Consider the following 288,358-nt stretch of genomic DNA (forward strand, 5'->3'; position numbering starts at 1 on the left):
GTGAGCTCTGAATTGGAAGAAGGAAATGAGCTGGCAGACAGAAAGGCAAGAGAAGCAGCTAAAGGTGAGGTAATTACTAAACCAATTGAGGCAGCTTTAATTCCAGATGGGCAAATCTCTATTGAAGGTAAACCAAGATACAATAAAAGGGACAAAAAGCTCATTAGGGAAAAAAACTAAAGTTATAATCAGGAGGGGTGGGCTATTCCAGAGGAAAAGGAAGGCTTGTGATCCCCTCTTACATGTTATAGTTATTAGTGAAAAAGGAACATGAGAAAACACATTGGGGAATTGATGCTCTGTGCAATTATTTGAAAAATTGAATCCTCGCCAGAAACTTACAAAGCGCAGTAATTCAGGCGACTCGCCAATGTAGCCTTGCCTCCAAAGTAATCCTAAAAATAAACCCAAACCAAAGCCTACACAAATTAGAAAAATTCTATAGACCTGGGCAGCAATGGCAAATAGATTTTTCAGAACTACCCAGGAGAGGGGGGTACTGATACCTGTTGTTATTAACAGATGCCTTTACAGGGTGACCAGAAGCTTTTCCTACCAGAACTGCTAAAGCATGAAAAGTAAACAAAGCATTGTTATTAGTAAAATAATTTACTAAATTTGAAGAAGGAATGGGGGATGAATGATGATTTTAAAAAGTTAAGATTTTTGCTAAGGATAAAAGTAGTTCCCATCACCAAGATGTAAGTTGGGTAGGTAAATGCTAAGTTAACAATTACTGGATGCTTAGGCAAGAGCTAATTGGTATAATTATCTGCTATTATGAATTTATGTATAGAAGAACGTAAAATAATAAACCGTTAATCACAAAGCACGAGGCCTTGGATTGTTCCAGAGGGTCACAGAGACCTGATGAAGACTCTCCTGACTTCATCCTTCGAGACCACTGACCCATTTCGAGACCACCGACCCAATTCAAGAGAAGAACTGCAAACATGTTGTCCTGGTTTTGGGCAAATTTGGGGGAAAACCTCCAGAAGGAGCCCCCAGACAGCAAACCCCACGACTCCTCCCCCCCCACCCCACCGGGTTCGGGAAGAATTTCCTCGGAGAAGAGTGGGAGAAAAAACCTGGTTATTTAACAAGCAAGACACTCTCCAGCACAGGGAAAAAAAAAGACAACACCAGCTGACAAAAAAACTCTTTCACCGTTCTGAAGGGATGACAAACTCAGTCTCTCTGGCGAGTGGTCGCTCAGTTATCAGTCTCTGGCGCTGGGGATGACTGCTGCAGGTGACAAAGTGTAGCCTCCCGGTGTTTCTTGGGGTTCCCAGGTCCCCGTCCGTTCAGATGGTATCCAGGAGAGGGAGGGGACGGGGTGGAAGAGAAAACAGTCCAGGGAAAAAGTTGGACTGCCTAGCTGAACTAACTAATAAGCAGAAAGCAAGGGCAAAGCGAAGGAAAGAAAAAGGCAGAAGCGAGCAAGCAGGCAAGCAAGCAGGCAAGCAAGCAAGCAAGCAAGCAAGCCGAGCTAAAACCTCTCCTAAACATAGACCATGGGGGAGGTGAGCCGGCTGATAACAAGACAAAACAAAGCTTCACTCTCAGACTCAGTCCTGGAAGCACAGGACATAATACCAAACATAATCAGGACACACGATTGGAGATAGAAACACCATAACATCACCCTAGGACATTCCACCCCTTATCTCCATATCGTGAACATACTAAACAGCATGTAAAAACTTCAGCAAGTAGAAATTTCCATCTTTCACTTATTCGGACACATTTTCTTCCATCTCACTTGCTCAGACCTTTGACACTTACACATTTCCTTCTGTCTCATGCTGCCTCACCCCACAATCAGATCTCCCTGAGGCACACATCGTGTTGTTCCATCTCTCTGCATTACCCACCATGTACAACCTGGTCCTTGAGCAAAGACAATCCCACGAATGGGTTTGTCTGTACTCGGGGCAGAATTGATCCAAACTGCCTTCCCTAACAAACCTCTGATATGTGCCACTGGGACTTTGTCTCCATCTACTATATTCAGGGACTCAGACTGGGCAGGGCCCGCTCGGTTGGTGGAACCCCGGGTGTTAACTAACCAAGTGGCCTTTGCTAAATGCTGCTCCCAGTTTTTGAATGATCCCCCACCCAATGCTCTCAAGGTGGTTTTTAACAGTCCATTGTACCTTTCCACCTTCCCTGCAGCTGGTGCATGGTAGGGGATATGGTACACCCACTCAATGCCATGTTCCCTAGCCCAAGTGTTGATAAGGCTATTCTTGAAATGAGTCCCATTGTCTGACTCAATCCTCTCAGGGGTGCCATGCCTCCAAAGGACCTGCTTTTCCAGGCCCAGGATGGTGTTACGGGCTGTAGCGTGAGACACAGGGTAGGTCTCCAACCATCCAGTGGTGGCTTCCACCATGGTCAGTACATAGCGCTTGCCCTGGCGGGTTTGAGGCAGTGTGATGTAGTCAATCTGCCAGGCCTCTCCATACTTGTACTTGGACCACCGCCCCCCATACCAGAGGGGCTTCACCCGCTTGGCTTGCTTGATGGCAGTGCACGTCTCACAGTCATGGATAACTTGAGAAATACTGTCCATGGTTAGATCCACCCCTCGGTCTCGTGCCCACTTATATGTGGCATCTCTGCCCTGATGACCTGAGGCATCATGGGCCCATCGAGCCAGGAACAACTCTCCCTTGTGTTCCCAATCAAGGTCTATCTACGACACCCCTATCTTTGCAGCCTGATCTACCTGCTGATTGTTTTTCTGCTCTTCATTAGCCCTGCTTCTGGGAACATGGGCATCTACATGGCGAACCTTCACAGGTAATTTCTCTAACCGGGTAGCGATATCTTTCCACTCTTCGGCAGCCCAAATTGGTTTTCCTCTACGCTGCCAGTTAGCCTCTTTCCATCTCTCCAACCATCCCCACAGAGCATTGGCTACCATCCATGAATCGGTATAAAGGTAAAGCTTTGGCCACTTCTCTCTTTCAGCAATGTCTAAGGCCAGTTGAACCGCTTTGAGTTCAGCAAGTTGACTGGATCCACCCTCTCCTTCAGTGGCCTCTGCTACCCGTCGCGTGGGGCTCCATACGGCTGCTTTCCACCTCCGATTCATCCCCACAATGCGACAGGAACCGTCGGTGAATAGAGCATAGCGTGTTTCCTCTGCTGGCAGTTGGTTATATGGTGGAGCTTCTTCAGCCCGTGTCACTGGTTCATGTTCCTCATCTGTGACACCAAAACTTTCACCTTCAGGCCAATTTGTAATTACTTCCAAAATCCCAGGGCGATTCAGTTTTCCAATCCGGGTGCGCTGTGTAATGAGGGCAATCCACTTGCTCCATGTAGCACTGGTGGCATGGTGGGTTGAGGGAACCTTTCCTCTGAACATCCACCCCAGCACTGGTAGTCGGGGTGCCAGAAGGAGTTGTGCTTCTGTGCCAACCACCTCTGAGGCTGCTTGGACCCCTTCGTAGGCAGCCAAGATCTCCTTCTCTGTTGGGGTGTAGTTAGCTTCAGACCCTCTGTAGCTCCGACTCCAAAATCCTAATGGTTGGCCTCGAGTCTCACCAGGCACCTTCTGCCACAGGCTCCAGGACAGACCATGGTTCCCGGCTGCAGAGTAGAGCACGTTCTTCACATCTGGTCCCGTCCTGACTGGGCCAAGGGCTATTGCATGAGCAATTTCCTGCTTTATCTGGGCAAAAGCTTGTTGCTGCTCAGGGCCCCAATGGAAATCGTTCTTCTTGCGGGTGACCAGGTAAAGAGGGCTCACAATCTGACTGTACTCAGGAATGTGCATCCTCCAAAAACCTATGGCGCCTAAGAAAGCTTGTGTCTCCTTCTTGTTAGTTGGTGGGGACATAGCTGTGATTTTGTTGATGACATCAGTAGGAATCTGACGCCGTCCATCTTGCCACTTCACTCCCAGGAACTGGATCTCTCGAGCAGGTCCCTTAACTTTACTCTTCTTGATGGCGAAGCCGGCTTCCAGGAGGATTTGGATGATTCTCTCTCCTTTCTTGAACACTTCTGCTGCTGTGTTCCCCCACACAATGATATCATCAATATATTGTAAATGTTCTGGAGCCTCACCTTTTTCTAGTGTAGTCTGGATCAGTCCATGGCAGATAGTAGGACTGTGCTTCCACCCCTGGGGCAGTCGATTCCAGGTGTACTGCACTCCCCTCCATGTGAAAGCGAACTGAGGCCTGCACTCTGCTGCCAGAGGAATGGAGAAAAATGCATTGGCGATGTCAATGGTGGCGTACCACTTTGCTGCCTTGGACTCCAGCTCGTACTGCAGTTCCAGCATGTCCGGCACGGCAGCGCTCAGTGGTGGAGTCACCTCATTCAATGCACGATAGTCTACGGTCAGTCTCCATTCTCCTTCAGATTTACGTACAGGCCAGATGGGGCTGTTGAAGGGTGAGTGGGTTTTGCTGACCACCCCTTGGCTCTCCAGCTCACGGATCATTTTATGGATGGGAACCACAGCATCTCGAGTTGTTCTGTATTGTCGGCGATGCACTATGGAAGTGGCAATTGGTACCTTTTGCTCTTCTCCTTTCAGAAGTCCTACAGTACTTGGATTCTCAGACAGTCCAGACAAGGTGTTCAATTGCTGGATGCCCTCTGTCACCACAGCTGCTATCCCAAATGCCCACCTGAATCCTTTTGGATCTTTAAAATACCCCCTTCGGAGGTAATCTATGCCCAAAATGCATGGGGCCTCTGGGCCAGTCACAATAGGATGTTTTTTCCATTCATGTCCAGTCAAGCTCACATCAGCTTCCACCAAGGTAAAGTCCTGTGATCCACCTGTCACACCAGCAATAGAAACAGATTCTGCCCCCACATATCTTGATGGGACTAATGTGCATTGGGCACCAGTATCAACCAAAGCTTTATACTTTTGTGGTTCCGATGTGCCAGGCCAACGAATCCACACAGTCCAGAAGACACGATTTTCCCTCGCCTCTCCCTGGCTAGAGGCAGGGCCCCTCTAAGCCTGTTTATCCTTCTTTCCTTGGGCATATGTCTTAGAGGTTCCTTCAAGGGGATCAGATATATCATCATCATCATACTTGGCAGCTTGGCTACGGGCAACTGGAGCTGCTCTCCTTTTGGTGGAACTTCCTCTTTGGGTCTTGCCTTCCTTCAATTCACGCACCCGTTGTGCCAGAGCAGCAGTAGATTTTCCATCCCATCTCCTCATGTTTTCTCCGCAATCACGTAGGAAGAACCACAGCTCAGCTCGTGGGGTGTACCTCCTCTCCCCATCAGGGGAACGTCTGCGTTGGATACCAGGGCCTCTAATTTGTACTGCTGAGATTTGGAGAAGGTCCTCTTTAATCTCCTCCCTGAGTCTTTTATGATTCTCCTCTATCTTGTCTTCTAATTTCTGCAGACGTGTTTCCACAGCTGCAATTCTGGCATGTGTTGGGCCATGCACAGCATCTGCATATGCTCGGAGCTTCTTTGCCATATCAAGCACGGTCTCATCCCTCTCGTCCCGCTTCATTATTGCTAAAGCAGAAGCATATTCATGGGGCCCAAGTCGTACAAGTTTTCGCCACATCACAGATGTACATGGTACCAAGTCTGGATTCCTAGTTGTTATGTCATCTGAGAAGATAATCTCTGCCACTGCCATTTCTCTCAGGCGTTGGATCCCTTGTTCTATCGTCTTCCAGTGGGTCTGCTGCATATAAAGATCATCTGCACACAGGTATCTTTGTGCTACACTGTCCAGGACCCGTGCCCAGAGGCTGTGAGGGTTAGGCCCTCTCATCATTCCTTGGTCGATGACAGGATCATGTGACAGGGATCCCAAATGCCTGGCTTCAGTGCCATCCAGAATTGTAGCCTCGCCTGCAGCATCCCAAAGACGGACCAACCAACTAATTATAGACTCATCAGGTCGTCGGGTGTAATCCTTTCTTAGGCCACGGAGGTCCTTTAGGGAAAAAGACTCAATATTGGCCTCTGATCTTTTACCAGTTGCTTTGACTCCTGGTTTTATGTCAGGAGGTGTTGAGGGTCCTTCTCCTGCATCATCATCATCATCATCATCCACTGGTCGATCAGTCTTGTCTGTGCACTTTCCACTTCTCGTGCTGGTAGCAACAGCCATTGGTTGAGGCTTACTGACAGGTTTAGCTGCTGGCTTAGGCTCACTGTCTGGTGTAGTTGTTGGCCTCGAGCCTGGGGTGTTGGCTGCAGCCTGAGTGACTGGGATAGTGGCTGATTTATCTGCCTGTCCCCCTTCCTCTGTCTGCTGCCCTACAGTATCTAGCAGGGTACGGTAAGCATATGCCAGGGCCCAGCTCACTGCAATGATCTTCTTCTCCTTAGAATTACCATGGCACTTCTCTTTCAGGTACTTTGCCACCTCAGCTGGGTTCTGAATTTGTTCACATGGAAAATCCCAGGATGTAGGGTCAGAAAATTCCTTTAAGATTTGGCCCATATCCTCCCATTTCCCACACCATTCAGGATTCCTCACGCCTGGCTCTACTCTGGGGTCAGGGGTCTCAGCCCCTCTAGAAATCTCAGCTCTCATTCTAGAGAAACTGCAGACTGTATAGAGAAAGCTTACTATATTAAACACCAGAAAGATGGTCTCTTTAACACTCAGGGGGAACTGAACATTCTCTAATAAGGATGTAACAAATTCAGAGGAGAAGGAGAACAAAGGCTGAAAAGCCTCATCCCCTGCTTCTCCTCTAACAAACTGAGTGCACAACCACAACCAAGAACCATACATTCCTGGAACAGACTCCAGCACCTTTATAAATCTCCTGCAGGCCATTAAAACCAAGCCCAGCCCGATGGATATTTTGGTCAATGCCCCTCTGCTACAGAAACTACGCATTAGGGACAATACCGGAGCTATTTCTGGATAAGCAAATAAACCCAGGGACCACAAAGGTATTAAGACTTCAAAAAACCCTAGGGACCAAAATCCCATGCAGGCCTCCACCCCAAAAGACATGAATTCCAACAACATAGCCAATAACTGCTCTATACCAACACAAAAGAATTTGAACCAAATTATTATTATTAGAACAGGGTTTTTTCCCACTTTCTCGAGCCTCGAGTTGGGCGCCAATTTATTTGTCCTGGTTTTGGGCAAATTTGGGGGAAAACCTCCAGAAGGAGCCCCCAGACAGCAAACCCCACGACTCCTCCCCCCCCCACCCCACCGGGTTCGGGAAGAATTTCCTCGGAGAAGAGTGGGAGAAAAAACCTGTTTATTTAACAAGCAAGACACTCTCCAGCACAGGGAAAAAAGACAACACCAGCTGACAAAAAAACTCTTTCACCGTTCTGAAGGGATGACAAACTCAGTCTCTCTGGCGAGTGGTCGCTCTGTTATCAGTCTCTGGCGCTGGGGATGACTGCTGCAGGTGACAAAGTGTAGCCTCCCGGTGTTTCTTGGGGTTCCCAGGTCCCCGTCCGTTCAGATGGTATCCAGGAGAGGGAGGGGACGGGGTGGAAGAGAAAACAGTCCAGGGAAAAAGTTGGACTGCCTAGCTGAACTAACTAATAAGCAGAAGGCAAGGGCAAAGCGAAGGAAAGAAAAAGGCAGAAGCAAGCAAGCAGGCAAGCAAGCAGGCAAGCAAGCAAGCAAGCAAGCAAGCAGGCAAGCAAGCCGAGCTAAAACCTCTCCTAAACATAGACCATGGGGGAGGTGAGCCGGCTGATAACAAGACAAAACAAAGCTTCACTCTCAGACTCAGTCCTGGAAGCACAGGACATAATACCAAACATAATCAGGACACACGATTGGAGATAGAAACACCATAACATCACCCTAGGACACCCGGGAACTAGAAGAATGGAGACTAACTCAGGTAAAGGAGTCACCTTCCTCATTTATTCTTTTACAGTACGTAGATGATATTTTTCTAGCCTCAACAGAAGAAGACATCTGTCGAAGACTCAGCATTGAACTCCTCAACATGCTCGGACAAGCTGGATACCGAGTGTCAAAAGAAAAGGCCCAGCTGGCAAGAACACAAGTCATTTATTTGGGATGCGAGATATCACAAGGAGTTCGGAAATTAGGGGTGAACCGGATCCAGGCCATATGTGCTATACCGACACCTCGAAATCCACAAGAGTTAAGGTCCTTTTTAGGAATGGCAGGGTGGTGCCGGTTGTGGATTCCAGAATTTGGACTAAAAGCAAAACCTCTGTATGAGGCAGTCAAGAATCCTGAATTTAAATGGAATAAAATACAAGAAAAGGCATTTCAGAACTTGAAGCAAGCTCTAAAAGAGGCACCTGCATTAGGGTTGCCAGATCTCACAAAACCCTTTCAACTATATGTAAATGAGAGGCAAAGACTGGGGATTGGGGTGTTGACACAAAAATTGGGAACATGGAAGCGCCCGGTGGGATACTTCTCAAAACAACTGGATCCAGTAAGCGCTGGATGGCCTGGCTGCCTTAGAGCTGTTGCTGCAACAGTGCTTCTGATACAAGAAGCTAGAAAACTAACTATGGGGCAGAAAATGGAAGTGTTTGTCCCACATATGGTAATAGCAGCTTTGGAACAAAAAGGGGGGCATTGGCTCTCCTCCAGCTGTATGCTGCAATACCAGGCAATCCTTAGAGAACATGATGATGTTGAAATGAAGGTAACTAACCATCTCAATCCAGCCGAATTTCTTAGAGCCACCCAAGAAGAAGGCAACCTGGTACACGACTGTGTGGAGACCATCGAACAGGTATACGCTACCCGCAAGGATCTAAAGGATGAGCCCTTAGACGAACCTGAATGGGAGCTGTATACCGATGGATCTAGTTTCGTGGAGAATGGAACCAGGTACGCCGGGTATGCAGTGGTAACTCTAAGACAGGTTATAGAAGCCAGAGCCTTGGCTCCCGGAACATCAGCACAAAAAGCTGAAATCCAAGCCCTCATCCGAGCCTTGGAATTGAGTCAAGGGAAAAGAGTAAATATTTAGACTGATTCTAAATATGCATTTGGGGTAATACATGTACATGGGGCATTATGGAAGGAGAGGGGACTATTAAATTCACAGGGTTCGTCAATTAAACACCGAGAACAAATTGTGCAACTACTGGAAGCAGTACATAAGCCCCAGGCGGTGGCAGTAATGCATGTAAAAGGACACCAGCAGGGAGAAGAAAGAGCATTCCAGGGAAATCGTCTGGCTGACAGAGCAGCCAGACAGGCTGCTCGCGAGGTATGGACCCAAATGGCGTTGCTACCAGCACGTACCAACCCTGCAGGAGCTTTTATGGACGAAGTACCAGTATACCTACCAGAAGACGAAAAATTAGCACGACTAGTACAAGCTAAGAAGAATGCGGCCGGATGGTATGTAACTGCCGTAGGACAAGTGATATTGCCAACAAAAATAATGAGAATGATATTAGAAATTGAACATAACAAATGCCATTGGGGAGCAGAAGCTTTAGTGCAATTTCTAAAACAAGAAATAATCTCCAATCAGATGTTAACAATGGCCAAAAGGATCAATGCAATGTGTCCAGTTTGTATTAAGAACAACCCAATGACACGTAGGCAAGTGCAAATGGGAAAATTGCAAATAGGCCCACAACCAGGAGATTATTGGCAGATAGATTTTTCAGAATTACCAAAAGCACAGGGGTATAAGTATGTTTTAGTCTATGTATGTACCTTCTCAGGCTGGCCACAGGCATTCCCATGTAGAACAAACCAAGCAAAAGAAGTGATTAAAACTTTACTTCGAGAAATCATCCCTAGGTTTGGAATCCCACTAGGGATGTCCTCAGATAGGGGACCTCATTTTGTGGCAGGAATAGTGCAAGAAGTGGCTAAGGTACTTGGGATAACATGGAATCTCCATACACCTTGGAGACCTCAGTCTAGTGGACGAGTAGAAAAAATGAATCAGACACTAAAAGGCCAAATTAAGAAAATCTGCCAAGAAGCAAAGATACAATGGCCTCAAGCATTACCTTTAGCTCTGTCGAGAGTCAGAATCAAACCTGGAGACCAGGTAGGAGTAAGTCCGTATGAAATTTTATACGGCAAACCCTATCATGCTGCAACTTACAAAGGGGACCCTAATGTGGTGGGAGATCAGGTACTGGTAAATTACATTTTGTCTCTCAATAAGACTCTTACAGCACTACGGGGGCGTTGCAGTGGAATCGACCTTTGCCTCTGGAGAATCCCGTCCACGATATACAGCCTGGAGACCAAGTCTACATAAAAAACTGGAATGTGGAACCACTAAAAGAAACATGGGACGGCCCCCGACAGGTGATTATGACTTATTATGATTACATACACAGCCGTAAAGGTCCAAGGGATCGACAATTGGATACACTACACCCGAATCAAGAAAGTCCCGTCACGATGGGAAGTCCAACCTTTAACCGACACAAAACTGGTGTTCAGGGCAAGGCCTTGATTGCGATGTTAATGTTGAGCATTGCTCGTATCGGAGATGCCTTTGTTAAAGTTACTGTCCCTAAACCAACAGTGATTGTACCACAAGGGGCAAATGTAAATCTAACCTGTTTGTTTTCTGATAACCAGGGAGCTGGATTCGATGAAGTAAAGACGAAATGGAAATTGATCACTACAAATAAGGTATTTTCAGAAGGAATTGTGACAATTTGGGATATGAAACAACAGAAAGGTAATACTACCCTAATGATCTCACACTTGCAAAAAGCTCAGGTTGGTCAATTTTCATGCATGGTATGGATCAGGGAAAGCTTCGATTATGGGAACTTAGATGTAAAAATTTTGGCAGAGGGTTTTAAGACAAAAGGGTATTCTTATCCAATACAAGTAACACCCACAAGTATGAGAATTGACATGTGGGATGGTCTGTCGGAGAAGGGAGACGCGGACACCATATGGTCATCAGCAAAGTCTCATTTATTGATACGCAGAGTGGTGCTTAAGTACAGTGCTTAATTAGCTCATGCATAGTGCAAAATCTGAGCTCATCATTGGTCTAGATGTGCTGCTTAGCTAAGCACTTCGGCATTCATGTTTTTCTCAATTCTGCGTGCCTTCCTTATCTCAAGGACACTGTATTCTTGAGACTGAGGCCCACTTTGCTAGCCTCACCAAGTTGATCTGACTATGGCCTTTTTCTTCCAGCCATTCCTGCACCAGGCTCTCTACACTTCCCCCGTTTTCTTTTTGAGCTAAAAGAGTGGCATGTCAAGCTTTGCTAACAGTCTTTTGAATAAAATTTTGTAAGCAAGTTATTAAGCAAGGTAGCAATAAAGCTAAGCACAAGAATATACCTAACACCATAATAGCATACTTAATAACGGTTCGAATCCATCCCCCAAGACCTAGGCTTTTTAACTACTTGTCGATGCCCCAACTATCTTCTTCTTTTAGGTTGTGTAATTTCTGCTGCATGTTTTGTATCTTTTTGTGGATGGACTCAGAGTGGTCAGATAAATTCATGCAGCACATTCCCTTGAACTCCTCGCAACCATACTGGCAACCCTATTAGGCAGGTTCTAAAAGGATTTTGTACTCCCCCTAGACTTAAGCAGATTGATTCTTGTCTTGTTATGTTAGTGAATGTTACCCATACGTTCTCCTGAGGCGCATGCTGCATTGGAAAAGATTTTGTGCGAGCAAAGTTAGCAAGCATAAGCAGTGTAATGATCATCATTTTGATTTCTTTGGCGGCCTATTCTTTTTACGCCCTGTATTGCTCCCTGTTATTTGCAGGTGTTTCACCTTTTCTATACTCTGATTCAATACCTCCTCTGGGTCTGTACCGGGCTTAACTGGTCCTACCCGAGGCCAAGGCAGGTGTGGGACTTTATGTCTGCATCTTGCAGCGATAATGTGCGAATTTGTATAGATGTGCTGCCTCTTAATCCAGTTGGTAAGTTCCCACCGGGCCCAAGCTAACAGGAGCTGTTCTGGTGTCTCGTATAGGTTTCGTACTTGGGCATATGGCACTCCTGCTTCTTTTTCTAGGGCCCGACCCCAATTTGAATCTCTTAGGTCGTCACTTTGACACCTCCAGCACCACAAACTAAACACTGTTCTCTGTTCCACCCACGAGCAGTCCCCACAGCCCCCGCACTTTAGGGCTACCCAGGTCTCCCGCGTTTTCTTTTGTAGCTGTGTGAGTGCACCGAGTAGGTGGTTGGCAGTACTCCAGATGGTAAGATCGATGGGCGAGGAGATATCTCGGCGAGAGACAAACCCCTCATCTATGCAGCGTATAATACCCTTGAGGGCTTCATGTTGTTGCGGGGTCACGGTTACGGGTGCGGTTGGGTCAGTTCCTTTAAGTAGTGGCCTGAGGGAGTCTAGCAAGGAGTTGGGTATCCCAACAATCGGCTTGAGCCATTGCAGATCTCCTAGCAGTCGCTGTGCCTCATTTAGAGTGGTGATCTTTGTTGCAAGCTGGAGCTTCTGCGGCCGTACGATCTGGCTTGTGATAGACCACCCCAAGTACCTCCATGGTGTGGATCGCTGTATTTTTTCTTGAGCTATTATGAGGGATGCCTTTGCTAGGGTACTTTGAATCTCCTGCATCTGAGTGTCTGTAAATGCTGATTCTTGAGCAAAGAGGATATTATCCATATAATGATAAATAATTGTGTTGGGCCACTGTATCCTCAATGGTTGTAATGCGGCATCAACATACAGTTGGCACAGGGTAGGCGAGTTCTTCATTCCTTGTGGAAGAACAGTCCATTCATACCGTTTATCAGGTTCTTCTCTGTTTATTGCTGGTAGGGTGAACGCAAATCTTTTAGTATCTTGAGGGTGTAAGGCTATAGTGAAGAAGCAGTCCTTTAGATCAATGATTAGAAGAGGCCAATGCTGTGGGAGCATTGCTGGGTTGGGGAGGCCTGGCTGTAATGCCCCCATCGCTTCCATCTGATCATTTACTGCTCTTAAATCGTGTAGAAGACGATATTTTCCTGACTTCTTTTTGATTACAAAAATTGGCGTGTTCCATGGGCTTGTCGAGAGTTTCAAATGTCCTTGTTGGAATTGTTCCTTTACGAGTTGATGTGCTTGTATTAGACTTTCCCTTTTTAGAGGCCATTGCTTAACCATTACCGGTTCATTGGTAGTCCAGGTGATTGGGATCGGGAAAGTCCAAGCAATGGCAATTACTCCAAAGGGTGCTCGTTGGATAAAACGACCCCCATCTGAGCCAAGATGTCCCTTCCAATTAAGCAATGTACCGATGGCGGTAACGCAACTACGGACAACACAGTCACCAAATCTTGCCCATCTATAGTGACCCTTACTGGAGGAGTTTTTCTGGCGAGGGTGAACCCTCCGACGCCCGTCACGGTATCCGTGGTTTGCAGTGATGGCCAGTTGTGGGGCCATTTTTCTGGAGAGACAATGCTGGTATCTGCTCCAGTGTCTAGGAGTCCCATCATTTCTATTGTCTGTCCTGCATAGGTTAATTTCACCTTCTTTTTGGGTCTGGTATGGAGATCCATTGTGAGCATAGCAATACCTGATGATCCGAATCCTTGGTCTCCGCGTGGGGTTTGTCTTTGTGGTTGAACACCCCGGCTCAACTGTGGAAGTGGAATAAATTGAGCAACACGCTGGCCCTTTTCAATCGTAATAGGAGGGAAAGGAGTATATACCATTATTTGTATTTCCCCGGTGTAGTCTGCATCAATGACGCCTGGAAGCACAAACAGCCCTACAATGGAGCTCGACGAGCGTCCCACTATTAGTCCTCCATGAGCTTGTCCTTTGATATTTATCGGGCCATAAACTCCAGTTGGGACTTTGACGGGGCGAGCTGTCATCAAAGATGTTTTTACTGCGGCTGCCAGGTCGAGTCCCAGGCTCCCTGTTGTGGCTGGTTGTAGACAGGAGATGGCGCTGATGTCACGGCGGCTACTTGTGTCCGGGCGCGGCTGCCGGGCGCGCTCCGCTGGGAGTTTTCCGACTTGCGGCGACAAGCTGACGTGTTATGCGTGTTGCTCTGGCAGTTTTGGCACCACACTTCTGAGGCTCGGCAGTCCCGTCGGACGTGGCCTCCGCTTCCGCATCTATAGCATCGCGCCGAAGGAGGCCGGTGGTCGCTCGATGTGGCCAGGGCTGCTGTAGAAGCACGGAGCGGAGCAAGAGCGGCTAGCACCTGTGACTGTGTGGACTCGGCTTGTTTCTGCAGCCCTAAGCCTAATTCTTTTAGTGCATTAACTAAGAAAACCTGCGCCCCTGTCGGCTGTAGAGCCATCCTTTCCAATGCCTCTTCTATCGTCCAATTGGCCCCCAAAGTTGATAATACCCTTTTTGTTGCCTCATTGCTATTCTGCAACGCACATTGCTTTAGCATTGCCCCTCTCATATACTCTGGGACTCCTGCCTTTTCAATAGCAGCAGCAGCCTTATCTACAAAGTCCCCAAAGGATTCATTTCTTCCCTGTTTTATCCCCATATACATGGGTATGCCTGAGCTATCCTTGACCTGATTGATGGCACTCCTTACTAGACGCATGGCTTCCCTAACCTTGTCGGGTCCCGAAATCATTTGAGCTTCTGTCCTGCGGTATTGACCTAATCCCATTAGTTCGTCTATGGTAATTCCAGCTAACGGATCTCCCGGGCCCCTCTGTGCTGCAACTGACTCCTGAACAAGAGCCTGCCAGTGGGCGTTAAATAGCAACTGCTGATGTTGCGTGAAAATCAGCTTTACTATACTTCTCATATCATTTGGCAACAACAAATATGTGTCGAACAAGAAATCTAGCATCTGCTTAGCTGGCTCACTCCGGAACCCAAACTGACTCACTGTCTGTCTCAGCTGGGCTAGCAGCTTCCAGTCGGGAGGCGAATACGCTCCCACTTGGACGGCTTGTCCCTGTTGATTTATTCCCTGTGTATACGTGACGGGAAAAGCCCAGGCTTTCGCTGCGTCAACAGCGCTTTCGTCCCCAGTCTCCAAGCCGTGTCTGGCTAGCATACTCCACGCCTCCCCCCGCCGTCTTGCCATCTCCTCCCACAGGTCGCTTTCCGCCCTAGGGACCGGAGCTGGCTCCACGGCGGGCTTAGGGGCGCTAGGCTCAGACTGGCAAGGGGATTTTTCGCCGCTGGTCTGGGGCCCTTTGCCCTCGGAAGGCGGGGTTACTCCGCCTTCTGCAATTGTCTCCGCCGCCGCGGCGGAATCCTCCTCAAGCTCTTCTAAGGGGGGTGCCGAGGGCCAAGCGCAGCTAGCCATGTCCGTCATTCCTGCCGCCCCCCCAGCGACAGGTATTTCTACTCTGGTCGTGCTGGGTGCTCGGGGCTCATTATCGCCATACTGAGCATTTCTTTTATATGCCTCTACTGCCTCCCGAGCCGCCCTTCTCTCCGCCTGCTGCTTCAGTAGCGCGTTATGAACTACCCGCCAGATCTTCCCCAGCTTTTTTGCTGTTTTATCATCCTCTAATACCGCCTCCCACAGTGCATCTCCTAACTTACGCCACTCATTTAAATCATGCACGGTGTGAGGATTAGAGAATAAACCTTTAGCATAACCCCAGGCTAACAACCCCGGTATGTCCTTCCTGGGATTAATCTCTTTTAACCCTAACTTATCTATATGTACTATAAATAAATTATATGCTGCTTGCCTGTCCATTTTTTGTCGTCAGCGCTGTTGCAACTCTCCGGCTTCGGCAGCACGTATGGCCCAGGACCACCTTTATGGCTCCTGGGGGTGTCTTCCCTACGTCGTTTGACACCGACCCGGTTGCAGCAGGCCCCAACTCTACTTCACCGACCGTGGCGCGTTCTCCCCCGTTTTCCTTTCAGCGACGGGGGGCACGTCGGGGTTCACCATTTGTCGGAGAAGGGAGACGCGGACACCATATGGTCATCAGCAAAGTCTCATTTATTGATACGCAGAGTGGTGCTTAAGTACAGTGCTTAATTAGCTCATGCATAGTGCAAAATCTGAGCTCATCATTGGTCTAGATGTGCTGCTTAGCTAAGCACTTCGGCATTCATGTTTTTCTCAATTCTGCGTGCCTTCCTTATCTCAAGGACACTGTATTCTTGAGACTGAGGCCCACTTTGCTAGCCTCACCAAGTTGATCTGACTATGGCCTTTTTCTTCCAGCCATTCCTGCACCAGGCTCTCTACAATGGTCCTTCATTGAGAATCAATTGCACTCTCAAATTAGGGAATCTTTGCAGGATGAGAGAAACTAGAATGGTCCAACAAGCAAAAGAAATGGAAAATGAGAAACAGGAATTGGGGCAAGAGAATTTGGTAGTGGGATTAATTAGGGATTTTGGGAAAATGCAAAATGTAACAGCGATAACAGCGTGTTTGCCCTTGCCAAAGGCAGCAAGTGACCCTATACCGTGGGGAATCATCCCATTGGGAGAAATGCCCCCAAAAATAGTAAATGGAACGAGGAAATGCCACAGAGAGCTACGAAATCGCACTAGAATAGTAGAAGAGGTTTATACCTATGGAAGACGGTGGTCAACCCCAGGGCAAAGATCGGAATGTTTAAAATTACCAAATTCTGTATTCACTGAAATAGGTCAATACAAAAATGTTGGGTGGTGCACATTTGAAGTAAATCAGAAAAGAAGAAAACCTGTAGTAGATTATTATCATGAGATAGTGTGTCAAGAAGGGAAAGAAGAGTGGGAGCAATGGAAAGCAATTTGGGGTCCTAGCCTACTGGAACCCTATAGTTATATCAGATCAATACACTGGTGTATCGAGTGGTCAAGAAAACAAGAATATCCAGGGGTCCTTGGAGCTGAAACAGTGCACCACAACAGACTAGCCCAAATATCAGGTTGGAACTGTAGTAAAGTCATAACCTGTGATACCCCAGAATCCCAAATTGGATTAGTACCCGTTCGGGTGTTGTTGAAATGGGGATGTGAATGTCAGAGATACAACCATACAATAACGGGAGAATTAAAAGGAGCTCGGAAAGATTGTCAATCAACCACAGTACGAAGCCCCGGAAATTCAGTCTGGGTAATGGGACATGGCCAATGGACTACACATCTACCGATAGGTGGTCCGATTACTCAAATAACGTTAGGGATACCAACCTTATGTCCATTTTGGAAACAGTCCAAATTAACCAAGGAGGACCAAGAGAAAAGGACGAAAAGGGGATTAAGCCCTGAGACAGTCGAAGCAGTAAATCTAGAGAATGAATGGCACGAACCGGGGGAAAGTGTAAAATTCGGTTGGATGCTTGAATCTTTATTTGCACCTGTATCTACATATAGAAACCGGGAAATGTTATATAAATTACTAGAGCAGACAGAAAGATTGGCAGCAGTAACAAAAAAGGGATTTAGAGATCTTAATATACAATTACAAGCCACAACCAGGATGACAATCCAGAATAGAATGGCATTAGATCTGCTCTTATTAAAGGAACACGGAGTTTGTGGATATTTACAAGGAAGGGATGATCACTGTTGTGTACATATCCCAAATGTCACGAAGGAAGTAGAAAAGGATATAGGTCAATTGGAGCGAATTGAACTAAACATACATGAAGTACAAAAGAATGCAGAACATAATTGGGTTGGAGCTTTATTCAGTTCTTTAGGAATCCAGGTCTCTGGTTGGTTATCCTCAATTATTCATAATGGAATGATGATTGTAATAATCATTGTAGTAATTGTGATTATGTATAGGTGTCTTTTAGGAATAATTGCTAAAGAAGGAACACATACACGGCAAATCATGAAGGCCCTGACTCGAAAAGAAGTGATTCAACCAACTTCCTGAAACAACCCTCCACCATCATATCTAGAAACTATCACTTGGAAGAATTGAGCATCCTTGCAGAAGGCTCTAAAGAATGCTCAAAAGGGGGGAGTTGTTACCGTATGGACTAGAAATCCTGAATATTAGAATATAAAGTGTATAAACCATAATAGTAGTAGTAATGCTAAGGCTTGAAGACTGCAGTCCCCAGAGTAGGCCCTGGGAAACTAACTTAAGAATGTGCTGTGCTGAGAGCATGCAGAACCGTTAGTGATAAGGTTAAAGTATAAACATAAATAAAGTACTGGTGGTGGGCAGTGGCGTAAGAGAGAGATTGAGGGGGAGAACACTATAGTCCTAAGATAAGCAACCATGTAGGATTTATGACGCCAAAATGCTATCTTCAAGGTGAATGTATCTACAGAAGAATGTGTACTTCTGCACATAAACCATTTGTAAAAAGGGTATAAAAAACCCTCTAAAAAGGGAACCAGCGGGATCCTGACTTGGGACGCGAGTCCGCAGGTCCCCGGGCCCTGAATAAAGCACCGCATAAACTGACACTCTGTTAGTTTGTGTTTTACTTGGGGTTTCGGGCAGCAGATGTTCATCCTCCCACAGCTGCCGAGCTTTCTGCAAAATCATTCGTTTCTCTGATGACCCAAACAAAATTCCCAAAAGAAAATTCCAATCCTTTCACGTATAATCCGCATTTCCCAAATATTTCTCTATCTTTTCCCCCACCCCTATGGGATCATCCAAATATGGGGGTAATTCTTTTTTCAACCCTCTTATATCCTGGGTAGTAAGTGGTACAATTACAAACCCAAATCCTCCCCCTTGACCCCCCAAAGGAACTTGACGGAGTGGCATCTGGTGTACCCCTGTCTCTTGGGGGGCTTCTGATGCCCTAAACTGAGTTCCTCTTCTAGTTCTGGGGGGTGATACAACATGCTGCTCCCCTCCCCCCACACCATCATCCTTCTCAGGTGGGGCTGTAGGAATAACATTCTCCTGATCCCCTTGCTCTGGAAGTTGAGGATACAGACGACCTGCAGCTGGCCTTGGGTCAGCCAGCAACACTGGAGGACAAGACTGGGGAAGGTGCTGGAAAACATCCCAATCCTCACCACTTTCCTCTTCTCCTTTTTTTTTTTTTTCTTAACATATAAATTTCTCTCAATATCTCCACAAAATTCGACACAAATGAATTTTATCTGTTCCATGAGGTGGCCATATAAGTCCCCTTGCCAACTTATACTCTGGCCACACAAAATAACAATATTTTGCCATCATTTCCATAGTTACTTCTGGGTGAATATACAATCTCTCCCAAGACCTCAGCATTCACCCCAGGGGACTCTCCGGGGGTATTATGGGATCGTCATCCCTTTTTCCGGGGCCCCTTCCCGGCTTCACCTTTCCAACCCTCTCTGGGTGCCCCGTTTTACCTGTGCTACCCTCCATGGGTGCCCTCCCAGGTTTGCTCCCCGAAGATCCCATTTTACTCACCGGTGAGATTCTCAGTGGTCCTTCCCTGCGGACTCTTCACGGACCCCCCTGGTCCGCCACTCGTCTGTCTCCTGGACAGTCTCGGGAACCCAATGGATCGCCCGGTACCGGCCGGCACCGAGGGGAGCTGATCACCCAAACTGGGTGAGGCGCCTTCAGCTCCACTCGCTGCCCCAGACGGTGGAAAGATCCCGGACGAGCCCCCAAAATTGTCAGGAAAATTAATCCACAAACACCAGAGGTTTATGTCCAAAGAGGAGACAGAGGAGTCCTTTTTGCTTTATTCGAATAAAGGGAGAGGCCATGGGACATTCCCGTGGGATCTCTCAAATTTTTGGAGGACGCAGCCTCCTTTTTATCCTATTTTCCCGGCCGCATTTCTCTCTCTCTTTCCCCAGTGGCTGAAGTACTTGAGAGGCACAGACTTCCCCTAAAGCTCAATACCTGAAATTCCCCTCTAATGTATAAACTTCCCTTTTCATTTTGAATACTTATAGAATTCATAGTTTTCCCCTCGCGTTGCTTCTTTCATCTTTTGATATCCAATTTCATTTATCAGCAGCCTTACAGTTTGTTTGTAAAGGCAAACATCTTTTTCCATTCATCAATCAGTGGAATCCATCCCATTGTTTCATTTATCTCTCAGTGCTAGCCTTATCTACAGGCAGATCCAGAGCTCATTTGTAAAGACAAATTCAACATTCCTCTCAGCCCAGAGGAGAATCTAGCACAAAATATTCTCCCTGTGTACTGCACGACAAGAAATATTCAGGGGAAAATGCAGTGGCAGCTGAGGCTTGTGGAACCCCCAGAATACTGAGACTGCAGAGGAGGCAAACAGCCCTGGCAGTGCCTGAGGGGACTTCTCCTCACAGACTCCTCCCAAAGTGTGTCACTTCAGCAGGGGAAGGCTTTCAAACCTTTGCCTTTCCTTCCTCCTGTGATAAAATTTAAGGCTCCTCCTGAGAAAATACTGAGCTACAAACAATTCTCCATTCCTCAACAAAGCTACTCAGGTGCTCAACTTAAGAAAGAGCAAAACTAAAGGTGGTCAGAAATTTCCTATCAAGGACTATTTGCAGAGAAACCTCACCATATGGGAGCAAATATTTATTAGCATCAGTTCACCCAAAAGAAACCCAACCCTATATTAAGCAGCGTTTTAAACGAACTTGAATTCTTTTTCCTCACATATCTGCTGGACTGGTTTGCTCCTTTTTTATCCTAGAGAGAATATTAGAACGATTTGCTCTTGACAGGATTCCTCTGGTGGTCCCCAGCCCTGGCTCCTCACCACGCCTTGCCTGGGCTGTTAACGCAGCCTGTCAGCACCACCTGACTTCGGCAGCCTGTTCAGGCCTCGGGCACGGCTGGTGCCACGGTCCCCTCTGGTGCCACGGTCCCCTCTGGCTCCTGGCGTGTCCCTGCTGCTGGAGGAGCCCTGCTCGTGCTGCTGCCTGCGTTCAACAACGCCGGTCCTGCTCCCCAGGCAAAGAGAGACCAAAATCACTGCTTTGGGCAGCTCGTTTGAACGAGTTGAACACTTACTCATCTCTAACACAGACCTCTTAACACCCACACACCAACACCAGGACGTCACCTCATCTACAGAGGTGAGGAAGCCTGAGCGAACAGAAGGTTGACATTCAAGCACATCGAGTTTTTAATTTAGTGGAAGCACTCACTCGTTCACAAGCCTTACTTGTCAAACTGGATTGTGCGATGCTATTGTCTTGCTTGTGTTAGAGAGAAACCAGAGGGAAATTAGCTAAGAAATAAGAACAACACTTGGGGCTCAGGCTTGGCACACAAAGGGAGCAGGGCGGCACCTGCCCGCTTTGCCCGAGTCCCTGCTCCTGCCGGACAAAGGCGGACGCGGCTCCGTGCGGGGCGAGCCGGGCGCTCCGTGCCGGGGCCGGGGCCGAGCGCTCGGGCGGGCGGCGCTCAGGATGCTCGGGCAGCGCCGCGGGCCGGGCGGGCGCGATGGAGCCGCCTGAGGGCTGGGACCCCTCCGGGCGGCCGGCCCGGCGCACGCAGTGGCTGCTCAGCGCCCTCGCCCACCGCTACGGGCTGGAGCGCGGCGTGGAGAACGAGATGGTCGTGCTGGCCAGCGGCCCGGAGCAGTCCCTGCAGGAGATCTTCCAGCAGCGGGACTGCGCCGGGCCGGGCCGCATCCCCGGCGAGGAGTCCCGCACGCTGTGCCGGGCGCTGGCGCCGGAGGAGGCGGCGGAGCCCGAGGAGTGCGCGGGGCTGTGGGACGGGCTCTGGGCCGAGCTCACCTTCCGCCAGCTCCACGCGCGGCTCTGCGGCCACTTCAGCACCTGCGCGGGGCCGCGGCTGCCGCTGGGCCGGGAGGGCGAGCACATCGAGAGCCACATCCGCCCGCGCAGCCCCCGCCGAGCCCGAGCGGCGGCCGCCGGGGCCCTGCTCCCGAGAGCGCTGCGAGGAGATGGTGGCGCTGGAGCGGGCCGAGGAGCGCATGGCCGAGCTGCAGCAGGAGAAGGGCAGCCTGCGGCAGCTGCTGGAGGACGTGCGGGCCGCCCTGCAGAGCAGCGATGCGCGGTGCCCGGCGCTGCGGCTGAGTCCGGGCCGGCTTCTGCACCGCGCTCCCGGCGGCGGCTCTGGGGCCCTGAGCGCTTCAGGAGAGATGCTGCTCTCGGAAAGTCAGTGTTTAGAACCCCTCCACCTCCGGACTGAGACCGAAGTTGCTCGTTCATCCTCGGTATTAACTTTCTAGCAAAGTTTAGTTACAAGGGAGGCTTTTAGGAGAAATGTATGGTATCGGTGTGCCATTAAATATATTTGTGATGAGCAAATGAGTTCAAAGTGTAGGGGAGTTCAGCTTAACAAACCCACGTGTACAATGCTGCTGCTGCTTCTCCTGCACGTGCAGCCAGGATGTGCTGACAGCAGATGCTGGGTATGCACTGCTGCAGGGTTTTTCCTGAAGTAAGAAAGAACTTTGGGATTGTTACCTGCACAAGCACGTGCAGTGCCTCAGTCATAAGTGCCTCAGAAATATCAGAAGTGTGTCTTCTTCAGAGTGTGGTCACAAGGGTTCAGAGTTGGAGCCAGTTCTGCGGGCAGGCTGATGAATAGTCTGGGGCTCCTCTGCAGAGCCCCATTCATTCTGGGGCTGCTTTCTGCTGGTTCTGCTGGACTGGCTCGAGTGAAACACACAACCAATTAAGAACAGTTAAATTACTCTGGCATGAAACAGTGGGGAACAGGCAGAGCAGTGAAGGGCAGCATGGACCAGTTGTTCTGGCAGGTCTGACGAGGTCTGGTTTGATACAGCACTCACAGAACTCTGCTCCACCTGTGACACTTCCACTTGCAGTAGATGACTCTTCCTCTTCACAATATCCAGCAAGGCAGGTCAAAGATACTTTTACCATTTTCATCTTCAAAAGGGAGAAGAAATCAGCAGCAAACATTAGTTAACTAGTCGGAGGTCCTGGGAAGAAACAAAAGAACAAAGAGTGGTGGATAAAAACAGATGGAGCAGTGATCCTTATCTGTGTGGGAGATATCCTCTGCTAATGGGCCATCTGTTAAAACCAGCTGGGGCAGTGTTCTTTATCTTTTCCACAACCCATCCTTCCTCCAGGGAGATATCTTCTGTTAATGGGCCATTGAGTGCCACTGCATGACTGATAAAATTCCATCATCCCATTGGGAGATGCTCCAGCCAGGGGGAGGAGCCAAGCCTTTCCTACCTAGATAAAATCTGAGCTTTGGAACACCAAGGCAGCCCTTACCCACTGGTTTCCAGAGGACAAGAGCTACCAGACCTTTCTACAGCATCACTACTACAACAAGACCACTTCATCGGGACTGCTACCACCACCCTAACTAGCGGGGTGTCAGGTTGTATTCTGATTCTGTCAGTTGTTTTCTTTTGTACTATTGCATGTATTTTTTTTCTCTTCTCTTTTTTCCTATAGAATTGTATTTCTGACTGATTCTCTCATTGGTTTTGCTTTCAAACCAGCACATGTCTGGAGGGGATTTTGGCTGAAGCTTGTTATTTGGGGAGTTTTTGATCCGTGTGTTAAAGTTTGGAGGATTTGAAGCAGGAATCTTGGTGTTTGGGAGGTTATTACAGACACAAGATGCTCAATGACTACCAGAGATGAACTTGGGCAAGGAGGAACACCCAGTTTATGGAGCTCTCTTCTTGTTATTTCCCCCTAAACCAGGAATTTTCATTCCTCAGGTGTGCAGGGATGGAGGAGGCAGAAAAGCCCCGGAGATCTCTCACGAGGAGGGGCTGCAAACCCAGCCCAGGGAGCTGCGAGGAGGAAAGACCCTCCCTGAGCCGGGAAGGCGGCCGGAGATCCAGGCAGAGCTCAGAGCTGGTGGAGAAGCCTCCTGGAGGGGAGAAGCCCCACAAGTGCTTGGAATGTGGGAAGGGTTTCAGCTACAGCTCCCACCTGATCCTACACCAGAGGATCCACACTGGGGAGAAGCCCTATGAGTGTGGGGAATGTGGGAAGGGCTTCAGCAACAGCTCCAACCTGATCCGTCACCAGGTGATCCACACAGGGGAACGGCCCTACACCTGCTCGGAATGTGGGAAGAGCTTTGCATGGAGCTCTGACCTGAGAAAACACCAGCGCATCCACACTGGGGAGAGGCCCTACGAGTGTCCCAAGTGTGGGAAGAGGTTTCACACCAGCTCCAATCTCCTCCTACATGAGCGGATTCACACAGAGGAGAGGCCCTTCCGCTGCCCCGACTGCGGGAAGGGATTCAACCGCAACTCCCATCTCACTGTCCACCGGCGCATCCACACTGGGGAGAGGCCCTACGATTGTCCTGAGTGTGGGAAGAGCTTCTCACACAGCTCTCACTTGACCCGACACCAACGGAGTCACCACTAAGGGAAGCCCTGTGAGTGCTCCGAGTGTGGGAAGAGCTTTGTGCTCTGCTCCAGCTCCATCTCCCATGGGAGGATCGGTGTTGGATGATCCCCAGTGACCCCCGTTGGGCAGAGCCCTGGTGATCTTTGGTCCTGGTGATCCGTGTTGGGAAGACACCTGGCTGAGGGGTTTCTGCATCATCCTGTCTCCCTGTGGGCACCTGGATGAACACAGGGGCAGGAACGTCCATCAGGGCCCAAACTGACATTGGGAATTCTTTGAGGAGAGGAGATTTGTTGACTTTCAACCTCAGAAAATATTCTGTGTTCAATCCTATCTCCTGGTGGTATCCAGGAATATCCAGGAATGGTCTTGGAGATCTTTTCCAACCTCACTAATTCCCGGATTTTCATTTCCTATTGCCCAAGGTTGTCTTCCACAGCCACATGGTGATGAACTGAGGCAAAGACCAAGATTTTGGAGACAGTGGGGTGGAAAGACCTCCAAAAAATGTTTTTCCCTCCCACTCAAGCACATTGGTCCTCAGCTCACACAGACACTGAAATCTTTTTCTTTTAGCCTCGATTTGCTTTTCATTTATCTTCATCCTTTTAAAACAACCAACACGGGTGAAAATAAAGACACTGAACTGAGACATGGGTGTGGATACGGAGGGACAAAGACATGGTGGGGCACAGACATGGAGAGTTGAATCATGGTTTTAAAGAGTTAAGATTTTTGCTAAGGGTAGAAGGAGTTTCCATGGCTAAGATGTAAGTTAGGTAGGTAATTACTTGATGCTTAGAAAAGAGCTAATTGGTATAATGGTCTGCTATTATGAACTTAGGTATAGAAGAACCTAAATAATAAATAAAATAATAATGCGTTAATCATGAAGCACGAGGCCTTGGATTGTGCCACAGGATCACAGAGACCTGATGAAGACTCTCCTGACTTCATCCTTTGAGACCACCTACCCATTTCGAGAGCACCGACCCAATTCAAGAGAAGAACTGCGCATGCTTGAATGACGAATGGGCTCATTTTAATATGGGATGGGGATGGGAGGTGCTGGGGTTATGCACATGTATTGTATGTAAGATCTTGGGCAATAAATAGAGGGCAAAGAACCTTGTTCGGGGCGGTCACGCCTTTGGGAGGTGACTCCCGTGCCGGTGAATAAACACACCACTTTGTAACTTTAATTAGTTACAGCGCCTTTGTCCGTGATTATTCCGGTTTTTAACAATTCAGGGGGACAAACTGCGGTCACGTGGGGACACTGCAGGGTCATCTTAGTGACCCAAAACAGGACAGGTGACTTCAGGGTGTCCACGATGTCCCCAAGGCAAAGGCACCAAGGTCCCCAGTGTCCCTCGGGGTGACAGTGCCGCCCCCATGTCCCCACCCTGTCCCTGCATCCCGGGCTGCCTCCAGCTTTCACATCACCTCCTTGTGTCCCTCCACCGAGGTTCCCAAGGCCACCACGATGTCCCCGAGGGCCTGGGCAGCTCTGGGGAACCCCTGTTGCCATGTCCCACATGTGTCACCATCATGTCCCTGTTAACAGCATCTACCAAGTACCCCAGGTGCCATGTCACCGTGTCCAGCTGCCCCTGGACATCTGCAGTGTCCTTGCTGGTGGCCGCGGTGGCCTCGGCGCTGGCCCTGGCGGTCGCCACCCCCTGGGCACAGTCACGCAGGTGCTGGGCCATGGCCCGGTGCTCACAGGCGATGGTGGCCAGGTGTCACCACGATGTCACCGAGGCCTGCAGGGTCACCTGGCAGGACACGGCCACTGTGCCCAGAGCCAGCAGCAGGTGACTGTCTTTGGTCACCTCCAGGGCAGAGTGTGCCAAGTCCAGAGACACTGCGGGGACATGGGGACACCGCACAGGTGGCACCGGAGACACGGCAGCAGGGCAACCAGCACAGTGGCACCTGAGCAGTGGCACCAAGAACACCCCAGAGCCACCAGCCCAGGGCTGCCCCAGTGTCACCATCCCAGTGCCACCCGTTCAGTCTGAGTGTCACCAGCCCAGTGTCCCCAGTTCAATCCCAGTGTCTCCAGTTCAACCCCAGCGCCACCAGAGCTGCCCCAGTGTCCCCAGTCCTGTCCCAGTGTCACCAGCTCACTGTTCCCAGTTCCTTCCTAGCCCAGTGTCACTGCCCCATTGCCACCATACCAATTTCACCATCCCAGTGCTCCCAGTTCCCTCCCAGTGTCTCCAGTCCATCCCAGTGTCCAGTGTCTCCAGTCCATCTCAGTGTCCCCCATCCTGTCCCAGTGTCCCTGTCCCAGTGCTCCTAGTTGTGTCCCAGTGTCACCATCCCAGTGCTCCCAGTTCAATCTGTGTCTCCAGTTCCCTCCCAGTGCCACCACCCTATTGTCCCCATACCAAAGTCACCATCTCAATGTCACCAAAACAGTTCCCTCCCAGTGCTCCCAGTGCCAGCCCAGTGTCCCCCATCCTGTCCCAGTGCTCTTGTCCCAGTGCTCCCAGTTGTGTCCCAGTGCCACCAGTTCCCTCTCAGTGTCACCATCCCAGTGCTCCCAGTCCCATCCCAGTGCTACCCCCCCATTGTCACCATACCAGTGTCACCAACCCAGTGCCACCAGTTCTGTCACCACCCAAGTGCCACCAGCCTGGTGTCACTAACCCAGTTCCAGCCCAGTGTCCCCAGTCCTATCCCAGTGCCACCAGTCCTGTCCCAGTACCACATCCCCAGTGTCCCCATACCAATGTCATCACCAGCCCAGTGTCCCCAGTGCCATCCCAGTGTCCCCCATCCTGTCCCAGTGTTCTTGTCCCAGTGCTCCCAGTTGTGTCCCTGTGCCAGCCCAGTGCCACCCCGTCATTGACCCATACCAGTGTCACCAGCCCAGTGCCACCGGTCCTGTCCCAGTGCCACTAGCCCAGTGCTCCCAGTGCCAGCCCAGTGCTCCCAGTGCCAGCTCAGTGTCACCAACCCAGTGTCCCCAGTTCCATCCCAGTGCCACCAGTTCTGTCCCAGTGTCACCAATCCAGTGTCACTGGTCCTGTCCCAGTGTCCCCAGTGCCATCTCAGCATCACCAGTGCCACCCATGGCACCACCCCAGTGTCCCCAGTTCAGTCTCAGTGTCCTCAGTCCTGTCCCAGTGCCACCAGCCCAATGCTCCCAGTTCCATTCCAGTGTCCCTGTCCCATCCCAGTATCCCCCATCCTGTTCCAGTGTCCCTGTCCCAGTGCTCCCAGTTATGTCCCACTGCCACCAGTTCCATCCCAGTCCCATCCCATTGTCACCAACTCATATTCCCCATACCAATGTCACCATCTCAGCATCACCAAACCAGCCCAGTGTCCCCATCCTGGGACAGGGTGGGTCTCTACTGGTCCATACTGGTCTGTACAGGTCTGTACTGGCCCATACTGGTCTATACTGATTTATACTGGTTTATACTGGTTTATACTCCTACAAAGCACCATCAGCCCCACGGCCGGCCCATGCCCAGCCTGGAGCCCAGCTCACCCAAACTGGTCTGTACTGCTCTATACTGGTCCATACTGGTTTATACTGGTCCACACTGGTTTTTACTCACACACAGCAGCACACAGCACCATCAGCCCCATGGCCAGCCTGTGCCCAGCCCATAGCCAGCTCTGGCACTGCTGTGCCCCTTCCTCCTCCTGCTCCAGCATCATCATCACTGCTGCCTCAGCCAGGACCGCTTGGAGCCCCGCAGCTCCTGCTCGTCCTCGTCCCCCAGGGTCCCCCGGGCCACCGCCGGGGCCACCTCGGCCTTTCTGGCCTCCTTCAGCTCTTCCAGGGCCACTTGGGCCTGATACAGCGTGACCTTGCCTTCAGCCAGTGCCGTGGGGACGGTGCTTGGTGTCCTCAAGGCCTCGGCCAGGGCCACCAGGGCTCAGTGCCACGCGGTGTCCACCTGGGCCAGCTCGGGGGGGAGGGCAGGGGGGGACAGCTGGGGACAGTAAATGGGGGTTAGGGGGCGGGGGAGGGGTTGGGGAGTTCTGGGGAGGGTTTGGGTGGGGTTTGGGTGGTTCCAAGTGAGAATTCTCAAGGATTTGGGGTTTCCCAGATGAGGCTGCAGGGGGTTTTGGAGTTCCCAGGTACCCAGATTAGATTTTTGGGGGGGATCCCAGGTGAGCATTCCCAAGGATTTGGGGTTTCCCAGGTGAGGGTCCAGGGGGAGTTTTGGGGTTCTCAGTATGATAATTGATAAAAGATTCGTGTTAATCACAAAAGCATTGGGGTTTATATAAACCAGAATACTAAGCTCTGAAGTGAAGCATGGACACTAGATAATGGAAATTATATGATAAAATAATTCTGTTTAAAATCACTTTGTTATATTACGTTGTATTATGTTACATTATAATATGTTATGTTATGTTTTCCAAATAAGTTGTATCGGCTACCAGCTTGCAAAATCAGACTTCCCAGAAAGCCCTTCCTGCCTTTGTCTGATCAATACTCCTTATCTCAAGGACCAGACTTCCAGAACTTCCCTGGTGCTTATCTACAAGGACCGGATGGCTATCTGTGACTGATTATCACCCAAAGGCTTTGTGAATTTGTGTAAGGATGTTTATTCAACCACCACTGCTTATGACAACAAAAATCCAAAAATTATTGATAACAACGAGAAACCACAGTATAAGAAGAGGCTGCAAACCAAGGTTGGGTGGAGCGTGGAGTGGGCGGTGACCCCTCACGTTCCCCAGCGCTGCTTGCTCTTTCTATATCAAATAAAGCAATCTAAATTTTGCTGAATATCGAGACTTTTGTCTCTCATTTATAACAGGGTTCACCTTTTCCTCCTCCATGTGTAACGTCGTCTAGAGCACAGAGGTCCCAGGAGCTGCTTCCTCCTGAGCCAGTGGCACTCCTGGCCCTGGGCAGCGCAGGGCCCTGTGCCCCGTATATACCCCTGCAGGGCGGGGCTGTGCCATGTCACCAGGACAACAGAATGGCCAACAGCACCCAGGAACCCGATAGAACGGCCCTGTGTCACAAAGGGCCCAGCCCAGCAGCCCTTCAGCAGCCCAAGCCCCTGGAAGTGGCATGGAGCAGGTGCCCAGCAGGTGCTGGCTTTGCAGGCTGGGCTGTGCGGGGCCAGAGGAATTGGCCGGATGGACGCAGGCAGGGAGTTGTGGTCAGCGGCTCCATGGGCGGCTGCAGGCCGGGGATGAGGGGTGTCCCTCAGGGAGGGCTCTGCCTCGGCCCCGGGGGGGCCCAATGCGAGGGCGAGGGGCTGGGGGGGCCATGGGGGCGTTCGATCAATGGGGAGGGCCCGGAGAGTGCTGAGAAGGGGGTGGTGAGTGGGGGGGAGGGAGGGGTCCCATGGATTTTGGGGTCCTGGTGACGGGGGGGGAGCGGTGAGTGGGGGGGGTCCCATGGATGGGGGAGGGGCAGTGAGTGAGGGGGGGTCCTGGCGCGCTGGGGTGGTCCCAAGTATCCGGGGGGGTCCCAGCGCTTTGGGGGGGTCGGTGAACGGGGGGGCAGTGAATAGGGGGAGCCCCGGTAAATTAGGGGGGGTCCCTGGTGATAACCGGAGGAGGGCGGGGAAATGAGCGAGCCCCAAGGGACTCCCCCCGGTGCTGGGGACACCCCGGTGCCCCCCCAGCGCACGCCCCCCCCCCCCCCCCCCATTCCCGCTCCTGTTCCCGGGGGAAGTCAAAGGGGAGGGGCGGAATCCCCGGGATGGGCAGGGGGCACAAAGGGGGATCCGGGCCCTGTGCACCGGAGGGTGGTCGGTACACGAGGGGGGGTCCAGTCCCGGTGCCCGAGGGGGCGTCCCGGTGCCCGGTGATTCGTGAGGGGGTGTCCGGTGATTCCTGGGGAGGTCTCCGCTGGTCCTGGTGCATGACGGGGGGGTCCCGGTGACTCATGGAGGGGTCTCCGGTGATCTCGGTGCCCGAGGCTGGCGATGTTTGAGCGGGGGTCCGGCGGTCCCGGTGCACGATGAGGGGGTGTCACTGCTCGATGGGGGGGGAGTCCCGGTGCACGGTGACGGTGCTGATTGATGGGGGAGGTCCTCTGGTGGTGCCGGTGCCCGGTGATTGATGGAGGGGGTCTCCGGCGATTCCTCGGGAAAGGGGGGGCGGTCCGGTGATGCCGGTGCACGAGGAGGGGAGAGAGGAAACTCGAGGGTCCTGAGGGGGTCCCGGTGCACGAGGACGGTTAAATTCGGGGGTCCTGGTGCTCGGAGGGGGGGTCGGTTCCTGGTGTGTGACACAGAGAGAGACCCCGGTGACACTGGGGACCCTGGCACGGGGCTGGTGACACTCAGGGGCTCCGGGTGGCACAGAGACTCTCCCCAAATTCTCTGGCACGAGGTCCTGGTGGCACGAGGGGCTCTCGGTGATACGAGGAGCTGGTGGCACTCCAGGGGCTCCTGGTGGCATAAGGAGCTGGGGGCACTTGAGGGGCTCTTGGTGACACAGGGCTCTCAGTATCACTTGCAGGGCTCTCGGTGACACAAGGAATCCCCCCGTTCCTCCTGGTGGCAATCGAGGAGCTTTTGGTGACACTCGCGGGGCTCTCAGTGACACGAGGAGCCCCAAAATTCCTCTGGGTGACACAAAGAGCTCCCCAAACTGGTCTGGGTGACACCAGGAGACGGTGGCAGGAGAGGAGCCCTTTGCACGAGGATCCGTCGCACGAGGATCCCCAAAATTCCTCGAGCGAACCCCCCCGAAATCCTCACGCGGGACCCCCCACTCAGCGCGAGCCCAACCCCCCGCCCCCCCTCCTGCTCCTCACCCCGGGGTCTCCGGGTGATCCCGCCCGAGGTCCTCCCCTTTCCCCCTTTTCCCCCAGAACTGGGAAGATCGGAGGGACTGAAGGGGGGGTGCAGGTGCGGATTTTTTCCGGGGGGGTCCCGGCGGCCCCCGGGGCGGGGTCAGTGCTCAGCAGCGGGGCCGCGCCGCTCGCACCCGTTGGCCGAGATCGGGGGGGGGGGGGGGGGGGCGTGGGTGGCCCGGGGACCCCGCTGGGCCCCCAAATCACACCCGGGTCTGCTGCTTTAGTCCTGTGCTCCCAGCGCTGATTTTTCTCCTAATTCAGTCTTTTGGTGTATTTTTTTTTGCTAAGGTTTAATAAACCTTTATAAATTTACAAAGTGAGCGTCGTTTCTCACACCCTGCACTGCCGAGGTAGGAGGTACAGCTGGAAGGAGGGAGGCGAGTGGAAAGCTGGTTTGAAGGGTCTTCATTTACTTCTCATTATCCTGCTCTGAGTTTTTGGAGTTTTCTGCCAGAAATCTCTCCCCTCTCCCACTCATCCACAGGGCTTGTGGGGCAGTTTTCCCTTTTTGGGGGAAATTAAAGCCAAGCACAGACGCTCCTAAATAGGGGGAGCGGCAGCGAAGCTCCAGGGCTTCCCGCTGAGCCGGAGGCAGCGAACACGCAGGGCTGGGAAAGGCGTGCCGGGAGCTGCGGAGAACTTTGTTTGTGTTTCCAGGCCAATGGCGGCTCGGGCCCGGGCTCGTTCCAGGGCTGTTCCTCATCTCCGCCTTTGCCCTCACCCAGCCCGGGGGGCCCTGAGAGCGCGGGCCGAGGCTGGGCCGTGTGCAGAGCCCGGCCCTCGCTGCCATTGGCTGATTGTGCCAATGGCACTCCTGGTTGTCGCGCGCTGATTGGGCAGAGCAGCAAAGGCGCCATTGTGGCAGCGTCTGTGCGGGCCCGGCAGCGGCGGCAGCGGCCGGAGCCCGGGGAGGCGGCGGCGGAGCTCGGAGGCGGCCCCAGCGCAGGTGGGAGCCGCGCTCGGTTGTGCGGGGGCTCGGGGCTCGCTGCGGGCCTCGGGGGCGGCAGGGGGCTCTGGCGGGTTGGTTGTGCCGGTGCCGGCCCGTGTTGGCGCTGGGCTGAGGGCGCTGCGGGAGCGGCTGCCCGCGGTCTCCTTCCCGCTGGGGCCTCGGCAGGAGCCGGTGCCGGAGCAGCGCTGGCTCGTCCCGGTTGCTGTGGGTGGCACAGAGGTGTCTGCCCTGTGCCCGGGGCTGTGCGGGAAAATTCCCGTGCCCAGGGGTTTGTGTGCCCAAAGGAGACAGAGGAGTCCTGTAAAAGTGACTTTATTCCTGAACAAAGGGCGACGCCATGTGGCATTTGCCATGCGGTCTTTATAAAGCGCCGCCTCCTTTTTATCCTCATTTTCTCGTCTGCATCTCCCTCTCCTATTCCCCTCTCGCTGAGGAACTTGGAAGGTTCAGAGTTCCCGATCCACCTGCGGCATGTCCCCTTTAATATGCACTCCTACTACGATATTAATCTTACTGCTTTCAATCCCTCCTTTTCTTGTTTTCTCAAACATTGTCTTTACAAACTTTTAATTTCCATTGACTCAATGTCTTTTCCCGCATCCTCTTTGGCGCAAGGTGTCTTGCATGGTAAAAAGCTGAGAGTTGCTGTAGCACGTCAGAGGAGGAGCAGCATTCGTTTAAGCCGTGGTCTTCCAGGGAACCACGAAAACGTCTCCCATTCCCATCCTTTCTCCGGAATACGAGATATTTTCTTATTTCCTTTGTTATCTGTTTCACCACTTTTCGGTTATCATCCATTTGCCAACAGCAGTTTGAGTCATGTAATTTTCCACAAACTCCTTCTCCTTCTGTGAATAGATAACCTGATCCCATCCCATGGGGAAACGTTGCATTCCTCATCTGAGTGGATTGATCGGGAAGAAGGTCAGGAGCTGGAGCTGTGTGGTTGGTTATTATTTCAAGGACACTTTTTAACCTAATTATGCCCCTCAAATTACGGATGGATTTTCTGTGTCCTGATATGAATCCGTTAGGGATCCCAGGGGCTGGTCCATGGTGTTGTAGCATTTGTTCTGGTGGCCGTTCATCTTTTTCCCATTTTTGGGTGCTCCCTCCTGCCACGGCTGCATCAATTGACCACTTTTATCTTATGAAATGATAAAATGTTTGGATTCCCAACTGATTTCTCTGGACTAGCAAAAACACCTCAGTGCTTTGGGGAGAGGGATGATTCCCCCCCACACACACTTTTTTTCATGAAATTTGCTCAATATTCTCCGTTTGCTGTTTCCCTTTGCAGCTTAACCAATTTCTGTTGCAGTCAGATATCCTCACTATGGGCTCTGCCTTTAGTTGTGCAAATTCCATCTGTGCAAGCAGGCAGAGCTTGGGGTGAGGGGCAGATGGAATCAGCCGAATTCCTCCCCCAGGCAAGAAGATCCTGGGGCATTGTCCACACTTTGCTTCAGGTAATTTGCATTTCTAAAGCTCCCCCTCACGGCTGCCAGGAACCGATTCTTCTCTTCCAGAGCTGCCGTTTGCTGATTCACATGTGCACCCCCACAACCTGCTTGTTTTGTTTTGTTTTGCTTTGCTTTTTTTCTAAACGATTTTGTATTAACTGGTTATGCATTAAAGTCTCACCATTAATACTTTTCTAGTTTTGCCAAATGCAACCTAAAGATGCGCATCCAAAAATCCATTCCGACATTCTGCCATCATTAAGAGCCTCCTGCAAATATGTACAAAAATATTCCAATGCAATCAAGTTTTTTCTGCTTTTCCTGGGAGTAAAAACTGTCACAACCCTGGCCCAATCCTAACTGATAATATAAATGTAGGATTATTATGAAATTTTTTTCTAATGGAGTAATCTTGTCAGTTAAACTGCAGGAAAAACAAAACTCTCCAATAATATCTTTAGTGTTAGAGAGTCAAGGTTTTACTTGATTCTAGTCGGGGTGTGCAACAGAAATCATTTCATCCACACATAGCCCGGATGTGCCAAGAAAATCATTCCATGACACGTGAGTTTTACTAGATTTCCATAAAGTTTTTACAGCCTGAACCCATAGAAATCCACTCGTCTTTTCCTCATTGCTTCAAAGTTGTGTGGTTCTTAGTATTTTGTTTCTTAGCAGGCCCGGATTTCTCCTCTTGTGATGTTAATTAGGTCCGAACTCCTGGATTTCCTTCTCAGCCTTTTCCAGACCAGGTGTCTCCATCTGTGCTCTATGCCGGGGGCAGTGTCTGGGTGGTGTTCTTTGATATTTGCTGATGTTTCGTTGAGGTTTTGTTGATGGGCATTCTCTTTGTGGGTATCTTTTGGGCTCTTCCCAGTCTGTTGACATGTTAAACTCATCCCTATTGACTGGTGTAACACCCTTTAAAAAGTTCTTTAAAATTTCTTTCCCCAGTGCAAAGGCAAAACAAGCCTGAGTTGAGAAATAACTTTTAAAAATTTAAACAAGGTATATTTTCCAACAGTGGAATCCCGGGCAGGCCAGTGTGTGAGTGTAACTGAGAGGCAGAGTGGAATTCTGCCATTGTCTTCCCCAGCAGCTCTGGGAGTGCAGGCACTCTTTTGGTTATCAAAACTTTATTTTGATGCAAGACTTGACCAACAGGAGATCCTCCTTCCAGCAGTTTTTGGGCCTCAGGTCCCATTAAAGCTGTGGCTGCACAATTCTGCAGACAATGAGGCCACTCTGGCCACTGGGTTAAATATTTTAGCATGAGAATTCCTTTGGCATGGCCCTGTTTAGCATTCTCATACAATTCAAATTATTTTTCCCTTTGTGGTAGGGCCAGGGCAGGAGGCTCAGTTAATCTGCTTTTTAACACTTGAAAACTCTGCTTTCCTCCTGGTGTCCATCCCTCCAGTTTCTTGACTGGCAAGATAGGAATGTCTTAGGAAGAAATCCCTGGCTCCAAAAGCCCTGCCTTTAGCAGGGACTCAATAAGAGGCTCTAAGCCCTTCCTTCCCTCCCTTGGAATAGGATATTGCTTTCAGACTCCACTTGTCCTGGTTACTTCAAAGAGCTTTGGAGAGGCTCCATATCTAATTTCCCTATTTTCCTGGAGCTGCCCACACTTCTGGTTTCACTTCAGCATAGGCCTTGCCAGACATTTGACACAAAGGCAAAACAGAACTGGCCTCTGTATCACCTTTTCCAATATCAATTTGCATTCCCAATTTAGCCATCAATCCCTTCCCAGCAAATTACAATCACAATTAGGAGGAAATAAAAATTCCTAAATTACAAACCCATCCCCCACATCTGCTAACAGCGGTTGAATAAAACACACCAGCTCACCTTTCCCATTTATCCCCTGAGTAATTTTTGGCGATTTGTCGCCTTAAATCTAAGATTGGGAGTGGATGGAGAGGTCTCTGTGTCCATCAGGAAAGGCCTCCTCTCGATCCAGATCCACCCTGAATGTTCTCAAGGGCCCCAATGCGGTGTGTCCCTGGTGTAATGGGAGCTGTGACACCCCTGACAATGTATGTCCATCAAGGGCTGGACTTGCTCCTCCTGAGGGTGCTCCTGTATCTGCTTCCAGTGTCCTTCTGCCCTGCACATGGAACCCTGATTCCTTCCCAGGGACTGTTTGGGTTGGCTCTCCCCTGCCGAGGAGGGCAATGCCTCTGCCAGGTCCTTGTGGCCGACCCCGTCCCCTGGGTGGTGGGGCCCCCTTGGGCCCTGGGGTTCATCCCTCAGGGGCTGTAGAAACTCTGCCATGGCCTTTGCCTTCCCCTTGGCCTTTTCCTCCTCCCTTCTTGCATTCCCCTGCTGTGCCTTTGTGACCAAGTGCTCCAGGGGCTTCTTCTGCCCCTCCTGCAGCCCCCTCAGTGCCTGGGGGTGCTCATCCTCTGACAGCTGCTGAGCTTTCTGCTAAATCATTCCTTTCTGCAGTGACCCAAGGAAAATGCTTAAAAGCTGATCTCGATGCTTGCACGTCCAATCCCCATTTCCCAGCTGTTCCTTCGTGCTGCTCCTTGTGCTGTGGCTGCCGTGGCCAGCCCGTATCCCAGAGCCGGTGCCTGTCCTGCCGCAGTGTCCAAACGCGGCCCCCCCGGCGGGCAGGGCCGGCAGCTCCACGGGGCCGGGCAGCGGCCGGGGCGTCCCGCAGCCTCCTGGGGGCCGGGGGCCACTGCCGGGCCTGCAATTGCCGGGGGGTGCTGGGCTCAGGCAGCGCCCGGCGCTGAGCCCCGGCTGCCCCACAGCCCCGGCCCGGCCCCGCAGCTCCCCACAGGCCCCCAGCCCGTGCTCCCGGTGCCGCCCCTCTGCGCCCGCTCCTGCCGCTGCCCAGCACAGAGAAACCCCCTGCAATCCTGACCTCCTTGTGTGCCTGTCCTGGCAACCGGGGATGGAAAGGATCTGCATCAGCTGGCAACTTCTGAGGATAAGAGCCTGCTGGAAAACATCCCCATCCTCAGTATTTTTCTCTTCGTCGTCTTTGTCATCATCCTTTTTCTTCCCACATAGATTCCTGCTGCTTCTTCTTTCCTGAACCATATTCCTGCACACTGCCCTTCACCCAGTCTCTTCCCAGCACACCAACACCATCCATCCTTTGCTGTCTAAATCCCTTCTGGACTTCCCTTATTGCCCCCCTGGGTGTCCATGTCCTTGATTACCTCTGGGAGAATGTGCAAACTCCCTCAACATGCTCCCAAGGAACCCTTCAGAGATATTGTGGGATCGTCATCTCTTTTGCCAGGATCCCTTCCTGGCTTTCCATTTGTCCCCGAAGATGCCACTGTAGTCACTGCTGAGATTTTCAGTGCTCTCTGGCTGCCGACTCTTCCCAGCCCCCCTGATCTGTCACTCGTCTGTCTCTTGGTCACTCTCGGGTACCCAATCCATGCCCGGTGCCGCAGCCACCCAAGGGAGCCGATCACCCAAACTGGGTGAGGCACCTTCAGCTCCACTCACTGTCCCCGCCCTGGATGGGGGAAGGAATTCGGGCCGAGCCCCAAGGTGTGTGGAAAAATTCACATCACCAGAGGATTCTGTGCACAAAGAAGACAGAGGACTCCTGTAAAAGTAATTTCATTCACAAATAAAGGAAGAGGCCGTGGGCCATTTCCCATGGGGTCTCTGCAATTGTTAGTAGACAGAGCATCCTTTCCATCCTAATTTTCCCAGCTGCATCTCCCTCTCCCTTTTCCCATTGGCTGAAGTACTTGAGAGGTACCGACATGCCAATGCACCTGCTGAATTCCCCCCTCCCCCGTTAATATTCATCCACTTTTGTATAGCTAACGATATTCATTGCTCTGTTAAGTCCTTCTTCTTTTTCTGGGAGTTCATGAATTGAGCAGGACCTTGGCTGAGCAGCAGTCTGTGTGGTCAATTAATAACATTTTCTGACCCTGATGGCTTCCGCTGCCACTTCCTTATGTCCACGTCGCTGGCCCTGTGTCCAAGCGGATTCGCAGCATGTGTTTGTAGAGACCCTTTGCTGTTGTTCCTTGCATGGGGGTCCCCCGTTTTGGGGCCATCCCCCCTGGAGCAGGGTGTCCCGGCTTGGTGCAGCCCCGCCCCTCGGGCAGCGCTGAGCCAATGAGAGCGCGCGGCGGTGATGACGCAGCAGTGTCCAGGCAGAGCCGCAGCTCCCAGCGTTGCCCACCTGGAGCCACCTGCGCCCGGCCCGGGCCCCAGCGCCCCCCGGCAGGGGAATTTGGGGAGGTGGGAGGGGGGGAGCGCCAAGGCCGGGCCCTCCCGCGCTGTGGTGGCGTTTTGGAGGTTTTTCCAGGCACAAGATGCCCAGTGACTTCTTGAGATGAACCTGGGCAAGGAGAAACCCCCAGCCTAAGGCCCTCTTCTCTTTTGTTTTCCTCCAAACCAGGATTTGTCATTCCCAAGTCGTGGATGGATGGAGGAGGAGGACAAGTCCCAGGGATCCCACAGGAAGAGGGGCTGCAAACCCAGCCCAGGGAGCTGCGAGGAGGAAAGACCCTCCCTGAGCCGGGAAGGCGGCCGGAGATCCAGGGAGAGCTCAGAGCTGATGGAGAAGCCTCGTGGAGGGGAGAAGCCCCACAAGTGCTTGGAATGTGGGAAGGGTTTCAGCTACAGGTCCCATCTGACCCAGCACCAGAGGATCCACACTGGGGAAAAGCCCTACAAGTGTGGGGAATGTGGGAAGGGTTTCAACTACAGTTCCAGCCTGATGCATCACCAGGTGGTCCACACAGGGGAACGGCCCTACACCTGCTTGGAATGTGGGAAGAGCTTTCAGTGGAGCACCAACCTGAGATACCACCAGCGCATCCACACTGGGGAGAGGCCCTACGAGTGTCCCAAGTGTGGGAAGAGGTTTCAGAGAAGCTCCGATTGCCTCAAACATGAGCGGATTCACACAGAAGAGAGGCCCTTCCGCTGCCCCGACTGCGGGAAGGGCTTCAAACGCAACTCCCATCTCACTGTCCACCGGCGCATCCACACTGGGGAGAGGCCCTACGAGTGTCCTGAGTGTGGGAAGAGCTTCTCCAGGAGCTCTCACTTGACCAAACACCAACGGAGGCGCCACTAAGGGAAGCCCTGTGAGTGCCCCGAGTGTGGGAAGAGCTTCGTGCTCTGCTGCAGCTCCATCCCCCATGGGAGGATCGGTGTTGGATGATCCCCAGTGACCCCCGTTGGGCAGAGCCCTGGTGATCCGTGGTCCCGGTGATCCGTGTTGGGTGGAGGGAAGGGGTTGGAGAGATTTCTTTCCCTTCTCCTCGTGTTGCTGTGATTTGGTTGGTAATAAATTCCCTCGCTGTGCCCAGGCTGGCTCTGTTTTTCCCGTGCAGGTGCTCGGGGCGGGATCTCTCCTGTTCCTTCTCTCAACTCCCGGGCATCCCCTCAGCCAATCAGAGAATGCGATGAAGAAGATTCAGCCAATCAGAGAGAGCAGCTGTGATGACTCACCGGTTGCCGGGCAGACCCGCAGCACCCAGTGTTCCCCACCTGGACCCCGCCCTCCCCCCCAGCCACGATCCCCCCGCGGGGTTCCCCCAAGTCCTTTCCCAGTCCCTCCCCCCAGTAAACGGAACTGGGTCTAATTGGGAAGCTTTACTGGGGAGGGGGGACATGACCCCTGGGACCCCCCCCCCACCTTCTTGTACAGGTAGAAGCCGAGCCCCAGGAAGACGAAGCCCAACACGGAGCCCCCGATCCCCATCAGCACCTTGCTGCAGGCGGCGTCTGGCAGCATCTCTGGGGATCCACAGGGGTCAGGACCCTCCAGACCTTCCGCAGCCCCTCTAAGCACCTTCCTAGTCAACTCCTGCCCACCCAGGACACCCTGTAACCTCCTCCCAATCTCTTCCCAGCCTCCCCAGGACCCACCAAAGCCCCTCTATTTCCGCTCAGGATCCCATAACTCCCTCCTAGTTACCTCCCCACTGCTCCAGGATCCCCAAACCCTCTCCCATTCCTTTCCAGGACCTGTCAGAACTCACCAAGGCCTTCCCAGTCTCTTCCCATCACAACCAACCTCATTCCAACCCTTGCTTTCCAATCCCTGATCTTGTTCCAGCCCCTCCAGGCTCACTCAGATCCCTCCCAGTTCCCCCCAGCTGATCCCAGTGTGTCCCCACTGTCTCCTAATGTCCCCTAGTTTGTCCATCTCACTGTGGCCTTCGAGCTCCCAGCCCAGCCCCAGCTGCCTGCTCTGCTCCGTGATGGATTTCTACGCTGCCAAGATCCAGGTGAGGTTTTTTCCAGGGCCAGCAGGAGCTCTTGGGCCACGTGGTGGCCACCGACCTCAGATGGCCTAGACCTGCTCCCCAACAGCCCAGACTGCTCAAGTTATATCATGACAATAGTTATAGAATTATTTACATTATAAAATTACAATTGGGATTAGTTATAACTGGAAGGCCTCCAGGCCAGCTGTTAGCTACTACAGGTTTAGTGCTGGCCAAATCTTCCACTAGAATTATTTACTCATTTCCTGCTGTGAGACAGGATTAGGAGGAAGGCAAAGCAGGCTCCAATCTTAAAGGGTATAAAGAAAGAACTTTATTAACAGAACTAAAAGAATTACAAGAATCAGAATAAAACCTTCAGAACATTTCTCCTCCCCCACACCCTCTTTTCTTTACACTGACAACCTGCAGGAACAATTCAGCCAGTTTACCATCTCTAGAATAGTCTTTTTCCAGTTCACTTAGGGAGAGGAGTCTCTCTTGTGGTGCTATGGAGACTTCTCCACAAGAGACAATTCTCTCGTGGCTTCAAAGTCACAGTGAATCAGCTGCCCAGGAGAATGGAAATCTCATCACTTTGTAAAAGTCCCTTCCCTCGACCTACAGCTTTCCCCACAATTGTTTTTGAGGGCTCAATCTTTGGCTAATGGGGCACACTTTTAAGGATGAACTGTTCAGAAGCAAAGGTTCTCTTCATCTGTCTCTGAGATCATCTTCATCTCTGGGAACAGAGGTTCTCTTCTTCTTCCCTGGGGTAAAGGGTCTTCATCACTCTCATCTCTCTCTGTTCAAGCTACTTCAATATCTGCTTGTTCAGCATGGATGCTTTTGCTCATGTCTGCAATTTGAACACTTCATCCTCCACGTGCTTTTGTACAAGTTACAGGGAAATAGAGTCTGACATATCAACTTAATCTTTCCCATAGACTTACAAGAGGATTTCAGCCCAAGACTGAGGCATCTCCTCAATCCCTCCCATCTGGGACCTAAATTCTACTTCTCTAACCTTGGGGTCCACATGTTGTTCCTCTACGTGTCTTCACTCTGTCCTGTTGTCTCACTCGAGAGAGAATTGAAGGTCTGCAAGTCTCATCTGTACAGTGAAAGAGATAATATCTTGTTCCAAGGCCTGCAGATAATCATATGATCCCTGCTGGTGGTGGTCAGAGCTGTTTACAGTGGAGAATTCAAGTGCCAGGATTTTCAAGGGCCCCAGCCAGGACAGTGTGGCCACTCTGGCTGCACAGCTTTTTCAGTGGTTTAACAGGTTGTCAGTTCTCAAAACTAATCACTGATTAGATTTTGTCAGACTTAGAGGAAGCTCTTAGCAGCTCCTGTCAAAAAAAATCATTTCTGGGGGTGGCTTCTTCACTCCTCACAAAATGTCAAATGTGCAAAACCAGCACAGAGGGTCCTCCCTTTCTGTTGTGAGGTCTCGTGTTGTCACCCTTGGCTCCATGAGGCCTTGTAAAGTCAAAATGGATCCTTCGTTCCAGGAGACCCCAAAATGTCACAATGATCTCTGGACACCATAAGGCCCTGAGGCATCACAATGGCCCCTTGGTTCCAAAAATCCCCGCAGAACCATAGGGGCCTCTGGATTGCATGAGACCCCACAGTGTCACAGAATCCCTTTCATTCCCTGAAGTCCCAAAATGTCACAATGGATTCTTGGTCCCATGAGGTCTTGCAGAACTATAAGGGCCTCTGGATTCCATGAGACCCCAAAGTGTCACAGAGTCACTTTCTTTCCCCAAATCTCGAAAGTGTCACAATGGATTCTTGGATTCAAGAGACTCCACAGTGTCACTTTGTCCCCTCAGTTCCATGAAGTCGCAGAGAACGACAAGGTCTTGTGGGATCACAATGGATCCTTAGTTCCATGAGGCCCCACAGAATCACAGGGGCCTCTGGATTCCACAGGACACTGGAGTATCACCATGGCCCCACGGTTCCATGTGACCCCTGAGTGTCACAATGGCCCCACAGTCCCACGTGTCCCCTCAATGTCACAATGTCCATTCTGTTCCAGGAGGCCCTGCAGTGTCACAATTGCTCCGTTGTTCCATGTGTCCCCTCAGTGGCACAATAGTGCCAGCTGCCATGTGACCTCTCAGTGTCACAATGGTCCCACAGTTCCAAGAGGCCCTGAGGTGTCACAACCTCTCACCGTTCCATGTGTACCCTGAATGTCACAATGGCCCCATGGTTCCATGTGTCTCCTCAGCATCACAATGTCAGCAGTTCCATCTGTCCACTCAGTGTCACAATGGCCCCATGATTCCATTTGTCCCCTCAAAGTTACAATATCCCCAAAGTTCCATGTGTCCCATTAGTGTTACAATGACCCAGGGTTCCATGTGTCTCTTCACTATCACCATGGTCCCACGGTTCCAAGAGACCCTGCCGTGTCACAATGGCCCAATGGTTCCATGTGTCCCTTCCTGTCACAATGGCCTCAGGGTTCCATTTGTTTCCTGAGTATGACAGTGGCCTCAGGATTCCATGTTTCCCCTCAGTGACACAATGGCCCCAGGCTTTCATGTGTCCACCAGTGTCACAATGGCCCCATGGATCCGGGAGGTCCTGCAGTTTCTCTATGGCCCCACGGTTCCATGTGTCCCCTCAGTGTCACAATGGCCCCACAGTTCCAAGTGTCCCCTCAGTGTCACCATGGACCCATGGTTCCAAAAGCCCCTGCCGTGTCATAATTGTCCAATGGTTCCATGTGTCCCCTCATGTCACAGTGGTCTCAGGGTTCCACGTTTCCCCTCAGTGACACAATGGCCCCAGGCTTTCATGTGTCCCCTCAGTGTCACAATATCCACACGGTTTCATGTGTCCCCTGAGTGTCACTTTGGGCTCAGGGTTCCATGTGTGCTCTTAATGTCACAATAGCCCCACAATTCCATGTGTCTCCTGCGTATCACTATGGCCCCACAGTTTCATGTATCCTCTCAATGTCAGAATGGCCCATTTTTCCATTTGTCCCCTCCGTGTCACAATGACGCCACAGTTTCATGTGTCCCCTCAGTGTCACCATGGTCCCATGCTCCAAGAGACCCTGCCATTTCACAATGGCCCGACGGTTCCATGTTTCCCCTCATGTCACAATGGCCTCAGGTTTCCATGTGTCACAATGGAATCATGGTTCCATGTTTCCCCTCAGTGACACAATGGCCCCAGGCTTTCATGTGTCCCTTCAGTGACACAACGTCCCTGGATTCCATGTGTCCCTTCAGTGTTACAATGGCCCCACGCTTCCAGGAGGCTCTGCAGTGGCACAGTGGCCCCGGCGTTCCATGTCCCCTCATGTCACAATGGCATCAGGGTTCCATATGTCCCTCAATGTCACAATGGCCCCAAAGTATCATGTGTGTCCTCAGTGTCACAAGGGATCCAGAGCTCCATGTGTCCCCTCAGTGTAACAATGGCCCTGTAAGTCCAGGAGGCCCTGCAGTGTCACAATGGCCCCAGGGTTCCATCTGTCCCCTCAATGTCACAATTGCCCCACAGTACTATGTCTCTGCTCAGTGTCACAATGTCCCCTCATTGTCACAGACGAGCAGCACTGGAGTGGGAGCAGCACCACTGGAGGGGTTGCAGCTGCACTGGAACAGGAGCAGTGGCTGTGGAACAACAGGGGAGAAGCTGTGGAACACAAGTCCTGTGAGGAGCAGCTGAGGGAGCTGGGAATGTTTATCCTGGGGAAGAGGAGGCTCAGGGGAGACCTCATCACTCTCTACAACTCCCTGACAGGAGGGTGCAGCCTGGTGGGGGTCGGGCTCTTCTCTTAGGGAACAGGGACAGGACAAGAGGACACAGCCTTAACTGCACCAAAGGAAGGTTTATCCTGAACATTAGAAAGAATTTATTCACAGGGTGATTGGGCATTGGAATGGGCTGCCCAGGGAAGTGATGGAGTCACTTGTAAATGGGGTAACTGCACCACCTAATTAGTACCATGTCTTCATTTTCTCTTGTTTTTACTCAGAGTCAGGATTAAAAACATGAAGGAGGTGAATTTTCTCGACTTTGGGCTTGGTAGTTTAATAAATCTTAATTAAAGTACAGAGAGTTCTGCAACAAGTCTAGCCACCAGCTAAAAGCCAGCGAAATGGAGGCATATCAAGCTAGTTACAAGGTTTTTTAAAGTTAAAAAGTTCAATAAAGAACTAACACCTGTATTATTTATAGGTTTTCACTCAATAACCAAACTCCTGTGACCCACTGTGCAGCATTAACTGTCAAACCAGAAACTACTACCTGAAACCATGAAGAAGAAGGAAGCAGAAGACAGAAAGAGACAACACTTAAAAACTTCGATCTCGTTCCATACTTTTTACTATATTCTAAAAGCCCCAAATTCCAAACCCTTCACCATGTGAAATCACACACTTTCATTCCAATAACAAACCCATGACTCCAATTCTATTATTCAAATTTGGAAGCCTTCTCCAAGGCCTCAAGTCAAAAGCAGTGTTTTCCTGAGGGTCAGTATCAGAAAGTACAAAAAGTTCCAAACTCCCAGGTTTCTGGGATCCAACAGTCACCATCCCTGGAAGTGTTTAAGGAAAGACTGGATGTGGCACTCAGTGCCATGGTCTGGTGACAAGGTGCTGTTGGGTCATTGGTTGGACTGGATGATCTCAAAGGTCTTTTCCAACCTCAATTCTGTGATTCCGTGATTCAGTGGAGCATCAATGGCAAATGGGTGGATAAAGAGTGGAACAGGCCTGGCAGCTGTTCTGGGAGCAGTGCTGGAGATGCCGAAGGGAACGGCGGCGGAGCGGGAATGGAGCGGCGCCGGAGATGCCGAAGCTGCGGGACACAGAGCGGCTCCGAGCGCTGTGTCCTGCAGGAGCCAGCCCTGCACACCAGAGCCGAGCCCGTCAGGCTGACCCAGAGCAGGGGGCAGGGGCAGGAATTGCTGCTGGGCCATGGGAGCTGTGGATCGAGTGCATTTAATGGTGACTTGGGGCTTTGATTCTTGTCACTGCAGCCACATTCTGTGGTGCCAGGACCCTTCCAGTTCATCTGAAGTCACGAACTCAGGACAAACTCAGAACAAAAGGAATCAAACTGCCTTCTCTACTGCAGGGAAACATCTTGGTTTAATGATTTCTGATACAGGAGCCAAACTGGGTCAGTTATTGGCCTGTGGTTTTTTTTAATCCAGGAACAATTTGCAAAGTACTGACATTTGGCATTAAAAACGAGCAATATGCCTCATCATCTGAATATTGCATATGGAGTACAGAGCTATTTCTGGTTGTTAATATTGCATTTTGTCTTCTTTTTCTTCCTCTGCCAGAGTTAGAATTAAAAGCTCAAGAGACAGTATGTTGTGTTTGGACTCAGATGTTTATTAATTCTTATCTATATTACAGTGAGTTCTACAGTACTTCTAGCTAACAGGCTAAAAATGGTGATGTATCTCTGTCTTTTCAAGGCCTTTTAAGGCCTAACTGTCCAATTAAGAATGAACACCAAAATTATTTTTACTTTTAAACCAATAACCAATCACCTGTGACCTGCAACGAGGAATTGCCTATCCAATTAAACAAGATCCCACCTAGACCCATGAAGAAGAAGGTGAAAAAGAAAGAAACCTCCCTCTTGCCTTCTACATATTACTATATTCTAAAACCCTAAATTCCAAAATTTCCACCATGTGATATTACACACTTTTATTTAAACTTCACACCAGTGATCCCAGTTCTGTCATTCAATTTTGGAAGCCTTCTCCACAGCCTCAGATCAAAACTGTATTTTCTTGTGGGTCAGTGTCTGTCAGCACAGAAAGTCTAAAACTCTCAGTGTCCAGGGTTCCAACAGTTATGATCAAGAAAACAACTGGAATTATTTTCTCTCTGGGTTTTACTCTCTCTCTGGGTTTAAGCCTCCACCACTCCCTGCAGGTCTGCTTTCCATAATCTGCTCCTCGGGAGTTGGGATGTGACAAATGAGCAGTGGAAAGAGGGAGGATAATGGATAATGGACCATTCCAACTGCAAACTCTGCTTTAGTAGCCTCAGAATTTCCAGTGTTTAGAAATTAACTGACCAAATCCCATGTTTCTCACTTTTGCCCTGGCTGAAATCCTTCCTTTGGCCTTGTTTATGAACCAACCTTCAGAAACACCTCATTGCAGACGCTTTTCTGTTGGTTTTGATAAGAGATAACAAGAAAATCAGCAGGAGGGGGAGGGATGAGGGAGAGGGAAGAAACAATTCCTTCCTTGTGTCTTCCTTGTGGAAAGTCTCCTCTAGAGGTTGTGCTGCAGCTGGAGACTTGGCCAGAGGGAAGTGATTGAGCTGAGGCAGCAGAGGCATCTCCTCCCTGGTTTGTAGCCCTGGGGCTGGGAGGGGACACAGGTGCCCCCCTTGCACCCCACAACCCCCTGGAATGGGGGATTCTCCCTGCCTCTGCCAGGTGCTCCTTATCCATGCCTGGCCTGGGTGCTCCTGGTCTGAGCTCCCTCCCATGGTCATTCCTGGTGGTGGGGAGTGGGAGGGAGGAGTTCAGTGCCAATCTGGGAGGTGCCAGCAGGGTCAGAGATGTGGGGAGGTGACAGTGACAGAGTGACAGGATGTGCAGATGGACACAGGGACAAGACAACACCTCTGGGGGAAACCTCTTGGAGATTTGGGGGGGTTTTGTTTGTAAAATACACACGGACACAGAGCAAAGCTTTGCTCAAAGGGTTTATTGATTATTCAGGGGAAATGGCCCAGGGCTCAAAGGGTTCAGGAGGTTCCTCCAGGGATGATCATCTCCTCATGCCACCAGAGGGGATCAGGACACCGGTGTCCCCACAGCTTGCAATCCTAAAAATCAAAACCCAGAAGGTGACCTCTGGTGCCCACTGGGAAATGAGAGGGGCCCTGTCCCCACCCCTCTCCCTGCAGGCACGGCTCACCTAGACACCCAGAGAGGCAGCCAGGCGCTTCTGCCGCAGAACAGCCTCCAGCTTCTCAACAAGAGGGGGCTGGGGACAAACACAGCATTAGAGACACACTGGGGGCACTGGGCTGCACTGGGAGGTGGGGAAAGAACAGGGGTCATTGGGGAAGGGACCTGTGCGGGGAAATAGGGGGCAGGAGCTGCTGTGCTCCTGGCCAGAAGCCCTGGGGTCCTGCCAAGAGGCACAGCTGGGGCAGGGGCTGCATCCTGGGTCACCCAGGGGGGTGCTGGGGGAACAGGGATGGGAATGCAATGGGGGCCTGGGAAAGGGGCGCTCTGGGGGGGATCTGTGGGGCAGGGGAGTTGTCTGGGGTGTCAGTAGGCGTGCACTGGGCTATTCTGGGACAAACTGGGATGGTCTGGGGTGTGGTGGCCATGCAAGGGGAGGGTCTGACACTGCCAGAACTCGTGGTACCCACCAGAGGCGTCTCCAGGATCGCGACATCGTCTACATCAATCTGCAGAGAGACCAGGAGACCTCGCTGGGCACTGGGATGGCCCCGGTGCCAGCAAAGGATGGGGGGACACAACTGTCCCCAAATTCCCAGAGGGAATGCCCTCCAATCCCAGCACCCCACTCACCTCCCGCAGATCATCTTGGGTTCCTTCCAGGAGCGCCTGGGAATCAAGAACAAAAGTTTGGCCTGGATTAGATCCAGTGGGGCTGTGGGGGGACAGGGAGCAGGGTGGAGGTGATGGGGTGGGAATTCAGGGCCTCCAAGGAGATCTGTTTGAGGTGGGGGGAGACCCAAAGACACTGAACTGGGGTCAATGGAGGGATCAAGGGACTGGGCTGGGTCTGGGAAAGGGGCTCGGTGTGAGGTACAGGGGAGGAGAAAGGAATTGCAGGGTAGGGACATGGGAATGCAAGGGAGGGGCTGGGTGGGGACAGAAGAACGAGGATGGGTGGGGACAAAAGCGACAGGACCGAGTGAGGATTTGGGAAGGGTGGGGGGTGACTCGGGGAACTGTTGAAGGGGAACCCGCTGCAGTGACCAGGAAGAAAGGCAAAGGATTCACGGGAGGGGACATGGAAGGAAAGGCCTCGGGGATGGTCAGTGGGAGGCATTTGGGGACCCTGGAGAGGACACAGAGGAGGAAGCAGGCAGGGAATTCCTGAAGAAATCCAAAGGGTGGGATGGGAGGGGACAAAGGGCAGGGTGTGGGGACAGCGTTTGTCTGGTGCCTCACCTTGGCCTGTGCCGGGGGGCACAGCAGGATGGAGAAGAGCAGGGCCACGCTGAGCACAGCCACCTTCATCTTCCTCTCGCACTGGGCAGCGCTGGCTGAGGCTGCAGCAGGGCAGGAGCACCTTTATCCCTGCCGGGACTCCTCCCTGCGCCCTTCCTGACAGCCCCCAGGCCAAAGCCCGGCTTGGCACAGCCCCCAGCCCTGGCCACAAGCCCAGCCCTGGCACAGAGTCCATCCCGGCTGTGGCACGGATCCAGCCCCGCTCCCCGCATCCCTGCAGCTTCCTGCACGGGGCAGCTGCCCCTGGAGGGGACCGGGCATCCGGGGGGCCGAGGGGGGCAGGCAGGGATCCAAAGGCAGCTGGGGACCCTGTGGGGACACCCCCACTCCAACACAATCCATCCTCCAACAGCCCCCAGCCCCACACCCCCCATCTCCTGGTACCCCTCCTCTCCAAGGGTTTTTCCTTCCAGACACCCCAGAGCTGACCCCAGCCACTCACCCAGTGGGTCTGAGCAGAATTGCCACTGTTCCTCCTCCTGCCCCACGGAGAAACAGGAGATGGACTGACCCCACTTCTTGGGACAACGAGACTCCGGAATATTGGAAAATTGGGATATGATAGGTCAGAGGTGTCAGGAACCTGGGAAATAGCCAGGTGATTTGGATCTCCAGGCACTGGAGACACTGGAGAGAACTGGGAAATGATCACCTCAAGACAAGGCTGAAGCTTGAGGAATTGCTCAGGTGTGGCACTTCCCACATCCACACCACCCATTATTTCCACAGCTCTGGGCTGTCCCACGGGGAAAGCTCTGGGAGAAAACAGGCAGCGAGGGAATCACAGCCATGGACAGGCTCAGGAACCACTTCTCAGGGGATTTTCACTTCTTGGATGCCCAAGATGTCTGAATGTCTTCCTGGTGCTTCAGGCCATGGGTAAACAGGGCTTATCAGAGATTCTGACAGGACCAACATCCCTCCCCTGACTGGGCACCTCTGTTTGTCCAATTAGATCCCAATGGCTGCTCTAGGAGAAGTGCCAACTTCCCCATATTCCTTGGGATGGGCACATCCTGCTCAGGGCCAGTGCTGGCCTGGGCAAAGGCCAGGGCATTGCAGAGACCCTGTGTGGGGACAAGGGCCTTGGGGAGCTGTGGGCAAGTCCCAGGCAGGGACAGAGCTGGAGTGGGAGCTTTGTTGGGGATGGGGTCGCTGGCCCCGGCTGCCTGCTCTGCTCCCTGATGGGTTTCTACCCTGCCGACATCCAGCTGAGCTGGTTCCAGGACCAGCAGGAGCTCTCAGGGCATGTGGTGGCCACCGACCTGGTCCCCAATGGGGACTGGATTTCTACCAGCTCCTGGTGCTGCTGGAAAACCCCCCCGGCACGGGGTCAGCTCCAGCTCCAGGTGGAGCACGTCAGCCTGGAGCACCCCCTGAGCCGGCACTGGGGCACGGCCCGGACCCCACAGCGGGGGGGAGTGAGGGAGGTATTGGGGGGACTGGTAGGGGAATTGAGGTGTGCTGGGAGTAACAGGGAGAGAGTTTAAGATAGCCTGGTTTAAACTGGGAGTAAGGCTGGGTGTTCTAGAATGGCTGAGGAGTCTGAAGGATGTTGGGGAGGGTGGGATGGGGTTCCGGGGGTCCTGGTGGGCACTGGGAGGGAGTCTGGGGATGCTGGGTGTAACTGGGAGGGATTTGAGTGAGCCTGAAGGGGATGGAAGATCAGGAATGGAAAAGCAGGGGTTGGAATGAGGTTGGTCGTGCTGGAAAGAGACTGGGAGGAGATTTTAAGGGGTCCTACGTGGGCTGGAGGCAATTGGGAGGGTGCTTAGAGGGGTTTCGGGTATCTGTGACAGGTCTGGGGGGGTTCTGACCCTTGTGAACCCCCAGAGATGTTGCCAGACACCGTCGACACCAAGGTGCTGATTGGGATTGGGGACTCCGTGCTGGGCTTCATCTTCCTGGCACTGGAGTTCGGCTTCTACCTGTGCAAGAAGGTGAGAGGGGGTCCTAACGAGTCGTGTGCCCCCTCCTCCAGAGCCTGTGTGCTCCCCCTGGGGAACCCTGGCTCAGTGTTACCCCCTTTTCTCTGCCCACAAAGCTCCTGTCCCAGCAGCCGCTGCAGACCCTGCTGTCACCATCCGCTATTAATGCAGAGTGGGGGTCGTGATGGTTCTTTTGATCTCAAAGGTGCAAACAGGCAAAATGCAGGGGACAAAATCAGTTTATTCAACAGCAGAAAATCAGTTTATTCAACAACAGCAATGCATTTCATCAAATGCCAACAATTCAGTTACGGTAAAGGGGAGAGGTAAAGGAAACAAAGTATAGGGAAAGGGGAAGGAAAGGAAGGGATGGGAGAATAGCTACCAACAGATGAGACGGGCGTCCTCACGGGTCATCCGATAGACGAGTCTTCGTCCGCAGGGAGATCTCAGGGGTCTTCTCCAGGGGGTCTTCATCAGTGGAGAGATCTCAAAGGGTCTTTCCCAGAGGGTCGCTCTTTTATAGTCCTTCTCCAAAGCGAGTGGCCTCTGGCCAAGAGGTGGGAAGTTTTATGGACCATTGTGTGGTGCTGCAGGAGACAAGTACGGACAAGCAGTCCTCAGTTGGTACAACACAGTCTCTGGTTGGTGCCACAACAGCACAGTCCAGTGAACACAATACACCAGCACACAGTCATGAGCATCCACCTTGGCCCGGCCAGTAAACCATTGTCCAGAGTCAGCCTGGGTGGGGTCCTCGAGGTCTCCTTGCGACGGTCGGGAGGCAAAATCGAGGGGAATTTCGGACCGACCCTTACACCTGCCCAGGTGGGGAACACTGGGTGCTGTGAGTCTGCCCGGCAACCGGTGAGTCATCACAGCTGCTCTCTCTCATTGGCTGAATCTTCTTCATCGCATTCTCTGATTGGCTGAGGACAGCCCCGGGAGTTGAGAGAAGGAACAGGAGAGATCCCGCCCCGAGCACCGGCAGGGGAACAACAGAGCCAGCCTGGGCACAGCGAGGGAATTTATTATAACCAAATCACAGCAGCACAAGGAGAAGGGAAAGAAATCTCTCCAACCCCTTTCCCCTATCCAACAGGGATCACCAGAGCTCTGCCCAACGGGGATCACTGGGGATCATCCAACACCGATCCTCCCATGGGGGATGGAGCTGGAGCAGAGCACGAAGCTCTTCCCACACTCGGGGCACTCACAGGGCTTCCCTTAGTGGTGACTCCGTTGGTGTTGGGTCAAGGTTGAGCTCCTGGAGAAGCTCTTCCCACACTCAGGACACTCGTAGGGCCTCTCCCCAGTGTGGATGCGCCGGTGGACAGTGAGATGGGAGTTCTGCTTGAATCCCTTCCCGCAGTCAGGGCAGGAGAATGGCCTCTCCTCTGTGTGAATCCGCTCATGTACGAGGAGATTAAAGGTGGTCTGAAACCTCTTCCCACACTTGGGACACTTGTAGGGCCTCTCCCCAGTGTGGATGCGCCGGTGGAGAGTGAGGGTGGAGTTGCGGTTGAATCTCTTTCCGCAGTCGGGGCAGCGGAAGGGCCTCTCCTCTGTGTGAATCCGCTCATGTCTGACGAGAGTGGAGCTTCTCTGAAACCTCTTCCCACACTTGAGACACTCGTAGGGCCTCTCCCCAGTGTGGGTGCGCCGGTGGTTTATCAGGCCGGAGCTCCACCCAAAGCTCTTCCCACATTCCAAGCAGCTGTAGGGCCCTTCCCCTGTGTGGATCACCTGGTGCTGGATCAGGGTGGAGCTGTTGCTGAAGCTCTTGCTGCATTCCCCACACTCGTAGGGCCCTTCCTCTGTGTGGATCATCTTGTGCCGGATCAGGCAGAAGCTGTCTCTGAATCCCTTCCCACATTCCCCACACTCGTAAGGCTTTTCCCCAGTGTGGATCATCTGGTGCTGGCGCAGGTTGGAGCTGTTCCTGAAGCTCTTCCCACAATCCCCACACTCATAGGGCTTTTCCCCAGTGTGGACTCTCTGGTGCCGGATCAGGCTGGAGCTGTTGATGAATCCCTTCCCACATTCCCCACACTCATAGGGCTTTTCGCCAGTGTGGATCCTCTGGTGCTGGATCAGCTGGGAGCTGTACCTGAAACCCTTCCCACATTCCGAGCACTCGTGGGGCTTCTCCCCTCCAGGAGGCTTCTCCACCAGCTCTGAGCTCTGCCTGGATCTCCGGCCGCCTTCCTGGCTCAGGGAGGGTCTTTCCTCCTCGCAGCTCCCTGGGCTGGGTTTGCAGCCCCTCCTCAAGAGGGATCTCCGGGGCTTTTCCTCCTCCATCTGCCAATGCCTTGGGAATGACAAATCCTGGTTTGGGGAAAAAACAAGAGAAGAGTGTGTTGGGCTGGGTGTTCCTCCTTGTCCAAGTGCAACTCAGGAACTCATTGGGCATCTTGTGTCTGTAAGAACCTCCAAAACACCAAGATTCAAACCAAAAATCCTCCAAACATCATGACGCAGATCAAAACCCCCACAAACACCAAGATTTAGCCAAAACCCTCTCCAAAATAGAAAGATTCAACTGCTGCAAAAAACCAAAGCACCAACATTTAGCCAAATAAAGCTCAGAAATACCAAGATTAACCCATGTGAAAATCATGGATCCCCCTCTCCGGTCACCTGCTGCATGCGATGGGGACAATGCTCCTGAGGCCTGGGGAGAGGCTGCAGATACAGGGAGGGGGGAACCTTGTGCTCCTTCCTGTTTCTTCTCTTCCTACTCCTGTGTCCCTACTCTTCCTCCTATTATTCCTCTTTCTCCTGCACAATCCCACCTGCTCCTCCCACGTGCATCCATGGCTGCTTTAGGAATACAATGGGACCTTCACAAGCCCTTGCACCCCCAGAGCTCAGGTCAGGTTGAAAGAACAAACAGGAAATAAAGAAACACCTTTGGAAGCTGGTGATAGAAGCCAAGATGCCATGGCTATGGCTTTTGCCATTGGCTTTGGCCAGAAAAAGTGCCAGATCCAGGGCAGATATTCCATTATCTCCCTTGGAATTGGTGTGTGAAATTTTTTACCCTGGTAATTCTCCATCTAGTGGAGAATAATCCTACTTTTGTGTTGTCAGTTAGGTTTGGGCCAAGGATGTGACAAGCAATTTTTACTCCTTGGAGAAGAAGTAGGAAAATCTTGATTGCATTGGAAATTTTTGTGTATATTTTTGAATGGCTCTTAATGATGGCAACATTTCCATATGGGTTTTTCCATGTTCACGTTTAGGGTGGATTTTGCAATACCAGAAAAGCTTTAAAGGTGATGCTTCAATGCATAAACATTTAAGAAATATTGTTAAAAAGGAAAAAAAAATGGCAAAAAATAATGCAGATTGTGGGGGGTGCACGTGTGAATCACCTAAGGGCTGCTCTGGAAGAGAAGCACTGGATCCAGGCAGCAGGAGAGGAGCTTTAGAAATGCAAATTAACACTGCTAGGGCAAAGTGTGCACAATGAACCAGGGTCTTGTTCCCTGGGAGAGGAATTTCGCTGATTTCCTCTGCCCCTCACCCCAAGCTCTGCCTGCTTGCACAGATGGAATTTGCACAACTAAAGGCAGAGCCCATAGTGAGGATATCTGACTGCAACAGAAATTGGTTAAGCCGCAAAGAGAAACAGCAAAGGAAAACGTTGTGAAAACTTCATGAAAAATGTGGGAGGGGGGAATAATCCCTCTCCCCAGTCCAACATGTGCTGTCACTGTTCAGAGAAATCAGTTGGGAATCCAAGTATTTGATGATTATTTAGAGAAAAGTGGTCAATTGATGCAGCCCTGGCTGGAGGGAGCACCCAAAAATGGGAAAAAGATGAACGGCCACCAGAACAAATCCTACAACACCACGGACCAGCCCCTGGAAGCCCTAATGATTTCGTACCAGGAGACAAAAAAAATCCATCCATAATTTGAGTGGCATAATTAGGTTAAAAACTGTCCTCGAAATAATAACTAAACAGACAGCTCCAGCTCCTGACTTTACTGCCCACCAATCCAAGGAAATGAAGAATGAGACATGTCACCATGGGATAGAATCAGATTATCTATTAAAAGAAGGAGAGGAGTTTGTGGAAAATTAAATGATTGAAACTGCTATTTGCAAACAGATGATAACTGAAAAGTGGTGAAACAGATAACAAAGGAAAGAAGAAAACAGCTCATATTCCAATCCAAATGTAGAAAGGATGAGAATGGGACACGTTTCTGTGGTTCCCTGGCAGACCATGGGTTAAACGAATGCTGTTCCTCCTCTGACGTGCTGCAGCAACTCTCATCTTTTTACCATGCACTGAGTGCAGCTCATTCAGCAGGTGAGCAAGGGGACGCAGGTGGCAGCCAGGCCTCCTGATCCAGAAACGGCTACAAAAGGACAGGGAATGAGGTCACTGAGAATAATCCCAAAATCAAAGAGGATCCAGGAAAAGAGACTAAGTCAATGGTAATAAAGTTAGTAAAGATAATTATTGAGAAAATGAGAAGAGGGTTTGAACAGAGTAAGATGAATGTGCCTGGAGACAGGGCCAGGAATTTGTACAAAAGGAAGTAACAAGACAAACCATCATTTTCAGAAAATTAATTGGTACGGACAACTGCTCAGCCAAGATCCTTCTCAATTCCTGAACTTCGAGAAGGAGAAACACTTAACAGAGCCGGGAATATCGGATGTTATACAAAAGGAGGGGTGCATATTAACGAGGGCATGAAGTAGGCGGATCGCGAAGTCTGAACCTTCCAAGTACCTCAGGCAGTGGGGAAAGGGAGAGGGAGATCCGGCCGGGAAAATGAGGATAAAAAGGCGGCTGCGTTTCAGAGACCGCATGGCAAATGCCGCATGGCCTCTCCCCTTGTTCATGAATAAAGTGACTTTTACAGGACTCCTCTGTCTCTTTTGTGCACACAAACCTCTCGCCACGTGAATTATCCCGTAGAGGGATTTCCCCTTCCACCCCCCTTCCCCAGGGCAGCTACCTCTGTGCTACCCACAGGAACCGGGACGAGCCAGCGCTGCTCCGGCATCGGCTCCTGCCGAGGCTGCAAGTGGGTCTGGGCTCCATCCCGGACTCACCCCCAGCTCCCAGCGCCCTCAGCTCCCGCTCACCCCGAGCTCCCGGCGGTTCAGGGCAGCAGCGGTTCCTTGGCCTCCTGCCCGCTCCTCAGGCGAGGTTTCCGAGAAATGGCGGAGCTCGGGCAAAGGGAGCAGAGTCCGTGCCGCGTGCAGAGCCCGCCCCTCGCGGCGATTGGCTGGTTCCGCTGTCACTCCTCGAATTCGCGCGCTGATTGGGCACAGCCAGGGAGAGCCCGGCCCCGGGGCCGCCGCCACCAGGAGACAAAGAGCGAGCGAGGGGGACGGGGCTTGTGTGACTTAGAGCAAAGGATAAATCCATCTCAAACAAAAGATGTTCTTAAAAAGCAAAAAGATTTTCACAGACAAACAAGAAAGCTGGTGTGGCAAGTAGAGAAAAGATCTCAGAATTTTCCAGTGCAAGAAAACTGAAAAAGTACTTCGAGCTTAAAGTGTGTCATACTAACCTTTGGTGATTGGACAATAGTAACATGAATATGGTAATGTTAGTAGTAAGGATAGGCTATAGGTAACAGTAAAGGATGCTCTGTAATGGAAAGTATAGAATGCACTGTAACCAGAACTAGAGAAGCTTCAGACGAACCTACAGCTGTGGCTGAAAAGGCTCCACGACCTGTGAATTGCGGTATCATCTGGATACAAAAAACAGCATTTTAAAGAGCCGTCTGGAGACCCACATAGCTCGTTTTGGCTCTTACAGACGGGCACACACAGACACACAGACACACAGACACACAGACACACAGACACACACACACAGACACACAGACACACACCCACCTAGGCACAGTCTCCACTAATGCTCACCTGCCCACAAGCACAAGACCTGTTGTCCTTAGAGAGCTCGTGCACACGAATACGTGCAGTGTCATTGACACACGGATGTCCCACACAGAGCCGTGCTCACCCTTGCGGAGCTGTGCACACCTACAAGCACAGAGCTGTGCACAGACTCCACACACGTGTACACAGCAGTGCACAGATGTGAACAGTGCTGTGCACACCCGCACACATGGACACTGTGCAAAGCAGGACGGGCACTCTTACATCTGGACACGCTAGAAAATATCCGTGTGTGCAGCTGTGCACACTGACACACGTGTGCACTTCGGTGTCTGTGTGTGCACACAGAGCTCTGCACACTGGCACACGTGTGCACTGCACTTTTCTAGAGCCCTCCTGGCCTCGACCCCCTTGTAGGTCTCTCTGTGGGATCATGACACGGTGGGGATGGGGACAGGAGAGTGGAATATGGGTGGCACATTGTGGCACAGTTTATGCCTACAATTAGTTAAAATATGTCACTAGAAGTTCTTCTTACTTCCCCAACCCTCCCCCACACACATACTCGAAGACAGGTCCCACATTCCTGCAGGTAACACAAGGCTGCACAAAACCCTGTGTTTGGGGACAATTTCTTAGTTATTTCACTCTGGCGAGGCTCAGGGGGGGACAATGGGACTGTTCATCTCCTCTCATGTTTTAGGGGCAACCAACCCTGTTCCTTTCTTCATCTCACTCTCTGCAGATCTCTGCCCACCATCATTCGCCTTTAATGAAGAAACAAAAGACAACCTAGAAATCTCCCTCCCAGTGCAAACAACACACAGAGAATCTCTGCTGGAAAGAGAACACCCGCGGTGAACAGTGAGCTCACTGTACAAACAGGAAAGGCCAGGCCAGTGCTGACATGAGTCGAGTCACATCCAGTGCTTGCCACTCTCCCAGGCAATATTCAACCTCTCAGCCTCACAGACCTCTGTTCAAGTACTCCCCGTGGGGTCCTGGAAAGAGAATGGTGGCACATCTACTGCCTGCTACCCCCCTCTAGGCAATATTCAACTGTTTCGTTCACAGACTCATCTTCCAGCACTCTTAGTGGGCTCAGCAGAGCCACTTCCCACTGGTGGGGGCAAAGAGCACCCTCTGTGCCTTTGTGGTGGGAGCAGACAGTGTTGTCTCAAAGGAAAGGTCAGAGAGAGACCAAGCTGGACCTCTGCCTCCTGCCCCTCACCCCACAAGGGCAGGAGGGCACAAAACTGAGAATGCTTTTTTTCTTTTCGGTCCTATCTTTCCCAGGAGCTTGACTAGTTTGAAGGAGAGGATTAGAAGGATTTCTTGAGGATCACTGCCAGTGCACAGCACACATGGCATCCCTCACCCCTTACATCATCATGGCATGGAGGGGTAGGAACCAACAACAGCCCTACCCCACTGCTCCAGAAGCCAAAATCCCCATGCAAGCATTTAGTTATGGCCTTCTTAGAGAACCACATTCCCACCCAAATCTTCCCCTCTGCAGCAGCTCATTCCCACAGGAACTGGCAGAGCAGATGGGCTTTGGACATTGGCTGGCTTCCATTGCACTCCTTGCCCTGGAGCTGGCACGGCAGGAGAAGGGCTCTGGTGAACCTTCTCCTCCTCCCATGTAGGCTCTAACCCAGCTGCCAGAACTTCAAGTTCTCAGAGCACTTCTGGGCTCTGAGCAGCGGCCACGGGAGGAGGAGATGCAGCTCCAAAGGCAGCAGTTCCCAGGCCCAGCTCCTGCCATCCCAGTGGGGCTGTTCGGTGGTTCAGGAGAGGAAGGGAAGGGCAAGTGCAGGTGGCAGTAGCTCATTTCCGACTGAAAGAGGGAAAGGTAATTTATTCACTTTGAAATCCCTGCATTCAAGCTCTGATCTTAACCTGAAAGAGAAGTAGCACCTGCTCGTGTTAAATTTGGGTGAAGAACAACTGTTACATTGGATATGGTAAGCAGTTCAATTATCTGAGGGAAAATGTACAGCAAAAATTAGCATTCACAGAGAGACAGAAAAGAGCAGGAGTTGGCAAAAGGGAGGAGGAAAAGAAAGCACACCCTAAGCCAGTGTTTCACCCAAATCCAGGATTTTCTGTTTGTAAGGACTGGAGTCCCCCCAGGTCCCTCCCCCCAATAAACGGGACTCGGGTGAACTGGGAAGTTTTACTGGGAACACTGGAGCAGCTGTGCTTGGCCTGAATGACAGCGGGGCTGGGTGTGGGACACACGACTCCTCTAAAATCAATGTGGGGATGTGTTAGAGTCATTAAGTCAAGAGTTTCTCTGAATCCTTCAGAGAGAAATCAGAGTGCAGGGATTGAATTGAAGTCTTGAGATGGACTGAAATGTGTTAAGCCTCTCACACATAAAGCAGAGGTGAAGGTTTAGGTTGTAGCACGAGGGAGCAATAAGTAAGTAAATGGAATAAGTTTTAAGTGCTTTTAGTGAGTAAAAGGTCTTAGACGCCAGAGAAGTAGTACATGTTCTAGTGAAGGTTGAAAGACATGCTAGTGTTTCCTTCGAGGCTCCAAGAACCTGGCTTCAGACATAATAGAGTTAGAGTTAAGAATATTGCTTACATTTTTCAGTTAGAACAAGATAGGCCATGTACAGAGTTTATATGTAGCACCTCACCACTCTGTGGATCCCAATGGAATTAGGCTCTCTGATGGAGAGCATCTACAGACCTCTTGGAGATGGATCCCAGTAGTGTCCTGTGGATGCTCTACATCTCTGTCTTCTTGGTGCTCAGGGTCCCCCACAAACACGGAGTTCAGGGGGTCCATACACACTGGGGGCAGGTGGGAAGGCCCAGGTTCCTCCCCTGGCAGGGACAAGTCTGACACAGGCTCTGGCAGCAGCCTCTGGCTCTGCTGCATCCCTTTGCATCAGGAGCAGTGCTCTGCTGCAAGGCCTCAGCAGTGAGTCTGGGCAGCGCTTTGGGGCTCTTGGATGGATTCTGGCACCTCCTCAGCTGCCCCTCACGGCAATGTGCCGTGGATGTGGCCTTCCCGGGGTGGGGATTTTCCAGCGGAGCCAGTTTGTGTGAGGGAGGATGGGTGTTCAGTGCCTGTGGGCAGAGGTTCCCCCACAGCCCCAGAACTCTCCTCCTCCCTGGCTGGCTGTGGGCAGTGTGTGCAAACGTGGCCTCAGCAGATGAGCCTGTGGGCTACGGCCTCCGCCAGCCCCAGCCTGGCCCAAGCTGATTTTCAGGACAGCTGCTGGCTTTGGCTTTCTTTGGATACATTCTCCTGCCTCAGTCTCGTGTCCTTGTCCCTAGACCAGAGGCCATTGATCAATGGTGTCACCTTGATGGTACCTCAGGTGCTGTTAGGCCGCTCAAGTCCCAGGCCAAAGCTGCAGTCAGGTGAAGGAGGGCTGGGCTGGGGTGGTCTCAGCCTCTTTATTCAGTTTAGCCATAATGTGCAAATCTCCTTCCTGGCAGCGTTTAAGCCATTCCCCATAACATTTCAGTGTGTGACACCGCTGCTGTGCCCAGAGCCCTGTGAGGCCCAGTGGCCCAGGACAGACCCCCCCGAGCCCCACAGTGCCAGGCCTGGCTTTGCAGGCTGGGCTGTGCGGGGCCAGAGGAATTGGCCGGATGGACGCAGGCAGGGAGTTGTGGTCAGCGGCTCCATGGGCGGCTGCAGGCCGGGGATGAGGGGTGTCCCTCAGGGAGGGCTCTGCCTCGGCCCCGGGGGGGCCCAATGCGAGGGCGAGGGGCTGGGGGGGCACAAAGGGGGGGTCCGGGCCCTGTGCACCGGAGGGTGGTCGGTACACGAGGGGGGGTCCAGTCCCGGTGCCCGAGGGGGCGTCCCGGTGCCCGGTGATTCGTGAGGGGGTGTCCGGTGATTCCTGGGGAGGTCTCCGCTGGTCCTGGTGCATGACGGGGGGGTCCCGGTGACTCATGGAGGGGTCTCCGGTGATCTCGGTGCCCGAGGCTGGCGATGTTTGAGGGGGGGTCCGGCGGTCCCGGTGCACGATGAGGGGGTGTCACTGCTCGATGGTGGGGGGAGTCCCGGTGCACGGTGACGGTGCTGATTGATGGGGGAGGTCCTCTGGTGGTCCCGGTGCCCGGTGATTGATGGAGGGGGTCTCCGGCGATTCCTCGGGAAAGGGGGGGCGGTCCGGTGATGCCGGTGCACGAGGAGGGGAGAGAGGAAACTCGAGGGTCCTGAGGGGGTCCCGGTGCACGAGGACGGTTAAATTCGGGGGTCCTGGTGCTCGGGGGGGTCGGTTCCTGGTGTGTGACACAGAGAGAGACCCCGGTGACACTGGGGACCCTGGCACGGGGCTGGTGACACTCAGGGGCTCCGGGTGGCACAGAGACTCTCCCCAAATTCTCTGCCACGAGGTCCTGGTGGCACGAGGGGCTCTCGGTGATACGAGGAGCTGGTGGCACTCCAGGGGCTCCTGATGGCACAAGGAGTTGGGGGCACTTGAGGGGCTCTTGGTGACACAGGGCTCTCGGTGTCACTCGCGGAGCCCTCGGTGACACGAGGAGCCCCCCAATTCATCTGGGTGACACAAAGAGCTCCCCAAACTGGTCTGGGTGACACGAGGAGACGGTGGCACGAGAGGAGCCCTATGCACGAGGATCCGTTGCACGAGGACCCCCAAAATTCCTCGAGCGAACCCCCCCGAAATCCTCACGCGGGACCCCCCACTCAGCGCGAGCCCAATTCCCCCCCTCTCCTGCTCCTCACCCCGGGGGTCTCCGGGTGATCCCGCCCCATGTCCTTCCCTTTCCCCCAGGACTGGGAAGGTCGGAGGGACTGAAGGAGGGGGTGCAGGTGCGGGTTTTTTCGGGGGGGTCCCGGCGGCCCCCGGGGCGGGGTCAGTGCTCAGCAGCGGGGCCGCGCCGCTCGCACCCGTTGGCCGAGATCGGAGGGGGCGGGGGCGGCCCGGGGACCCCCCTGAACCCCCAAATCAGACCCGGGTCTGCTGCTTTAGTCCTGTGCTCCCAGCGCTGATTTTTCTCTTTATTCAGTCTTTTGGTGTATTTTTTTTGCTAAGATTTAATAAACCTTTAAAATTTTACAAAGTCAGAGTCGTTTCTCCCACCCTGCACTGCCGGGGTAGGAGGTGCAGTTGGAAAGAGGGAGGCGTGTGGAAAGCTGGTTTGAAGGGTCTTCATTTACTTCTCATCATCCTGCTCTGAGTTTTTGGAGTTTTCTGACAGAAATCTCTCCCCTCTCCCAGTCATCCACAGGGGCTGTGGGGCAGTTTTCCCTTTTTGGGGGAAATTAAAGCCAAGCACAGACGCTCCCAATTAGGGGGTAGGAGAAGTGAGGCTCCAGGGCTGCGCGCTGAGCCGGAGGCAGCGAACACGCAAGGCTGGGAAAGGCGTGCCGGGAGCTGCGGAGAACTTTGTTTGTGTTTCCAGGCCAATGGCGGCTCGGGCCCGGGCCCGTTTCAGGGCTGTTCCTCATCTCCGCCTTTGCCCTCACCCAGCCCGGGGGGCCCTGAGAGCGCGGGCCGAGGCTGGGCCGTGTGCAGAGCCCGGCCCTCGCTGCCATTGGCTGATTGTGCCAATGTCACTCCTGGTTGTCGCGCGCTGATTGGGCAGAGCAGCAAAGGCGCCATTGTGGCAGCGTCTGTGCGGGCCCGGCAGCGGCGGCAGCGGCCGGAGCCCGGGGAGGCGGCGGCGGAGCTCGGAGGCGGCCCCAGCGCAGGTGGGAGCCGCGCTCGGTTGTGCGGGGGCTCGGGGCACGCTGCGGGCCGAGGGGGCGGCAGGGGGCTCTGGCGGGTTGGTTGTGCCGGTGCCGGCCCGTGTTGGCGCTGGGCTGAGGGCGCTGCGGGAGCGGCTGCCCGCGGTCTCCTTCCCGCTGGGGCCTCGGCAGGAGCCGGTGCCGGAGCAGCGCTGGCTCGTCCCGGTTGCTGTGGGTGGCACAGAGGTGTCTGCCCTGTGCCCGGGGCTGTGCGGGAAAATTCCCGTGGCCAGAGGTTTGTGTGTCCGCAGGAGACAGAGGAGTCCTGTAAAAGTGACTTTATTGATGAACAAAGAGAGAGGCCATGCGGCATTTGCCATGCGGTCTCTAAAGCGCCGCCTCCTTTTTATCCTCATTTTCCCTTCTGCACCTCCCTCTCCCATTCCCTACTGGCTGAGGTACTTGGAGGGTTCAGACTTCCCGATCCACCTACTGCATGTCCCTCCTAATATGCACTCCTACTACGATATTAATCTTACTGCTTTCAATCCCTCCTTCTCTCATTTTCTCAAGAATTGCCTTTACTAACTTTTAATTTCCATCGACTCAATCTCTTTTCCTGCATCCTCTTTGGCGCAAGGTGTCGTGCATGGTAAAAAGATGAGAGTTTCTGCAGCACGTCAGAGGAGAATCAGCATTCGTTTAAGCCATGGTCTGCCAGGAAACCACGAAAACGTGTCCCATTCCCTTCCTTTCCACATTTGACCGGAATATGAGCTACTTTCTCACTTCCTTTGTTATCTGTTTCACCACTTTTCCTTTGTGATCTGTTTGCAAACAGCAGTTTGAGTCATTTAATTTTCCACAAACTTCTCCACTTTCTGTTAATAAATCATCTGATTCCATTCCATCGGGAAACGTTGCATTCCTCATCTGAGTGGATTGGTCGGGAAGAAGGTGAGGAGCTGGACCTGTCTGGTTGGGTGTTATTTTGAGGACATTGTGTAATCTAATTATGCTATTGAAATGATAAATGACTTCTCTGTCTCCTGATATGAATTCGTTAGGTCTACCTGGGGCTGGTCCATGGTGGTGTAGGATTTGTTCTGGTGTCTGTTCATCTTTTTTCCAGTTTTGGGGTGCTCCCTGCAGCCAGGGCTGCATCAATTGACCACGTTAATCTTATGAAATCATCAAATACTTGGATCCCCAACTGGTTTCTCTGGATTAGCAAAAACACCCCAGTGCTCTGGAGAGAGGGATGATTCCCCACACACACACACTATTTTTCATGAAGGTTGCACAAAATTCTCCCTTTGCTGTTTCCCTTTGCAGCTTAACCAATTTCTGTTGCAGTCAGATATCCTCACTATGGGCTCTGCCTTTAGTTGTGCAAATTCCATCTGTGCAAGCAGGCAGAGCTTGGGGTAAGAGGCAGAGGGAATCAGCCCAATTCCTCCCCCAGGCTAGAAGAGTTTGGTACATCTTGCACACATTGCCCTAGCAGTGTTAGTTTGCATTTCTAATTAAATCACCACATACTCGAATTTCCAACTCATTTCCCTGAACTTGTGGCTGCAAAAACACCCCAGTGCCCCAATACACCCTATATAACCTGGACAGTGACAGCACAGGTTGCAGTGAGGAGAGGGATGATTTCCCCCCCGCTTTTTTTCATGAAGTCTTCCCAACATTCTGCGTTTGCTATTTCCCTTTGCAGCTTAACCAATTTCTGTTGCAGTCAGATATCCTCACTATGGGCTCTGCCTTTAGTTGTGCAAATTCCATCTGTGCAGGCAGGCAGAGCTTGGAGTGGGGGACAGAGGAAATCTGCAAAATTCCTCCCCCAGGCAAGAATAGTTTGGTAAATTGTCCATACATTTCTTCAGCAGAGTTAATTTGCATTTCTAAAGCTGCTCTCCTGACTCTGCCTGGAATGAATCTTATAAAAGTAGGATTATTAAGAAAAAACCTTCTAATGGTGTAGTCTTGTCACCAAAACTGCGGGAAGAACTAAAACTCTTCAACACCATTTCTACTGTTAGAGAATCAACGAATTGCTTGATTCTGGCCAGGATGTGTAGCAGAAATCATTTCATCCACAAATAGCCTGGGTGTGCAGAGAAAATCATTCCATGACACGTGAGTTTTACTAGATTTTCCCTTAACTTTTTACAGTTTGAACCCATAGAAATCCATTTGTTTAATGTTCATTGCTTCCAAGTTGTGTTGTTGTTACTATTTAATTTCCTATCGGACCCGAATTTCTTCCCCTCTATATTAAGTCCGCACTCCTGGATTTCCTTCTCAGCCTTTTCCAGACCAGGCATCTCCAACTATGCCAGGGGCAGTGTCTGGGGTGGGTGTTCCTTGATGTTTCCTGATGGGCCTTAATGGTCGTTATCTTTGTGAGTATCTTTTGGGCTATTCCCAGTCTATTGAGATGTTAAACTCCTCTCTGTTGAGTGGAGGAACATTCCTTAGAAATCTCTTTAAAATTCGTTTCCCCAATGCAAAGGCACATGAAGCCTGAGTAGAGAAATAGATTTTTAAAATTACACTCGGTATATTTTCAGACCATGGAATCCCCGGCAGCCCAGTGTGTGAGTGTAACTGAGGGGCAGAGTGGAATTGTGCCGTTGTCTTCCCCAGCAGCTGTGGCAGTGCAGGCACAGAAAGCAGCGAAGCTCCAGCAGTGGCAGCAAGGATTGGCCCCAGTGTGTGGAGATGCCAAAGGAGGGTGCCCAGGCAGAGGATTTCAGCAGAGGATCTGTGGGCAGGCCCAGGGGCTTGGCCCGATGTGGAGCCCTGGCTGCTGCTGCGTTGCCTTCAGTGCAGGGTCAGTGGTGCCCTCCCATGCTGCTCCTGCAGCCGGGAATTCCAAATTCCTTTGGCATGGCCCTATGTAACATCCACATCCCATTCCAATTTCTTTTCTGATTCTGGTAGAGCCATGGCAGGGGTTCAATCACTTTGGTTTTTTTCATTTTCTCTAGTTCTGTTCTTTTTCTTATGTCCATACCATAATATTAAGGCTGTCTGGGTTTAAAAAGTCGTACAATATTCTGGCTGGAACAGAGAATCCTCAATGCAGGTGTTGCAATTGCCTGCTAATCCTCAGAATTATCCCAGCTCCATTTTAGTGCTGGATAATGTTAGTTTTGGAATTGTATGGTACTTCTGTGGGTCAATACACTACAAAATTTCAGTCAAAATATGTCCCAAATATTTAACCCTTTTCTCCAGCATTTGCACTTCTTTTCAAATAATCAAAGATGGTTTTTAGCCTGAACATTCAGCCATTTCACAGAGGCTTCGTCTACCACTTCTTGTCTTCCTGATTGCAGCAAGTCATCCACATCCTGCATTAACCCAATTCCCTGGGGGTGGGGTAAATTCTTGTGATATTTTCTGCAAGGCTTGCCCCAATAAGGCTGGTGCTTCCGTGCATCCCTGCAGAAGGACCGTCCATGTCTTTTCCATTTTCCCTTCTACCTCTTTTTCCCACTCAAAGGCAAAATCCAGTTTACCATCCTGTGTGAGTGGGCATCCCCAGAAAGCATCTTTGCCATCAAGGACTGAATGGTGTCAGTGTGAGGAGGGCACCAGGTTCAAGATGGTGTAAGGATGTGAGAGCCCCTGGGTGCTGGGGCCCCCTTGGGCCCTGGGGTTCATCCCTCAGGGGCTGTAGAAACTCTGCCATGGCCTTTGCCTTCCCCTTGGCCTTCTCCTCATCCCTTCTTGCATTCCCCTGCTGTGCCTTTGTGACCAAGTGCTCCAGGGGCTTCTTCTGCCCCTCCTGCAGCCCCCTCAGTGCCTGGGGGTGCTCATCCTCTGACAGCTGCTGAGCTTTCTGCTAAATCATTCCTTTCTGCAGTGACCCAAGGAAAATGCTTAAAAGCTGAATTCGATCCTTGCAGGTCCAATGCCCATTTCCCAGCTGTTCCTTTGTGCTGCTGCTCCTTGTGCTGTGGCTGCCGTGGCCAGCCCGTATCCCAGAGCCGGTGCCTGTCCTGCCGCAGTGTCCAAACGCGGCCCCCCCGGCGGGCAGGGCCGGCAGCTCCACGGGGCCGGGCAGCGGCCGGGGCGTCCCGCAGCCTCCTGGGGGCCGGGGGCCACTGCCGGGCCTGCAATTGCCGGGGGGTGCTGGGCTCAGGCAGCGCCCGGCGCTGAGCCCCGGCTGCCCCACAGCCCCGGCCCGGCCCCGCAGCTCCCCACAGGCCCCCAGCCCGTGCTCCCGGTGCCGCCCCTCTGCGCCCGCTCCTGCCGCTGCCCAGCACAGAGAAACCCCCTGCAATCCTGACCTCCTTGTGTGCCTGTCCTGGGATACAAAGGATCTGCAGCAGCTGGCAACTTCTGAGGATAAGAGCCTGCTGAAAAACATCCCCATCCTCAGAATTTTTCTCTTCCTCGTCTTTGTCATCATCCATTTTCTTGTCTTCCCCCACCGATTCCTCCTGCTGCTTCTTGCCTGAACCATATTCCTGCACACTCCCCTTCACCCAGTCCCTTCCCAGCACACCAACACCATCCATCCCCCTGTTGTCTAAATCTCTTCTGGACTTCCCTTAATGCCCCTGTGGGTGTCCATGTCCTTGATTACCTCTGTGAGAATTTGCAAACTCCCTCCAGATGCTCCCAAGGGACCCTTCAGAGATATTTTGGGATCATCATCCCTTTGGCCAGGATCCCTTCGTGGCTTTCCCTTTCTACCCTGCATGGGTGCCCTGCCATGTTTAGTCCCCGAAGATCCCACTGTAGTCACTGCTGAGATTTTCAGTGCTCTCTGGCTGCCGACTCTTCCCAGCCCCCCTGATCTGTCACTCGTCTGTCTCCTGGCCCCAGCGCCCCCCGGCAGGGGAATTTGGGGAGGTGGGAGGGGGGGAGCGCCAAGGCCGGGCCCCCCCGCGCTGTGGTGGCGGCAGCGGCTGCAGTGGGGAGCGAGTGCGGGCGGGAGCGGCCGAGAGCCCAGCGCTGCCCCAGCCCGAGCTGCCCCAGCTCCATCGCTGCCCCTGCGCTGGGATGCTGTGGGTTTGGGGGGAAGAGGGAGCCGGCAGTGGGTGCTGGGCCTGGGGGCAGCAGGAGGAGGGAGGGACAAGCAGAGTTGAAGAACAAAATGGTCAAATAGTCCACATGGGAGGATAAGTTGGTATTGTGCGGGAGAAGGTGGAAAAGTAAGCGGAAGAGGAATGGGAGGAAAAGCAGAGACACAGGAGGAGCAGAAATGGGAAGCAGCACAAGATTCCAAACCTACAGCGTCCCTACAGTCGCAGCGCGTTGCCCCCCCTCTCCACATTCAGCAGGTGACTGGAGAGGGGGATCCACCATTTTCAGAGGGGTGAACCTTGTTGTTTCTGAGCTTTATTGGGTTAAGACGTGGTGTTTGTTTTTTTGCTGAATCTTTATATTTTGCAGGGGGTTTTGGCTGAATCTTGCTTTTTGGGGAGTTTTTGATCTGTGTCTTGATATTTGGAGGATTTTTGTGATCAGTCTGGGTGTTTGGGAGGTCCTTACAAACACAGGATGCCCAGTGTCTTCCTCAGCTGCACATCGGTTGGAAGAACCTCTAGCTCAAGGCAGTCCCCTCTTGTTTTTTCCCCAAACCAGGATTCTTCATTCCCATGGGGTGGGCAGATGGCGGAGGAGGAAAATTCCCGGCGATCCCTCTGGAGGAGGGGCTGCAAACCCAGCCCAGTGAGCTGTGAGGAGGAAAGACCCTCCCTGAGCCGGGAAGGCGGCAGGAGATCCAGGCAGAGCTCAGAGCTGGTGGAGAAGTCTCCTGGAAGGCAGAAGCCCCACAAGTGCTTGGAATGTGGGAAGGGTTTCAGCTACAGCTCTCATCTGATTCGACACCAGATGATCCACACTGGGGAAAAGCCCTACGAGTGTGGGGAATGTGGGAAGAGCTTCAGAGACATCTCTGGTCTAATGCAGCACCAGGTGATCCACACAGGAGAACGGCCCTACACCTGCTTGGAATGTAGGAAGAGCTTTGGACACATCTCCAACCTGAGATACCACCAGCGCATCCACACCGGGGAGAGGCCCTACGAGTGTCCCAAGTGTGGGAAGAGGTTTCAGAGAAGCTCCAATCTCCTTGTACATGAGCGGATTCACACAGAGGAGAGGCCCTTCCGCTGCCCCGACTGCGGGAAGGGCTTCAGGCACAACTCCCATCTCATGAGGCACCGGCGCATCCACACTGGGGAGAGGCCCTACGAGTGTCCTGAGTGTGGGAAGAGCTTCTCAGACAACTCAGTCTTGACCCGACACCAACGGAGGCTCCACTAAGGGAAGCCCTGTGAGTGCCCCGAGTGTGGGAAGAGCTTCGTGCTCTGCTCCAGCTCCATCCCCCATGGGAGGATCGGTGTTGGATGATCCCCAGTGACCCCCGTTGGGCAGGGCCCTGGTGATCCGTGTTGGGAAGACACCTGGCTGGGGGGGCTCTGCATCATCCTGTCTCCATGGATGAATGCAGGGACAGGAACGTCCATCGGGATGGAAACCAACATTGGGAATTCCTTGGGGAGAGTGAATTTGTTGATGTTCAACCCCAGAAAATCTTCTGTTTTCAGTCCTATCTTCTGGTTGCTTCAAGGAATACTGAATGGTCTTGGTGGTCTTTTCCATCCTCAGAGATTCCAGGATTTTGATTTTGATTTTTGATTTTTTGATTGTCCAAGGGTGTTTTCCACAGCAAAATGGTGATGAACTGGGGCAAAGACCAAGATTTTGGAGACAGTGGGGTGGAAACACCTCCAAAAGTATTCTTCCCTCACTCCTTCCCTGTTGGATTCTCAGCCAGCATGGACACAGAAGCCCTTTTATTTTGGGCTGGATTTGCTTTTCATTTCTCTTCATCCCTTTAAAACATCCAACCCTGGGGTAAAAATAAAGACACTGAACTGAGACATGGGTGGGGACATGGGGGACAAAGACACGGTAGTACACAGACATGGAGAGTGACATGGGGATACATGGACATGGACAGTGATGTGGCCATTCCTGGGGACGTGGGGGGACACAGGCAAGGATGGAGATGTGGGGGACAGTGACAGGGATGGAAACATGGTGGGGACACAGCCATGGGTGAGGACATGGTGGGACATGGCCAGTGACATGTGGGGACACGGCCACGGCCGGTGCCATGGGGGGAACTTGCAGGGGCTGTGGGGGATGCTGGCTTGGAGGGAGTTGAGGGTTCCTGGCAGGGACTTGGGGCTCGCTGAGGCCTTTGGGGACCCCAGGCCGAGCGGCTCCGGCTGCGCTGGGAGACCCTGGCGGAGGTTCTGGGGCAGCTGCTCAAGGACCCCCTGCCCTGGAGCCCCAGCCGGGCATTGGGCTCCTGGAAGGGAATGAACGTCCTTGTCCCCAGCAGGACAGATTTCTTATTTCTTGCAGGTGCAAATGGTTCTCTTACCAGAATAGCTTGTTGTGTTAATTGTTGCCATGCTGAAGTTTGTTTTCACATGGGAACAAGCAAGTTACTTAACTGCACATAGAAGAAGTGACAGGCTAGCTATTAATTTAGCAGAGAGCAAGACCTGATTTTATGAAGCCTTCCTTTTATAATTTGTCTACCTGACTGCAACATCTCACCCTTTTTCATTAATTCAAAGAAGGTTCATATGTTCTGATGATAAAATAGCTCTCTCTTGTGAGGGTGTTATCTCATTAAGGTTATCACTGGTTATCTCTTAGATATGGGATAAGACGCATAAAAGACAGATTACAATCAACAAAACTTAGCAAATTCTATCATGTCATTGACACAGGGTTTCACAGCATGAGAAAACAAAAGAATAATGTCCAATGTCTCCTAGGCGAATGGGAATAAATGACCATTGTTTTAAAGTCCAAATAGTCCATTAGCTGGAAATGTTGATCTTTGACATCACTGAATGTGCTCTTGGATCCCGGAACAGGGAATAACTGAAGAAGGTTAGTAGGAACACTATTCCATGATGATGACACAAGGCTTTTGTTGGCAATTTGCCTGTAAATTTCCAGACACAGCCATGTCTTGGCACTCCTACTTTTGGTTTTGTTCTGGCCACGAAGGCTGCATGGTGATTAGGTTCTTTTTCTTCTCACTGGGCTTAATTTTCTTGGAGGCAACTGATGTTTGGCTGAATGAACAGGTGACTACTTTGAACTTGTTGATGATAAAAACACGTGCATACCTTCTCCTTAAGTTAATTAATTAATTAGACTTTGTCATTGTACCTTCAATTGAAGAGCCTTACATTAAAATATTTTACCTTTCTTTGGTATAAATATGGCAAAAAAAATCTATATAAATACGTAAATATTTAGGAGCTAATTCCCCCTTCCTTGTTTTAAAAACAGCATGCATGACTCTTGCCATGAACATGAAGGGAAGTTCAAAACAAAACAATACATATAGTAAATGCAAAACGTACAGTAATTGGGAATAATTCTGCTACAACAAACCAAAACATTTCCGATAACAGATATAATTAAAAACACTTGTGAAATTAGATTATTACCAAACATTAAAACATTGTACCATCATCCCAGTGTCTGCAACAGCTGATAAACCTCAAATCAGTGAAGAACTGGATAAGCGTCTGTTGGGGGTGGTTTTTTCCTTTCCTCTCTGCCTGTGGAATTTTTTTCCCATTGACATGCTAAGAAGCACTGATGGTTGGGTCCTAGCACCAGGGAGGGCATCCCTGGTTTTTTGGGAGTTTCTCTCGGAGGGTGGGGGAAGGGAAAGGGGGAACACGGTGAGATTGGAAGCAGGTAAAGGAGGGTGGGGGGCAGTTGCTGGCTCTCGCTCGCTTTTGGCTCTCGGAGCAGAAAGGTCATTGCTACCCCCCCACCATCCCAACGCCGGGAGCTGCCTCTCTGTTTTGGACCCCGCAGCCCTGCTTGGACGCCCTCCTGCTTCAGCTTGCTGTTTTCCCAGCATCCTGCCTCTCCTCCATCCCTTCCCATCTGGGACACAGCTGCCATCACCCCAGTGCCCCTGCAGCCGCACGGGGATCGTCGCACCTGCCCATCAGGAGCCTGCCAGAGCTCACTGCCAGCTGTGACAGCAACTGCACCAAAGGGGAAAGTGCCCGTGGGCCAGAGACTGGAACTGGGCTCCTGTTCTGTTTGTTGTTAATTCCAGAGTTGTTGTTATTCCTATCTCCATATCTTTGCCTGAGAGACCCTTAATTTCAAAATTATACTAATTCAAAGGGAATGGATTTATTTTCTCCACTTCAAGAGAGGGCCCTGCTTTCCCTAGCAGACTTTCAAACCAAGACACACTTCCTGACCGGCAAGGGAGAGTTCTCCCTGCAGTTGATCACCCCAATATGGTATATTTTTGTCAGCTCTGAATTTCCCCTTCTCCACTTCACCTTCAGGATAAGAAAAAACCCTGACTTTGTCTCTCAGGTTTCCTGATAATTTGTAACTGAAAGATTTTGAGATCCTGAACTTGCTCCCCTAATGTTGGGCCCATTGTGCCCCCCCAAATATCTTCCTTTACCCTATAAACAACTGACAGAGATGGAAAGCACAGTAACAGCTCTAGTTGTAGGAATGTAACAACTACAAATCTGTGCCACCTTCTGTCTACTGCCCTGACCTGCCAAAATAGGGCTTGGAAATAATTTCTTTTTTTTTTTTTTTTTTTTTTTTAATAAATATACATGCTCTTTAATTTTTCTTTTCTTTTATGAGAGCTGCCAACCCTTCTGTACCCTGAATAGCTCTCCAAGACTCTACCCAAAGGCCTGACCCGAGCTGTGATCCTTCCAGCCAGGACCCCACCGTGAGGGGGTGGCAAGAGCTCTGTGTGTCAGCCCGGGTCTGGAGGCTGAGCTGGGGGTGATAATTATCCCTTTTCTAACGTCCTGTGAGCGGTGACTGCCAATTCTCCAAGGGCAGTGACACATTTTCACCAGGAGTGTGATGTTCATTGTTAAAAGTTTCCATTTTTACAAAGAAAACATTTTCAGTTTCGTTTTCTCCCTGTACTGGAAGAAGAAAAAATCACGGCTACTATTGTAAATAAACCAAAAGCGTTTCAGGCAGGTTTGTTAAATTGAAACATCTACTCCTGAGGGCACAGCCTCACCCTTTTTACAAGGCTTCCTTTGAATGCAATGTGCAATTTGCTCAAGTAGGAACTGCGGAGTGATGCTTACTGAGATGGATTTTTTCTGTTGGATGCAACTGTCTCCAAACTGGAGGATATTGAACAAAATGATAAGTAAATCAGTTTTGTCTCATTTAGGGTGTGGAATGCCAGAGCGATGCAAAGAACTGGTAGAAGCAGGATACGATATTCGACTGCCAGACAAAGAAAATGTGACTCTTCTTCACTGGGCAGCGGTAACAGAGAGGAGCTGGTGAAGTGAGCTGGGAGTCCCTGTGACAGTAACAGCGACAGCATATTCTGCCACTGTTACCTATAATGACTTTGTTGCTTTTGTACTTGAAGGAATGCACTGCTTGAGAAGAAAAGGGTAGAATTCAAATCTTAATGCACTTACCTTTGCGAAAATGTCCCTGAAATGGAAAGATAGCCCAGTTTCCTTATATGTAAAATCATGAAGTACACGAAATCATGACATTTTCCCCGGTTTGGGTATTTTAGCAAACTTTCTTGTTTTAAAAGGAAAGCTGTCTGCTAAGGAAGGTGGGAACCTGCCTGGAACGGAAAGAAGACCCATCCCTCCAAATCCTTATAACTTTGAAAATTATGGAGCTTCCAAGTAAAAGTGCAGGAAAAGGAGTAACAATTCTTTAGTATGAAACATGTACAGATCAGAACAGAACAAACAGCACAAACACAGGAGTTTGCCCCTGCTGAGCGCTCTTTGCCCTTTGGTGCAGTTATGACCACACCCGGCAGGGGGCGCTGGGAGAGGTAGCGGGGCAGGGGCGGGGCCAGGGTCAGTCACGGCCAGCAGGGGGCGGGGCCAGGGTCACTCAGGGCCAGCAGGGGGCGGGGCCAGGGTCAGTCAGTCACGGCCAGCAGGGGCGGGGCCAGGGTCAGTCACGGCCAGCAGGGGGCGGGGCCAGGGTCACTCACGGCCAGCAGGGGGCGGGGCCAGGGTCACTCACGGCCAGCAGGGGGCGGGGCCAGGGTCAGTCAGTCAGGGCCAGCAGGGGCGGGGCCAGGGTCAGTCACGGCCAGCAGGGGGCGGGGCCAGGGTCAGTCACGGCCAGCAGGGGGCGGGGCCAGGATCAGTCACGGCCAGCAGGGGGCGGGGCCAGGGTCAGTCACGGCCAGCAGGGGGCGGGGCCAGGGTCAGTCAGTCACGGCCAGCAGGGGGCGCTCCGGTGCTCGCTCGGGCCCTCACGGAGGGGCAGCGGCCGCTCGGACAAAAGGCAGCGAAGGCAGCGATTCCCCCGGGCACTCGGGTGACGGCGGACACTGCCCCGGCTCCAGGCGGCGCACCGCGCTCCGGCTCTGCATTCTCGAGCAGCAGGGAGGCAGGGAAAGCAGGCACATTGGATCCCATTGCCGAATGGCAGCGTAGCAAAGTCCCGAAGCCGAATGCACAAAAGCTCCCGCAGCAACCATGCAACCGACTGCCCTGATCCACTGATGGAAGGGAAGCAGCCAGGGTTACACCCCAGTCACTGAATTCCAGGAATAAACCAAGATTCTTTTGCTCTAGGTAGGCGCAAAGGAGAAAATCCCAACCAGATATTCTCAAGAGGTAAAAAAGCACACAGTTTACTGGCCAACTGGCAAAAAGTTTAAAGGCCAACTAGAGAAAATTAAGGAACATTGTCAAAAGAGCAAACATAACACCACTTATCACAGCATAGACTTCGCCTAATGATCATAGAAAATCTTTACACTCATTTGATGTTACCTTCCGTGAGAGAGAAGAGGAAACCAGAAAGACAGGAAAGATAAAAAAACCAGACATCTGTCTATGGAGTCCTGGGTTCCAGTGATGTAAAACTCCAAGATGAAGGTAGGGCTAAAGGATCATGTGTTTGCCTTATGGTGACCCTTCTTTCCTTATGGTGGCCTCAAACCTTTTCAGCCCATCCTGGGCCTTCCTCCCAGGAGGGATTTCTGGTCTCTTGGCCACTTGGGTGCCTCCAGTGTGCCATGACTGACAGACATTGTGGAGCAGAGCACTACTTTCCCAGAGATCTGATCTACTCCTAGCACACATTCCCAGCCCCTCAGGATGTCTCAAAAAAGATTACCTTTTCCAGACTCTGACAGGCAGGACCCACCCCCCACAAAATCTCGTGCAGATCGTACACCTTTAGCACAATGTGAAACTGCCTAGGCAGCCTTTAAAAACACATACCCTAAAGCAAACCCCTCTGTCCTCCTCAAGGTTTCCTGGTTCTCAAATCCTAAAGACACAGTGACCATCTTTTTGGCACAAAGGGTCATGGGACAGATACTTTATCACTAGGAATCCCTCCTAAGCCAGCATCCTTCCAGAGAGTTGTAGAGAAAGAGAGAAGGTCCTCCCTGAGCCTCCTTTCCTGCAGGCTGAGCCCCCATCTCCCTCAGCCGCTTCTCATCTGACTTGTGCTCCAGAGCCCGCCCCAGCTCAATTCTCTGCACACACTCGAGCACCTCAAAGTCTTTCTTGTAATGAGGAACCCAAAACTGACCCCAGGATTAAGCTGACACCTCAGCAGTGCCCAGAACAGGGGGGCAGTCACTGTCCTGGTCATGCTGGCCACACTATTGCTGACACTGGCCAGGATGCCATTGTCCTTCTTGGCCACCTGGGCACACCTGGGCTCGTGTTCGGCAGCTCTGGGCCAGCACCTCGAGGTCTTTTTCTGTGGGATGATTGGAAACTGCAGGGAACGATCAGTGGAATGTGGACAGTTCAGTAACAACTCCAAGGGGCCCAGTCTGATTTCGGGACTCTTTGGCCGCTTTGGTAACAAGTCAAGTCAGCCCAGTTCCCCTTAAGAGCTCTGTGGCCGCCTGAAGTAACCAGCCCGTAGCCCTACAGGGGGATGTTGTAACCCAAGTGCAGGTGTAAGCTATTTCTTTGGACACCCGTTCCCACTGTTCCAGAACGTTGGGGTTTATTTATCGGTCCCTCGTGCCCGCTGGCCGAAGCGCCTCCTGCCCCCGCTGTTGTTGCTGTCGGAGCTCGCAGCGCAGCCCTGCAGGAACGGCCGCTGCGCGCGGGCCCCGCTCCGCCGCTGCCCCGGTGACGGCCGAACCCTGGGCGCGAGCACCGCCACGGGGGCGGGGCCTGCGCCCCTCGCGCTGCTCGGCCACCAATGGGGAGCCGTGGGACGGGCGGGGCGGGCGGGGATTGGCTGGGGCCGGTGGGCGGGGGCGGGGCCCGGAGGGGCGGGGCCCGGCTGAGGGGCCGTTGGTGCGGCAGAGTGGGAGCGGCGGCGGCCGGGGCGGCGTGGGGGAGCGGAGTGCGGTGGGGAAGGGACCGACCCCCGGTGGGAGAGAAACCGACCCCCGAAGGGGGAGGGACCGGCCCCCGGCGAGGAACTGAGTGGCCTCTGACGAAGGAGTGAGCCCCGGTGAGTGGCCCTTAACGAGTGCCCCTCGCGGCGTGGTCTCGCGTCCTGTGCCCAGTACCAGCGCTCTCTGACTGATCCACATCTGTACTTGCATCTGTTTGACATCTGGACACAGGACTCCCATGCTGACCTCCATGGCTGCTGGCATATATTTATTCCCTTTGTGTCACTTTCCAGGTACATTATTGAGTTATGATCCGGATGCAGTGTCTGGTTTCCCACACAGCTGTTGAATGAATCCTTTTGCACAAAAGGTGGTGGATGATGCACTGGCATTTACTCTTTGGTGTTTCACACTTTCCAAGGCATTTTGGAATCCAAATGAAGCTTATGTACTTAGAAATTAAATATGTAGGGAATGTAGTCAAATATTGCTTGTGTGACGTATTCCTTAATGAGTTCTTTTAGAAAAACCAACTATATACAACAGTACCCATTTGTTTTAAATTAATACACAAGATCAAAATAAAAGGACAAGGAGCCGAATCTAATTACCAACTGTGCTGCCTCCCCACCAAAAAAGGGTGACAACCTTACATGCAATCCATTTTTAGAGCTGTGTAACAGGTTAGATGTATTAGTAGTCTAGAATCACTACATCTGTATACTGCCGTATTGGCTTACCCAATACTTAACAGAAACTTAATAGTAATATTTGGTATATGTATGTAAGGGATAGTGTTTTGAGGGGTTTTGTCTTATATGCATTTACTGTGAATACATTCTCTCTTCTCAGTGGTTTTGTATGTGTCCATGCCTGACTTCTGCCATAAACTTCTCCCTAGCTGTGTGGGAGGTGTACAAGAAGGTGCTGTCAGCCCTGCTGGGAAGGTCTTCCTTGGAATACATGCACACCATGGAATCCTCTGAAGTTATACTATGTCTGTTCTTAGAGTATTTAATAACCATTGTGTAGCCAGAGCAAACGTGGACATAAAGGCTCTCACCTTCCTCACGTGTTCAGTTCAAACAAAACCAGAAAGCAATCTATGTCATCTTTTAGAATAAGTTATAGCATTTGTATTTCTTATAATTAGTAACACTGTTGATCTGGTAGGCACCACATCATCAATGGAAAAGTACTGGTTGATGATTTTGGCACTTAAAATTGTCAGTGGACTATTGCTGGTATTTGACAAGACAGTTTTACCTCATCAAGCTCCATGAACCCAAGGGACTTGAACAAAATGTGTGATGTGAACTGTTAGAAAAAAATCCTACAGTTGTTACTGTTATAAATGAGAGACAAAAGTCTCGATATTCAGCAAAATTTAGATTGCTTTATTTGATATAGAAAGAGCAAGCAGCGCTGGGGAACGTGAGGGGTCACCGCCCACTCCACGCTCCACCCAACCTTGGTTTGCAGCCTCTTCTTATACTGTGGGTTCTCGTTGTTATCAATAATTTTTGGGTTTTTGTTGTCATAAGCAGTGGTGGTTGAATAAACATCCTTACACAAATTCACAAAGCCTTTGGGTGATAATCAGTCACAGATAGCCATCTGGTCCTTCTAGATAACCACCAGAGAAGTTCTGGGAGTCTGGTTCTTGAGATAGGCAGTATTGATCAGACAAAGGCAGGAAGGGCTTTTTGGGAAGTCTGATTTTGCAAGGTGGTAGCTGATACAGCTCATTTGGAAAACATAACATAACATATTATATAATGTAACATAATACAACATAATATAACATAACAAGGTGATTTTAAACAGAATTATTTTATAATATAATTTCCATTATCTAGTGTCCATGCCTCACTTCAGAGCTTAGTATACTGGTTTATACAAACCCCAATGCTTTTGTGTTTAACATAAATCTTTTATCAATTATCACACCAGTCAAATCCAAAACAGTGGGAACATTCTGACAAGTCTCCGAGAAAATCCTAATGTATTTAACACTAATGCTCCGAAGAAGATCAGATCTTAATCTGTAAACACATTCCTGGTACTCGGAGGCCATCTGACCAGTAGAGTGGGGGAGCTTCCTGCAGGTGGAAAAACCTCCTTGGTTTCATGTGAATCTTTCCTGCTGCAAAGCGTGGGGGGTTCCCCATTGGAACAGGGACAGCGTTCTGGGAACTGACTGTAGGCTGAACACAAGTGGCTCCAGGACACTTCCTGCTGGGACACTTGCCTCTGGGAACAGCTTCTTGGAGAAGTCTGGGCTCCACTTTTTTATTCCAGGCCTTTCCTGCCCTTCTGCCCATCCTCAGGGATGAGGCTGTTTGTCTCACAGCCGTGGCTCTGAGGGAGCAGGGACGCCTGTCCAAAGGGCTGCCTCCCTCTGCACTCTGGCAGCTCTCACCCAGGCTCTGGCAGGGGTGAAGGCTCTTGCAGAAATATCCCAAGGCTGGAGATCTTCCTCACCCTGCTCCTCCACTGCTGATACCACAGAGTTCCCTGCACATAGGAACATCACCTTTTCTTCTGCAGGAACCTGTTCCAGCACAACACCCAAGGGTCTTCTCCTGTGGCACCACCACAGCATCCTTAAAGCCGTGGACTAGCAAGTGACAGCTCCTGGAAACTTCTGCTGTGTGTCTGGCTGCAGGAAACCCCTTCTAGAACGCCCTTGGTCTCCAGTTTTTGCTTTCTGGACTTTCATGGCCAATCTGCATTGATTGCCAGAGAAAATCGCGAGGGTGCGGCGTGAGCAGCGGCCGAAAGCGCTGAGCGGGGCCATCAAACCCAGCCCAGCAACTCCCGGCGTTCGCCAGCCCAGAGGTGGCGCGGACAGCGCGGCCGAGGGTGGAGAACCAGCCCGGCTGTGCGGGAGGGCTCTCACGTGGGAATGTGGTTCTCTAAGAAGGCCATAACTAAATGCTTGCATGGGGATTTTGGCTTCTGGAGCAGTGGGGTAGGGCTGTTGTTGGTTCCTACCCCTCCATCCCATGATGATGTAAGGGGTGAGGGATGCCATGTGTGCTGTGCACTGGCAGTGATCCTCAAGAAATCTTTCTAATCCTCTCCTTCGAGCTAGTCAAGCTCCTGGAAATGACAGAAAAAAAAAAAAAAGTGCTCAGTTTTGTGCCCTCCTGCCCTTGTGTGGTGAGGGGCAGGAGGCAGAGGTCCAGCTTCGTCTCTCTCTGACCTTTCCTTTGAGACAACACTGTCTGCTCCCACCACAAAGGCACAGAGGGTGCTCTTTGCCCCCACCAGTGGGAAGTGGCTCTGCTGAGCCCACCGAGAGTGCTAGAAGATGAGTCTGTGAACGAAACAGTTGAATATTGCCTAGAGGGGGTAGCAGGCAGTAGATGTGCCACCATTCTCTTTCCAGGACCCCACCGGGAGTACTAGAACAGAGGTCTGTGAGGCTGAGAGGTTGAATATTGCCTGGGAGGGTGACAATCACTGGATGTGACTCGACTCATGTGGGCACTGGCCTGGCCTTTCCTGTTTGTACAGTGAGCTCACTGTTCACCATGGATGTTCTCTTTCCAGCACAGATTCTCTGTGTGTTGTTTGCACTGGGAGGGAGATTTCTAGGTTGTCTTTTGTTTCTTCATTAAAGGCGAATGATGGTGGACAGAGCTCTGCAGAGAGTGAGATGAAGAAAGGAACAGGGCTGGTTGCCCCTAAGACCATGAGAGGAGAGGAACCATCCCATTGTCCCGACCCGGAGCCTCGCCAGAGGGAAATAACCAAGAAATTGTTCCCAAAAACAGGGTTCTGTGTCGCCTTGTGCTGCCTGCAGGAATGCAGGACCTATATTCGAGTGTGGGGGAGGGTTGGGGAAGTAAGAAGAACTTCTAGTGACATATTTTAACTAATTGTAGGCATTAACTGTGCCACAATGTCCCATCCATACTCCCCTCTCCTGTCCCCATCCCCACCGTGTCATGACCCCACAGAGAGACCCACAGGGGGGTCGGGGCCAGGAGGGCTCTAGAAAAGTGCAGTGCACACGTGTGCCAGTGTGCAGAGCTCTGTGTGCACACACAGACACCGAAGTGCACACGTGTGTCAGTGTGCACAGCTGCACACACGGATATTTTCTAGCGTGTCCAGATGTAAGAGTGCCCGTCCCGCTTTGCACAGTGTCCATGTGTGCGGGTGTGCACAGCACTGTTCACATCTGTGCACTGCTGTGTACACGTGTGTGGAGTCTGTGCACAGCTCTGTGCTTGTAGGTGTGCACAGCTCCGCAAGGGTGAGCACGGCTCTGTGTGGGACATCCGTGTGTCAATGACACTGCACGTATTCGTGTGCACGAGCTCTCTAAGGACAACAGGTCTTGTGCTTGTGGGCAGGTGAGCATTAGTGGAGACTGTGCCTAGGTGGGTGTGTGTGTAGCACGGATGTGCTGGGGGGGTGTCTGTGTGTGTGTGTGTGTGTGTGTGTGTGTGTGTGTCTGTGTGTGCCCGTCTGTAAGAGCCAAAACGAGCTATGTGGGGCTCCAGACGGCTCTTTAAAATGCTGGTTTTTGTATCCAGATGATACAGCAATCCACAGGTCGTGGAGCCTTTTCAGCCACAGCTGTAGGTTCGTCTGAAGCTTCTCTAGTTCTGGTTACAGTGCATTCTATACTTTCCATTACAGAGCATCCTTTACTGTTACCTATAGCCTATCCTTACTACTAACATTACCATATTCATGTTACTATTGTCCAATCACCAAAGGTTAGTATGACACACTTTAAGCTAGAAGTACTTTTTCAGTGTTCTTGCATTGGAAAATTCTGAGCTCTTTTCTCTACTTGCCACGCCAGCTTTCTTGTTTGTCTGTGAAAATCTTTTTGCTTGGTAAGAACATCTTTTGTTTGAGATGGATTTATCCTTTGCTCTAAGTCACACAAGCCCCGTCCCCCTCGCTCGCTCTTTGTCTCCTGGTGGCGGCGGCCCCGGGGCCGGGCTCTCCCCGGCTCTGCCCAATCAGCGCGCGAATTCGAGGAGTGACAGCGGAATCAGCCAATCGCCGCGAGGGGCGGGCTCTGCACGCGGCACGGACTCTGCTCCCTTTGCCCGAGCTCCGCCATTTCTCGGAAACCTCGCCTGAGGAGCGGGCAGGAGGCCAAGGAACCGCTGCTGCCCTGAACCGCCGGGAGCTCGGGGTGAGCGGGAGCTGAGGGCGCTGGGAGCTGGGGGTGAGTCCGGGATGGAGCCCAGACCCACCTGCAGCCTCGGAGGAGCCGGTGCCGGAGCAGCGCTGGCTCGTCCCGGTTCCTGTGGGCAGCACAGAGGTAGCTGCCCTTGTCTCTGGGGCTCTACGGCATAATTCACGTGGCAAGAGGTTTGTGTACACAAAAGAGACAGAGGAGTCCTGTAAAAGTCACTTTATTCATGAACAAGGGGAGAGGCCATGCGACATTTGTAATGCGGTCTCTGAAACGCAGCCGCCTTTTTATCCTCATTTTCCCGGCCGGATCTCCCTCTCCCTTTCCCCACTGCCTGAGGTACTTGGAAGGTTCAGACTTCGCGATCCGCCTACTTCATGCCCTCGTTAATATGCACCCCTCCTTTTGTATAACATCCGATATTCCCGGCTCTGTTAAGTGTTTCTCCTTCTCGAAGTTCAGGAATTGAGAAGGATCTTGGTTGAGCAGCTGTCCGTGCCAATTAGTTTTCTGAAACTGATGGTTTGTCTTGTTACTTCCTTTTCTATAAATTCCTGGCCCTGTCTCCGGGCACATTCATCTTACTCTGTTCAAACCCTCTTCTCATTTTCTCAAAAATTATCTTCACTAACTTTATTACTATTGACTTAGTATCTTTTCCTGGATCCTCTTTGATTTTGGGATTATTCTCAGTGACCTCATTCCCTGTCCTTTTGTAGCCGTTTCTGGATCAGGAGGCCTGGCTGCCACCTGCGTCCCCTTGCTCACCTGCTGAATGAGCTGCACTCAGTGCATGGTAAAAAGATGAGAGTTGCTGCAACACATCAGAGGAGGAACAGCATTCGTTTAACCCATGGTCTGCCAGGGAACCACAGAAACGTGTCCCATTCTCATCCTTTCTACATTTGGATTGGAATATGAGCTATTTTCTTCTTTCCTTTGTTATCTGTTTCACCACTTTTTGCTTATTATCTGTTTGCAAATAGCAGTTTCAGTCATTTAATTTTCCACAAACTCCTCTCCTTCTTTTAATAGATAATCTGATTCTATCCCATGGTGACATGTGTCATTCTTCATTTCCTTGGATTGGTGGGCAGTAAAGTCAGGAGCTGGAGCTGTCTGGTTGGTTATTATTTCGAGGACAGTTTTTAACCTAATTATGCCACTCAAATTATGATTATGATTTTTTGTCTCCTGGTACGAAATCATTAGGGCTTCCAGGGGCTGGTCCGTGGTGTTGTAGGATTTGTTCTGGTGGCCGTTCATCTTTTTCCCATTTTTGGGTGCTCCCTCCAGCCAGGGCTGCATCAATTGACCACTTTTCTCTAAATAATCATCAAATACTTGGATTCCCAACTGATTTCTCTGAACAGTGACAGCACATGTTGGATGGGGAGAGGGATTATTCCCCCTTCCCACATTTTTCATGAAGTTTTCACAACGTATTCCTTTGCTGATTCCGTTTGCAGCTTAACCAATTTCTGTTGCAGTCAGATATCCTCACTATGGGCTATGCCTTTAGTTGTGCAAATTCCATCTGTGCAAGCAGGCAGAGCTGGGGGTGAAGGACAGAGGAAATCAGCGAAATTCCTCCCCCAGGCAACAAGAGCCTGGTACATGGTGCAGACTTTGCCCTAGCAGTGTTAATTTGCATTTCTAAAGCTCCTCTCCTGCTGCCTGGATCCAGTGCTTCTCTTCCAGAGCAGCCCTTAGGTGATTCACACGTGCACCCCCCACAATTTGCATTATTTTTTGCCATTTTTTTTTCTTTTTAACAATATTTTCTTAAATGTTTATGCATTAAAGCATCACCTTTAAAGCGTTTCTGGTGTTGCAAAATCCACCCTAAACGTGAACGTGGAAAAACCCATATGGAAATGTTGCCATCATTAAGAGCCACTCAAAAATATACACAAAAAATTTCCAATGCAATCAAGATTTTTCTACTTCTTCTCCAAGGAGAAAAAATTGCTTGTCACATCCTTGGCCCAAACCTAACTGACAACACAAAAGTAGGATTATTCTCCACTAGATGGAGAATTACCAGGGTAAAAAATTTCACACACCAATTCCAAGGGAGATAATGGAATATCTGCCCTGGATCTGGCATTTTTCTGGCCAAAGCCAATGGCAAAAGCCGTAGCCATGGCATCTTGTGTGGAACAGGCAGAGCAGTGAAGGGCAGCATGGACCAGTTGTTCTGGCAGGTCTGATGAGGTCTGGTTTGATACAGCACTCACAGAACTCTGCTCCACCTGTGACACTTCCACTTGCAGTAGATGACTGTTCCTCTTCACAATATCCAGCAAGGCAGGTCAAAGACACTTTTACCATTTTCATCTTCAAAAGGGAGAGAAATCAGCAGCAAACATGAAGTAACCAGTCAGAGGTCCTGGGAAGAACCAAAAGAACAAAGAGTGGTGGAAAAAACCAGGTGGAGCAGTGATCCTTATCTCTGTGGGAGATATCCTCTGCTAATGGGCCATCTGTTAAAACCAGGTGGGGCAGTGTTCTTGATCTTTTCCACAACCCATCCTTCCTTCAGGAAGATATCTTCTGTTAATGGGCCATTGAGTGCCACTGCATGACTGATAAAATTCCATCATCCCATTGGGAGATGCTCCAGTCAGGGGGAGGAGCCAAGCCTTTCCTACCTAGATAAAATCTGAGCTTTGGAACACCAAGGCAGCCCTTACCCACTGGTTTCCAGAGGACAAGAGCTACCAGACCTTTCTACAGCATCACTACTACAACAAGACCACTTCATCGGGACTGCTACCACCACCCTAACTAGCGGGGTGTCAGGTTCTATTCTGATTCTGTCAGTTGTTTTCTTTTTTACTATTGCATGTATGTTATTCCTCTTCTCTTTTTTCCTATAGAATTGTATTTCTGACTTGAAGTCTCCCACTGGTTTTGCTTTCAAACTAGCACAATTTTAGAGGGGCTTTTGGCTGAAACTTGATATTTGGGGAGTTTTTGATCCGTGTGTTAAAGTTTGGAGGATTTTGTGTCGGAATCTTGGTGTTTGGGAGGTTATTACAGACACAAGATGCTCAATGACTTCCAGAGATGAACTTGGGCAAGAAGGAACATCCAATTTATGGAGCTCTCTTCTTGTTATTTCCCCCTAAACCAGGAATTTTCATTCCTCAGGTGTGCGGGGATGGAGGAAGCAGAAAAGCCCCAGAGATCTCTCAGCACGAGGAGGGGCTGCAAACCCAGCCCAGGGAGCTGTGAGGAGGAAAGACCCTCCCTGAGCCGGGAAGGCGGCCGGAGATCCAGGCAGAGCTCAGAGCTGGTGGAGAAGCCTCCTGGAGGGGAGAAGCCCCATAAGTGCTTGCAATGTGGGAAGAGTTTCAGGTGGAGCTATGATCTGATCCAGCACCAGAGGATGCACACTGGGGAGAAGCCCTATGATTGTGGGAAATGTGGGAAGAGCTTCAGGTACAGGTCCCATCTGATCCAGCACCAGAGGTTCCACACTGGGGAAAAGCCCTATGATTGTGGGAAATGTGGGAAGGGCTTCACAAGGATCTCTCACCTGATGTGGCACCAGGTGATCCACACTGGGGAAAGGCCCTACACCTGCTTGGAATGTGGGAAGAGCTTTGGGTGGATCTCTGCCCTGAGAAAACACCAGCGCATCCACACCGGGGAGAGGCCCTACGAGTGTCCCAAGTGTGGAAAGAGGTTTCACAGCAGCTCCAATTGCCTCATCCATGAGCGGATTCACACAGAGGAGAGGCCCTTCCGCTGCCCCGACTGCGGGAAGGGATTCAATCGCAACTCCCATCTCGCTGTCCACCGGCGCATCCACACTGGGGAGAGGCCCTACGAGTGTCCTGATTGTGGGAAGAGCTTCTCACACAGCTCTAACTTGACCCAACACCAACGGAGGCTCCACTAAGGGAAGCCCTGTGAGTGTCCCGAGTGTGGGAAGAGCTTCGTGCTCTGCTCCAGCTCCATCCCCCATGGGAGGATTGGTGTTGGATGATCCCCAGTGACCCCCGTTGGGCAGAGCCCTGGTGATCCATGGTCCTGGTGATCCTCATTGGGTGGGGGGATGGGGTTGAAGAGATTTCTTTTACTTCTCCTTGTGCTGCTGTGATTTGGTTGTAATAAATTCCCTCGCTGTACTTAGGCTGGGTCTATTGTTCCCGTGCCGGTGCTTGGCATGGGATCTCTCCCATTGCTTCTCTCAACTCCCAGGCTTCTCGTCAGCCAATCAGAGAAGGCACCAAAATAATTGAGCCAATCAGAGCGCGCGGCGCTGATGACTCCTCAGGCAGTCCCAGAGCGCCCAGAGCTCCTCACCTGGACTCCACCCGCGCCCCGCCCCCAGCGCCCCCCGCCAGGTGAATTTGGGATGGGGAGTATCACGTTTTATCCTTTATACTTCCAGAGTCAGGATTAAATGCTCGAGAGACGGAATTTCATGTTCGGACTCAGATATTTATTAATTCTTATCTATATTACAGTGAGTTCTGCAGCACTTCTAGCTAACAGGCTAAAAATGGAGACGTATCTCTTTCTACAAGGCCTTTTAAGGGCCAATCTTTCCAATTAAGAACAGACAGCTAAATTCTTTTTACTTTTAACCCACCAACCAATCACGTGTGACCTGCAATGTGGAATTTTTTATCCAATTACAATTATCACCTAGACCCGTGAAGAAGGTGAAAAAGAAAGAAAACTCCACCCTAAATCATCCATCTTGTTTTATAAGTATTGATATATTCTAAAACCACAAATACTAAATTTTCCACCATGGGACATTACACACTTCTATTCAAACTACACACCAGTGATTTCAGTTCTATCACACAATTCTGGAAAGCTTCTTCACGGCCTCTAGTAAAAAGCAGTGTTTTCCTGGAAGTCAGTGCCTGTCAGCACAGAAAGCCCAAACCCCTCAGTTTCCAGGGTTCCAACAGGGGGGAGGTGTCAGACCCTGCCCGGCGCTGGCCATGGGGCGTGTGGGGCAGCTGGGGCCCTACTGGTGCCACTGGGAGCCCCCCGGGCTGGGGGCGCGGAGCTCTCGGGTGAGCGGGAGGGGCGGGAAGGGAAGTGGTGGGAACGGTGGGGAGAGAAAGGGAAATGGGGAGGTGGGACCCCCAAACAGATGTTGGGGAGGGCTGCTGACTGGGGAATGTTGGGAAATGGGGAGGAAAATACAGAGAAGCCTGGAAAAGAGGAACTGGAACTGTGGGAAGAAGGGTCCCATGACGGCTGTGGGGCACTGGGGGTGCAAGGTCGGGGTTGCCCCGGAGCTCTTGACGACTGTGGGCTGCTGGGGGGCTGCTGGGGGGACACCCCCGGACCTGTGTCCTGCACACACAGCGCTGTTCCAGGAGATGGTTTAGTCCGAGTGTCACTTCATTCACGGCACCGACCGGCTGAGGTTCGTGGAGAGGAACATCTCCAAGCGGGAGCAGTTCCTGCACTTGGGCAGCGATGTGGGGCTGCACGTGGGGACACCTCCTTTGGGGACAAGGCTGCCAGGCACTGGAACAGCGACCCGCAATGGATGGAGTACAGACGGGCTGCGGTGGACAGGCACTGCCGGCACAACTACGAGTTGTCCAGCCCGTTCCTCGTGGAGCGCAGAGGTGAGCGTGGGGCAGAGCGTGTCCCCTCGGGCCCTGCCCTGGGGATGACCCCGGAGCCCCTCAAAACCTCCCTGGGAATCACCTGAGACACGTCAGCCCTTCTTGTGCCCATCCCCGGGGCCTCCTGCCCCCTCACCCCAAGTGACTCCGGTTGCTCTCCCAGTCCATCCCAGTCTGTCCCTGTGTCCTCACGGTCATTCCCAGTGCCACCAGAGTCCCTCCGAATTCCTCTCATTCCACAGCAATTCCATTCCCAGTCCACTCCCAGTATTTCTAATTCCAATGCAGACCTCCACCCTCTCTCCCAGTGCCCTTCCAGTCTGTTCCAAGAATTTTTACTCCAATTCCAGACTGCTACGCTCTCTCCCATTACCCCAATCCACTCCACTCTTTCCCAGTGTTCCCCGACTCTCTCCAATTTAATTCCCAGTCCCTCTCAGTGCAACACCAGCCCTCTCCCATCTCCCAGTTCCCCCTAGTTGATTCCAGTGTATCCCCACTCTCTCCCAATGCCCCCCTGTGTCCATCTCACTGCTTCCCTCGAGCTCCCAGCCCGGCCCCGGCTGCCTGCTCTACTCCCTGATGGATTTCTACCCTGCCCACATCCAGCTGAGCTGGTTCCAGGGCCAGCAGGAGCTCTCGGGACACGTGGTGGCCACCGACCTGGTCCCCAGTGGGGACTGGATTTCTACCAGCTCCTGGTGCTGCTGGAAACCCCCCCCGGCACGGGGTCAGCTCCAGCTCCAGGTGGAGCACGTCAGCCTGGAGCACCCCCTGAGCCGGCACTGGGGCACGGCCCGGACCCCACAGCGCCGGGAGGGGCTGGCAGGACACGGAGGGGACTGGGGGTCCTGGGCTTAACGTGGACACCCTCCCTGGGAACCCTCTTCCCGCTGTCCCATCTCCCTTTATACCCCCTCTCCCACCCCTTTCCCACCGGTCCCGTTCCCTTCGCGCTCACCCGAGAGAGCTCCTCGCCGGCAGCCGAGGGATGGAGGAGAAGGAGCAGGAGAGGGAGGAGGAGGAGCAGGAGGAAGAGGAGGGGTAGAGGAGGAGCAAGAAGAGGAGGAGCAGCGAGAGGCGGCAGCCCGTGCGTCCATCGCTCTCTGGATGTGCAGCCCCTTCGCGCCCGCAGTATCGGCCCCCCCGTATTGTGTAGGTGACCGGGGAGGGGGACCTCGCCCCGAATATCTTGGGCGGTCCTGGCAGGGATTTTTTGAGAGGGAGAGGGATATTTGGAGCTCACCCGATGTATCTTTGGTTCTCCCTGTTTGTGTATTTCGGGAGACGGCGGACGGAGCGATGTTTGAATCTTGCAGGGCTCCAAAGCTGTCCCGAAATCCCCTTTTGGGGGATCCTGCGGGGTCCCCGGGTGGTTTTTTTGGGGATGTCTGGGTGGCGGCTGCAGACAGAGCCCCGGCGGTGGGTGGGGGATGGAGGTCCCCGGAGCCCCGTGGCGATCGCCCGGGACTGGCAGGGCGAGGGGAGCAGCCTTGAGGGGGGAAAGCGAAAAGGGGAGAGCCCCGGGAGTGCCAGAGCCTGAAATGGGGGCCTGGAGAGGGGGGACCCCGAGAGCCGGGAGTGAGGGGAGCCTGGAGAAGGGGCAGCCCGCAGAAGGGATGAGCCTGGAGACGGGGAACCCCTGGGACACCAACGTGGGGACCCCAAAGCCTCCCAGGGCTCTGGCCACGCCAGGGGCTACAGGGACACGAGGCCGGGGCTGCTCCGGGCCGCTTCCAGGCTGTCCCTCTGCTCTTGGGTGCCGGGGGTGGCCCTTTGTGACACGGGCTTGTGTCAGGGCCCTCGGTGATGCGGGACATTGTGGTGCTGTCATGAATGAGAGCGTTTGAGATCGCTTAAAAATCGGTGACAAATGCATGAACAAAAGTCAGATTTAATATTAAGCAACAAAGTACAATAAGTTTGTTGGCAAGATTCACTCCACTGCCTACAGGACAGGTGAGGCACAACAAGGCAAGAACAACACCAAATAAAATCCATGCAATCGGAACAGAAATGAACTGAAAACTCTCTGGGGGAGTGTGGGTGGGTGTGTGCTGTGTTTAGGTGCATGCAGGGATTAAAAGGAACACGGCCTAAAAACATTTGAACTTCTACCTTAATTTGTAACTTAAGTTATACCTTAGGCCTAGCAAATCAACAGACGAACAACACCAAACTTATACCTAACTTAACTTAGAACTTAACATTAACAATTCCACAGAGCAATAACACTTAACAGCATTTAACCTAACTTACAGCTGTAACTTCCAAGTTGTATTTAGCAACTTAATACAATAACAACACTTATGACTTACATTTAAGAACTTAGCAAAACACTTAGCATTTAACAGCATTTAAGTATGTTCATAACTATAACTGAACCTTGCTTACAGGCCTAACTTAGATATCCAAGGTACTTCCACATCTAGGAAAGCTGTATTTCTCCCAGATGTGCTATAGCATATGTGCAGGGGCACACACACAGACAGGAACAGTCAGTGCAAGCAATTCCCCCCAGAGCTCAGTGAAATCCTCCCTTCAGATGTTTTTGCATCTCCCACTGGCCGAAGGATGGGGCCTTGAGCAGTGAGGGTATGGGCCCAGGACACGTCGTGTTTCAGCGATCCTCCAGGCACAGCAAAGCCGAGGGTTTGCTGGCTCTGAGAGGCCCCTCAGAGGGAGACTGCTGGTCACAGCCCACGGTGGCCCAGGAGAGCTCAAAGGTCTCCTTTTGGATTTCTGTTGAGAGGGTCACAAGAGAGTGGGCTCCAGTCATAACCATGTTTCATCCTGGCCTCAGTTTGGGTTGGCACTTTCTCTAGGAGTGGGGGAATGCATCACCACACTGGAATCTCAGGGCTGCCCATGGCCTGAGTGATGCTGGCCCAATGCCAGGCACCCACCAAAGCCACTGACCCTGCCCCTCCAGCTGGAACAGTGGGGAGAAAGTTTAACCCAGAGTTCCTGGGATGGTGTAAAAAGGGGAAGCATCCCATACCAAACAGCAAAATGTGCACCACAGACCCAGCCTGGGCACAGAGAGGAAATTTATTACCAACCAAATCACGGCAGGACAAGAAGAAGGGAAAGAAATCTCTCAAACCCCTTCACCCTCACCAAATGGGGGTCACTGGGAATCATCCAACACCGATCCTCCCATGGAGGATGGAGCTGGAGCAGAGCACGAAGCTCTTCCCACACTTGGGGCATTCACAGGGATTCCCTTAGTGGTGACTCCGTTGGTGTTTGGTCAAGTGAGAGCTCTGTGAGAAGTTCTTCCCACACTCAGGACACTCGTAGGGCCTCTCCCCAGTGTGGATGCGCCGGTGGACAGTGAGGGTGGTGTTGTGCTTGAATCCCTTCCCGCAGTCGGGGCAGCGGAAGGGCCTCTCCTCTGTGTGAATCCGCTCATGTAGGAGGAGATTGGAGCTGGTCTGAAACCTCTTCCCACACTTGGGACACTCGTAGGGCCTCTCCCCGGTGTGGATGCGCTGGTGTTGTCTCAGACTGGAACTCCCCCCAAAGCTCTTCCCACATTCCAAGCAGGTGTAGGGCCGTTCCCCTCTGTGGATCACCAGGTGCTTCATCAGATCAGAAATAGTCCTGAAGTTTTTCCTGCATTTTCCACACTCATAGGGCTTCTCCCCAGTATGGACCCTCTGGTGTCGGATCAGCTGGGAGCTGTAGCTGAAACCCTTCCCACATTCCAAGCACTTGTGGGGCTTCTCCCCTCCAGGAGACTTCTCCACCAGCTCTGAGCTCTGCCTGGATCTCCGGCCGCCTTCCCGGCTCAGGGAGGGTCTTTCCTCCTCACAGCTCCCTGGGCTGGGTTTGCAGCCCCTCCTCGTGAGAGATCTCCGGGGCTTTTCTGCCTCCTCCATCCCCGCACACCTGAGGAATGAAAATTCCTGGTTTAGGGGGAAATAACAAGAAGAGAGCTCCATAAACTGGGTGTTCCTCCTTGCCCAAGTTCATCTCTGGAAGTCATTGAGGATCTTATGTCTGTAATAACCTCCCAAACACCAAGATTCCCAACCAAAATCCTCCAAACTTTAAGACACAGATCAAAACCTCCCCAAATATCAAGATTCAGCCAAAATCCCCCCCAAAATTGTGCTGATTCAAAAGCAAAACCAGTGAAAGACTCCAAGTCAGAAATACAGTTTTATAGGAAAAGAGATAAATTCATGCAATAGTACAAAAGAAAACAACTGACAGAATCAGAATACAACCTGACACCCCACTAGTTAGGGTGATGGTAGCAGTCCCGATGAAGGGGTCTTGTTGTAGTAGTGATGCTGTAGAAAGGTCTGGTAGCTCTTGTCCTCTGGAAACCAGTGGGTAAGGGCTGCCTTGGTGTTCCAAATCTCAGATTTTATCTAGGTAGGAAAGGCTTGGCTCCTCCCCCTGGCTGGAGCATCTCCCAATGGGATGATGGAATTTTATCAGTCATGCAGTGGCACTCAATGGCCCATTAACAGAAGATATCTTCCTGGAGGAAGGATGGGTTGTGGAAAAGATAAAGAACACTGCCCCACCTGGTTTTAACAGATGGCCCATTAGCAGAGGATATCTCCCACAGAGATAAGGATCACTGCTCCACCTGTTTTTTTCCACCACTCTTTGTTCTTTTGTTTCTTCTTGGGACCTCTGACTGGTTACTTCATGTTTGCTGCTGATTTCTTCTCCCTTTTGAGGATGAAAATGGTAAAAGTGTCTTTGACCTGCCTTGCTGGATATTGTGAAGAGGAACAGTCATCTACTGCAAGTGGAAGTGTCACAGGTGGAGCAGAGTTCTGTGAGTGCTGTATCAAACCAGACCTCGTCAGAGCTGCCAGAACAACTGGTCCATGCTGCCCTTCACTGCTCTGCCTGTTCCCCACTGTTTCATGCCAGAGTAATTTAACTGCTGTTAATTGGGTGTGTGTTTCACTCAAGCCAGTCCAGCAGAACCAGCAGAAAGCAGCCCCAGAATGAATGGGGCTCTGCAGAGGAGCCCCAGACTATTCATCAGCCTGCCCGCAGAACTGGCTCCAACTCTGAACCCTTGTGACCACACTCTGAAGAAGACACACTTCTGATATTTCTGAGGCACTTATGACTGAGGCACTGCACGAGCTTGTGCAGGTAAGAATCCCCAAGTTCTTTCTGTCAGGAAAATTAATCCACAAATACCAGAGGTTTATGACCAAAAAGGAGACAGAGGAGTCCTTTTTGCTTTATTCGAATAAAGGGAGAGGCCATGGGACATTCCCCTGGGATCTCTCAAATTTTTGGAGGACGCAGCCTCCTTTTTATCCTATTTTCCCAGCCGCATTTCCCTCTCTCTTTCCCCATTGGCTGAGGTACTTGAGAGGCACAGACTTCCCGGAACGCCTGATACCTGAAATTCCCCTCTAATGTATAATCCTCCCTTTTAATTTTTAATTCTTACAGAATTCATAGTTTTCCCCCCGTTGCTTCTTTCATCTTTCGATATCCAATTTCATTTATCAGCAGCCCTACAGTTTCTTTGTAAAGGCAAATATCTTTTTCCATTCATCAATCAGTGGAATCCATCCCATTGTTTCTTTTATCTCTCAGTGCTAGCCTTATCTACAGGCTGATCCACAGCTCATTTGGAAAGACAAATTCAACATTACTCGCAATCCCCCCTCTTTTAATTTTTCAATAATTGTCTTTACAAACTTTAGCTATCATTGACTTAATTTTTTTTGTTCCTGAGTCCTTTTTGGTTTTGTAATTATTTGGAGGGACATCAATTTCTGTCCTTTTGTAACCATGTCTGAATTAGTGGGCGTGGCTCTTACCTGCATCCCTTTGATCACATGTTGAATAAGTTGTACTAAGCAAGGGATCGTGCATGGTAAAAAGATTAGAGTTGCTACAGCACATAAGAGGAAAAAAAGCAGTTGTTTAACCCATAGTCCACCAGGTAGCCAAGAAAACATGTCCCATTCCCATCCTTTCCATGTTTGGACTGGCACATGAGCTAATTTTCTTATTCCTTTTGCTATTTGTTTTACCACCTTTCCATTGTCATCTATTTGCAAACAGCAGTTTGAGTCATTAAATTTGCCACACACTCCCCCTTCTTCTGCTAATAAATAGTCTAATACCATCCAGTGTTGAAATATTGCAGTTCTCATCTGAATAGACTGGTCAGCAAGAAGGTCAAGAGCTGTAGCTGTCTGGTTACTTACTATTTCAAAGACAGCTTGTAACCTAATTATCCGGTTTAGATTATAAAGGGGTTCTCTGGCACCTGATATGAATTCATTAGGATTCCAAGTGGCTGGTCCGTAGTGTTGTATGATTCGTTCAGGTGGCCATTCATCTTCACCCCATCTTTGGGTGCTCCCTCCAGCCAGGGATACATCAATTGACTGCTTTTCTCTAATTAGATCATCATGTACCTTGATTCCTAAGTGATTTCCCTGAACCTGTGGTAGCAGAAAGAGCAGTGTCTGATATACCCCACATAACATATTCCTGACCAGTTTGGGGGGAAACCTGCGATATGCATGTTGGCCACAAATCCAGTAATGCCCCTTTAAAGCCCAGGTCCCATTGGCAAAGGGACCTTCCCAATTTTCGTGGTCAATTGGAGAGTCAAAATACAGCTTACTCCCTGGGCCCAGTGGTCCCCCAACAATGGTTGCCCCACCATAAAAATCACAGTAGTTGCATTTCCAAGCTCCCACATGAGGTTTCCACCTGCAGTTACATCCCAGATTTGTTTTGTTAGATTTGGACCAGAACCTATTAAAAAGGGTTCGAGTTCCATTTCGATGTTGCCATTTCCATTGGTAGTCACGGATAACATGTGTCCTACTTGTGGAATTATCTCTGGGACAGCTTAAAAATAAGGGGTCAAAAAACTTATCCTTCCCCACTGCTTTACAGCCTTTTAAATCTTTCTGGTAATTATGGTAGGAGCACTTTACCCAGCTACCATTTGTGAGCTTAACATGTGTTTGATTCCATCTGCCTTGATATCTGGAACAATCATAAGGAAGGCAGTTGGGGGTCCAACAATCTAAACCCAAAGATAAAGTCCAGTCACAAACGCTTTTTCCCATATATATGCCTCCTGTCCTATTCAGACAGTAAGTGCCTCTTTCAGAAGAATGAAGCCGCCATTGACTTCCTTCTTCATCCCAAAATCCTGTTCCATTACGGACCTCACTCAGGGTGCTAATCCACCATTTAGGTTCAACTGGGCTGGCCACCCATGGCCGGTTTTCAGATCCCCCTGGCCCTCCACAGACCCAACAATTGCTAAGGTTAAAGGTTTTTGCTACTTCTTCTCCTAAGGTCAAAAAATTATTTTCCCATTCTTGGCCCCAACCTAACTGATAATATAAAGGTAACATTATTAAGAGAAAACATTCTGATTGTGTAATCTAATTTCCTAACTTAATTTTTACTTTCACGTTGTCTTTCACACCACTTGTGGCGAGTGAAGGCACAGAAACAGTTTAACATAAAGAAAACAATGACAGCAAGGGTTGGCCCCCAGTGCCTGGAGATCTGAGAGGAGGGATGCCCACACAGACTATTTCAGCAGGCACTCTGTGGGTGGGCACACGAGGCTTCCCCCGATGTCGACGCCCTGGCTGCTGCTCCAGTCCCCTCCTGCCGAGTGTCAGTCGCGGCTTCTCGTCCTTCTCCTCCAGCTGAGATGTCCAAATCTCTGGGGCTGCAGAGACCTTGACCCGAGTGTGATGGGTCCAGCCGTGTTCAGCTGTCTTGACGGCTGTGTCTGTGCTCAGCAATACCTGGAAAGGTCCACGCCACTTGGCCACCAGTGGTGCTTCTTCCCACTCCTTAACCAGGACCCAGTGTCCCGGTTGGATGTTGTGAACAGCAAAGTCCAAAGGCAGGGTCTGTGCCAGCTGAGCTTCCTGTCGAAGAGATTTCACAAGAGACAGTATCCAGCCACATATTGTTTCAAATACACATCACTTATCTCTATCCCCCCACTCGGCTGAGAATTACAAGGGTAAGGAATTCCAAACATCAATTCAAAGGGAGATAATTGAATATCTCCCCTGGGTCTGGCTCTTATTCTTGCTAAAGCCAGGGGCAGGAGCCGTACCCATGGCATTTTACTTTCTATCACCAGCTTCAGGAGATGTTTCTTTATTTCTCCATTCATCCTCTCAACCTGACCCGAACTCTGTGGGTGCCAGGGGGTATGGAGGTTCCACTGTATCCCTAAAGCAGTCATAACTCCTTGAAGAATTTTTCCTGTAAAATGAGTTCCCCTATCCGAATCTATTGCTTCCACTATCCCATATCTTGGAATTATTTGTTCCAAAAATATTTTAACAACTGATCCTGTAGTTGCTGACACAGTTGGAAATGCTTCTGGCCACCCGGTTAATTTACATACTATTACCAGAAGATATTTAAATCTTGCCACTCGAGGCATTTCAGTAAAATCCATCTGGCATCTCTGGAAGGGACGTAGTGCCCAACGCCTCCCTTCCCTGGCCAGTTTCTTTGTAACTTTGTTGTTGGTTTTAGCACAAGTCAAACAGCCTTCAGTGGCTCGCTTTGCCAGGCTAAAGAGACCAACAGCAGCGTTCATTTTGAGGAAGGCTTCTGCCAGTCCTCGGGAGCCCCAATGACTCCCTTCATGAAGTTCTTTTAACAATTGTAAGGCTCGAGCTTTTGGTATCCACTGTTTACCATCCCTTGTAAACCAATTATTTTTTTTTTCTTTCCTCTGCCTCACTCTTTTTAATTATCTCAAGTTCCTCTGGTGGAAAAGAGAGTTTCTCTGGCAGCGGTGCAGTTACTGGGAGCAAAGGCAGGATCTTAGAGACTTCTGGCAACAATGCAGCTTTTCGAGCTTCTTCATCAGCCAGTCGGTTTCCTATTGCCTCTTCCGACCATCCTGCCTGATGCCCCTTAATGTGGAGTATTGCCACCTTTTTTGGTAAATTCACTGCCTCCAATAGGCGAGAGATTAAGTTCTCGTGAGCTAACGTCTTTCCTCTGCAGCTTAATAAACCTCTTTCTTTCCATAGTTTTCCAAATGCATGTATTACCCCATATGCATATTTAGAATCAGTAAAGATATTTACTGTCTTGTCCTGGTATAATTCACAGGCTCTCACAAGCCCGTACAGCTCTGCTGTCTGAGCTGACCAGGTGTGTGGTAACCTCCCCCCTTCCTTTAATTGCTTCCCATTCACGATAGAGTATCCTGTAAATCGTTTCCCTTCTACCACCTTGGAGGACCCATCAATGAACACATTCTCTCCCTCAGGCCAGGGAATATCCCGTAGATCTTCCCTAGCCCGTGTCTGGAGGTCTATAACCTGGATACAATCATGGATTTCTTTCTGGCCCCCCTTTTCTCCAGGGCCATTTAAATAAGAGGCTGGATTAAAATCTTCTCCACTTTTAAATTCTAAATCCTCCTGTTCCATTAAACAAGATTCCTACTGTAATAATCGAGCACTCGTCATCCACTTAGAGGCTCTCTCAGTTAACAAAGCTTTAATCTGATGTGGGACTTTAACAATGAGATCCCCTCCCCTTGTCAGCTTTCGGGCCTCAGCCACCATCAGAGCTGTGGCTGCACAGTTCTGCAGACAATGGGGTCGCCTCTGGCACCGGGTCTAACAACTCAGAAAAACAGGCAACAGGCCTCCGTGTTCCCCCATGCTCTTTGCACCAAAATTCCTTTAGCATGACCCTGTTTGACATCCACATATAGCTGAAATTCTTTTTCTGCATCTGGAAGAGCCAAGACTGGGGCCTTAACCAATTTGTCTTTTAATTTCTTAAAGCTTTTCTCTCCTCCTGGTGTCCACACCACGACATTAGGACTGTTTTGAGTTAAAAAGTTATATAAAGGTCTGGCCACCACAGAAAAATCCTCGATCCATGCTCTACAGTACCCCACCAACCCTAAAAACCGCTGTAACTCCTTTTTAGTCTGGGGTAATGGTACCTGTAAAATCCCTTGTATCCTTTCTGGATCAATACACCGTAACCCTTTGGACAGAATGTGTCCCAAATATTTGACCTTCTTTTCTACTAATTGTGCTTTCTTTTTGGATACTCTAAGTCCCTTTTTTGCAAGAAAATTCAGCAGCTTTACAGTAGCCTCTTCAACCACCTTTTCCTGTTCCCCTGATAAGAGCAAATCATCTACATACTGCAACAACTTGACTCCTGAGGGTGGAGTAAACTCTCTTAATATTTTCTGCAAAGCTTGCCCAAACAGAACTGGTGACTCTGTATATCCTTGAGGGAGTACTGTCCATGGCAATTGTTGTTTTATCATTTTCCCTCCTTCCTCCTGTTCCCACTCAAAAGCAAAATACTGTTTACTATCTTCTGTGATTGGACACCCCCAGAAAGCATCCTTCAAATCCAGTACAGAATAATACTGATGTGAAGAAGGGATTTGATTCAGGATTGTGTATGGATCTGGAACTGTGGGATGCCTTGGTTTGACAATCTCATTTATTATTCTTAAATCCTGCACCATTCTGTAGGTTCCATCTGGTTTCTTAACCGGCAGGATAGGAGTGTTATAGGGAGACACACGGCTCTAAAAGACCTGCTTTTAGCAGGGACTCAATAACAGGCTGTAACCCCTTCTTTCCCTCCCTTGAAAGAGGGTATTGCTTTTTAGACACCACTTGTCCTGGTTGCTTCAAAGTAATTTGGAGAGGCTCCATGTCCAGTTTCTCATATTTCCCTGGAGCTGCCCATACTTCCTGATTTATTTCAGCATAAGCCTTCTCAGACATTTTACACAAAGATATCACAGTTTCGGACTCCGTGTCACTTCGTACAATACTAATTTGCATTCCCATTCTAGCCATAAAATCTCTTCCCAGTAAATTACAATCACAATTAGGAACAAACAAGAATTCATGCACTTCAAATCTGTCCCCCACATCTATTAACAGCGGTTGAATAAAATGCACTCGCTCATCCTTCCCGCTTACTCCTTGAATAACCAAGGATCTTTTTGACAATTTCCCCCCCTTAGGTATAAAATTTAAGTTGGACGGAGAGGCCCCCGTGTCTACCAGAAAACACACCTCCTCTCGATCCGGACCCACCTTAAAAGTTACCAAGGGCTCCTGAGTGGTGGGTCCTTGGTATAATAGGAGCCCCTGACACCCCTAACAATCCATTTCTATTATTCTCTGGACTTCCCCCTCCTGAGGGTCCAGTTGTTTCTGCAGACACTCGTTTTTCCAATGCCCTTCTGCCCTGCAGACAGCACACTGGTTCTTCCCCAGCCGCTGTTTGGGTCGGCTGTCCCCTGCCGAGGAGGGAATCCCTCTGCCCCTTCCTTGTGGCCGACCCCGTCCCCTCTGTCCCTGGGGACCCCTTGGACCCTGTGGTTTATTCCTCCAGGGCTGCACAAACTCTGCCATCATCCTTGCTTTAGCTTCTGCCTTTTCCTCATCCCTTCTTACATATATCTGCTGTGGTTTTCTAACCAATTCCTCTAGAGGCTTATTTTGCCACTTTTTATCTTTTTGTACCCCTTTCCTTATATCAGGCCAGGCCTTAGTAACAAATTGTACTTTAAGCAATGTGTTGAAGGCTGGCCCTTCAGGATCCATCCCCCCGTGCTTCCTCAAGGCATCCCTAATCCTCTCCAACCAATGAGGCCTTTCCTGTTTCTCCTGTTCTAACGACAGAGCCTTAGCTATGTTGTTCGTTCTGGGAGCCGCTGACTTGATTGCCCTGATCAAATAAGCACGGCAATCACGGTGAGCCAGACTGGCCTGGTTATTTGGGTCCCACTGGGGGTCTGCCTGGGGGATGGCATCACCCACCGTAGGTGCATTGGGTCCAGCCCCCCCTGCTGCTTGTGGGTGTTCATCCTCCCACAGCTGCCGAGCTTTCTGCAAAATCATTCGTTTCTCTGATGACCCAAACAAAATTCCCAAAAGAAAATCCCAATCCTTCCATGTATAATCCGCATTTCCCAAATATTTCTCTATCTTTTCCCCCACCCCTATGGCAACATATAAATATTTTTTTTTTAACCCTCTTATATTCTGGGTAGTGAGTGGTACAATTACAAACCCAAATCCTCCCCCTTGACCCCCCAAAGGAACTTGACAGAGTGGCATCTGGTATACCCCTGTCTCTTGGGGGGCTTCTGATGCCCTAAACTGAGTTCCTCTTCTAGTTCTGGGGGGTGATACAACATGCTGCTCCCCTCCCCCTACACCATCACCCTTCTCAGGTGGGGCTGTGGGAATAACATTTCCCTGATCCCCTTGCTCTGAAAGTTGAGGATACAGACGACCTGCAGCTGGCCCTGGGTCAGCTGGCAACACTGGAGGACAAGACGGGGGAAGGAGCTGAAAAACATCCCAATCCTCACCACTTTCCTCTTCCTCCTCTTTTTTCTTAACATATACATTTCTCTTGTTTCTTGTCTGACCCATATTAATCCACATTCCCTTTCAATCCATCCTTTCCAATTCTCCTCTAGATACCTTCACAAAATTCAACACAAATGAATTTTATCTGTTCCATAAGGTGGCCATATAAGTCCCCTTGCCAACTTATACTCTGGCCACACAAAATAACAATATTTTACCATCATTTCCATAGTTATGTCTGGGTGAATATACAATCTGTCCCAAGACCTCAGCATTCACCCCAAGGGACTCTCCGGGGGTATTATGGGATCGTCATCCCATTTGCCGGGGCCCCTTCCCGGCTTCACCTTTCCAACCCTCTCTGGGTGCCCCGTTTTACCTGTGCTACCCTCCATGGATGCCCTCTCAGGTTCACCTGTGCTGCCCACCAAGGGTGCCCTCCCAGGTTTGCTCCCCGAAGATCCCATTTTACTCACCGGTGAGATTTTCAGTGGTCCTTCCCTGCGGACTCTGCACGGACCCCCCTGGTCCGCCACTCGTCTGTCTCCTGGACAGTCTCGGGAACCCAATGGATCGCCCGGTACCGGCCGGCACCAAGGGGAGCTGATCACCCAAACTGGGTGAGGCGCCTTCAGCTCCACTCGCTGCCCCGGACGGTGGAAAGATCCCGGACGAGCCCCCAAAATTGTCAGGAAAATTAATCCACAAACACCAGAGGTTTATGTCCAAAAAGGAGACAGAGGAGTCCTTTTTGCTTTATTCGAATAAAGGGAGAGGCCATGGCACATTCCCCTGGGATCTCTCAAATTTTTGGAGGACGCAGCCTCCTTTTTATCCTATTTTCCCGGCCACATTTCCCTCTCTCTTTCCCCATTGGCTGAGGTACTTGAGAGGCACAGACTTCTCGGAACGCCTGATACCTGAAATTCCCCTCTAATGTATAACCCTCCCTTTTCCTTTTTATTTTTTATATAATTCATAGTTTCCCCTCCCCCCTTGCTTCTTTCATCTTTTGATATCCAATTTGATTTATCAGCAGCCTTACAGTTTGTTTGTAAAGGCAAATATCTTTTTCCATTCATCAATCAGTGGAATCCATCCCATTGTTTCTTTTATCTCTCAGTGCTTAACCTTATCTACAGGCAGACCCAGAGCTCATTTGTAAAGACAAATTCAACATTCCTCTCAGCCCAGAGGAGAATCTAGCACAAAATATTCTCCCTGTGTACTGCACGACAAAAAATATTCAGGGGAAAATACAGTGGCATCTGAGGCTTGTGGAACTCCCAGAATACTGAGCCTGCAGAGGAGGCAAACAGCCCTGGCAGTGCCTGAGGGGACTTCTCCTCACAGACTCCTCTCAAAGTGTGTCACTTCAGCAGGGGAAGGCTTTCAAACCTTTGCCTGTCCTTCCTCCTGTGCTAAAATTTAAGGCTCCTCCTGAGAAAATACCGACCTACAAATAGTTCTCCATTCCTCAACAAAGCTACTCAGGTGCTCAACTTAAGAAAGAGCAAAACCAAAGGTATTCAGTAATTTCCCATCAAGGCCTATTTGCAGAGAAACCCCATCATATGGGACCGAATATTTATTAACACCAGTTCACTCAAAAGAAACCCAACTCTGTATTAAGCAGCGTTTTAAACGAACTTGATTTTTTTTCCTCACATATCAACTGGACTGGTTTGTTCCTTTTTTGTCCTAGAGAGAATATTAGAACGATTTGCTCTTGACAGGACTCCTTGGGTGGCCCCCAGCCCTGGCTCCTCACCACGCCTTGCCTGGGCTGTTAACGCAGCCTGTCAGCACCACCTGATTTTGGCAGCCTGTTCAGACCTCGGGCACGGCTGGTGCCACGGTTCCCTCTGGTGCCACGGTCCCCTCTGGTGCCACGGTCCCCTCTGGCTCCTGGCGTGTCCCTGCTGCTGGAGGAGCCCTGCTCGTGCTGCTGCCTGCGTTCAACAACGCCGGTCCTACTGCCCAGCCAAAGAGAGACCAAAATCACTGCTTTGGGCAGCTCGTTTGAACGAGTTGAACACTTACTCATCTCTAACACAGACCCCTTAACACCCACATACCAATACCGGGAAGTCACCTCATCTACAGAGCTGAGGAGCCTGAGAGAACAGAAGGTCGACATTCAAGCACATTGGGTTTTTAATTTAGTGGAAGCGCTCACTCGTTCACAAGCCTTACTTGTCAAACTGAATTGGGCAATGCAATTGTCTTGCTTGTGTCAGAGAGAAACCAGAGAGAAATTAGCTAAGAAATAAGAACCACACTTGGGGCTCGGGCTTGTCAGACAAAGGGAGCAGGGCGGCACCTGCCCGCTTTGCCCGACTCCCTGCTCCTGCCGGACAAAGGCGGACGCGGCTCCGTGCGGGGCGAGCCGGGCGCTCCGTGCCGGGGCCGGGGCCGAGCGCTCGGGCGGGCGGCGCTCAGGATGCTCAGGCAGCGCCGCGGGCCGGGCGGGCGCGATGGAGCCGCCTGAGGGCTGGGACCCCTCCGGGCGGCCGGCCCGGCGCACGCAGTGGCTGCTCAGCGCCCTCGCCCACCGCTACGGGCTGGAGCGCGGCGTGGAGAACGAGATGGTCGTGCTGGCCAGCGGCCCGGAGCAGTCCCTGCACGAGATCTTCCAGCAGCGGGACTGCGCCGGGCCGGGCCGCATCCCCGGCGAGGAGTCCCGCACGCTGTGCCGGGCGCTGGGGCCGGAGGAGGCGGCGGAGCCCGAGGAGTGCGCGGGGCTGTGGGACGGGCTCTGGGCCGAGCTCACCTTCCGCCAGCTCCACGCGCGGCTCTGCGGCCACTTCAGCACCCGCGCGGGGCCGTGGCTGCCGCTGGGCCGGGAGGGCGAGCACATCGAGAGCCACATCCGCCCGCGCAGCCCCCGCCGAGCCCGAGCGGCGGCCGCCGGGGCCCTGCTCCCGAGAGCGCTGCGAGGAGATGGTGGCGCTGGAGCGGGCCGAGGAGCGCATGGCCGAGCTGCAGCAGGAGAAGGGCAGCCTGCGGCAGCTGCTGGAGGACGTGCGGGCCGCCCTGCAGAGCAGCGATGCGCGGTGCCCGGCGCTGCGGCTGACTCCGGGCCGGCTTCTGCACCGCGCTCCCGGCGGCGCCTCGGGTGGCCCCGAGCGCTTCAGGAGAGATGCTGCTCTCGGAAAGTCAGTGTTTAGAACCCCTCCACCTCCGCACTGAGACCGAAGTTGCTCGTTCATCCTCGGCATTAACTTTCCAGTAAAGTTTAGTTACAAGGGAGGCTTTTAGGAGAAATGTATGGCATCGGTGTGCCATTAAATATGTTTGTGATGAGCACTGTTCAAAGTGTAGGGGAATTCAGCTTAACAAACCCACGTGTACAATGCTGCTGCTGCTTCTCCTGCACGTGCAGCCAGGATGTGCTGATAGCAGATGCTGGGTATGCACTGCTGCAGGGTTTTTCCTGAAGTAAGAAAGAACTTTGGGATTCTTCCCTGCACAAGCACGTGCCTCAGTCATAAGTGCCTCAGAAATATCAGAAGTGTGTCTTCTTCAGAGTGTGGTCACAAGGGTTCAGAGTTGGAGCCAGTTCTGCGGGCAGGCTGATGAATAGTCTGGGGCTCCTCTGCAGAGCCCCATTCATTCTGGGGCTGCTTTCTGCTGGTTCTGCTGGACTGGCTCGAGTGAAACACACACCCAATTAACAGCAGTTAAATTACTCTGGCATGAAACAGTGGGGAACAGGCAGAGCAGTGAAGGGCAGCATGGACCAGTTGTTCTGGCAGGTCTGACGAGGTCTGGTTTGATACAGCACTCACAGAACTCTGCTCCACTTGCAGTAGATGACTGTTCCTCTTCACAATATACAGCAAGGCAGGTCAAAGACACTTTTACCATTTTCATCTTCAAAAGGGAGAGGAAATCAGCAGCAAACATGAAGTAACCAGTCAGAGCTCCTGGGCAGAAACAAAAGAACAAAGAGTGATGGAAAAAAACAGGTGGAGCAGTGATCCTTATCTGTGTGGGAGATATCCTCTGCTAATGGGCCATCTGTTAAAACCAGCTGGGGCAGTGTTCTTTATCATTTCCACAACCCATCCTTCCTCCAGGAAGATATCTTCTGTTAATGGGCCATTGAGTCCCACTGCATGACTGATAAAATTCCATCATCCCATTGGGAGATGCTCCAGCCAGGGGGAGGAGCCAAGCCTTTCCTACCTAGATAAAATCTGAGATTTGGAACACCAAGGCAGCCCTTACCCACTGGTTTCCAGAGGACAAGAGCTACCAGACCTTTCTACAGCATCACTACTACAACAAGACCACTTCATCGGGACTGCTACCACCACCCTAACTAGCGGGGTGTCAGGTTGTATTCTGATTCTGTCAGTTGTTTTCTTTTGTACTATTGCATGGATTTTTTTCCTCTTATCTTTTTTCCTATAAAATTGTATTTCGGCCTGATTCTCTCACAGGTTTTCCTTTCAAGCGAGCACAATTTTGGAGGGGATTTTGGCTGAAGCTTGATATTTGGGGTGTTTTTGATCCGTGTCTTAAAGTCTGGAGGATTTTGGGTGGGAATCTTGGCGTTTGGGAGGTTATTACAGACACAAGATGCTCAATGACTTCCAGAGATGAACTTGGGCAAGGAGGAACACCCAGTTTATGGAGCTCTCTTCTTGTTATTTCCCCCTAAACCCGGATTTTTCATTCCTCAGGTGTGCGCAGATGGAGGAGGCAGAAAAGCCCCAGAGATCTCTCAGGAGGAGGGGCTGCAAACCCAGCCCAGGGAGCTGCGAGGAGGAAAGACCCTCCCTGAGCCGGGAAGGCGGCCGGAGATCCAGGCAGAGCTCAGAGCTGGTGGAGAAGCCTCCTGGAGGGGAGAAGCCCCACAGGTGCTTGGAATGTGGGAAGGGTTTCAGCTACAGGTCCCAGCTGATCCAGCACCGGAGGATCCACACTGGGGAGAAGCCCTATGAGTGTGGGGAATGTGGGAAGAGTTTCAACTACAGCACCAGCCTGATCTGGCACCAGGTGATCCACACAGGGGAACGGCCCTACACCTGCTTGGAATGTGGGAAGAGCTTTGGGTGGATCTCTGCCCTGAGAAGGCACCAGCGCATCCACACTGGAGAGAGGCCCTACGAGTGTCCCAAGTGTGGGAAGAGGTTTCAGACCAGCTCCAATCTCCTCAAACATGAGCGGATTCACACAGAGGAGAGGCCCTTCCGCTGCCCCGACTGCAGGAAGGGATTCAACCGCAACGACATCCTCATCAGGCACCGGCGCATCCACACTGGGGAGAGGCCCTACGAGTGTCCTGAGTGTGGGAAGAGCTTCTCACAGAGCTCTCACTTGACCCAACACCAACGGAGTCTCCACTAAGGGAAGCCCTGTGAGTGTCCCGAGTGTGGGAAGAGCTTCGTGCTCTGCTCCAGCTCCATCCCCCATGGGAGGATCGGTGTTGGATGATCCAAAGAAACCCAAAAACACAAAAACCAAACAAAAACAAACAAACAAAACAAAACAAAACCAAAAAACCCAAAAAACCAAAAAAAAAACAAACAAAAAGCAAATAATCCACACACACACACAAAAAAAAAACAAAACAAAAAAAAACCAAACCCACCAAAATAGTGATACACATAGAAACAATATAAAAGCACCGAAATCAAACAAAAAGAAAACTCAAATCCGAAATAAAGAAACGAGAAAAGTCATGAACTAACATTTCTCTCTTTTTAAACTATGGAGAAAAAACTCTTGTTTCCTTTAAAACATGTAAAAATATTTTAATATTTTGAAGTGAGTATGACTGTTCTAACTGTACTTATAAACAAAAGCATTAATATTAAAGCAAACAAATGTTAAAATTGCAGTAATCTCCTAGGTTTAAATAATAAGAAAACCCCTGCTGTCCCCCCCAATAAAACAAAAAGGAAAAAACTCTATTCTCAAAAATAAATTAAGCTTTTGTTTAAAATGTTATAATCCTTAAAGTGTGCCTCATAAATTAATATAGTCCTTAATAAAAGTTATGAGAAAAACTATTAGCCTGAATAAAGGCTTTTTAGATAGTAATCAGATTTCCATTCTCCTGGGAAGCTAATCACTGTAACATCAAAACAAGAAGAATCCGTTTTCTTGTGAAGAAATCTCCATAGACTGAAAAATGTCTCCACTTTCACGTAAATTAGTAAAAAACTATTTTAAAGATGGTAAACTAACTGAGTTGTTTTTGTACGTGTTTAGTGTTAAAAAAAATGTATGGAAGAAAAAAAAGTAGTCTCAAGTTTTATTCTAAGGGATTTTTCTTATCATTTCTAGTAATAAAATTTATCGTTATACCATTTAAAGTAAAGCCTGCTTTTTGTCTTCCTCCTAATCCTATCTCACAAAAAAAATTTCAAATTAATAAACCAAAACTACTACATTTAACCTCAGTGATTCCAGGATTTTGATTTCCTCTTGTCCAAGGGTGTCTTCTGCAGCCAAATGGTGATGGACGGGGGCAAAGACCAAGATTTTGCAGACAGTTGGGGGGAAACTCCTCCAAAAAATGTTCTTCCCTCCCTCCCAAGCACGTTAATCCTCAGCTCGCAGAGACATGGAAATCGTTTTCTTTTGGCCTGGATTTGCTTTTCATTTCTCTTCACCCCTTTAAAACATCCAACACTGGGGTGAAAATAAAGACACTGAACTGAGACATGGGTGGGGACATGGGGGGACAATGACATGGGGGACACAGACCTGGAGAGTGACATGGGGACACATGGACATGGAAGGGGACGTGGCCATTTGTGGGGACATGGGGGGACACGGGCGTGGATGGAGATGTGGGGGACAGTGACAGGGATGGAAACATGGTGGGGACACAGCCATGGGTGAGGACATGGTGGGACATGGCCAGTGACATGTGGGGACACGGCCACGGCCGGTGCCATGGGGGGAACTTGCAGGGGCTGTGGGGGATGCTGGCTTGGAGGGAGTTGAGGGTTCCTGGCAGGGACTTGGGGCTCGCTGAGGCCTTTGGGGACCCCAGGCCGAGCGGCTCCGGCTGCGCTGGGAGACCCTGGCGGAGGTTCTGGGGCAGCTGCTCAAGGACCCCCTGCCCTGGAGCCCCAGCCGGGCATTGGGCTCCTGGAAGGGAATGAACGTCCTTGTCCCCAGCAGGACAGATTTCTTATTTCTTGCAGGTGCAAATGGTTCTCTTACCAGAATAGCTTGTTGTGTTAATTCTTTTCATGCTTAAGATTGTTTTCACCTGGGAAAAAGCAAGTTACTTAGCTGCTCATAGAAGAAGTGACAGGCTAGCTATTAATTTAGCAGAGAGCAAGACCTGATTTTATGAGACCTTTCTTTTATAACTTGTCTACCTGACTGCAACATCTCACCCTTTTTCATTAATTCAAAGAAGGCTCATATGTTCTGATGATAAAATAGCTCTCTCTTGTGAGGGTGTTATCTCATTAAGGTTATCACTGGTTATCTCTTAGATATGGGATAAGATACATAAAAGACCGATTACAATCAACAAAACAAATTCTATCATGTCATTGACACAGGGTTTCACAGCATGAGAAAACAAAAGAATAATGTCCAGTGTGTCCTAGGGAAATGGGAATAAATGACCATTGTTTTAAAGTCCAAATAGTCCATTAGCTGGAAATGTTGATCTTTGACATCACTGAATGTGCTCTTGGATCCTGGAACAGGGAATAACTGAAGAAGGTTAGTAGGAACTCTATACCATGATGATGACACAAGGCTTTTGTTGGCAGTTTGCCTGTAAATTTCCAGACACAGCCATGTCTTGGCACTCCTACTTCTGGTTTTGTTCTGGCCACGAAGGCTGCATGGTGATTAGGTTCTTTTTCTTCTCCCTGGGCTTCATTTTCTTGGAGGCAACTGATGTTTGGCTGAATAAACAGGTGACTGCTTTGAACTTGTTGATGACAAAAACACATGCATACCTTCTCCTTAAGTTCATGAATTAATTAGACTTTGTCATTGTACATTCAACTGAGGAGCCTTACATAGAAATATTTTACTTTTTTTTGGTATAAATACTGCAAAAAAAATTATAAATATATAAATATTTAGAACTAATTCCCCCTTCTTTCTTTTAAAAACAGCATGCATGATTCTTGCCATGAAAGGAAGTTCAAAACAAAACAATACATGTAATAAAACCAAAAACTTACAGTAATTGGGAATAATTCTGATATAACAATACAAAACATTTCCTATAACAGATATAATTAATAACACTTGTGAAAATAGATGATTAACAAGCATTAAAACATTGTACCATCATCCCAGTGTCTGCAACACCTGATAAACCTCAAATCAGTGAAGAACTGGATGAGCGTCTGTTGGGGGTTGGTTTTTCCTTTCCTCTCTGCCTGTGGAATTTTTTTCCCATTGACATGCTAAGAAGCACTGATGGTTGGGTCCCAGCACCAGGGAGAGCGTCCCTGGTTTTTTGGGAGTTTCTCTCGGAGGGTGGGGGGAGGGAAAGGGGGAACACGGTGAGATTGGAAGCAGGTAAATGAGGGTGGGGGCAGTTGCTGGCTCTCGCTCGCTTTTGGCTCTCGGAGCAGAAAGGTCATTGCTACCCCCCCACCATCCCAACGCCGGGAGCTGCCTCTCTGTTTTGGAGCCCGCAGCCCTGCTTGGACGCCCTCCTGCTTCAGCTTGCTGTTTTCCCAGCATCCTGCCTCTCCTCCATCCCTTCCCATCTGGGACACAGCTGCCATCACCCCAGTGCCCCTGCAGCCGCACGGGGATCGTCGCACCTGCCCATCAGGAGCCTGCCAGAGCTCACTGCCAGCTGTGACAGCAACTGCACCAAAGGGGAAAGTGCCCGTGGCCCAGAGACTGGAACTGGGCTCCTGTTCTGTTTGTTGTTAATTACAGAGTTGTTGTTATTCCTATCTCCATATCTTTGCCTGAGAGCCCCTTAATTTCAAAATTATACTAATTCAAAGGGAATGGTTTTATTTTCTCCATTTCAAGAGAGGGCCCTGCTTTCCCTAGCAGACTTTCAAACCAAGACACACCTCCTGACCAGCAAGGGAGAGTTCTCCCTGCAGTTGATCACCCCAATACGGTATATTTTTGTCAGCTCTGAATTTCCCCTTCTCCACGTTCAGGATAAGAAAAAAACCCTGACTTTGTCTCTCGGGTTTCCTGATCATTCATAACTGAACGCTGTTGAGATCCTGAACTTGCTCCCATGGTGTTGGGCCCATTGTACTGCCCCAAATATCTTCCTTTACCCTATAAACAACTGACAGAGATGGAAAGCACAGTAACAGGTCGAGTTGCAGGAATGCACCAGCTACAAATCTGTGCCACCTTCTGTCTACTGCCCTGACCTACCAAAACAGGGCTTGGGATTTTTTACTTTTTAAAATAAATGCACATGCTCTTTAATTTTTCTTTTCTTTCCTGAGAGCTGCCAACCCTTTTGTACCCTGAATGTCTCTCCAAGTCTCTACCCAAAGGCCTGACCCAAGCTGTGATCCTTACAGCCAGGACCCCACCGTGAGGGGGTGGCAAGAGCTCTGTGTGTCAGCCCGGCTCTGGAGGCTGAGCTGGGAGTGATAATTATCCCTTTTCTAATGTCCTGTGAGCGGTGACTGCCAATTCTCCAAGGGCAGTGACACATTTTCACCAGGAGTGTGATGTCCATTGTTACAAAGCTTCCATTTTTACAAAGGAAGCATTTTCAGTTTCATTTTCTCCCTGTAGTGGAAGAAGAAAAATCACGGCTACTATTGTAAATAAATCAAAAGCGTTTCAGGCAGGTTTGTTAAATTGAAACATCTACTCCTCAGGGCACAGCCTCACCCTTTTTACAAGGCTTCCTTTGAATGCAACGTGGAATTTGCTCAAGTAGGAAATGCTGGGTGATGCTTCCTGAGATGGATTTTTTCTGTTGGATGCAACTGTCTCCAAACTGGAGGATATTGAACAAAATGATAAGTAAATCAGTTTTGTCTCATTTAGGGTGTGGAATGCCAGAGCGATGCAAAGAACTGGTAGAAGCAGGATACGATATTCGACTGCCAGACAAAGAAAATGTGACTCTTCTTCACTGGGGAGCAATAACAGAGAGGAGTGAAGTGAGCTGGGAGTCCCTGTAACAGTAACAGCAACAGCATATTCTGCCGCAGTTACCTATAATGACTTTGTTGCTTTTGTACTTGAAGGAATGCACTGCTTGAGAAGAAAAGGGTAGAATTCAAATCTTAATGTACTTACCTTTGCGAAAATATCACCAAAATGGAAAGATAGCCCAGTTTCCTTGTATGTGAATTTATGAAGAACATGAAATCATTACATTTTCCCCGGTTTGGGTATTTTAGCAAACTCTCTTGTTTTAAAAGGAAAGATGTCTGCTAAGAAAGGTGAGAAACTTTCTGGAATGGAAAGAAGACCCGTCCCTCCAAATCCTTATAACTTCTAAAGTTATGGAGCTTCCAAGTAAAAGTGCAGGAAAAGGAGTGACAATTCTTTAGTATGAAACATGTACAGATCAGAACAGAACAAACAGCACAAACGCAGGAGTTTGCCCCTGCTGAGCGCTGTTTGCCCTTTGGTGCAGTTATGACCAAACCCGGCAGGGGGCGCTGGGAGAGGCTGCGGGGCAGGGGCGGGGCCAGGGTCAGTCACGGCCAGCAGGGGGCGGGGCCAGGGTCAGTCACGGCCAGCAGGGGGCGGGGCCAGGGTCAGTCACGGCCAGCAGGGGGCGGGGCCAGGGTCAGTCACGGCCGGCAGGGGGCGGGGCCAGGGTCACTCACGGCCAGCAGGGGGCGGGGCCAGGGTCAGTCACGGCCAGCAGGGGGCGCTCCGGTGCTCGCTCGGGCCCTCACGGAGGGGCAGCGGCCGCTCGGACAAAAGGCAGCGAAGGCAGCGATTCCCCCGGGCACTCGGGTGACGGCGGACACTGCCCCGGCTCCAGGCGGCGCACCGCGCTCCGGCTCTGCATTCCCGAGCAGCACGGAGGCAGGGAAAGCAGGCACATTGGATCCCATTGCCGAATGGCAGCGTAGCAAAGTCCCGAAGCCGAATGCACAAAAGCTCCCGCAGCAACCATGCAACTGACTGCACTGATCCACTGATGGAAGGGAAGCAGCCAGGGTTGCACCCCAGTCACTGAATTCCAGGATTAAACCAACATTCTTTTGCTCTAGGTAGGCGCAAAGGATAATTCCCAACCAGATATTCTCAAGAGGTTAAAAGCACACAGTTTACTAGCAAACTGGCAAAAACGTTTACAGGCAAACCAGAGAAAATTAAGGAACATTGTCAAAAGAGTAAACACAACACCACTTATCACAGCATAGACTTAGCTCACCAAACATAGAAAATCTTTACACTCATTTGATGTTACCTTCCGTGAGAGAGAAGAAAGAGGGAACCAGAAAGACAGGAAAGATATAGAAAAACAGACATCTGTCTATGGAGTCCTGGGTTCCAGTGATGTAAAACTCCAAGATGAAGGTAGGGCTAAAGGATCATGTGCTTGCCTTATGGGGATCCTTCTTTCCTATGGTGGCCCCAAACCTTTTCAGCCCATCCTGGGCCTTCCTCCCAGGAGGGATTTCTGGTCTCTTGGCCACTTGGGTGCCTCCAGCGTGCCATGACTGACAGACATCGTGGAGCAGAGCACTACTTTCCCAGAGATCTGATCTACTCCTAGCACACATTCCCAGCCCCTCAGGATGTCTCAAAAAAGATTACCTTTTCCAGACTCTGACAGGCAGGACCCAACCCCGACAAAGTCTCGTGTAGAGCGTACACCTTTAGCACAATCTGAAACTGCCTAGGCAGCCTTTAAAAACTCGTGCCCTAAAGCAAATCCCTCTATCCTACTCAAGGCTTCCTGGCTGTCAAATCCTAAAGACACAGCGACCATCTTTTTGGCACAAAGGGTCATGGGACAGATACTTTATCTCTAGGAATCCCTCCTAAGCCAGCATCCTTCCAGAGAGTTGTAGAGAAAGAGAGAAGGTCCTCCCTGAGCCTCCTTTCCTGCAGGCTGAGCCCCCATCTCCCTCAGCCGCTTCTCATCTGACTTGTGCTCCAGAGCCTGCCCCAGCTCAATTCTCTGCACACACTCGAGCACCTCAAAGTCTTTCTTGTAGTGAGGAATACAAAGCTGACCCCAGGATTAAGGTGAGACCTCAGCAGTGGCCAGAACAGGGGGACCGTCACTGCCCTGGTCATGCTGGCCACACTATTGCTGACACTGGCCAGGATGCCATTGTCCTTCTTGGCCACCTGGGCACACCTGGGCTCATATTCGGCAGCTCTGGGCCAGCACCTCGAGGTCTTTTTCTGTGGGATGCTTGGAAATTGCAGGGAATGATCAGTGGAATGTGGACAGTTCAGTAACAACTCCAAGGGGCCCAGTCTGATTTCGGGACTCTTTGGCCACTTTGGTAACAAGTCAAGTCAGCCCAGTTCCCCTTAAGAGCTCTGTGGCCGCCTGAAGTCACCAGCCCGTAGCCCTACAGGGGGATGTTGTAACCCAAGTGCAGGTGTAAGCTATTTCTTTGGACACCCGTTCCCACTCTTGCAGAACGTTGGGGTTTATTTATGGATCCCTCGTGCCCGCTGGCCGAAGCGCCTCCTGCCCCCGCTGTTGTTGCTGCCGGAGCTCGCAGCGCAGCCCTGCAGGAGCGGCCGCTGCGCGCGGGCCCCGCTCCGCCGCTGCCCCGGTGACGGCCGAACCCTGGGCGCGAGCACCGCCACGGGGGCGGGGCCTGCGCCCCTCGCGCTGCTCGGCCACCAATGGGAAGCCGTGGGACGGGCGGGGCGGGCGGGGATTGGCTGGGGCCGGTGGGCGGGGGCGGGGCCCGGAGGGGCCGGGCCCGGCTGAGGGGCCGTTGGTGCGGCAGAGTGGGAGCGGCGGCGGCCGGGGCGGCGTGGGGGAGCGGAGTGCGGTGGGGAAGGGACCGACCCCCGGTGGGAGAGAAACCGACCCCCGGCGAGAGAGGGATCGGCTCCCGGCGAGGAACTGAGTGGCCTCTGGCGAAGGAGTGAGCCCCGGTGAGTGGCCCATAACGAGTGCCCCTCGCGGCGTGGTCTCGCGTCCTGTGCCCAGTACCAGCGCTCTCTGACTGATCCACATCTGTACTTGCATCTGTTTGACATCTGGACACAGGACTCCCATGCTGACCTCCATGGCTGCTGGCATATATTTATTCCCTTTGTGTCACTTTCCAGGTACATTATTGAGTTATGATCTGGATGCAGTGTCTGGTTTCTCACACAGCTGTTGAATGAATCCTTTTGCACAAAAGGTGGTGGATGATGCACTGGCATTTACTCTTTGGTGTTTCACACTTTCCAAGGCATTTTGGAATCCAAATGAAGCTTATGTACTTAGAAATTAAATATGTAGGGAATGTAGTCAAATATTGCTTGTGTGACGTATTCCTTAATGAGTTCTTTTAGAAAAACCAACTATATACAACAGTACCCATTTGTTTTATATTAATACACAAGATCAAAATAATAGGACAAGGAGCCGAATCTAATTACCAACTGTCCTGCCTCCCCACCAAAAAAGGGTGACAACCTTACATGCAATCCATTTTTAGAGCTGTGTAACAGGTTAGATGTATTAGTAGTCTAGAATCACTACATCTGTATACTGCCGAATTGGCTTACCCAATACTTAACAGAAACTTAATAGTAATATTTGGTATATGTATGTAAGGGATAGTGTTTTGAGGGGTTTTGTCTTATATGCATTTACTGTGAGTACATTCTCTCTTTTCTCGGTGGTTTTGTATGTGTCCATGCCTGACTTCTGCCATAAATTTCTCCCTGGCTGTGTGGGAGGTGTACAAGAAGGTGCTGTCAGCCCTGCTGGGAAGGTCTTCCTTGGAATACATGCACACCATGGAATCCTCTGAAGTTATACTATGTCTGTTCTTAGAGTATTTAATAACCATTGTGTAGCCAGAGCAAACGTGGACATCAAGGCTCTCACCTTCCTCACGTGTTCAGTTCAAACAAAACCAGAAAGCAATCTACATCATCTTTTAGAATAAGTTATAGCATTTGTATCTCTTAAAATTAGTAACACTGTTGATCTGGTAGGCACCACATCATCAATGGAAAAGTACTGGTTGATGATTTTGGCACTTAAAATTGTCAGTGGACTATTGCTGGTATTTGACAAGATAGTTTTACCTGCTCAAGCTCCATGAACCCAAGGGACTTGAGCAAAATGTGTGATGTGAACTGTTAGAAAGAGTACTACAGTTGTTACTGTTATAAATGAGAGACAAAAGTCTCTATATTCAGCAAAATTTAGATTGCTTTATTTGATATAGAAAGAGCAAGCAGCGCTGGGGAACGTGAGGGGTCACCGCCCACTCCACGCTCCACCCAACCCTGGTTTGCAGCCTCTTCTTATACTGTGGGTTCTCGTTGTAATCAATAATTTTTGGTTTTTTGTTGTCATAAGCAGTGGTGGTTGAATAAACATCCTTACACAAATTCACAAAGCCTTTGGGTGATAATCAGTCACAGATAGCCATCTGGTCCTTGTAGATAACCACCAGGGAAGTTCTGGAAGTCTGGTCCTTGAGATAGGCAGCATTGATCAGACAAAGGCAGGAAGGGCTTTCTGGGAAGTCTGATTTTGCAAGCTGGTAGCCAATACAACTTATTTGGAAAACATAACATAACATATTATAATGTAACATAATACAACGTAATATAACAAAGTGATTTTAAACAGAATTATTTTATCATATAATTTCCATTATCTAGTGTCCATGCTTCACTTCAGAGCTTAGTATTCTGGTTTATATAAACCCCAATGCTTTTGTGATTAACACGAATCTTTTATCAATTATCATACTGAGAACCCCAAAACTCCCCCTGGACCCTCACCTGGGAAACCCCAAATCCTTGGGAATGCTCACCTGGGATCCCCCCCAAAAATCTCATCTGGGTACCTGGGAACTCCAAAACCCCCTGCAGCCTCATCTGGGAAACCCCAAATCCTTGAGAATTCTCACTTGGAACAACCCAAACCCCACCCAAACCCTCCCCAGAACTCCCCAACCCCTCCCCCGCCCCCTAACCCCCATTTCCTGTCCCCAGCTGTCCCCCCCTGCCCTCCCCCCCGAGCTGGCCCAGGTGGACACCGCGTGGTGCTGAGCCCTGGTGGCCCTGGTGGCCCTGGTGGCCCTGGCCGAGGCCTTGAGGACACCAAGCACCGTCCCCACGGCACTGGCTGAAGGCAAGGTCACGCTGTATCAGGCCCAAGTGGCCCTGGAAGAGCTGAAGGAGGCCAGAAAGGCCGAGGTGGCCCCGGCGGTGGCCCGGGGGACCCTGGGGGACGAGGACGAGCAGGAGCTGCGGGGCTCCAAGCGGTCCTGGCTGAGGCAGCAGTGATGATGATGCTGGAGCGGGAGGAGGAAGGGGCACAGCAGTGCCAGAGCTGGCTATGGGCTGGGCACAGGCTGGCCATGGGGCTGATGGTGCTGTGTGCTGCTGTGTGTGAGTAAAAACCAGTGTGGACCAGTATAAACCAGTATGGACCAGTATAGAGCAGTACAGACCAGTTTGGGTGATCTGGGCTCCAGGCTGGGCATGGGCCAGCCGTGGGGCTGATGGTGCTTTGTAGGAGTATAAACCAGTATAAACCAGTATAAATCAGTATAGACCAGTATGGGCCAGTACAGACCTGTACAGACCAGTATGGACCAGTAGAGACCTTCCCCTGTCCCAGGATGGGGACACTGGGCTGGCACTGGGAGCACTGGGAAGGAACTGGTTTGGTGACATTGAGATGGTGACATTGGTATGGGGACAATGAGATGGTGACACTGGGATGGGACTGGGATGGAACTGGGGGCACTGGGACATAACTGGGAGCACTGGGACAGGGGCACTGGAACAGGATGGGGGATACTGGGATGGGACAGGGACACTGGAATGGAACTGGGAGCATTGGGCTGGTGGCACTGGGACAGGACTGAGGACACTGAGACTGAACTGGGGACACTGGGGTGGTGCCATGGGTGGCACTGGTGATGCTGAGATGGCACTGGGGACACTGGGACAGGACCAGTGACACTGGATTGGTGACACTGGAACAGAACTGGTGGCACTGGGATGGAACTGGGGACACTGGGTTGGTGACACTGAGCTGGCACTGGGAGCACTGGGCTGGCACTGGGAGCACTGGGCTAGTGGCACTGGGACAGGACCGGTGGCACTGGGCTGGTGACACTGGTATGGGTCAATGACGGGGTGGCACTGGGCTGGCACAGGGACACAACTGGGAGCACTGGGACAAGAACACTGGGACAGGATGGGGGACACTGGGATGGCACTGGGGACACTGGGCTGGTGATGACATTGGTATGGGGACACTGGGGATGTGGTACTGGGACAGGACTGGTGGCACTGCGATAGGACTGGGGACACTGGGCTGGAACTGGGTTAGTGACACCAGGCTGGTGGCACTTGGGTGGTGACAGAACTGGTGGCACTGGGTTGGTGACACTGGTATGGTGACAATGGGGGGGTAGCACTGGGATGGGACTGGGAGCACTGGGATGGTGACACTGAGAGGGAACTGGTGGCACTGGGACACAACTGGGAGCACTGGGACAAGAGCACTGGGACAGGATGGGGGACACTGGGCTGGCACTGGGAGCACTGGGAGGGAACTGGTTTGGTGACATTGAGATGGTGACTTTGGTATGGGGACAATAGGGTGGTGGCACTGGGAGGGAACTGGAGACACAGATTGAACTGGGAGCACTGGGATGGTGACACTGGGACACAACTAGGAGCACTGGGACAGGGACACTGGGACAGGATGGGGGACACTGGGATGGACTGGAGACACTGGACACTGGGATGGACTGGAGACACTGGGAGGGAACTGGGAGCACTGGGATGGTGAAATTGGTATGGTGGCAATGGGGCAGTGACACTGGGCTGGGAAGGAACTGGGAACAGTGAGCTGGTGACACTGGGACAGGACTGGGGACACTGGGGCAGCTCTGGTGGCGCTGGGGTTGAACTGGGGACACTGGGATTGAACTGGGGACACTGGGCTGGTGACACTCAGACTGAACGGGTGGCACTGGGATGGTGACACTGGGGCAGCCCTGGGCTGGTGGCTCTGGGGTGTTCTTGGTGCCACTGCTCAGGTGCCACTGTGCTGGTTGCCCTGCTGCCATGTCCCCGGTGCCACCTGTGCGGTGTCCCCATGTCCCCGCAGTGTCTCTGGACTTGGCACACTCTGCCCTGGGGGTGACCAAAGACAGTCACCTGCTGCTGGCTCTGGGCACAGTGGCCGTGTCCTGCCAGGTGACCCTGCAGGCCTCGGTGATATCGTGGTGACACCTGGCCACCATCGCCTGTGAGCACTGGGCCATGGCCCAGCACCTGCGTGACTGTGCCCAGGGGGTGGCGACCGCCAGGGCCAGCGCCGAGGCCACCGCGGCCACCAGCAAGGACACTGCAGATGTCCAGGGGCAGCTGGACACGGTGACATGGCACCTGGGGTACTTGGTAGACGCTGTTAACAGGGACATGATGGTGACACATGTGGGACATGGCAACAGGGGTTCCCCAGAGCTGCCCAGGCCCTCGGGGACATCGTGGTGGCCTTGGGAACCTCGGTGGAGGGACACAAGGAAGTGATGTGAAAGCTGGAGGCAGCCCGGGATGCAGGGACAGGGTGGGGACATGGGGGCGGCACTGTCACCCCGAGGGACACTGGGGACCTTGGTGCCTTTGCCTTGGGGACATCGGGGCCACCCTGAAGTCACCTGTCCTGTTTTGGGTCACTAAGATGACCCTGCAGTGTCCCCACGTGACCACAGTTTGTCCCCTTGAATCATTAAAAACCGGAATAATCACGGACAAAGGCACTGTAACTAATTAAAGTTACAAAGTGGTGTGTTTATTCACTGGCACGGGAGTCACCTCCCAAAGGCGTGACCGCCCCGAACAAGGTTCTTTGCCCTCTATTTATTGCCCAAGACCTTACATACAATACATGTGCATAACCCCAGCACCTCCCATCCCCATCCCATATTAAAATGAGCCCATTCGTCATTCAAGCATGCGCAGTTCTTCTCTTGAATTGGGTCGGTGGTCTCGAAATGGGTCAGTGGTCTCAAAGGATGAAGTCAGGAGAGTCTTCATCAGGTCTCCGTGACCCTCTGGCACGATCCAAGGCCTCGTGCTTCATAAATAACGGTTTATTATTTTATGTTCTTCTATACCGAAGTTCATAATAGTAGATAATTATACCAATTAGCTCTTGCCTAAGCATCAAGTAATTACCTACCTAACTTACATCTTGGCCATGGAAACTCCTTCTACCCTTAGCAAAAATCTTAACTCTTTAAAGCCATGATTCAACTCTCCATGTCTGTGCCCCACCATGTTTTTGTCCCTCCGTATCCACACCCATGTCTCAGTTCAGTGTCTTTATTTTCAACTGTGTTACTTGTTTTAAAAGGATGAAATGAAAAGCAAATCGAGGCTAAAAGAAAAGGATTGCCTTGTCTGTGTGAGCTGAGGTCCTATGTGCTTGAGTGGGAGGGAAAAATAATTTTTGGAGGACTTTCCACCCCACTGTCTCTAAAATCTTGATTTTTGCCTCAGTTCATCACCATTTGGCTGTAGAAGACAACCTTGGGCAATAGGAAATGAAAATCCTGGAATCAGTGAGGTTGGAAAAGATCTCCAAGACTGTTCAGTATTCCTGGATGCCAGCAGGAGATAGGATTGAACACAGAAGATTTTCTGGGGATCAAACTCAACAAATCTGCTCTCCGCAAGGAATTCCCAATGTCAGTTTGGGCCCTGATAGACGTTCCTGCCCCTGTGTTCATCCAGGTGCCCACAGGGAGACAGGATGATGCAGAGACCCCCCCCAGCCAGGTCTCTTCCCAACAGGGATCACCAGGGCTCTGCCCAACGGGGGTCACTGGGGATCATCCAACACCGATCCTCCCATGGGGGATGGAGCTGGAGCAGAGCACGAAGCTCTTCCCACACTCGGGGCACTCACAGGGCTTCCCTTAGTGGTGCCTCCGTTGGTGTTTGGTCAAGTTAGAGCTCTGTGAGAAGCTCTTCCCACACTCAGGACACTCGTAGGGCCTCTCCCCACTGTGAATGCGCTGGTGCCTGATGAGGATGTCGTTGCGATTGAATCCCTTCCCGCAGTCGGGGCAGCGGAAGGGCCTCTCCTCTGTGTGAATCCGCTCATGTAGGAGGAGATTGGAGCTGCTGTGAAACCTCTTCCCACACTTGGGACACTCGTAGGGCCTCTCCCCAGTGTGGATGCGCTGGTGGCTTCTCAGGTTGGTGCTCCATCGAAAGCTCTTCCCACATTCCAAGCAGGTGTAGGGCCGGTCCCCAGTGTGGATCACCTGGTGCTCCATCAGATGAGAAATAGTTCTGAAGCTCTTCCCACATTTCCCACACTCATAGGGCCGTTCTCCAGTGTGGATCACCTGGTGCCGGATCAGCCTACACCTGTAGCTGAAACCCTTCCCACATTCCAAGCACTCGTGGGGCTTCTCCCCTCCAGGAGGCTTCTCCACCAGCTCTGAGCTCTGCCTGGATCTCCGGCCGCCTTCCCGGCTCAGGGAGGGTCTTTCCTCCTCGCAGCTCCCTGGGCTGGGTTTGCAGCCTCTCCTCGTGAGGCATCTCTGGGGTTTATCCTCCTCCTCCATCCACTCACGCCTTGGCAATGAAAAATCCTGGTTTGGGGGGAAAAAGAGGAGGAAAACGCTTTAGACTGGAGGTTCCTCCTTGCCCATCTTCATCTCAAGAAGTCATTGGATATGTTGTGTCTGTAAGAACCTCCAAAATGCCAGGACAGCACTGGGGATACCGGCCTTGGGGCTCCCCCCTCCCACAAATCCCCTGCCGGGGGGCGTTGGGGCCCGGGCCGGGCGCAGGTGGCTCCAGGTGGGCAACGCTGGGAGCTGCGGCTCTGCCTGGACACTGCTGCGTCATCACCGCCGCGCGCTCTCATTGGCTCAGCGCTGCCCGAGGGGCGGGGCTGCACCAAGCCGGGACACCCTGCTCCAGGGGGGATGGCCCCAAAACGGGGGACCCCCATGCAAGGAACAACAGCAAAGGGTCTCTACAAACACATGCTGCGAATCCGCTTGGACACAGGGCCGGGGACGTGGACATAAGGAAGGGACAGCAGAAGCCATCAGGGTCAGAAAATGTTATTAATTGACCACACAGACTGCTGCTCAGCCAAGCTCCTGCTCAATTCATGAACTCCCAGAAGAAGAACAAACACTAAACAGATCCGTGAATATCGTTAGCTATACAAAAGTGAGGTGCATATTCAGGGGATGAAGCAGTGAGTGCATTGGGAAATCTGTACCTCTCAAGTACTTCATCCAATGAGGAAAGGGAGAGGGAGATGCAACTGGAAAAATTAGGATGAAAAGGAGGCTGTGCTCTCCAACAATTGCAGACACGCCATGGGAAATAGCTCATGGCCTCTCTCTTGTTTTATGAATGAAATTGCTTTTATAAGACTCCTCTGTCTTATTTGAGCACAGAAACCTCTGGTGATGTGAATTTTTCCACACACCTTGGGGGTCGGCAGGAATTCCTTCCCCCGCCTGGGGTGGAGGGCAGTGTGTGGAGCTGAAGGTGCCTCACCCAGTTTGGGTGATCGGCTCCCTTGGGTGGCGGCGGCATCGGGCATGGACTGGGCTTGGGAAGGATGAATTAGGGAAACCTTATCAATACGAGTGCCTAACAAAAGACTTTGAGACTAGGAAAAATATAAGCAAAATAGAAATGATAGCCATTTTTGACTGTGTGGCTGAAAGCAACTGAATGCCTGAAGGCCCCTTTGTTTAGATCATGTTAGATGCTGCGAATACCAAAAAGCAAACAGACATCCTCCCTAGGCATGGCACGAAGGGTCCCAGGTAAAATTTAGAGATAAGAAAAGCAGTAAAACATGGTAATATAGTCATTCCTATAGGTTGCATACAAATGTTAGAGAATTTGTATCTTCTAGAAGAGTGGTTAGTGGAAACTAGCATATTCAACATAGAAGGAAATTTCTTGTAACGTAAACGGGAAAATCTCACTCTTATGCACTTACTCTTGCCATCTTTCTTACTCTCTTACGCTCTCTGCTCTAACTCTTGCTCTGTCCCTCTCTCTCCGTCCTGCTTTGAGCTGCAGCTGCAGTTCCTAGCAGGGCCTTATATATACCCACGCCCTACCAAATAAACTGCAAACATCAAGACCAGAGCGCCTCAGTTTGTCCCTACAATCCCAACGCAGTAATTCCTACAGACTGTGTACCCGAGAGTGACCAGGAGACAGACAAGTCACAGATCAGGGGGGCTGGGAAGAGTCGGCAGCCAGAGAGCACTGAAAATCTCAGCAGTGACTACAGTGGGATCTTCGGGGACTGAACATGGCAGGGCACCCATGGAGGGTAGAAAGGGAAAGCCAGGAAGGGCTCTCGGCAGAAGGGATGATGATCCCAAAATATCTCTGTAGGGTCCCTTGGGAGCATCTTGAGGGAGTTTGCACATTCTCCCAGAGGTAATCAAGGACAGGGACCCCCACGGGGGGCAATCAGGGAAGTCGAGAAGGGATTTAGACAACAGGGGATGGATGCTGTTGGTGTGCTGAGAAGGGATTGGGTGAAGGAGACCGTGCAGGAATATGGTTCAGGAGAGAAGAAGCAGGAGCAATCTATGTGGGAAGAAAATGGATAATGGAAAAGAGGGGAAAGAGAAAAATACTGAGGATGGGGATGCTTGTCAGCGGGCTCTTATCGTCAGAAGTTGCCAGCTGCTGCAGATCCTTTGTATCCCCGGTTGCCAGGACAGGCACACAAGGAGGTCAGGATTGCAGGGGGTTTCTCTGTGCTGGGCAGCGGCAGGAGCGGGTGCAGAGGGGCGGCACCGGGAGCACGGGCTGGGGGCCTGTGGGGAGCTGCGGGGCCGGGCCGGGGCTGTGGGGCAGCCGGGGCTCAGCGCCGGGCGCTGCCTGAGCCCAGCACCCCCCGGCAATTGCAGGCCCGGCAGTGGCCCCCGGCCCCCAGGAGGCTGCGGGACGCCCCGGCCGCTGCCCGGCCCCGTGGAGCTGCCGGCCCTGCCCGCCGGGGGGGCCGCGTTTGGACACTGCGGCAGGACAGGCACCGGCTCTGGGATACGGGCTGGCCACGGCAGCCACAGCACAAGGAGCAGCACGAAGGAACAGCTGGGAAATGGGCATTGGACGTGCAAGGATCCAGATTAGCTTTTAAGCATTTTCCTTGGGTCACTGCAGAAAGGAATGATTTAGCAGAAAGCTCGGCAGCTGTCAGAGGATGAGCACCCCCAGGCACTGAGGGGGCTGCAGGAGGGGCAGAAGAAGCCCCTGGAGCACTTGGTCACAAAGGCACAGCAGAGGAATGCAAGAAGGGAGGAGGAAAAGGCCAAGGGGAAGGCAAAGGCCATGGCAGAGTTTCTACAGCCCCTGAGGGATGAACCCCAGGGCCCAAGGCGGCCCCAGCACCCAGGGGCTCTCACATCCTTACACCATCTTGAACCAGGTGCCCTCCTCACACTGACACCATTCAGTCCTTGATGGCAAAGATGCTTTCTGGGGACGCCCACTTACACAGGGTGGTAAACTAGAATTTGCCTCTTAGTGGGAGTAAGATGTAGAAGGGAAAATGGAAAAGACATGGACGGTCCTTCTGCAGGGATGCACGGAAGCACCAGCCTTATTGGAGCAAGCCTTGCAGAAAATATCACAAGAATTTACCCCACCCCAGGGATTGGGTTAATGCAGGATGTGGATGACTTGCTGCAATCAGGAGGACAAGAAGTGGTAGAAGAAGCCTCTGTGAAATGGCTGAATGATCAGGCTAAAAAGCATCTTTGATTATTTGAAATAAAAGAGGAAATGGTGGAGAAAAGGGTAAAATATTTGGGACATATTTTGACTGAGGGTTTGCGGTGTATTGACCCGAAGAGGGACCAGGGAATCTCAGAAGTGATTCAGGACTAAAAAGCAGGTGCAAGAATTCTGACGATTAATAGGAAACTGCAGGACCTGGATTGAAGATTCTCTGCTCTAGCCACAACATTGTATGACTTTTTAAACCCAAATATCCTCTGTATTGTGGTATGGACAGGAGAAAAGGAAAAACCCTGAGAAAATGAAAAATAACAAAATGATTGGACCACCAGCTATGTCTCCTCCAGACCGAGAAAAAGAAATTTGAATTCTATGTGTGTTATAAGTGTACATTATATTCTTGAGTTTTTGCAAATATTAATGCTATATGCTGGAAAACATTGCTGTATGAATATAGTTTCTTTTAGTTCTGCAATTAACAAAACTTATAAATACTTGTGTCATAAATATATTTTTCTTGGAGTATAATGTAAAAATCTTTTGTTCATGTAACAAACTTGGAGAATGGTAAAAAAGATAATCAGGAAATTCTTCACATTCCTGGATTATGGGACACCAGAACCCCAGGGAAGGAAAAAATTATTTACAGGTTGGAGGAGAAGGATTCAGAATAATGCATGAAGGGCTATGAATATGCAACATGTTGCTGCATTTAGGAAGTGTTTTCTGAGTCAGTGTGTGCCCTTGGCTGAAGGCCAAGCATCCGGCCATTATAACCTTTGGCCAGAGCCAGGGCAGATATTCAATTATCTCCCTTGGAATTGATCTTTGCAATTCCTTACCCTGGGAATTCTCCACCTAGTGCGGGCTGGAGATAAGGGATGTATATTTCAAGCAGGCTGTGGCCAGAATCCTGTCTCTTGTGAAATCTCTGCCACAGGAAGCTGGGCTGGCACAGAACCTGCCTTGGCACTTTGCTGTTCACAGCATCCACCCAGGACTCTGCCTCTCAATTACACTCACACACTGGGCTGCCTGCGATTCCACTCTTGGAAAGTATACCAAATTTAAAATTTTTTTACATTCTGTTTTACTAGTCAGGCTCGTTTGCCCTTGTCCCAGGAAAGAAATTTTAAAAGGTTCTTTTTAAGGGATGTTGCACCACTCAACAGAGATGAGTTTAACATCTCAACAGACTGGGAAGAGCCCAAAAGATTCCCACAAAGATAACAAACATCAATAAAACATCAAGGAAACATCAGCAAACATCAAGGAACACCCACCCCAGACACCGCCCCTGGCCCAGATGGAGACACCTGGTCTGGAAAAGGCTGAGAAGGAAATCCAGGAATGCGGATCTAATTAACATCAGAAGAGGAGAAATCCGTGTGCAATAGGAAACCAAACACTAAGAACTACACAACTTTGAAGCAATGAACACTAAACCAATGGATTTCAATGGGTTCAGACTGTAAAAAGTTTGCGAAAAATCTAGTAAAATTCACATCTCATGGAATGATTTTCTCTCCACACCAGGGCTATGTGTGGATGAAATTATTTCTGTTGCTCATCCTGACCAGAATCAAGTAATGCTTTGACTCTAACACTAAAGACATTATTGAAGAGTTTTTGTTTTTCCTGCAGTTTCAGTGACAAGATTACACCATTAGAAAATTTTTTCATATTAATCCAACTTTTATTTTATCATTTAGGTTTGGACCAGGGGTGTGACAAGCAATTTTTACTCCTAGGAGAAGATGTAGAAAAGACTTGCTTGAACTGGAATATTTTTCTATATATTTGTGGCTGACTCTTAATGATGGCAGAATTTCCGAATGGGTTTTTCGATGCTCACCTTTAAGTTGCATTTTGCAAACCTAGAAGAGTATTAATCGTAAGGCTTTAACACATAAATAGTTAATACAAAATCGTTAAAAAAAAAAAAGAAAAATAAAGCAGATTGTGAGGGTGGACGTGTGAATCACCTAAAGGCTGCTCTGGAAGAAAATCCTAGTTCCGGGCAGCCAGCAGAGGACCTTTAGAAATGCAAATTAACATTGCTCTGGAAAAGTGTGGACAATGCCCAAGGGCCTTCTTGCCAGGGGGAGGAATTTCCCTGAGTCCATCTGCCCCTCACCCCCAGCTCTGCCTGCTTGCACAGATGGAATTTGCACAACTAAAGGCAGAGCCCATAGTGAGGATATCTGACTGCAACAGAAATTGGTTAAGCTGCAAAGGGAAACAGCAAACACAGAATGTTGTGGAAGCTTAATGAAAAACAGTGTGGGGGGGGGGGGGAATCATCCCTCTCCCCAGAGCACTGAGGTGTTTTTGCTAGTCCAGAGAAATCAGTGGGGAATCCAAGTATTTGATGATTTAATAAGATAAAAGTGGTCAATTGATGCAGCCGTGGCAGGAGGGAGCACCCAAAAAGGGCAAAAAGATGAACGGCCACCAGAACAAATGCTACAACACCATGGACCAGTCCCTGGGATCCCTAACGAATTCATATCAGGACACAGAAAATCCATCCATAATTTGAGTGGCATTATTAGGTTACAAAGTGTCCTTGAAATAATAACCAAGCAGACAGCTCCAGCTCCTGAACTTCCTGACAAACAATCCGTTCAAATGAGGAACGAGACATTTCACCATGGGATGGGATCACATTATCTATTAACAGAAAGAGGAGGAGTTTGTGGAAAATTAAATCATTCAAATTGCTGTTTACAAATAGATGATGACCCAAAAGTGGTGAAACAGATAACAAAGGAAATAAGAAAGTAGCTCATGTACCAGTCCAAACAGGGAAAGGATGGGAATGGGACACGTTTTCGTGGTTCCCTGGCAGACCATGGCTTAAACGAATGCTGCTCCTCCTCTGACGTGCTGCAGAAACTCTCAGCTTTTTACAATGCACGACACCTTGCGCCAAAGAGGACACAGGAAAAGAGATTGAGTCGATGGCAATTAAAAGTTTGTAAGCGCTGTTCTTGAGAAAATGAGACAAGGAGGGATTGAAAGCAGTAAGATTAATATCGTAGTAGGAGTGCATATTAGGAGGGACATGCAGTAGGTGGATCGAGAAGTCTGAACCCTCCAAGTACCTCAGCCAGTAGGGAAGTGGAGAGGGAGGTGCAGAAGGGAAAATGAGGATAAAAAGGAGGCGGCGCTTTAGAGACCGCATGGCAAATGCCGCATGGCGCCTCCCTTTGTTCATCAATAAAGTCACTTTTACAGGACTCCTCTGTCTCCTTTGTGCACACAAACCTCTGGCCACGGGAATTTTCCCGCACAGCCCCGGGCACAGGGCAGACACCTCTGTGCCACCCACAGCAACCGGGACGAGCCAGCGCTGCTCCGGCACCGGCTCCTGCCGAGGCCCCAGCGGGAAGGAGACCGCGGGCAGCCGCTCCCGCAGCGCCCTCAGCCCAGCGCCAACACGGGCCGGCACCGGCACAACCAACCCGCCAGAGCCCCCTGCCGCCCCCTCGGCCCGCAGCGAGCCCCGAGCCCCCGCACAACCGAGGGCGGCTCCCACCTGCGCTGGGGCCGCCTCCGAGCTCCGCCGCCGCCTCCCCGGGCTACGGCCGCTGCCGCCGCTGCCGGGCCCGCACAGACGCTGCCACAATGGCGCCTTTGCTGCTCTGCCCAATCAGCGCGCGACAACCAGGAGTGACATTGGCACAATCAGCCAATGGCAGCGAGGGCCGGGCTCTGCACACGGCCCAGCCTCGGCCCGCGCTCTCAGGGCCCCCCGGGCTGTGGGAGGGCAAAGGCGGAGATGAGGAACAGCCCTGGAACGGCCCGGGCCCGAGCCGCCATTGGCCTGGAAACACAAACAAAGTTCTCCGCAGCTCCCGGCACGCCTTTCCCAGCCCTGTGTGTTCGCTGTCTCCGGCTCAGCGGGAAGCCCTGGAGCCTCTCTTCTCCTACCCCCTAATTAGGAGCCTCAGTGCATGGCTTTGATTTTCCCCAGAATGGGAAAACTACCCCAAACCCCTGTGGATGAGTGGACGGGAGAGATTTCTGGCAGAAAACTCCAAAAACTCAGAGCAGGATAATGAGAAGTAAATGGAGACCCTTCAAACCAGCTTTCCCCCACTCCTCTCTCCTTCCAGCTGCACCTGCTACCCCGGCAGTGCAGGGTGTGAGAAACGACGCTCACTTTTAACATTTTAAAGGTTTATGAAATCTTTAAAAAATGTAATAGGTGACTTGTGAGAAGCGACAGGTGTTGGAAAGGATAAGGATTTGACAGGAAGGTCTCACAGATATGTATGTATAACAGAAAGGTCTTTGAATGTAGAATCTGAAGTAGGAATACAAATCATAGCAAATTTCGATGTAGAAGGAAAGAATTGCTGAGCCAGTCTGACTGGGTAACCAGAAGGCAAAGAGCAAGTGAGTTGGAAGGGGCTTTTATGATTTAGAGCAAAGGATAAACCACCTCAAACAAAAGATTTTGGAAAAAAGTTTTTACCAAGCAAAAAGATTTTCACAGACAAACAAGAAAGCCAATGTTTCAAGTAGAGAAAATATCTCAGAATTTTCCACTGCAAGAAAACTGAAAAAGAACTTCTAGCTTAAACTGTAACATAGTAACCTTTTGTGATTGGACAATAGTAACATGAATATGGTTATGTCAGTAGTAAGGACAGGCTATAGGTAACAGTAAAGGTATCGATTGGGTGTCATGTATTGAGATGCTCTGTAATGAAACGTATAGAATTCACTGTAACCAGAACTAGAGATGCTTCAGACGAACCTACAGCTGTGGCTGAAAAGGCTCCATGACCCGTGAATTGCTGCATCATCTGGATACAATAAACAGCATTTGAAAGAGCCACCTGGAGCCCCGCATCCCTCATTTCTGGCTCTTACACAAATGCAGAGCTGAGTCCTTTGTTTGAACTGCTAAAAGGAGACTCAGACCTTTTATCACCTAGAAGACTCAATTCACAAACTCATCAAGCCCTGCAGGGCAGAGCTTAGCAAAACGGCAAGGTGCACTCTGTGCACTTCTTTTCATAATTTTGGGCACAGCTAAACAGCCTCATGCTTTGATACTTCAATGGGACTCCGATGAACCAGACCCTTTGTTTATCATGGAATGGATTTTTTGGCCACACCAAGCAACCAAAGCCATCAGTACCCAGCATGGAATGACGGCACAGCTGATTGTTAAAGCCCGACAGAGACTAACTTCCCTGGCAGGAGTGGATTTTTCCACTATTTACATGCCTATTACCACCTTTTATTTGGATTGGATATTTCAGGAATCTGAGGCTATTCAGATGGCCTTTGCTGAATTCAGCGGGCAAATTTCAATACACCCACCAAAACATAAGCTTTTAACCCCTTTATTCCAATTGATAGAAAAACCAAAGAGAAGTGAAGTCCCACTTAAAGCTTTAACAGTATTTACAGATGGTTCTGGTCGCTCTCATAAATCAGTGGTGGTATGGAAGAGACCTCTCACCTGGTGTTCGGAAATCAGATGTGTCCACAGTTGAGGGGTCTCCCCAAATTGTTGAACTAGCTGCTGTTGTCAGAGTTTTTAAAAAATTTTCTGATCCCTTTAATTTGGTAACAGATTCAGCTTATGTTGCAGGAATTGTGATGACAGCTGAAGCATCAGTTTTGAAAGAGGTTGAATTTTCACAACTCTTTTATTGGTTACAGCTTCTTGTTTTTTCCTTAGAAAATAGAACATCTTATTTTGTTATGAATATTCGATCATACACAGACCTTCCTGGATTTTTGGCTGAAGGGAACAGGCAGGCTGATTTTTTAGCAATGCATGTACTAAATTCTGTACAGAAGATGGACCAAGCTAAATTGAGTCATTCATTTTTTCTCCAGAACGCTGCTGCTTTGCTTCAGAACTTTGGCATTACTAAAGCCCAAGCTTCAGTAATTATCACTGTTTGTCCTGACTGTCAAAGGTGTTATTTTCCTTCTATTGCAGGAGGTGTTAATTCCCGAGGGCTTAAAAGCCTTCAAATCTGGCAAAGAGATGTTACCCATTTTGCTGAGTTTGGCCGTTTAAAATACATTCATTCCTCCATTGACGCCTTTTCTGGCGCTCTTTTTGCATCAGTCCATTCAGGGGAAACAGCTGAAGATGTCTGCAGACACTTTACTGCTGCTTTTGCAACTCTGGGTGCACCTTCTGAGGTGAAGACCGACAACGGCCCAGCTGATACTTCCCATCGAGCTGCTGCCTTTTTTGCTCTATGGGGAATTAGTCACAAAGCAGGTATCCCTCATTCCCCAACAGGCCAATCTAGCATTGAATGAGCTCATGGCTCTCTTTAGCGTCTTTTAATACTACAAAAAAGTGGGAGCTGGAGCTGGGACCCCTGCCGAGAGACTGCAGAAAGCTCTTTATGTTTTTAACTATTTGAACTGTTCTTTTATGGACCCCAATCCACCAACTGTTCGACATTTTAATTGTAATTCACAATTGCAACATAAGGAAAGGCCCCCTGTTTTAATAAAAGATCCAGAATCCCGTAAAATATTGGGTCCTTATCCTTTGATCACCTGGGGTCGAGGTTTCTCATGTGTCCTTACAGAGAATGGTTCCAAGTGGATCCCTGCAAATAATGTGAAGCCGTTTCGAGAACCCCTGAATGCAGCCCTGGAGGATTCGCCTTTAACTGCAGCACCTGAAGACCCACCTGTAATACCACCATGGAAGGAGGACACCCAGGAACAGGACTTTTAACTGAGGCTGACTGTGTTAGACATGCTACTCTGCAAAATAGAGCAGCAATAGACTTTTTGCTTTTAGCACAGGGACCTGTGGGTGAGGAATTCGATGGGATGTGTTGCCTTAACCTTTCTGACCACTCCCAGCCCATCTATGCCAGCATTCAAGCCCTGAAAGAAGGTGTGAATAAACTTCGGGTAGATAATGGGTACGACTGGCTGAACTGGCTCTTAGGACATTGGGGACTCACTGGCTGGGTTAGGAATTTAGTTAAAATAGGTTTGTATGTATTAGGCATCATATTATGCATTGTAGTAGTTATTCCTTGTATTTTACAGTGTGTTAAGAATTTAATCGACAAATCGCTGAAGAGTGTATTTTTAGTTAAAAGAAACGGGGGAGATGTGGATATGGGTAATGCAAATGAGACTGATAGTACTGCAGATTGAATCAGCAAATGCAGCCTGACAACGAGGATGCCTGGCAAGAGCAAACAGAGATCTGACTGCAAGAGGACTGGATCAAGTCTGGGTTATGGGAAATAACATTTTCCTGAGTCCAAATGTAAAGTTTGTCTATGTGAGAGTTTGTCTATGTAAGGTTTGTCTATGTGATTGCAGTAAAATATTACCAGCCTTCCTGTAAATGGTATATAAGCACATGTAGTGCTCATTAAAAATTGGATTTTGATCACCATTCAGTGTCCCCGTCTCTCTCTCATCGTCGATAGTTCAAGTACTCCCAGTGGGATCCTGGAAAGAGAATGGTGGCACATCTACTGCCTGCTACCCCCCTCTAGGCAATATTCAACTGTTTCGTTCACAGACTCATCTTCTAGCACTCTTAGTGGGGTCAGCAGAGAAACTTCCCACTGGTGGGGGCAAAGAGCACCCTCTGTGCCTTTGTGGTGGGAGCAGACAGTGTTGTCTCAAAGGAAAGGTCAGAGGGAGGCCAAGCTGGACCTCTGCCTCCTGCCCCTCACCCCACAAGGGCAGGAGGGCACAAAACTGAGCACTTTTATTTTTTTTCAGTCCTATCTGTCCCATGGCCTCGACTAGGAGAGGGAAGGATCTCGAAGGAGAGGATTAAAAGGATTTCTTGAGGATCACTGCCAGTGCACAGCACACATGGCATCCCTCACCCCTTACATCATCATGGGATGGAGGGGTAGGAACCAACCACAGCCCTACCCCACTGCTCCAGAAGCCAAAACCCCCATGCAAGCATTTAGTTATGGCCTTCTTAGAGAATCACATTCCCACCCAAATCTTCCCCTCTGCAGCAGCTCATTCCCACAGGAACTGGCAGAGCAGATGGGGTTTGGACATTGGCTGGCTTCCATTGCAGTCCTTGCCCTGGAGCTGGCACGGCAGGAGAAGGGCTCTGGTGAACCTTCTCCTCCTCCCATGTAGGCTCTAACCCAGCTGCCAGAACTTCAAGTTCTCAGAGCACTTCTGGGCTCTGAGCAGCGGCCACGGGAGGAGGAGATGCAGCTCCAAAGGCAGCAGTTCCCAGGCCCAGCTCCTGCCATCCCAGTGGGGCTGTTCGGTGGTTCAGGAGAGGAAGGGAAGGGCAAGTGCAGGTGGCAGTAGCTCATTTCAGACTGAAAGAGGGAAAGGTAATTTATTCACTTTGAAATCCCTGCATTCAAGCTCTGATTTTAACCTGAAAGAGAAGTAGCACCTATTCGTGTTTAATTTGGGTGAAGAACAACTGTTACATTTGATATGGTAAGCAGTTCAATTATCTGAGGGAAAATGTACAGCAAAGATTAGCATTCACAAAGAGACAGAAAACAGCAGGAGTTGGCAAAAAAGGAAGAGGAAAAGAAAGCAAACCCCAAGCGAGTGTTTCACCCAAATCCAGGATTTTCTGTTTGTAAGAGTGGGGTCCTCCCAGGTCCCTCCCCAGTCCCGTCCCCCAATAAACGGGACCAGGGTGAACTGGGAAGCTTTATTGGGAACACTGGAGCAGCTGTGCTTGGGCAGAATGACAGCGGGGCTGGGTGTGGGACACACGACTCCTCTAAAATCAGTGTGGGGATGTGTTGGAGTCAGTAAGTCAAGAGTTTCTCTGAATCCTTCAGAGAGAGATCAGAGTGCAGGGATTGAATTAAAGTCTTGAGATGGATTGAAATATGTTAAGCATCTCACACATAAAGCAGAGGTGAAGGTTTAGGTTGTAGCACGAGGGAGCAATAAGTAAATGGAATAAGTTTTAAGTGCTTTTAGTGAGTAAAAGGTCTTAGACGCCAGAGAAGTAGTACATGTTCTAGTGAAGGTTGAAAGACATGCTAGTGTTTCCCTCGAGGCTCCAAGAACCTCACTTCAGACATAATAGAGTTAGAGTTCAGAATATTGCTTACATTTTTCAGTTAGAACAAGATAGGTCATGTACATAGTTTATATGTAGCCTGGCGTGCTAAGAGACTAGAATTCTAATAGGTTAAGAAGCAGTGGTCTGAGTTTGTGTCTTAGCTAGCTGGAAAGTTTCTATGAAAGAACATGCTTTAGGGAGAGCTGGTGCTCTATGCCTTGGCTTTATGCCATTGCATTTTGCCACTTGCATTTTGCCATTGCCACTTGCTTTATGCCGTTGCTTTTGCCATTGCTTTTAATGCCATGTGCTTTTTGCCATTGCTTTGCTTTGTTTTTGCCTTTGAGACTGATGTGCTTCTGCAAGAAACAACTTTACAGTAACTATTAGCTGCTTGGCACATGAAAGAAAATAACCCGACAGTTGGGTGCCTGAGAGCACCTGGAGGTTCAAAACCTCACAGTCCTCGAGCTCTGTGAGGACAAAGAAGAGAGAGAGCGCAGATGGGCAGGTCTGTCAGTAGGCGGGTTCCCCTTGGTTGCCCCTCACCAGGCCTGGGTTGAGCCGGGACCAGCTGAGCCGAGCTCCCCAGGCCCGTGCTGTGCCTGCCCTGCCCGTGTGGAAGCGCCTGCACCCATCAATAACCATCGATCCCGGCTGCGGCGGGCACTGCGGGCGCTGCGCCGCCTCTGCCGCTGCCCCTGCCTGGCTCCACTGCCCCAGCAGGAGGACTGGAAAAGGAGTGAGAACAAGAAAAAAAGAAAATGAAAGAAAAAGAATAATAAGAAGAATTAGAATAAGAATAGGAAAAATAATAGGAATTAAGAATAAGGAAAAATACCCAAAAAGTAATAAAAATAAGACTATAAGAGCAAGAACAAGACTATAAGAATATAAGAATAAGAAATAGATGTAGAAATAGGAGAACAAGTAGAAGAAGCCCATAAGAAGAAATAGTTATAGTAAAAATTATAATAGGAAGAAGAATGATAAAAATCCTAAGTTGAAGAAGAAATAGTGGTAGCAATAAATGTAATAATCATTATAAGTATAGACAGTAGAAAAAGAAGAAAAAGAGGAGGAATGGGAAGAAGAAGAAAGAGAAGAGGAAGAGGAGGAGGAGGAGGAAGTAATAGATGTAGTATTAAATAATAGAAGTTGTAGTAAATAGTTATAATAAAAATAAAGTTATGATGATAATAATGATTTGTATTAATGTTATCAAGTTAAAATACACATCCACACATCTTCTAGAGTCAAACCATAGTTTGGGTGGTGAAGGACCTCAGAAATCCTCTACTGAATAAAGAGGCTGAGACCACCCCAGCCCAGCCCTCCTTCACCTGACTGCAGCTTTGGCCTGGGACTTGAGCGGCCTAACAGCACCTGAGGTACCATCAAGGTGACACCATTGATCAATTGCCTCTGGTCTAGGGACAAGGACACGAGACTGAGGCAGGAGAATGTATCCAAAGCAAGGCAAAGCCAGCAGCTGTCCTGAAAATCAGCTTGGGCCAGGCTGGGGCTGGGGGAGGCCGTAGCCCACAGGCTCATCTGCTGAGGCCACGTTTGCACACACTGCCCACAGCCAGCCAGGGAGGAGGAGAGTTCTGGGGCTGTGGGGGAACCTCTGCTCACAGGCACTGAACACCCATCCTCCCTCACACAAACTGGCTCCGCTGGAAAATCCCCAGCCCGGGAAGGCCACATCCACGGCACATTGCCGTGAGGGGCAGCTGAGGAGGTGCCAGAATCCATCCAAGAGCCCCAAAGCGCTGCCCAGACTCACTGCTGAGGCCTTGCAGCAGAGCACTGCTCCTGATGCAAAGGGATGCAGCAGAGCCAGAGGCTGCTGCCAGAGCCTGTGTCAGACTTGTCCCTGCCAGGGGAGGAACCTGGGCCTTCCCACCTGCCCCCAGTGTGTATGGACCCCCTGAACTCCGTGTTTGTGGGGGACCCTGAGCACCAAGAAGACAGAGATGTAGAGCATCCACAGGACGCCATTGGGATCCACAGAGTGGTGAGGTTTTCTACTTAATCTGTCTCTGTCACTCTCTTTCTCATCCCCCACCTCTATTCCATTTCAATTTTTCTCTCTTTGTCATTCTCTCTGCCTCTCCTTTACTCTTCATTAAACCCACACTATTGACTTTGGCACATGCTCTCATTTGCAATAGAAACAGATTCTGCCCCCACTTGCCTTGATGGAATCAATGTGCACTGTGAGCCAGGGTTGACCAAGGCCTCATATTTTCGTGGTTCTGAGGTGCCAGGCCAATGAATCCACACAGTTCAAAAAACCTGGATTTCCCCAGCCTCTACCTGGCTAGAGGCAGGGCCCCTCTAAGCCTGGTTATTCTTCTTTCCTGAGCTATGTCTTGGAGGTTCCTTCAAGGGGATTGGACGTGTCGTCATCATCATCATCATCATCATACCTGGCAGTTTGACTACGGGCAACTGGAGCTGCTTCCTTTTTGGTGAAGTTTGGTGAAGTTCCACCTTTTTTTGTGGAAATCCCTCTCTGCATCTCACCGTCCTGCAATTCAAGCACCAGTTTTACCAGAGCAACAGTAGATTTTCCATCCCACTTCTTCATGTTTTCTCCAGAATCACGCAGCAAAGACCACAGCTCAGCTCGTGAGAAGGGTCTTCTCTCCCCATCTGGGGAACGTTTACGTTTGGGGCCAGAACTTTTGATCTGTACAGCCAAGATTTGGAGAAATCCCTCTTTCATCTCCTCCCTGAGTTTCTTGTGGTTCTCCTCTATCTTATCTTCTAATTTCTGCAGACGTGTTTCCACAGCTGCAATTCTGGCATGTGTTGGGCCATGCATGGCATCTGCATATGCTCGGAGCTTCTTCTCCATATCGAGCACGGTCTCCTCCCTTTCCTCCAGCTTCATTGTTGCTAAAGCAGAAGCGTATTCTTGTGGCCCAAGTCGTACAAGTTTTTGCCACATCACAGATGTACATGGTACCAAGTCTGAATTCTTAGTTGTTAGGTCATCTGAAAAAACAATCTCTGCCACTGCCATTTCTCTCAAGCGTTGAACCCCTTGTTCTATGGTCTCCCACTGGGTTTGCTGCATACAGAGATCATCTGCACACAGATATCTTTATGCCACACTTCCCAGGACCCGTGCCCAGAGACTCTGAGGATTAGCCCCCCTCACCATTCCTTGGTCAATAACGGGATCATGTGGCAGGGATCCCAAATGCCTGGCTTCAGTGCCATCCAGAATTGTGGCCTCGCCTGCAGCATCCCAAAGACGGACCAGCCAGCTAATTATAGATTCATCAGGTCATCAGGTGTGATCCTTTCTCAGGCCACGAAGGTCTTTCAGGGATAAGGACTCAATATTGGCTCCTGATCCTGTCTCAGTTGCTCTGACTTCTGATTTTGTACCAGGAGCTCACTTTGAGGATCCTTCCCCTGGATCATCATCACCCACTGGCTGATCAGTTTTGCTGGTGTGCTTCCTCCCCACAGCAACTGCCAGTGGCTTAGGCTCACTGTCTGGTTTAGCTACAGCCTGAGTGACTGGGGTATTGGCTGATTTATCTCCCTGCCCCCCTGCCTCTCTCTGCTGCCCTACAGTATCTAGCAGTGTGCAATAAGCATATGCTAGGGCCCAGCTTACTGCAATGATCTTTTTCTCATTAGAATCATCATGGCACTTCTCTTCCAGATATTTCCCCCCCTCATCTGGGTTCTGAATTTGTTCACGTGAAAATTCCCAGGCTGGGCGATCAGAAAATTTCTTCAGGGTTCTGCCCATTCTCTCCCATTCCCCATCCCACTCAGAATTTTCCATGCCTGGGCCTACTCCTGGGTCAGGGGTCCCATCAGCTCCTCTGGACACCTCAGCCCTCATTCTAGAGAGGCTGCAGACTGTGTAGAGGAAGCTTACCAGATGAAATACCAGGACAGTGGTATCCTTGACATTCAGGGGAAAGTGAACATCCTCAAAAAATGACTTAACAGATTCAAAGGAGAAGAAGGAAAGGCAAAAAAGCCTCATCCCCTGCTCCTCCTCTAACAAACTAGATGCAATTACTAATGAACTCCCAAAACAGGCTATTGGAAATGGGATGCAGGGTTGGATGAAGAAACCATGAACCATAAATATCTGGAACAAACTTCAGTAGTTTTATAAACTTTCTATAAATCATAATCACTGAGCCCAGCACAACAGCTATTCTAATTTGTGCTCCTCTACTGAAAAAACTGCATATGAGGGACACTACTGGAGACATCTCCAGATAAGAAAATAAGCCTAGGGACCAAAAAGGTATTAAAACCTCAAAAAAGTCTAGGGACCCGAGACACATAAAGGCCTTCACCCTGACAGACATTATGAATTCAAAAAACATGGTTACTGACTGCTTTACCCCAATACAGAGTAAGTACAACCAAAATGCAATCAGAGCAGGTTTTCTTTTCCACTTTCTTGCAACGTGTTGGGCACCAAAGAAGTATTTGTCCTGGTTTAGGGCAAACTTGGGAGGAAACCTCTGAATGGGGTCCCTCTGGGAAAGAGATTCAAGCCGTCCCTCCCCCAGTTGTCTCGGGAATAAATACTCCCTCGGAGAGAAGTAGAAAAGGAAAAAACTGTTTATTCAACAGGCAATACACCTCCCAGCACAAAAATGAACAAAACCAAACAGCAAAACCCCTCGCTGTTCCCAAGAGATGACAGATTTAGAAGAGTTCTTTCCCTGGGCTGCCCGGCTCACTCAGTCTGTTCTCAGTCCCTCCTGTGCTGGGAAATGCCACGGCCCAGGCCAGGCCTGGTGGGCCACAGGTGTGAGCTCCCGGTGCCCTTCTGGGTTTTCAGTCCAGAGCAGGTTCAAACAGTTCCAGGAAAAAGGAAAAAAACCCAAAACACACAGTCCAGGGAGATTCTCTGCCTCAGCTAGGCAGAAAAATTAACCAAAAGCAAAAAAAAGAGCGCTCTCTGGCTGTCCACTGCAGACAACACAGTCTGTGAGCAGGAATGTGGGGGAGCCTGTGCAGTCTCTGATAACAAACTCTGCATTTCTTCTTTCCCACCCTTCACTCCTGGAACCAGTCTTAAAACTGAATTCAATATCCAACACCAAAAGAACAGACGATTTGTGGGTACAGGCATCATACAGTCACCCCAAGACAGGGGTCCCCACTATGACGTTCTGGGGATCCCCTTGTCCTGGATGCCCTGGATCCTGCATATATGTTATGGTCCCTCCTCTGCAGGGTGTCCCGATGCTCCAGGCTTCCCGGGAATCCCAGGGATCCCCCCCTCTTTGGTCTCCCCACTTTGGGATTCTGGGGTTCCCCCTTCTCTGGGCTGCTGAGGGTCCCATGGGTGCCCCTCTCTGGGTGGCACTAAGGGATGCCGAGCGTTCTGGGCTCCCAGGGGCGCCTCCTCACCTGACTCCCTGCTCCGGCCTGCCGGGGCTCACAGGGGTCCCCCCTCTCTGGGGTCCCCACTTTGGTGTCCTAGGGGCTCCCCGTCTCCAGGCTCATCCCTTCTCCGGGCTGCCCCTTCTCCAGGCTCCCCTCACTCCCGGCTCTCGGGGTCCCCCCTCTCCAGGCCCCCATTTCAGGCTCCGGCACTCCCGGGGCTCTCCCCTTTTCGCTTTCCCCCCTCAAGGCTGCTCCCCTCGCCCTGCCAGTCCCGGGCGATCGCCACGGGGCTCCGGGGACCTCCATCCCCCACCCACCGCCGGGGCTCTGTCTGCAGCCGCCACCCAGACATCCCCAAAAAAACCACCCGGGGACCCCGCAGGATCCCCCAAAAGGGGATTTCGGGACAGCTTTGGAGCCCTGCGAGATGCAAACTTCGCTCCGCCCGCCACCTCCCGAAATACACAAACAGGGAGACCCAAAGATACTTCGGGTGAGCTCCAAATATCCCTCCCCCTTTCAAAAAAACCCTGCCAGGACCGCCCAAGATACTGGGGGCAAGGTCCCTCTCCCGGGTCACCTATGTCAGGAAAATTAATCCACAAACACCAGAGGTTTATGTCCAAAAAGGAGACAGAGGAGTCCTTTTTGCTTTATTCGAATAAAGGGAGAGGCCATGGGACATTCCCCTGGCATCTCTCAAATTTTTGGAGGACGCAGCCTCCTTTTTATCCTATTTTCCCGGCCGCATTTCCCTCTCTCTTTCCCCATTGGCTGAGGTACTTGAGAGGCAGAGACTTCCCGGAACGCCTGATACCTGAAATTTCCCTCTAATGTATAACCCTCCCTTTTAATTTTTAATTCTTACAGAATTCATAGTTTTCCCCCGTTGCTTCTTTCATCTTTCGATATCCAATTTCATTTATCAGCAGCCCTACAGTTTGTTTGTAAAGGCAAATATCTCTTTCCATTCATCAATCAGTGGAATCCATCCCATTGTTTCTTTTATCTCTCAGTGCTAGCCTTATCTATAGGCTGATCCACAGCTCATTTGTAAAGACAAATTCAACATTCCTCCCAATTTGGACTTAGTAAAATCTTATTTTCCATAACGCAGACTTGATCCAGTCCTCTTGCAGTCAGGTCTCTGTTTGCTCTTGCCAGGCATCCTCGTTGTCAGGCTGCATTTGCTGATTAAATCTGCAGTACTATCAGTCTCATTTGCATTACCCATATCCACATCTCCCCCGTTTCTTTTAACTAAAAATACACTCTTAAGCGATTTGTCTATTAAATTCATAACACACTGTAAAATACAAGGAATAACTACTACAATGCATAATATGATGCCTAATACATACAAACCTATTTTACCTAAATTCCTAACCCAGCCAGTGAGTCGCCAGTGCCCTAAGAGCCAGTTCAGCCAGTCGTACCCATTATCTACCCGAAGTTTATTGACACCTTCTTTCAGGGCTTGAATGCTGGCATAGATGGGCTGGGAGTGGTCAGAAAGGTTAAGGCAACACATCCCATCGAATTCCTCAGCCACAGGTCCCTGTGCTAAAAGCAAAAAGTCTATTGCTGCTCTAATTTGCAGAGTAGCATGTCTAACACAGTCAACCTCAGTTAAAAGTCCTGTTCCTGGGTGTCCTCCTGCCATGGTGGTATTACAGGTGGGTCTTCAGGTGCTGCAGTTAAAGGCGAATCCTCCAGTGCTGCATTCAGGGGTTCTCGAAATGGCTTCACGTTATTTGCAGGGATCCACTTGGAACCATTCTCTGTAAGGACACAAGAAAAACCTCGACCCCGGGTGATCAAAGGATAAGCCCCCAATATTTTACGGGATTCTGGATCTTTTATTAAAACAGGGGGCCTTTCCTTATGTTGCAATTGTGAATTACAATTAAAATGTGAACAGTTGGTGGATTGGGGTCCATAAAAGAACATTTCGAAAAGTTAAAAACATAAAGAGCTTTCTGCAGTCTCTCGGCAGGGGTGCCATCTCCAGCTCCCACTTTTTGTAGTATTAAAAGACCTTTAAGAGAGCCATGAGCTCATTCAATGCTAGATTGGCCTGTTGGGGAATGAGGGATACCTGTTTTGTGACTAATTCCCCATAGAGCAAAAAAGGCAGCAGCTCGATGGGAAGTATCAGCTGGGCCGTTGTCGGTCTTCACCTCAGAAGGTGCACCAAGAGTTGCAAAAGCAGCAGTAAAGTGTCTGCAGACATCTTTAGCTGTTTCCCCTGAATGGACTGATGCAAAAAGAGCGCCAGAAAAGGCGTCAATGGAGGAATGAATGTATTTTAAACGGCCAAGCTCAGCAAAATGGGTAACATCTCTTTGCCAGATTTGAAGGCTTTGAAGCCCTCGGGGATTAACACCTCCTGCAATAGAAGGAAAATATCACCTTTGACAGTCAGGACAAACAGTGATAATTACTGAAGCTTGGGCTTTAGTAATGCCAAAGTTCTGAATCAAAGCAGCAGCGTTCTGGAGAAAAAAGGAATGACTCAATTTAGCTTGGTCCATCTTCTGTACAGAATTTAGTACATGCATTGCTAAAAGATCAGCCTGCCTGTTCCCTTCAGCCAAAAATCCAGGAAAGTCTGTGTGATCGAATATGCATAACAAAATAAGGAAATGTTCTATTTTCTAAGGAAAAACAAGAAGCTGTAACCAATAAGAGTTGTGAAAATTCAACCTCTTTCAAAACTGATGCTTCAGCGGTCATCACAATTCCTGCAACATAAGCTGAATCTGTTACCAAATAAAAGGGATCAGAAATTTTTTTAAAACTCTGACAACAGCAGCTAGTTCAAAAATTTGGGGAGACCCCTCAACTGTGGGCACATCTGATTTCCGAGCACGAGGTGAGGGATCTCTTCCATACCACCACTGATTTATGAGAGCGACCAGAACCATCTGTAAATACTGTTAAAGCTTTAAGTGGGACTTCACTTCTCTTTGGTTTTTCTATCAATTGGAATAAAGGGGTTAAAAGCTTATGTTTTGGTGGGTGTATTGAAATTTGCCCGCTGAATTCAGCAAAGGCCATCTGAATAGCCTCAGATTCCTGAAATATCCAATCCAAATAAAAGGTGGTAATAGGCATGTAAATAGTGGAAAAATCCACTCCTGCCAGGGAAGTTAGTCTCTGTCGGGCTTTAACAATCAGCTGTGCCATCATTCCATGTTGGGTACTGATGGCTTTGGTTGCTTGGTGTGGCCAAAAAATCCATTCCATGATAAACAAAGGGTCTGGTTCATCGGAGTCCCGTTGAAGTATCAAAGCATGAGGCTGTTTAGCTGTGCCAAAATTATGAAAAGAAGTGCACAGAGTGCACCTTGCCGTTTTGCTAAGCTCTGCCCTGCAGGGCCTGATGAGTTTGTGAATTGAGTCTTCTAGGTGATAAAAGGTCTGAGTCTCCTTTTAGCAGTTCAAACAAAGGACTCAGCTCTGCATTTGTGTGAGAGCCAAAAATGAGGGATGTGGGGCTCCAGGTGGCTCTTTCAAATGCTGTTTATTGTATCCAGATTATGCAGTAATTCACGGGTCATGGAGCCTTTTCAGCCACAGCTGTAGGTTCGTCTGAAGCTTCTCTAGTTCTGGTTACAATGCATTCTATACGTTTCATTACAGAGCATCTCAATACATGACACCCAATCCATACCTTTACTGTTACCTATAGCCTGTCCTTACTACTGACATAACCATATTCATGTTACTATTGTCCAATCACAAAAGGTTACTATGTTACAGTTTAAGCTAGAAGTTCTTTTTCAGTTTTCTTGCAGTGGAAAATTCTGAGATATTTTCTCTACTTGCAACATTGGCTTTCTTGTTTGTCTGTGAAAATCTTTTTGCTTGGTAAAAACTTTTTAATCCAAAATCTTTTGTTTGAGGTGGTTTATCCTTTGCTCTAAATCATAAAATCCCCCTCCAACTCACTTGCTCTTTGCCTTCGAGTTACCCAGTCAGACTGGCTCAGCAATTCTTTCCTTCAACATCAAAATTTGCTATGATTTTCATTCCTACTTCAGATTCTACATTCAAATACCTTTCTGTTATACATACATATCTGTGAGACCTTCCTGTCAAATCCTTATCCTTTCCAATGCCTGTCGCTTCTCACAAGTCCACTATTATATTTTTTATTTTAAAATGGTAAAAGTGAGCGTCCTTTCTCACATGCTGCACTGCCGGGGTAGGAGGTGCAGCTGGAAGGAGACAGGAGTGGGGGAAAGCTGGTTTGAAGGGTCTTCATTTACTTCTCATTATCCTGCTCTTGAGTTTTTGGAATTTTCTTCCAAAAATCTCTCCCGTCCACTCATCCACAGGGGTTTGGGGCAGTTTTCCCTTTTGGGGGGAAATTAAAGCCATGCACAGACGGTCCTAATTAGGGGTAGCGGTAGTGAGGCTCCAGGGCTTCCCGCTGAGCCGGAGCCAGCGAACACGCGGGGCTGGGAAAGGCGTGCCGGGAGCTGCGGAGAACTTTGTTTGTGTTTCCAGGCCAATGGCGGCTCGGGCCCGGGCCCGTTCCAGGGCTGTTCCTCATCTCCGCCTTTGCCCTCCCACAGCCCGGGGGGCCCTGAGAGCGCGGGCCGAGGCTGGGCCGTGTGCAGAGCCCGGCCCTCGCTGCCATTGGCTGATTGTGCCAATGTCACTCCTGGTTGTCGCGCGCTGATTGGGCAGAGCAGCAAAGGCGCCATTGTGGCAGCGTCTGTGCGGGCCCGGCAGCGGCGGCAGCGGCCGGAGCCCGGGGAGGCGGCGGCGGAGCTCGGAGGCGGCCCCAGCGCAGGTGGGAGCCGCGCTCGGTTGTGCGGGGGCTCGGGGCTCGCTGCGGGCCGAGGGGGCGGCAGGGGGCTCTGGCGGGTTGGTTGTGCCGGTGCCGGCCCGTGTTGGCGCTGGGCTGAGGGCGCTGCGGGAGCGGCTGCCCGCGGTCTCCTTCCCGCTGGGGCCTCGGCAGGAGCCGGTGCCGGAGCAGCGCTGGCTCGTCCCGGTTGCTGTGGGTGGCACAGAGGTGTCTGCCCTGTGCCCGGGGCTGTGCGGGAAAATTCCCGTGGCCAGAGGTTTGTGTGCATAAAGGAGACAGAGGAGTCCTGTAAAAATGACTTTATTGATGAACAAAGAGAGAGGCCATGCGGCATTTGCCATGCGGTCTCTAAAGCGCCGCCTCCTTTTTATCCTCATTTTCCCGTCTGCACCTCCCTCTCCCCTTCCCTACTGGCTGTGGTACTTGGAGGGTTCAGACTTCCCGATCCACCTACTGCATGTCCCTCCTAATATGCACTCCTACTACGATATTAATCTTACTGCTTTCAATCCCTCCTTCTCTCATTTTCTCAAGAATTGCCTTTACTAACTTTTAATTTCCATCGACTCAATCTCTTTTCCTGTGTCCTCTTTGGCGCAAGGTGTCGTGCATGGTAAAAAGCTGAGAGTTTCTGCAGCACGTCAGAGGAGAAGCAGCATTCGTTTAAGCCATGGTCTGCCAGGAAACCACGAAAACGTGTCCCATTCCCTTCCTTTCCACATTTGACCGGAATATGAGCTACTTTCTCACTTCCTTTGTTATCTGTTTCACCACTTTTCCTTTGTGATCTGTTTGCAAACAGCAGTTTGAGTCATTTAATTTTCCACAAACTTCTCCACTTTCTGTTAATAAATCATCTGATTCCATTCCATCGAGAAACGTTGCATTCCTCATCTGAGTGGATTGGTCGGGAAGAAGGTGAGGAGCTGGAGCTGTCTGGTTGGGTGTTATTTTGAGGACATTGTGTAATCTAATTATGCTATTGAAATGATAAATGACTTCTCTGTCTCCTGATATGAATTCGTTAGGTCTACCTGGGGCTGGTCCATGGTGGTGTAGGATTTGTTCTGGTGTCTGTTCATCTTTTTCCCAGTTTTGGGGTGCTCCCTGCAGCCAGGGCTGCATCAATTGACCACGTTAATCTTATGAAATCATCAAATACTTGGATCCCCAACTGGTTTCTCTGGATTAGCAAAAACACCCCAGTGCTCTGGAGAGAGGGATGATTCCCCACACACACACACTATTTTTCATGAAGGTTGCACAAAATTCTGCGTTTGCTGTTTCCCTTTGCAGCTTAACCAATTTCTGTTGCAGTCAGATATCCTCACTGTGGGCTCTGCCTTTAGTTGTGCAAATTCCATCTGTGCAAGCAGGCAGAGCTTGGGGTGAGGGGCAGATGGAATCAGCCCAATTCCTCCCCCAGGCTAGAAGAGTTTGGTACATCTTGCACACAAAGCCCTAGCAGTGTTAGTTTGCATTTCTAATTAAATCGCCACATACTCGAATTTCCAACTCATTTCCCTGAACTTGTGGCTGCAAAAACACCCCAGTGCCCCAATACACCCTATATAACCTGGACAGTGACAGCACAGGTTGGAGTGAAGAGAGGGATGATTTCCCCCCTGCTTTTTTTCATGAAGTCTTCCCAACATTCTGCGTTTGCTGTTTCCCTTTGCAGTTTAACCAGTTTCTGTTGCAGTCAGATATCCTCACTGTGGGCTCTGCCTTTAGTTGTGCAAATTCCATCTGTGCAGGCAGGCAGAGCTTGGAGTGGGGGACAGAGGAAATCTGCAAAATTCCTCCCCCAGGCAAGAATAGTTTGGTAAATTGTCCATACATTTCTTCAGCAGAGTTAATTTGCATTTCTAAAGCTGCTCTCCTGACTCTGCCTGGAATGAATCTTATAAAAGTAGGATTATTAAGAAAAAACCTTCTAATGGTGTAGTCTTGTCACCAAAACTGCGGGAAGAACTAAAACTCTTCAACACCATTTCTACTGTTAGAGAATCAACGAATTGCTTGATTCTGGCCAGGATGTGTAGCAGAAATCATTTCATCCACAAATAGCCCGGGTGTGCAGAGAAAATCATTCCATGATATGTGAGTTTTACTAGATTTTCCCTTTTTACAGTTTGAACCCATAGAAATCCATTGGTTTAATGTTCATTGCTTCCAAGTTGTGTAGTTGTTACTATTTAATTTCCTATCGGACCCGAATTTCTTCCCCTCTATATTAATTAAGTCCGCACTCCTGGATTTCCTTCTCAGCCTTTTGCAGACCAGGCATCTCCAACTATGCCAGGGGCAGTGTCTGGGGTGGGTGTTCCTTGATGTTTGCTGATGGCCTTAATGGTCGTTATCTTTGTGAGTATCTTTTGGGCTATTCCCAGTCTATTGAGATGTTAAACTCCTCTCTGTTGAGTGGAGGAACATTCCTTAGAAATCTCTTTCAAATTCGTTTCCCCAATGCAAAGCACATGAAGCCTGACTATAGAAATAGATTTTTAAAATTACACTCGGTATATTTTCAGACCATGGAATCCCCGGCAGCCCAGTGTGTGAGTGTAACTGAGGGGCAGAGTGGAATTGTGCCGTTGTCTTCCCCAGCAGCTGTGGCAGTGCAGGCACAGAAAGCAGCGAAGCTCCAGCAGTGGCAGCAAGGATTGGCCCCAGTGTGTGGAGATGCCGAAGGAGGGTGCCCAGGCAGAGGATTTCAGCAGAGGATCTGTGGGCAGGCCCAGGGGCTTGGCCCGATGTGGAGCCCTGGCTGCTGCTGCGTTGCCTTCAGTGCAGGGTCAGTGGTGCCCTCCCATGCTGCTCCTGCAGCCGGGAATTCCAAATTCCTTTGGCATGGCCCTATGTAACATCCACATCCCATTCCAATTTCTTTTCTGAGTCTGGTAGAGCCATGGCAGGGGTTCAGTCACTTTGTTTTTTCATTTTCTCAAGTTTTGTACTTTTCCTTATGTCCAGAGCATAATATTAAGGCTCTCCGGGGTTAAAAAGTCATACAATATTGTGGCTGGAACAGAGAATCCTCAATGCAGGTGCTGCAATTGCCTATTAATCCTCAGAGTTGTCCCAGCTCCATTTTAGTGCTGGTTAATGTTAGTTCTGAGGTTGCCTGGTCCCTCCCTGGGTCAATACACCACAACCTTCAGTCAAAGTATGTCCCAAATATTTAATCTTTTTCTCCAGCATTTGCACTTTTTTTTTCAAATAATCAAAGATGCTATTTAGCCTGAACATTCAGCCAATTCACAGAGGCTTCTTCTACCACTTCTTGTCCTTCTTATTGGAGCAAGTCATCCACATCCTGCATTAACCCAATCCCTGGGGATGGGGTAAATTCTTGTGATATTTTCTGCAAGGCTTGCCCCAATAAGGCTGGTGCTTCCGTGCATCCCTGTCGAAGGACCGTCCATGTCTTTTCCATTTTCCCTGGGAAAAGAGTGACCCCTTGTGCCCTGGGGTTCATCCCTGAGGGGCTGTAGAAACTCTGCCATGGCCTTTGCCTTCCCCTTGGCCTTTTCCTCTTCCCTTCTTGCATTCCCCTGCTGTGCCTTTGTGACCAAGTGCTCCAGGGGCTTCTTCTGCCCCTCCTGCAGCCCCCTCAGTGCCTGGGGGTGCTCATCCTCTGACAGCTGCTGAGCTTTCTGCTAAATCATTCCTTTCTGCACTGACCCAAGGAAAATGCTTAAAAGCTGATCTCGATGCTTGCCCGTCCAATGCCCATTTCCCAGCTCTTCCTTTGTCCTGCTGCTCCTTGTGCTGTGGCTGCCGTGGCCAGCCCGTATCCCAGAGCCGGTGCCTGTCCTGCCGCAGTGTCCAAACGCGGCCCCCCCGGCGGGCAGGGCCGGCAGCTCCACGGGGCCGGGCAGCGGCCGGGGCGTCCCGCAGCCTCCTGGGGGCCGGGGGCCACTGCCGGGCCTGCAATTGCCGGGGGGTGCTGGGCTCAGGCAGCGCCCGGCGCTGAGCCCCGGCTGCCCCACAGCCCCGGCCCGGCCCCGCAGCTCCCCACAGGCCCCCAGCCCGTGCTCCCGGTGCCGCCCCTCTGCGCCCGCTCCTGCCGCTGCCCAGCACAGAGAAACCCCCTGCAATCCTGACCTCCTTGTGTGCCTGTCCTGGCAACCGGGGATACAAAGGATCTGCAGCAGCTGGCAAGTCTTGAGGATGAGAGCCTGCTGAAAAACATCCCCATCCTCAGTATTTTTCTCTTCCTTCTCTCTTCCATCATACTTTTTCTTCCCACATACATTGCTCCTGCTGCTTCTTGCCTGAACCATATTCCTGCACGCTCTCCTTCACCCAATCCCTTCTCAGCACACCAACAGCATCCATCCCCTGTTGTCTAAATCCCTTCTCGACTTCCCTTATTGCCCCCCTGGGTGTCCATGTCCTTGATTACCTCTGGGAGAATGTGCAAACTCCCTCCACATGCTGCCAAGGGACCCTTCAGAGATATTTTGGGATCATCATCCCTTTGGCCCGGAGCCCTTCCTGGCTTTCCCTTTCTACCATCCACGGGTGCCCTGCCGTGTTTAGTCCCCGAAGATGCCACTGTAGTCACTGCTGAGATTTTCAGTGCTCTCTGGCTGCCGACTCTTCCCAGCCCCCCTGATCTGTCACTCGTCTGTCTCCTGGCCCCAGCGCCCCCCGGCAGGGGAATTTGGGGAGGTGGGAGGGGGGGAGCGCCAAGGCCGGGCCCCCCCGCGCTGTGGTGGCGGCAGCGGCTGCAGTGGGGAGCGAGTGCGGGCGGGAGCGGCCGAGAGCCCAGCGCTGCCCCAGCCCGAGCTGCCCCAGCTCCATCGCTGCCCCTGCGCTGGGATGCTGTGGGTTTGGGGGGAAGAGGGAGCCGGCAGTGGGTGCTGGGCCTGGGGGCTGCAGGAGAAGGGAAGGAGAAGCAGAGTTGAAGAACCAAATGGTCAAACGATGCCCGAGGGAGGAGAAGGTGGGATTGTGCAGGAGGTCGAAGAAGAATAGGAGGGAGAGGAATGTGAGGAAGAGCAGGTTCACAGGAGGAGAAGTTGAAACGGGAAGCAGCACAAGATTCCAAACCTCCCTGTATCTACAGCGTCCCTCCAGTCCCAGGGCATTGCTCCCCACCCCACACACGCATTCAGCAGGTGACCGGAGAGGAGGATCCACGATTTTCAGAGGGGTGAACTTTGGTGTTTCTGAGCTTTTTTGGCCTAAAAGTTGATTCTTTGTTTTTTTTGCTGTGCCTGAATCCTTATATTTTGCAGTGAGTTTTGGCTGAGTCTTGATGTTTGGAGAGTTTTTGATCTTTGTCATGATATTTGGAGATTTTGTGCTGAATCTTGATGTTTTGGAGGTTCTTACAGACACAAGATGCACAGTGACTTCGTGATTTGCACTTTGGAAAGGAGGAACTCCCAGTCCTAGGAGCTGTTTTCTCTTGTTCTCTCTCCAAACCAGGATTTTTCATTCCCAAGGCATTGGCAGATGGAGGACGAGGAAAAGCCCCGGAGATCCCTCAGGAGGAGGGGCTGCAAACCCAGCCCAGGGAGCTGTGAGGAGGAAAGACCCTCCCTGAGCCGGGAAGGCGGCTGGAGATCCAGGCAGAGCTCAGAGCTGGTGGAGAAGCCTCCTGGAGGGGAGAAGCCCCACAAGTGCTCGGAATGTGGGAAGGGTTTCAGGTGGAGCTCCCACCTGATCCGGCACCAGAGGATCCACACTAGGGAACGGCCCTATGAGTGTGGGAAATGCAGGAAGAGCTTCAGGACTATTTCTCATCTGATGCAGCACCAGGTGATCCACACAGGGGAACGGCCCTACACCTGCTTGGAATGTGGGAAGAGCTTTGGGTGGAGTTCCAGTCTGAGACAACACCAGCGCATCCACACTGGGGAGAGGCCCTACGAGTGTCCCCAGTGTGGGAAGAGGTTTCAGACCAGCTCCAATCTCCTTCTACATGAGCGGATTCACACAGAGGAGAGGCCCTTCCGCTGCCCCGACTGCGGGAAGGGATTCAGACGCAACTCCCACCTCATCAGCCACCAGCGCATCCACACTGGGGAGAGGCCCTACGAGTGTCCTGAGTGTGGGAAGAGCTTCTCACACAGCTCTCACTTGACCTGACACCAACGTAGGCACCACTAAGGGAAGCCCTGTGAGTGCCCCGAGTGTGGGAAGAGCTTCGTGCTCTGCTCCAGCTCCATCCCCCATGGGAGGATCGGTGTTGGATGATCCCCAGTGACCCCCGTTGGGCAGAGCCCTGGTGATCCGTGGTCCTGGTGATCCGTGTTGGGAAGACACGTGGCTGGGGGGCTCTGCATCATCCTGTCTCCCTGTGGGCACCTGGATGAATGCTGGGGCAGGAACGTCCATTGGGACCCAAACTGACATTGGGAACTCCTTAGGGAGAGTGGATTTGTTGACTTTCAACCCCAGAAAATCTTCTGTGTTCAATCCTGTCTTCTGGTGGTGCCCTGCTGGGCAGGGTGCAGGAAGAACCCCCAGCCCTTGGCTGGAATTGAGTGCAGCGGGTGCTGGAGAACAGCCATGAAACCAGAAACTCATCACGGCTCCTCTGACTAAACCCTACAGTCCTCACCCAGCCCCCAGCGTGGCCTTGAAAGACTCTTTATCCTAAATAACTCCGACTGCCCCACCTGGGAAAAATCACAAAACCCTCTGCTGCCTGGGCAAGGTATTAACTCTTTCAATGCCCAGAATAAAACTTTACAGATACTTTATTTTCGCTCCTAAATTGAAAAAAACAACAACAACAACAAAGACAAAATAGTAATACACACAGAAACAATATAAAAACACCAAAAGAAAACAAAAAGAAAAGTCAAATCCTAAATAAAGGAGAAAACTCATGAACTAAAATTTCTCTTTTTTTAAACTATGGACAAAATACTTTTGTTTCTATATAACACATACAAATATTATGAAGTGAATATGACTGTTTGTTGGAGGTTGGGTGTTCCCCTTTTTCTCTCTGTGGAATTTTCCCCATTGTTATGCTAAGAATCTGTGGCTCCCCCCTGGCTCAGCCGGCTGGTTTTACCTCGAGGGGAGGGGGAGGGAAGAGGGGGAAACACCGCGATGTGCAGGCAGCAGGTAAAGGAGAGGTTTGGGAGTCGCTCTCTCTCTCGCTCGTGGAGTCGGAGGAAAGACGCCGGTGCTGCTGGGCCACCCCCTCGCCATCCCAGCGCCGGGAGCCGCGTTCTCTGCTGTGGGACACCGCACTGCTCCCTTTCCCGCTTTCGGTCTCCCAGCTCCGGACACCCTGCTGGGCACCGTGACCGACACCGTGAGCAGAGAAGTCTCTGCCCATCCCTCTCCCACCCGGGACGAGGCCGCAGCCATTGCCCCGGTCCTCCCGCAGCTGCGGGGACGGGACCTGCCCACAGCCCCGGTAACTGCAGGGCAAGGAGAGGGTGTCTGCGGCCAAAAAAAGGACTAGAACTGAGTTATTGTTCTGTTGGCTGTTAATTTCATAGCTGTTGTTTTTGTTTGTCTTGTTAGATATATTAGTAAAGAACTGCTATTCCTACCCCCCCATACCTGAGAGCCCCTTGATCTCAAAATTATATTCAAGTGAAGGGAGGGGGGGTTTATACTCTCCATTTCAAAGAGAGGCTGCTGTCTCTTTTGGCAAATACCTGTCTTCCAAACCAAGACAGATTTGGGCCTGAGGGCATTGAGAGGAGGGTGAAAAAGGAACAACAGTTCTCTTGAGTTACCTAAGTTGTGGTAGGTGACACCATGCTGTCCAGCTTACCCTGGTTTGGCCTCCATGTGGTCACTGCTATACCTCTCCCATTTGCAAGCCCTTTTTTGAAAATGGCTCTCATCACTGAGGTTCCTGTGGCCATTATCCAGTTCATTCTGTGGGTTGATCACTTGAGAAATTAATGGATTTTTAACTTCCCCTGGAAGACAGCCACATGGATTCAGAGCTTTTGCACTCTGAGTGTGTAGTTTTGGGGTTTACTTCAATAATGGTACTTACTGTGAAGAAGTGTCAGCAGGGAAAATGTACTCCCAACCCATCACCCAGTTTTTTAAGTCCTCTCCACCAGATTTGAAGGAGTTCAGATCCACTCTAGATGCTAATGATATCATACAGTGGTTGGTGTTGCTGATATGCCTGTTCTATTTAGCAGTCAGAGATCAGGGGATATTGGCTTGGATAACAACCCTGATACCTACCCCAGGAAATCGAGCTGCTGCCCCAGAGCCTGACCCTGCCCCACAGCCCACTTCAGAAATGAAACAACCAGAGTAGGTAGGGGAAAGAGATGAGCCAGATTCTGAAGGAGTACCTTTCCCCAGCTGGTGAGAAACCCTCCCCCTGCCTTAAAGAGGGAGAGTCTGATGGTGCAGCAGTGGAACCCACAGACATTACATCTGTCCAGGTTCCAAATGTACCACAAGGGCAGTCACAGCCAGCAGCAGTCACCCCTGTGGAAACAAAGAAGTCTAAGATTTAAACAAAGCACCTAGAAAATAAGGATAAGAAAGGAGGGTCCTCATAACCAGCAGGGGAGTCAGAGGTTGAGATCATCACCAAGTCCCTGTTGTATCAAGGTAATCTGTGAAAAGACATTGTATGATGCACCGTGAGGCTTTTACAACCTGATTACTTTGGGTCTGGGACCTTATGGGTACAGGTGTGCAACTGGATGGTCCTGAGGCAAGGAATTTGGGACTCTTGACCCAGGACTCAGGTGTGGACCAGGTATTTGTAAGGGAGCCAGGGCCCTTTTCCCTCTGGGAGTGGCTTTTAATGAGTGAGAGAGAGAGGTTTGTCCACAGAGAGAGAATGCAGGAGCACCACCATAGAATGTGCTGGAAGACCCTTGAGGAAGGGATGCAAGAGCTGAGAGAAGTGGCAGTGCTGGAGGTGCTCTTTGGGAGGGATGGACAGCATGACAATGACCCTGACAAGGTCAGGTGCACAGGGCAGATGTTGTGGAATCTGGCAAACCTGGGGCCATCTCAATACACCACCTTAATTGCAATGGTTAGTGCTGACAGCAGCCGAGAAACAGTGGGTACTGTCACCAACAAGCTTAGAAATTAGGAGAGTATGATCAATGGCCCGATGCAGGCTCATGTCTCTGCTGTAATTGTGAGCCTCCAAGAGGAGATGAGGGAGGAGGGGAGGAGGAACAGTTCCCAAGCAGCACCAGTGCGAGTCACAGACCCCAAAGTTAGAGTACACTCTGAGTATTTTATTGATAACTTACATCTTGCACTTCATACATTAAACTGTGTTAATCAGACTTTGTCATATCACGAGTTCCTGGAACACATTTTCAAGCCCTTCCAGCTGTAGCCCAAGGGAAGCTGTTTCTGTCTTGCATCACAAAATTGGCAGATGTTTTGCAAAGACAGCCCTTTAAAAAGGACTTGTTACTTGCATTAACATCCAAGAGGTTGCTTTCAAAGACAGACAAAAAGCCCCATGAACAAACAGGAACCAACCAAACAACATATTAAAAACTTTATTTTTAGCTCTTGCTTTTAATATTTTCCAAGCTGGCCTCTTCTTCCACTGCAGTGTTTTTCTTTGAACAGAAAAACACCTTTGCCAGAGGATGTGACTTAACAAGGCACACAGAACTTACACACAATGGATAGATTAAAGCTAAACAGGCAGAGTCCCATTTCACAATCATCATCATTTATTTTCTGTTTATTTTGTTTTCAGAAGGGTGAGAACTGTATCTCAGATCCCTTGGCTAGTTTGGTGCCATAGCCACTGATTACCTGTCCTTTCTAATTATCTGTCCATTCTGTAGTTCCTCTGGCCATTTGTTGCTCTTTGATCACTCCCTCCTTCACCTGATTTTTATATTTTTCTGGATTTGTGGGGGTTTTTGTATGGGTTTGGATTTTTTCTTGCTGGTTGTTTTGTTTGCCTGTTTTGTTGGGTTACAGTTGGTTGGGGTTTTTTCCAGTTACCAGTAGGAATCAGCTTGTGATTTGGATTGTCAAGTTTTGAAGACAGGTGTTGCACATAAAGGTTGTTTTTGTTTTTAAAGTCATCTCACACACAGCTCTGCAAGCCCCTGTGACTTTGAGGACTGTGGGCTCTCAGACAGCAAATTGTGCATGAATAGGAAACTTGTAGTTCCTATCTGCATTACACACAGCAAAATGTAAAGTGTTTGGAATGGAATCAATTCTAACCTTTTTTTTTTTTTTTTTTTTCTGCCATGCCATAAATTGTGTCAGATTCATCAATGAACTCGGTTCTTCCAGGATGGAGTGTGCAAGGATAATCCCTTAGCTCCTGTGGGGAGCTGGTGTGCACCACGCCAGACACAGCACTGTCACCCATAGCCAGCCTCTGTCTGCACAGAGAGCAGGGAGCTGCAGCTCTGAGGAACTCAGGGCTTGGTGAGCAAACACACCAAACCCCTCATTTAGATCAGTTCCTTTACTGGACTATTTGTTGCTATGTATTTAGTATATATTTATTTATAGTATATGCTGCTGGTATATTTTTATATCCCCACCCAAAGCTGAAAAAAAAGAACCCTGGCAGTTTGCTTTAGCTGTGAAGTCAAGAGACTCATTTCAACAGGTTCCAGCTTTGCTCCTTGTTTGAATTCAAAGCAAGCAAAAACCTCTTCTGTTGGTCACATCAAACCAGCATAAGTCTGTGAAAGACAGAAGAGTGTAAAAATTAGTTCATTTTCTAGTACTTACAGTCTTCTAATTCAGCCATGGGATAATTATGCCATAATTCACTAGATCAAATAACTGGTAAAAGCAATAGAAAAGAAATTTTTTTAAAGCTAGGTTTTAAAAAAGTGGATTAATTTCATAAACAAAACCATGTAGTAAAAATACAGTAATTTAAACTTCTCAAAGCCCTTTGATAATGGAGCCCTGCACCCCAGTCATGTGCAGTGCAGCCTCAGCTGTCCCTTTGAGCCCAGAGCTGCCAAGGGTCAGGGCTGGGATGAGCCTTCACCCAAAAGTGAATCCAAAATCAGTCGAGAACAGGGCTCACACACAGAGCAAAGTCTCAAGGCCAAAGCCAAACCTCCATCAGGTTGGATTTGTTTAAACACTGAATTGTAGAAAATTTGCTCATCCTGTAACATCATTATTACCATGAAACTTTACATGAGCTGCTAAATAACCACATTCCCATCCTGAAATGCATTCCCAAATATTGTTGTGCACTTGCTCTGCCTCTGCCGCTGCTCCTGGGGCTGCTCTTGGCCACGCAGCCTCGGTGGGAGCCAGCACTGGCTGCAGCCCCAGCGGGCTCCCCAGGACAAGGCCCAGCAATTAAGAGGCCAATTAAAGCACTGGGCAGCACCAGAACCCTTATCAGAGTTATTTGGACAACAGGGACTTGCCACAGCTCCACAGCAGCATGACCATGAGCCAGGCTACCAATGCAATGAGCAGAGTTTTAATAAAACTGCAGAGAAAAATCAGCAACTTACCGTCCTATCTGATAGAGCTTCCGAATGCCAAAATAGCAGCAGAGCAGGACAAGTGGCACAGTGAACATTGTCACTACTGTGCCGATCATGCAGGACCAGCGCACATCCTGGGGGCAGACAATTCTTGGAAGGCGCTCTGGATCCTGAGCATCTATTCCTGTTTCAGGGATAACATCTGTGGGAGCAATGGGGAGCGTGAGCCCGTGCTGTGCTCCACTGCTGAGCTGGCAGCTCGCTGCATAGGGCCAGGACGTTCTCTGTTTGCCCCAGAGCTGGGGCCTGCAGGCACCTTGGCACCCCTTGGCACAGGCTGTGCCACCCAACAAAGCCCAGGAGGCCGGGAGGAGAGCCCGGGGCCAGCGCAGCTGCTTGGGCAGTCGCTGCTTCCAGGGAGCCGCGCCCAACCCATCCCTGAGCAGCCACTGCCAGCCCCGACCCTCCCTGCCCCGTGACAGCTCCCCCAGCCACAGAATGGATCCCACAACAGCAGTGCTCAGCCTGTGGGCTCAGCAGGGACACACCACTCACCCCTGCCATGGGAGCTGGGCTTGTGTGCAGCAACCAACAAAGGAGCTTGGAAAGTGCTTTGCCCAAGGGGGCAGACTGTCAAAGAGTCTACAGCCAGGAAAGAGATTGTCCCAGGAATTGTGTGTTGCTCTTCTTCCCTGCAATCGGTCCCAGAAACATCCCTCAGACTGCTGTGTAAATGCCCACACGTGGTCTGATAAGCCCCTATGCTTTTGCAGTCTGCACTCAGAAATTTTGCAACAAATCCACCAATAAATTCCAGGTGACCTCTGTGAATTGCACACTACAGTTTCCTTCATTTATTCCCAATACCTGGATGCTTCTGTATATAGTAATGGTCTTGAGGATCTCTGATCCTTTTCAGTGATTCTTTAATATTGAGACAGATGAAACAGCCTTACTGTTTTTAGTTATGGCAGAACTGAGGTTTTGGGGGTTTTGTTTTGTTTTTGTTTACATAATGGTTTACTTATAAATCCACACATAAACTTATTTTTATTTAGGTTTTTTTTGTTCTCCAAGCAATTATTTTGACAATCTGTCATTCACGTCTTAGTTAATCTTCCATATATGAACAATTTTGACTCTGTTTTTGTAGAAATAGAATGGTCTCAGAAAGCTGTATTTTTAATTTTGTTGACATTCTCTCTCCCCGCTCCCAGCTTTTACTACAATCCTTTTTGAAACATCCCTGAGGATAGGTAGAGTTATTTGGGAAATACTTGACTGTGTAATGGATTACCTGTGTAATGGATTATTATTTTTAGTGCTATAAACCTACATTGCTTCAAGCTTCACTGACACAGTCCTGATTTGTTGCTCACTGCATGGATGCCTGTCTGAATTAAAACAATGTTTGTGAGGCAGCTGAAGAGCTTAGACCTCAGAGATTAAAATTCCTGGGAGGAGGAAGAAAGGATAAAATCCCGTTTCAAAGGCTGTTTTTCGTTTCTAGTATGCCAGAAGTATGGTAGAATACACCTGCCTTCAAATGTCATTTAATTACAGAAAAACTCTCGACAGTGCCAGACACCAGGACAAATTAGTCAGCACTTGGCCTGACAATGCATCAGCCTTAATTACAGTGAGAGGTAGGTTTTAATTGGAGTCAGATTAGAGCAAATCAACATTGTGTGAATGGCAAAGGGAATTTGCTTGTGAGCAGATGAATATGTCCCGCTCAATAATGAACAAAATTTGCCTTTACTTGGAAGAAAGTAAACATGAAGCAATGCATATTTGGGTTTTATCCAGTGATAAATGGGGCAAGAAGCTGTAACAACTTACCTGTTTTACATAACACAAGAACTGACACAGCCAATAGCACACCCACATAAAGGGATATTCAGGACATTCCTTTGTTTCTTAACAAGAAATGGGCAGACAAAATGCTGGCATTTATCTGAACTGGAAGCCGTGTTCCTCTCCTGTTTCTGTTTGAGCACACTGTCTGTTGTTTGCAGACTTCACTGTCCAGCCCATCAATCCTCTCTTGGCCAGTTGCTAAATGGCACAAGTACCAAAATACAGGTGCCAGCATTGTCACCCCAGCATTAATCCAGCGCTGCTTTGAAGGTGCACAGGAGCACAGAATGGCTTGAGTTGGAAGGGACATTTAAAGGCCATCTGATCCAATGCCCTGCAGTGAGCAGGGACACCTTTAACTAGATCAGGTTGCTCAAAGCATGAGCTTGAATGTCTGCAGAGATGGTTGCCCACCTCTCTGGGTAACCTGTGCCAGGGTTTCAAAACCCACAGTGTAAAAAATGTCTTTCTCATGTCTAGTCTGAATCTACTTCTTTTAGATTAAAATCATTACCCTTCGGTCTTGTCACAACAGGCCCCACTAAAAATTCTGTCCCATCTTTTTTACAAGCCCCCTTAAGGTACTGAAAGGCAGCAATCAGGTCTCCCTGGAGCCTTCTCTCTTCCAGCATGAACACCCCCAGCTTCCCACCCTGTTTCCAAAGCAGAGAGGCTCCAGCCCTCAGATCATTTTGTCCCTCCTCTGGACTAGCTCCAACAGGACCATGTCCTTCCTGTGTTGGGACCCAGAGCTGGATGCAGTACTCCAGGTGGGGTCTCATCAGACCAGAGGGGTGGAATTACCTCCTTCAACATTCACTCCTTTGGATGTGTCATTGCTGGCTCATGTCCAGCCTCTCATCTAGCAGCACCCACAAGCCCTTCCCGGCAGAGCTGCTCTCCATCCCTTCATCCCCCAGGCTGTGAGATCAGCTGGGCTGGGACTGTGTCACAGCCCTTGGACAGAGCTGCTGGGCAGGATGAGCTCCCTCCCAAAGAACATAGATCCCACTCCCCACAAAATTCCACCCTGGCCATGAGGTCACAGCAGGCTGTGAGGTCCCCGAGGTGCCAGAGCCCCGTGGTTGCACAGCACCACAGGCACCGAGCAGTCAGGCCTTGAGCACAACTGCTGCGGCAGCAGCGGCGGCGGCGGCAGTGGTGCTGACATTGGGACAGCGGTGTCAGGACAGCGGGGGCAGCAAGAGCTGCGGGACTGGCACAGGGCAAGGCACCATGGCCCTGGCTCTGCGCCTCTTCCTCCTGCTCCTCCTGGCACTGGCCCTGCCTGCCAGGGCTGCCCAGGCAGCTCCGTGGAGAGCACAGGGAGCAGGTGAGCTGGGGGCCTGGCTCCCCTTTCCTGGGACAGCGCTCCCTTCTCCCCAGGGAGCGTTGGGGATGGTTTTCCATAGGGCTTTAGGGAGGCTTTCCTCAGTGGGAGGCAGAGAGCCCACACGGGCCCTGGGCTGGCTCGGTTTCCCCTCCAGGGATGTTGAACAGGGCATGGAAAGAGTGTGCAGAGTGACCAGAGCCAGCCAGAGCTCCCCAGGCCCCTCTGCAGCTTTGGCCATGTCCATTCACATCTGGCTCCCACAGCCTTACCCGACCCCCTTGCAGTGTCCAGTTCCCTAAGGCAGAAGGGGATCCCAGAACACCATGGAAATGTTCTCATCTGTGCTCCCTTCTAGACTGGGACATGGATTATTTTGAAAAACTGGTGAATGACAGGATGAAGATTCTAGAGCATGGTGGAGGCAAGTTCTCAGTGTGCCTTTCCTGACAAAATAATCTCTGTCACTGTGGCAAGAGCTCATTCCTGTCATGTTTCCCTTTCCATAATCTCAGGGTGGAGGCATTGTGGAAACCTTGCCCTGCTCCCTTCTGGAGCCCTGACTGATCCCACAGGATCGCTGCCAGTGGGAGGAAGGAGCATTTAGCTGTCAATCCTCTTCCCGTGTGCAATGCCAGTGTCTCCTTCCATGTGCTCTGTGCAGCCACGGAGAAGAGCAGAGAGGGAAGGGAAGGCCCCAGGGCTGTGCCCCGGGGCTGTGCCTTGTGTGGCTCCTTTGCCGGCCCCAGGCAGTCTGAGCTGCTCCCGCTGCCACTGCCAAGCCCTGGCCCTGGCCGGGGCTGGGTTCAGAGCTGCTGGCAGCTCCAGGGAGTCCTTTCTCCCCTGACTGCCCCACAAGGGGCTCCTTCCATCCCATTGTGGGGCCACTGCAGGCATGTGCTCCCTCTGCCCCTGCTCCTGAGTGGAAGGCACAGCTGGGGGAGTGCCTTGGAGCACTCTCTGCACTCACTGCCACAGCAGCCTGAAAAGAAATGGAACTACTTTCCCTTCAGATCCTCCTAGATGGAAGAACCAAGGCGTAGGAGACAAGAAATCCCTGGAGGCAACCAAACTGCTGGACCAGATGCTGAGTGATCTGCAGAGACGCCGTGGTGGGTGCATTTCCCTCAGCCTTCTCCTGACACTCAGCAGCCGGGGGCTTTCTCTGCACATCTGGACACGCCGTGCCCGGCACAGCGGGAAGGGATCCATGGCAGCCTCGCTGTCCCACTGCTGCTGTCACAACCTGCAGGGCTGTTTCCCAGCCTGGCCTGGCTGCAGCTTCTCCCCAGCCTCTGCAGGAAAGCCTTTGGCATCATCTGACAGGGAGTCCAAAGTGTCCCACAGGCCATGCACACCCTGAGATCCCTGAAATTTCCTGGTCTTGGGGTAGATCAGAAAGTGAAGATGTCTTTGACCAGTACTGCCTCCTGAAGATGTCCCATTCCCAGCGGGAAACGGTTCCATCTGATCTGGTTTTCCTTTCTCCAATGATGAAAGGAAAGACTGTGCTGAAGGCGGAGTTTCCCGGAGGAAGCAGTGGCTCATTGGCAGCCTCTGCTGCAGGAAGGGAGGCGATGCCAGGCAGAGTCACTGGAGGTAATTGCTGTGCCTCTGGGCCTGAGCCCTGCTGAGCCTTGAGCTGCCATCTCTGCTGCTTGGCAGTGCGGGCACAGGCCGGACAAGACCGGCACAGCCCAGAGGAATTATCCCGAGCAGGCTCAGGGCACTCGGGTACTGAGCAATCCTGCTGGGATCCCTCCGTGGGAGACACCGCCCGAAACCTGGGAGGGGCTGCAAGGGGTGACCATGGTGGGGAAAGGGCAGAGGGGGAGAGCAGGGCTCCAGTGTGTCCTGACAGGGCTTGGCTCTGTCCCCTTGGGCTGGGGGAGCTGGCCCAGCAGGAGGAGGGTGGGAGGTTGGGAGGGATGGTTGTGGCACTGCCTGCTGCAGTTTTCCCCAGGGATTTAGGGCGGTTTTCCTCTTGAGGACTGATAGAATCCCCAGAGGCCATGGATGCTGCAACTGCCCCTCCAGGGATGTTGCACATGGCATGGAAAGAGTGTGCAGAGTGACCAGAGCCAGCCCAGAGCTCCCCAGGCCCCTCTGCAGCTTTGGCCATGTCCATTCACATCCGGCTCCCACAGCCTTACCCGACCCCCTTGCAGTGTCCAGTTCCCTAAGGCAGAAGGGGATCCCAGTACACCATGGAAATGGTTCTCATCTGTGCTCCCCTCTAGGTGAGAGTGCTAGGAATGTTATTCCAGCAGCTTGGATTCATGAAGATTTGCAGCCTCTGGAGCCTCCTGCAGGTATCTTCTCAGCTTTCCACCAAAGAATAATCTTTGACAACCTGGCAGGAACCAGGTGACAGAAGCTTCTGTGGCTGTTGAGTTACAGGTGTGTCTGCAGGGAGCACTTTTCAAGCTCCAGGGCTGGTTGCTGCACACAAGCCGGGCTCCCATGGCAGGGGTGAGTGGTGTGTCCCTGCTGAGCCCACAGGCTGAGCACTGCTGTTGTGGGATCCATTCACGGGTGAATTGAAATACTTTCTGTTAAGGTCCTCCGAGAGGGAGGAACAAACTTACAGGAGACAATCAGTCCCTGAAGGGATCCATATACATGGACCAGATGCTGAGTGATCTGCAGAGACGCCGTGGTGGGTGCATTTCCCTCAGCCTTCTCCTGACACTCAGCAGCCGGGGGCTTTCTCTGCACATCTGGACACGCCGTGCCCGGCACAGCAGGAAGAGATCCATGGCAGCCTCGCTGTCCCACTGCTGCTGTCACAGCCTGCAGGGCTGTTTCCCAGCCTGGCCTGGCTGCAGCTTCTCCCCAGCCTCTGCAGGAAGGCTTTTGGCATCATCTGACAGGGAGCCCAAAGTGTCCCACAGGCCATGCACACCCTGAGATCCCTGAAATTTCCTGGTCTCAGGCTAGATCAGGAGGGGTGGCTGTTTGGAGGAGGGAGGGCCCAGTGGCAACCCCAAGAGCCTGGGCCTTTTCCTGATCCTTATCCATGTCTTTGACAAATATTACTTACTGAAGATGCCCCCTCCCCAATGGGGAATGGTTCCATCTGATCCAGCTGCGCCTCTTCCTTTCTCCAGAGGTGGACCAAAAGGCCTTGGTGAAGGCAGCGCTTCCTGGAGGAAGCAATGGCTCCGTGCCAGCCCCTGGTACACAAAGGGAGGAGATGCCAGGCAGAGCCACAGAAGGTGATTGCTGTGCCAGGCTCAGCCAGGCTGAGCAATCCTGCTGGGATCCCTCCGTGGGAGACACCGCCCGAAACCTGGGAGGGGCTGCAAGGGGTGACCATGGTGGGGAAAGGGCAGAGGGGGAGAGCAGGGCTCCAGTGTGTCCTGACAGGGCCTGGCTCTGTCCCCTTGGGCTGGGGGAGCTGTCACGGGGCAGGGAGGGTCGGGGCTGGCAGTGGCTGCTCAGGGATGGGTTGGGCGCGGCTCCCTGGAAGCAGCGACTGCCCAAGCAGCTGCGCTGGCCCCGGGCTCTCCTCCCGGCCTCCTGGGCTTTGTTGGGTGGCACAGCCTGTGCCAAGGGGTGCCAAGGTGCCTGCAGGCCCCAGCTCTGGGGCAAACAGAGAACGTCCTGGCCCTATGCAGCGAGCTGCCAGCTCAGCAGTGGAGCACAGCACGGGCTCACGCTCCCCATTGCTCCCACAGATGTTATCCCTGAAACAGGAATAGATGCTCAGGATCCAGAGCGCCTTCCAAGAATTGTCTGCCCCCAGGATGTGCGCAGGACCTGCATGATCGGCACAGTAGTGACAATGTTCACTGTGCCACTTGTCCTGCTCTGCTGCTATTTTGGCATTCGGAAGCTCTATCAGATAGGACGGTAAGTTGCTGATTTTTCTCTGCAGTTTGATTAAAACTCTGCTCATTGCATTGGTAGCCTGGCTCATGGTCATGCTGCTGTGGAGCTGTGGCAAGTCCCTGTTGTCCAAATAACTCTGATAAGGGTTCTGCTGCTGCCCAGTGCTTTAATTGGCCTCTTAATTGCTGGGCCTTGTCCTGGGGAGCCCGCTGGGGCTGCAGCCAGTGCTGGCTCCCACTGAGGCTGCGTGGCCAAGAGCAGCCCCAGGAGCAGCGGCAGAGGCAGAGCAAGTTCACAACAATATTTGGGAATGCATTTCAGGATGGGAATGTGGTTATTTAGCAGCTCATGTAAAGTTTAATGGTAATAATGATGTTACAGGATGAGCAAACTTTCTACAATTCAGTGTTTAAACAAATCCAACCTGATGGAGGTTTGGCTTTGGCCTTGAGTCTTTGCTCTGTGTGTGAGCCCTGTTCTCGACTGATTCCCAATCAGCCTTGGAGCCACTTTTGGGTGAAGGCTCATCCCAGCCCTTGGCAGCTCTGGGCTCAAAGGGACAGCTGAGGCTGCACTGCACATGACTGGGGTGCAGGGCTCCATTATCAAAGGGCTTTGAGAAGTTTAAATTACTGTATTTTTACTACATGGTTTTGTTTATGAAATTAATCCACTTTTTTTAAACCTAGCTTTAAAAAAATTTCTTTTCTATTGCTTTTACCAGTTAGTTGATCTAGTGAATTATGGCATAATTATCCCATGGCTGAATTAGAAGACTGTAAGTACTAGAAAATGAACTAATTTTTACACTCTTCTGTCTTTCACAGACTTATGCTGGTTTGATGTGACCAACAGAAGAGGTTTTTGCTTGCTTTGAATTCAAACAAGGAGCAAAGCTGGAACCTGTTGAAATGAGTCTCTTGACTTCACAGCTAAAGCAAACTGCCAGGGTTCTTTTTTTTCAGCTTTGGGTGAGGATATAAAAATATACCAGCAGCATATACGATAAATAAATATATACTAAATACATAGCAACAAATAGTCCAGTAAAGGAACTGATCTAAATGAGGGGTTTGGTGTGTTTGCTCACCAAGCCCTGAGTTCCTCAGAGCTGCAGCTCCCTGCTCTCTGTGCAGACAGAGGCTGGCTATGGGTGACAGTGCTGTGTCTGGCCTGGTGCACACCAGCTCCACACAGGAGCTAAGGGATTATCCTTGCACACTCCATCCCGAAAGAACCGAGTTCATTGATGAATCTGACACAATTTATGGCATGGCAGCCAAAAAAAAAAAAAAAAAAAAAAGGTTAGAATTTATTCCATTCCAAACACTTTACATTTTGCTGTGTGTAATGCAGATAGGAACTACAAGTTTCCTATTCATGCACAATTTGCTGTCTGAGAGCTCACAGTCCTCAAAGTCACAGGGCCTTGCAGAGCTGTGTGTGAGATGACTTTAAAAACAAAAACAACCTTTATGTGCAACACCTGTCTTCAAAACTTTACAATCCAAATCACAAGCTGATTCCTACTGGTAACTGGAAAAAACCCCAACCAAATAACAAAACTAAAACTGTGACCCAACAAAACAGGCAAACAAAACAACCACCAAGAAAAAATCAAAACCAATACAAAATCGCCCACAAATCCAGAAAAATATAAAAATCAGGTGAAGGAGGCAGCGATCAAAGAGCGACAAATGGGCAGAGGAACTACAGAAAGGACAGATAATTAGAAAGGACAGATAATTAGAAAGGACAGGTAATCAGTGGCTATGGCACCAAACTAGCCAAGGGATCTGAGATACAGTTCTCACCCTTCTGAATACAAAACAAACAGAAAATAAATGATGATGATTGTGAAATGGGACTCTGCATGTTTAGCTTTAATATATCCATTGTGTGTAAATTCTGTTTGCCTTGTTAAGTCACATCCTCTGGCAAAGGTGTTTTTCTGTTCAAAGAAAAACACTGCAGTGGAAGAGGAGGCCAGCTTGGAAAATATTATAATCAAGAGCTAGAAATAAAGTACTTGTTTTTAATATGTTGTTTGGTTGGTTTCTGTTTGTTCATGGGGTTTTTGTCTGTCTTTGAAAGCAACCCCTTGGATGTTAATGCATGTAACAAGTCCTTTTTAAAGGGCAAAACACCTGCCATTTTGTGATGCAAGACAGAAACAGCTTCCCTTGGGCTACAGCTGGAAGGCTTGAAAATGTGTTCCAGGAACTCGTGATATGACAGAGTCTGATTAACACAATTTACTGTCATGAAGTGCAAGATGTAAGTTATCAATAAAATACTCAGAGTGTACTCTAACTTTGGGGTCTGTGACTCGCACTGGTGCTGCTTGGGAACTGTTCCTCCTCCCCTCCTCCCTCATCTCCCTCATCTCCTCTTGGAGGCTCACAATTACAGCAGAGACATGAGCCTGCACTGGGCCATTGATCATACTCTCAAAATTTCTAAGCTTGTTGCTTGTTGGCAACAGAACCCACTGTCTCTGTTATTATCAGCATTAATTGTTGCAATGAAGGTGGTGTATTGAGATGGCCCCAGGTCTGTCAGATTCCACAACATCTGCCCTGTGCACCTGACCTTGTCAGGGTCATTGTCATGCTGTTTGTCCCTCCCAAAGAGCACCTCCAGCACTGCCACTTCTCTCAGCTGTTGGATCCCTTCCTCAAGGGTCTTCCAGCACATTCTATGGTGGTGCTCCTGCATTCTCTCTCTGTGGACAAACCTCTCTCTCACACTCATTAAAAGCCACTCCCAGAGGGAAAGGAGGCCTGGCTCCCTTACAAATACCTGGTCCACACCTGAGTCCTGGGTCAAGAGTCTCAAATTCCTTGCCTCAGGACCATCCAGTTGCACACCTGTACCCATAAGGTCTCACACCTGCAGTAACCAGGTGGTAAAAGCCTCACGGCCTCATCACTCAATGTCTTTTTGCAGAGTATGGAGATTTTTGTACGACAGGGACTTGGTGATGATCTCAACCTCTGGCTCCCCTGCTGGTTGTGAGGACCCTCCTTTCTTATCCTTATTATCTAGGTACCTTGTTTTCATCTTAGACTTCTTTGTTTCCACAGGGGCGACTCTTGCTGTCTGTGAGTGCCCTTGCAGTTCAGCTGGAATCTGGACAGATGTAATGTCTGTGGGTTCCACTGCTGCACCATCAGACTCTCCCTCTAAGGCAGGGGGAGTTTCTCACCAGCTGGGGAAAGGTACTCCTTCAGCATCTCACACATCTCCTTCACTGTAACCCCCACCCAGTCTGGGTGGTTCCTTTCTGAAGTGGGCTGTGGGGCAGGGTCAGTCTCTGCAGCAGCATCTCTATTTCCTGGGGTAGGTATCAGGTTTGTTATCCAAGGCAATATTCCCTTATCTCTGACTGCTAAATAGAACAGGCATATCAGCAACACCAGCCACTGTATGATATCATTAGCATTTAGAGGACATTTTATCCCTTCAGAAACTGGTGGGGTAGACCCAAAAAACTGGGTAGAGGGTTGGGAGAAAAGTCTTCCTTGGTGTCATTCCCTCACAGTAGGTACCATTGTTAAAGTAATCCCAATAACACATTTAGAGTGCGATAGTCCTGAATCCATGTACCCGCCTTCCAAAGAAGTTAAAAATCCATTAATTTCTCACCTTATTAACCCATAAAGCAAACTGGATAACAGCCACAGTAGCTTTAGTTATAGGGCCTGCAAATGGGAGGAATACAGCCACGACCACGTGCCACCTGAACCACAGTAAGCTAGACCACATGGTGCCACCCAATGAGGTTTCTATATCCAGCACACAAAAAAACAGGTTACCCAGGAGCTGTTATTCCTTCTTTCTCCCAGTGCCCTCAGACCCCACGTTGGGCACCAAAATCTATCTTGGTTTGAAAGAAGGTGTCTGCCAAGAAAGGCAGAAGCCTCTTTTTAAAATGGAGAATCTAAACTCCCACCCTCCAAATTATTATAATTTTGAAATTAAGAGGCTCTCTGGCAAAGGTATGGGAATAGGCATAACAGTTCTTTACTAGGAAAATTAAAATAGAAATACAGTATCAGAGAGTAAAAACCCAAAAATAACCCACTGACAGTCAGAATACACCTGACACCGTGTCAGTCAGGGTGCTGGTAGCAGTCTGATTGAATGGTGGCTGCAGTCCTCCTGGATGACAGATATGGTTCAGTTCCTGTAGAAACGTGCAGTTCTCCTCTGAAGGTCCAGTATTGATGTCGAAAGATCCAATTTTCCACTGCAATCCAGTGGAGAAAGACTGCCTTGGTGTTTCAAATCTCAGTTTTTGTCTAGCTAGGAAAGGCTTGGCTCCTCCCCCTGGCTGGAGCATCTCCCAATGTGATGATGGAATTTTATCATTCATTCATTGGGAACGGAAGGGATGATGTAATTTTATCAGTCATACAGTATAACTCAATAGCCCATTAACAGAAAATATCTTCCTGAAGGCAGGATGGGCTGTGGAAAAGATAAAGATGACTGCTCCACCTGATTTTAACAGATGGCCCATTAGCAGAGGATATCTCCCACAGAGATAAGGATCACTGCCCCAGCTGATTTCAACAGATGGTGATAGAATACATACTTTTTGTCCCATCCTGTATTGCAGCCTAAGACCAGGGGTCCTAGGGGGTCATGTGCCACTTCTCTTGGAGTGTGTGTGCTCCCCGTGGGGCCCCCACTCGGGTGTCACCTCCTTTTCTGTTCCCACAGAGCTGCTTAGCTGGCAGCAGCTGCAGCCCTGCCCCATGGTATCAGGCTTGGGCAGGACCCCTGCTTTATCCCCACACTAATTTTAGGGGGATCATGTGTTACCCCCAGCCCTGCTGCCACTCTGCCCCTCCCCAGCTGGTCCCAGTGTTCCCAATAAAGCTTACCAGTTCGACCCAGTCACGTTTATTGTGTGGAGGGACTGGGGAAGGACCTGTGTAAGTGCCACAGGGGGTTAGTGACTGGGTGGGGTCCAGGTGGGGAACACTGGGTGCTGTGGATCTGCCTGGACACTGCTGTGTCAACAGAGCTGCTCTCTCTGATTGGCTGAATCTAAATTACATTATTTGATTGGCTGAGGAAAGGCCCAGGAGTTGAGAGAATGAACAGGAGAGATCCCACCCTGAGCACCTGAAGGGGAACAACAGACTGAGCCTGGGCACAGCGAGGGAATTTATTCTCAACCAAATCACAGGAGAATAAGAAGGGAAAGAAATCTCTCCAACCCCTTCCCCCGACCCAACGAGGATAACCAGGACCACGGATCACCAGGGCTCTGCCCAACGGGGGTCACTGGGGATCATCCAACACCGATCCTCCCATGGGGGATGGAGCTGGAGCAGAGCACGAAGCTCTTCCCACACTCGGGACACTCACAGGACTTCCCTTAGTGGTGCCTCCGTTGGTGTCGGCTCAAGGTTGAGCTCTTTGAGAAGCTCTTCCCACACTGAGGACACTCGTAGGGCCTCTCCCCAGTGTGGATGCGCCGGTGGACAGTGAGGGTGGAGTTGAGATTGAATCCCTTCCTGCAGTCGGGGCAGCGGAAGGGCCTCTCCTCTGTGTGAATCCGCTCATGCATGAGGAGATTGGAGCTGGTCTGAAACCTCTTCCCACACTTGGGACACTCGTAGGGCCTCTCCCCGGTGTGGATGTGCTCGTGTTTTTTTAAGCTGGACATCCACGCAAAGCTCTTTCTACATTCCAAGCATGTGTAGGGCCTGTCCCCTGTATGGCTCAACTGATGCTGCAACAGGTAGGAACTGTTGCTGAAACCCTTACCACATTTCCCACACTCGTAGGGCTTTTGTCCAGTGTGGATCAGCTGGTGCCGGATCAGATTGGAGCTGTAGCTGAAGCTCTTCCCACATTCCCCACACTCGTAGGGCTTTTTCCCAGTATGGATCATCTTGTGCCGGATCAGGTTGGAGCTGTTGCTGAAGCTCTTCCCACATTCTCCGCACTCATAGGGCTTTTCCCCAGTGTGGATCAGCTGGTGCCGGATGAGATGGAAGCTGACTCTGAATCTCTTCCCACATTCCCTACACTCATAGGGCTTCTCTCCAGTGTGGATCTGCTGGTGCCGGATCATGCTGGAGCGGTAGCTGAAACCCTTCCCACATTCCAAGCACTTGTGGGGCTTCTCCCCTCCAGGAGGCTTCTTCACCAGCTCTGAGCTCTGCCTGGATCTCCGGCCGCCTTCCCGGCTCAGGGAGGGTCTTTCCTCCTCGCAGCTTCCTGGGCTGGGTTTGCAGCCCCTCCTCCTGAGAGATCTCCGGGGCTTTTCTGCCTCCTCCATCTCCTCACGCCGTGGGAATGAAAAATCCTGGTTTGGGGAAAAAACAAGAGAGCTCCATAAACTGGGAGTTCCTCCTTGCCCAAGTTCATCTGTGGAAGTCATTGAGCATCTTGTGTCTGTAATAACCTCCCGAACACCAAGATTCAGCCAAAATCCCCTCAAAAATTGGGCTGGTTTGAAAGCAAAACCTGTGAGAGACTCCAAGTCAGAAATAGAATTTTATAGAAAAAAACAAGAGAAAAAAATATAATACATGCAATACAAAAGAAAACAACTGACAGAGTCAGAATACAACCTTACGCCCCTCTAGTTAAGGTGGTGGTAGCAGTCCAGATGACGTGGTCTTGTTGTAGTAGTGATGCTGTAGAAAGGTCTGGTAGCTCTTGTCCTCTGGAAACCAGTGGGTAAGGGATGATTTGGTGTTCCAAATCTCAGTTTGAATCTAGGTACGAAATGTTTGGCTCCTCCCCCTGGGTGCACAATCTCAAAATGGGATGATGTAATTTTATCAGTTATGTATTGAACTCAATGGCCCATTAACAGAAGATATCTGATATCTTCCTGCAGGAAGGATGGATGGAAGGAAAGATAAAGAACACTCCCCCACCTGTTTTCTAGCATATGGCCCTTTGACAGAGGATATCTCCCTCGGAGATAAGGATCCCTACCCCAGCTGGCTTCAACAGATGGTGATAGAATACATACTTTTGGGCACATTTTACATTGTAATCGAGGAAAAAAATATGAAGATTCAGCACCCACAGAAAAACCTCAGCCCCAACATTTAACCCAATAAAGCTCAGAAACACCAAGATTTACCCCTGTGCAAATCATGGATCCTTCTCCCTCATCACCTGTGGCACGTCAGGAGGTGCAACACTCCTGGGGCTGGGAGGGCCTGCAGATACAGGGAGGGGTGGAACCTTGTGATGTTTCCTGTTTCTGCTACTCCTCGTCCTCATCCTGTATCCCTACTGCCCCTCACACTCCTCTTCCTCCTACAATTCCTCCTTCTCCTGCACAATCCCACCTCCTCCTCCCACATGCATCCTTTGACCATTTTGTTCTCCAACCCTGCTTCTCCTTCCCTTCTGCTGCTGCCCCCAGGCCCAGCACCCACTGCCGGCTCCCTCTTCCCCCCAAACCCACAGCATCCCAGCGCAGGGGCAGCGATGGAGCTGGGGCAGCTCGGGCTGGGGCAGCGCTGGGCTCTCGGCCGCTCCCGCCCGCACTCGCTCCCCACTGCAGCCGCTGCCGCCACCACAGCGCGGGGGGGCACGGCCTTGGCGCTCCCCCCCTCCCACCTCCCCAAATTCCCCTGCCGGGGGGCGCTGAGGCCAGGAGACAGACGAGTGACAGATCAGGGGGGCTGGGAAGAGTCGGCAGCCAGAGAGCACTGAAAATCTCAGCAGTGACTACAGTGGGATCTTCGGGGACTAAACATGGCAGGGCACCCGTGGAGGGTAGAAAGGGAAAGCCAGGAAGGGCTCCTGGCCAAAGGGATGATGATCCCAAAATATCTCTGAAGGGTCCCTTGGGAGCATGTTGAGGGAGTTTGCACATTCTCACAGAGCTAATCACGGACATGGACACCCATGGGGGCAATAAGGGAAGTCGCAATGGATTTAGACAATAGAGGATGGATGCTGTTTGTGTGATGAGAAGGGCTTGGGTGAAGGGGAGTGTGTAGGAATATGGTTCAGGAAAGAAGCAGCAGAAGCAGGAATCTATGTGGGAAGAAAACAGATGATAGAAAAGAGGAGGAAGAGAAAAATTCTGAGGATGGGGATGTTTTTCAGCAGGCTCTCTTCCTCAAAAGTTGCCAGCTGATGCAGATCCTTTGTATCCCCGGTTGCCAGGACAGGCACACAAGGAGGTCAGGATTGCAGGGGGTTTCTCTGTGCTGGGCCCCGGCAGGAGCGGGCGCAGAGGGGCGGCACCGGGAGCACGGGCTGGGGGCCTGTGGGGAGCTGCGGGGCCGGGCCGGGGCTGTGGGGCAGCCGGGGCTCAGCGCCGGGCGCTGCCTGAGCCCAGCACCCCCCGGCAATTGCAGGCCCGGCAGTGGCCCCCGGCCCCCAGGAGGCTGCGGGACGCCCCGGCCGCTGCCCGGCCCCGTGGAGCTGCCGGCCCTGCCCGCCGGGGGGGCCGCGTTTGGACACTGCGGCAGGACAGGCACCGGCTCTGGGATACGGGCTGGCCACGGCAGCCACAGCACAAGGAGCAGCACGAAGGAACAGCTGGGAAATGGGAATTGGACGTGCAAGGATCGAGATCAGCTTTTAAGCATTTTCCTTGGGTCACTGCAGAAAGGAATGATTTAGCAGAAAGCTCAGCAGCTGTCAGAGGATGAGCACCCCCAGGCACTGAGGGGGCTGCAGGAGGGGCAGAAGAAGCCCCTGGAGCACTTGGTCACAAAGGCACAGCAGGGGAATGCAAGAAGGGATGAGGAAAAGGCCAAGGGGAAGGCAAAGGCCATGGCAGAGTTTCTACAGCCCCTGAGGGATGAACCCCAGGGCCCAAGGGGGCCCCAGCACCCAGGGGCTCTCACATCCTTACACCATCTTCAACCAGGTGCCCTCCTCACACTGACACCATTCAGTCCTTGATGGCAAAGATGCTTTCTGGGGATGCCCACTCACACAGGAGGGTAAACTGGATTTTGCCTTTGAGGGGGAACAAAAGGTAGAAGGGAAAATGGGAAAGACATGGACGGTCCTTCTGCAGGGATGCAGGGAAGCACCAGCCTTATTGGGGCAAGCCTTGCAGAAAATATCACAAGAATTTACCCCACCCCCAGGGATTGGGTTAATGCAGGATGTGGATGACTTGCTGCAATCAGGAGGACGAGAAGTCGTAGAAGAAGCCTCTGTGAAATGGCTGAATGTTCAGGCTAAAAAGCATCTTTGAGAATTTGAAATAAAAGAGGAAATTTTGGAGAAAAGGGTTAAATATTTGGGACATATTTTGACTGAGGGTTTCTGGAGTATTGACCCAGAGAGTGTCTGGGGAATCTCAGAAGTAATGCAGAACTAAAAAGCAGCTGCAAGAATTCTCAGGATTAACAGGAAATTGCAGGACCTGGATTGAAGATGCTCTGCTCTAGCCACAACATTGTATGACTTTTTAAACCCAAATATCCTCAGCGTTGTGCTATGGACAGGAGAAAAGAAAAAAAACCGGAGAAAATGAAAAATAACACAATGATTGGACCACCAGCTATGTCTCCTCCAGACTGAGAAAAAGAAATTTAAATTCTATGTGTGTTATAAGTGTACATTATATTATTGAGTTTTTGCAAATATTGAAATGAATCCTATATGCTGGAAAACATTGCTGTATTAATATAGTTTCTTTTAGTTCTGCAATTAACAAAACTTATAAATACTTTTGTGATAAATATATTTTTCTTGGAGTATAATATAAAAATCTTTTGTTCATGTAACAAACTTGGAAAATGGTAAAAAGGTAATCAGGAAATTCTTCACATTCCTGGATTATGGGACACCAAAACCCCAGGGAAGGAAAAAATGATTTACAGGTTGGAGGGGAATGATTGTGAATAATGCATGAAGGTCTATGAATATGCAACATGTTGCTGCATTTAGGAAGTGTTTTCTGAGTCAGTGTGTGCCCTTGGCTGAAGGCCAAGCATCCGGCCATTATAACCTTTGGCCAGAGCCAGGGCAGATATTCAATTATCTCCCTTGGAATTGATCTTTGCAATTCCTTACCCTGGGAATTCTCCACCTAGTGCGGGCTGGAGATAAGGGATGTATATTTCAAGCAGTCTGTGGCCAGAATCCTGTCTCTTGTGAAATCTCTGCCACAGGAAGCTGGGCTGGCACAGAGCCTGCCTTGGCACTTTGCTGTTCACAGCATCCACCCAGGACTCTGCCTCTCAATTACACTCACACACTGGGCTGCCTGCGATTCCACTGCTGGAAAATATACAAGCTTTAAATTTTTTTCACATTCCATTTTACTAGTCAGGCTGGGTTTGCCTTTCTCTCAGGAAAGAAATTTTAAAAGGTTTTTTTTTAAGAGATGTTGCACCCCTCAACAGAGATGAGTTTAACATCTCAACAGACTGGGAAGAGCCCAAAAGATTCCCACAAAGAGAACGACATTCAACAAAACATCAACGAAACATCAGCAAACATCAAGGAACACCCACCCCAGACACTGCCCCGGCATAGATGGAGACACCTGGTCTGGAAAAGACTGAGAAGGAAATCCAGGAGTGGGACCACATTAACATCACAGGAGGAGAAATCCAGGTCCAATAGGAAACCAAACACTAAAAACTACACAACCTGGAAGCAATAAACACTAAACCAATGGATTTCAATGGGTTCAGACTGTAAAATTTCAGGAAAAATCTAGCAAAATTCACATGTCATGGAATGATTTTCTCTGCACACCCGGGCTATGTGTGGATGAAATTATTTCTGTTGCACATCCTGACCAGAATCAAGTAATGCCTTAACTCTCTAACACTGAAGATATTGCTGGAGAGTTTTTTATTGTCCCTGCAGTTTCAGTGACAAGATTACACCAGGAGAAAAAATTTTCACATTAATCCTACTTTTAGATTGTCAGGTTTGGGCCAGGGGTGTGACAAGCAATTTTTACTCCTAGGAGAAGAGGCAGAAAAGACTTGATTGCATTGGAATATTTTTCTATATATTTGTGGTGGCTCTTAATGATGGGAGAATTTCAGAATGGATCTTTAGAAGCTCACCTTTAAGTTGCATTTTGCAAACCTAGAAGAGTATTAATGGTGAGGCTTTAACGCATAAACTGTTAATAAAAAATCGTTAAAAAAAATAAAAACGAAAATAAAGCAGATTGTGAGGGTGGACGTGTGAATCACCTAAAGGCTGCTCTGGAAGAAAATCCTAGTTCCAGGCAGCCAGGAGAGGAGTTTTAGAAATGAAAATTACCATTGCTCTGGAAAAGTGTGGACAATGCCCCAGGGCCTTCTTGCCAGGGGGAGGAATTTCCCTGAGTCCATCTGCCCCTCACCCCCAGCTCTGCCTGCTTGCACAGATGGAATTTGCACAACTAAAGGCAGAGCCCATAGTGAGGATATCTGACTGCAACAGAAATTGGTTAAGCTGCAAAGGGAAACAGCAAACGGAGAATGTTGAGCAAATTTCATAAAAAAAAAAAAGTGTGTGGGGGGGAATCATCCCTCTCCCCAGAGCACTGAGGTGTTTTTGCTAGTCCAGAGAAATCAGTTGGGAATCCAAACATTTTATCATTTCATAAGATAAAAGTGTTCAATTGATGCAGCCGTGGCAGGAGGGAGCACCCAAAAAAGGGAAAAAGATGAACGGCCACCAGAACAAATCCTACAACACCATGGACCAGCGCCTGGGATCCCTAAAGAATTCATATCAGGACACAGAAAATCCATCCATAATTTGAGTGGCATAATTAGGTTAAAAAGTATCCCTGAAATAATAACCAAGGAGACAGCTCCAGCTTCTGACCTTCCTACTGACCAAGCCACTGAAATGAGGAACGAGACATTTCACCATGGGATGGGATCAGATTATCTACTTACAGAAGAAGGAGGAATTTGTGGAAAATTAAATGACGCAAACGGCGCTTTGCAAACAGATGATAACCGAAAAGTGGTGAAACAGAGAACAAAGGAAATATGAAAATATCTCGTATTCCGGAGAAAGGATGGGAATGGGAGACGTTTTCGTGGTTTTCTGGCAGACCACGGCTTAAACGAATGCTGCTCCTCCTCTGACGTGCTGCAGCAACTCTCAGCTTTTTACCATGCACGACACCTTGCGCCAAAGAGGATACAGGAAAAGAAATTGAGTCAATGGAAATTAAAAGTTTGTAAAGGCAATTCTTGAGAAAATGAGAAAAGGAAGGATTGAAAGCAGTAAGATTAATATCGTAGTAGGGGTGCATATTAAGAGGGACATGCAGTAGGCGGATTGGGAATTCTGAACCTTCCAAGTATCTCAGCCAGTGGAGAAAGGGAGAGGGAGATGCAGACGGGAAAATGAGGATGAAAAAGGAGGCGGCGTTTTAGAGACCGCATGGCAAATGCCGCATGGCCTCTCTCTTTGTTCATCAATAAAGTCACTTTTACAGGACTCCTCTGTCTCCTGCGGGCACACAAACCTCTGGCCACGGGAATTTTCCCGCACAGCCCCGGGCACAGGGCAGACACCTCTGTGCCACCCACAGCAACCGGGACGAGCCAGCGCTGCTCCGGCACCGGCTCCTGCCGAGGCCCCAGCGGGAAGGAGACCGCGGGCAGCCGCTCCCGCAGCGCCCTCAGCCCAGCGCCAACACGGGCCGGCACCGGCACAACCAACCCGCCAGAGCCCCCTGCCGCCCCCTCGGCCCGCAGCGAGCCCCGAGCCCCCGCACAACCGAGCGCGGCTCCCACCTGCGCTGGGGCCGCCTCCGAGCTCCGCCGCCGCCTGTGGCTGAGGAATTCGATGGGATGTGTTGCCTTAACCTTTCTGACCACTCCCAGCCCATCTATGCCAGCATTCAAGCCCTCAAAGAAGGTGTGAATAAACTTCGGGTAGATCATGGGTACGACTGGCTGAACTGGCTCTTAGGGCACTGGGGACTCACTGGCTGGCTCAGGAATTTAGTTCAAATAGGTTTGTATGTATTAGGCATCATATTATGCATTGTAGTAGTTATTCCTTGTATTTTACAGTGTGTTAAGAATTTAATCGACAAATCGCTTAAGAGTGTATTTTTAGTTAAAAGAAACGGGGGAGATGTGGATATGGGTAATGCAAATGAGACTGATAGTACTGCAGATTTAATCAGCAAATGCAGGCTGACAACGAGGATGCCTGGCAAGAGCAAACAGAGACCTGACTGCAAGAGGACTGGATCAAGTCTGGGTTATGGGAAATAAGATTTTACTCAGTCCAAATGTAAAGTTTGTCTATGTGAGAGTTTGTCTATGTAAGGTTTGTCTATGTGATTGCAGGAAAATATTACCAGCCTTCCTGTAAATGGTACATAAGCACATGTAGTGCTCAGTAAAAATTGTGTTTTGATCACCATTCAGTGTCCCCGTCTCTCTCTCTCTCATCGTCGATAGTTCAAGTACTCCCAGTGGGGTCCTGGAAAGAGAATGGTGGCACATCTACTGCCTGCTACCCCCCTCTAGGCAATATTCAACTGTTTAGTTCACAGACTCATCTTCTAGCACTCTTAGTGGGGTCAGCAGAGCCACTTCCCACTGGTGGGGGCAAAGAGCACCCTCTGTGCCTTTGTGGTGGGAGCAGACAGTGTTGACTCAAAGAAAAGGTCAGAGAGAGACCAAGCTGGACCTCTGCCTCCTGTCCCTCACCCCACAAGGGAAGAAGGGCACAAAACTGAGCACTTTTAAATTTTTTTTTCTGTCCTGTCATTTCCAGGAGCTTGACTAGCTCGACGGAGAGGATTAGAAGGATTTCTTGAGGATCACTGCCAGTGCACAGCACACATGGCATCCCTCACCCCTTACATCATCATGGGATGGAGGGGTAGGAACCAACAACAGCCCTACCCCACTGCTCCAGAAGCCAAAACCCCCATGCAAGCATTTAGTTATGGCCTTCTTAGAGAACCACATTGAGAGGAATGTTGAATTTGTCTTTACAAATGAGCTGTGGATCTGCTTGTAGATAAGGCTAGCACTGAGAGATAAAAGAAACAATGGGATGGATTCCACTGATTGATGAATGGAAAAAGATATTTGCCTTTACAAACAAACTGTAGGGCTGCTGATAAATGAAACTGGATATTGAAAGATGAAAGAAGCAACGGGGGAGAAAACTATGAATTCTGTAAGAATTAAAAATTAAAAGGGAGGGTTCTACATTAGAGGGGAATTTCAGGTATCAGGCGTTCCGGGAAGTCTGTGCCTCCCAAGTACCTCAGCCAATGGGGAAAGAGAGAGGGAAATGAGGCCAGGAAAATAGGATAAAAAGGAGGCTGCGTCCTCCAAAAATTTGAGAGATCCCAGGGGAATGTCCCATGGCCTCTCCCTTTATTCCAATAAAGTCTCCTTTTTGGACATAAAACTCTGGTGTTTGAGGATTAATTTTCCTGACAGAAAGCACTTTGGGATTCTTACCTGCACAAGCACGTGCAGTGCCTCAGTCATAAGTGCCTCAGAAATATCAGAAGTGTGTCTTCTTCAGAGTGTGGTCACAAGGGTTCAGAGTTGGAGCCAGTTCTGCGGGCAGGCTGATGAATAGTCTGGGGCTCCTCTGCAGAGCCCCATTCATTCTGGGGCTGCTTTCTGCTGGTTCTGCTGCACTGGCTCGAGTGAAACACACACCCAATTAACAGCAGTTAAATTACTCTGGCATGAAACAGTGGGGAACAGGCAGAGCAGTGAAGGGCAGCATGGACCAGTTGTTCTGGCAAGTCTGACGAGGTCTGGTTTGATACAGCACTCACAGAACTCTGCTCCACCTGTGACACTTCCACTTGCAGTAGATGACTGTTCCTCTTCACAATATCCAGCAAGGCAGGTCAAAGACACTTTTTCTGTTTTCATCTTCAAAAGGGAGAGATATCAGCAGCAAACATGAAGTAACCAGTCAGAGATCCTGGGAAGAAACAAAAGAACAAAGAGTGATGGAAAAAAACAGATGGAGCAGTGATCCTTATCTGTGTGGGAGATATCCTCTGCTAATGGGCCATCTGTTAAAACCAGGTGGGGCAGTGTTCTTTATCTTTTCCACAACCCATCCTTCCTCCAGGAAGATATCTTCTGTTAATGGGCCATTGAGTGCCACTGCATGACTGATAAAATTCCATCATCCCATTGGGAGATGCTCCAGCCAGGGGGAGGAGCCAAGCCTTTCCTACCTAGATAAAATCTGAGATTTGGAACACCAAGGCAGCCCTTACCCACTGGTTTCCAGAGGACAAGAGCTACCAGACCTTTCTACAGCATCACTACTACAAGTCCACTTCATCTGGACTGCTACCACCATCAAAACTAGCGGGGAGTCAGGTTGTATTCTGATTCTGTCAGTTGTTTTCTTTTGTACTATTACATGGATTTTATTTCTCTTCTCTTTTTTCCTATCAAATTCTATTTCTGCCTTGGAGTCTTTCACTGGTTTTGCTTTCAAACCAGCACAAGTCTGGAGGGGATTTTGGCTGAATCTTGATATTTGGGGAGTTTTTGATCCGTGTCTTAAAGTCTGGAGGATTCTGGGTGGGAATCTTGGTGTTTGGGAGGTTCTTACAGACACAAGATGCTCAATGACTTCCAGAGATGAACTTGGGCGAGGAGGAACATCCAATTTATGGAGCTCTTTTCTTGTTATTTCCCCCTAAACCAGGAATTTTCATTCCCCAGGTGTGCGGGAATGGAAGAGGCAGAAAAGCCCCGGAGATCTCTCTCGAGGAGGGGCTGCAAACCCAGCCCAGGGAGCTGCGAGGAGGAAAGACCCTCCCTGAGCCGGGAAGGCGGCCGGAGATCCAGGCAGAGCTCAGAGCTGGTGGAGAAGCCTCCTGGAGGGGAGAAGCCCCACGAGTGCTTGGAATGTGGGAAGGGTTTCAACTACAGGTCCCAGCTGATCCTACACCAGAGGATCCACACTGGGGAGAAGCCCTACCAGTGTGGGGAATGTGGGAAGAGTTTCAACTACAGCACCAGCCTGATCTGGCACCAGGTGATCCACACAGGGGAACGGCCCTACACCTGCTTGGAATGTGGGAAGAGCTTTGGGTGGAGCTCTGCCCTGAGAAGGCACCAGCGCATCCACACTGGGGAGAGGCCCTACGAGTGTCCCAAGTGTGGGAAGAGGTTTCAGACCAGCTCCAATCTCCTCCTACATGAGCGGATTCACACAGAGGAGAGGCCCTTCCGCTGCCCCGACTGCGGGAAGGGATTCCAGCACAACTCCAACCTCATCAGGCACCGGCGCATCCACACTGGGGAGAGGCCCTACGAGTGTCCTGAGTGTGGGAAGAGCTTCTCACAGAGCTCAACCTTGACCCGACACCAACGGAGTCTCCACTAAGGGAAGCCCTGTGAGTGCCCCGAGTGTGGGAAGAGCTTCGTGCTCTGCTCCAGCTCCATCCCCCATGGGAGGATTGGTGTTGGATGATCCAAAAAAACCCCAAAAACACAAAAACCAAAGAAAAACAAACGAACAAAAACAACCACAACAAAAAACCCCCAAAAAACCAAAAAACCAAAAAAACCACACACACACACACACACAAAAAAAAACAAAACCAAAAAACCCAAACCCACCAAAATAGTGATACACATAGAAACAATATAAAAGCACCGAAATCAAACAAAAAGAAAAGTCAAATCTGAAATAAAGAAACGAGAAAAGTCATGCACTAACATTTCTCTCTTTTTAAACTATGGAGAAAAAGCTCTTGTTTCCTTTAAAACATGTAAAAATATTTTAATATTTTGAAGTGAGTATGACTGTTCTACCTGTACATATGAACAAAAGCATTAATATTAAAGCAAACAAATGTTAAAATTGCAGTAGTCTCCTAGGTTTAAATAATAAGAAAATCCCTGGTGTTCCCGCCAACAAAAAGAAAAAGGAAAAAATTTCTTTTCTCAAAAGTAAATAAGCTTTTGTTTAAAGTGTTATAATCCTTAAACTGTGCCTCATAAGTTAATATAGTCCTCAATAAAAGTTATGAGAAAAACTGTTAGTCTGAATAAAGGCTTTTTAGATAGTAATCAGATTTCCATTCTCCTGGGAAGCTAATCACTGTCACATCAAAACAAGAAGAATCCGTTTTCTTGTGAAAAAAAATCTCCATAGACTGAATAAAAGTCTCCTCTTTCATGTAAATTAGTAAAAAACTATTTTAAAGATGTTAAACTAACTGAGTTGTTTTTGTACGTGTTTAGTGTTAAAAAAATATATGGAAGAAAAAAGTAGTCTCAAGTTTTATTCTAAGGGATTTTTCTTATGGTTTCTAGTAATAACATTTATCGTTATACCATTTAAAGTAAAGCCTGCTTTTTGTCTTCCTCCTAATCCTACCTCACAAAAAAAAATTCAAATTAATAAACCAAAACTACTACATTTAACCTCAGTGATTCCAGGATTTTGATTTCCTATTGCCCAAGGGTGTCCTCCGCAGCCAAATGGTGATGGACTGGGGCAAAGACCAAGATTTTGGAGACAGCTGGGGGGAAACTCCTCCAAAAAATGTTGTTCCCTCCCTCCCTCCCAAGCAAGTTAATCCTCAGCTCGCAGAGACATGGAAATAGTTTTCTTTTGGCCTGGATTTGCTTTTCATTTCTCTTCATCCCTTTAAAACATCCAACACTGGGGTGAAAATAAAGACACTGAACTGAGACATGGGTGGGGACATGGGGGGACAGTGACATGGTGGGACACAGACACGGAGAGTGACATGGGGACACATGGACATGGAGGGGGACGTGGCCATTCGTGGGGACATGGGGGGACACAGGCATGGATGGAGATGTGGGGGACAGTGACAGGGATGGAAACATGGTGGGGACACAGCCATGGGTGAGGACATGGTGGGACATGGCCAGTGACATGTGGGGACACGGCCACGGCCGGTGCCATGGGGGGAACTTGCAGGGGCTGTGGGGGATGCTGGCTTGGAGGGAGTTGAGGGTTCCTGGCAGGGACTTGGGGCTCGCTGAGGCCTTTGGGGACCCCAGGCCGAGCGGCTCCGGCTGCGCTGGGAGACCCTGGCGGAGGTTCTGGGGCAGCTGCTCAAGGACCCCCTGCCCTGGAGCCCCAGCCGGGCATTGGGCTCCTGGAAGGGAATGAACGTCCTTGTCCCCAGCAGGACAGATTTCTTATTTCTTGCAGGTGCAAATGGTTCTCTTACCAGAATAGCTTGTTGTGTTAATTGTTTTCATGCTTAAGATTGTTTTCACCTGGGAACAAGCAAGTAACTTAGCTGCACATAGAAGAAGTGACAGGCTAGCTATTAATTTAGCAGAGAGCAAGACCTGATTTTATGAAGCCTTTTATAATTTGTCTACCTGACTGCAACATCTCACCCTTTTTCATTAATTCAAAGAAGGTTCATATGTTCTGATGTTAAAATAGCTCTCTCTTGTGAGGGTGTTATCTCATTAAGATTATCACTGGTTATCTGTTAGAAATGGGATAAGATACATAAAAAGACAGATTACAATCAACAAAACTTAGCAAATTCTATCATGTCATTGACACAGGGTTTCACAGCATGAGAAAACAAAAGAATAATGTCCAATGTCTCCTAGGCAAATGGGAATAAATGACCATTGTTTTAAAGTCCAAATAGTCCATTAGCTGGAAATGTTGATCTTTGACATCACTGAATGTGCTCTTGGATCCTGGAACAGGGAATAACTGAAGAAGGTTAGTAGGAACACTATACCATGATGATGACACAGGGCTTTTGTTGGCAATTTGCCTGTAAATTTCCAGACACAGCCATGTCTTGGCAGTCCTGCTTCTGGTTTTGTTCTGGCCACGAAGGCTGCATGGTGATTAGGTTCTTTTTCTTCTCCCTGGGCTTCATTTTCTTGGAGGCAATTGATGTTTGGCTGAATGAACAGGTGACTATTTGAACTTGTTGATGATAAAAACACATGCATACCTTCTCCTTAAGTTAATTAATTAATTAGACTTTGTCATTGTACATTCAATTGAAGAGCCTTACATAAAAATATTTTACTTTTTTTTGGTGCAAATATTGCAAAAAAAATTTTATAAATATATAAATTTAGGAGCTAATTCCCCCTTCCTTGTTTTAAAAACAGCATGCATGACTCTTGCCGTGAACATGAAGGGAAGTTCAAAACAAAACCACACATGTAGTAAAAGCAAAACTTACAGTAATTGGGAATAATTCTGCTACAACAAACCAAAACATTTCCGATAACAGATATAATTAATTACACTTGTGAAATTAGGTGATTACCAAACATTAAAACATTGTACCATCATCCCAGTGTCTGCAACAGCTGATAAACCTCAAATCAGTGAAGAACTGGATAAGCGTCTGTTGGGGGTTCTTTTTTCCTTTCCTCTCTGCCTGTGGAATTTTTTTCCCATTGACATGCTAAGAAGCACTGATGGTTGGGTCCCAGCACCAGGGAGGGCATCCCTGTTTTTTTGGGAGTTTCTCTCGGAGGGTGGGGGGAGGGAAAGGGGGAACACGGTGAGATTGGAAGCAGGTAAAGGAGGGTGGGGGGCAGTTGCTGGCTCTCGCTCGCTTTTGGCTCTCGGAGCAGAAAGGTCATTGCTACCCCCCCACCATCCCAACGCCGGGAGCTGCCTCTCTGTTTTGGACCCCGCAGCCCTGCTTGGACGCCCTCCTGCTTCAGCTTGCTGTTTTCCCAGCATCCTGCCTCTCCTCCATCCCTTCCCATCTGGGACACAGCTGCCATCACCCCCAGCCCCTGCAGGTGCCGGGATCGTCACATCTGCCCCGTCCACCGGGAATCTGCCAGCGCTCACTGCCAGCGGTGACGGTGACTGCAGCACAGGGGAAAAGTGCCTGAGGCCCAGAAGGACTGGAACTGGGTTCCTGTTCTGCTTCTTGTTAATTCCAGAGTTGTTGTTCTGTTTGCCTTCTTAGATATACCAGTAAAGAATTGTCATTCCTATCCTCATATCTTGGCCTGAGAGCCCCTCAATTTCAAAATTGTACTAATTCGGAGAGAGGGATTTGCTTTCTCCATTTCAAGGGAAGGCCCTGCTTTCCCTAGCACACACCTGTCTTTTATTCAAACCAGGAGTGATTTTGGCACCCATGGTACCACCTGTGGACATTGAGTGGAAAGGCTGGAAAAGGAATAACAGTTCTTGAGTGACCTGATTTTGTGTTTTAGGTGACACCATGTTGTCCAGCTTACCCTGGCTTGGGCTGCACGTGGTCACTGCTACATCTCTCCCATTTGCAGGCCCTTATTTGAACATGGGTCCTATCACTAAGGCTACTGTGACTATTATCCAGTTCATTCTGTGGGTTGATAAGGTGAGGAATTCATGGGTTTTTAACTTCCTCTGGAAGATGGTAACGTGGATTCAGAGCTATTGCACTCTAACTGTGTGTTTTTGGGGTTTGCTTCAGTAATGGTACTTACTGTGAGGAAGTGACAGCAGGGGAAATTTTCTCCCTTCCCTTCATCCAGTTCACCGTTTAGGTCCACCCCACCAGTTTTCAAAGGCTTCAAATCTACTCTAAATGTTAATGCTATACTACAGTGGCTGGTGTTGCTGATATGCCTGTAAAACCTGTTCTGCTTAACATTCAGAGATAAGGGGAGATTGTGTTGGATAACAACCCTGATAACCTACCCCAGGAAATTGGGATGCTGCTGCAGAGACTGACCCTGCCCCACAGCCCACTTCAGAAATGAAACACCTGGATTGGGTGGGTGTTTTAGTTAAGGAGATATGTGAGATGTGTGAGATGCTGAAGGAGTACCTTGCCCCAGCTGGTGAGAAACTCCCCCTGCCTTCAAGAGGGAGGGTCTGATGGTGCAGCAGTGGAACCCACAGACATTACATCTGTCCAGGTTCCAGCTGAACTGCAAGGGCACTCACAGACAGCAGCAGTCACCCCTGTGGAAACTAAGAAGTCTAAGATGAAAACAAGGCACCTACTTAATAAGGATAAGAAAGGAGGGCCCTCACAACCAGCAGGGGAGTCAGAGGCTGAGATCATCAATGAGGCCCTCTCGTATGAGAGTCTCCATAATCTATGGAAAGACCTTGTGTGACAGTGCCGTGAGACTTTTATAACCTGGTTACTGCAGGTCTGGGACATTATGGGTACAGGTGTGTGACTGGATGGTAGTGAGGCAAGGAATTTGGGATCCTTGACCCAGGACTCAGGTCTGAATCTGGTATTTGTAAGGGAGCCAGGGCCCCTTTCCCTCTGAGAGCGACTTTTAATGAATGTAAGAGAGAGGTTTGTCCACAGAGAGAGAATGCAGGAGCACCACCATAGAATGTGCTGGAGGACCCTTGAGAAAGGGATCCAAGAGCTGAGAGAAGTGGCAGTGCTGGAGGTGCTCTTTGGGAGGGATGGACAGCATGACAATGACCCTGACAAGGTCAGGTGCACAGGGCAGATTTTGTGGAATCTGGCAAACCTGGGGCCATCTCACTAGACCACCATCATTACAATAATTAATGCTGATAATAACCGAGAGACAGTGGGTTCTGTCACCAACAAACTTAGAAATTAGGAGAGTATGATCAATGGCCCGATGCAGGCTCGTGTCTCTGCTGTGATTAAGGAACACAAAGAGGAGTTTAAAGAGGAGATGAGGGAGGAGATGAGGAAGATCAGTGCAGCACCAGTGTGAGTCACAGGCCCCAAAGTCATAGCCCAATGTCCCCCAGCTAGGGAGAGAGGGTACACCCCACAAGCTGCCTGTGGTTCTTTCTGGGTGGCCATGGGGAAGACATGAGAAGGTGGGATGGGAAACCCACTTCTGTCCTGGCAGCTCGGATGCATCAAGTGGGGGGGGGGGGGGGAAACACAAACCAAGGGAGCTCTGATAAAGTGAAGGTAGCCTCAGCCTCCCATGACTGAGGTGTTGGGTATTACAGAAGGGAGGATGATCTGTCGGATCCCCTTGATGGAACCTCCAGCATGTATCCCCAGGAAAGAAAAAATAACCAGGGCTAGAGGGGCCTTGCCTCTAGCCAGGGAGAGGCACAGGAAAAACAGATCATTTGGAAGGTGTGCATCCGATGTCCTGGCACATCAGAGACACAGAAATATAGAATGTTAGTTGATCCTGGTTGACAGTGTACCCTAATGCCATTGGGACATGTGGGGACAGATCCTGTTTCCATTGCCGGGGTGGCGGGAGGATTGCAGGAATTGGCTTTGCTGGAGGCTGAGGTGAGCCTGACTGGGAAGGAATGGCAGAAACATCCAATTTTGACCAGCCACTTCACCAGTGGGCATTGCCCATGGTGTCTCTGCTGCAGCTCTTGCAGCTGTGTCCAGACCATGGCTCTGAGCCCCTTCTCTTTCTTCTCTGGAAAATCACATTCCTGTATCTCCATCTGCTTCTTCCTTTTGTAAGAATCTTCTATTTACAAGGGTCCCCAGCAGGTTCTTCTATTTACAAGGTCTGGACCTCCACAGCTCTCGACTGCTGTCAGCTCTTCCCAGTCACCTTCCCCCACTGGGGTTCCAACTCCACCACTATCCCCACAGCCAGGCTATTGCCTATCACATCGGGGTCACCACTCATTGCAGTTGAGACAGAAGCGATGACAAAAAACTCCGTGTTCGTGCAACAAAAACCAACTTTTATTGAGGGCTGTTCTCCCTATATAGCCTTTGAAGTCTGCATGGTTAGCTCTGCTTGGCTAAATTAGTTGTCACCTGGCTAACTGGCCAGTGGCTGCCCGTGTCCCAGATGGCCTAGACCTGCTCCCCAACAGCCCAGACTGCTCAAGTTATATCATTACGGTAGTTATAGAATTATTTACATTATAAAATTACAATTGGGATTAGTTATAACTGTAAGGCCTCCAGGCCAGCTGTTAGCTACTACAGGTTTAGTGCTGGCCAAATCTTCCACTAGAATTATTTACTCATTTCCTGCTGTGAGATAGGATTAGGAGGAAGGCAAAGCCGGCTCAAACCTTAAAGGGTATAAAGAAAGGACTGTACTAACAGAACTAAAAGAAATATAAGAATCAGAATAAAACCTTCACAACACTTCTCCTCCCCCCCACACCCTCTTTTCTTTCCCACTGACAATGTGCAGGAACAATTCAGCCAGTTTACCATCTCTAAAATAGTCTTTTTCCAGTTCACTTAGGGAGAGGAGTCTCTCTTGTAGTGCTATGGAGACTTCTCCACAAGAGACAATTCTCTCGTGGCTTCAAAGTCACAGTGCATCAGCTGCCCAGGAGAATGGAAATCTCATCACTGTGTAAAAGTCCCTCCCCTCGACCTACAGCTTTCCCAATAATTGTTTTTGAGGGCTCAATCTTTGGCTAATGGGGTACACTTTTAAGGATGAGCTGTTCAGAAGCAAAGGTTCTCTTCATCTGTCTCTGAGATCATCTTCATCTCTGGGAACAGAGTTTCTCTTCTTCTTCCCTGGGGTAAAGGGTCTTCATCACTCTCATCTCTCTCTGTTCAAGCTACTTCAATATCTGCTTGTTCAGCATGGATGCTTTTGCTCACAATTGAAACATTTCATCCTTCATGTGCTTTTCAACAAGTTACAGGGAAATAGAGTCTGACATATCAACTTTATCTTTCCCATAGACTTACAAGAGGATTTCAGCCCAAGAGTCAGGCATGTCCTCAATCCCTCCCATCTGGGACCTGAATTCTACTTCTCTAACCTTGGGGTCCACATGTTGTTCCTCTACGTGTCTTCACTCTGTCCTGTTCTCTCACTCAAGAGAGAATTGAAGGTCTGCAAGTCTCATCTGTACAGTGAAAGAGATAATATCTTGTTCCAAGGCCTGCAGATAATCATATGATCCCTGCTAGGTGGTGCCCAGGGCTGTTTCCAGTGGAGAATTCTGAGGGGCTGTGCCAGGATTTTTAAGGGGCCCAGCCAGGACAGTGTGGCCGCTGTGGCTGCACAGCTTTTTCAGTGGTGTAACAGGTTGTCAGTTCTCAAAACTAATCACTGATTAGATTTTGTCAGACATGGAGGAAGCTCTCAGCAGCTCCTGTCAAAAAAAATCATTTCTGGGGGTGGCTTCTTCCCTCCTCACCAAATGTCAAATGTGCAAAACCAGTACAGAGGGTCTCCCCTTTCTGTTGTGAGGTCTCATGTTGTCACCCTTGGCTCCATGAGGCCCTGTAAAGTCAAAATGGATCCTTCATTCCAGGAGACCCCACAATGTCATAATGATCTCTGGACACCATAAGGCCCTGAGGCATCACAATGGCCCCTTGGTTCCAAAAATCCCCGCAGAACCATAGGGGCCTCTGGATTCCATGAGACCCCACAGTGTCACAGAATCCCTTTCTTTCCCTGAAGCCCCAAAATATCAAAATGGATTCTTGGTCCCATGAGGCCCCGCAGAACTATAAGGGCCTCTGGATTCCACAAGACTCCAAAGTGTCAGAGTCACTTTATTTCCCCAAATCCTGAAAGTGTCACAATGGATTCTTGGATTCAAGAGACTCCACAGTGTCACAGCGTCCCCTCAGTTCCATGAAGTCACAGAGAATGACAAGGCCTTGTGGGATCACAATGGATCCTTGGTTCCATGAGGACCCGCAGAATCACAGGGGCCTCTGGATTCCACAAGACACTGGAGTGTCACAGTGTCCACACAGTTCCATGTGTCTCCTGAGTGTCACAATGGCCCCAGGGTTCCATGTGTCCCCTCAGTGGCACAATGGTCCCACAGTTCCAAGAGGCCCTGAGGTGTCACAATGTCTCACGGTTCCGTGTGTACCCTGAATGTCACAATGTCCCCACAGTTCCATGTGTCCCCTCAGTGTCACAATGGCCCCACAGTTCCATGTGTCCCCTCAAAGTTACAATATCCCCAAAGTTCCACATGTCCCATTAGTGTCACAATGGCCCAGGGTTCCATGTGTCCCTTCGGTATCACCATGGTCCCAAAGTTCCAAGAGACCCTGCCATGTCACAATGGCCCAATGGTTCCATGTGTCCCCTCATGTCACAATGGCCTCAGGGTTCCATTCGTCTCCTCAGTATGACACTGGCCTCAGGATTCCATGTTTCCCCTCAGTGACACAATGGTCGCAGGCGTTCATGTGCCCACCAATGTCACAATGGCTCCACAGTTCCATGTGTCCCCTCAGTGTCACCATGGTCCCACAGTTCCAAGAGCCCCTCCTGTATCACAATGGCCAAATGGTTCCGTGTGTCCCCTCATGTCACAATGACCTCAGGGTTCCACGCTTCTCCTCAGTGACACAATGTCCCCAGGCTTTCATGTGTCCCCTCAGTGTCACTTTGGGCCAGGGTTCCATGTGTGCCCTCAATATCACAATGGTCCCACGGTTCCATGTGTCTCCTGAGTGTCACAATGGCCCCACGGTTCCAGGAGGCGCTGCAGTGTCACAGTGACCCCACGGTTCCATTTGTCCCCTCTGTGTCACAATGGCCCCAGAGTTCTCTGTGTCCTCCCAATGTCACAATGTCCCTACAGTTCCATGTGTCTCCTCAACATCACAATGGCCCCAGGGTTCCATGAGTCCCCTCAGAATCACAGTGTCCCCATGGTTCCATGTGTCCCATCAGTGTCACCATGGTCCCAAGGCACCAAGAGACCCTGCTGTGTCACAATGGCCCAATGGTTCCATGTATCCCCTCATTTCACAATGGCCTTAGGGTTCCATGTGACCCCTCAGTGTCACAATGGCATTCATGGTTCCACGTTTTCCCTCAGTGACACAATGGCCCCAGGCTTTCATGTGTCCCCACAGTGACACAATATCCGCACAGTTCCACATGTCCCCTCAGTGTTGCAATGGCCCCACACTTCCAGGAGGCTCTGCAGTGGCACAATGGCCCCAGTGTTCCATGTGTCCCCTCAGTGAGACAATGGCCTCAGGGTTCCATATGTCCCCTCAATGTCACAATGGCCCCAAAGTGTCATGTGTGCCCTCAGAATCACAATGGCCCCACAGTTCCACCTGTCCCCTCATTGTCACAGACGAGCAGCACTGGAGTGGGAGCAGCACCACTGGAGGGGTTGCAGCTGCACTGGAACAGGAGCAGTGGCTGTGGAACAACGGGAGAAGCTGTGGAACACAAGTCCTGTGAGGAGCAGCTGAGGGAGCTGGGAATGTTTATCCTGGGGAAGAGGAGGCTCAGGGGAGACCTCGTCACTCTCTACAACTCCCTGACAGGAGGGTGCAGCCTGGTGGGGGTCGAGCTCTTCTCTTAGGGAACAGGGACAGGACAAGAGGACACAGCCTTAACTGCACCAAAGGAAGGTTTATCCTGAACATTAGAAAGAATTTATTCACAGGGTGATTGGGCATTGGAATGGGCTGCCCAGGGAAGTGTTGGATTCACTTGTAAATGGGGTAACTGCACCACCTAATTAGTGCCTTGTCTTCATTTTCTTTTGCTTTTAGTCAGAGACAGGATTAAAAACACAAAGGAGGTGAATTTTCTTGAATTTGGGCTTGGTTGTTTAATGAATCTTAATGTACAGAGAGTTCTGCAACAAGTCTAGCCACCAGCTAAAAGCCAGCACAATGGAGGCGTATCAAGCTAGATACAAGGATTTTAAAGTTAAAAAGTTCAATTAAGAACTAACACCTATATTATTTATACTTTTCACTAAATAACCAAACTGCTGTGACCTACTGTGCAGCAATAACTGTCCAACCAGAATCTACTACCTGAAACCATGAAGAAAGAAGAAGAAGACAGAAAGAGACAACAATTAAAGCCTTCCGTCTTGTTCCATACTGTCCTAGGGTGATGTTATGGTGTTTGTATCTCCAGTCATGTGTTCTATTTATGCTTGGTATTATGTCCTGTGCTTTCAGGACTGAATCTGAAAGTGAAGGTTTATTTTGTCTTGTTATCAGCCGGCTCATCTCCCCCATGGTCTGTGTTTAGGAGAGGCTTGCTCGCTTGCTCACTTTTGCTCCTACTTTTTTTGCTTTTGCCCTTGCTTTTGCTTATTAGTTAGCTCAGCTAGGCAGTCCAATTTTTTCTCTGGACTGTTTTTTTTCTCTCCCTTTCCTGAATACCATCTGAACCTGTTCTGGACGGGGACCTGGGAAACACCAAGGAACACCGGCAGTCTGCATTCTGTCACCTGCAGCAGTCATTCCCCAGTGCCGGAGACTGATAACTGAGCGACCACTCGCAGGAGAGACTCTCTGAGTTTGTCATCCATTCAGAGGGGTGAAAGAGTTTTTTATCATCATGTCTTTTTTTGTGCTGGGGAGTGTTTTGCTTGTTAAATAAACAGGTTTTTTCCCACATCTCTCTGAGGAAATTTTTCCGGTGGTGGGGGGAGGAGTCGTGGGTGTTTGCTTTCTGGGGGCTCCTTCCAAAGGTTTTCCCCCCAAGTTTGCCCTAAACCAGGACATATAAATTTTACTATATTCTAAAAACCCCAAATTCCAAACCCTTCACCATGTGAAATCACATATTTTATTCCAATAATACACCTGTGACTCCAGCTCTATTATTCAAATTTGGAAGCCTTCTCCAAGGCCTCAAATCAAAAGCAGTGTTCTCCTGGGGGTCAGTGTCAGAAAGCACAGAAAGTTCAAAAGTACCAGGTTTCTGGGATCCAACAGTCACCATCCCTGGAAGTGTTTAAGGAAAGACTGGATGTGGCACTCAGTGCCATGGGCTGGTGACAAGGTGGTGTTGGGTCATTGGTTGGACTGGATGATCTCAAAGGTCTTTTCCAACCTCAATTCTGTGATTCCGTGATTCAATGGAGCATCAATGGCAAATGGGTGGATAAAGAGTGGAACAGGCCTGGCAGCTGTTCTGGGAGCAGTGCTGGAGATGCCGAAGGGAACGGCGGCGGAGCGGGAATGGAGCGGCGCCGGAGATGCCGAAGCTGCGGGACACAGAGCGGCTCCGAGCGCTGTGTCCTGAAGGAGCCAGCCCTGCACACCAGAGCCGAGCCCGTCAGGCTGACCCAGAGCAGGGGGCAGAGGCAGGAATTGCTGCTGGGCCATGGGAGCTGTGGATCGAGTGCATTTAATGGTGACTTGGGGGTTTGAGTCTTGTCACTGCAGCCACATTCTGTGGTGCCAGGACCCTTCCAGTTCATCTGAAGTCATGAAATCAGGACAAAAGCAGAACAAAAGGAATCCAACGGCCTTCTCAGCTGCAGGGGAACACATCTTGGTTTAATGATTTCTGATACAGGAGCCAAACTGGGTCAGTTATTGGCCTGTGGTTTTTTTTAATCCAGGAACAATTTGCAAAGTACTGACATTTGGCATTAAAAACGAGCAATATGCCTCATCATCTGAATATTGCATATGGAGTACAGAGCTATTTCTGGTTGTTAATATTGCATTTTGTCTTCTTTTTCTTCCTCTGCCAGAGTTAGAATTAAAAGCTCAAGAGACAGTATGTTGCGTTCGGACTCAGATGTTTATTAATTCTTATCTATATTACAGTGAGTTCTACAGCACTTCTAGCTAACAGGCTAAAAATGGTGATGTATCTCTGTCTTTACAAGGCCTTTTAAGGCCTAACTGTCCAATTAAGAATGAACACCAAAATTATTTTTACTTTTAAACCAATAACCAATCACCTGTGACCTGCAACGAGGAATTGCCTATCCAATTAAACAAGATCCCACCTCGACCCATAAAGAAGAAGGTGAAAAAGAAAGAAACCTCCCTCTTGCCTTCTACATATTACTATATTCTAAAACCCTAAATTCCAAAATTTCCACCATGTGATATTACACACTTTTATTTAAACTTCACACCAGTGATCCCAGTTTTATCATTCAATTTTGGAAGCCTTCTCCACAGCCTCAGGTCAAAAACTGTATTTTCTTGTGGGTCAGTGTCTGTCAGCACAGAAAGTCTAAAACTCTCAGTGTCCAGGGTTCCAACAGTTATGATCAAGAAAACAACTGGAATTATTTTCTTTCCTGCTTTCACTTTTTCTTCCTCTCTCTGGGTTTAAGCCTCCACCACTCCCTGCAGGTCTGCTTTCCATAATCTGCTCCTCGGGAGTTGGGATGTGACAAATGAGCAGTGGGAAGAGGGAGGATAATGGATAATGGACCATTCCTACTGCAAACTCTGCTTTAGTAGCCACTGGATTTCCAGTGTTTAGAAATTCTCATGTTCTAAACTACCTGACCAAATCCCACGTTTCTCACTTTTGCCCTGGCTGAAATCCTTCCTTTGGCCTGATTTAGGAACTCACCCTCAGAAACACCTCATTGCAGACGCTTTTCTGTTGGGTTTGATAAGAGATGACAAGAAAATCAGCAGGAGGGGGAGGGATGAGGGAGAGGGAAGAAACAATTCCTTCCTTGTGTCTTCCTTGTGGAAAGTCTCCTCTAGAGGTTGTGCTGCAGCTGGAGACTTGGCCAGAGGGAAGTGATTGAGCTGAGGCAGCAGAGGCATCTCCTCCCTGGTTTGTAGCCCTGGGGCTGGGAGGGGACACAGGTGCCCCCCTTGCACCCCACAACCCCCTGGAATGGGGGATTCTCCCTGCCTCTGCCAGGTGCTCCTTATCCATGCCTGGCCTGGGTGCTCCTGGTCTGAGCTCCCTCCCATGGTCATTCCTGGTGGTGGGGAGTGGGAGGGAGGAGTTCAGTGCCAATCTGGGAGGTGCCAGCAGGGTCAGAGATGTGGGGAGGTGACAGTGACAGAGTGACAGGATGTGCAGATGGACACAGGGACAAGACAACACCTCTGGGGGAAACCTCTTGGAGATTTGGGCGGTTTTTGTCTGTAAAATACACACGGACACAGAGCAAAGCTTTGCTCAAAGGGTTTATTGATTATTCAGGGGAAATGGCCCAGGGCTCAAAGGGTTCAGGAGGTTCCTCCAGGGATGATCATCTCCTCATGCCACCAGAGGGGATCAGGACACCGGTGTCCCCACAGCTTGCAATCCTAAAAATCAAAACCCAGAAGGTGACCTCTGGTGCCCACTGGGAAATGAGAGGGGCCCTGTCCCCACCCCTCTCCCTGCAGGCACGGCTCACCTAGACACCCAGAGAGGCAGCCAGGCGCTTCTGCCGCAGAACAGCCTCCAGCTTCTCAACAAGAGGGGGCTGGGGACAAACACAGCATTAGAGACACACTGGGGACACTGGGCTGCACTGGGAGGTGGGGAAAGAACAGGGGTCATTGGGGAAGGGGCCTGTGGGGCGAAATGGGGGGCAGGAGTTGCTGTGCTCCTGCCCAGAAGCCCTGGGGTCCTACCAAGAGGCACAGCTGGGGCAGGGGCTGCGTCCTGGGTCACCCAGGGGGGTGCTGGGGGAACAGGGATGGGAATGCAATGGGGGCCTGGGAAAGGGGCGCTCTGGGGAGGATCTGTGGGGCAGGGGAGTTGTCTGGGGTGTCAGTTGGGGTTCACTGGGCTGTGCTGGGACAAACTGGGATGGTCTGGGGTGTGGTGGCCATGCAAGGGGAGGGTCTGACACTGCCAGAACTCGTGGTACCCACCAGGGGCGTCTCCAGGATCACGACATCGTCTACATCAATCTGCAGAGAGACCAGGAGACCTCGCTGGGAACTGGGATGACCCCGGTGCCAGCAAAGGATGGGGGGACACAACTGTCCCCAAATTCCCAGAGGGAATGCCCTCCAATCCCAGCACCCCACTCACCTCCCGCAGATCATCTTGGGTTCCTTCCAGGAGCGCCTGGGAAACAAGAACAAAACTTTAACCTGGATTAGATCCAGTGGGGCTGTGGGGGGACAGGGAGCAGGGTGGAGGTGATGGGGTGGGAATTCAGGGCCTCCAAGGAGATCTGTTTGAGGTGGGGGGAGACCCAAAGACACTGAACTGGGGTCAATGGAGGGCCCAAGGGACTGGGCTGGGTCTGGGGAAGGGGCTCGGTGTGAGGTACAGGGGAGGAGAAAGGAATTGCAGGGTAGGGACATGGGAATGCAAGGGAGGGGCTGGGTGGGGACAGAAGAACGAGGATGGGTGGGGACAAAAGCGACAGGACCGAGTGAGGATTTGGGAAGGGGGCATGAGTCAGGGCATTGTTGAAGGGGACCCTGCTGCAGTAGCCAGGGAGAAAAGGAAATTATTGCGGGGGGGGGGACATGGAAGAAAAGGCTTCGGGAATGGTCAATGGGAGGCGTTTGAGGACCCTGGAGAAGACACAGAGGAGGGAGCAGGGACGGAATTCCTCAAGGAATCCAAAGGGTGGGACGGGAGGGGACAAAGGGCAGGGTGTGGGGACAGCGTTTGTCTGGTGCCTCACCTTGGCCTGTGCCGGGGGGCACAGCAGGATGGAGAAGAGCAGGGCCACGCTGAGCACAGCCACCTTCATCTTCCTCTCGCACTGGGCAGCGCTGGCTGAGGCTGCAGCAGGGCAGGAGCACCTTTATCCCTGCCGGGACTCCTCCCTGCGCCCTCCCTGACAGCCCCCAGGCCAAAGCCCGGCTTGGCACAGCCCCCAGCCCTGGCCACAAGCCCAGCCCTGGCACAGAGTCCATCCCGGCTGTGGCACGGATCCAGCCCCGCTCCCCGCATCCCTGCAGCTTCCTGCACGGGGCAGCTGCCCCTGGAGGGGACCGGGCACCCGGGGGGCCGAGGGGGGCAGGCAGGGATCCAAAGGCAGCTGGGGATCCTGTGGGGACACCCCCACTCCAACACAATCCATCCTCCAACAGCCCCCAGCCCCACAACCCCCATCTCCCGGTACCCCTCCTCTCCAAGGGTTTTTCCTTCCAGACACCCCAGAGCTGACCCCAGCCACTCACCCAGTGGGTCTGAGCAGAATTGCCACTGTTCATCCTCCTGCCCCACGGGGAAACAGGAGATGGACTGACCCCCTCTTCTTGGGACAACGAGACTCTGGAATATTGGAAAATTGGGATATGATAGGACAGAGGTGTCATGAACCTGGGAAATAGCCAGGTGATTTGGATCTCCAGGCACTGGAGACACTGGAGAGAACTGGGAAATGATCACCTCAAGACAAGGCTGAAGCTTGAGGAATTGTTCAGGTGTGGCACTTCCCACATCCACACCACCCATTATTTCCACAGCTCTGGGCTGTCCCACGGGGAAAGCTCTGGGAAAAAACAGGCAGCGGGGGAATCACAGCCATGGACAGCTCTCAGGAACCACTTCTCAGGGGATTTTCACTTCTTGGATGCCCAAGATGTCTGAATGTCTTCCTGGTGCTTCAGGCCCTGGGTAAACAGGGCTTATCAGAGATTCTGACAGGACCAACATCCCTCCCTTGACTGGGCACCTCTGTTTGTCCAATTAGATCCCAATGGCTGCTCTAGGAGAAGTGCCAACTTCCCCATATTCCTTGGGATGGGCACATCCTGCTCAGGGCCAGTGCTGGCTTGGGCAAAGGCCAGGGCATTGCAGAGACCCTGTATGGGGACAAGGGCCTTGGGGAGCTGTGGGCAAGTCCCAGGCAGGGACAGAGCTGGAGTGGGAGCTTTGTTGGGGATGGGGTCGCTGGCCCCGGATGCCTGCTCTGCTCCCTGATGGGTTTCTACCCTGCCGACATCCAGCTGAGCTGGTTCCAGGACCAGCAGGAGCTCTCGGGACACGTGGTGGCCACCGACCTGGTCCCCAACAGAGACTGGATTTCTACCAGCTCCTGGTGCTGCTGGAAACCCCCCCCGGCACGGGGTCAGCTCCAGCTCCAGGTGGAGCACGTCAGCCTGGAGCACCCCCTGAGCCAGCACTGGGGCACGGCCCGGACCCCACAGCGGGGGGGGAGTGAGGGAGGTATTGGGGGGACTGGTAGGGGAATTGAGGTGTGCTGGGAGTAACTGGGAGAGAGTTTAAGATAGCCTGGTTTAAACTGGGAGTAAGGCTGGGGGTTCTAGAATGGCTGAGGAGTCTGAAGGATGTTGGGGAGGGTGGGATGGGGTTCCGGGGGTCCTGGTGGGCACTGGGAGGGAGTCTGGGGATGCTGGGTGTAACTGGGAGGGATTTGAGTGAGCCTGGAGGGGATGGAAGATCAGGAATGGAAAAGCAGGGGTTGGAATGAGGTTGGTCGTGCTGGAAAGAGACTGGGAGATTTTAAGGGGTCCTACGTGGGCTGGAGGCAATTGGGAGGGTGCTTAGAGGGGTTTCGGGTATCTGTGACAGGTCTGGGGGGGTTCTGACCCTTGTGAACCCCCAGAGATGTTGCCAGACACCATCGACACCAAGGTGCTGATGGGGATTGGGGGCTCCGTGCTGGGCTTCATCTTCCTGGCACTGGAGTTCGGCTTCTACCTGTGCAAGAAGGTGAGAGGGGGTCCTAACGAGTCGTGGGCCCCCTCCTCCAGAGCCTGTGTGCTCCCCCTGGGGAACCCTGGCTCAGTGTTACCCCCTTTTCTCTGCCCACAAAGCTCCTGTCCCAGCAGCCGCTGCAGACCCTGCTGTCACCATCCGCTATTAACGCAGAGTGGGGGTCGTGATGGTTCTTTTGATCTCAAAGGTGCAAACAGGCAAAATGCAGGGGACAAAATCAGTTTATTCAACAGCAGAAAATCAGTTTATTCAACAACAGCAATGCATTTCATCAAATGCCAACAATTCAGTTACGGTAAAGGGGAGAGGTATAGGAAACAAAGTATAGGGAAAGGGGAAGGAAAGGAAGGGATGGGAGAATAGCTACCAACAGATGAGACGGGCGTCCTCACGGGTCATCCGACAGACGAGTCTTCGTCCGTGGGGAGATCTCAGGGGTCTTCTCCAGGGGGTCTTCATCAGTGGAGAGATCTCAAAGGGTCTTTCCCAGAGGGTCGCTCTTTTATAGTCCTTCTCCAAAGCGAGTGGCCTCTGGCCAAGAGGTGGGAAGTTTTATGGACCATTGTGTGGTGCTGCAGGAGACAAGTACGGACAAGCAGTCCTCAGTTGGTACAACACAGTCTCTGGTTGGTGCCACAACAGCACAGTCCAGTGAACACAATACACCAGCACACAGTCACGAGCATCCACCTGGCCCGGCCAGTAAACCATTGTCCAGAGTCAGCCTGGGTGGGGTCCTCGAGGTCTCCTTGCGACGGTCGGGAGGCAAAATCGAGGGGAATTTCGGACCGACCCTTACACCTGCCCAGGTGGGGAACACTGGGTGCTGTGAGTCTGCCCGGCAACCGGTGAGTCATCACAGCTGCTCTCTCTCATTGGCTGAATCTTCTTCATCGCATTCTCTGATTGGCTGAGGACAGCCCCGGGAGTTGAGAGAAGGAACAGGAGAGATCCCGCCCCGAGCACCGGCACGGGAACAACAGAGCCAGCCTGGGCACAGCGAGGGAATTTATTATAACCAAATCACAGCAGCACAAGGAGAAGGGAAAGAAATCTCTCCAACCCCTTTCCCCTATCCAACAGGGATCACCAGAGCTCTGCCCAACGGGGGTCACTGGGGATCATCCAACACCGATCCTCCCATGGGGGATGGAGCTGGAGCAGAGCACGAAGCTCTTCCCACACTCGGGGCACTCACAGGGCTTCCCTTAGTGGTGACTCCGTTGGTGTTGGGTCAAGGTTGAGCTCCTGGAGAAGCTCTTCCCACACTCAGGACACTCGTAGGGCCTCTCCCCAGTGTGGATGCGCCGGTGGACAGTGAGGGTGGAGTTCTGCTTGAATCCCTTCCCGCAGTCAGGGCAGGAGAATGGCCTCTCCTCTGTGTGAATCCGCTCATGTACGAGGAGATTAAAGGTGGTCTGAAACCTCTTCCCACACTTGGGACACTTGTAGGGCCTCTCCCCAGTGTGGATGCGCCGGTGGAGAGTGAGGGTGGAGTTGCGGTTGAATCTCTTTCCGCAGTCGGGGCAGCGGAAGGGCCTCTCATCTGTGTGAATCCGCTCATGTCTGACGAGAGTGGAGCTTCTCTGAAACCTCTTCCCACACTGGGGACACTCGTAGGGCCTCTCCCCAGTGTGGGTGCGCCGGTGGTTTATCAGGCCGGAGCTCCACCCAAAGCTCTTCCCACATTCCAAGCAGCTGTAGGGCCCTTCCCCTGTGTGGATCACCTGGTGCCGGATCAGGCTGGAGCTGTAGTTGAAACTCTTCCCACATTGCCCACACTGGTAGGGCTTTTCCCCAGTGTGGATCACCTGGTGCCGGATCAGGCTGGAGCTGTCGGTGAAGCTCTTCCCACATTCCCCACACTCGTAGGGCCCTTCCTCTGTGTGGATCATCTGGTGCCGGATCAGGCAGAAGCTGTCTCTGAATCCCTTCCCACATTCCCCACACTCGTAAGGCTTTTCCCCAGTGTGGATCATCTGGTGCTGGCGCAGGTTGGAGCTGTTCCTGAAGCTCTTCCCACAATCCCCACACTCATAGGGCTTTTCCCCAGTGTGGACTCTCTGGTGCCGGATCAGGCTGGAGCTGTTGATGAATCCCTTCCCACATTCCCCACACTCATAGGGCTTTTCGCCAGTGTGGATCCTCTGATGCTGGATCAGCTGGGAGCTGTACCTGAAACCCTTCCCACATTCCGAGCACTCGTGGGGCTTCTCCCCTCCAGGAGGCTTCTCCACCAGCTCTGAGCTCTGCCTGGATCTCCGGCCGCCTTCCCGGCTCAGGGAGGGTCTTTCCTCCTCGCAGCTCCCTGGGCTGGGTTTGCAGCCCCTCCTCAAGAGGGATCTCCGGGGCTTTTCCTCCTCCATCTGCCAATGCCTTGGGAATGAAAAATCCTGGTTTGGGGAAAAAACAAGAGAAGAGTGTGTTGGGCTGGGTGTTCCTCCTTGTCCAAGTGCAACTCAGGAACTCATTGGGCATCTTGTGTCTGTAAGAACCTCCAAAACACCAAGATTCAAACCAAAAATCCTCCAAACATCATGACGCAGATCAAAACCCCCACAAACACCAAGATTTAGCCAAAACCCTCTCCAAAATAGAAAGATTCAACTGCTGCAAAAAACCAAAGCACCAACATTTAGCCAAATAAAGCTCAGAAATACCAAGATTAACCCATGTGAAAATCATGGATCCCCCTCTCCGGTCACCTGCTGCATGCGATGGGGACAATGCTCCTGAGGCCTGGGGAGAGGCTGCAGATACAGGGAGGGGGGAACCTTGTGCTCCTTCCTGTTTCTTCTCTTCCTACTCCTGTGTCCCTACTCTTCCTCCTATTATTCCTCTTTCTCCTGCACAATCCCACCTGCTCCTCCCACGTGCATCCATGGCTGCTTTAGGAATACAATGGGACCTTCACAAGCCCTTGCACCCCCAGAGCTCAGGTCAGGTTGAAAGAACAAACAGGAAATAAAGAAACACCTTTGGAAGCTGGTGATAGAAGCCAAGATGCCATGGCTATGGCTTTTGCCATTGGCTTTGGCCAGAAAAAGTGCCAGATCCAGGGCAGATATTCCATTATCTCCCTTGGAATTGGTGTGTGAAATTTTTTACCCTGGTAATTCTCCATCTAGTGGAGAATAATCCTACTTTTGTGTTGTCAGTTAGGTTTGGGCCAAGGATGTGACAAGCAATTTTTACTCCTTGGAGAAGAAGTAGGAAAATCTTGATTGCATTGGAAATTTTTGTGTCTATTTTTGAATGGCTCTTAATGATGGCAACATTTCCATATGGGTTTTTCCATGTTCACGTTTAGGGTGGATTTTGCAATACCAGAAAAGCTTTAAAGGTGATGCTTCAATGCATAAACATTTAAGAAATATTGTTAAAAAGGAAAAAAAAAATGGCAAAAAATAATGCAGATTGTGGGGGTGCACTTGTGGATCACCCAATGACTGCTCTGGAATAGAAGCATTGGACCCAGGCACAGCCAGGATAGGAGCTTTAGAAATGCAAATTAACACAGTTAGGGCAAAGTGTGCACAATGTACCAGGGTCTTGTTCCCTGGGAGAGGAATTTCGCTGATTTCCTCTGCCCCTCACCCCAAGCTCTGCCTGCTTGCACAGATGGAATTTGCACAACTAAAGGCAGAGCCCATAGTGAGGATATCTGACTGCAACAGAAACTGGTTAAGCTGCAAAGGGAAACAGCAAAGGAAAACGTTGTGAAAACTTCATGAAAAATGTGGGAGGGGGGAATAATCCCTCTCCCCAGTCCAACATGTGCTGTCACTGTTCAGAGAAATCAGTTGGGAATCCAAGTATTTGATGATTATTTAGAGAAAAGTGGTCAATTGATGCAGCCCTGGCTGGAGGGAGCACCCAAAAATGGGAAAAAGATGAACGGCCACCAGAACAAATCCTACAACACCACGGACCAGCCCCTGGAAGCCCTAATGATTTCGTACCAGGAGACAAAAAAAATCCATCCATAATTTGAGTGGCATAATTAGGTTAAAAACTGTCCTCGAAATAATAACTAAACAGACAGCTCCAGCTCCTGACTTTACTGCCCACCAATCCAAGGAAATGAAGAATGAGACATGTCACCATGGGATAGAATCAGATTATCTATTAAAAGAAGGAGAGGAGTTTGTGGAAAATTAAATGATTGAAACTGCTATTTGCAAACAGATGATAACCAAAAAGTGGTGAAACAGATAACAAAGGAAAGAAGAAAACAGCTCATATTCCAATCCAAATGTAGAAAGGATGAGAATGGGACACGTTTCTGTGGTTCCCTGGCAGACCATGGGTTAAACGAATGCTGTTCCTCCTCTGACGTGCTGCAGCAACTCTCATCTTTTTACCATGCACTGAGTGCAGCTCATTCAGCAGGTGAGCAAGGGGATGCAGGTGGCAGCCAGGCCTCCTGATCCAGAAACGGCTACAAAAGGACAGGGAATGAGGTCACTGAGAATAATCCCAAAATCAAAGAGGATCCAGGAAAAGAGACTAAGTCAATGGTAATAAAGTTAGTAAAGATAATTATTGAGAAAATGAGAAGAGGGTTTGAACAGAGTAAGATGAATGTGCCTGGAGACAGGGCCAGGAATTTGTACAAAAGGAAGTAACAAGACAAACCATCAGTTTCAGAAAATTAATTGGTACGGACAACTGCTCAGCCAAGATCCTTCTCAATTCCTGAACTTCGAGAAGGAGAAACACTTAACAGAGCCGGGAATATCGGATGTTATACAAAAGGAGGGGTGCATATTAACGAGGGCATGAAGTAGGCGGATCGCGAAGTCTGAACCCTCCAAGTACCTCAGGCAGTGGGGAAAGGGAGAGGGAGATCCGGCCGGGAAAATGAGGATAAAAAGGCGGCTGCGTTTTAGAGACCGCATGGCAAATGCCGCATGGCCTCTCCCCTTGTTCATGAATAAAGTGACTTTTACAGGACTCCTCTGTCTCTTTTGTGCACACAAACCTCTCGCCACGTGAATTATCCCGTAGAGCCCCAGAGACAAGGGCAGCTACCTCTGTGCTACCCACAGCAACCGGGACGAGCCAGCGCTGCTCCGGCATCGGCTCCTGCCGAGGCTGCAGGTGGGTCTGGGCTCCATCCCGGACTCACCCCCAGCTCCCAGCGCCCTCAGCTCCCGCTCACCCCGAGCTCCCGGCGGTTCAGGGCAGCAGCGGTTCCTTGGCCTCCTGCCCGCTCCTCAGGCGAGGTTTCCGAGAAATGGCGGAGCTCGGGCAAAGGGAGCAGAGTCCGTGCCGCGTGCAGAGCCCGCCCCTCGCGGCGATTGGCTGGTTCCGCTGTCACTCCTCGAATTCGCGCGCTGATTGGGCAGTGCCGGGGAGAGCCCGGCCCCGGGGCCGCCGCCACCAGGAGACAAAGAGCGAGCGAGGGGGACGGAGCTTGTGTGACTTAGAGCAAAGGATAAATCCATCTCAAACAAAAGATGTTCTTAACAAGCAAAAAGATTTTCACAGACAAACAAGAAAGCTGGTGTGGCAAGTAGAGAAAAGATCTCAGAATTTTCCAGTGCAAGAAAACTGAAAAAGTACTTCGAGCTTAAAGTGTGTCATACTAACCTTTGGTGATTGGACAATAGTAACATGAATATGGTAATGTTAGTAGTAAGGATAGGCTATAGGTAACAGTAAAGGATGCTCTGTAATGGAAAGTATAGAATGCACTGTAACCAGAACTAGAGAAGCTTCAGACGAACCTACAGCTGTGGCTGAAAAGGCTCCACGACCTGTGAATTGCGGTATCATCTGGATACAAAAAACAGCATTTTAAAGAGCCGTCTGGAGACCCACATAGCTCGTTTTGGCTCTTACAGACGGGCACACACAGACACACAGACACACACAGACACACAGACACACAGACACACACCCACCTAGGCACAGTCTCCACTAATGCTCACCTGCCCACAAGCACAAGACCTGTTGTCCTTAGAGAGCTCGTGCACACGAATACGTGCAGTGTCATTGACACACGGATGTCCCACACAGAGCCGTGCTCACCCTTGCGGAGCTGTGCACACCTACAAGCACAGAGCTGTGCACAGACTCCACACACGTGTACACAGCAGTGCACAGATGTGAACAGTGCTGTGCACACCCGCACACATGGACACTGTGCAAAGCAGGACGGGCACTCTTACATCTGGACACGCTAGAAAATATCCGTGTGTGCAGCTGTGCACACTGACACACGTGTGCACTTCGGTGTCTGTGTGTGCACACAGAGCTCTGCACACTGGCACACGTGTGCACTGCACTTTTCTAGAGCCCTCCTGGCCTCGACCCCCCTGTGGGTCTCTCTGTGGGATCATGACACGGTGGGGATGGGGACAGGAGAGGGGAGTATGGGTGGGACATTGTGGCACAGTTCATGCCTACAATTAGTTAAAATATGTCACTAGAAGTTCTTCTTACTTCCCCAACCCTCCCCCACACACATACTCGAAGACAGGTCCCGCATTCCTGCAGGCAGCACAAGGCTTCACAAAACCCGGTCTTTGGGGACAATTTCTTAGTTATTTCACTCTGGCGAGGCTCGGGGGGGGGACGACAAGGGGACTGTTCCTCTCCTCTCATGTTCTTAGGGACAACCAACCCTGTTCCTTTCTTCATCTCACTCTCTGCAGAGCTCTGCCCACCATCATTCGCCTTTAATGAAGAAACAAAAGACAACCTAGAAATCTCCTTCCCAGTGCAAACAACACTCAGAGAATCTGTGCTGGAAAGAGAACACCCGTGGTGAACAGTGAGCTTGTTCTGCACAAACAGGAAAGGCCAGGCCAGTGCCCACATGAGACGAGTCACATCCAGTGCTTGCCACCCTCCCAGGCAATATTCAACCTCTCAGCCTCACAGACCTCTGTTCTAGTACTCCCCGTGGGGTCCTGGAAAGAGAATGGTGGCACATCTACTGCCTGCTACCCCCCTCTAGGCAATATTCAACTGTTTCGTTCACAGACTCATCTTCCAGCACTCTCAGTGGGGTCAGCAGAGCCACTTCCCACTGGTGGGGGCAAAGAGCACCCTCTGTGCCTTTGTGGTGGGAGCAGACAGTGTTGTCTCAAAGGAAAGGTCAGAGAGAGACCAAGCTGGACCTCTGCCTCCTGTCCCTCACCCCACAAGGGCAGGAGGGCACAAAGCTGAGCTTTTTTTTTTCTTTTTCTGTCCTGTCATTTCCAGGAGCTTGACTAGCTCGAAGGAGAGGATTCGAAGGATTTCTTGAGGATCACTGCCAGTGCACAGCACACATGGCATCCCTCACCCCTTACATCATCCTGGGATGGAGAGGTAGGAACCAACCACAGCCCTACCCCACTGCTCCAGAAGCCAAAATCTCCATGCAAGCATTTAGTTATGGCCTTCTTAGAGAACCACATTCCCACGTGAGAGCCCTCCCGCACAGCCGGGCTGGTTCTCCACCCTCGGCCGCGCTGTCCGCGCCACCTCTGGGCTGGCGAACGCCGGGAGTTGCTGGGCTGGGTTTGATGGCCCCGCTCAGCGCTTTCGGCCGCTGCTCACGCCGCACCCTCGCGATTTTCGCTGGCAATCAATGCAGATTGGCCATGAAATTCTAGAAAGCAAAAAATGGAGACCAAGGGCATTCTAGAAGGGGTTTCCTGCAGCCAGACACACAGCAGCAATTTCCAGGAGCTGTCACTTGCTAGTCCACAGCTTTAAGGATGCTGTGGCAGTGCCACAGGAGAAGACCCTTGGTGTTGTGCTGGAACAGGTTCCTGCAGAAGAAAAGGTGATGTTCCCATGTGCAGGGAACTCTGTGGCATCGGCAGGGTGAGGAAGATCTCCAGCCTTGGGATATTTCTGCAAGAGCCTTCACCCCTGCCAGAGCCTGGGTGAGAGCTGCCAGAGTGCAGAGGGAGGCAGCCCTGCTCCCTCAGAGCCACGGCTATGAGACAAACAGCCTCATCCCTGAGGATGCTGATGGGCAGGAAAGGCCTGGAAGTAAATAGTGGAGCCCATCTGACTCCAAGAAGCTGTTCCCAGAGGCAAGTGTCCCAGCAGGAAGTGTCCTGGAGCCACTTGTGTTCAGCCTACAGTCAGTTCCCAGAACGCTGTCCCTGTTCCAGTGGGGAACCCCCCATGCTTTGCAGCGGGAAAGATTCACATGAAACCAAGGAGGCTCTTGCATCTGCAGGAAGCTTCTCCCCTCTGCTAGTGAGATGGCCTCTGACTACCAGGAATGTGTTTACAGATTAAGATCTCATCTTCTTCGGAGCATTAGTGTTAAATACGTTAGGATTTCTCAGAGACTTGTCAGAATGTTCCCACTGTTTTGGATTTGAGTGGTGTGATAATTGATAAAAGATTCGTGTTAATCACAAAAGCACTGGGGTTTGTATAAAACAGTATACTAAGCTCTGAAGTGAAGCACGGACACTAGATAATGGAAATTATATGATAAAATCATTCTGTTTAAAATCACCTTGTTATGTTATATTATGTTGTATTATGTTACATTATATAATATGATATGTCTTGTTTTCCAAATGAGTTGTATCAGCTACCACCTTGCAAAATCAGACTTCCCAAAAAGCCCTTCCTGCCTTTGTCTGATCAATACTGCTTATCTCAAGAACCAGACTCCCAGAACTTCTCTGGTGGATATCTACAAGGACCAGATGGCTATCTGTGACTGATTATCACCCAGAGGCTTTGTGAATTTGTGTAAGGATGTTTATTCAACCACCACTGCTTATAACAACAAAACCCCAAAATTTATTGATTACAACGAGAACCCACAGTATAAGAAGAGGCTGCAAACCAAGGTTGGGTGGAGCGTGGAGTGGGCGGTGACCCCTCACGTTCCCCAGCGCGCTGCTTGCTCTTTCTATATCAAATAAAGCAATCTAAATTTTGCTGAATATCGAGACTTTTGTCTCTCATTTATAACAATTTGGTGCCGAAACCCGGGACGTCCTTGGAGCCCTGAGAGGCACTGCGATTTCGGGGAGGCGCCCACTGCTGTGGCCCCGGTTCGTCAGTGATTCTCGGGACCCATCGACGTCCCGCACCATAGAGACTGAGCAAGGAAAATCTCCCCGGAAGACCGCGGCAAAATCACCTGGAATTCTCGTGCACGAAGAGCCAGACAGGAGCATCGGACTGTGAGTATCTGTGTGGTTTGGTGGGGATGACTGTGTGCTTGCCTGAATGAGACGTGGCCTTTGCTGCGAAGCGAGAGTGGAGTCCTTCTATCCGCGTTTCCAGCATCCCGCGAGGGACCTGGCCGGGGACCGGACGAAGCGAGTGAGCACAAAGGGAGAGACTGCTTTTCTTGTCCTAGCCCAGGTAGAGGCTGGGTCCTTCTCATCCTAGCCCAGGAAAAGGCAGGACCCAGGAAGGGGGGGGAGGGGGAGGAAAAGAAAAGCAGATTGCAACACACCAGTCACGGAGGGAGAAGGGAAAAGCTGCTTTTCCCATCCCAGCCCAGGTAGAGGCGGGTTCCAGTCCATCCTAACGCAGGGAGAGGCAGGGGCTCGGGCGGAACACATCGGGGAGTACAAACACCTCAAGACAGTACCTTGAGGTAAAAATGGGACAAAGAGAGAGTAAGATTCTGAGTCCCAAGGACCCACGAAGAGGTTCAAGTTCATTTGGTCCACAAGGAGACTGGGGAAATAAAGACAAGACAAGTAAGTTGCCAGAAATACCACCAGGCAGCCCTTTGGGAGTAATATTAAAATGTTGGGACACAGGGGCGATATACAGAGGAAAAAGTAAAGAAAAATTGATTCAGTATTGCATGGTGGAATGGACCAGAGAAATGATCCATAAAGATAACCTATACTGGCCCATGTTCGGATCATTTGAGGGTTGGATTTGTCGGGCATTAAACACATATGTGGCTTGTAAAGAACCATTTAACAGAGAGGAATGTGAGTATGCTGCCCTGTGGGCAAAACAGTCCAAGCCATCCTTGATATATACTTTAAAAGAAAAAGAGGATGAGGATAAAAAAAAGGTTACATGGGAACCCCTCGATAATCTCCCACCTCCGTATAATACAGAAAATACAGGAGACCTCCCCACGCACCCACTTCTCCTCCTGGTACTCCCATAGCTCTAAGAACTCGCTCCAGCCAAAGGAATACCAGGAGAGATGGTATCACCAGAGAGGAGGGAGATAACGACACAAAGGCTCGCCTTTACCCCCTGAGGGAAGTGCCATTAGCAGGACAACAGGCTGGATTAATTGGATTTGTAAATGTTCCCTTGAACACTGGGGAAGTGAGGAACTTTAAAAAAGAAATGGGAAAACTCCTAGAAGATCCTATAGGGGTATCAGAGAGACTAGATCAATTCCTCGGACCAAGTATGTATACTTGGATGGAATTACAATCTATATTAAGTATCCTATTCACCACGGAAGAACGGGAAATGATCAGACAGGCTGGAATGAGGGTATGGGACCGGGAGCATCAGATTGGACCTAGGGGAGACCAGAAATGGCCATTAAATAATCCTAACTGGGATAATCAAAATGATGTCCATCGCCAGAATGTGATGGACTTAAGATGGATACTCGTTAAAGGTATCCGAGCATCAGTTCCTAAAGGACAAAATATTAATAAAGCCTTTAGTGAACAACAAAAAAAGGACGAATCCCAGACTGACTGGTTGGAGCGGCTGAGGAAAGATCTCCAAATGTACTCCGGGATAGACCCTGACACACAAGTGGGTCAGGCAGTCCTCAAAACCCAATTTGTTGCTCGATCATGGGGAGATATTAGAAAGAAATTAGAAAAGTTAGATGATTGGCAAGATTGGGGGTTACAAGAATTGCTAAGAGAAGCAGAAAGCAAAAGCTAAAATCTTTATAGCTGCAGTTCGTGAAACACAGAAAGAAACCCAGCAGAAAGGGGGAAGGAAACCACAAAAACCCCCACCAAAACAAGGAAATGAAGCAGGAAATAATTCACCAAGGCAAACCTGCTTTTACTGTAACAAGAAAGGTCATATAAAGAAAAACTGTAAAGAACGGATACGGGATGAAAAATTGTTCCAAGAAGACGAATAGGGGTGTCAGGGGCTGTATGTATTAAGGACCATACCATCTAAAGAGCCCTTGATAAAATTAAGGATTGATCCCCAGGGAGAGGAGGTGGAATATTTAGTAGATACAGGAGCCGAAAAAATCCACAATTAAACACCTACCAAAAGCCTGTAAACCGAGTAGAGAAACAGCACTCGTGGTTGGAGCAAAAGGTGAACCATTTCGGGTCCCTAATATTAAAAGTGTGCAAATTGAGACCCAAACCAAAATTGAATTAAAAGATCTGCTGTTACTGCCAGAGGCAGAAAATAATTTATTGGGGAGGGATTTAATAACAGCATTGGATTTGAAAATTGAAGTATCCCAAGGGTAGCTTAAAATTTTTGCTTTAACCCAAAAGGACGAGGAGCAAATATGTCCTGAGGTGTGGTACACCCCTGGAGAAATAGGGAAGTTAAAAATGAAACCTATCAAAGTGCAAATCACTGATCCCGATTTACCTATCCGAGTTCATCAATATCCAATATCAGTGGAAGGGAGACGGGGCCTTAAGCCTCTCATAGAAAACCTTTTGCAACAGGGGGCTTTGGAACCATGTATGTCCCCACATAATACTCCTATTCTGCCTGCCAGAAAGACAGACGGGAATTACAGATTGGTACAGGATTTGAGGGCTATAAATCAGCGAACTGTTACCAAATTTCCTGTAGTAGCAAACCCTTACACACTCTTAAAGGATTTGTCCCCTGACTACACTTGGTATAGTGTAATAGATCTAAAAGATGCCTTCTGGGCATGCCCGTTAGAGGAAAGTAGCAGAGATTGCTTTGCCTTTGAATGGGAAGATCGTGATAAGGGCAGGAAACAACAACTGCGTTGGACACTATTGCCTCAGGGCTTTACAGAATTCCCCAATCTCTTTGGACAAGCCCTAAAAGAATTAATGCAGTCTTCTGAGTCACCAGAAGGGCTGTGATTGTAGCCCGTTCATTAAAAAAAAAAAAAGGGGTGTCCATATTGTACTGAGTTGTGGTGGTGTCATTCCTATGGTGGGTATCCCCCATTCCCATTATGTGTCCAGTGTAGAAGAAATGAATGTAAGGAAAATATTAAGGTACTTAATACCCTATCAGCACAAGGAGAAATCGAAATTGATGATCATAACTGGTGGGAGTTATTTGAGAATGGAATGAGGAAAAAAAACGAAAGCCAGAGCAGAGGTATTGGCAAAAGAGTGTCAGAAGGGTTGTGTATACCGAGCTGTTACTGCTGTACCTCGCACTGGAATGTTAAAGCTAAAAGCTGGGACAAAATTAAGAAACACTACCAAAAGAGAAAGACAAAGTGGGAGAGCCCAGGACATATTCCCTGCTGCTGAGAAGATCAAACAAACCTCGGCTACTGGCAGCAACCCCATAGGCTTTGAGGGAGGCAGAGGGATGAAAATGGTCATGGGAGTCATCCTATTGCTAATGATGATAAAAGGAAATAATGCTGATGCTTGTTCCAAGTGTCACCAGACAATTGGGTACGGGGATGCACGGTATCCACCCTTGCCTTCCACACACACATCAATTCGGCCTGCTGTAATAAACACATTATGCACTATTATGGAAAGAAGTGGCCACCAATTTGGGAAAAGGAGGGTGGGCTCCATCGGCATACCAAAGTTGCCCAGTAGGAGAGACACACCTCTGCTTCACAAAAGAAGGTATGTGGGGATATTCAGATCAGGGAGGAGTGCAAGATCACTACAAGGTGTAATTGATCGAAAAAAAATTATAACTAAAATGTTCAAAGGAACAAGGACAAACTGTAGGGGACGTTTTAACTTGTATGAGAAAATAAAACAACAACTCAGTGAATGGGACTTTCCCACCTTGGGAAAAAATTATTTGTAGAATTAATGAAAGAAATTACTACTGAACTTAACTCACTGTTGGATCTGTAGAGGAATGCAGATGACTGAACAATGGCCATGGAGGGGGGGAGGGATTAAGGCCAGAACAGTTGTTACAGTGAAATCAAACAGAAATATGGAGGGGGAGTGTGTGGGAAGTTTAATAAATCTGAATGCTGATTAGAAATTTATGATAATGGTGAAGTAATTACTAAAATTGCAGAAGAAATAAAACGAATAGCCCATGTACTTGTACAAACCTGGAACTCTATGATTAATGAGAGTTGGTGGAATAACCTGTTGGGGGGCAGCTTGGTGGAAGAAATTAAGGTTTATGTTAACATGTGCATTATTAGGACTACTGTTCATCCCTTGTCTTGTTCCATGCTTCATTCGACTAATCCAGTCGGTGGTTCAAGGAATGCAAGTTGCTACAATACCAATAGACCCTGAGAAGGCAACAAAATTAATGATAGTAAATGAATTAAATCTAGTACAAGAGGTATTGAGAAAATTTGAAGCCAGAACACGAATGAATGGGATAAAAAAACAAAAAAGAAGTGGGGAAATTGTGATAATTGATTAAAGATTCGTGTTAATCACAAAAGCATTGTGGTTTGTATAAACCAGAATACAAAGCTCTGAAGTGAAGCATGGACACTAGATAAAGGAAATTATATGATAAAATCATTCTGCTTAAAATCACCTTGTTATGGTATATTATGTTGTATTATGTTACATTATGTTCTGTTTTCCAAATAAGTTGTATCAGCTACCAGCTTGCAAAATCAGACTTCCCAAAAAGCCCTTCCTGCCTTTGTCTAATCAATACTGCCTATCTCAAGGACCCGACTTCCAGAACTTCTCTGGTGCTTATCTAGAAGGACCGGATGGCTATCTGTGACTGATTATCACCCAAAGGCTTTGTGAATTTGTGTACAAGGAGAACCCACAGTATAAGAAGAGGCTGCAAACCGAGGTTCGGTGGAGCGTGGAGTTGGCGGTGACCCCTTGATACCGAAATAATGAGAAAAAGGACTAATGTAGATATAGTAGTAGTCATGCTAAGGCTTAGAAAACTGCAGTTCTCAGACAGGCCCTGGGAACCAGCCCTGGGAATGAGCTGGGGACTGTGGAAACAATAATTAAAGATAATTAAAGAATTTAGTGGAGCATATAAGAACATCTAGAAACTTTCAGGATAAGGCTAAAGTATAATAATAAATAAAGGGTTCTGGTGATGGGAAAACATGCAAGGGGGAATTAAAGGGGGGTAGCCTATAGTTTTTAATAGACAAGCATGCAAAATTTATAACTTTTAGGAATGATATCTACAAGATTTATGTATCTGTATTGTCTTGAAGAATGTGTACCTCTGCACGTGGACTACTTTGTAAAAAGGTATAAAAAACTTGACGAAAAAGGGAACTGTGGGACCCTGACTTTGGACGCTAGTCCGCAGGTTCCCCGGGCCCTGAATAAAGCACCGCATAAACTGACACTCTGTTAGTTTGTGTTCTGTTTGGGGCATCGGGCAGCAGTTTTCTGGCGACCCAGATGGGACTCCGGAGGCGGCAGGGGCGGTTCGCGAGCTGATCCACTCCACGCCGGCACCAGGTGATTTCTGGGGAGGACATCAACCCGTGCCCGACCCCGCGCCTGACGGACGACCAGGAGGTAAGCCCGAAGGTGCTTTATTCCTTTTATCGAGGGAAAGGGGGGCCTGCCGATTAAGTCGGAACGGCGTTTCCGCACGGGGGTCACAGACGTCTTTAAGGTTGTGGAAAAAGCCTAGGCACTGACCGTCAGACGCAGCAGTGACTGCGCAGGTTCAGCACTTGCCACTCGCAGAGACGAGAAAGGCAAGATTTGTGGAAAGGGTGTGAGTGTAAAGGGTGTGAGTGTTGTGTGTGGTGTGTATTGGAAAGGGTGTGAGTGTTGTGTGTGGTGTGTATTGTGTTAAAAAAAAAAAAAAAAAAAAAAAAAAAAAAAAGAAAAAAAAGAAAAAAGTGTAATGATGCCTTTAAAAACGTTTAAGACTCTAGCAAGTTCCGGGATGGAAATCCCGGACGATTCACCATTGGGCTGTTTATTACAACACTGGAATGCGGGGAACTTTGGTCAAGAATTAAGTAAAAGGAAATTGATTGATTTCTGTAATCATGTATGGCCTTTATATGAACCCGATGGTATGCAATGGCCTAGGAACGGTACACTGAATCCTGACATTATTACACCTTTGATGCATTTCCTGCAAAGTAATGAAAAATGGGATGAAATACCGTACCTAGACCTCTTTTATTATTTGAAAGATAAACCAGAGTGGCAAAAGGAGTGTGGGATCATGGTTTTGAAAACATTAAACCTGAATTGTGAAGGATGTAAGGGGTGGCAGAAAGAGAAGGAATGCTCAGTTAAGTTTTCGGAACCTGAAGAGGATGTTTCTTTGCTGATAGCCCCTAGTGCTCCTCCGATGGAAGAACGTGGAGAAAGTATGTTAGAGGCAGAAAGGGAGGATCAAGAAACAAAAATAGGAACCACAGATATACCACGAACCCCCTTATGTGAAAGAACTCGGAGAGGGAGGTGGGAGGTAGAAAGGAAGAAAAAGGGAGGAGGTGCTCATTTAATGGTTCCACTTCGTGAAGCAGTCGGGCCGCAGGGGGAACGGGTCATAGTGAAAGTTCCCTTTTCTCCGAATGATTTGCTAATTTGGAAACAATCAGCGGGGGCGTATCGGGAGGATCCTGAACGAACTGCGCGGGTGGTAAAAATGGTAATTAAGACTCAGAACCCAGATTGGAATGATTTACAAGTTCTGTTAGACACAATAATGGATTCTACTGAAAAGAAAATGGTGTTTAAAGCCATGACAGAGAAAGCACGGGAAATGATTAGGTTGCGGCTTGCGGATGGTACAGTAAATTACTTAGTGCCTAGGGAAGATCCGGAGTGGGATCCCAACTCGACAGGCGGGTCTCGGAGACTTAAAGCTTATCAGGATTTGTTAACAGAAGGAATACGGAATGGAATACCAAAAACTTTGAATTGGTCTAAGTTATATTCGGTCAGACAGGAAAAGAATGAGTCTCCATCAACCTTTTTAGAGCGGCTTAAGGAGACAGCTCGTAGATACACTAATTTAGAAGTTGAGGGAGAATCGGGAAAATTACAGCTAGCATTAATTTTTATGGGGCAGTCCCAGGAAGATATTAGAAAGAAATTACAAAAATTGGAGGGAGAAGATACTCGGAATTTAGATAAACTATTGGAAGTTGCGTGGAAGGTATATAATAACAGGGAAAAAGAAACGGCCAGGAAACAACAGGCTACTATGTTAGCGGTGTTACAGCAAGTGGCTGGAAATAATATGAGAGGAGGGAGTCGTGGACGTGGACGAGGAAGGGGTAGAGGAATAGCAAAGGGGGAAATGCCAATGGGGGCGGGAGGACTCATGGGACAATTGAATATGGGAAGAGGAAGAATGCAGCTGGGGATAGATCAATGTGCTCTATGTAAAAATAGAGGACATTGGAAAAATGAGTGTCCTCTCAACCAAGGAATGGGTTTTGGGGGAGGAATTATAGCCAGTGGGGATGGAAATCAGGGACTGATGAATAATACAGGTGCTTTCCCAGGAAATCCACAAGGTGCCGCCCAGGCCTTTATGATGGGGAATTACCAGAATCAGAGCTGACTAGACCAGGATTTAAAGGTAATAATGGAAGTAGATGGGGAACCGTTAGAATTTAGAGTAGATACTGGGGCATCATTCTCAGCCGTCAACACTAAGATAGGACCTTTGAGTGATTCTACTATTCAAGTAGTGGGAGTTACGGGACAAGTTGAGGAACGAACATTTTTGCGGCCATTAGATATAAAATTTGGGGGGAAGGAATTTGACCATCGATTTTTATATATGCCAAATAGCCCAGAATCACTATTTGGGAGGGATTTATTGTCAATGTTAGAAGCAAAGATAATATTTGAAAAAGGTAGAGTAAGATTGGAATTTCCTGAGGAGAATATTGCTAAGCTGTTTGTAGTGAAAGAAGTAGAAGCAGTAGAAATACCACAAGAAATAGAGCAAGCTGTAGTACCATGGGTATGGGAAACAGGAGTACCTGGAAAATCAAAAGCGGCACAACCAGTTGTAATAGAACTAAAAGAAGGAGCCTCCCCAGTAAGGGTAAAACAATATCCTTTGAAATTGGAAGCACGAATAGGAATAGCACCTATGATTGAACAATTTCTTAGCTTAGGAATTTTACAGGAATGTGAGTCAGAATTCAATACTCCGATATTCCCAGTTAGAAAGCCAAATGGTAAGTATAGATTAGTTCAAGATTTAAGAGCAATTAATAATATCACTAAAGATATACACCCAGTAGTAGCTAATCCGTATACATTGTTGACAGCTGTGTCGGAAAAGTTTAAGTGGTTCACAGTGGTTGATTTGAAAGATGCATTTTTCTGTATCCCCTTGGCACTTGAAAGTAGGAAATACTTTGCTTTTGAGTGGGAGAACCCAGACACGGGACGCAAGAAGCAGCTCACCTGGACGCGTCTACCACAAGGATTCAAAAACTCACCAACTATTTTTGGAAATCAATTGGCTCGAGAGTTAGAAGAATGGAAGATGACTCAGGTAAAAGAATCACCTTTTTTATATGTTCTCCTACAATATGTTGATGATATCTTTATAGCCTCCGCAGAAAAGGATGTTTGCCTTAGACTCACCATTGAATTACTTAATATGCTGGGACAAGCTGGATACCGAGTATCGAGAGAAAAAGCTCAGCTGGTAAGAACCCAAGTGATTTACTTAGGCTGCGAAATCTCACAAGGGGTGCGAAAGTTAGGAATCAATCGAGTACAAGCAATTTGCACCATACCCACACCACGAAATCCACAAGAGTTAAGATCCTTTTTGGGCATGATAGGGTGGTGCCGCTTGTGGATTCCGGAATTTGGACTAAAAGCAAAACCCTTGTATGAAGCAGCCAAAAGCCCTGTGTTTCAGTGGGGACAAACGCAAGAAAAGGCATTTCAGAGTCTGAAACAAGCTTTAAAGGAAGCCCCAGCACTAGGATTGCCAGATCTCACAAAACCTTTTCAACTATACGTAAATGAGAGACAGAGACTGGCAATAGGGGTTCTCACCCAAAAATTGGGCTCATGGAAGCGCCCGGTGGGGTACTTCTCAAAGCAGCTAGACTCTGTAAGTGCCGGATGGCCCAGTTGTCTTAGGGCTGTGGCAGCAACAGTGCTCCTAATTCGAGAAGCCAGAAAATTGACTTTGGGAAAAAGGATGGAAGTATTTGTTCCCCATATGGTCATTGCAGTTTTGGAACAAAAAGGGGGGCATTGGCTCTCGTCGAGTCGCATGTTACAATATCAGGCACTCCTCCGAGAACAGGATGACATTGAATTAAAAATAACCAATCATCTTAATCCAGCAGAATTTCTTAGGAGCAGCAGCCAGGAAGAAGGAGGCGAATTGACACATGATTGCGTAGAAATCATTGAACAGGTATATGCCAGCCGGAAGGACCTGAAAGATGAGCCTTTGGAAAATCCGGAATGGGAACTGTTTACAGATGGATCCAGCTTTGTGGAAAACGGAATCAGGTATGCGGGATACGCAGTAGTGACTTTGACACAAATAATAGAAGCTCGAGCTTTAACCCCGGGAACTTCAGCCCAGAAAGCCGAGATACAAGCTCTGGTAAGAGCCTTAGAATTGAGTCAGGGGAAAAGAGTAAACATTTGGACTGATTCAAAATATGCCTTTGGAGTAATACATGTACATGGAGCACTGTGGAAAGAAAGAGGACTGTTGAATTCTCAAGGATCAGAAATTAAGCACAAAGAACAAATATTAGCACTATTGGAAGCAGTGCATAAACCTCAGGCAGTAGCAGTGATGCATGTAAAAGGACATCAAAAGGAAGAGGGAAAAGCGTTCCAAGGAAACCAGCTGGCTGACAGAGTTGCCAAACAGGTTGCTCGAGAGGTATGGACACAATTAGCTTTATTGCCAGTGCGAATTAACCCTGCCACTTCTTTTCTTGAGCAGAAACCATGGTATACACATGAAGATGAGAAGCTTGCTCAATTTGTTCAGGCCCAGAAGAACGAAAAAGGATGGTATGTCACAGCTGAAGGTCAGGTTGTATTGCCAACAAAAGTAATGAAAACAATTTTAGAAATCGAACATAACAAGTGCCTTTGGGGAGCAGACGCATTGGTACAGTTTTTAAAACGTGAGATAATTTCCAATCGGATGTTAACAATGGCAAAGCGGATTAACGCCATGTGTCCAGTCTGTATTAAAAATAACCCAGTGACACGAAGGCAAATACAACTAGGAAAGTTACAAGTGGGGCCGCAACCAGGAGACTATTGGCAAATAGATTTCTCAGAGCTACCAAAAGCACAAGGGTACCGTTATTTACTGGTGTATGTGTGTACCTTTTCAGGGTGGCCAGAAGCCTTCCCATGCAGGACTAACCAAGCAAAGGAAGTAATTAAAACTTTACTACGGGAAATCATCCCTAGATTTGGAATCCCATTAGGAATGTCCTCAGATAGAGGACCTCACTTTGTAGCTAGAGTAGTCCAAGAGGTAGCCAGAGTGTTAGGGATAGTTTGGAATCTCCATACGCCCTGGAGACCACAATCTAGTGGCCAAGTGGAACGGATGAATCAGACATTAAAAGGGCAGATTAAGAAAATTTGTCAGGAAGCGAAGATACAGTGGCCTCAGGCACTACCTCTAGCCTTGCTAAGAATCAGGATTAAACCCAGAGAAAGGATAGGAGTAAGTCCATACGAAATTTTGTATGGCAAGCCATATCATGCTACAACCTACAAAGGGGACCCTCACTTAGTAGGAGATCAAGTATTGTTGAGTTACATTTTGTCTTTAAATAAAGTCCTTACAGCGCTGCGAGGAGCATTGCAGTGGAACCGGCCTCTGCCCTTGGAGAATCCTATCCATGACATACAGCCAGGAGATCAAGTATATGTGAAAAACTGGAATACGGAACCCTTGAAAGAAGTATGGGACGGTCCTCACCAGGTGATCATGACTACCTACACGGCAGTGAAAGTCCAAGGGATCGAAAACTGGATTCACTACACTCGAATCAAGAAGGTCCCGTCAAGATGGGAAGTACAGCCTCTGTCAGCAACAAAGCTGGTGTTCAGGGCAAGGCCTTAGTTCTTTTAACGTTAGTCTGTATAATGCAGGTGGGAGAAGCGTTTGTTAAAATTACAGTTCCGGAGCCAGATGTAATGGTGCCTGAGGGTGCGGGAGTAAATTTAACCTGTTTGTTTTCTGACAACCAGAGAACTGGATTAAAAAAAGTACATGCAGCCTGGAGACAAATCACCACAGACGAGGTATTTACAGAAGGAATTGTGACACTTTGGGATATGGAACAGCAAAGAGGTAACACCACATTGACAATATCTCATATGCAAGCTGATCAGGTAGGACAATTCTCATGCATTGTGCGGATTAGAGAAAGTTTTGATTATGGGAACATAAATGTAGGTATTCTAAAAGAGAATGGGAGAACACGGCAGGTGACAGAAGCTGGAAAAACACAACAAGAATTGGGACAAGAAAATTTAATAGTGGGATTAGTTAGGGATTTTGGACAAGTACAAAATACTACGTCCATCACTGCATGTTTACCTTTACCTAAAGCGGCGGGAGATCCAATACCATGGGGCATCATTCCCGTTGGGGAAATGCCTCCAGTAACTATAAATGGGACAAAAAGATGTAACAAAGAAGTACGGAATCATACTAAGATGATAGAGGAAACCTATACAGTTCGAGGGAAATGGTCAACACCGGGACAAAAGAGTGAGTGCCTAAAATTACTAAATCCAGTTTTTACAAGAATTGGACGGTTCAAGAATGTAGGATGGTGTACTTATGACATAAGACAAAAAAGACAAAAACCAGTCACAGAATTTTCTTATGAGATAGTATGTCAAGAAGGGAAGGAAGAATGGGAACACTGGAAAACGATTTGGGGTCCTAGTTTGTTAGAACCTTACAGTTACATAGGACCAGTACATTGGTGTGTCGAATGGTCAGGCCAGAGAGAGCAAGGACATCTAGGAGTGTTAGGAACTGAAACAGTAAGACGGGATCGAGTGACCCTCACACCTAGCTGGAATTGTAGCAAAATCATCACCTGTGATACCCCTGAATCCCAAATTGGTTTAGTGCCAGTACGGATACTATTAAAATGGGGCTGTGAATGTCAAAGGTATAATCATACAATAACAGGTGAAATAAAAGGGGCATGGAAAGACTGTCAGATGACTACCATCAGGAGTCCAGGGTATTCAGTGTGGGTAATGGGGCACGGACAGTGGACTACTCATATGCCTATTAATGGCCCGGTCACACAGATTACTTTAGGAGTCCCTACACTTTGCCCTTTTTGGAAACAGTCTAAATTAACGCAGAAAGAGATGCAGTCACGAACAAAGAGAGAAACAAATGAAGCAGCAGAAGAACTAGGATTGGGAAATGAAGATGAATGGCATGAACCCTCATCAGGAGTTAAATTTGGATGGGTATTGGAGTCCTTGTTTGCACCAATTTCTACATATAGAAACCGGGAGATGCTGTACAAATTAGTAGGACAAACTGAGAGGCTAGCCGCAGTTACAAAGAAAGGATTTAGGGATCTAAACTTACAGTTGCAGGCAACGACAAGAATGACAATTCAAAATAGAATTTTATTAAAAGAACATGGAGTCTGTGGGTACCTCCAAGGAAAGGTTGACCATTGCTGCGTACATATCCCAAATGTCACAGAAGAAGTAGAAAAACACATAAGTCAATTAGAACAAATTGAAACAAAAGTGCATGAAGTCCAGGAGGAAGCTGAACATAACTGGGTAGGAGCACTGCTTAGCTCCCTAGGAATCCAAGTCTCTGGTTGGATATCATCAATTGTACAATATGTAATAATGATTGTATTGATTATTGTAGTATGCATGATTATGTACAGATGTCTTTTAGGAATGATTGCCAGAGAAGGAACTCATACTCGACGTGTTATGAGAGCACTGACCCGGAAAGAAGTAATCCTGCCAACTCGAAAAGAAGACTCACCATCCTACTTAGAAACCATAACTTGAAGAATTGAGCATCCTTGCAGAAAATCTGAAGAATGCTCAAAAGGGGGGAGTTGATACCGAAATAATGAGAAAAAGGACTAATGTAGATATAGTAGTAGTCATGCTAAGGCTTAGAAAACTGCAGTTCTCGGACAGGCCCTGGGAACCAGCCCTGGGAATGAGCTGGGGACTGTGGAAACAATAATTAAAGATAATTAAAGAATTTAGTGGAGCATATAAGAACATCTAGAAACTTTCAGGATAAGGCTAAAGTATAATAATAAATAAAGGGTTCTGGTGATGGGAAAACATGCAAGGGGGAATTAAAGGGGGGTAGCCTATAGTTTTTAATAGACAAGCATGCAAAATTTATAACTTTTAGGAATGATATCTACAAGATTTATGTATCTGTATTGTCTTGAAGAATGTGTACCTCTGCACGTGGACTACTTTGTAAAAAGGTATAAAAAACTTGACGAAAAAGGGAACTGTGGGACCCTGACTTTGGACGCTAGTCCGCAGGTTCCCCGGGCCCTGAATAAAGCACCGCATAAACTGACACTCTGTTAGTTTGTGTTCTGTTTGGGGCATCGGGCAGCACCTGTACCCACAAATCGTCTGTTCTGTTGGTGTTGGATATTGAATTCAGTTTTAAGACTGGTTCCAGGAGTGAAGGGTGGGAAAGAAGAAGTGCAGAGTTTGTTATCAGAGACTGCACAGGCTCCCCCACATTCCTGCTCACAGACTGTGTTGTCTGCAGTGGACAGCCAGAGAGAGCGCTCTTTTTTTTGCTTTTGGTTAATTTTTCTGCCTAGCTGAGGCAGAGAATCTCCCTGGACTGTGTGTTTTGGATTTTTTTCCTTTTTCCTGGAACTGTTTGAACCTGCTCTGGACTGAAAACCCAGAAGGGCACCAGGAGCTCACACCTGTGGCCCACCAGGCCTGGCCTGGGCCGTGGCATTTCCCAGCACAGGAGGGACTGAGAACAGACTGAGTGAGCCGGGCAGCCCAGGGAAAGAAATCTTCTAAATCTGTCATCTCTTGGGAACAGCGAGGGGTTTTGCTGTTTGGTTTTGTTCATTTTTGTGCTGGGAGGTGTACTGCCTGTTGAATAAACAGTTTTTTCCTTTTCTACTTCTCTCCGAGGGAGTATTTATTCCCGAGACAACTGGGGGAGGGACGGCTTGAATCTCTTTCCCAGAGGGACCTCATTCAGAGGTTTCCTCCCAAGTTTGCCCTAAACCAGGACAAATACTTCTTTGGCGCCCAACGCGTTGCAAGAAAGTGGAAAAGAAAACCTGATCTGATTGCATTTTGGTTGTACTTACTCTGTATTGGGGTAAAGCAGTCAGTAACCATGTTTTTTGAATTCATAATGTCTGTCAGGGTGAAGGCCTTTAAGTGTCTCGGGTCCCTAGACTTTTTTGAGGTTTTAATACCTTTTTGGTCCCTAGGCTTATTTTCTTATCTGGAGATGTCTCCAGTAGTGTCCCTCATATGCAGTTTTTTTCAGTAGAGGAGCACGAATTAGAATAGCTGTTGTGCTGGGCTCAGTGATTATGATTTATAGAAAGTTTATAAAGCTACTGAAGTTTGTTCCAGATATTTATGGTTCATGGTTTCTTCATCCAACCCTGCATCCCATTTCCAATAGCCTGTTTTGGGAGTTCATTAGTAATTGCATCTAGTTTGTTAGAGGAGAAGCAGGGGATGAGGCTTTTTTGCCTTTCCTTCTTCTCCTTTGAATCTGTTAAGTCATTTTTTGAGGATGTTCACTTTCCCCTGAATGTCAAGGATACCACTGTCCTGGTATTTCATCTGGTAAGCTTCCTCTGCACAGTCTGCAGCCTCTCTAGAATGAGGGCTGAGGTGTCCAGAGGAGCTGATGGGACCCCTGACCCAGGAGTAGGCCCAGGCATGGAAAATTCTGAGTGGGATGGGGAATGGGAGAGAATGGGCAGAACCCTGAAGAAATTTTCTGATCCCCCAGCCTGGGAATTTTCACGTGAACAAATTCAGAACCCAGATGAGGGGGGGAAATATCTGGAAGAGAAGTGCCATGATGATTCTAATGAGAAAAAGATCATTGCAGTAAGCTGGGCCCTAGCATATGCTTATTGCACACTGCTAGATACCGTAGGGCAGCAGAGAGAGGCAGGGGGTCAGGGAGATAAATCAGCCAATACCCCAGTCACTCAGGCTGTAGCTAAACCAGACAGTGAGCCTAAGCCACTGGCAGTTGCTGTGGGGAGGAAGCACACCAGCAAAACTGATGGGCCAGTGGACGATGATGATCCAGGGGAAGGATCCTCAAAGTGAGCTCCTGGTACAAAATCAGAAGTCAGAGCAACTGAGACAGGATCAGAAGCCAATATTGAGTCCTTATCCCTGAAAGACCTTCCTGGCCTGAGAAAGGATCACACCTGATGACCTGATGAATCTATAATTAGCTGGCTGGTCCGTCTTTGGGATGCTGCAGGCGAGGCCACAATTCTGGATGGCACTGAAGCCAGGAATTTGGGGTCCCTGTCACATGATCCCGTTATTGACCAAGGAATGGTGAGGGAGGCTAATCCTCAGAGTCTCTGGGCACGGGTCCTGGGAAGTGTGGCATAAAGATATCTGTGTGCAGATGATCTCTATATGCAGCAAACCCAGTGGGAGACCATAGAACAAGGGGTTCAACGTTTGAGAGAAATGGCAGTGGCAGAGATTGTTTTTTCAGATGACCTAACAACTAGGAATCCAGACTTGGTACCATGTACATCTGTGATGTGGCGAAAACTTGTACGACTTGGGCCCCATGAATACGCTTCTGCTTTAGCAACAATGAAGCTGGAGGAAAGGGAGGAGACCGTGCTCGATATGGAGAAGAAGCTCCGAGCATATGCAGATGCCATGCATGGCCCAACACATGCCAGAATTGCAGCTGTGGAAACACTTCTACAGAAATGAGAAGATAAGATAGAGGAGAACCACAGGAAACTCAGGGAGGAGATGAAAGAGGGATTTCTCCAAATCTTGGCTGTACAGATCAAAAGTTCTGGCCCCAAACGTAAACGTTCCCCAGATGGGGAGAGAAGACCCTTCTCACGAGCTGAGCTGTGGTCTTTGCTGCGTGATTCTGGAGAAAACATGAAGAAGTGGGATGGAAAATCTACTGTTGCTCTGGTAAAACTGGTGCTTGAATTGCAGGACAGTGAGATGCAGAGAGGGATTTCCACAAAAAAAGGTGGAACTTCACCAAACTTCACCAAAAAGGAAGCAGCTCCAGTTGCCGGTAGTCAAACTGCCAGGTATGATGATGATGATGATGACATGTCCAATCCCCTTGAAGGAACCTCCAAGACATAGCTCAGGAAAGAAGAATAACCAGGCTTAGAGGGGCCCTGCCTCTAGCCAGGTAGAGGCTGGGGAAATCCAGGTTTTTTGGACTGTGTGGTATCGTTGGCCTGGCACATCAGAACCACGAAAATATGAGGCCTTGGTCAACCCTGGTTCACAGTGCACATTGATTCCATCAAGGCAAGTGGGGGCAGAATCTGTTTCTATCACAAATGAGAGCATGTGCCAAAGTCAATAGTCTGGGTTTAAAGAAGAGTAAATGAGAGGCAGAGAGAATGACAAAGAGAGAAAAATAGAAATGGAATAGAGGTGGGGGATGAGAAAGAGAGTGACAGAGACAGATTAAGTAGAAAACCTCACCACTCTGTGGATCCCAATGGCGTCCTGTGGATGCTCTACATCTCTGTCTTCTTGGTGCTCAGGGTCCCCCACAAACACGGAGTTCAGGGGGTCCATACACACTTGGGGCAGGTGGGAAGGCCCAGGTTCCTCCCCTGGCAGGGACAAGTCTGACACAGGCTCTGGCAGCAGCCTCTGGCTCTGCTGCATCCCTTTGCATCAGGAGCAGTGCTCTGCTGCAAGGCCTCAGCAGTGAGTCTGGGCAGCGCTTTGGGGCTCTTGGATGGATTCTGGCCCCTCCTCAGCTGCCCCTCACGGCAATGTGCCATGGATGTGGCCTTCCCGGGCTGGGGATTTTCCAGCAGAGCCAGTTTGTGTGAGGGAGGATGGGTGTTCAGTGCCTGTGGGCAGAGGTTCCCCCACAGCCCCAGAACTCTCCTCCTCCCTGGCTGGCTGTGGGCAGTGTGTGCAAACGTGGCCTCAGCAGATGAGCCTGTGGGCTACGGCCTCCCCCAGCCCCAGCCTGGCCCAAGCTGATTTTCAGGACAGCTGCTGGCTTTGCCTTGCTTTGGATACATTCTCCTGCCTCAGTCTCGTGTCCTTGTCCCTAGACCAGAGGCAATTGATCAATGGTGTCACCTTGATGGTACCTCAGGTGCTGTTAGGCCGCTCAAGTCCCAGGCCAAAGCTGCAGTCAGGTGAAGGAGGGCTGGGATGGGGTGGTCTCAGCCTCTTTATTCAGTTTAGCCATAATGTGCAAATCTCCTTCCTGGCAGCGTTTAAGCCATTCCCCATAACATTTCAGTGTGTGACACCGCTGCTGTGCCCAGAGCCCTGTGAGGCCCAGTGGCCCAGGACAGACCCCCCCGAGCCCCACAGTGCCAGGCCTGGCTTTGCAGGCTGGGCTGTGCGGGGCCAGAGGAATTGGCCGGATGGACGCAGGCAGGGAGTTGTGGTCAGCGGCTCCATGGGCGGCTGCAGGCCGGGGATGAGGGGTGTCCCTCAGGGAGGGCTCTGCCTCGGCCCCGGGGGGGCCCAATGCGAGGGCGAGGGGCTGGGGGGGCCATGGGGGCGTTCGATCAATGGGGAGGGCCCGGGGAGTGCTGAGAAGGGGGTGGGGAGTGGGGGGAGGGAGGGGTCCCATGGATTTGGGGGGAGTCTTTGTTATGAATGATGTTCTATTTTTTCCAATTTATCAAGCAACAAGATTAAATTTAATAGTAAGTTTTTAATAGTAACAAAATGAATACAATCAAAGTATTGGAGATGATAATTAAAGTATTGGAGATGAAACAATCAAAGTGCATATATTTAAGAATATACAAAATTTGGCAGTAAGTAATTTAGTATAATTGAGGTTCGTATAAAGCATAAGCAAAACCGACCGGGGAGGGGCCCCCCTCCGACTGGGGATACGGGGAGTGGCTCCCATTCCTCACGTACCAAAGCATCCAGGCTAACAATCCCACTTATATACTGTAGGCTACAGAATTTTCTAGAAAACTCCTCCTAGTTTCTATTCCTAAAATGTGCGTCACTGTGTGTACGGCACGTGCTCTACTAATGGGTTAGGGGGTCTCTCACCCTTTTGAGGATCTTATTTCCGATGAAGGCTCATCGTCTTCCTCAATGACCAAGGTGTGACCTGCAGGTAGCGCAGGCGCCCTGTGTGACTGAGCAGATGTTTTCCATAAGAAGACTGTAATTGAGTCCCATCCTTGGAATCATCCCATTTTGGCCCATTTCAAGGTCAAAACTTTCTGTTTCTAGATGCTGCTTGTCAGACCTACGTCCTTCTACTATTCTTGTTTGACTTTCTTCCAAACTCCTTCTTCGACTCCCAACATTTGGAAGATGTCTTTTGTCCTGTCTCACCCATCTCCCCCCTCACTCTGTAACAATTGTCTTCTATTGATCTAAATATAATTTTGTTAATACAGTTACAATTTAATTAGCACGAATCACATTTATCACAAGCCGCATCCGGGAAACCCCAAATCCTTGAGAATTCTCACTTGGGACCACCCAAACCCTCCCCAGAACTCCCCTCCCCCACCCCTAACCCCCCCTTTCCTGTCCCCAGCTGTCCCCCCCTGCCCTGCCCCCCGAGCTGGCCCAGGCGGATACCATGTGGCACCGAGCCCTGGTGGCCCTGGTGGCCCTGGTGGCCCTGGCCAAGGCCTTGAGGACACCAAGCACCATCCCCGCGGCACTGGCTGAAGCCAAGGTCACGCTGTATCAGGCCCAAGTGGCCCTGGAAGAGCTAAAGGAGGCCAGGAAGGCCGAGGTGGCCCCTGCGGTGGCCGGGGGGATGTTGGGGGATGAGGACGAGCAGGAGCTGTGGCTCCAAGGGGTCCTGGCTGAGGCAGCAGTGATGATGATGCTGGAGCAGGAGGAGGAAGGGGCACAGCAGTGCCAGAGCTGGCTACGGGCTGGGCACAGGCTGGCCATGGGGCTGATGGTGCTGTGCGATGCTGTGTGTGAGTAAAAACCAGTATGGACCAGTATAAACCAGTATGGACCAGTATAGACCAGTATGGACCAGTATAGACCAGTATAGACCAGTATGGACCAGTAGAAACCAGTATAGACCAGAATAGACCAGTTTGGGTGAACTGGGCTCTGGGCCGGGCACAGGCTGGCCATAGGGCTGATGACACTGTGTGTCAGTAAAAACCAGTATAAACCAGTACAGACCAGTACAGACCAGGACAGACCAGTAAAATCCAGTACAGACCACTATAAACCAGTATGGACCAGTATAAAGCAGTACAGACCAGTACAGACCAGTTTGGGTGAGCTGAGCTCCAGGCTGGACATGGGCTGGCCTTGGGGTTGATGGTGCTGTGTGTGAGTATAAACCAGTATAGACCAGTATAAACCAGTACAGAGCAGTATGGGCCAGTATAGAGCAGTATGGGCCAGTACAGACCTGTACAGACCAGTATGGACCAGTAGAGACCTTCCCCTGTCCCAGGATGGGGACACTGGGCTGGCACTGGGAGCACTGGGAGGGAACTGGTTTGGTGACGTTGAGATGGTGACATTGTTTTGGGGACAATGAGTTGGTGACACTGGGATGGGGCTGGGATGGAACTGGTGGCACTGGGACACAACTGGGAGCACTGGGACAGGATGGGGGATACTGGGATGGGACAGGGACACTGGAATGGAACTGGGAGCACTGGGCTGGTGACACTGGGACAGGACTGAGGACACCGAGATTGAACTGGGGACACTGGGGTGGTGCCATGGGTGGCACTGGTGATGCTGAGATGGCACTGGGGACATTGGGACAGGACCAGTGACACTGGATTGGTGACACTGGGACAGAACTGCTGGCACTGGGATGGAACTGGGGACACTAGGTTGGTGACACTGAGCTGGCACTGGGAGCACTGGGCTAGTGACACTGGGACAGGACTGGTGGCACTGGGCTGGTGACACTGGTACGGGTCAATGACGGGGTGGCACTGGGCTGGCACGGGGACACAACTGGGAGAACTGGGACAAGAACACTGGGACAGGATAGGGGACACTGGGATGGCACTGGGGACACTGGGCTGGTGATGACATTGGTATGGGGACACTGGGGATGTGGTACTGGGACAGGACTGGTGACACTGCTATAGGACTGGGGACACTGGGCTGGAACTGGGTTAGTGACACCAGGCTGGTGGCACTGGGTTGGTGACACTGGTATGGTGACAATGGGGGGGTGGCACTGGGATGGGACTGGGAGCACTGGGATGGTGACACTGAGAGGGAACTGGTGGCACTGGGACACAACTGGGAGCACTGGGACAAGAGCACTGGGACAGGATGGGGACACTGGGCTGGCACTGGGAGCACTGGGAGGGAACTGGTTTGGTGACATTGAGATGGTGACATTGGTATGGGGACAATGGTGTGGTGACACTGGGAGGGAACTGGAGACACAGATTGAACTGGTAGGACTGGGATGGTGACACTGGGACACAACTGGTGGCATTGGGATGGAACTGGTGACACTGGGACACAACTAGGAGCACTGGGACAAGAGCACTGGGACAGGATGGGGGACACTGGGATGGACTGGAGACACTGGGAGGGAACTGGGAGCACTGGGATGGTGAAATTGGTATGGTGGCAATGGGGCAGTGACACTGGGCTGGGAAGGAACTGGGAACACTGAGCTGGTGACACTGGGACAGGACTGGGGACACTGGGATGGGAGTGGCTTGGTGGCACTGGGGTTGAACTGGGGACACTGGGCTGGTGACACTGCGACTGAACAGGTGGCACTGGGATGGTGACACTGGGGCAGCCCTGGGGACACTGGGCTGGTGGCTCTGGGGTGTCCCCGGAGCGACTGCTCAGGTGCCACTGTGCTGGGTCCCCATGTCCCTGCAGTGTCTCTGGACGGCGTGCTCTGCCCTGGGGGTGGCCGAGGAGAGTCACCTGCTGCTGACCCTGGGCACGGTGGCCGTGTCCTGCCAGGTGGCCCTGCAGGCCTTGGTGACATCGTGGTGACACCTGGCCACCATCGCCCGTGAGCACGGGGCCATGGCCCAGCACCTCCGTGACAGCACCCAGCGGGTGGCAACGGCCAGGGCCAGTGCCGAGGCCACTGTGGCCACCAGCAAGATCACTGCAGATGTCCAGGGGTGGCTGGAGACGGTGACATGACACCTGGGGTACTTGGAGGATGCTGTTAACAGGGACATGGTGGTGACACGTGTGGGACATGGTGACAGGGGTTCCCCAGAGGTGCCTGGGCCCTCGGGGACATCGTGGTGGCCTTGGGGACATCGGTGGAGGGACACAATGAGGTGACACGAAAGCTGGAGGTGGCCCAGGACGTGGCGGCGGGGCAGGGGTAGGGACAGGGTGGGGACATGGAAGTGGCACTGTCACCCCGAGGGACACTGGGAACCTTGGTGTCCTTGCCTTGGGGACATCAGAGCCACCCTGCGGTTGCCTGTCCTGTTTTGGGTCAGTGCGATGTCCCTGCAGTGTCCCCACGTGACCGCAGTTTGTCCCCCTGAATCGTTAAAAACCGGGATAATCACGGACAAAGGCGCTGTAACTAATTAAAGTTACAAAGTGGTGTGTTTATTCACCGGCACGGGAGTCACCTCCCAAAGGCGTGACCGCCCCGAACAAGGTTCTTTGCCCTCTATTTATTGCCCAAGATCTTACATACAATACATGTGCATAACCCCAGCACCTCCCATCCCCATCCCATATTAAAATGAGCCCATTCGTCCTTCACGTGTGCGCAGTTCTTCTCTTGAATTGGGTCGGTGGTCTCGAAATGGGTCAGTGGTCTCGATGGATGAAGTCAGGAGAGTCTTCATCAGGTCTCCGTGACCCTCTGGCACGATCCAAGGCCTCGTGCTTCATGATTAATGGTTTATTATTTTATGTTCTTCTATACATAAGTTCATAATAGCAGATAATTATACCAATTAGCTCTTGCCTAAGCATCAAGTAATTACCTACCTAACTTACATCTTGGTCATGGAAACTCATTCTACCCTTAGCAAAAATCTTAACTCTTTAAAACCATGATTCAACTCTCCATGTCTGTGCCCCACCATGTCTTTGTCCCTCCATATCCCCACCCATGTCTCAGTTCAGTGTCTTTATTTTCACCCGTGTTGGTTGTTTTAAAAGGATGAAGAAAAATGAAAAGCAAATCGAGGCTAAAAGAAAAGGATTTCCATGTCTGTGTGAGCTGAGAACCTATGTGCTGGAGTGGGAGGGAAAAACATTTTTTGGAGGACTTTCTACCCCACTGCATCCAAAATCTTGGTCTTTGCCTCAGTTCATCACCATTTGGCTATGGAAGACAACCTTGGGCAATAGGAAATGAAAATCCTGGAATCAGTGAGGTTGGAAAAGATCTCCAAGACAGTTGAGTATTCCTGGATGCCACCAGGACTGAACACAGAAGATTTTCTGGGGTTGAAAGTCAACAAATGTGCTCTCCTCAAGGAACTCCCAATGTCAGTTTGGGCCCCGATGGACGTTCCTGCCCCTGCATTCATCCAGGTGCCCACAGGGAGACAAGATGATGCACAGCCCCCCCAGCCAGGTGTCTTCCCAACACGGATCACCAGGGCTCTGCCCAACGGGGGTCACTGGGGATCATCCAACACCGATCCTCCCATGGGGGATGGAGCTGAAGCAGAGCATGAAGCTCTTCCCACACTCGGGGCACTCACAGGGCTTCCCTTAGTGGAGCCTCTGTTGGTGTCGGGTCAAGTGAGAGCTCTGTGAGAAGCTCTTCCCACACTCAGGACACTCGTAGGGCCTCTCCCCAGTGTGGATGCGCTGGTGGACAGTGAGGGTGGAGTTGTGCTTGAATCCCTTCCCGCAGTCGGGGCAGCGGAAGGGCCTCTCCTCTGTGTGAATCCGTTTATGTAGGAGGAGATCGGAGCGGGTCTGAAACCTCTTCCCACACTTGGGACACTCGTAGGGCCTCTCCCCAGTGTGGATGCGCTGGTGTCTTCTCAGATCAGACCTCCACCCAAAGCTCTTCCCACATTTCGAGCAGCTGTAGGGCCGTTCCCCTGTGTGGATCCTCTGGTGTAGGATCAGCTGGGACCTGTAGCTGAAACCCTTCCCACATTCCAAGCACTTGTGGGGCTTCTCCCCTGCATGAGGTTTCTCCACCAGCTCTGAGCTCTGCCTGGATCTCCGGCCGCATTCCCGGCTCAGGGAGGGTCTTTCCTCCTCGCAGCTCCCTGGGCTGGGTTTGCAGCCCCTCTTCCTGTGGGATCCCTCGGACGTTTCTTCCTTTTCCATCCACCCACGCCTTGGGAATTACAAATCCTGGTTTGGAGTAAAACACAAGAGAGCACCTTTGGCTGAGGGCTCCTCCTTCCCAAGTGCAACTCATGAAGTCATTGTGCATCTTGTCTCTATAAGAACCTCCAAAACACAATGATTCAGAACAAAAATGATCCAAACATCAAGACACAGATCAAAAACTCCCCAGAAAGTAACTTTCAGCCAAAATCCCTTCCAAAATATAAAGATTCAGCCCCTGCAAAAAGCAAAGCAGCAACATTTAGCCCAATAATGCTCACAAACACCAAGATTCACTCCTGTGAAAATCATGCATGGTCCTCTTCAGTCACCTGCTGCATGTGTGGGGAGCAACGCTCCTGGGGCTGGAGGGACGCTGTAGATATAGGGAGGTTTGGAATCTTGTGCTGCTTCCCGTTTCTACTCCTCCTCCTCCTGTGTCCCTGCTCTTCCTCACATTCCTCTTCCTCCTATTATTCCTCTACTTCCTGCACAATCCCACCTTCTCCTCCCATATGCATCGTTTGATCATTTTGTTCTTCAACCTTGCTTCTCCTTCCCTGCTCCTGCTGCCCCCAGGCCCAGCACCCACTGCCGGCTCCCTCTTCCCCCCAAACCCACAGCATCCCAGCGCAGGGGCAGCGATGGAGCTGGGGCAGCTCGGGCTGGGGCAGCGCTGGGCTCTCGGCCGCTCCCGCCCGCACTCGCTCCCCACTGCAGCCGCTGCCGCCACCACAGCGCGGGGGGGCCCGGCCTTGGCGCTCCCCCCCTCCCACCTCCCCAAATTCCCATCCAGGGGGGCGCTGGGGCCCGGGCCGGGCGCAGGTGGCTCCAGGTGGGCAACGCTGGGAGCTGCGGCTCTGCCTGGACACTGCTGCGTCATCACCGCCGCGCGCTCTCATTGGCTCAGCGCTGCCCGAGGGGCGGGGCTGCACCAAGCCGGGACACCCTGCTCCAGGGGGGATGGCCCCAAAACGGGGGACCCCCATGCAAGGAACAACAGCAAAGGGTCTCTACAAACACATGCTGCGAATCCGCTTGGACACAGGGCCGGGGACGTGGACATAAGGAAGTGACAGCAGAAGCCACCAGGGTCAGAAAATGTTATTAATTGACCACACAGACTGCTGCTCAGCCAAGGTCCTGAGCAATTCATGAACTCCCAGAAGAAGAAGTTTCTACAGCCCCTGAGGGATGAACCCCAGGGCTCGAAGTGGGCCCCATTCACCAGGTGACAAGCTTGAAATGCAGGAATTTTTATTTGCTCATAACTGTGATTGTCATTTACTGGGAAGTGATTTGATGCCTAAAATTGGAATGCAAACTAATACTGAAAAATGTGATACAGTGCCTAGTTCTGTTGTAACTTTTTGGATTATTTTTGGCAAGGCCTATGCTGAAGTGAACCCAGAAATTCAGGCAGCTCCAGGAAAATAGGGAAAATGAGATATGGAGCCTCTCCAAAGTACTTTGAAGCAAACAGGACAAGTGGGATCTAAAAGCAATACCGTATTCCAAGGGAGGGAAGGAAGGGCTTACAGCCTCTGATTGAGTCCCTGAAAAAGCTAGCGCTTTTGGAACCAGGGATCTCTCCCTATAATGCTCCTATGCTGCCAGTCAAGATATCAGATGGAATCAAGAGAATGCTACAGGACCTAAGGAAAATAAATGAGATTGTTCAACCCAGGCACCCCACAGTCTCACATCCTTACACCATCTTCAACCAGGTGCCCTCCTCACACTGACACCATTCAGTCCTTGATGGCAAAGATGCTTTCTGGGGATGCCCACTCACACAGGATGGTAAACTGGATTTTGCCTTTGAGTGGGAACAAGAGGTAGAAGGGAAAATGGAAAAGACATGGACGGTCCTTCTGCAGGGATGCAGGGAAGCACCAGCCTTATTGGGGCAAGCCTTGCAGAAAATATCACAAGAATTTACCCCACCCCCAGGGATTGGGTTAATGCAGGATGGGGATGACTTGCTGCAATCAGGAGGACAAGAAGTGGCAGAAGAAGCCTCTAGGAAATGGCTGAATGTTCAGGCTAAAAAGCATTTTTGAGTATTTGAAAAAAAAGAGCAAATGCTGGAGAAAATAGTTAGACATATTTTGACTGAAGGTTTGTGGTTTATTGACCCAGAGAGGGTCTAGAGAATCTCAGAAGTAATCCAGGACTGAAAAGGAGGTGCAAGAATTGTGAGCATTAATAGGAAACTGCAGGACCTGAATTGAGAGTTCTCTGTTCTATCCATAAGATTGTATCACTTTCTGAACCCCAAAAGACTCAATGTTGCGGTATGGACAGAAGAAAAGCAACAAATAAAATGAAAAATAACAGAGAAAATGAAAATTAAAAATAACAGAAAATAAATTTGAATCCTAGGTGTGTTATAAGTACATATTATATTATTGGCTTTTTGAAAATATCAAAATGAATGCTCTATGTTGGAAAACTTTGCTGTATGAACATAGTTTATTTTAGATCTGCGATTAACACAACTTAGAAATAGTAGTGGTAAATATATTTCTTTGAACTACAACATTTTGATGTGAAAAGCTTTTGTTCATGTAACTAACTCAGAGAATGGTAAAAAAGATAATCAGGAAATTCTTCACATTCCCGGAGTATGGGACACCAGAACCCCAGGGAAGGAAAAAATAATGATTTACAGGTTGGGGAGAATGATTCTGAATAATGCATGAAGGTCTATGAATATGCAACATGTTGCTGCATTTAGGAAGTGTTTTCTGAGTCAGTGTGTGCCCTTGGCTGAAGGCCAAGCATCCGGCCATTATAACCTTTGGCCAGAGCCAGGGCAGATATTCAATTATCTCCCTTGGAATTGATCTTTGCAATTCCTTAACCTGGGAATTCTCCACCTAGCGCGGGCTGGAGATAAGGGATGTATATTTCAAGCAGTCTGTGGCCAGAATCCTGTCTCTTGTGAAATCTCTGCCACAGGAAGCTGGGCTGGCACAGAGCCTGCCTTGGCACTTTGCTGTTCACAGCATCCACCCAGGACTCTGCCTCTCAATTACACTCACACACTGGGCTGCCTGCGATTCCACTGTTGGAAAGTATACCAAATTTAAATTCGTTTTACATTCCATTTTATTAGTCAGGTTCGGTTTGCCTTTCTCTCAGGAAAGAAATTTTAAAAGGTTTTTTTTAAGAGATGTTGCACCACTCAACGGAGATGAGTTGAACATCTCAACAGACTGGGAATAGCCCAAAAGATTCCCACAAAGATAACAACATTCAACAAAACATCAAGGAAACATCATCAAACATCAAGGAACACCCACCCCAGACACTGCCCCCCGGCATAGATGGAGACACCTGGTCTGGAAAAGACTGAGAAGGAAATCCAGGAGTGGGATCTCATTAACATCACAGGAGGAGAAATCCAGGTCCAATAGGAAACCAAACACTAAAAACTACACAACCTGGAAGCAATAAACACTAAACCAATGGATTTCAATGCGTTCAGACTGTAAAATTTCAGGAAAAATCTAGCAAAATTCACATCTCATGGAATGATTTTCTCTGCACACCCGGGCTATGTGTGGATGAAATTATTTCTGTTGCACATCCTGACCAGGATCAAGTAATGCCTTAACTCTCTAACACTAAAGATATTGCTGGAGAGTTTTTTATTGTCCCTGCAGTTTCAGTGATAAGATTACACCATGAGAAAAAATTTTCACATTAATCCTACTTTTAGATTGTCAGTTAGGTTTGGGCCAGGGGTGTGACAAGCAATTTTTATTCCTAGGAGAAGAGGCAGAAAAGACTTGATTGCATTGGAATATTTTTCTATATATTTGTGGTGGCTCTTAATGACAGCAGAATTTCGGAATGGATCTTTAGAAGCTCAACTTTAAGTTGCATTTTGCAAACCTAGAAGAGTATTAATGGTGAGACTTTAACGCATAAACTGTTAATAAAAATTCGTTAAAAAAAAAAAAAAAAAGAAAATAAAGCAGATTGTGAGGGTGAACATGTGAATCACCTAAAGGCTGCCCTGGAAGAAAATCCTAGTTCCAGGCAGCCAGGAGAGGAGTTTTAGAAATGCAAATTAACATTGCTCTGGAGAAGTGTGGACAATGCCCAAGGGCCTTCTTGCCAGGGGGAGGAATTTCCCTGAGTCCATCTGCCCCTCACCCCCAGCTCTGCCTGCTTGCACAGATGGAATTTGCACAACTAAAGGCAGAGCCCATAGTGAGGATATCTGACTGCAACAGAAACTGGTTAAGCTGCAAAGGGAAAAAGCAAACGGAGAATATTGAGCAAATTTCATGAAAAAAAGTGTGTGTGGGGGGGGATCATCCCTCTCCCCAGAGCACTGAGGTGTTTTTGCTAGTCCAGAGAAATCACTTGAGAATCCAAACATTTTATCATTTCATAAGATAAAAGTGTTCAATTGATGCAGCCGTGGCAGGAGGGAGCACCCAAAAAAGGGAAAAAGATGAACGGCCACCAGAACAAATGCTACAACACCATGGACCAGCCCCTGGGATCCCTAACGAATTCATATCAGGACACAGAAAACCCATCCATAATTTGAGTGGCAAAATTAGGTTAAAAAGTATCCCTGAAATAATAACCAAGCAGACAGCTCCAGCTCCTGACCTTCCTGCTGACCAAGCCGTGAAATGAGGAACGAGACATTTCACCATGGGATGGAATCAGATTATCTACTTACAGAAGAAGGAGGAGTTTGTGGAAAATTAAATGACGCAAACGGCTGTTTGCAAACAAATGATAACCGAAAAGTGGTTAAACAGATAGCAAAGGAAATATGAAAATAGCTCGTATTCCGGAGAAAGGATGGGAATGGGACACGTTTTCGTGGTTTTCTGGCAGACCATGGCTTAAACGAATGCTGCTCCTCCTCCGACGTGCTGCACCAACTCTCAGCTTTTTACCATGCACGACACCTTGCGCCAAAGAGGACACAGGAAAAGAAATTGAGTCAATGGAAATTAAAAGTCTGTAAAGGCAATTCTTGAGAATATGAGAAAAGGAAGGATTGAAAGCGGTAAGATTAATATCGTAGTAGGAGTGAATATTAAGAGGGACATGCAGTAGGTGGATCGGGAAGTCTGAACCTTCCAAGTATCTCAGCCAGTGGGGAAAGGGACAGGGAGATGCAGACGGGAAAATGAGGATAAAAAGGAGGCGGCGCTTTAGAGACCGCATGGCAAATGCCGCATGGCCTCTCTCTTTGTTCATCAATAAAGTCACTTTTACAGGACTCCTCTGTCTCCTGCGGGCACACAAAGCTCTGGCCACGGGAATTTTCCCGCACAGCCCCGGGCACAGGGCAGACACCTCTGTGCCACCCACAGCAACCGGGACGAGCCAGCGCTGCTCCGGCACCGGCTCCTGCCGAGGCCCCAGCGGGAAGGAGACCGCGGGCAGCCGCTCCCGCAGCGCCCTCAGCCCAGCGCCAACACGGGCCGGCACCGGCACAACCAACCCGCCAGAGCCCCCTGCCGCCCCCGAGGCCCGCAGCGAGCCCCGAGCCCCCGCACAACCGAGCGCGGCTCCCACCTGCGCTGGGGCCGCCCCCGAGCTCCGCCGCCGCCTCCCCGGGCTCCGGCCGCTGCCGCCGCTGCCGGGCCCGCACAGACGCTGCCACAATGGCGCCTTTGCTGCTCTGCCCAATCAGCGCGCGACAACCAGGAGTGACATTGGCACAATCAGCCAATGGCAGCGAGGGCCGGGCTCTGCACACGGCCCAGCCTCGGCCCGCGCTCTCAGGGCCCCCCGGGCTGTGGGAGGGCAAAGGCGGAGATGAGGAACAGCCCTGGAACGGGCCCGGGCCCGAGCCGCCATTGGCCTGGAAGCACGAAGTTCTCCGCAGCTCCCGGCACGCCTTTCCCAGCCCTGCGTGTTCGCTGCCTCCGGCTCAGTGGGAAGCCCTGGAGCGTCACTTCTCCTACCCCCTAATTAGAAGAATCAGTGCATGGCTTTGATTTCCCCCGAAATGGGAAAACTGCCCCAAACCCCAGGGGATGAGTGGACGGGAGAGATTTCTGGCAGAAAACGCCAAAAACTCAGAGCAGCATAATGAGAAGTAAATGAAGACCCTTCAAACCAGCTTTCCACACGCCTCCCTCCTTCCCTCTGCCCCTCCTACCCCGGCAGTGCAGGGTGTGAGAAACGGCGCTTGCTCTTTTAAAACTTTCAGCAATTTCTTAAACCTTAGAAAAATACAGCAAAAGACTGAATTAGGAGAAATATCAGCTCTGGGACTAAACCCCCACGTGCTCCTCTATAGAATGGATGTTCTGCCTTTTATGCCCCTGGGCCCTCCCAAAGTCTTGTCGCTGAACTCCTTCCCTGCCGTCCATTGCTGGAGACTCCTTTCTTACATCTGCACTGGAGGTCAGGTGTAGGAACAAGCCGGCCCTCCCCAAATGCCCCGACTGCCTGAGCCATGTCGTGACAACAATGCAAGGGGGAGGGGAAAGAGGACTATGGAGGATATATTACAATAACATCATTATACATCCACAAAACTTATCTTAACATACACACACTGTTCATCCTTTAATTGTGAGAGCCAACCACCACATTGCTCATCTGTAACAACAGCGACTGCACTGGCCCCCCTAGATCAGAGGGGGATGGAGCCAGTGCCAGTCCACCCGAATCGGTGGGGGCAGAGACTACCCCCTGCCCACCTGGGTATTGCATCAGCCCAATACATATTTACAAAAGGCTATACATATTCAAACACTTAAACAGAGTTTGTCCCCTGTCCTACCTTTTTCAAGCATGTGCAGTTTTCCCAGTCCTCATCATTTGTTACTTTTCAATACATTCAACAGGTGTGAATTCCTTCACTGGTTAAATGTTAACATTGCAACAACTCTTCACCAACATTCACAACACAACATTCGCATTAAAAGATCTCTAAACTTTAGGAAAACTTCTTTTACAAAAGTCAACCCTAGAAAACACATAGTATTCACTCTAACAATTGCTAAAACAGTGTAATATATTTATCACAATGGTCTTGAGATTAGAGCCAGGATTGGGCTAGGGAGTGTGACTGGGGCTACCATTGGGCTTAGGACTAAGAACAGTGTTGGCCTTAGGGCAGGAACTGGGGCTGAGTTTGGGAATTCAAGCTAAAGCTGGCATTGGAGTGTGGGCTGGCACTCAAAGCTGCACTTAGGGCTTGAGACTGCCATTGGAGTTGGGCTTAGAGTTGCTGTTGGGGCTGGTTTTGCCTTAGGGCTAAACGTGGCATTTGGTTTAGGGCTGAGCATTTGGTAGGGGCTGGAACTGGGGCTGGGCTTTGCGGTTAGGGCTTGGGTTTATATTAGAGCTGGAATTGGGGTTAAGGCTAAATGTGCCATTTGCCTTAGGCCTGGCCTTGAGATTGGCTCTGGGGCTGCACGAGTCTGGCACTGGGATGAGATTGAATCCAGGAGAGTGAGTGTGTCTCAACATGGAGTGAGATTGAGATCAGGATCAGGGTGAGCTTTGGGACCGAGCGCACGCCCAGATGGACAGGGGAGATGTCACTGCAGGATGTCCCTGGCATCGTCACAGCCCTGCTCAGGCACCACCAAAAGGCAGCAGGAGCTGGCTGGTCCAACATCCAGGTGCTCCCAGCACCGAGAATATCCCTCTGTCCAGTCCCTTTGGCTGTCCTGGACAGGCTCCCTCCAGGCTCTTTGTCACCTCCTCGATGGCAGAGCATGGGATATCGAGTGGCTTCTAGGACCCTGCAGAGTCCTTGAGGAGGGCAAGCCTTGCTTAGCCACAACCAAATTCTCTCCCTGTCATACACAGCATTCCCATCCTGCATCCCATCCCATCATTGTGCTACTCTGGGAAGAAAGGAAGCCCAGTCAAATCCAGAATGGTGGGAATATTCTGACAGTTCTCTGAGAAAATCCTAATGTATTTAACACTAATGCTCGTGAGAGGAATGTTGAATTTGTCTTTACAAATGAGTTGTGGATCAGCCTGTAGATAAGGCTAGCACTGAGAGATAAAAGAAACAATGGGATGGATTCCACTGATTGATGAATGGAAAGAGATATTTGCCTTTACAAACAAACTGTAGGGCTGCTGATAAATGAAATTGGATATCGAAAGATGAAAGAAGCAACGGGGGGAAAACTATGAATTCTATAAGAATTAAAAATTAAAAGGGAGGGTTCTACATTAGAGGGGAATTTCAGGTATCAGGCGTTCCGGGAAGTCTGTGCCTCTCAAGTACCTCAGCCAATGGGGAAAGAGAGAGGGAAATGCGGCCGGGAAAATAGGATAAAAAGGAGGCTACGTCCTCCAAAAATTTGAGAGATCCCAGGGGAATGTCCCATGGCCTCTCCCTTTATTGGAATAAAGCAAAAAGGACTCCTCTGTCTCCTTTTTGGACATAAACCTCTGGTGTTTGTGGATTAATTTTCCTGACACTCGGAAGAAGATCAGATCTTGATCTGTAAATGCATTCCTGGTACTCGGAGGCCATCTGACCAGTAGAGTGGAGGGAGTTTTCTGCAGGTGGAAAAACCTCCTTGGTTTCATGTGAATCTTTCCCGCTGCAAAGCGTGGGGGGTTCCCCACTGGAACAGGGACAGCGTTCTGGGAACTGACTGTAGGCTGAACACAAGTGGCTCCAGGACACTTCCTGCTGGGACACTTGCCTCTGGGAACAGCTTCTTGGAGATGGCTGAGCTCCCCTTTTTACTTCCAGGCCTTTCCTGCCCATCTGCATCCTCAGGAATGAGGCTGTTTGTCTCATAGCCGTGGCTCTGAGGGAGCAGGGACGCCTGTCCAAAGGGCTGCCTCCCTCTGCACTCTGGCAGCTCTCACCCAGGCTCTGGCAGGGGTGAAGGCTCTTGCAGAAATATCCCAAGGCTGGAGATCTTCCTCACCCTGCTCCTCCACTGCTGATACCACAGAGTTCCCTGCACATAGGAACATCACCTTTTCTTCTGCAGGAACCTGTTCAGCACAACACCAAGGGTCTTCTCCTGTGGCACTGCCACAGCATCCTTAAAGCCATGGACTAGCAAGTGACAGCTCCTGGAAATTGCTGCTGTGTGTCTGGCTGTAGGAAACCCCTTCTGGAATGCCCTTGGTCTCCAGTTTTGCTTTCTGGATTTTCCTGGCCAATCTTCATTGACTGCCAGCGAAAATCGCGAGGGTGCCGCATGAGCAGCGGCCGAAAGCGCTGAGCGGGGCCATCAAACCCAGCCCAGCAACTCCCGGCGTTCGCCAGCCCAGAGGTGGCGCGGACAGCGCGGCCGAGGGTGGAGAACCAGCCCGGCTGTGCGGGAGGGCTCTCACAAAGCGCGGAGCTCGCCAAGCCAGTCCAAGTTGCTCTCGGCGCTGCCCAAGGCCTCGAGTCAGGCCCTTCTCCGGGCCCCCCGGCATAAAGCCGCCGCCGCGCCGAGCGGGGATCGGAGCGGGCGGAGCCGCGGAGCACCGGGCTGGGGGGCGGCGGCGCCGCTCAAGAGCGGGGCTGACCCGGGGGACACCGAACCGGGCCGGGTTCCCTGCGGGATCCGCCGGCAGGAAAAAACAACACGGGGCCGCAAGAGCCCACGACGGGGAGGGGCTTTTGGGCAGCTGCCCCACGCTAAGAAGCCAAAAGGCAGCGGGAAGGGGGAGGGTGCCGGGCTGTGCCGGTTCCCCGGGAATACCCGCCGGCATAAAGCCGTAGGAGCGGGGCGCCGAGCCGAGGAGGAGAGGAACGGCGGAACCCACCCGGTGATATGGGGGTCCCTGCATAGTAGGCAAATTGATTTTACTTTCCGAGACGAACGTAAAGTCTTTTTTTTCCCCCTTCTCCTTTCTTTCTTTTTCCTTCCTTTCTTTTCCCTTCTTTTTCCTTCTAGCTGATTGGGAAGGCAGGATTTCTTGCGAGGGCCTGTGATTGTCTGTCAGGAAGGCGGCTTCTGTTGTGATAATCAGTGATTATCGGGGAGAATGGGACTAAGAGGAATGGGACTTCCTAAGGAAGGAATCCCCGAGGGGGAGAAGAAATGAGAAGATATCAACAGATAGACTCTTAAATAGCCCCCTGGGAAGAAAACTAGCCCGTTGAAAATATGACTCCAACACCAAAGAATTTAAGATGATACAATATTGTATAATAGAATAGACTAAGAGAGAAACTAAGTCCGACTATGTTTACTGGCCTTGGGATGAGTCTGAGAGGAATGTCGAATTTGTCTTTACAAATGAGCTGTGGATCTGCTGGTGGATAAGGCTAGCACTGAGAGATAAAAGAAACAGTGGGATGACTGATGAATGGAAAAAGATATTTGCCTTTACAAACAAACTGTAGGGCTGCTGATAAATGAAATTGGATATGGAAAGATGAAAGAAGCAACAGGGGGAAAACTATGAATTCTGTAAGAATTAAAAATTAAAAAGGGAGGGTTTTACATTAGAGGGGAATTTCAGGTATCAGGCGTTCCGGGAAGTCTGTGCCTCTCAAGTACCTCAGCCAATGGGGAAAGAGAGAGGGAACTGCGGCCGGGAAAATAGGATAAAAAGGAGGCTGCGTCCTCCAAAAATTGGAGAGATGCCAGGGGAATGTCCCATGGCCTCTCCCTTTATTCGAATAAAGCAAAAAGGACTCCTCTGTCTCCTTTTTAGACATAAATCTCTGGTGTTTGTGGATTAATTTTCCTGACATAGGTGACCCGGGAGAGGGACCTTGCCCCCAATATCTTGGGCCGTCCTGGCAGGGTTTTTTTGAGAGGGCGAGGGATATTTGGAGCTCACCCGAAGTATCTTTGGGTCTCCCTGTTTGTGTATTTCGGGAGACGGCAGGCGGAGCGATGTTTGCATCTTGCAGGGCTCCAAAGCTGTCCCGAAATCCCCTTTTGGGGGATCCTGTGGGGTCCCCGGGTGGTTTTTTGGGGATGTCTGGGTGGCGGCTGCAGACAGAGCCCTGGCGGTGGGTGGGGGATGGAGGTCCCCGGAGCCCCGTGGCGATCGCCCGGGACTGGCAGGGCGAGGGGAGCAGCCTTGAGGGGGGGAAAGCGAAAAGGGGAGAGCCCCGGGAGTGCCGGAGCCTGAAATGGGGGCCTGGAGAGGGGGGACCCCGAGAGCCGGGAGTGAGGGGAGCCTGGAGAAGGGATGAGCCTGGAGACGGGGAACCCCTAGGATACCAACGTGGGGACCCCAAAGCCTCCCAGGGCTCTGGCCACGCCAGGGGCTACAAGGCCACGAGGCCGGGGCTGCTCCGGGCCGCTTCCAGGCTGTCCCTCTGCTCTTGGCTGCCGGGGGTGGCCCTTTGTGACACGGGCGTGTGTCAGGGCCCTCGGTGATGCGGGACATTGTGGTGCTGTCATGAATGAGAGCGTTTGAGATCGCTTAAAAATCGGTGACAAGGGCATGAGCAAAAGTCAGATTTAATATTAAGCAACAAAGTACAATAAGTTTGTTGGCAAGATTCACTCCACTGCCTACAGGACAGGTGAGACACAACAAGGCAAGAACAACACCAAATAAAATCCATGCAATCAGAACAGAAATTAACTGGGAACTCCCTAGGGGAGTGTGGGTGGGTGTGTGCTGTGTTTAGGTGCATGCAGGGATTAAAAGGAACACGGCCTAAAAACATTTGAACTTCTACCTTAATTTGTAACTTAACTTATACCTTAGGCCTAGCAATTCAACAGACGAACAACACCAAACTTATACCTAACTTAACTTAGAACTTAACATTAACAATTCAACAGAGCAATAACACTTAACAGCATTTAACCTAACTTAGAGCTGTAACTTCCAAGTTGTACTTAGCAACTTAATACAATAACAACACTTATGACTTACATTTAAGAACTTAGCAAAACACTTCGCATTTAACAGCATTTAAGTATGTTCATAACTATAACTAAACCTTGCTTAGAGGCCTAACTTAGATATCCAAGGTACTTCCACATCTAGGAAAGCTGTATTTCTCCCAGATGTGCTATAGCATATGTGCAGGGGCACACACACAGACAGGAACAGTCAGTGCAAATAATTCCCCCCAGAGCTCAGTGAAATCCTCCCTTCAGATGTTTTTGCATCTCCCACTGGCCGAAGGATGGGGCCTTGAGCAGTGAGGGTATGGGCCCAGGACACGTCGTGTTTCAGCGATCCTCCAGGCACAGCAAAGCTGAGGGTTTGCTGGCTCTGAGAGGCCCCTCAGAGGGAGACTGCTGGTCACAGCCCACGGTGGCCCAGGAGAGCTCAAAGGTCTCCTTTTGGATTTCTGCTGGCAGGGTCACAAGACAGTGGGCTCCAGTCATAACCATGTTTCATCCTGGCCTCAGTTTGGGTCAGCACTTTCTCTAGGAGTGGGGGAATGCATCACCACACTGGGATCTCAGGGGTGCCCATGGCCTGAGTGATGCTGGCCCGATGCCAGGCACCCACCAAAGCCACTCTGATCCTGCCTCTCCAGCTGCAACAGTGGGGAGAAAGTTTAACCCAGAGTTCCTGGGATGGTGTAAAAAGGGGAAGCATCCTATACCAAACAGCAAAATGTGCATCACAGACCCAGCCTGGGCACAGAGAGGAAATTTATTACCAACCAAATCACGGCAGGACAAGAAGAAGGGAAAGAAATCTCTCAAACCCCTTCACCCTCACCAAATGGGGGTCACTGGGAATCATCCAACACAAATCCTCCCATGGAGGATGGAGCTGGAGCAGAGCACGAAGCTCTTCCCACACTCGGGGCATTCACAGGGATTCCCTTAGTGGTGACTCCGTTGGTGTTTGGTCAAGGTTGAGCTGTGTGAGAAGCTCTTCCCACACTCAGGACACTCGTAGGGCCTCTCCCCAGTGTGGATGCGCCGGTGCCTGATGAGGGTGGAGTTGCGGTTGAATCCCTTCCCGCAGTCGGGGCAGCGGAAGGGCCTCTCCTCTGTGTGAATCCGCTCATGGACGAGGAGATTGGAGCTGGTCTGAAACCTCTTCCCACACTTGGGACACTCGTAGGGCCTCTCCCCGGTGTGGATGCGCTGGTGGTGTCTCAGATTGGAGCTCCACCCAAAGCTCTTCCCACATTCCGAGCAGGTGTAGGGCCGTTCCCCTGTGTGGATCACCTGGTGCTTCATCAGATCAGAAATAGTGCTGAAGTTTTTCCTGCATTTTCCACACTCATAGGGCTTCTCCCCAGTATGGACCCTCTGGTGTAGGATCAGCTGGGAGCTGTAGCTGAAACCCTTCCCACATTCCAAGCACTTGTGGGGCTTCTCCCCTCCAGGAGTCTTCTCCACCAGCTCTGAGCTCTGCCTGGATCTCCGGCCGCCTTCCCGGCTCAGGGAGGGTCTTTCCTCCTCACAGCTCCCTGGGCTGGGTTTGCAGCCCCTCCTCGTGAGAGATCTCCGGGGCTTTTCTGCCTTCTCCATCCCCGCACACCTGGGGAATGAAAATTCCTGGTTTAGGGGGAAATAACAAGAAGAGAGCTCCATAAACTGGGTGTTCCTCCTTGCCCAAGTTCATCTCTGGAAGTCATTGAGCATCTTGTGTCTGTAATAACCTCCCAAACACCAAGATTCCCACCCAAAATCCTCCAGACTTTAAGACACGGATCAAAACCTCCCCAAATATCAAGATTCAGCCAAAATCCCCCCCAAAATTGTGCTGATTCGAAAGCAAAACCAGTGAGAGACTTCAAGTCATAAATACAATTTGATAGGAAAAAAGATAAGAGAAAAATAATACATGAAATAGTAGAAAAGAAAACAACTGACAGAATCAGAATACAACCTGACACCCCGCTAGTTAGGGTGGTGGTAGCAGTCCCGATGAAGTGGTTTTGTTGTAGTAGTGATGCTGTAGAAAGGTCTGGTAGCTCTTGTCCTCTGGAAACCAGTGGGTAAGGGCTGCCTTGGTGTTCCAAAGCTCAGATTTTATCTAGGTAGGAAAGGCTTGGCTCCTCCCCCTGGCTGGAGCATCTCCCAATGGGATGATGGAATTTTATCAGTCATGCAGTGGCACTCAATGGCCCATTAACAGAAGATATCTTCCTGGAGGAAGGATGGGTTGTGGAAAAGATAAAGAACACTGCCCCACCTGGTTTTAACAGATGGCCCATTAACAGAGGATATCTCCCACACAGATAAGGATCACTGTTCCACCTGATTTTTTCCACCACTCTTTGTTCTTTTGTTTCTTCCCGGGATCTCTGACCGGTTACTTCATGTTTGCTGCTGATTTCCTCTCCCTTTTGAAGATGAAAATGGTGAAAGTGTCTTTGACCTGCCTTGCTGGATATTGTGAAGAGGAACAGTCATCTACTGCAAGTGGAAGTGTCAGAGGTGGAGCAGAGTTCTGTGAGTGCTGTATCAAACCAGACCTCGTCAGACCTGCCAGAACAACTGGTCCATGCTGCCCTTCACTGCTCTGCCTGTTCCCCACTGTTTCATGCCAGAGTAATTTAACTGCTGTTAATTGGGTGTGTGTTTCACTCGAGCCAGTCCAGCAGAACCAGCAGAAAGCAGCCCCAGAATGAATGGGGCTCTGCAGAGGAGCCCCAGACTATTCATCAGCCTGCCCGCAGAACTGGCTCCAACTCTGAACCCTTGTGACCACACTCTGAAGAAGACACACTTCTGATATTTCTGAGGCACTTATGACTGAGGCACTGCACGTGCTTGTGCACATAAGAATCCCAAAGCTCTTTCTGTCAGGAAAATTAATCCTCAAACACCAGAGTTTTATGTCCAAAAAGGAGACTTTATTGGAATAAAGGGAGAGGCCATGGGACATTTCCCTGGGATCTCTCAAATTTTTGGAGGACGCAGCCTCCTTTTTATCCTATTTTCCTGGCCTCATTTCCCTCTCTCTTTCCCCATTGGCTGAGGTACTTGAGAGGCACAGACTTCCCAGAACGCCTGATACCTGAAATTCCCCTCTAATGTAGAACCCTCCCTTTTAATTTTTAATTCTTACAGAACTCATAGTTTTCTCCCCCGTTACTTCTTTCATCTTTCAATATCTAATTTCATTTATCAGCAGCCCTACAGTTTGTTTGTAAAGGCAAATATCTTTTTCCATTCATCAATCAGTGGAATCCATCCCATTGTTTCTTTTATCTCTCAGTGCTAGCCTTATCTACAGGCAGATCCACAGCTCATTTTTAAAAAAAAATTCAACATTCCTCTCAACGTGGTTCTCTAAGAAGGCCATAACTAAATGCTTGCATGGGGGTTTTGGCTTCTGGAGCAGAGGGGTAGGGCTGTTGTTGGTTCCTACCCCTCCATCCCAGGATGATGTAAGGGGTGAGGGATGCCATGTGTGCTGTGCACTGGCAGTGATCCTCATGAAATCCTATGAATCCTCTCCTTCGAGCTAGTCAAGCCACTGGAAATGACAGGACAGAAAAAAAATTTTAAAAGTGCTCAGTTTTGTGCCCTCCTGCCCTTGTGGGGTGAGGGGCGGGAGGCAGAGGTCCAGCTTGGTCTCTCTTTGACCTTTCCTTTGAGACAACACTGTCTGCTCCCACCACAAAGGCACAGAGGGTGCTCTTTGCCCCCACCAGTGGGAAGTGGCTCTGCTGACCCCACTAAGAGTGCTGGAAGATGAGTCTGTGAACGAAACAGTTGAATATTGCCTAGAGGGGGGGTAGCAGGCAGTAGATGTGCCACCATTCTCTTTCCAGAAACCCACTGGGAGTACTTGAACTATCGGCGATGAGAGAGAGACGGGGACACTGAATGGTGATCAAAATCCAGTTTTTACTGAGCACTACATGTGCTTATATACCATTTACAGGAAGGCTGGTAATATTTTACTGCAATCACATAGACAAACCTTACATAGACAAACTCTCACATAGACAAACTTTACGTGTGGACTTAGTAAAATCTTATTTCCCATAACCCAGACTTGATCCAGTCCTCTTGCAGTCAGGTCTCTGTTTGCTCTTGCCAGGCATCCTCGTTGTCAGGCTGCATTTGCTGATTCAATCTGCAGTACTCTCAGTCTCATTTGCATTACCCATATCCACATCTCCCCTGTTTCTTTTAACTAAAAATACACTCTTCAGCGATTTGTCGATTAAATTCTTAACACACTGTAAAATACAAGGAATAACTACTACAATGCATAATATGATGCCTAATACATGCAAACCTATTTGAACTAAATTCCTGACCCAGCCAGTGAGTCCCCAGTGCCCTAAGAGCCAGTTCAGCCAGTCGTACCCATGATCTACCCGAAGTTTATTCCCACCTTCTTTCAGGGCTTGAGTGCTGGCATAGATGGGCTGGAAGTGGTCATAAAGGTTAAGGCAACACATCCCATCGAATTCCTCAGCCACAGGCGGCGGCGGAGCTCGGAGGCGGCCCCAGCGCAGGTGGGAGCCGCGCTCGGTTGTGCGGGGGCTCGGGGCTCGCTGCGGGCCGAGGGGGCGGCAGGGGGCTCTGGCGGGTTGGTTGTGCCGGTGCCGGCCCGTGTTGGCGCTGGGCTGAGGGCGCTGCGGGAGCGGCTGCCCGCGGTCTCCTTCCCGCTGGGGCCTCGGCAGGAGCCGGTGCCAGAGCAGCGCTGGCTCGTCCCGGTTGCTGTGGGTGGCACAGAGGTGTCTGCCCTGTGCCCGAGGCTGTGCGGGAAAATTCCCGTGGCCAGAGGTTTGTGTGCCCGCAGGAGACAGAGGAGTCCTGTAAAAGTGACTTTATTGATGGACAAAGGGAGACGCCATGCGGCATTTGCCATGCGCTGTCTAAACCGCATCCTCCTTTTTATCCTCATTTTCCCGTCTGCATCTCCCTCTCCCTTTCCCCTCTAGCTGACGTTTTTGGAAGGTTCAGACTTCCCGATCCACCTACTGCATGTCCCCCTTAATATGCACTCCTACTACGATATTAATCTTACTGCTTTCAATCCCTCCTTCTCTCATTTTCTCAAGAATTGCCTTTTCAAACTTTTAATTTCCTTTGACTCAATCTCTTTTCCTGCATCCTGTTTGGCGCAAGGTGTCGTGCATGGTAAAAAGCTGAGAGTTGCTGCAGCACGTCAGAGGAGGAGCAGCATTCGTTTAAGCCATGGTCTGCCAGGGAACCACGAAAATTTGTCCCATTCCCATTATTTCTCCGGAATACGAGATATTTTCATATTTCCTTTGCTATCTGTTTCACCACTTTTCGGTTATCATCTGTTTGCAAACAGCCGTTTGCGTCATTTAATTTTCCACAAACTCCTCCTTCTTCTGTGAATAGACAATCTGATTCCATCCCATGGTGAAATGTCTCGTTCCTCATTTCAGCGGCTTGGTTAGCAGGAAGGTCAGGAGCTGGAGCTGTCTGCTTGGTTATTATTTCAAGGATACTTTTAAACCTAATTATGCCACTCAAATTATGAATGGGTTTTCTGTGTCCTGATATGAATTCGTTAGGGATCCCAGGGGCTGGTCCATGGTGTTGTAGGATTTGTTCTGGTGGCCGTTCATCTTTTTTCCTTTTTGGGGTGCTTCTCCTGCCACGGCTGCATCAATTGACCACTTTTATCTTATGAAATTACAAAATGTTTGGATTCCCAACTCATTTCTCTGGACTAGCAAAAACACCTCATTGCTTTGGGGAGAGGGATGATCCCCCCCACACTTTTTTTCATGAAATTTGCTCAATATTCTCCGTTTGCTGTTTCCCTTTGCAGCTTAACCAATTTCTGTTGCAGTCAGATATCCTCACTATGGGCTCTGTCTTTAGTTGTGCAAATTCCATCTGTGCAAGCAGGCAGAGCTGGGGGTGAGGGGCAGATGGACTCAGGGAAATTCCTCCCCCTGGCAAGAAGGCCCTTGGGCATTGTCCACACTTCTCCAGAGCAATGTTAATTTGCATTTCTAAAACTCCTCTCCTGGCTGCCTGGAACTAGGATTTTCTTCCAGAGCAGCCTTTAGGTGATTCACACGTCCACCCTCACAATCTGCTTTATTTTTCTTTTTTATTTTTTTAACGATTTTTTATTAACAGTTTATGCGTTAAAGCCTCACCATTAATACTCTTCTAGGTTTGCAAAATGCAACTTAAAGGTGAGCTTCTAAAGATCCATTCCAAAATTCTGCCGTCATTAAGAGCCACCACAAATATATAGAAAAATATTCCAATGCAATCAAGTCTTTTCTGCCTCTTCTCCTAGGAGTAAAAATTGCTTGTCACACCCCTGGTCCAAACCTAACTGATAAAATAAAAGTAGGATTAATATGAAAAAATTTTCTAATTTTGTAATCTTGTCACTGAAACTGCAGGAAAAACAAAAACTCTTCAATAATGTCTTTAGTGTTAGAGAGTCAAAGCATTACTTGATTCTGGTCAGGATGAGCAACAGAAATAATTTCATCCACACATAGCCCGGGTGTGCAGAGAAAATCATTCCATGAGATGTGAATTTTACGGGATTTTTCCTTAACGTTTTACAGTCTGAACCCATTGAAATCCATTGGTTTAGTGTTCATTGCTTCCAGGTTGTGTAGTTCTTAGTGTTTGGTTTCCTATTGCACTCAGATTTCTCCTCTTGTGATGTTAATTAGATCCACATTCCTGGATTTCCTTCTCAGTCTTTTCCAGACCAGGTGTCTCCATCTCGGCCAGGGGCAGTGTCTGGGTGTTCCTTGATGGTTGCTGATGCTTCATTGATGTTCCTTGATGTTTATTATCTTTGTGGATATCTTTTGGGCTATTCCCAGTCTGTTGAGATGTTAAACTCATCTCTGTTGAGTGGTCTGACAGTCCATAAAAAATACCTTTTAAAATTTCTTTCCTAAGACAAAGGCAAACCGAACCTGACTAGTAAAATGGAATATTAAATGAATTTAGAGTTGGTGTACTTTCCAGCAATGGAATCGCAGGCAGCCCAGTGTGTGAGTGTAATTGAGAGGCAGAGTCCTGGGTGGATGCTGTGAACAGCAAAGTGCCAAGGCAGGCTCTGTGCCAGCCCAGCTTCCTGTGGCAGAGATTTCACAAGAGACAGGATTCTGGCCACAGACTGCTTGAAATATCCATCCCTTATCTCCAGCCCGCACTAGGGGGAGAATTCCCAGGGTAAGGAATTGCAAAGATCAATTCCAAGGGAGATAATTGAATTATCTGCCCTGGCTCTGGCCAAAGGTTATAATGGCCGGATGCTTGGCCTTCAGCCAAGGGCACACACTGACTCAGAAAACACTTCCTAAATGCAGCAACATGTTGCATATTCATAGACCCTCGTGCATTATTCACAATCATTCTCCCTCAATCTGTATATCATTATTTTTCCTTCCCTGGGGTTCTGGTGGCCCATAATCCAGGAATGTGAAGAATTTCCTGATTATCGTTTTTACAATTCTCTGAGTTATTTATATGAACAAAAGCCTTTTAAATCAAAATGTTACAGTAAAAAAAAAATATCACTACTACTTATAAGTTCTGTTAATCGCAGAACAAAAACTATATTCATACAGCAAAGTTTACCAACATACAACATTATTTTTAATATTTGCAAAAAGCCAATAATATAATATAATACTAACTTAAAACACACATACAATCCAAATTTCATTTCTGAGACTTGAAGAGCCATAGCTAGGGCGCCAGTTGTTTTGTTATTTTTCATTTTCTCAGCTTTTCTTTCTTTTCTCTTGTCCATAGCACAACATTGAAGCTATTGGGGTTTAAAAAGTTATACAATATTCTGGCTAGAACAGGGAATCCTCAATCCAGGTCCTGCAATTTCCAATTAATCCTCAGAATTCTTGCAACTCGTTTTCAGTCCTGGATTATTTCTGAGCTTCTCCAGATCCTCTCTAGGCCAGTACACCACAAACCTTCATTCAAAATACATCCCGATTATTTAACACTTTTCTCCACCATTTCCTCTTTTATTTCAAGTACTCAAAGATGCTTTTTAGCCTGAACATTCAGCCATTTCACAGAGGCTTCCTCTACCTCTTCTTGTCCTCCTGATAGCAGCAAATCATCCACATCCTGCATTAACCCAATCCCTGCGGGTGGGGTAAATTCTTGTGATATTTTCTGCAAGATTTGCCCCAATAAGGCTGGTGCTTCCGTGCATCCCTGCAGAAGGACCGTCCATGTCTTTTCCATTTTCCCTTCTACCTCTTGTTCCCACTCAAAGGCAAAATCCAGTTTACCATCCTGTGTAAGTGGGCATCCCCAGAAAGCATCTTTGCCATCAAGGACTGAATGGTGTCAGTGTGAGGGGGGCACCTGGTTGAAGATGGTGTAAGGATGTGAGAGCCCCTGGGTGCTGGGGCCCCCTTGGGCCCTGGGGTTCATCCCTCAGGGGCTGTAGAAACTCTGCCATGGCCTTTGCCTTCCCCTTGGCCTTTTCCTCCTCCCTTCTTGCATTCCCCTGCTGTGCCTTTGTGACCAAGTGCTCCAGGGGCTTCTTCTGCCCCTCCTGCAGCCCCCTCAGTGCCTGGGGGTGCTCATCCTCTGACAGCTGCTGAGCTTTCTGCTAAATCATTCCTTTCTGCACTGACCCAAGGAAAATGCTTAAAAGCTGATCTCGATGCTTGCCCGTCCAATGCCCATTTTCCAGCTGTTCCTTTGTCCTGCTGCTCCTTGTGCTGTGGCTGCCGTGGCCAGCCCGTATCCCAGAGCCGGTGCCTGTCCTGCCGCAGTGTCCAAACGCGGCCCCCCCGGCGGGCAGGGCCGGCAGCTCCACGGGGCCGGGCAGCGGCCGGGGCGTCCCGCAGCCTCCTGGGGGCCGGGGGCCACTGCCGGGCCTGCAATTGCCGGGGGGTGCTGGGCTCAGGCAGCGCCCGGCGCTGAGCCCCGGCTGCCCCACAGCCCCGGCCCGGCCCCGCAGCTCCCCACAGGCCCCCAGCCCGTGCTCCCGGTGCCGCCCCTCTGCGCCCGCTCCTGCCGCTGCCCAGCACAGAGAAACCCCCTGCAATCCTGACCTCCTTGTGTGCCTGTCCTGGCAACCGGGGATACAAAGGATCTGCAGCAGCTGGCGACTTCTGAGTATCAAACCCTGCACAAAAACATCCCCATCCTCAGTATTTTTCTTTTTGTCCTCTTTTCCATCATCCATTTTCTTCCCACATAGATTTCTCCTGCTGCTTCTTGCCTGAACCATATTCCTGCACACTGTCTTTTACCCAGTCCCTTCCCAGAAAACCAACAGCATCCACCCCCCTGTTGTACCAATCTCTTCTGGACTTCCCTGATTGCCCCCCTGAGTGTCCCTGTCCTTGATTACCTCTGGGAGAATGTGCAAACTCCCTAACATGCTGCCAAGGGCCCCTTCAGAGATATTTTGGGATCATCATCCCTTTGGCCAGGAGCCCTTCCTGGCTTTCCCTTTCTACCCTCCATGGGTGCCCTGCCATGTTTAGTCCCCGAAGATCCCACTGTAGTCCCTGCTGATATTTTCAGTGCTCTCTGGCTGCCGACTCTTCCCAGCCCCCCTGATCTGTCACTCGTCTGTCTCCTGGTCACTCTCGGGTACCCAATCCATGCCCGGTGCCGCCGCTACCCAAGGGAGCCGATCACCCAAACTGGGTGAGGCACCTTCAGCTCCACTCACTGCCCACGCCCTGAACGGGGGAAGGAATTCCGGTCGAGCCCCAAGGTGTGTGGAAGAATTCACATCAGCAGAGGTTTCTGTCCAGAAAGAAGACAGAGGAGTTCTGTAAAACTAATTTAATTCATTAAAAAAGGAAGAGGCCACTGGCCTTTACCCTTGGGGTATCTGCAATTGTTGGAGGACACAGCCTCGTTTTCATCCTAATTTTCCTGGCCACATCTCCCTCTCCGTTTTCCAACTGGGTGAAGTACTTGAGAGGTGCAGACTTCCCATTGCTCCCACTGCATTCCTCCCATAGTATGCACCCCACTTTTGAATAGCTAGGGATATTCATGGCTCTGTTAAGTGTTTGTTCTTCTTCTGGGAGTTCCTGAATTGAGCAGGAGCTTGGCTGAGCAGCAGTCTGTGTGGTCAATTAATAACATTTTCTGACCCTGATGGCTTCTGCTGTCACTTCCTTATGTCCACGTCCCCGGCCCTGTGTCCAAGCGGATTCGCAGCCTGTGTTTGTAGAGACCCTTTGCTGTTGTTCCTTGCATGGGGGTCCCCCGTTTTGGGGCCATCCCCCCTGGAGTAGGGTGTCCCGGCTTGGTGCAGCCCCGCCCCTCGGGCAGCGCTGAGCCAATGAGAGCGCGCGGCGGTGATGACGCAGCAGTGTCCAGGCAGAGCCGCAGCTCCCAGCGTTGCCCACCTGGAGCCACCTGCGCCCGGCCCGGGCCCCAGCGCCCCCCGGCAGGGGAATTTGGGGAGGTGGGAGGGGGGGAGCGCCAAGGCCGGGCCCCCCCGCGCTGTGGTGGCGGCAGCAGCGGCTGCAGTGGGGAGCGAGTGCGGGCGGGAGCGGCCGAGAGCCCAGCGCTGCCCCAGCCCGAGCTGCCCCAGCTCCATCGCTGCCCCTGCGCTGGGATGCTGTGGGTTTGGGGGGAAGAGGGAGCCGGCAGTGGGTGCTGGGCCTGGGGGCAGCAGGAGGAGGGAGGGACAAGCAGAGTTGAAGAACAAAATGGTCAAACAATGCATATCGGAGGAGAAGGTGGGATTGTGCAGGAGAAGGAGGAATAGTAGGAGGAAGAGGAATGTGAGGAAAAGCAGAGACACAGGAGGAGCAGAAATGGGAAGCAGCACAAGATTCCAAACCTACAGCGTCCCTCCAGTCCCAGCGTGTTGGCCCCCCCCTCCACATTCAGCAGGTGACTGGAGAGGGGGATCCACCATTTTCAGAGGGGTGAACCTTGTTGTTTCTGAGCTTTATTGGGCTAAGACGTGGTGTTTGTTTTTTTGCTGGACCTGAATATTTATATTTTGCAGGGGGTTTGGCTGAATCTTGCTTTTTTGGGAGTTTTTGATCTGTGTCTTGATATTTGGAGGACTTTTGGGATGAATCTTGGTGTTTGGGAGGTCCTTACAAACACAGGATGCCCAGTGTCTTCCTCAGCTGCACATCGGTTGGAAGAACCTCTAGCTCAAGGCAGTCCCCTCTTGTTTTTTCCCCAAACCAGGATTCTTCATTCCCATGGGGTGGGCAGATGGCTGAGGAGGAAAATTTCCTGGGATCCCTCAGGAGGAGGGGCTGGAAACGGAGCCCAGGGAGCTGCAAGGAGGAAAGACCCTCCCTGAGCCGGGAAGGCGGCCGGAGATCCAGGCAGAGCTCAGAGCTGGTGGAGAAGCCTCCTGGAGGGGAGAAGCCCCACAAGTGCTTGGAATGTGGGAAGAGTTTCAGCTACAGGTCTGAGCTGATCCGGCACCAGAGGATCCACACTGGGGAAAAGCCCTACGAGTGTGGGAAATGTGGGAAGAGCTTCAGAGGCATCTCTGGTCTAATGCAGCACCAGGTGATCCACACAGGAGAACGGCCTTACACCTGCTTGGAATGTGGGAAGAGCTTTGGACACATCACCAACCTGAGAAGGCACCAGCGCATCCACACCGGGGAGAGGCCCTACGAGTGTCCCAAGTGTGGGAAGAGGTTTCAGAGAAGCTCCAATCTCCTTGTACACGAGCGGATTCACACAGAGGAGAGGCCCTTCCGCTGCCCCGACTGCGGGAAGGGATTCAAGCAGAACTCCAACCTCATCAGGCACCGGCGCATCCACACTGGGGAGAGGCCCTACGAGTGTCCTGAGTGTGGGAAGAGCTTCTCCAGGAGCTCCGACTTGACCCGACACCAACGGAGTCACCACTAAGGGAAACCCTGTGAGTGCCCCGAGTGTGGGAAGAGCTTCGTGCTCTGCTCCAGCTCCATTTCCCATGGGAGGATCGGTGTTGGATGATCCCCAGTGACCCCCGTTGGGCAGGGCCCTGGTGATCCGTGCTGGGAAGACACCTGGCTGGGGGGGCTCTGCATCATCCTGTCTCCCTGGATGAATGCAGGGACAGGAATGTCCATTGGGATGGAAACCAACATTGGGAATTCCTTGGGGAGAGTGAATTGTTGATGTTCAACCCCAGAAAATCTTCTGTTTTCAGTCCTATCTTCTGGTGGCTTCAAGGAATACTGAATGGTCTTGGTGGTCTTTTCCATCCTCAGAGATTCCAGGATTTTGATTTTTATTTTTGATTTTTTGATTGTCCAAGGGTGTTTTCCACAGAAAAATGGTGATGAACTGGGGCAAAGACCAAGATTTTGGAGACAGTGGGGTGGAAACACCTCCAAAAGTATTCTTCCCTCACTCATTCCCTGCTGGATTCTCAGCCAGCATGGACACAGAAATCCTTTTATTTTGGGCTGGATTTGCTTTTCATTTCTCTTCATCTCTTTAAAACATCCAATCTTGGGATAAAAATAAAGACACAGAACTGAGACTTGGGTAGGGAGAAAGACATGGTAGTACACAGACATGGAGAGTGACATGGGGACACATGGACATGGAGAGGGACGTGGCCATTCCTGGGGACATGGGGGGACACAGGCGTGGATGGAGATGTGGGGGACAGTGACAGGGATGGAAACATGGTGGGGACACAGCCATGGGTGAGGACATGGTGGGACATGGCCAGTGACATGTGGGGACACGGCCACGGCCGGTGCCATGGGGGGAACTTGCAGGGGCTGTGGGGGATGCTGGCTTGGAGGGAGTTGAGGGTTCCTGGCAGGGACTTGGGGCTCGCTGAGGCCTTTGGGGACCCCAGGCCGAGCGGCTCCGGCTGCGCTGGGAGACCCTGGCGGAGGTTCTGGGGCAGCTGCTCAAGGACCCCCTGCCCTGGAGCCCCAGCCGGGCATTGGGCTCCTGGAAGGGAATGAACGTCCTTGTCCCCAGCAGGGAAATCCCAGCACCCCCAGGGTGTCGGGGGCAGCTGAGAGGCCACAACAGGGAGTGGAAAGCCAGACAGAGCTGTCCCCCTCCAAAACTGCACTCCAAAAATCCCGTAACTCAGGGACTCCTCTCAGGAAAAAGCTGCCACGAGGTGCCTGAATTGAGAGAAGGGAGGGATGGGACCCCCAGAGGTAGCAGGAGGGGCCTAGAACCCCCAAAACCCGGCATTCGTGGGGATTGGGATGGATGATGAGGAAGTAGTGGAAGAGCAAAAAGATGTCTGAGACCCCCCAAGGGTGAGGGAGGGGGCTGGGACCCTCAAATTGACTTGGCAGTGGTCTTTGAGTTGAGGGAACAATGGGAGACAGAGGGAAAGTCGTGTCTGGTACAGAAAAAGGATGGTTCCATGGGGGTCCCTTCGTGTCCTCATCACTCAATCCCTGGAGTGATTCCCTGGGGCTCCGGGGAGGGGATGGATCTGCTCTGGGGCAGTCCCCAAGCCCTTGGGGGCTCATGGGGGGTTCCTCCCACACAACAACTGGTAATGGGGTGGCCGTGGGGGACAGGGGTTGTGCTGCTTTCACCTGGTAAAGAATGGACTCAGAGGTTTTTCTCTATGAGAAAACTTCCTCTGTGAGTTGAATGGGACCAATTGAAGGCTGGCTTGGTTATTGACAGCCTGAATAACCAATTGGAGCAAATTAGTTCGCTCCATGAACACACATTTTGAAGGGGGTGACTTGGAAAAGAGCTCTCTTTGTTTCCCAGCAGCAGTGGCGGTCCCAGGGCCCGGCCTGGCTGCACTGCAGGCCTGCGGGCCTGGCCGGGGGCAGGGCCGGGCCCTGTCTGGGGAGCTGGCATGGCCCGGCAGGGAGGAGGGGTGGCCATGGCTCAGCATCATGGCAGTGACTGCTGGGCTGGGCCCACAGAGGCTGACTGAGATCCCGGCCGCTCCCCCTCTTTCCCTTTTCCAGCCAGGCCTGAGGTTTCTGAAATCTTGGCACAGCTCCAGCATTGCAGCCTTGCTTTCCCTCTGTGAAATCTTAACTCTTTCAGTGCTCAGATAAGACTTGCAGACTTTCCAATCCTCCCCAGAGAGAGAAGAGAAAATGAAAGAGCTAAGTTTCTTTAGATGGAAGGAGAATGAGGAGATGCTGTGAAGATGGCTGAAAATCCTTTTGTATGTTGTAGGGATGAACTGATGTTACATTGAATATTCCTATAAACCATGGAGAAAGACATGGGGGGCTGGCGATGTTCCATTTGATAGATGGTTAATCAAAGGCATCTGTGTTGAGAATCCTTCATCCCGAGGAGAAAAGGGGATCTCTTTTCCTGGAGATGAAGCATGAACAGAGAGAAGGAGAGATGAAGAGAATTTTTGGTTTGGAACAGTTCATTCTTTAAAGTAAATACCCCATGAGTTTAACGTGGCCCATAAGCACAGCTTTGGGAAAGCTGTGAAAATGGGAGGAGCCTCATGATTCGTAAGTTCCTGTCCCAGGTGGATGCAAATCGTGAAAGTGAAGCCACGAGAGGACTGGTTTTTTCCCTCCTTGTGGAGAAGTCCCTATGGCCTTGCTGTCCGAAACCCCAAGTAAAACACAAACTAACAGAGTGTCAGTTTATGCGGTGCTTTATTCAGGGCCTGGGGACCTGCGGACTCGCGTCCCAAGTCAGGATCCCACTGGTTCCCTTTTTAGAGGGTTTTTATACCCTTTTACAAATGGTTTATGTGCAGAAGTACACATTCTTCTATAGATACATTCACCTTGAAGATAGCATTTTACGTCATAAATCTTACATGGTTGCTTATCTTAGGACTATAGTGTTCTCCTCCTCAATCTCTCTCTTATGCCACTGCCCACCACCAGTACTTTATTTATGTTTATACTTTAACCTTATCACTAACGGTTCTGCATGCTCTTAGCACAGCACATTCCTAAGTTAGTTTCCCAGGGCCTACTCTGGGGACTGCAGTCTTCAAGCCTTAGCATTACTACTACTATTATGGTTTATACACTTTATATTCTAATATTCAGGATTTCTAGTCCATACGGTAACACGGGGACCCCCCCGGGACCCCAAATCACACCCGGGTCTGCTGCTTTAGTCCTGTGCTCCCAGCGCTGATTTTTCTCCTTATTCAGTCTTTTGGCGTATTTTTATGCTAAAGTTTAATAAACCTATGAGACTTTAAAAAACCCCCAAAACAACAGCGTCGTTTGTCATAAGACCTGTATTATATTTTGTTAAGGTTTCATAAACCATTAAAATTTTAAAAAGTGAGCGTCGTTTCTGCACTGCCGGGGTAGGAGGTACAGCTGGAAGGAGGGATGGGTGGCGGAAAGCTGATTTAAAGGGTCTTCATTTATTCTCATTACACTGCTCTGAGTTTTTGGAGTTTTCTGCCAGAAATCTTTCCCCTCCCCCACTCGTCCATAGGGATTTGGGGCAGTTTTTCCTTTTTGTGGGGGAAATCAAAGCCATGCACTGATGCTCCTAATTAGGGATAGGAGAAGTGAGGCTCCAGGGCTTCCCGCTGAGTCGGAGCCAGCGAACACGCAGGGAACTCCTTGGACTTATACGCTGCGCCCTTATCAGTTTTGATTTCCTTAGGTATCCCCAACACTGAAAAGGCTTGCACTAGGTGTTGTTTGGCATGCATTGCCCTTTCTCCTGCATGGGCAGAGGCATAGACTGCACCTGAATATGTGTCAATGCTTACATGAACATATTTGAGGCGACCAAAACTAGGAATGTGTGTGATGTCTGTTTGCCATACCTCACAACTGCCAAGACCTCGGGGGTTTACCCCCATGCCCATTGAGGGCATGGTGTGCAGCTGACAGTTGGGACAGGTGGCCACAATGGCTCGAGCCTGGCTCCGTGTTAGCTGGAACTGACGCATTAGACCTGGTGTATTCTGGTGATACTGCTGGTGGCTCAGCTTTGCCTGTTGGAAGATGTCAGGGAGGCGTGCTTGTTCTGCTGGGGTGGCTTGTTCTGCTGGGGTTGCAAGGGAGTCTGCCTGACGGTTCCCTTCTGCAATTTCGCCTGGCAAATCTGTGTGTGATCTCACATGCATCACATAGAACGGGTGTTCTCTATGAGAAATCAAATAAATTAGTTTGGAAAGCAACCTGAAAAGCTGCTCATTTTCGATGTCTCTGAGCACTGCCTGCTCCGCCCTGGACACTATCCCCGCTACATAGGCTGAGTCTGTCACCAAGTTTATTGGCTCTGAAAACTTTTCAAAGGCTCTCACGACTGCTGCCAGTTCAGCTACCTGGGGTGACCCTTCCACAAACTCAACATCAGCTTCCCAATGCTGAGTCTGAGGATCTCTCCAAGTCATCACCGACTTGTGGGATGCCCCAGATGCATCCGTGAACACTGTGAGAGCTTTGAGTGGTCTCCGACTCCTCACGAGGAATGAGGTGGAATTCCTCATTAAACAGCTTGTGAGACGGGGCATGGACTGATATTTGTCCTCTGTAGCTGTCCAGGGCTAATTGGAGACTGGCATTGCTCTGGAGCAAATGCTCAAACATCTCTTTAGTCAATTTGTCAGGAGAGTTCTTTCCCTCCTCAGACAGTTTAACAGGGAGGTGAATACATGTGAAGTCACAGCCAGCTAGTTCATACAGTCTGATCCTTGCTTTCCGAATCAGTTGTGCTATTAACTCTTGTGGCTTAGTGATAGTTTTGGATCTCTGGTGGGAGAGGAAGACCCACTCTATGATTAAGAGTGACTCTCTCTGCTCCTTGATCCATTGGAATATTAACCCGTGTAAGTGTGGCAGTTTTCCTAGGACAATGAATTTGAAGGGCAGCTCGGGCTGGTAACGGTGAGCTTGCCTCTCTCCTAAGGTCTTTTGTACCTTTTCGATTGCAGTCTTTGCCTCTGGGGTCAGTTCCCTGGGAGAAAGCAGCTCTCTCTCCCCTTTCAATAAATTGAAGAGAGGTTCTAGGTCCTCATTAGTGAGGCCTAGCCAGGGCCTAACCCAATTCAATGACCCACACAGGGAATGGAGATCTGCTAAGGTTTTTGGATTACAATTAATTTCCAATTTCTGCGGAACAATGGTCCGTGCAGTAATTTCCAGGCCCAGGTACTTCCAAGGTGGCATCCTTTGGACTTTGTCCTCCTGCAATTCAAATGCAGCAGAGGTTAAAACTTTAACCACTAGGTCAAGTGTGTCCTGGAGTAGAGAGTTATCGGGTGCACACACTAGCACATCATCCATGTAATGAAGGATGATGGCTTCCCCTCTCTGGGCACGCACCTGGGACAGCAATGAGGCCACATACCACTGGCAGATGGAGGGACTACATTTCATTCCCTGTGGCAGAACTCTCCAGTGGTAACGCTTCATTGGGGCCTCTCGATTGATGGTAGGAACCGAGAAGGCGAACCTTGGGGCATCCTCTGGGTGTAGGGGAATATGAAAGAAACAATCCTTGATGTCTAGAACAGCCAATTGCCAATCTCTGGGAAGCATTGTTGGAGAAGGCATTCCAGGTTGGAGAGACCCCATGTCTTCAATTACTTTGTTTATTTCCCGGAGGTCGTGGAACAGCCTCCACTTGTCTTTCCCTGGTTTCTTTATCACAAAAATCGGGAAATTCCACGCACTTGTGGTCTCTTCTATGTGGCCTTTAGCCAATTGTTCCTCCACAAGCTCCTCAAGCGCCCTGAGCTTCTCCTTACTCATCGGCCACTGTGCTACCCACTTTGGGGTATCATCTAGCCATTTTAACTTTTGGGTAGGGCGCCCCACAGTGGCCGCTTCTAAAAATCCCGAGGAGTTTTAGGAATAATCAATTTCACCCCCCACTGGGACATGGTGTCTCTCCCCCATAGAGGGCATTTATAATCTGTAACAAATGGACGGATGCTAGCCAATTTTCCATCCGGCCCCTCAATTTGTACAATGCTTTTTGATATTTTTGCCAATTTGACTCCTCCTACACCCTGGATTCTGCCTGCCACAGGCTGAAGTTCCCAATGTGATGGCCACATCCTTTCGGGTATGATAGTCACATCAGCACCCGTGTCCAGTACCCCCTCCACATGGAGGTGATCTGATCCACGGGTTAGGTTGCATGCCAGAGAAGGCTTGTCCTCACCCACCACTTCTGCCCAGTAGACTTCAGGTGATTTTCCATCTACTGGGACCTCCTGTGGAACAGGAATGGCCTGGGCAAGGATTTGTCCCTCAGCCAGGTAATATGGTGGTAGAGGACATCGTGCCAAGAGAATGAGGCCAGTTATGCTTCCCTTGATGGTCATGGGAACCACCTCAATCTCTAGGGGTGTGTGTGCTGTGTCACCGACAACAAAGCACTCACTGTCCAGTTTCATGTGGTTTAACGTCACGTCCTGTGTACTGTTAGGTAAGTCCACTGTTATGACTGTCCAATCAGGTGACCTGAAATGAAAACCTCTGGTAGTCACAAGCCTAAAACGGCCTAGTGGCTTCCAAACCTTGTTAACTGAACCTTTGATATTTTCATTGACATACATCCCCACACCCTCTATCCCATCCTCCCCCTTTTTGTTTATGAAGAGAGAGTCTTTTGCGAGTGTGGAGCCCGCAGTATTTATAGCCGAGCGCGCTATGGTGTTAATGGCGGGTACGCGCTGTAAAGTTAGTTTTTTTGTTTGTTGGTTTTCTTCTGTTTCTGGTTGTGTGGACAGTCCCTGGCGAAGTGTCCTGGCTGCTTGCACTGGAAGCAGATGATGTGCTGCAGTTGCTCTGGTGACACTGGTTGCTTCTTGGCTTCCGGTGTCACAGCTGCCACGGTTCTTGGGTGTGCCAGTCCTGGATTTCTTTCGTGTCCACTGAACAGTTCTGCTTTTCTGGCGCAAGCTTCCATCATCTGTGCTAAGCTAGGTGCTGGCTCCAGGGGAAGGCCAAGGATAACCCTACGGCAGGTTTCATTAGCATTCCTCTGAGCCATTTCTTTAATTAATTCAGCTTGTAATACTGGATCAGACACTTGTCTTTCTACTTGCATACGAAGGCGGTCCACAAACTGTAAGAAACTCTCAGAAGTAAACTGTTTAATGTTAATATAACTGCCTTTAGTATCTACTGTTGGTAATTGATTAAAGGCTTTTTCTGCAGCATTGCATATCTTATCTAAGACAGACTTAGATAGTACTCTGGTTTGATTTTCAGGGCAATGCCAATCTTTTTCCCCACATAGGTGCTCATATGTCATATCATTATTATCAGCATCTTTTGCATTATCTGAGCTTTTTAAAAGCTCTTGTAAAAGCACTTTTAAAGATCTTTTCCATAGGCTTTCCCATAGATCATATTCGGAAGGAGTTAACAGACACCGGAAAAGCTCTTTGATATCATATGGAACCAGTTCATTTGAATTAAAAGTGGCTCTCATCATGCCTTTAAAGATTTCACTATTCCTACCAAATTCTCTTTGTACTTTACAAATTTCTTTTTTATCTTGGTAGGACAAAGGTTGATAACTTCTTTTTCCGTTTCTCTTACCAAGATAAACTACAGGAGCAACTGATGGTACATACTCTTTCTCCTGGTGCTGACTTTCAGGGTTAGGCATCCCCCCCCCACCGGGCCCGGGAGGCTGCCCACCCCCCCGCACCACAGGAGCCCCATCCATCCCCCAGGGGCTGTGAGCTGATCCCTCCCCACCCCCACCGGCACTGAAACTAGCAGGGGCTACATTGACCTCCCCCACCCCGCAGCAGCTTGGAGGGAAGGAATGTGAAACCGGAGAGGGGGAGGGGTGGTGGAATCCAGGGTTGCAACACCTGTGGGCGGGGTCGCCAGGTACCAGGCAGGACAGGGTCTTGGAGGGGGGAGGGGGCGGTGGAGCCGAGGGCAGGGAGGAGTTATGGGAGGGGACAGGCTTAGGGGCTGGGACCAGAGGGTAAAGGGGGTTGCGGGATGAAGGAGGAGACACGTGGCTGTCACCATATCGGCCCTCCCCCACTCCCTGAACCGCATGTCCAGTGCTATCTGGGACCCCAATCCTGACCTGTCCAGATACGGCCATGTGTTCGTGGCCCGCGGGGGAAGGGAATAAGGAAGGAGAGCTGATAATTTTAGAAAAATTGTCAGAACCGGGATACTGGGGAGGATTTGGGGTTTCAGCACAGTTACAGCCGTGCTGAGCATGCTGCATTTCCAAGGGAGACCCTGGGGTGCTTTCCAGGTTATGGTTATAGGGATTTTTGGAAAGGGAAGGTGAGCTTGAATCATTTTGCTGCTGCTGTCTGTTGTTTTCTGTCTGAATTAAAACTTTCCGAATTTGTAAGAATATCGGAAGGAATACAGAGGCAGTTTTATCTCCATTTTCTACTTTTAAAGTTAATAAATCCCCTATTTCATCCCAAAATGAAATCGAATTTATATTTTGCAATTCAAGGTCCGATATTTCAACAGACAGCCAGCTGGCAAAACGGGCTAGTTTTTTATTAGATATTAAAACATTTCCTGAACTTAGTATTTCTTTGAGTTGTTTTGTTATACTCTTTTGTAAGGCAGATTGCTGTATCCCCATAGTGTTAGCAATTTGCACTATATCTACCCCACTACAGTTAAAACACAGGAAAGGAGTTAGTTGTTAAGACGTGCTAGGTACACTACGGTTTTCAGGCTTTACTAGATGCGGAACCGATGTTAATTTCGCCGTTTTTTGTCAGCAAAACCTATGTGTGGCGCCCGCGCCGCTGTAGGGACCGCCCCCGCGCCGCAAACACCCGTAAAAATTGTAAAAACGCAAAAAAACCCCCCTGTGCCACAGCTTTGAAACCGATCAAAGCTGCCTGCCTGCTGCGCCGTGCCTGGGGTGGCCGCGTCCAGCCCTCCCCTCAGCCCCCGCGCCGCACCACGTGGCCACGAGCTGCCGAGCTGCGCGCACGCTGCAAACACGCCCGTGCCTCCTCTCCTCCCGAGAACGGCTCCGGGCCGGCAAAATGCCACTGGTGAGACCCCCCCGCGGAGCTCCGGGAACCCCCAGCCGGAAAGGGACGCTTCACTCACCTTTTCTCTTGCAGGCAGAGACGTCTGTGTACACGGTAGTGGATCCACGTCCTGAACCGACCTGTCTGGGACTGACAGGCTGCCGGTTCGTGCTGAAAAGTCTTCGAACTGCACAAAATGCAGCTTAAAGAAATTTTAGCTAGTTGATCAGCTCCTATGCTGGTCGAATCCCGAAATTAGGGATCACAGCGAAACGTGGGTGCTTTAAAGAAACCACGCACGTGGAGCGCCAACTGTTACGGCTTTTTCCTCGGCCTAATACAGAGTCTTTCACCCTCCTCCGGTCTAGCTCAGGTGTTAGGGTGATATTCCTCTGGGCCTTAGCCACAGAGACATAGATAAGATATTAAAAGAGGCTCTTTCCCCTGATAAAGTTATAGGTTTATTTCTCGTGGGTAGTGAGTGAAAAGGGAAGGGAAAAGAGCGGGGGAAGAGAGAGAAAAGAGGGGGAAGAACAGGGTAAAAGCGTGGGGGGGGAAAAGAGAACGGGGGAAGAGAAAAAAGGGGGGAAAAAGGAAGAGCGGGATAAGAGATCTGGGGGAAAAAGGAGATGCGGGAAAAGAGAGGGGGGAAAAAAGAGAGAATGGGATAAGAGAGCGAGGTCAGCGGGTCCTGACCTTTTCTAGGGTCTGGAAACGGGGGGCGGGGAGGTATTGGATCCAAGCCAGCTCTGTGTGGCCAGGAGGGGAGAGGGACCAAGATACAGGGCACAGCAGGGTCACGGAATGTACCATTTACAATGTATCTAGGGAACGCAACAGGAACTGGGGGGAAGTTTGGTCTCCCCCAATCTTTACTAGGACTGGGGACACCCCAGTGAGGTGGTGCCATTGCTGTTGGCGATGTGAGTATCCTGAATTCTTCTGCTGAACCAGAGCCTCCCCTGTCATGGCCATGACCCTCCAGGCCATCCCAGTGCACCCCAGTGCGTGCCTGTACACCCCAGAGCTTCCCAAGGCTGCCCCTTCCCCAGGGTCCCCATTGTATTCCCACCCATCTCAGTGCACCCCAGGCACTCCAAAGATCCCCATGTCCAGTCCACTTCCTCTCCTCTTTCCCTCCACTCCCTTCCCTTTCTCATTCTCCATGACAGTATCCCCAAATCCCCCTCCTGGACTCCCAAAGCCCCTCCCAAACCCAACAATTTTGGTCCTCTGCCCCTGCTTTCCCCTGCCCCCACCCACCTCCCACTTCAGCCCCCATGTCCCCCACTGGAATTCCTGCCTCCCCACCTGCATTCCCCCATTCCCATCCCTTCCACTCCCCCAGCCCCATCCCCTGGGTCCCCAAAGTTCCCCAGTTCAGTGTCTTTGGGGCCCTCACATCCCACTCCATCCCCTCCTCCTTGGAAGCCCCAAGTTCCCCTCGCTCTGCTCGTCTCCATCCCCACCGTGGTCCCTGCAGGAACAGGGATCGGGTGAAACTGCCTGGAGTGGGACTGGGGGAAGCAGAAGGGATTTTTCCCCCTCAGACTGGGGACAGCCACAGGGCGTGGGGACACCTGTGACTCTTGAATTCCCACAAGGACCATTCCAGACTAAACCTTTGCTCTCCATCTGCAGACAGTCATAGGAGGAGCTGCAGGTGGATGCATTGTGGTAAGTCCTGGAATTGGGGCACCAGTGTGGGAACTGGGGGCCAGTTGGGTCCCCCGTGCCTTGCTGGGACTGGGGACACCCCGGTGACCAGTGACATCTCCCCATCTCTCTGCAGAAGAAGAACGGTGTCCAACGAGTGAAGAGGTCTGAGGTGGGTACCCGCAGTTCTGCTGGGCCCAGAGCTTCCCCTGTCCTGGTCATCACCCCCAGTGCACCCCACTGTGCCCCAGTACACCCCAGCCTGCCCCAGTATCTCCCAACCAGCCCCAGTATCCCCCAGTGTGGCTCTAACCCCCCCTTTCTCCCCAGCCCCTCGTGGCTGAGCAGGTGGAGCTTCTGCGGGAGTGATGCCCGGCTGCCCCTCTGGATGCCCTGGTGAGAAATCTTGGGGGATTCCAGCCCCACAAAAGATCCTCGGGGACCAGGGCAGATTCTTGAGCCCTGTGGGGTGGGCAGAGCTTGGGAAAGTCAGAGGGACATGGAGGGGGCTGTCCCTGATCCATGTGCTGGGGTTAGGTGGACAGAGCTGTCCCCAAGGCTTCCCTTGCACTGGGGGGCTCTGGGGACACCCAGTGTCCCTGTGGAGCAGCAAGGGCTCTGGGAGGTTTTGGGATATTCCAGGGTGAGGGGCTCGGGGAGCCCCATGGATGTCAGGAGCCAAGTCCAGTCCCAGGTGTATTCGGGGCTCCAAATCCCTTCTCCTGCTGCAGGTCCCTGCAAAGAGAGGGGTGGGAACAAGGTCCCTCTCGTGTCCCAGTGGACACAGGTGTCAGAAAGGGGTTCTTGCCTTTCCTTAGAAAATACCTGTCTTTCAAACCAAGACAAGGTGACACTGGCCCGATGCCAGGCACCCACCAGAGCCACTCTGACCCTACCCCTAAAGCTGCAAGGGAAGAGAAAGTTTAACCAGTAGCTCCAGGAGCAGATTAAGACAGGACGAGCAAACACAGCAAACAGCAAAACGGATGTCACAGACATAGCCTGGGCTCAGCAAGGGAATTTATTACCAACCAAATCATAGCAATAGAAGGAAAAGAGACAGAAATCTCTCAAACCCCTTCCCCCTCACCCAACGGGGATAACCAGGAACACAGATCACCAGGGCTCTGCCCAACGGGGGTCACTGGGGATCATCCAACACCGATCCTCCCATGGGGGATGGAGCTGGAACAGATCACAAAGCTCTTCCCACACTCGGGACACTCACAGGGCTTCCCTCAGTGGTGACTCCGTTGGTGTTGGGTCAAGTTGCACCTCTGTGAGAAGCTCTTCCCACACTCAGGACACTCGTAGGGCCTCTCCCCAGTGTGGATGCGCCGGTGCCTGATGAGGGTGAAGTTGCGGTTGAATCCCTTCCCGCAGTCGGGGCAGCGGAAGGGCCTCTCATCTGTGTGAATCCGCTCATGTAGGAGGAGATTGGAGCTGGTCTGAAACCTCTTCCCACACTTGGGACACTCATAGGGCCTCTCCCCGGTGTGGATGCGCTGGTGTTTTCTCAGGTCAGAGCTCCATCCAAAGCTCTTCCCACATTCTGAGCAGGTGTAGGGCCGTTCCCCAGTGTGGATCACCTGGTGCTGGATCAGGTTGGAGCTGTTGCTGAAGCCCTTCCCACATTCCCCACACTGGTAGGGCTTCTCCCCAGTGTGGATCCTCTGGTGTAGGATCAGCTGGGACCTGTAGCTGAAACTCTTCCCACATTCCAAGCACTTGTGGGGCTTCTCCCCTCCAGGAGGCTTCTCCACCAGCTCTGAGCTCTGCCTGGATCTCCGGCCGCCTTCCCGGCTCAGGGAGGGTCTTTCCTCCTCGCAGCTCCCTGGGCTCGGTTTGCAGCCCCTCCTCGTGAGAGATCTCTGGGGCTTTTCTGCCTCCTCCATCTGCGCACACCTGAGGAATGAAAATTCCTGGTTTAGGGGGAAATAACAAGAAGAGAGCTCCATAAACTGGGTGTTCCTCCTTGCCCAAGTTCATCTCTGGAAGTCATTGAGCATCTTGTGTCTGTAATAACCTCCCAAACAACAAGATTCCCACCCAAAATCCTCCAAACTTTAAGACACGGATCAAAAACACCCCAAATATATAGATTCAGCCAAAATCCCCTCCAAAATTGTGCTGGTTTGAAAGCAAAACCAGTGAGAGTCTCCAAGTCATAAATACAATTTGATAGGAAAAAAGATAAGAGAAAAATAATACATGAAATAGTAGAAAAGAAAACAACTGACAGAATCAGAATACAACCTGACACCCCGCTAGTTTTGATGGTGGTAGCAGTCCAGATGAAGGGGTCTTGTTGTAGTAGTGATGCTGTAGAAAGGTCTGGTAGCTCTTGTCCTCTGGAAACCAGTGGGTAAGGGCTGCCTTGGTGTTCCAAATCTCAGATTTTATCCAGGTAGGAAAGGCTTGGCTCCTCCCCCTGGCTGGAGCATCTCCCAATGGGATGATGGAATTTTATCAGTCATGCAGTGGCACTCAATGGCCCATTAACAGAAGATATCTTCCTGGAGGAAGGATGGGTTGTGGAAAAGATAAAGAACATTGCCTCACCTGGTTTTAACAGATGGCCCATTAGCAGAGGATATCTCCCACAGAGATAAGGATCATTGCTCCACCTGTTTTTTTCCACCACTCTTTGTTCTTTTGTTTCTTCCTGGGACCTCTGACTTGTTACTTCATGTTTGCTGCTGATTTCTTCTTCCTTTTGAAGATGAAAATGGTAAAAGTGTCTTTGACCTGCCTTGCTGGATATAGTGAAGAGGAACAGTCATCTACTGCAAGTGGAAGTGTCACAGGTGGAGCAGAGTTCTGTGAGTGCTGTATCAAACCAGACCTCGTCAGACCTGCCAGAACAACTGGTCCATGCTGCCCTTCACTGCTCTGCCTGTTCCCCACTGTTTCATGCCAGAGTAATTTAACTGCTGTTAATTGGGTGTGTGTTTCACTCGAGCCAGTCCAGCAGAACCAGCAGAAAGCAGCCCCAGAATGAATGGGGCTCTGCAGAGGAGCCCCAGACTATTCATCAGCCTGCCCGCAGAACTGGCTCCAACTCTGAACCCTTGTGACCACACTCTGAAGAAGACACACTTCTGATATTTCTGAGGCACTTATGACTGAGGCACTGCACGTGCTTGTGCAGGTAACAATCCCAAAGTTCTTTCTGCCAGGAAAATTAATCCACAAACACCAGAGGTTTATGTCCAAAAAGGAGACAGAGGAGTCCTTTTTGATTTATTCAAATAAAGGGAGAGGCCATGGGACTCCCTTGGGATCTCTCAAATTTTTGGAGGACGCAGCCTCCTTTTTATCCTATTTTCCCAGCCGCATTTCCCTCTCTCTTTCCCCTTTGGCTGAGGTACTTGAGAGGCACAGACTTCCCAGAACGCCTGATACCTGAAGTTCCCCTCTAATGTATAACCCTCCCTTTTAATTTTTAATTCTTACAGAATTCATAGTTTCCCCCCGTTGCTTCTTTCATCTTTCAATATCCAATTTGATTTATCAGCAGCCCTACAGTTTGTTTGTAAAGGCAAATATCTCTTTCCATTCATCAATCAGTGGAATCCATCCCATTGTTTCTTTTATCTCTCAGTGCTAGCCTTATCTACAGGCAGATCCACAGCTCATTTGTAAAGGACAAATTCAACATTCCTCTCAACCCCTCCTATTTTATTTTTTAATAATTGTCTTTACACACTTTAGCTCTCATTGACTTAATTTCTTGTTCCTGAGTCTTTTTTGATTTTGTAATTATTTGGAGTGACATCAATTTCTGTCCTTTTGTAACCATCTCTGGATCAGTAGGCGTGGCTATTACCTGCATCCCTTTGATCACATGTTGAATAAGTTGTACTAAGCAAGGGATCATGCATGGTAGAAAGATTAGAGTTGCTACAGCACATAAGAGGAAAAAAAGTAGTTGTTTAACTTATAGTCCACCAGGTAGCCAAGAAAACATGTCCCATTCCCATCCTTTTCATGTTTGGACTGGCACATGAGCTAATTTTTTTAATTCATTTTGCAATTTGTTTCACCACTTTTCCATTGTCATCTATTTGCCTTATTTTAGGCAATAAGTGTCTTTTTCAGAAGAATGAAGCAGCCATGGACTTCCTTCCTCATCCCAAAATCCTGTTCCATTACAGACCTCACTCAGGGTGCTAATCTACTATTGAGATTTTACTGGGCTGGCCACCCATGGCCCGTTTTCAGATTGTCCTGGCCCTCCACAGACCCAACAATTGCTAAGGTTAAAGGTTTTTGCTACTTCTTCTCCTAAGGTCAAAAAATTATTTTCCCATTCTTGGCCCCAACCTAACTGATAATATAAAGGGAACATTATTAAGAGAAACATTCTGATTGTGTAATCTAATTTCCTAACTTCATTTTTACTTTCACTTTGTCTTTCACACCACCTGTGGCGAGTGAAGGCACAGAAAGAGCTTAACATAAAGAAAACAATGACAGCAAGGGTTGGCCCCCAGTGCCTGGAGATCTGAGAGGAGGGATGCCCACACAGACTATTTCAGCAGGCACTCTGTGGGTGGGCACACGAGGCTTCCCCCGATGTCGACGCCCTGGCTGCTGCTCCAGTCCCCTCCTGCCGAGTGTCAGTCGCGGCTTCCTGTCCTTCTCCTCCAGCTGAGATGTCCAAATCTCTGGGGCTGCAGAGACCTTGGCCCGAGTGTGATGGGTCCAGCCGTGTTCAGCTGTCTTGACGGCTGTGTCTGTGCTCAGCAACACCTGGAAAGGTCCACGCCACTTGGCCACCAGTGGTGCTTCTTCCCACTCCTTAACCAGGACCCAGTGTCCCGGTTGGATGTTGTGAACAGCAAAGTCCAAAGGCAAGGTCTGTGCCAGCTGAGCTTCCTTAAAAGTTATCAAGGGCTCCTGAGTGGTGGGTTCTTGGTATAATAGGAGCCCCTGACACCCCTAACAATCCATTTCCATTATCCTCTGGACTTCCTCCTCCTCAGGGTCCAGTTGTTTCTGCGGACACTCGTTTTTCCAATGCCCTTCTGCCCTGCAGACAGCACACTGGTTCTTCCCCAGCCGCTGTTTGGGTCGGCTGTCCCCTGCCGAGGAGGGAATCCCTCTGCCACTTCCTTGTGGCCGACCCTGTCCCCTCTGTCCCTGGGGACCCTTGGACCCTGCGGTTTATTCCTCCGGGGCTATAAAAACTCTGCCATCATCCTTGCTTTAGCTTTTGCCTTTTCCTCATCCCTTCTTACATATATCTGCTGTGTTTTTCTAACCAATTCCTCTAGAGGCTTATTCTGCCACTCTTCATCCTTCTGTACCCCTTTCCTTATATCAGGCCAGGCCTTAGTAACAAATTGTACCTTAAGCAATGTGTTGAAGGCTGGCCCTTCAGGATCCATCCCCCCGTGCTTCCTCAAGGCATCCCTAATCCTCTCCAACCAATGAGGGCTTTCCTGTTTCTCCTGTTCCAACGACAGAGCCTTAGCTATGTTGTTAGTTCTGGGAGCCGCTGACTTGATTGCCCTGATCAAATAAGCACGGCAATCACGGTGAGCCAGACTGGCCTGGTTATTTGGGTCCCAATGGGGGTCTGCCTGGGGGATGGCATCACCCACCGTAGGTGCATTGGGTTCAGCCCCCTCCTGCTGCTTGTGGATGTTCATCCTCCCACAGCTGCCGAGCTTTCTGCAAAATCATTTGTTTCTCTGATGACCCAAACAAAATTCCCAAGAGAAAATCCCAATCCTTTCACGTATGATCTGCATTTCCCAAATATTTCTCTATCTTTTCCCCCACCTCTATGGGATCATCCAAATCTTTTTTTTTTTTCAACCTTCTTAAATCCTGGGTAGTGAGTGGTACAATTACAAACCCAAATCCTCCCCCTTGACTCCCCAAAGGAACTTGACAGAGTGGCATCTGGTGTACCCCTGTCTCTTGGGGGGCTTCTGATGCCCTAAACTGAGTTCAAATTCTAGTTCTGGGGGGTGATACAACATGCTGCTCCCCTCCCCCTACACCATTATCCTTCTCAGGTGGGGCTGTAGGAATAACATTCTCCTGATCCCTTTGCTCTGGAAGTTGAGGATACAGACGACCGGGGTCAGCTGGCAACACTGGAGGACAAGACGGGGGAAGGTGCTGAAAAACATCCCAATCCTCACCACTTTCCTCTTCTCCTTTTTTTTTTTCCTTAACATATAAATTTCCTTAAATACCTCCACAAAATTCGACACAAATGAATTTTATCTGTTCCATAATGTAGCCATATAAGTCGCCTTGCCAACTTATACTCTGGCCACACAAAATAACAATATTTTACCATCATTTCCATAGTTACTTCTGGGTGAATATACAATCTTTCCCAAGACCTCAGCACTCTCCCCAAGGGACTCTCCGGGGGTATTATGGGATCGTCATCCCTTTTGCCGGGGTCCCTTCGCGGCTTCACCTTTCCAACCCTCTCTGGGTGCCCCGTTTTACCTGTGCTACCCTCCATGGGTGCCCTCTCAGGTGTACCTGTGCTACCCTCCATGGGTGCCCTCCCAGGTTTGCTCCCCGAAGATCCCATTTTACTCACCGGTGAGATTTTCAGTAGTCCTTCCCTGCGGACTCTTCACGGACCCCCCTGGTCCGCCACTCGTCTGTCTCCTGGACAGTCTCGGGAACCCAATGGATCGCCCGGTACCGGCCGGCACCAAGGGGAGCTGATCACCCAAACTGGGTGAGGCGCCTTCAGCTCCACTCGCTGCCCCGGATGGTGGAAAGATCCCGGACGAGCCCCCAAAATTGTCAGGAAAATTAATCCACAAACACCAGAGGTTTATGTCCAAAAAGGAGACAGAGGAGTCCTTTTTGCTTTATTTGAATAAAGGGAGAGGCCATGGGACATTCCCCTGGCATCTCTCAAATTTTTGGAGGACGCAGCCTCCTTTTTATCCTATTTTCCCGGCCGCATTTCCCTCTCTCTTTCCCCATTGGCTTGGGTACTTGAGAGGCACAGACTTCCCAGAACGCCTGATACCTGAAATTCCTCTCTAATGTATAACCCTCCCTTTTAATTTTTAATTCTTATAGAATTCATAGTTTTCCCCCCCGTTGCTTCTTTCATCTTTCGATATCCAATTTCATTTATCAGCAGCCCTACAGTTTGTTTGTAAAGGCAAACATCTTTTTACATTCATCAATCAGTGGAATCCATCCCATTGTTTCTTTTATCTCTCAGTGCTTAACCTTATCTACAGGCAGATCCAGAGCTCATTTGTAAAGACAAATTCAACATTCCTCTCAGCCCAGAGGAGAATCTAGCACAAAATATTCTCCCTGTTACTGCACGACAAAAAATATTCAGGGGAAAATACAGTGGCATCTGAGGCTTGTGGAACTCCCAGAATACTGAGCCTGCACAGGAGGCAAACAGCCCTGGCAGTGCCTGAGGGGACTTCTCCTCACAGCCTCCTCTCAAAGTGTGTCACTTCAGCAGGGGAAGGCTTTCAAACCTTTGCCTTTCCTTCCTCCTGTGATAAAATTTAAGGCTCCTCCTGAGAAAATACTGACCTACAAATAGTTCTCCATTCCTCAACAAAGCTACTCAGGTGTTCAACTTAAGAAAGACCAAAACAAAAGGTATTCAGAAATTTCCCGTCAAGGCCTATTTGCAGAGAAACTCCATCATATGGGACCGAATATTTATTAACACCAGTTCACTCAAAAGAAACCCAACCTAAGCAGCGTTTTAAACGAACTTGAATTCTTTTTCCTCGCATATCAACTGGACTGGTTTGTTCCTTTTTTGCCCTAGAGAGAATATTAGAACGATTTGCTCTTGACAGGACTCCTTGGGCGGCCCCCAGCCCTGGCTCCTCACCACGCCTTGCCTGGGCTGTTAATGCAGCCTGTCAGCACCGCCTGACTTTGGCAGCCTGTTCAGGCCTCGGGCACGGCTGGTGCCACGGTCCCCTCTGGTGCCACGGTCCCCTCTGGCTCCTGGCGTGTCCCTGCTGCTGGAGGAGCCCTGCTCGTGCTGCTGCCTGCGTTCAACAACGCCGGTCCTGCTCCCCAGGCAAAGAGAGACCAAAATCACTGCTTTGGGCTGCTCGTTTGAACGAGTTGAACACTTACTCATCTCTAACACAGACCTCTTAACACCCACACACCAACACCTGGAAGTCACCTCATCTACAGAGGTGAGGAAGCCTGAGAGAACAGAAGGTCGACGTTCAAGCACATTTGTGGGGCACATATTGAGAAAGTAAGAAAATTACAGCCTGAATAATATTCCAGGCTGGAGCTTTTCAGCTCTGTTCCCAGCCGATAAGCTGGCCCAGCTCAAGGCTAGGGAGAATTTCTCCCAGGCTGAAAATTTGGTCAAAATAAAAAGGAATTAGTAACAAAGATAGAACAGCTGTTGTGATGTGTGACCAGGCCCTGGGAATGGGGTGTCTTCTCTCTGAACCAATCACCTTTTCTCTACTCTGGGAATTACGAGTCATGCTATAAACCGAGAGTATTTCTGAATAAACTTGTCTCTTTCTTCCTGTCATGAAAGATGACCATGTAGCTGTGCATCTTATTTCCGCCGCACTTAAAGGGTTAAAACCCCATTCCACGGCTACACACATTGGGTTTTTAATTTAGTGGAAGCGCTCACTCGTTCACAAGCCTTACTTGTCAAACTGGATTGTGCGATGCTATTGTCTTGCTTGTGTCAGAGAGAAAGCAGGGAGAAATTAGCTAAGAAATAAGAACCACACTTGGGGCTCGGGCTTGGCAGACAAAGGGAGCAGGGCGGCACCTGCCCGCTTTGCCCGAGTCCCTGCTCCTGCCGGACAAAGGCGGACGCGGCTCCGTGCGGGGCGAGCCGGGCGCTCCGTGCCGGGGCCGGGGCCGAGCGCTCGGGCGGGCGGCGCTCAGGTTGCTCGGGCAGCGCCGCGGGCCGGGCGGGCGCGATGGAGCCGCCTGAGGGCTGGGACGCCTCCGGGCGGCCGGCCCGGCGCACGCAGTGGCTGCTCAGCGCCCTCGCCCACCGCTACGGGCTGGAGCGCGGCGTGGAGAACGAGATGGTCGTGCTGGCCAGCGGCCCGGAGCAGTCCCTGCAGGAGATCTTCCAGCAGCGGGACTGCGCCGGGCCGAGCCGCGTCCCCGGCGAGGAGTCCCGCACGCTGTGCCGGGCGCTGGGGCCGGAGGAGGCGGCGGAGCCCGAGGAGTGCGCGGGGCTGTGGGACGGGCTCTGGGCCGAGCTCACCTTCCTCCGGCTCCACGCGCGGCTCTGCGGCCACTTCAGCACCCGCGCGGGGCCGCGGCTGCCGCTGGGCCGGGAGGGCGAGCACATCGAGAGCCACATCCGCCCGCGCAGCCCCCGCCGAGCCCGAGCGGCGGCCGCCGGGGCCCTGCTCCCGAGAGCGCTGCGAGGAGATGGTGGCGCTGGAGCGGGCCGAGGAGCGCATGGCCGAGCTGCAGCAGGAGAAGGGCAGCCTGCGGCAGCTGCTGGAGGACGTGCGGGCCGCCCTGCAGAGCAGCGATGCGCGGTGCCCGGCGCTGCGGCTGAGTCCGGGCCGGCTTCTGCACCGCGCTCCCGGCGGCGGCTCGGGTGGCCCCGAGCGCTTCAGGAGAGATGCTGCTCTCGGAAAGTTAGTGTTTAGAACCCCTCCACCTCCGGACTGAGACCGAAGTTGCTCGTTCATCCTCGGCATTCACTTTCTAGCAAAGTTTAGTTACAAGGGAGGCTTTTAGGAGAAATGTATGGCACCGGTGTGCCATTAAATATGTTTGTGATGAGCACTGTTCAAAGTGTAGGGGAGTTCAGCTTAACAAACCCACGTGTCCAATGCTGCTGCTGCTTCTCCTGCACGTGTAGCCAGGATGTGCTGATAGCAGATGCTGGGTATGCACTCCTGCAGGGTTTTTCCTGAAGTAAGAAAGAACTTTGGGATTCTTCCCTGCACAAGCACGTGCAGTGCCTCAGTCATAAGTGCCTCAGAAATATCAGAAGTGTGTCTTCTTCAGAGTGTGGTCATAAGGGTTCAGAGTTGGAGCCAGTTCTGCGGGCAGGCTGATGAATAGTCTGGGGCTCCTCTGCAGAGCCCCATTCATTCTGGGGCTGCTTTCTGCTGGTCCTGCTGGACTGGCTCGACTGAAACACACACCCAATTAACAGCAGTTAAATTACTCTGGCATGAAACAGTGGGGAACAGGCAGAGCAGTGAAGGGCAGCATGGACCAGTTGTTCTGTCAGGTCTGATGAGGTCTGGTTTGATACAGCACTCACAGAACTCTGCTCCACTTGCAGTAGATGACTGCTCCTCTTCACAATATCCAGCAAGGCAGGTCAAAGACACTTTTACCATTTTCATCTTCAAAAGGGAGAGGAAATCAGCAGCAAACATGAAGTAACCAGTCAGAGCTCCTGGGCAGAAACAAAAGAACAAAGAGTGGTGGATAAAACCAGGTGGAGCAGGGATCCTTATCTCTGTGAGAGATATCCTCTGCTAATGGGCCATCTGTTAAAACCAGGTGGGGCAGTGTTCTTTATCATTTCCACAACCCATCCTTCCTCCAGGTAGATATCTTCTGTTAATGGGCCATTGAGTGCCACTGCATGACTGATAAAATTCCATCATCCCATTGGGAGATGCTCCAGCCAGGGGGAGGAGCCAAGCCTTTCCTACCTAGATAAAATCTGAGATTTGGAGCACCAAGGCAGCCCTTACCCACTGGTTTCCAGAGGGCAAGAGCTACCAGACCTTTCTACAGCATCACTACTACAACAAGACCACTTCATCGGGACTGCTTCCACCGCCCTAACTAGTGGGGAGTCAGGTTGTATTCTGATTCTGTCAATTGTTTTCTTTTCTACTGTTGCATGTATTTTAATTCTCTTCTCTTTTTTCCTATAAAATTGCATTTCTTACTTGGAGTCTCTCACTGGTTTTGCTTTCAAACCAGCACAATTTTGGAGGGTATTTTGGCTGAATCTTGATATTTGGGGAGTTTTTGATCCGTGTGTTAAAGTTTGGAGGATTTTGGATGGGAATCTTGGCGTTTGTGAGGTTATTACAGACACAAGATGCTGAATGACTTCCAGTGATGAACTTGGTCAAGGAGGAGCACACAGTTTATGGAGCTCTCTTCTTGTTATTTCCCCCTAAACCAGGAATTTTCATTCCCCAGGTGTGCGCAGATGGAGGAGGCAGAAAAGCCCCAGAGATCTCTCAGGAGGAGGGGCTGCAAACCCAGCCCAGGGAGCTGCGAGGAGGAAAGACCCTCCCTGAGCCGGGAAGGCGGCCGGAGATCCAGGCAGAGCTCAGAGCTGGTGGAGAAGCCTCCTGGAGGGGAGAAGCCCCACAAGTGCTTGGAATGCGGGAAGGGTTTCAGGTGGAGCTCCCATCTGATCTGACACCAGGTGGTCCACACTGGGGAGAAGCCCTATGAGTGTGAGGAATGTGGGAAGAGCTTCAGAGACAGGTCCCATCTGATCCGGCACCAAAGGATCCACACTGGGGAAAAGCCCTATGAGTGTGGGAAATGTGGGAAGAGCTTCACAACGATTTCTCACCTGATGGAGCACCAGGTGATCCACACAAGGGAACGGCCCTACACCTGCTTGGAATGTGGGAAGAGCTTTGGGTGGAGCTCTGCCCTGAGACAACACCAGCGCATCCACAGTGGGGAGAGGCCCTACGAGTGTCCCAAGTGTGGGAAGAGGTTTCAGACCAGCTCCCATCTCCTTGTACATGAGCGGATTCACACAGAGGAGAGGCCCTACGAGTGTCCCAAGTGTGGGAAGAGGTTTCAGACCAGCTCCCATCTCCTTGTACATGAGCGGATTCACACAGAGGAGAGGCCCTTCCGCTGCCCCGACTGCGGGAAGGGATTCAAGCACAACTCCACCCTCATCAGGCACCGGCGCATCCACACTGGGGAGAGGCCCTACGAGTGTCCTGAGTGTGGGAAGAGCTTCTCACAGAGCTCAACCTTGACCCGACACCAATGGAGGCTCCACTAACGGAAACCCTGTGAGTGCCCCGAGTGTGGGAAGAGCTTCGTGGTCTGCTCCAGCTCCATCCCCCGTTGGGCAGAGCCCTGGTGGTCTGTGGTCCTGATGATCCCCATTGTGTGGGGGGAAGTTGTTGGAGAGATTTCTCTCTCTTTTCCTTCTGTTGCTATGATTTGATTGGGAATAAATTCCCTCGCTGTGCCCACGCTGTGTCTGTGTTGCCCATTTTGCTCTTTGGTGTCTTTGCTTATCCTGTCTTAATCTGATCCTGGAGCTCCTGGTTTAACTTTCTCTTCCTTTGCAGCTGGAGGGGCAGGGTCAGAGTGGCTTTGGTGGGTGCCTGGCATCAAGCCAGCGTCACCCAGGCCATGGGCACCCCTGGGATCCCAGTATGGTGAAGCATTCCCCCGCTCCTAGAGAAAGTGCCCACCCAGACTGAGGCTGGGATGAAACATGGTTATGACTGGAGCCCACTCTCTTGTGACCCTGCCAGCAGAAATCCAAAAGGAGACCTTTGAGCTCTCCTTGGCCACCGTGGGCTGTGACCAGCAGTCTCCCTCTGAGGGGCCTCTCAGAGCCAGCAAACCCTCGGCTTTGCTGTGCCTGGAGGATCGCTGAAACACGACGTGTCCTGGGCCCATACCCTCACTGCTCAAGGCCCATCCTTTGGCCAGTGGGAGATGCAAAAACATCTGAAGGGAGGATTTCACTGAGCTCTGAGGGGGAATTGCCTGTACTGACTGTTCTGTCTGTGTGTGTGCCCCTGCACATGTGCCATAACAAATCTGGGAGAAATACAGCTTTCCTAGATGTGGAAGTACTGTGGATATCTAAGTTAGGCCTGTAAGCAAGGTTTAGTTATAGTTATGAACTTACTTTGATGCTGTAAGTGTTAAATGTTTTGCTAAGTTTTTAAATGTAAGTCATAAGCTAAGTGTTGTTCTTCCATTAAATTACTAAGTACAACATGGAAGTTATAGCTATAAGTTAGGTTAAATGCTGTTAAGTGTTAGTGCTTTGTTGAATTGTTAATGTTAAGTTGTAAGCTAAGTCAGGTATTCATTGTTGTACCTCTGTTGGATTGCTGGGGCTAAGGTATAAGTTAAGTGACAAATTAAGAGAGAAGTTAAAGTGCTGCTTAGTGTAGATTAGTTTTTAGGCTGTTCCTTTTAATCCTTGCCTGCACTCTCTTTTGTTCCATGCACCTGAACACAGCACACACCCACCCACACTCCCCTAGAGAGTTCTCAGTTCATTTCTGTTTTGGTTGCCTGGATTTTGTTTGGTTTTGTTGTTGCTTGTTTTCCCTTGTTGTGCCTCAGCTGTTCTGTAGGCAGTAGAGTAAATCTTGCCATTAATCTTGTTGTATTTTGTCGCTCAATATTAAATCTGACTTTTGTTCATGCCCTTGTCACCGATTTTTAAGCGATCTCAAACGCTCTCATTCATGGCAGCACCACAATGTCCCGCATCACCGAGGGCCCTGACACACGCCCGTGTCACAAAGGGCCACCCCCGGCACCCAAGAGCAGAGGGACAGCCTGGAAGCGGCCCGGAGCAGCCCCGGCCTCGTGGCCTTGTAGCCCCTGGCGTGGCCAGAGCCCTGGGAGGCTTTGGCCACGGTGGGAGCCGGCAGCCCCAGCCCCGGCCTGCAGAGCCCTGGGGCTGCAGCCCGGGCTGGCCGGGGCAGGAGGAATTGGCCGGGCCGGACGTGCCAGGGCCTTGTGGGCAGTGGCTCCGTGTCCCGCGGGAGGCCGGGGACGAGGGGTGTCCCTCAGGGCTGTGCCCGGGCACCGGGGCTCGTCAGTGCCTCGCTCAGTGACACCCAGGGGCACCGAGCGCAGCCTCGGCGCCTTTGCAGGGCACGGGGAGCTGAGCGGGGCAGGGGCACCACGGAAACACCGAGTGCCTGCCCGGGGCAGAGCCGGGGCAAAGCCGGGCTGGAGAGCCGGGAGAGGCTGCTCAGAGCTGGCCCGGGCACTTGGGCACCTGGGAGACAGAGCCCGGCTCTGAGCTGACACTGAGTCCAATATCTGAGAAATCACAGCCGGCTTTTTTAAACACAATTCGTTATTTTCTGTTTTCTCAACATGACTTTTTATCAAGAACATTTCCAATATTCATTTTACTTTACTTTTTACTCTTTAGAAAGAATTCCATTGTTTTTTGTTATGTGTGAGGAGGGATGTGCTGGGAAAGGTTGTGGGTACTGGAGTTTTTTATTCAATATATTTTCAAATCTGAGATGTGGTAAGTCCAGACTTTGACTCCAGCAGCAGTGCCTGGTTCCAGACTGCTCTGCTTTTCACAGTGACATCTCAGTTCATTCAAATCCAGCAGTCAAAGCCCTTGAAACATGAAAAAGCTGGGAATCAGGTTAAAGACCTTGGAGGGTTTGCTGTGTCCGTACATTCCCCATCTCCCCTGGTGTCCGTTCAGCCTCTCCACTCCTGTCCTAGAGCACATTGCTGGATCCAGAGTTCAGTACATGCTTTTATAAACAGATAGATACATGTGATTATTGTGTACACGATTCTCTTGGAGTGAGTTATTGTGATGGTAATTCCATGATCCTCTGCTTTGTGCCCAAAGAATGGTTATTGTATCTAAACCCCGGCAGCCCGGGAGGGGATGTGTGCGGGGCCGGGGCGGGGAGAGGCTCCTTGTTCATTCCGCGGGCCTTTTGAAGCCTCGCTGCTCGGGTTTTCCGCGGCTCTCTCTGTACACCGTGGGTTTTTGCTCGGCTCGAAACCCCCCGGTCCAAGCCCTGACAGTCTGACCGGTGGTTTCCCTGGGAAATGGATCTAACGACTTTTATGGAGAGAGACAGCTTTGATCCGATTGTTTGGAAAAAGAACTTTAATGAGGTGAATACAACAAACAGGAAGGCATGCACTGTTCTGGGAATGAACTGGAAAAAAGCAGGGTCCAGGGTAGGGTAGGGATATTTATACACTTGGGTGCAGGGAGGGATTAAGGCAGGGTCTGAGGGAGAGATCCAATGGGAAAGAGCAGTTAGCAATACTATAATTCCTGCAGCGAAAAGTAAGCAATAGGAACAACGAGATCTGAGAACTTTCTAGTAACAGTCTACACAACTGAACAGGGGAAGGTTGGGAGGCTTATACAGCCTGGTTACTTTGGGTCTGAGGCCCTATTGGTGCAGGTGTGCAACTGGATGGTACTGAGGCAAGGAATTTGGGACCTTTGACCCAGGACTCAGATCCCTTTCCCTCTGGGAGCGACTTTTAATGAGTGTAAGAGCGATGTTTGTCCACAGAGAGAGAATGCACTGGAGCACCCTTGAGGAAGGGATCCAACAGCTGAGAGAAGTGGCAGTGCTGGAGGTGCTCTTTGGGAGGGACAGACAGCATGACAATGACCCTGACAAGGCCAGGTGCACAGGGCAGATGCTGTGGAATCTGGCAAACCTAGAGCCATTTAAATATAGCACCTTCATTGCAACAATTAATGCTGGTAACAGCCGAGAAACAGTGGATTCTGTCGCCAACAAGCTTAGGAGCTACAAGGCTATGATCAATGGCCTGATGCAGGCTCATGTCTGTGCTGTGATTAAGAGCCTCCAAGAGGAGATGAGGGAGGAGGTGAGGAGGAGCAGTTTCCCATATGGCACTTGTGCAAGTCACAGGCCCCAAAGTCAGAACCCAACATCCCCCAGCTAGAGAGAGTATACACCCCACAAGCTGCCTGTGGTTCTTTCTGCGTGGCCATGGGGAAGACATGAGAAGGTGGGATGGGAAACCCACTTCTGTCCTGGCAGCACAGGTGTGTCAACTCAAGGAGGAAAACACTAACTGAGGGAGCTCCACTAAAGTGAAGGTAGCCTCAGCCTCCCATGACCGAGGTGTTGGGTATTACAGAAGGGAGGATGATCTGTTGGATCCGCTTGACGGAACCTCTGGTATGTATGCCCAGGAAGGAAATAATAACCAGAGCTAGAGGGGCCTTGCCTCTAGCCAGGGAGAGGTACAGGAAAACTGCGTCTATGAGTGGTGTGGATCTGATGTCCTGGCACATCAGAGCCACAGAAATATAGAGTGTTAGTTGATCCTGGTGCACAGTGTACCCTAATGCCATTGGGACATGTGGGGACAGATGCTGAGTCCATTGCCAGGGTGATGGGAGGATCTTAGGAATTGACTCTGCTGGAGGCTGAGATGAGGCTGACTGGGAAGGAGTGGCAGAAACATCCAATTTTGACCAGCTACTTCCCTGGTGGATATTGCCCATGGTGTCTCTGCTGCAGCTCTGGCAGCTGTGTCCAGACCATGGCTCTGATCCCCTTCTATTTCTTCTCTGGAAAATCACATTCCTATATCTCCATCTGCTTCTTCTTTTTGTAAGAATCTTCTATTTACAAGGGTCCCCAGCAGGTTCTTCTATTTACAAGGTCTGGACCTCCACAGCTCTCGACTGCTGGCAGCTCTTCCCAGTCACCTTCCCCCACTGGGGTTCCATCTCCACCACTATCCCCACAGCTGGGCTATTGCCTATCACATCGGGGTCACCACTCATTGCAGTTGAGACAGAAGTGATGACAAAAAACTCTGTGTTCGTGCAACAAAAACCAACTTTTATTGAGGGCTGTTCTCCCTATATAGCCTTTGAAGTCTGCACGGTTAGCTCTGCTTGGCTAAATTAGTTGCCATCTGGCTAACTGGCCAATGTCTGCCCGTGTCCCAGATGGCCTAGACCTGCTCCCCAACAGCCCAGACTGCTCAAGTTATAACATTACGGTAGTTATAGAATTATTTACATTATAAAATTACAATTAGGATTAGTTATAACTGTAAGGCCTCCAGGCCAGCTGTTAGCTACTACAGGTTTAGTGCTGGCCAAATCTTCCACTAGAATTATTTACTCATTTCCTGCTGTGAGATAGGATTAGGAAGAAGGCAAAGCAGGCTCAGACCTTAAAGGGTATAAAGAAAGAACTTTATTAACAGAACTAAAAGAATAATAAGAATCAGAATAAAACCTTCAGAACACTTCTCCTCCCTCCACACCTTCTTTTCTTTCCCACTGGCAATGTGCAGGAACAATTCAGCCAGTTTACCATCTCTAAAATAGTCTTTTTCCAGTTCACTTAGGGAGAGGAGTCTCTCTTGTCATGCTATGGAGACTTCTCCACAAGAGACAATTCTCTCGTGGCTTCAAAGTCACAGTGCATCAGCTGCCCAGGAGAATGGAAATCTCATCACTGTGTAAAAGTCCCTCGCCTCGACCTACAATTTTCCCCACAATTGTTTTTGAGGGCTCAATCTTTGGCTAATGGGGTACACTTTTAAGGATGAGCTGTTCAGAAGCAAAGGTTCTCTTCATCTATCTCTGAGATCATCTTCATCTCTAGGAACAGAGGTTCTCCTTCCCTGGGGTAAAGGGTCTTCATCACTCTCATCTCTCTCTGTTCAAGCTACTTCAATATCTGTTTGTTCAGCATGGATGCTTTTGCTCATGTCTACAATTTGAACACTTCATCCTCCACGTGCTTTTCAATAAGTTACAGGGAAATGGAGTCTGACATACCAACTTTATCTTTCCCATAGACTTACAAGAGGATTTCAGCCCAAGACTGAGGCATGTCCTCAATCCCTCCCATCTGGGACCTGAATTCTACTTCTCTAACCTTGGGGTCCACATGTTCTTCCTCTACGTGTCTTCACTCTGTCCTGTTCTCTCACTCGAGAGAGAATTGAAGGTCTGCAAGTCTCATCTGTACAGTGAAAGAGATAATATCTTGTTCCAAGGCCTGCAGATAATCATATGATCCCTGCTGGTGGTGGCCAGAGCTGTTTATAGTGGAGAATTCTGGGGAGCTGTGCCAGGATTTTCAACAGGCCCAGCCAGGACAGTGTGGCCACTCTGGCTGCACAGCTTTTTCAGTGGTTTAACAGGTTGTCAGTTCTCAAAACTAATCACTGATTAGATTTCGTCAGACTTAGAGGAAGCTCTTAGCAGCTCCTGTCCAAAAAAAAAATTATTTCTGGGGGTGGCATCTTCCCTCCTCCCCAAATGTCAAATGTGCAAAACCAGCACAGAGGGTTCCCCCTTTTCTGTTGTGAGGTCTCATGTTGTCACCCTTGGCTCCATGAGGCCCTGTAAAGTCAAAATGGATCCTTCGTTCCAGGAGACCCCACAATGTCACAATGATCTGTGGACACCATAAGGCCCTGAGGCATCACAATGGCCCCTTGGTTCCAAAAATCCCCGCAGAACCATAGGGGCCTCTGGATTCCATGAGACCCCACAGTGTCACAGAATCCCTTTCTTTCCCTGAAGTCCCAAAATGTCACAAAGGATTCTTGGTCTCATGAGGTCCTGCAGAACTATAAGGGCCTCTGGATTCCATGAGACCCCAAAGTGTCACAGAGTCACTTTCTTTCCCCAAATCTCGAAAGTGTCACAATGGATTCTTGGATTCAAGAGACTCCACAGTGTCACAGTGTCCCCTCAGTTCCATGAAGTCGCAGAGAACGACAAGGCCTTGTGGGATCACAATGGATCCTTGGTTCCATGAGCCCCCACAGAATCACAGGGACCTCTGGATTCCACAGGACACTGGAGTATCACCATGGCCCCACGGCTCCATGGGACCCCTGAGTGTCACAATGGCCCTATGGTCCCACGTGTCCCCTCAATGTCACAATGTCCACACGGTTCCAGGAGGCCCTGCAGTGTCACAATTGCTCCATTTTTCCATGCGTCCCCTCAGTGGCACAATAGTGCCAGCGTGCCATGTGACCTCTCAGTGTCACAATGGTCCCACAGTTCCAAGAGGCCCTGAGGTGTCACAACATCTCACCATTCCATGTGTACCCTGAATGTCACAATGGCCCCATGGTTCCATGTGTCTCCTCAAAGTTACAATATCCCCAAAGTTCCACGTGTCCCATTAGTGTTACAATGGCCCAGGGTTCCATGTGTCCCTTCAGTATCACCATGGTCCCACGGTTCCAAGAGACCCTGCCGTGTCACAATGGCCCAATGGTTCCATGTGTCCCTTCCTGTCACAATGGCCTCATCGTTCCATTTGTTTCCTGAGTATGACACTGGCCTCAGGATTTCATGTTTCCCCTCAGTGACACAATGGCCCCAGGCTTTCCTGTGCCCACCAGTGTCACAATGGCCCCACAGATCCGGGAGGTCCTGCAGTTTCTCTATGGCCCCACGGTTCCATGTGTCCCCTCAGTGTCACAATGGCCCCACAGTTCCAAGTGTCCCCTCAGTGTCACCATGGACCCATGGTTCCAAAAGCCCCTGCCGTGTCATAATTGTCCAATGGTTCCATGTGTCCCCTCATGTCACAATGGCCTCAGGGTTCCACGTTTCCCCTCAGTGACATAATGGCCCCAGGCTTTCATGTGTCCCCTCAGTGTCACAATATCCACACAGTTTCATGTGTCCCCTGAGTGTCACTTTGGGCTCAGGGTTCTATGTGTGCTCTTAATGTCACAATAGCCCCACAATTCCATGTGTCTCCTGCGTATCACTATGGCCCCACAGTTTCATGTATCCTCTCAATGTCAGAATGGCCCATTGTTCCATTTGTCCCCTCAGTGTCACAATGACGCCACAGTTTCATGTGTCCCCTCAGTGTCACCATGTCCCATGGTCCAAGAGACCCTGCCATTTCACAATGGCCCGACGGTTCCATGTTTCCCCTCACGTCACAATGGCCTCAGGTTTCCATGTGTCACAATGGAATCATGGTTCCATGTTTCCCCTCAGTGACACAATGGCCCCAGGCTTTCATGTGTCCCCTCAGTGACACAACGTCTCCGGATTCCATGTGTCCCTTCAGTGTTACAATGGCCCCACGCTTCCAGGAGGCCCTGCAGTGGCACAGTGGCCCCAGTGTTCCATGTCCCCTCATGTCACAATGGCATCAAGGTTCCATATGTCCCCTCAATGTCACAATGGCCCCAAAGTGTCATGTGTGCACTCAGTGTCACAAGGGACCCAGAGTTCCATGTGTCCCCTTAGTGTAACAATGGCCCTGTAATTCCCAGAGGCCCTGCAGTGTCACAATGGCCGCAGGGTTCCATCTGTCCCCTCAATGTCACAATGGCCCCAGAGTACTATGTCTCCGCTCAGTGTCACAATGTCCTCACATTGTCACAGACGAGCAGCACTGGAGTGGGAGCAGCACCACTGGAGGGGTTGCAGCTGCACTGGAACAGGAGCAGTGGCTGTGGAACAACAGGGGAGAAGCTGTGGAACACAAGTCCTGTGAGGAGCAGCTGAGGGAGCTGGGAATGTTTATCCTGGGGAAGAGGAGGCTCAGGGGAGACCTCATCACTCTCTACAACTCCCTGACAGGAGGGTGCAGCCTGGTGGGGGTCGGGCTCTTCTCTTAGGGAACAGGGACAGGACAAGAGGACACAGCCTTAACTGCACCAAAGGAAGGTTTATCCTGAACATTAGAAAAAATTTATTCACAGAAAAAGTGATTGGGCATTGGAATGGGCTGCCCAGGGAAGTGATGGATTCACTTGTAAATGGGGTAACTGCACCACCTAATTAGTGCCATGTCTTCATTTTCTCTTGTTTTTACTCAGAGTCAGGATTAAAAACATGAAGGAGGTGAATTTTCTCGAGTTTGGTCTTGGTAGTTTAATAAATCTTATTTAAAGTACAGAGAATTCTGCAACAAGTCTAGCCACCAGCTAAAAGCCAGCAAAATGGAGGCGTATTGAGCTAGTTACAAGGTTTTTTAAAGTTAAAAAGTTCAATAAAGAACTAACACCTGTATTATTTATGCTTTTCATTAAATAACCAACCTCCTGTGACCCACTGTGCAGCATTAACTGTCCAACCAGAAACTACTACCTGAAACCATGAAGAAGAAGGATGAAGAAGACAGAGACAACACTTAAAATCTTCCATCTTTGTTCCATACTTCTTACTATATTCTAAAAATCCCAAATTCGAAACCCTTCACCAAGTGGAATCACACACTTTCATTCCAATAGCAAACCCATGACTCCAACTCTATTATTCAAATTTGGAAGCCTTCTCCAAGGCCTCAAGTCAAAAGCAGTGTTTTCCTGAGGGTCAGTATCAGAAAGTACAAAAAGTTCAAAAGTCCCAGGTCTCTGGGATCCAACAGTCACCGTCCCTGGAAGTGTTTAAGGAAAGACTGGATGTGGCACTCAGTGCCATGGTCTGGTGACAAGGTGGTGTTGGGTCATTGGTTGGACTGGATGATCTCAAAGGTCTTTTCCAACCCCAATTCTGTGATTCCGTGATTCAGTGGAGCATCAATGGAAAATGGGTGGATAAAGAGTGGAACAGGCCTGGCAGCTGTTCTGGGAGCAGTGCTGGAGATGCCGAAGGGAACGGCGGCGGAGCGGGAATGGAGCGGCGCCGGAGATGCCGAAGCTGCGGGACACAGAGCGGCTCCGAGCGCTGTGTCCTGCAGGAGCCAGCCCTGCACACCAGAGCCGAGCCCATCAGGCTGACCCAGAGCAGGGGGCAGAGGCAGGAATTGCTGCTGGGCCATGGGAGCTGTGGATCGAGTGCATTTAATGGTGACTTGGGGCTTTGATTCTTGTCACTGCAGCCACATTCTGTGGTGCCAGGACCCTTCCAGTTCATCTGAAGTCATGAACTCAGGACAAACTGAGAAAAAAAGGAATCAAACGGCCTTCTCTACTGCAGGGGAACACATCTTGGTTTAATGATTTCTGTTATAGGAGCCAAACTGGGTTAGCTATTGGTCTGTGGTTTGTTCTAATGCAGGAAAAAATTCCTAAGTACTGACATTTGGCATTAAAAATTAGCAACGTACCTCATCATCTGGATATTGCACACAGAGTACAGAGCTATTTGTGGTTGTTAATATTAGGTTTCGTCTTCTTTTTTCTCCTCTACCAGAGTTAGAATTAAAAGCTCTACAGACGGTATGTTGTGTTTGGACTGAAATGTTTATTAATTCTTGTCTAAATTACAGCAAGTTCTACAGCATGTCTAGCTAACAAGCTAAAAATGGTGATGTATCTCTGTCGTTACAAGGCCTTTTAAGACCTAACTGTCCAATTAAGAACAAACATCTAAATTATTTTTACTTTTAACCCAATAACCAATCATCTGTGACCTGCAATGTGGAATTTCCTATCCAATTAAACAACATCCCACCTAGACCCATGAAGATGAAGAAGAAAGAAACCTCCTCCCTAAAACTTCCAATTTGCCTTCTACATATTACTATATTCTAAAACCCTAAATTCCAAAATTTCCACCGTATGATATTACACACTTCTATTCAAACTACACACCAGTGATCCCAGTTCTATCACTCAGTTTTGGAAGCCTTCTCCACAGCCTCAGGTCAAAAACTGTATTTTCTTGTGGGTCAGTATCTGTCAGCACAGAAAGTCTAAAACTCTTGGTGTCCAGGGTTCCAACAGTTATGATGAAGAAAACAACAGGAATTATTTTCTTTCCTGGTTTCACTCTTTCTTCCTCTCTCTGGATTTAAGCCTCCACCACTCCCTGCAGGTCTGCCTTCCATAATCTGCTCCTCTGGAGTTGGGATGTGACAAATGAGCAGTGGAAAGAGGGAGGATAATGGATAATGGACCATTCCTACTGCAAACTCTGCTTTAGTAGCCTCTGGATTTCCAGTGTTTAGAAATTGTCATGTTTTAAACTACCTGAGCAAATCCCACGTTTCTCGCTTTTGCCCTGGCTGAAATCCTTCCTTTGGCCTGATTTAGGAACTCACCCTCAGAAACACCTCATTGCAGACGCTTTTCTGTTGGGTTTGATAAGAGATGACAAGAAAATCAGCAGGAGGGGGAGGGATGAGGGAGAGGGAAGAAACAATTCCTTCCTTCTGTCTTCCTTGTGGAAAGTCTCCTCTAGAGGTTGTGCTGCAGCTGGAGACTTGGCCAGAGGGAAGTGATTGAGCTGAGGCAGCAGAGGCATCTCCTCCCTGGTTTGTAGCCCTGGGGCTGGGAGGGGACACAGGTGCCCCCCTTGCACCCCACAACCCCCTGGAATGGGGGATTCTCCCTGCCTCTGCCAGGTGCTCCTTATCCATGCCTGGCCTGGGTGCTCCTGGTCTGAGCTCCCTCCCATGGTCATTCCTGATGGTGGGGAGTGGGAGGGAGGAGTTCAGTGCCAATCTGGGAGGTGTCAGCAGGGTCAGAGATGTGGGGAGGTGACAGTGACAGAGTGACAGGATGTGCAGATGGACACAGGGACAAGACAACACCTCTGGGGGAAACCTCTTGGAGATTTGGGCAGTTTTTGTTTGTAAAATACACACGGACACAGAGCAAAGCTTTGCTCAAAGGGTTTATTGATTATTCAGGGGAATGGCCCAGGGCTCAAAGGGTTCAAGGGGTTCCTCCAGGGATGATCATCTCCTCATGCCACCAGAGGGGATCAGGACACCGGTGTCCCCACAGCTTGCAATCCTAAAAATCAAAACCCAGAAGGTGACCTCTGGTGCCCACTGGGAAATGAGAGGGGCCCTGTCCCCACCCCTCTCCCTGCAGGCACGGCTCACCTAGACACCCAGAGAGGCAGCCAGGCGCTTCTGCCGCAGAACAGCCTCCAGCTTCTCAACAAGAGGGGGCTGGGGACAAACACAGCATTAGAGACACACTGGGGACACTGGGCTGCACTGGGAGGTGGGGAAAGAACAGGGGTCATTGGGGAAGGGGCCTGTGGGGGGAAATGGGGGGCAGGAGCTGCTGCGCTCCTGCCCAGAAGCCCTGGGGTCCTGCCAAGAGGCACAGCTGGGGCAGGGGCTGCGTCCTGGGTCACCCAGGGGGGTGCTGGGGGAACAGGGATGGGAATGCAATGGGGGCCTGGGAAAGGGGCGCTCTGGGGGGGGATCTGTGGGGCAGGGGAGTTGTCTGGGATGTCAGTAGGGGTGCACTGGGCTGTGCTGGGACAAACTGGGATGGTCTGGGGTGTGGTGGCCATGCAAGGGGAGGGTCTGACACTGCCAGAACTCGTGGTACCCACCAGAGGCGTCTCCAGGATCACGACATCTTCTACATCAATCTGCAGAGAGACCAGGAGACCTCGCTGGGCACTGGGATGGCCCCGGTGCCAGCAAAGGATGGGGGGAAACAACCGTCCTCAAATTCCCAGAGGGAATGCCCTCCAATCCCAGCACCCCACTCACCTCCCGCAGATCATCTTGGGTTCCTTCCAGGAGCGCCTGGGAAACAAGAACAAAATTTAACCTGGATTAGATCCAGTGGGGCTGTGGGGGGACAGGGAGCAGGATGGAGGTGATGGGGTGGGATTTCAGGGCCTCCAAGGAGATCTGTTTGAGGTGGAGGGAGACCCAAAGACACTGAACTGGGGTCAATGGAGGGCCCAAGGGACTGGGCTGGGTCTGGGGAAGGGGCTCGGTGTGAGGTACAGGGGAGGAGAAAGGAATTGCAGGGTAGGGACATGGGAATGCAAGGGAGGGGCTGGGTGGGGACAGAAGAACGAGGATGGGTGGGGACAAAAGCGACAGGACCGAGTGAGGATTTGGGAAGGGTGGGGGGTGACTCGGGGAACTGTTGAAGGGGACCCCGCTGCAGTGAGCAGGAAGAAAGGCAGAGGATTCAAGGGAGGGGACATGGAAGGAAAGGCCTCGGGAATGGTCAGTGGGAGGCGTTTGGGGACCCTGGAGAGGACACAGAGGAGGAAGCAGGCAGGGAATTCCTGAAGAAACCCAAAGGGTGTGATGGGAGGGGACAAAGGGCAGGGTGTGGGGACAGCGTTTGTCTGGTGCCTCACCTTGGCCTGTACCGGGGGGCACAGCAGGATGGAGAAGAGCAGGGCCACGCTGAGCACAGCCACCTTCATCTTCCTCTCGCACTGGGCAGCGCTGGCTGAGGCTGCAGCAGGGCACGAGCACCTTTATCCCTGCCGGGACTCCTCCCTGCGCCCTCCCTGACAGCCCCCAGGCCAAAGCCCGGCTTGGCACAGCCCCCAGCCCTGGCACAGAGTCCATCCCGGCTGTGGCACGGATCCAGCCCCGCTCCCCGCATCCCTGCAGCTTCCTGCACGGGGCAGCTGCCCCTGGAGGGGACCGGGCACCCGGGGGGCCGAGGGGGGCAGGCAGGGATCCAAAGGCAGCTGGGGACCCTGTGGGGACACCCCCACTCCAACACAATCCATCCTCCAACAGCCCCCAGCCCCACACCCCCCATCTCCTGGTACCCCTCCCAGAGTGTCCCAGGGAGAGGGGTGGGGACAGGGCCCCTCTCATTTCCCAGTGGGCACCAGAGGTCACCTGGGTTTTGATTTTTAGGATTGCAAGCTGTGGGGACACCGGTGTCCTGATCCCCTCTGGTGGCATGAGGAGATGATCATCCCTGGAGGAACCCCTTGAACCCTTTGAGCCCAGGGCCATTTCCCCTAAATAATCAATAAACCCTTTGAGCAAAGCTTTGCTCTGTGTCCGTGTGTATTTTACAAACAAACTCCCCCCAAATCTCCAAGAGGTTTCCCCCAGAGGTGTTGTCTTGTCCCTGTGTCCATCTGCACATCCTGTCACTCTGTCACTGTCACCTCCCCACATCTCTGACCCTGCTGGCACCTCCCAGATTGGCACTGAACTCCTCCCTCCCACTCCCCACCATCAGGAATGACCATGGGAGGGAGCTCAGACCAGGAGCACCCAGGCCAGGCATGGATAAGGAGCACCTGGCAGAGGCAGGGAGAATCCCCCATTCCAGGGGGTTGTGGAGTGCAAGGGGGGCACCTGTGTCCCCTCCCAGCCCCAGGGCTACAAACCAGGGAGGAGATGCCTCTGCTGCCTCAGCTCAATCACTTCCCTCTGGCCAAGTCTCCAGCTGCAGCACAACCTCTAGAGACTTTCCACAAGGGAGACACAAGGAAGGAATTGTTTCTTCCCTCTCCCTCATCCCTCCCCCTCCTGCTGATTTTCTTGTCATCTCTTATCAAACCCAAAAGAAAAGCGTCTGCAATGAGGTGTTTCTGAGGGTGAGTTCCTAAATCAGGCCAAAGGAAGGATTTCTGCCAGGGCAAAAGTGAGAAACGTGGGATTTGCTCAGGTAGTTTAAAACATGACAATTTCTAAACACTGGAAATCCAGAGGCTACTAAAGCAGAGTTTGCAGTAGGAATGGTCCATTATCCATTATCCTCCCTCTTTCCACTGCTCATTTGTCACATCCCAACTCCAGAGGAGCAGATTATGGAAGGCAGACCTGCAGGGAGTGGTGGAGGCTTAAATCCAGAGAGAGGAAGAAAGAGTGAAACCAGGAAAGAAAATAATTCCTGTTGTTTTCTTCATCATAACTGTTGGAACCCTGGACACTGAGAGTTTTAGACTTTCTGTGCTGACAGATACTGACCCACAAGAAAACACTGCTTTTGACCTGAGGCTGTGGAGAAGGCTTCCAAAACGGAATGATAGAACTGGGATCACTGGTGTGTAGTTTGAATAGAAGTGTGTAATATCATACGGTGGATATTTTGGAATTTTGGGTTTTAGAATATAGTCATATGTAGAAGGCAAGATGGAAGTTTTAGGGAGGAGGTTTCTTTCTTCTTCATCTTCATGGGTCTAGGTGGGATGTTGTTTAATTGGATAGGAAATTCCACATTGCAGGTCACAGATGATTGGTTATTGGGTTAAAAGTAAAAATAATTTAGATGTTTGTTCTTAATTGGACAGTTAGGTCTTAAAAGGCCTTGTAACGACAGAGATACATCACCATTTTTAGCTTGTTAGCTAGACGTGCTGTAGAACTCACTGTAATATAGATAAGAATTAATAAACATCTGACTCCGAACACAACATACCGTCTCTTGAGCTTTTAATCCTGACTCTGGCAGAGGAGAAAAAAGAAGACAAAACCCAATATTAACAACCAGAAATAGCTCTGTACTCCATATGCAATATCCAGATGATGAGGCATGTTGCTCATTTTTAATGCCAAATTGCAGTACTTTGCAAATTGTTCCTGGATTAGAACAAACCACAGGCCAATAACTGACCCAGTTTGGCTCCTATATCAGAAATCATTAAACCAAGATGTGTTCCCCTGCAGTAGAGAAGGCCGTTTGATTCCTTTTGTTCTGCTTTTGTCCTGATTTCATGACTTCAGATGAACTGGAAGGGTCTTGGCACCACAGAATGTGGCTGCAGTGACAAGAATCAAAGCCCCAAGTCACCATTAAATGCACTCGATCCACAGCTCCCATGGCCCAACAGCAATTCCTGCCTCTGCCCCCTGCTCTGGGTCAGCCTGACGGGCTCGGCTCTGGTGTGCAGGGCTGGCTCCTGCAGGACACAGCGCTCGGAGCCGCTCTGTGTCCCGCAGCTTCGGCATCTCCGGCGCCGCTCCATTCCCGCTCCGCCGCCGTTCCCTTCGGCATCTCCAGCACTGCTCCCAGAACAGCTGCCAGGCCTGTTCCACTCTTTATCCACCCATTTTCCATTGATGCTCCACTGAATCACGGAATCACAGAATTGGGGTTGGAAAAGACCTTTGAGATCATCCAGTCCAACCAATGACCCAACACCACCTTGTCACCAGCCCATGGCACTGAGTGCCACATCCAGTCTTTCCTTAAACACCTCCAGGGATGGTGACTGTTGGATCCCAGAAACCTGGGAGTTTTGAACTTTCTGTGCTTTCTGACACTGACCCCCAGGAGAACACTGCTTTTGACTTGAGGCCTTGGAGAAGGCTTCCAAATATGAATAATAGAATTGGAGTCACGGGTTTCTTATTGGAATTAAAGTGTGTGATTTCACAGGGTGAAGGGTTTGGAATTTGGGGTTTTTAGAATATAGTAAGAAGTATGAAACAAGATGGAAGGTTTTAAGTGTTGTCTCTTTCTGTCTTCTTCATCCTTCTTCTTCATGGTTTCAGGTAGTAGTTTCTGGTTGGACAGTTATTGCTGCACAGTAGGTCACAGGAGTTTGGTTATTGAGTGAAAAGTATAAATAATATATGTGTTAGTTCTTTATTGAACTTTTTAACTTTAAAAAACCTTGTAACTAGCTCTGTACGCCTCCGTTTTGCTCACTTTTAGCTGGTGGCTAGACATGTTGCAAAATTCTCTGTACTTTAAATAAGATTTATTAAACAACCAAGCCCAAACTCGAGAAAATTCACCTCCTTCATGTTTTTAATCCTGACTCTGAGTAAAAACAAGAGAAAATGAAGACATGGCACTAATTAGGTGGTGCAGTTACCCCATTTACAAGTGAATCCATCACTTCCCTGGGCAGCCCATTCCAATGCCCAATCACTTTTTCTGTGAATAAATTTTTTCTAATGTTCAGGATAAACCTTCCTTTGGTGCAGTTAAGGCTGTGTCCTCTTGTCCTGTCCCTGTTCCCTAAGAGAAGAGCCCGACCCCCACCAGGCTGCACCCTCCTGTCAGGGAGTTGTAGAGAGTGATGAGGTCTCCCCTGAGCCTCCTCTTCCCCAGGATAAACATTCCCAGCTCCCTCAGCTGCTCCTCACAGGACTTGTGTTCCACAGCTTCTCCCCTGTTGTTCCACAGCCACTGCTCCTGTTCCAGTGCAGCTGCAACCCCTCCAGTGGTGCTGCTCCCACTCCAGTGCTGCTCGTCTGTGACAATGAGGGGACAGGTGGAACTGTGGGGCCATTGTGTCACTGAGATACACATGACACTTTGGGGCTATTGTGACATTGAGGGATCATATGGAGCCCTGAGGCCATTGTCTCACTGAGGGGACACATGGAACACTGGGGCCATTGTGTCACTGAGGGGAAACATGGAACCATGATGCCATTGTGACACTGGTGGGCACATGAAAGCCTGGGGCCATTGTGTCACTGAGGAGAAACATGGAATCCTGAGGCCAGTGTCATGCTGAGGAAACAAATGGAGCCCTGAGGCCATTGTGACAGGAAGGGACACATGGAACCATTGGGCCATTGTGACATGGCAGGGTCTCTTGGAACCGTGGGACCATGGAGATAGTGAAGGGACACATGGAACCCTGGGCCATTGTGACACTAATGGGACATGCGGAACTTTGGGGATATTGCAACTTTGAGGGGACACATGGAACTGTGGGGCCCTTGTGACATTCAGGGTACACATGGAACTGTGAGACATTGTGACACCTCAGGGCCTCTTGAAACTGTGGGACCATTGTGACACTGAGAGGTCACATGGCACGCTGGGGCCATTGTGACACTACAGGGCCTCCTGGAACAGAATGGACATTGTGACATTGAGGGGACACGTGGGACTGTGGGGCCATTGTGACACTCAGGGGTCACATGGAACCGTGGGGCCATGGTGACACTCCAGTGTCTTGTGGAATCCAGAGGTCCCTGTGATTCTGTGGGGCCTCAAGGAACCAAGGATCCATTGTGATCCCAGAAGGCCTTGTCGTTCTCCACGACTTCATGGAACTGAGGGGACACTGGGACACTGTGGGGTCTCTTGAATCCAAGAATCCATTGTGAGACTTTTGAGATTTGGGGAAAGAAAGTAACTCTGTGACACTTGGGCATCTTGTGGAATCCAGAGGCCCCTATGGTTCTGCGGGGATTTTTGGAACCAAGGAGCCATTGTGATGCCTCAGGGCCTTATGGTGTCCACAGATCATTATGACATTGTGGGGTCTCCTGGAACGAAGGATCCATTTTGACTTTACAGGGCCTCATGGAGCCAAGGGTGACAACATGAGACCTCACAACAGAAAGGAGGGACCCTCTGTGCTGGTTTTGCACATTTGATATTTTGTGAGAAGGGAAGAAGTCACCCCTGGAAATTATTTTTTTTTACAAGAGCTGCTAAGAGCTTCCTCCATGTCTGACAAAATCTAATCAGT

At 50.1% G+C, this 288,358-nt stretch overlaps 3 protein-coding genes across 3 annotated transcripts; 1 reads left to right on the forward strand and 2 right to left on the reverse strand.

Annotated features, from left to right (window-relative positions):
- Positions 1–49,962: 49,962 nt before the first annotated feature.
- On the reverse strand, positions 49,963–165,806 carry LOC148217875 (uncharacterized). Its single transcript, XM_088158431.1, is given in 7 exon segments — positions 49,963–51,854; positions 55,948–55,956; positions 88,659–89,177; positions 101,613–101,631; positions 116,829–117,376; positions 163,779–164,709; positions 164,978–165,806. Coding segments are annotated over 6 exon segments (2,925 nt in total). The 5' UTR covers positions 164,683–164,709; positions 164,978–165,806; the 3' UTR covers positions 49,963–50,928.
- Positions 79,725–84,591, forward strand: LOC148217876 (uncharacterized). Its single transcript, XM_088158434.1, has 2 exons — positions 79,725–79,805; positions 82,965–84,591. Exon 2 carries the CDS (start codon positions 82,975–82,977, stop codon positions 83,716–83,718), a length of 744 nt encoding a protein of 247 aa, XP_088014560.1. The 5' UTR covers positions 79,725–79,805; positions 82,965–82,974; the 3' UTR covers positions 83,719–84,591.
- A 25,984-nt stretch (positions 165,807–191,790) lies between the features above and the next one.
- Positions 191,791–196,876, reverse strand: LOC148217877 (uncharacterized). The gene is made up of 2 exons (XM_088158433.1): positions 196,752–196,876; positions 191,791–193,980 (listed from the first exon to the last, which is right to left on the reverse strand). Exon 2 carries the CDS (start codon positions 193,951–193,953, stop codon positions 192,796–192,798), a length of 1,158 nt encoding a protein of 385 aa, XP_088014559.1. The 5' UTR covers positions 193,954–193,980; positions 196,752–196,876; the 3' UTR covers positions 191,791–192,795.
- Positions 196,877–288,358: the final 91,482 nt, after the last annotated feature.

The sequence above is a fragment of the Sturnus vulgaris genome, unplaced genomic scaffold (genome assembly GCF_052056855.1).
Source record: "Sturnus vulgaris isolate bStuVul1 unplaced genomic scaffold, bStuVul1.hap1 Scaffold_198, whole genome shotgun sequence".
NCBI classification, from domain to species: domain Eukaryota; kingdom Metazoa; phylum Chordata; class Aves; order Passeriformes; family Sturnidae; genus Sturnus; species Sturnus vulgaris.

Excerpts from the sequence above, each read along its gene's own strand:
- LOC148217877 (XM_088158433.1), bottom strand. The coding sequence starts at position 193,953 with ATGGAGGAGGAAAAGCCCCGGAGATCCCTCTTGAGGAGGGGCTGCAAA.
- LOC148217876 (XM_088158434.1), top strand. The coding sequence starts at position 82,975 with ATGGAGGAAGCAGAAAAGCCCCAGAGATCTCTCAGCACGAGGAGGGGC.